The sequence below is a fragment of the Miniopterus schreibersii genome (genome assembly GCF_964146895.1).
Source record: "Miniopterus schreibersii genome assembly, chromosome: 10".
NCBI classification, from domain to species: Eukaryota; Metazoa; Chordata; class Mammalia; order Chiroptera; family Miniopteridae; genus Miniopterus; species Miniopterus schreibersii.
The window spans coordinates 55,257,105-55,472,969 of NC_138110.1; the positions used below are offsets into that span (position 1 = coordinate 55,257,105).

At 47.5% G+C, this 215,865-nt stretch overlaps 4 protein-coding genes and 1 pseudogene across 16 annotated transcripts; 3 read left to right on the forward strand and 2 right to left on the reverse strand.

The window, feature by feature from the left end:
- Positions 1-23,296: 23,296 nt before the first annotated feature.
- EMILIN3 (elastin microfibril interfacer 3) lies at positions 23,297-35,663 on the forward strand. 3 transcript variants are annotated; one of them, XM_081149747.1, is made up of 5 exons: positions 23,297-23,351; positions 26,077-26,234; positions 30,927-31,049; positions 32,216-32,433; positions 32,710-35,663. In XM_081149747.1, the coding sequence occupies exons 1-5, from the start codon at positions 23,325-23,327 to the stop codon at positions 34,494-34,496; spliced, it is 2,313 nt and encodes a 770-aa protein (XP_081005873.1). In that variant the 5' UTR covers positions 23,297-23,324; the 3' UTR covers positions 34,497-35,663. The 3 variants fall into 3 exon arrangements, with proteins under 3 accessions (XP_081005873.1, XP_081005875.1, XP_081005874.1); XM_081149749.1 differs by lacking the exons at positions 23,297-23,351; positions 26,077-26,234 and adding an exon at positions 29,371-29,573; XM_081149748.1 differs by lacking the exons at positions 23,297-23,351; positions 26,077-26,234 and adding an exon at positions 29,444-29,573 and having other exon boundaries at positions 30,976-31,049.
- On the reverse strand, positions 35,077-51,734 carry LPIN3 (lipin 3). Of its 8 annotated transcripts, none has more exons than XM_081149741.1 (21): positions 51,603-51,734; positions 47,886-48,038; positions 47,594-47,793; positions 46,380-46,475; positions 45,077-45,342; positions 44,803-44,883; positions 44,148-44,268; positions 43,699-43,975; positions 42,758-42,857; positions 42,457-42,617; positions 41,972-42,065; positions 41,805-41,874; positions 40,172-40,264; positions 40,051-40,094; positions 39,204-39,342; positions 38,057-38,205; positions 37,788-37,874; positions 37,171-37,323; positions 36,908-37,022; positions 36,728-36,831; positions 35,077-36,522 (listed from the first exon to the last, which is right to left on the reverse strand). In XM_081149741.1, exons 3-21 carry the CDS (start codon positions 47,783-47,785, stop codon positions 36,378-36,380), a joined length of 2,487 nt encoding a protein of 828 aa, XP_081005867.1. In that variant the 5' UTR covers positions 47,786-47,793; positions 47,886-48,038; positions 51,603-51,734; the 3' UTR covers positions 35,077-36,377. The 8 variants fall into 8 exon arrangements, with proteins under 8 accessions (XP_081005867.1, XP_081005865.1, XP_081005868.1 ...); XM_081149739.1 differs by having other exon boundaries at positions 44,803-44,886; XM_081149742.1 differs by having other exon boundaries at positions 47,907-48,038; positions 51,603-51,732.
- An 868-nt stretch (positions 51,735-52,602) lies between these two features.
- ZHX3 (zinc fingers and homeoboxes 3) lies at positions 52,603-167,986 on the forward strand. Of its 2 annotated transcripts, none has more exons than XM_081149738.1 (4): positions 52,603-52,770; positions 108,741-108,836; positions 162,491-165,494; positions 167,649-167,986. In XM_081149738.1, the coding sequence occupies exons 3-4, from the start codon at positions 162,641-162,643 to the stop codon at positions 167,657-167,659; spliced, it is 2,865 nt and encodes a 954-aa protein (XP_081005864.1). In that variant the 5' UTR covers positions 52,603-52,770; positions 108,741-108,836; positions 162,491-162,640; the 3' UTR covers positions 167,660-167,986. The 2 variants fall into 2 exon arrangements, with proteins under 2 accessions (XP_081005864.1, XP_081005863.1); XM_081149737.1 differs by lacking the exon at positions 52,603-52,770 and adding an exon at positions 67,591-67,868.
- Positions 67,508-158,277, forward strand: LOC308562320 (N-acetylgalactosaminyltransferase 7-like; annotated as a pseudogene). The gene is made up of 4 exons: positions 67,508-67,868; positions 156,240-156,444; positions 156,946-157,688; positions 157,842-158,277. The product of its transcript is annotated as an N-acetylgalactosaminyltransferase 7-like (transcript).
- A 10,369-nt stretch (positions 167,987-178,355) lies between the features above and the next one.
- Positions 178,356-213,423, reverse strand: PLCG1 (phospholipase C gamma 1). 2 transcript variants are annotated; one of them, XM_081149736.1, is made up of 33 exons: positions 213,260-213,423; positions 212,528-212,879; positions 192,909-193,061; positions 192,694-192,787; positions 192,505-192,552; positions 191,526-191,610; positions 191,347-191,430; positions 191,088-191,122; positions 190,813-190,885; positions 190,617-190,718; positions 190,266-190,384; positions 190,097-190,182; positions 189,905-190,025; positions 189,050-189,218; positions 188,786-188,908; positions 188,601-188,702; positions 188,336-188,523; positions 187,870-188,070; positions 187,673-187,792; positions 187,412-187,592; positions 186,552-186,629; positions 185,644-185,747; positions 185,400-185,496; positions 185,060-185,129; positions 184,410-184,567; positions 182,980-183,076; positions 182,598-182,822; positions 182,378-182,526; positions 181,501-181,615; positions 181,236-181,397; positions 181,060-181,148; positions 180,792-180,979; positions 178,356-180,612 (listed from the first exon to the last, which is right to left on the reverse strand). In XM_081149736.1, the coding sequence occupies exons 2-33, from the start codon at positions 212,742-212,744 to the stop codon at positions 180,570-180,572; spliced, it is 3,876 nt and encodes a 1,291-aa protein (XP_081005862.1). In that variant the 5' UTR covers positions 212,745-212,879; positions 213,260-213,423; the 3' UTR covers positions 178,356-180,569. The 2 variants fall into 2 exon arrangements, with proteins under 2 accessions (XP_081005862.1, XP_081005861.1); XM_081149735.1 differs by lacking the exon at positions 213,260-213,423 and having other exon boundaries at positions 180,792-180,976; positions 212,528-212,840.
- Positions 213,424-215,865: the final 2,442 nt, after the last annotated feature.

Genomic DNA, 215,865 nt, shown 5'->3' on the forward strand with positions numbered 1-215,865 from the left:
GGAAGCATCGCTTCCCGGGCCCCAGAAAGGCTGTGTCGGAAATTACCCACGAGGCTGGCAAGAAAGCCCTGAAGTCTCAGTGAGACAGAGCAGGAAATGACCAGCCCCACTCCCTTGCTGGTCTCTTACTAAGTACCAGTAGGTGGTGGGTGAATAGCCCGGAGGATGGGTGGGACATTGTTTCATAAGGTCTTACAGTCCTGCTGCCATTTTTAAAGTGAGGATGTATTGTAGGCTTCATAGATCTTTTGTCGAGACTTGGAGAGCTCTCCTTATGGACAGAGGAATGATTTTTTTAACCTTCACCCAAGGATGTGTTTATTGATTTGAGAGAGAGAAACACTGATGCAAGAGAGAAACATGGATCAGTTACCTCCCGTGTGCGCCCTGACCAGGGGCCATCCTGAGTGGGGATCGAACCCGCAACTGTTTAGTGTACAGGACATTTCTCCAACCAACTGAGCCACCTGGCCAGGGCGAGGAATAATTTATGCAGAATAAGCAGGAAAAGGTCTTGGTTGCGTTCAGGACCTCAAAGCCTGCTCAGCGGATGCTACCTCCTTGGACAAGGGCGGAGGAGTGCAGGTGGCCTAGTACACTGGGCCAGTGTTTTAGTGTTGTGTGTGTGTTTGCCATAAGTGACCGCATTTGTCCTCACAGTATGTTGGTTGCTGGGTAGAGAGACACTGGCATCCAGTCTGCCTAATGAAAGCCCACAGAAAAGGCTGCAAAGCTTTCTCATCAATCAGAGAGAACAGCCGGGGCTAGACCCCTCAGTCCCTCCGGCCCAGGGTTGGAACACTTTAGCCTTTGTGATAGCAGTCTGGGACCCCTCAACCTCAGAAACCAGATCCCACCAATTACACTCGGAAAAAGTGGTGCTGGGAAAAGCACAAGAGTCGGGTCACACCCTCTGGAAAACGTTATGCTTGATTGATTTACACCAAATTTCTTAAAATGGTTTCCTGCAAGAATTGCTGTTCATTCGTCTGGTCTGCAATTCACAGAAGGATCTCTTTCTTAGGTCAGCAATGGAGGACTCCACCCGGCCCAGTGACTAGCACCTGGCTTCTCGGGACCCAGCCTGAGGTACAGGAGCACAGGGCAGGCCCCCAGGACATGCGCCTCATTTTCCAAACTCGGCAGAGCATCCATGGGATAAGAGGAAAGAAGGGAAAAGGGCAAGTTAGGTACTGGCTCCTTTAGGGAAGGTATCCATGAAGACCTGAGGGTGGTGGTGACTAAAGTGGGTCCCCTAGAGATGGTGGTCCTGTTGGCTGAACTCTGGTCCACCCCTAGCCCAAGGCCTCAAGGACAAAGGGGGGAACCAAGTGGGGAGGAGGGGGAAGAGCAGTGGAAGCCTGGGAAGAAATACGGCTTCCCTGGGGGGGCTGGTAGCAATGTCTCGACCTTCAGAAGCCTCAGTTTCCTCATCTGTAGAACAGGGATGGGGAATCGTTGGACCTATAGGGTTGCTGTGGGGTTGGTTGAAAGGATCAATGTCAAGTCCTTAAAATCGTGCTTGATATATTTGATTTTTATATCTTTACTCCTTTTGAGTAGCTGGGGAGGTGAGGATTACCAATCACCTGGAAAGATAAGCTAAATCAATATTCTAGCAAGAAAATTAAGGATAAGAAACATCTTGCTCCCAGCCCCAAGGCAAGTGCAGAGCGGGTCTGGAATTGGACTCAAAGCACTGCAAGAAACAGGCGTTCTGGCCTGATTCTGTCCTGACAGCCTCATATACAGCAGAGAAGGGGACTTTCCACACGAGCCCATTGACCTGAGGGGACTATTGTGGGGCTGGGGAGCAGGGAAACCCCAGATCTGTGAAGCCTCCCCCACTGTACAGTTGCCAGATTGTGGGGACGCGGGGGTATGACACCTAGTTAAATTTTAATTTTACATAAACTAATTTTCTTGGTATAAGTATATCCATGTAATATTTGGTACATAATTTTACTCAAAAAATTTTTTTATCTGGGGTTTAAATTCATGCATTCAGACATTTTCTCTGGTAACCTCACTCAGTATAGTAACACATTTACTAGGCACTTCCTTGATTGGGGCTTGTTAGTGCTCTATGGCCATGTTCTTCATCCCCACAATTACTCTATGAGGTTATCCCCATTTTACAGATGAGAGAACTGAGGCCCAAAGGGGCTAAATAACTTTCCTAATCACCCAGCTAGTAAGTGGTGGATCTGGGATTTGGGGACTGATTTCAGAGCCATAAACTGACCAATAGGGGAATCAGGATGGGTATCTAGTCTGAGACCTGGGACTGGCTGCCTGTCTAAGGTGCAGCTTTGTGAAGTAGTCATGGAATGATCAGCAAGGGGAACGGGGTGGTTCAGGCCATGCTGTTCCTGGGCTGCAGCTACCAGTCCTGCAGCCAGAGAAGCCAGGTGCCCAGGGGAGAAGGTATTTCCTTCCCATCCTGCTGTGCGAACCTAGGGACATTCGTGTCTGGACTCACCGGCCCAGATCAAAGGAGCCATGTGAGAAGCAGCATCCCATCTTAGAAAGTGGAAAAGAAGGATTAGGGGGTGGGGGTAATTGCCCAGCTAGAAGGGCCTGAGGGAAGGGGGAGGGCAAAATCCTCTGGATCTGAAGAGAGGCAAATTGCAGATGATGTGAAATGAGCATCCCTGACAGCGGGTCATCTCTGAAGGCCTAATTTCCACCAGAAGATTTGAGTCGTGACCCAGAAATGACCAGGAATCCCAACTGGGAGAGCTTTGATCCAGCCTTTCGGTATGAAAACTGCTCACCTCTTGCCCTAGGGTGTTCATGCATCGCCCACCTACTGTGCTGGGTGCTGCACCAGGCCCTGGCTGAGACCTTCCTCGGCCCAGCGTGGCTCAGCCACATCCACCTCTAAAGGTGGCCCCAGCACTGCCTCATGGGCTCCCTCTCTGCTGCTCACTGCCAGGCCTTACCAGGCAGGAACTCGTCCCAAACACATTCCCCAGGCAAGAGCGAGGCTCAGGTAGGTTGTCACCTGCCCTCAGTGGCACAGTTAGTGAGTAGAAAAACAAACATCTGAGGTGGGTGTGATCCCCAAGTTCAGGCCCAGCACTATCTTCCTAGGCCACCCGCCTTGGTGCAGCCTGCAAACCAAGAATGGACTTCACATTTTTAAATAACAGGAAAATCAAAAGAAGGATACTTCACGACACGTGAATATCATGCTAAATTCAAATTTCAGAGGCCACGAACAAGCTTTACTGGAGCCCAGCCACGCACATTCCTGTACGTGTTGTGTGTGGCTGCTTTCACACCGAGACAGCGGAGTTGAACCGTCACAGAACCGCATGGCCTGCAGAGCTGAAACGTTGACTGTCTGGCCCTTTACAGAAGAAGTTTGCTGACCCCTGTTTTACAGCATCAATTTTATTCATAGATTCAGTGCAAAAACTAAGTTATTTAAAACATCTTTATAGTAATTCAAACATGGTTTTGTAGGAATATGAACCATACACTAGTAAATAAGAGTAACATCTACTTTTAAGGTAAAACAGGTTTCAAAGAAGCCCTGGACTTCAGGCATGTCTCCCGAGGGTCCCCCTCCAGATCCCAGGGCACCCTTGCACTTGGAGGAAGAGCTGGAGCTGCCCTGCCCTGCCCTGCCCTCACACCACGCCCTGCTTGAGATGAAGGAGGGGAGCCAGAGGACAGATGTGAAGCTGCTGGTGAGAGAGAAGAGGCAGTTTTTAAAGGGAAGACCCAAAAAGGGCAGGAGGAGAGTCAGGAGGACATGGGCAGGAGGAGATGGTGGAGGCGGGTTTAAAGACCAGGAGGCAAAGCCACCCAGGCCTTGGGAAGGGGCTGTGGGCTGGTTACCTACAGATGGGCGGAAGGGAGGCCTCCCAGGAAACTGGCCTAGTGGGTGAGCAGATATTGGTCACTTTCCCGCATGGAGCTCAGGCAACCAGAAGGCCAGATGTGGGGGAGCAGAGTGCAAGGAAGCAGTGGCTGGGAGCCCACAGCAGGCGCCCTGGCCCAGGCTGACTGGCCGCCACATCCTGGAAGGAAGAGTTCAAAGGAAGACAGGAAAGAGCAGCTGGGACCAAGTCTGTGCAGGGAGAAGTGAGCTCCCATCTCATCCTGTCTCACTCCTTAACTGAGGACAGCAGGCACACCACACCGCCAGGCCCCAACCCATGGCCTCCCAAAGGCCCTGGGCCCTTGGACACTGCCTGGGGACTTTAAGTCTCTCCTGCTGTACACTGAGCTAGGCTGTGCTTGGGGAGACCCCGCCCTGCTGTCGGGGAGCTCCCCTGACTCAACCCCAGACATTGAATGGGTTGCCGTTCTGCATTCAGGTCTCCTACGGCCAACGTGGATCGCTCACAGGAGCAGGAGCGGCTGTGATGGAGCTGATGTTGGTCCCTGAGCAGGCATGGGTGATGGTCGAGGCGAGGGAGGCAGGCAGGAGGAAGCGCCGCCATTTTCAGGAAAGGAAGATGGGCGATTCAGCTCACTGCAGGCTAGTTAGTTTGACATCAACCCTAGAGAATGAAATTATAGGAAGGAATGATTTTTAAAGGATTGTGCCGAGGGTTTACCAAGGACAAGTCAAGCCAGTCTTACCTCCATCCCCCTTTGCGATGACTGTTGGGTGAAGAGAGCTGCTCTAAGTGTTTTTTATGGTGATGGGCAAAGTGGAGAGCTGTGGGATTTTGTCCCTGCCCGAATGGCCATACCCAAAGGGAACTAAGGGACGGAGACAGGTGTCTGTCCATCTGGGCACACCTCAGTGGCTCACGGGCCCTTTGCTCAAAATATAGCAGTATTTGTAAACTCATATGCCTACCAGGTTAGACAGGTGACATACCTGAGTGACATGAGCTGGATTTAAGGCACTAAGTAGTGGTGGGGACTATGGAAATTGGCAACCTCTTGCCCTGACTAAAAGAGACAGCTGCTACCAGCTACAGCCAACTGATACCATGCAGGAATGTAGGCCCTGTGTTGCCTGACACTCTGATTTTTTTTCCAATGGAAGATGGAAATTCAGATATTTATGTAAAATCCCCTGATTTTTAAATGTGTGCAATAAATTCAGATTTTCAAAAAACCCTCTGAGCAGACAAATACCTGCCTGAAGGTTGTATCTAGTACACAGAGCACACATTCGCTGCTTGAGCGATTAGAGAGCCGTGGGCTGTGGCAGGCTCCTGGTACAACCAGCAGGTGACAGGTGAGAATGCAGAGTCAACATGCATTCTAAGGGCGACGACTGTCCTGTCTCACCCTGGGATGTCCAGCCGGCTCCCAGAAGCAGAACACTAGGGGAGGCTCAGGAGTCCAGGTCGGCGCAATGCTGGCAGCTGGCAGCCCCCAGAGGGGCAGGCGCTCCACCCCAGGAAGGGGGTGCCCAGAAATGTGTTGCAGTCCCATGTGGGGCAAAGCTGGGTGCTTGCCAACATTCGTCTAATCTGTTGTACCACCGCCTCAGGATGACGCTTGGGCTTTGCCCTTCTCTGTCCCTAGCAAATTCGGATTCCCTGAGAATCCCCGGGGACTTCCAGAGTGTGAATGATCACACCTGTGGCCCCTCTGCAGGTGCGAGGGGGGCAGGAGAGGAGGCTCTGAGGGGTCCCGGCCGCGCAGGGCAGGCAGTGGCTCAGGACTGCTGAGCTACTTAGCCTCTTTCCTGGCTCCGACTAAAAGGAGGCCAGACCAGGAAAACTCAAGACTGCTCCCACCCACACCCCTTCCACCCCCAACCCCACTCCAGCTCTGACCCAGGCTTTTCCATTCACAGATCCCAAACTTTCCAGGCCAGCGAAGAACCGGAGGGGCTGCCAAGGCCCGGGTGAATGCCTTCCGTAGGGGCCGGGGGACATGCAGGCCTGTCAGGTGGATTATAGGGGCCTGAGGAGAGCCCCCAACCCCAGCCTCCGGAGCCCACGTTTGGAAGACCCTCCTGCTCTCACCCCAGTCCCTTGTTGAGTTTCCCCATCAGGAAACAGGATGTGCTCATGGAAGGAATGGAGCCCTCGGTTCAGGTACTCCTAGTGTGGCTGTGCATGTGAGAGAGCCAGCTGGAGGGCGGTGGGCCAGGGGAGCGGGCCTCCTGTGGGCTAAGCTCCTGGACCACCACTTCCTTCCTGTCCCAGATCAGTTAGAGATAATTAGCATCCCCTTCAGGGCGGGGAGGGGGGGGGATGGAGAGGCGCCCCTCCCCTGGGCTGGGGGTGGGCAGGAGGGTTTGGAGCCCCCCCCAACAGCACTCAATGCACAGTCCAGCCCTCAAAGCAGGCCCAAGAGGTGGGGGCCACGTTCCATGGCCCAGCCATCCAGGCTCTACAAGGAGCCAGGAGTTCAAAGAGATTAAACATCCAGTCAAGTGGCACTCTGCGGAGTCCCTGGCGGCACAGTGTGCTGAAGTCCTGGCCTGCGTGTTTCAGTTTTCAGTTATTCCTTGTACCCTTCGGTTTCACACTCCCCTTCGCGCTACCGTCAGCCAGTCTACGCTCATTTCTCAGGGACGGTGAGCACTGAAAAAAGAAAGGCAAGATTTTCTGCCTGGCTTTTGACTTTCAAAAGAAGCCACGTGCCAGGTAAGAGCAAAGCTTCCCAGTTCCATCTCTCCCCCATATAGAAAAGGATTCCTGGAGGGAAGAGATGGGCAATTGGTGGGGGCCATGGGGATTGGAAGGAGCCAGCCTCCTGGGCACACCCTGTTCAACTCCAGCAGCCACTGTGGCCACGGGCCTGCCCTCCTCACGTGGTTGTGGCACCTCCTTCAGCAGCAGCTCCTGGGTCCTGTGGACAGGCCAGTGTGAGTGACTGACACCTGTGCCCTGAGCTTCACTCATGATCAGATCTCACCCCATGGGACAGCCCTCCTTCCAGCACCCTAGGACACCCGCAAGACCCCTGTGTCATTAGAGGCAGAGCCCCGATATCAGTGGGGGGAGAGCAGTTCGGAAAGCCCCCACCCATGCTTCAGGTAGGGGCCGGGTGGGGCTGGACAAAACCACCCATGATATCAGCACTGCTCAAACACTGACTTTCTGATTTGGAGTCTGGAGGCTTTGGGCTCTGTGCAGGCCAAGAGCAGGGCAGCTAGGCCTGGAAGCCTCCTGTGAGGCTGACACTAGTGGCAGCATCCTGGCCCTGGAAGACCCAGGGCTATCCATGGACATGTCAGCAGGGCTCGGCTCCCTGAATGGCCTGAAGCACCTCTCTGGGCCTCACCTTTTTGTTCAGTGCCTCCCAGCTCTGCCACCCTGGGCATGAGACCCTGTGATACTGTGTCCCCTCCTTGGGGGTGGAGGGTCCTCAGACTGAGCTTAGCCTCAAGTTCCTGGTGAAGCTGGGCTGACTGATGCTCCCATTTCATCTTGGGGCTTGGAACAGGGGTCCTGAGTCCCCTCAACAGGGTCCCCACCTTCCTGTTAGACTGTTCCCTACGAGCCTTTTTGCAAAGAGTCGGCTCAGAGCCAGGAACTTTTGGAAAGTGTATGGGCCAAGCCAAGCTGTACAAACCTGCCTTCCTCCCAGAGCTGAAAGGGGCCAGGTTGTTCCCAGACAAATGCAGAGGCGGGGGGTGGAGCTCTAGAAGAAAAGGACAACTTTAGGAGGAGGCCTCGCACACTGCAAAGCAGCAGCCAGGGGTGGGGAAGGATGGGAGGCATGGCCAGAGGCAGCAGAGGTGGGGACCTGGTCCCAGGTGTCTCATGTACACACACGAAACATACCCACACACCCAAAACACTTGGGTACAGAGATAGCTACACAGATACATAGGCGTGAAAATGTGTAGGTGTGCACTGGTGTGCACAGAGATATGCACAGGCACATACATATACCCAGGCAGTCACACATGCAGCTGCAGACATGCTCAAACATGCTCATACATACAGGCCCACAGAGACACGTATGCACATGCATACACACCCAAAGATGTATACAAAGGATGCAGACTGAGAAATGCTGGGCCAAACCCAGGAGGCAGGGAGAGGGCTTAACTGCCCCGATGATCCAGCTCCCTGGGACCCAGCGTATGCACTCTCACGCACACACACACACACACACACACACACACACACACACCCTGGGAGGGAACCACTTCCTTCATAAGAGCTTTTGGATCCAGGGCAGCATGCAATGGAGACTTTGTGCTGGGGAAAAAAGCGCCTTTGTCTGCTGGGACCAGAGCTGCAGGAGCAGCTGCAGCCTCCTCCAGGATAAGGGCTCGGCCAGTTCCTCACCCAGGGGAGGAAGGTCAGGCGAGGCCGTGGATAGGGGGAGAGGGAGCTGGGAGCTCTGGCAGGCACTGCCACTACCCCAAGACACTGGCCTGGCTGGCTTCACAGAGCCCAGAAAGCCAGATTTCCCAGCCCCGGCCATTGTGCCCCCGGCCCTTGTCTGGCCCTGTCCCCAGACTGACCCCCAGCCTGGGTGCTGCACTGACCCAGACTGAGCCCTGGCTCTGGTGCTACTGACCCAGACTGACCCCGGCCCTGGTGCTGCTGACCCAGACTGACCCCCAACCCTGATGCTGCTGACCCAGACTGAGGCCCGGCTCTGGCCTCGGGTACCATGCCTGTCTTGTGCCAGTCGCCTCCCTTTTTTTAGCAGAGTGAAAAAAGATCAGGCTCTGGAATTAGAAAGATGTAAGATTGAGTCCTGGCTGTCACTCCCTAGCTGTTTGAGAACAGACTTGACCTTTTGGAGCCTTACATTCGAGCCCCTGTAGTACAGTTTATTAGCCCACAGCGCACAGCAGCCTTCTGTCTATGCACGTGTCACCCCTGGGCCTGGCCGCTAGAGCAACCTGCTGTGCCAGGGAGGGTGGAACCCAGACCCATCCCACGGCTGCCGTGTCTGGAGCTCCTCTCCTCCCTTCCGCCCTTCCCCCCCACCTTGTGGCCCTTGCCTCAGCCCCACAGGTGCCCGGTGCCCTCTGAGGCTCCTCATCACATTCTGGAGGCACCTGTCCCTTCTCCCTTGCCCCAAGTCTCTGCTCCCTCAGAGCTGGGTCCTCTACAGACCAAATTTCCAGTGAGAACAGCCCATTTTCTAACTCAGGAGTGTTCAGCCCAGAGAGACCCTCTATAGGTGACTTCAGACCCTTCCCAGACACTGCCCAGACTCAGTCCAGTCACTTAGTGAATGAATATTTACTGAAGACCTACTGTGCACAAGATGCTTTTCCAGATGCTGGACAATCAGGGATGAATGAAGAGACAAAACCCTGGCCCTGTGGGCTCACATCCTGGTTGTGCAGTTGGGGGTCCTGCACCACTCACGGTCCCCCACGTCTGCCCCGAGAGCTGTAATCATACTGCAGGCACATCACTTCCTTCTTAGCGTCACCACAACACCTGGGAATGTCACTGTCGAAGCTCTTTCTCCCCTGGGTGGGTGGGTGTTTCCAGGGCAGCGACATGCAGGTGCAGAGCCGGGGATGAGCCCATGACGGTCAGGCTCAGCCATGGCTGTCCATAGTCCAAGTGCGGTCACGTACCTCTCCCCTCCGCGGGTTCCTTTCTTTTGCTTTTACCGTAACTGGGCACCTCTCTTTAATGTATTTCTCATGGTTACACAATAGTCAAATAACCTGTGTCCAATAGTTAATGAAATTGTACGGTTTTAGGAAATAACTTGATTGACTCTGAAGCTCAGCCAGCCAAGCGTGGGAATGTCACTTTATTTGAAGTGCGCTGCTCTGTCAACCACGGAACCGTTCATTTGTTCACGCAGAATTGGTTGAACACCTGCCCCATGCCAGACCTGGTGTGGGGGAGGGAGCCCATGGAGGCCCCCGTCTAGAGAGGCCCCCATTAGCAGGGGGCCAGGGAAGCAGCAAAGGGCAAGTGGGTGAGGGAATGGTGGGCAGGTGCTGTGGAAGCCTGAGGGGACTTCCTTGGGGGGGCTCGGTGGGTCAAAGATGGCTTTGCAGAACGGGACATTTGAGCTGAGCCTTCAAGGCGCAGATGGATCTTTTTCTCATAAAGACGAGAGAGAGTGAGCCAGGCAGAGACCAGCGTTTGCAGAAGTCATGGAAATGGGAAGCGGCTGGTGTGTGTGAAGGGGCGGGAAAACGCTAGCTGTGCCTGCGGGGCGCGTGTCAGGCTGGGCTGCAGACGCTGGCACCGGCTAGGACTGTGGGTGCCAGGGAGACGGGGGAACCCCTGCCACATGGAGGGCACCCAGCCCTGGCCCTGGAGCTGCCCCATGAGCTCTCCACTCCCATTCTGAACCCTCTGCAAGGCCCCACCCCCAACCTCAGCCTGTGCTAGGAAACTCAGGGCTCACTGTGGTCCAATTCCCTCTATTCCTGGCTTAGAAAAGAAATTAGGTGCAGGAACTTTTGTAAAAGCTCTTTATATATGGAAACTCTTTTTTTTTTTTTTAATCCTCACTCAAGGATATCTTTTCCATTGCTTCAGAGAGGGTGGAAAGGAGATAGAAAGAGAGAGACATCGATGTGAGAGAGACACATCGATTGGTGGCCTCCCGCACGAGCCCCGACCAGGGCCAGGGATGGAGCCTGCAACCAAGGTACGTGCCCCTTGCTGGAATCGAACCCGGGACCCTTCAGTTCGAGGGCCAATGCTCTAACCATTGGGCAAAACCGGCCAGGGCTATATATTGATTCTTTGTTACATAGGTCTCTTATGTGTCTTTTTTTTCTTTCTTTCTTTCTTTTTGCAGTTTGACCTTTATTTTATTTTGTTTTGATGAAAAGGGGGATCCTTATGTATTTTTGTTACCAAATCTATCAATCTGTTCACTTTAGGTCTTCTTAGAAAATTGTTGCCTACCCTAAAATTGTATACATTTCAGGATTCTTTTTTATTTTTTTAAATCCCCACTCTAGGATATGTTTATTGATTTTAGAGAGAGAGGGAGGGAGAGAGTGAGAGAGAAACATCAATGTGAGATAGAAACATCAATCAGCCGCCTCCTGTATGTGCCCCATCCAGGGATCGAACCCACAACCTAGGTTTGTGCCCTGACTGGGAATTGAACCTGCAACCTTTTTGGTGTACAGGACAACACCCAACCAACTGAGCCACCTGGCCAGGGCACGTTTTAGGATTCTTTCATGGTTTATACCACTAATATTGAAATCTTTAAGCCATCTGAGGTTATTATGGTATAAGGTAGGAATCTAACTTTATTTTTTCCAAATTGTTAGCCAGTTGTCCAGTCCCATTTAGTGAGTAATCCATCATTTCTGCATTCATTTGTTTATTTTGTTCAAAATTCATTCCTCCTCTTTTTGAATTTTTAAATTCATGCTTGGAAGCAGAGAGAGAGAAAGAGAAAGGATGAGCAGTAATCTGAACTTCATGGAAATATACAGCATAGAAACTGAAAAGCCTCCCCTGGGCCCACCTCCCAGAGATGACAACCATCAATAGTTTGTTATATATCCTTTTATTATTCGTGTTACAACACCTATTAGGTTTCTTTTAAAAACAAAGACGTACAAAGGAGAAGACTCTAAAGGAATCAAAATCTCTAGGTAACACTGACATAAAAATACGTTGATTTTTTTAAAAAGAGTATTACATATATGAGGTTGGAAAAGTCAAACATTCTGAAATATACAAAATGAAAAATAAACCATCTCTCTCCCTCGCCCCAAAGGTAACCAGCTAACATTGCTATTTGTTTTATTTTGAAATTAATTTCTTTACCACATTCTACTTTCTATTTGTAGATGGGTCTATTTCTGGACCTTCAGTTTTATGTGCCATTTATTTCTTTGCTATTCTGGTGCTAGTACCATACTGTTTAAACTATTAGAGTTCTACCATATGTTTTAACAGCTTCATTCACAGAGATAGCATGACTGTCTTAGTCCCTTTGAGTTGCTGTAACAAAATACCATGGTCTGGGCAGCTTAAACAACAGAAATTTATTTCTCACAGTTCTGGAGGCTGGAAATCTGAGATCAGGGTGGTAGCACGGTCCCACTCTGGTGAGGGCTCTCTTCCAGGTGGCAGATTGCCAACCTCTCACTGCATCCTCACGTGACAGAAAGAGGGCAAGAGAGCCCTCTGGGGTCTCTGCCACAAGGGCACTAATCCCATTCATGAGTGCTCTGCCCTCTGTTCTAATCACCTCCCAAAGTCCCCACCTCCTCATACCATCACATTGGGGGTTAGTATTTCAACATAGGAATTGGGTGTGGGGGACAAACATTCAGTCCCTTACAGTGAGTATTCTACACTTATTTTTCATGTCATCTTTATATTGTAAGCCCCCCCCCCCATTGGAGTTTGTTGGAATTGCATTGTCTCCACGCATTAATTTGGGGAAGGTTCTCTTCCTTACCATAGTGAGTGTTCCTATTGTAGATATGGGTGTGTCTGTCTCCTACGATTACATTTAGGTTCTGTGATCTTTCTCATTCGGGACCATGAACATCCCTCCTCCGGGCACCGTCATCTGAATCTACCCGGTTATGGCTGCAACCAGCTGAGAGAAAGAGGGACATCAGGAGACTTGGTCCCTGCCTCCCGCAGCTGAGGGCCAGCAGGTAGGCAGGGAGTGGATGGGCTGCCTTTGGCTCAGCAAAAGGAAGAATGTTCTATCTGTTGAAGCTGCAGGGCCATGCTGCTGGCGTTGGGGGTGGGGCACTGAGGGCTCCACCATTGGCACCTTTCCAGTGTTCCAGGGGAAATGCTGCCGGTGCTGCCCGGGGCCCCCTGGCTGGATGGAGGCGTGGGATTGTGATGGGTTACAAGGGCTGGTCCTTCCACTGAGTGAGGGGAAAGGCCCAAGGCTTCCCAATACCTCCTCTGTGCCCATGAGCTCACTTCACCCTTCACAGGGACCCTTAGAGGAGGCAGAGTGTTAATCCACTTCACCTCCAAGGGCAGCCAGGATCGGCAAGGCCAAGAGACCTAACCAAGGTTGCCCAGAAGCATTGGCGCAGCCCGGATTCCCAAGCACACGCCCCTCAGGCTGTCTTTCTATGACTGTCTACTGGGAGCCCCTGCTCAGAGTCAGGACTGAGGGACAGGAAGCTGGGACACCCTCCCCACCTCCCAGTCAGGGGACAGCAGCTGGGCAAGCGAGTGGCCCAGTGGGCAGCAGGAGGGTACCACCAGCTCCTCTCCCATGCCTGGCTCTGCACGTATGTCTGCTCTCACCCCCGGGCAGCTCTCGGCTTGGCTCACAGTGTCCCCAGGGGGCCAATGGGCTTCTTGATTCCAGGCTGCACATCTGGAAGTTGACGCTATTAAAACAAACCCCATTATATAACAAACGGACATCTGGAACCCGTTAGCGCTGAGTTTTTAGAAAAAGAAATTGTTTTGGATGTGCTCTCTCCTAAAAATGTGGCAAGACGCCCTCACCCTGGCTGTCCAGGAACCCAGAGACCAAGCAGCCTCTCCTGGGCCCATTTCTCAAGGTATCTCAGGCCAGGCTAGAGGTGGGCCCAGGCAGGGGCGGAAACCAACTCCCCCACCGGACAGGCACCTTCACCGTCTCCTGAGGATCACGTCCCAGAAAGGCCCCTTTCCAATCTCATTAAATTCCGTACTGTGTGCCTACTATGGGCTGCCAACTCCATATCATTCACATGTCTACCCCAACACCCCTGCTGGGCCTAAATGGAGTCATCACGGCTTTGGGGCTGCCCTGGACTCGAAACCGCATTGCTTAAACAACTCTGCACCTCAGCTGCCTCTGACCTGCGCCTGCACACCTTAGCTAGTCCCTGGAACTCACTGGCACCCTCAGGCTTCTCCCTGAGTTGCTTTCTTATCCTTCCTGCCTGGACACAGGCGTCCTGAGGCTAAACACTGTGGGGCGCTGACCCTCAAGTGACTCACGTGAGTCGTGGTCGTTCCCTCCATGAGTGGGCCTTGGTCTCACAATGAAGGAGGGTTTATGAGAAATGTCTGGCTAACATTTTTAAGTGGAGATTTTATTTTTTAAAATCTTTTGCCCCAACATTTTATGATGAAAACTTTCAAACGTACCAAAAATCGAAGGAATTGTACAACGAACACCTGCCCACATAAACCCACCTCCTGGATTCTGCAGTTGTGAACATGCTACTGGATCTATCCAGCTAGCTACCCCTCAATCAATTCAGAAGCAATTTTCAGACATCACTACACTTCACCCCTAAACACTGTGCGTGCATATCATTGAAGTTCAATATTTGTTTATGGTTTTCTTGGAGGTGATATTGACATCCAATGAAATGCACAAGTCTTAAGTGTATTATTCCAGTAAGTTTGACAAACACAGATACCTGTGTAACCCAAATGCCTGTCACTGCATGCAATTTATCGTCAACCCCAGAAAGTTCACATGGTCCTTCCCAGTCAGTCTCTACCCCCAACTCCTCGCAGAGGAAACCACTCTTCTGGTTATGTCCACCATAGACTAGGTGTTACGGGCTGAATTGTGCCCTCCCAAAATTCCCATGTTGAAGTCCTAACCCCAGGACCTCAGAATGTGACTGTATTTGGAGATAGGACCTATAAAGAAGTGATTAAGGCAAAATGAGGTCATACGGGTAGGCCCTAATCTAGTATAACCAGTGTCCTTATACAGAGAAATTAGGACACAGACATGTGGGCGCACAGAGGAAAGACCATGTGAAAACACATGGAGAAGACAGCCATCAACCAGGGAGAAAGGCCTCAGAAGAAACCAACCCTGCCTGTACCTAGATCTTGAACTTCTAGTCTCCAGAACTGTGAGGAAATTAATTTCTGTTGTTTAAGCCCCCCAGTCTGTGGCAGTCAGTGCCAGTAAACTAATACACTGAATTTTTCTTTTTTAAAACTCTATATAGATAAAACCATACACTATCTATTCTTCTTTGATTTGCTCTACGTGGCAAAGGCTTTTGGGATTCATCTATGTGGCTGTATGAATCATTACTGTGCCCCTTTTCATCGCTGAGTACTATTCCATTATATAAATGTTCCACCATTTGTTTAGCCAGGACAATTTATTTTTTAATGGCAGAGGAATCGTTTCATAATATTTCACTCTAATGTATGTCTTTTATGTCATCCCAGGAACAGAGGAGAGGTTCCACAGCCAGCGCTACTCAGCAGAGAGCTTCAGAACTCCACATCGATGTCTAATTATGAAGAAATGTATATAAAACACATTATGCCTCCTGGAATGAAAAGTTCTTAAGAGGTGAGATTAAAGTAGTAGCACCTTTTATCTCAGCTAATGCAGAAGACTCCATGACGTCACAGGGGCCCCAGCTCTTCATCTGTTTGCTTACAAATAACATAGTGATTGTGCTGGCTGTGGTGTCTGGGCTCTGGGCTTGAGGCTTACTTGCTGTGTGACCTTGGGCAAGTCACTTAACCTTTCTGGGCCTCATTTTCCTCACCCGAGAAATAAGGCAATAATCCCTTCCCTGAGTGTCACTTGAAGACTGAGTGAACTAATGAGTTCAGGGTGTTCCCTGTGGCTGGAGGAAGTAAGGACTCAGGAAGTGTTCACTGTTGTGGATTTGTCCTACTTGGTAGCCACCAGAGTGAGCACCTCCCTTGTGATAGGGCAGCAGAAGTGGACTTCTAGACCACAAAGAGTAGAAAATGAGCCTTCTGCACTGCCATCTATGAAAGTTGAGATGAAGGAGCAGGGCGGTGAAGACACTGTCAAGTCAGCCAAGCTGCCAAAATCCATTAGGCTGAGGCAATCACAGCAGAAGGGGTGCATTCAGAGTTTCATAAAACACGCTCTGAACTGTGGGATCAAAAGTTGCACTTGGTTGCCCAGCCGATGTGGCTCAGCGGTTGAGCATTGACCTAGGATCCGGGAGGTCATTGTTCAATTCCCGGTCAGGGCACGTGCCCCGGTTGCAAGCTTGATCCCCAGTGGAGGGCGTGCAGGAGGCAGCCGATCAATGACTCTCTCATCATTGATGTTTCTCTCTCTCCCTCTCCCTTCCTCTCTCTGAGGTCAATAAAGATATATATTTTTTAAAAAAGTTGCACGTGGTTGTCCTGGCCGGGGGGCTCAGTTGATTGGAGCTTCATCCCATACAACAAAAGGTTGTGGGCTTGATTCCTGGTCAGGGCACATACCTAGGTTAAGGGTTCGACCCCCAGGCAGGGTGATTACGGGAGGCAATCGATCGATGTTTCTCTCTCTCTCTTTCTCCCTTCCTCTCTCTAAAATCAGTAAAAACATATCCCCAGGTGAGGATTTTTTTTTTTTAAAAGTTGCCCATGTTTGACCTTTCCTACTTATTATTTCATTCTGTCTGAATGGGACAGTTCAAAAATTTGTTTCACTTTTTCACAATTGTCTCTAGGAAAGTGTAAATTTAAGTCAGATAACCCAGGAACCCATCCTGTAGAACAGTTATTCATTTAGTACCTTTCTTCTGACAAAGCAGAAGAAATGCCTAATCTGAAATGCTATCATTTATTTCAGAAGTTCTTTTCTTAGGAAAGAAATCGTTTTCAACTTTGAAGTCCTTAGGAATTGTTTTTTGGCATAATTTATCCACTCTGTCCCAAGTGGCTTTGCAATGTTCATAATTTCTCTCAGATGACGATCCTTGTTGGCTTTTAAAAGACAAAGAAAATGTCTATAGTTTCCCTTTGAAGCTCTTTAGAAAAAATTCCCATGACACTTACCATGTGGTAAAGAAATTTAAAACAAAAGATAAATTCAGATTTGGAAGCAGGGCTATCAAGTGGACCACCGGTCTCCTGCAGGGTGAGAAGGATCCTTTACTGCAGTTTCCCGTGGTCTAGTGGCATCTGAACACTTCCTCACAGTGGCAGGTGTTTTCAAGAAATCACCTTGCCTCCTGCACCCTTCATCCGCAGCCCACTTCCAAAGGTTTGGAAAGCTCTCCTAGTAGGTGCTTCGCGCTGTGCTGAGAACAGAACCGAGAGCCTTGGAGGTCCTTTTCTTCCCTCACAAAACTTCGTAATTATCAGAACCAAAAGATATGCAGAACTCCTCAAATTTCCTTCAGTTTTATTCAAGTCAATTCCACTCTCTTGCTTTATTATTATTATTGTTGTTGATGTTGTTGATATGTTTTTATAACCCTGCATGAGATGATTGATCCCGGTCATCTCTTCAACACCCATGAGACCCGAGAATCTCTCCTTAATGAAGCCTCCCGAATGAGGGCTGCCTCTCTTCCCAGCTCTAAGGTGCTACTGGGGACCCAGAGTGCTCCCTCCTGGGGCACCACAAGGCACAGCCAGCCTGTCAGCTGGACCTGCCCTTGGGGTGACTGCAGCCACAAGAAGGCAAAAGGATAAACTTCTCTGTTGGCAGCTGCTTTGCTGCATCCTGTAAGCTTTGGCATGTTGTGTTTTCATCTTCGTCTGTCCCAAGATATTTTTTCAATTTCCTTTTGATTTCCTATTTGACCCAGTAGTTGTTCAAGAGTCTGCTGTGTACTCTCCACATAGTTGTGAGTTCTCCCGTTTCCTTGCAGTTATTGATTCCCAGTATCATTCCGTTGTGGTTGGAAAAGATACTTGGAATGATTTCAGATGAATGATTTTTTTTAATGTGATAATTACAGGGGTGGGCAAAGGTAGGTTCACAAGTGTTTGTATGGAGAATAATACAATTATTAATAAATAATCATACAAGAATAATTTCTATGTTTTGTGTACTCACAACTGTAAACCTACTTTTGCCCACCTCTGTATATATGATGGAGTACTATTCAGCCTTTAAAAAGAAGGAAATTCTGCTATTTGCAAAAACATGGATGGGCCCAGAGGACATTATGCTAAGTGAAATAAGCCAGACGCAGAAAGACAAATACTGTGTGATTTCACTTATTTGTGGAATCTAAAATAGTCGAATTTGCCCAGCCAGCGTGGCTCAACAGTTGAGTGTCAACCCATGAAGGGAGATCACGGTTCGATTCCCGGTCAGGGCACATGCCTGGGTTGCGGGCTCGATCCCCAGTCGGGGGCGTGCAGGACGCAGCTGATCAATGACTCTCTCATCATGATGTTTTCATCTCTCTCCCCCTCTCCCTCTCTCTGAAATCAGTAGAAATATATTTTAAAAATAAAATAGGGGGGTGAAGGGGGCCTAAGGGAGGTGAAGGGGGTCTTAACATATAGTAATAGGAGAAGATACAACTTTGGGTGGTGGAATAAAAAAGAAAAAATAATAAAATAGTCAAATTCATAGAAGCAGATAGTAGAATGGTAGTGGCCAAGGGCTGGGAGGTGGAGAGAGGGGAGCAGGGGGAGATGTTGGTGTAAGGGTACATTTAAGTTATGCAGGATGAAAGAGTCCTGGAGATCTAATGTGCAACAATATGACTACAGTTAATAATACTGTGTTATGTACTTGAGATTAAGAGAATTTTTCTTGTAAAAAAAGTGGCTGAGGTAATGGATGTGTTAATTAGCTTGATTTTGGAAATCGTTTCACAGTGTATCAGTGTATACTTATATCAAAACATCACATTGTACATCGTAAATAGATATAATTTTTATCTGTCAATTATGCCTCGGTCAGTGAAGCTCAGAAAAATGGAATTTAATAAAATTTATATTGACGTTCTGGGGGGGCTGGGTAACAAGCAAAATCAATAGGCAACTTGAGAGACCCAACAGCCAGGAGAAAGAGCCTGCCGTTCCCTCGGAACTGCAGGGAGAGGCGGCCCACGACCCGCGCGACCACGGGAGAAAGGAGACCGAGCAACGAGAGAGCCCTTTAAAACCAGATGCAGCAGAGGGTACTCTCCTGAACTAGGGAATGTGATTTTTTTTAAATTTAAAATAAATTGGAGGTGAAGATGAAGAACCGGAAGACCAAGGGGAAGAGAGAAAGCAAAACCAGACGACGGAGGTCACGCTCAGAACCAGTGCCTCTGGGGAGAGCCGGGCGTCCCGGTGAGTGACACAGCCAGAGGGGAAGCAAAGCGGAGGCCAGGCAGCGGCAGAAAGCGAGAGAAATTTCCGTGGTTTGAAGAAAGACGGGTTTGAAAGGGTTCGTTGAATTCCAGGCAGGAACGATGGAAAAACGCAGACATCCAGACACAGCCTGGGAAGATTCCCGAATTCCACGATTAAAGGGAAAAGTCTTACAAGCCTCCCAAGTGAACAAGCTCCACGGAAAGAAAAGGGAAGCGGGCGGGAACCAACCGCACGTCTCATTTGCTAGCAAAGGGCAAAGCCAGCGTGCGGGCCGAGGGGCTACTCACCTGCCCAGACAGAAAGGAGCGCGGGGGCCGGAGAATTGTCCCGACAGGGAAGCACCGAGAAGGGCAGGGAGCCGACAGGGAAGACCCCAGAAAGGCAGGGAGTCGGGCAACAAACGGGCCGGAGCCCAGACCAGGGCGATGGAGGAAAGAGGGCGCCGTCCCTGGTGAGCTGAGGACCTGCCCATTGATGTGTAGTTAGCTCCAAATGGATAGTGAGAGAGTAGGTGGAATTTGTACTATAAGCACTAAATAAATTTGTATGTTTTTTTTAACAGAGGATCTGCAATCATATCCTACAACTAAAGGTGCTAAATGATCCTGGCAAAAGGTAGGAGTTGAGGAGGGGAAAGGGAGCCAGAAAAAGCATCTTAAGTATGTCCATCGGTGGGGAAGAGGGAAGAAGCAGAGGGAGCCCCTCGGTGGGGGGAATTGATTGATACCTTGTTGACAAGTAACCGAAAGTCTTTTCATTACGAAAACCAGAAAGGGGCAGGTCAACACTGGTGGAAGACGACGCGTAGCAGAGCTTCCAGAACGAGAAGGGAAAAAGAGGAATGACCAGCAGCTCTTGTCAGTTGTTCCACCCTCTCCCCTCTCTTTTTTTTAACTTAAGAAATCTTTTATTACGGAAACTTCTAAATACACACTACAAGAGAGGGGCTAGTGCTAGGAATCTCTGTGGAACCAAGGCCAGGGTTCATTACTCTTTTTTTTTTAAAGCTGAGGGGGAAACATTTATTGTCGCAAAAAAGCTGCAACATTTCCGTCTTTATTTTGCCCAACGATTTATTTAGAATTTGCACACTTTGGTAGAAGTCATCGATCCAAAGAGCTCTTCCCCTTTAGTTCCTATTCCGATCTCCAACAGCTCCACAAATGTGCCTTCCTGAAATGGCCTACGAGGCAGGCTCTTTTCCTGGTGAACGTTTTAGCTTCTCCACGGTCGGCGTTTTTGTGGCAGACAACTGGAAAAGCCACAAAATGCTAACTAACTCTTTCTGACTACCAAGACTCTTTAAAATGCTACAGTTCGCACAGAACTCTGTGTTTCTTGATGGGCTATGTCGACCCACCTTCACCCAGTGACACCTGACTCGGAATGGTATCAGTCACTCTATTTTGGTGCCAGATGGGAAGCCTCTAGATTCTTGGTGAAAAAAATGGCAATAGAGTATACTTAAATAATCACTGTTACTAAGAAACCACAGCCAACTTTGGTCAAGATATGGAAAACTCTCACAGGACAAGTTTGCAAGCAGAGCAACAAATGAGCCGGGCAGGGTGGGCAAGCAGGCGGGCAGGCAGGTGGGTAGGCCCCCGACACCAGCCAGCTAGCCAGGGCACACGGGAATGCCAGCTCTAGTCAAATTGTTCCCAGTCACATTTTTGTTCGTTTTTCCTCTTCTTTCTCATTGGGAATCTGTGATTTATTTTATTGCCACAAAACAAATAATGGAGCCGCGTTTAATCATTGAGATACCTGTTTGCAAGTATCTGCTGATCCTAAATGTTCTGCCCTGGGAACCTGGGTTGGGGGAACACCCAATCCTTACCCCACCAGGTCCTCCCCACCCTCCCCCCGTCCGCACTCACAGCCCTGGATAAGCCCTACAAGCCATGCTCTGTCCCCACCCTCAAGCTGCTGAGGGCTGTGGTCGATGGGAAGACACTGGGGCCTTGAAGCTTCCATACACCCTGTGACCCAGTCTCTCTGAGGCCCTTTCCCTACAGCCTTTCCTCAGATCTGCACTTGGCCCCAAGTCTCTGGAGAAAACCTCCCCTGCCATTCAGCATAAAACTCCCTGGCCATTAGCCCCCCAGCACCTATAGGTGCTCTGCTTCCCAGGCCTTCCTGGTCTCCCAATCCTCCCTCTCTCCTCCCTTGGGCCTGGGTCCAGTCCCTTTGGGGAGGGGCCGTCCCTCTCTCTAGGGCTCCAACCTCTCTCCCTCTGCTCCTTCCTCTCTGCTCACACACATGCTCAGCTCTTCCCTCTTAGAACCCCAGCCTTCCCTGGACCTCATCCATCCATCTGCCCTTGTCTTCCCCCCACTCCTCTCTGCCACAGTCACTGTCTCCACCCCTCACCCCTCCACCAGCCTTCATCCTGTCTGAGCCCAGCTTGGCGCAGGCAAAGGGCTCCGCTGCCTCGTTTCTGGGCTGGGAAATCCAAGTCCTTCCTCACCTTTGTCTTCTCTGAGGCTTCTCTCTCTCTCCCCCCTCTTTCCACCACCCCCCCCCAACTGGTCCTCTCTGCTGGTCTGGCCACACCTCCTCCATCGACTCTTCCTTGGTTGTCATGTTGAATGTCCCCAGCTGTCCTTTGACACCACCCAGGCCCCTTTGGAGATCTCTTCATTCCCCATCCTCTTAACTTTTACCAACGAGTGAACTTCTCTGCAATTTCAGATCAACCAGGTGGGGCAGGTTTTAAAACTTCAACTTATTTTTTTACGCCAACTGTTTTTCCTTTGGTCTTTATTTCCCCCTGAGTGAGGAGTCATCCGCCCACTCTGAGGGGGGTGACCTCTCCAGGGTGGAGTACAGCTCCCTCCTGCTGGAATGCCACCTGACCGGCCCTCGGATGTCTAACCTCAGAGCCCTCCAAGTGGGAAAACCACTTCTGTTGCTGACAATTTGGGCTCCGGGTATAATAGGCAGCCAAGATTCTCCATGACTGTGGGGAAAGGAAAAGAACGAGGGTTGGGGGAAGGGAGAGGAGGGCACTTGGGCAGGAGGCTGGGGAGCCGGGGTGATAGGGGATAGGATGGGGACACACCAGGGACCCAAAGATGAAAGGCAGATGGTGGTGGAGCAGTTGCTGGGAGGTGCCCGGCCAGTAGAACAAGGGAAGGGCTCCCTCAGGCAGCAGGGGTCCCAGCACCTCACTTGGCTGCCCACATGGAGCCCGCCCTCCCTCTGAACAGGTGCCTCTGCCAGCTGTCTCGGAGGAGTGAGGTCGCCAGGACCACACCTTGGCCCCTTCCCTGTGGCTTCAACAGGAACTCTGGACACCAGTGGTTGCTGGGAGGTGAGTGTAGGGTGGGCCTACTGACCTCATACTAGGGGGCCGCACCGAGTACACTCCAGCCCCCCAAGCTGGAAAGGGACAGTGGACAAATGGGACACCTCAGCTGCCTTCATATCCCGGCCACCCATCTCCTCCAGGGTATCTGCGGGCACCCCCACGGCTTCCCTCCAACGTGTGCCTCCCCTCTCTCCTTGTCACATCAAAGAAGGACCCCCCAGCTAGAAACCCAGAGTCATCCTGGAGCCCCTCAAAAGTCACCAAGGCTTCCTGGCTTTCCTAATCTTTCTGGACGCTTTCCACCCCTTCCACCTGCGCCTAGGTGGCAGCAGTCTAGCCTGCACCCTTGGGCACCAGCACAGCCTCCTAACCAACTTGGCTGCCCTTCCCTTGTCCCTCTCCCATGTTGTACCCAGGCACTCACAGTAGGTGGCTGAGGGGACAGTGGGGCTCTTCCACAGATGGGAGGGGGAGGAGCTGAGACTGCAGATGCAGTCAGTGGTGGGGCAGGGATGAGACACACTGTGGGTGGGGAGATGATGCCCTGATCCTTCCACAGCTCCTGGGGATGGGGGGGGGATCCTCCCACCTGCTGTTTCCCAAAGGAGCTGGGGCTGCCAGCCAATGCCAGCATTGCCAGGAATGTGGGAGTCACTGGCTGCAGAGACTCAACCTGGGGAAGGCCTGGTTGGTCACATGGTGGGTGGCAAGAGCAGGTGGGTGGGCTGCCTGGTGGGGGGGGCAATGTCAGAGTAGTTTGGCCCTGGCAGGGAGCTCTTAGAATAGATGCCAAATATATCATGTAGCCCTAAGCATGAGATGGGTGGGGAGACAAAGGCCTGGGACCCTGCCGGGGTGTGGGCCCCATGACCCTGACCTTGGCCCTAACCCATCTCTCCAGCCAGCTCATGGAAGCCTGGCAGCCCTCCCTCCAAATGCCTGCCCTGTCTCATTTCCAGCATCTCTTGCCTAGATGCCGGGGCCAGCCTCCCCAGTGCACTGTCCTCATGACTACACAGTGGCCCATCTAAAACCCACAGTTCATCCGTGCAGCAAACACAGGCAGTAGGTGGCCCCTGCGTCAAGCAAGGACTGTCACTCAGGAGAGAGGTCCATGCAGAAAGACAATGACATTGGAATGGAGAAAGTGGCAGGTGAGTGGATTCATGGGGGCAGAAGACCAAGTGTGTCTGTGCACCACCTCCTGACTCTCAGCCTGCACATGTCCCTCCCCAATCCAGCTGCACCCTCTCCTAAGCCTCACTTGCATTGGAGCGTCCCCGCCTGTAACCAGGGAGTCTCCTGCCCCTCTCCCCTCTGCCTGCCCCTAGTCTGTGCTTCTAGCATCAAATAGGTGCCCAGCAAATGTCTTGGAGAATTAAGGAATTAAGGCAGAGCAGGTCTGAGATGAGGGCAGTGTCTGGGTGGAGGTCAGGTCCTGCCTATCAGAGCATGAATTTCCATAGCAACAACATCCCCCACCCCTGCCCCAGTGGAGGGTGTCCCCCTCTGGGGCCAGCTTGACCTCTCTGCCCCCACCCATCGCATGCCTGCCGCCTCTGTCACTGGTGGTAATCCGGTGTGGTTTTTACTCCACTGCCCATGAATAGAAGAGTTAGAGGAGGGCGGGCATGAGCACTTCCCAGGGCCTTCTACTCTGCCCCTGCAGTAGGGAGCAGCTCCCAACCCCTGGAATCGGCCGGCTATGCCCCCCAATCTTGTCAGCACCCGCCTTCCAGGAGGCCTCCCCGCTCAAGCCTCAGCCTCCACAGCCTGGCTGTGGCTGCCCTGTGGCCAGCACAGGGAATGCAGGCCCTGCCCTGCACAGCTCATTAAACTCTCCTCTCTCCTCACACTTGCCCACACATGGTTGCTCCTGTCCTGATGTTTTGTCTCCCCTCTGCCTGGCACCTTCCAGAATCCTTACCACACTCATAGCCCCCAAACCAGCAACCAAGGCCTGTCAGCTCTCTGTCCTAAAAGCCTCTGGGATCTACCTCCACTCCCACCCCCATCCCTGTCAGCAGCTGCTGCCTCCCTGGCAGCCTCCCCTCGTGCCTGCTCTGTACAGTGACAGCCAGGGGACATTTTTCAAGACAGTTCTGTATGCACTGTCCCCCTGCTGTACCAAGGCCCCTCTTGTCTGGCCCCTGCCAGCCTCTCTTGGGGCCTATCCCCCAGAGCTCTGTAGGGTTCCCCAAGCACACCAGGCAGTCTCCTGCCTCCTGGCCTTGCACACGCTGTGCCCGCCATCTGGGATGTTTTCTCCCCACAGGTGAGCTCCAGGAGACATCTCTGACCCAACCCCAGGCATTTCTTCTTCTGTGACCCCACACCTCCCTGTGGTCCTCAAACATAGTGAGGTCACATGCATTGTCCAGTTCTGCTTGCAGGTCAAGAATGGGGTTTCAGGTAGAATCTAGACATGACCTGACCCAGAGGGGCCTGGAACATAAACCCCTGGAGCACAGTGACCAGCCTTTTGTATCTTGTATCAGCCGGTCATTGGCTGTGGGGTGGGAGGGTTTGTAACTTCCCAGGGGGGTGGCTCTCATCGTTGGAGGGCAGTTCACAGGAAGGGCAGCTGTGAGCACCAGCAGGCATCACTCCCGCAGTGGGGGGTGGCAGGTGCACTGCAGGGTAAATGGGGTCTGGCAGGGCACCAACAGCATCCACCACACCCCTGTTGAGTGGGACCTCTGGCAGACTTCTGAATGAACAAGGAGCATGTGGATACTTGGTCCATCAGCACTGACCTTCCCCAAGCCCACAGTTGCACGGCTGCCCCTGGAGAGGGCCCTGCCCACAGCAGTCACACTTCAGGGAGTGGAAAGAAGCCCAGATGTCCACCTCTCAGAGAAGCACTCTGAGCCCTGCCTCCTCGCTGAGTGTCTCTTATGTACCCAACCATGCAGATGGGAGCTTCAGCCAATGTTCTCATTTAGTCCTCGTAGTAACCATTTTACAGATGAAAAGACAGAGGCTCAGAGTGGCGACATGGCTCCATGAAGCTCATGCAACTTGCGAGTGGAAGAGCTGGGTTTCAAATCCAGGTCCAATTGATTCCCTGTCTGGTTCCTTCCCCCAGTATCTGAATAACCTCAGAGCTAAGCACTTCCTGCCCACAGTAAGAGACTAGCAAGTCCAAGGTCATCTCTGTGCCCCACAATAGGGCTCAGCTAAACTCAGGGTCCCCAAGGGCCACATCTGGCATTTGCAAAAGTTAGGAGGCCCAAGCATATATTTTGCATATTGTTTGCATAATGATAGCATCTGGTTTGCATGTGTCCACATCGAGGGCCCATCAGTGCTACACAATTTTTAAGTTCGTTCTAAACAACTCTCACTCAATGGCAGTCCATCCTGGCTTTACAAAGTCCAGTGCCCATGATTTCTGGACTCTCTCCCAGGCCCTCACCTGGGGGCTGCACATCTACACACCCCAGGGTCCTGGAGAAGCCATGCTTCTGCCCAGCTGGAAGGGGTCACTCCAAACCCCTGCCCCAAAATGCTGTGGATTTGACAGTAACATTCTTTGAAGTTGTGAGGGTGTAATCAAAATGCCGGCTGGGCTTTGAGCGTGCTGATGTTTATGTTGAGGAGAGAGGGAGCTGGGCAAAGAGCCTTGCTGCACAGAACTTCCAAAGGTGGCCCTTGTGCAGGGAGGTGGACTGCGCAGGCTTAGGAGAAAGGAGATGAGGGGGGAAGGGCCAAAGCGCTGGTGGAGCGGGGAGCCTGCATCCTCGGGTGGGTGCCACTACAGAGTTGGCTCTAGGGTGTGTGGGTTTCTCCCAGTGGCAGGGGGCTCATCTGTGGTGGGAAAGGCTTGTGCCAGAAAGCTAACAGGGTCAGAACTTTCTACTTCTGTCTCTTTTGGAGGAACTACTTTCCATAAAACGTTGTGAGGCTCTCACTGATCTTATGTGGTGGACCTCCATAAAAAGCAGAGAACAGCTTGCAAGGTGGGAAGAGCCTGAAGAGGGGAGAGGAGCCTGGCATTCTGGGAAGTACACGGAGGCGTGGAAGGGCTATCCCAGGTGAGTGGGTCACCACTACGAAAGCCTGCCTCTCAGCCCCCAGAAGCCAGCTCTTTCCTTCTGCCCCAAGAGCCCATGGAGGAAGGAAGCTCCAGGGTCTGGCAGAGGCTCCTACTCATGCCCCACTCTGTGCTACTTACTGATGGACCCTAAATACAAGACTTCATGCCCCCTGTCCTGATGGCATCCTCTGTTCTTCCTGAGAGAGAGGTGCCAACTCTGTGTCCAGGGGCTAGTGGAGGTAGGGGAAGTGTGCGTGTACAGGGAATTGGTGTGGGGTGGACAGAATGTGTCTGGATGTGGCTGTGCATGTCCCCATGAACAGAAAGCATGACCCTGTGTGTGGCTCCTTAGCCGCCTCCGTTCAGGTGTGGAAACTCCAGTCTGAGTAGGGGGAGGACCAGTCTGCCTCCCTCCCCTGCCTCTGGCCTGCCTCGGTTTCCTGTCTGGCACATGCAAAGTGGCCTCATCGTCTGCGGGGGAGACCCCAGACTCTGGCTGGATCCAGCCAAGACCCTGAGCATCTCCCCCACTGACGTCCTCCGCCGTCATTGGGAAAGGGCCCCGGTGCTGGCCCCTGAGACTGTTCTAATTAAAGAGGGAACAGGGTGTTTGATGTCAGCCACCTGGGAAAGGGGAAAGCGGGGTCTGACCGGCCTTTCAGCTCCTTGTTATGTGGACTTTTCCACGTTCAAACAGGATCTAGCCTCCTCCCTGTGAGCCGTGGGCCCCACATCTGGGCTGGGGAAAGGAGTGAGAGGAAGGGGCGGGACCCCTTTGGAAAGGATCACAGTTTCTGGGAAGGGGAGGGGGTTCCTTCCAGAGCCGGCAGGGGTGTGCTGCCAGGCAGTCAGACCCAGCCTGGGGCGAGGCACAGGGCCCTGTTCATCTCCCACTCAGCTGTCTCCCACTTGCCAAGCAGCGGACACTCAGTGGTTACCAGATCAAGAGCATGCTACGGATACTGCATATCCTGCCCTCAGCAAAACGGCGCCTGACATCACTGTTAAAGGCTGGAGATTAAAAGAGCACATTCGGTGGATTTGTGGCGAGGGTGAAAGACTGTCTTAGACAGGCATCATTTGGTCGCTGGGATCAGAGGCCCATTCAAGCTAGCTCAAGTGAAGTGGGTTATTGGAAGCAGGCAGGGGAAGACAGTCACCAGATGGCCACTCACTGCACTTCCGCGAGTGCCATAGCCTCTCAACTCTGCCCCACTCTCCTGGTGAATTCTCTTCCTCAGCTTCCCAGTAGCTCCTGCAGAGCGATGGCTACAGCATGGCATGACTTGTCCTCTCACCACCCCTCAGGGACCCTGTAGTGGGTTGAACAGTGTCTGTCCCCCCAAAATTTATGTCCACCTAGACCCTTACAAGGTGACCTTATGTGGAAATAGTGTCTTTGCAGTGTAATTACTTCAGATGAGGTCATACTGGATTAGCCCAGGCCCTTAATTCAATGATTGGTGTCCTTATAAGAGAGGACACGAGGCACACACAGAGAAAAGGCCACGTGAAGACAGATGTGGACACTGCAGCAATGTGGCTACAAACCAAAGATCGCTGAGGACTGCCAGGGTCCCCCAGAAGCTGGAAGAGGAAAGGCAGGATCCTTCCCTAGAGTCTCAGGAAGGAGTATGGCCCTGCTGACACCTGGACTTCAGATTCCTAGCCTCCAGGATTGGGGGAGAACAGATTTCTATTGTTTTAAGCCACAAAGCTTGTGGTAATTTGTTATGGCAGCCCTTGGAAATTAATACCACCCCCACCTGGAAGCTGGATCCCCTCAGCCTCCGTGTTCCAATTCCCAACCCCAGGAGAAGGACCCACAAGCCACTGAGACGGGGAGAAGGCAGAAGCACAGATGCGGGGTTCAGAGCTGCCCCATTCTGGCACCCTCGGTGTCGTCGCTTTACCTGAAGGGTGTGGGTTTGCATCTCCAAGTCAGGCTGGAGGAGGTCTCTCCAGGTGTGCTTCAGAGTCCCTTGCCTTCTGGGTACCTACCAGCTACTTGGGTAAAGCCACGGAAGGCTGTGGTCACCTGCGTGGATGAGACAAAGCCAGGACTAAGTGCCACTCTGCTGGGTGACAGAATCAGGATTCAAAACCACTCTTTTCAGGTTAGAATGTCAGCAAGATGATGTTAAACAGGGGTGACTGCAAAGGCCAACACTTGGGTTCCAAGAGCCGATTTCACAAGGGAACGATGGAGGAGGCCTGGCTTTACAGCAGCTCCCTGTGAGAAATGCCTGAAGGGTTTCCTCAACCAGGCGCTAACCATGAGGCCGCTGCGGTCCAGCTAAGAACTGTAGCTGCACAAGCTGCATCCTCGGCCGGGCTGCCCGGGTGACAGGCCTTGGGTCAGTGCAGCCCATGCCCAAGGGAGACAGATAGCACGGACCCCAGCAGGAAACCAGGGGGGCAGCCTGCCACCACACTGGGTTGCAGAGGCGTAGTGAGGGGGAATTAAGATGCCCGAGGAGGGGACAGCGGAGTTATCAGAGGTCCCGGGCGCCTCCGGACAGCGGCGGTGCGTGGAGGCAGGGCTAGCCAACAGAGCCGGTCTGGGGCCTGTTCCAAGGGGGTGGCCGCGGAGGTGTTGCTGGCGCGCCACAAAATACGGTCATCTCGGCTCCGGCGCCCTGGCCCGCGGTCCCAGGTGCACAATGGGCTTCAAGACCAATGTGTCCCGCGGCCGGCGGGCGGCTCCTGGAGAGCCCCGCGCCCCGCCGGCCCCAAGGGTTTGGCTCCGCTTCCTGCCGGCGCACGCTGGCCGCGGCGGTGCCGGGGTGTGTTTGGGGGGCCTCCCAGGGCGCGGCGGCCAGCGCCCCGCCGCCCGGGGCTGCTCCCTTCTTCACCTCTTGCTCGCGGGCGGCCCCTCGCGCGTCAGCCCGGAGCCGGGGCGGGGGGCTGGCGGCGGAGAGGGGGCCGGCGGAGGAGAGCGACGCGGCCCCAAGTTTATGCTAATCCGCGCAGAGCCCGCCTCCCGCCTCCCCTCCGCGGCCCTAGCCGCGAGCAGCGCCGGCCACTCCGCGGGACGCAGCCGCTGCGAAGCGCCAGGCGGCGGAGCCAGCGAGCTGCGGGGGCCGCGGGCGGCGGCGGGACCCGGGCGGCGCGGCGGCGGACACTGGCGGGGGCCCCGCGCGGGGCCAGGTGGGGACCCGGGGGCGGCGATGGGCCGCCGTCGCCTGCCCGTCTGGCTGTGCGCCGTCGCGGCGCTGCTCTCGGGGGCGCAGGCCAAGGGCGCGCCGCTCCTCGCGCGGCCCGCGCCGCCCGGCGCGTCCCGCTACAGCCTCTACACGACGGGATGGCGCCCGCGACTGCGCCCGGGGCCGCACAAGTAAGCGCGGGCCACGCGGCGGGCGGGAAACGGGAGGGCCGGCCGGCGGCGCCGCTCCCACCTGCCCCGACCGCGCGGAGGCGGGCGGGCACCGGGCACCCGAGGCCGCGGCGCGGAGGGGGCGGCTCCCGGGGCCAAGCTTCCGTCGGGCGGGGGCCCCACGCCTCGGGAGGCTGCGGGACGAGCGAAGAAAAATAAGCCGAGGGGGCCTGGTGCGGCGGCGGCGGGGATCCTGGCAGTGCCCGCGGAAACCTTTCCAGAGAAGTAACATTTTCCAGCTGCGCTGTGTGCAAACCCCTGACGCCGCGGACCAGGTGGAGGGAGAGGAGGGAGGGCGGTGCGAGCGCGGGGCTCTCCCACACGCGGCGCCCGGGCCTCCCATCCGTCCCCGTCCCGCCAGGTAGGAGATGGAGCCCTGGGCCAGGCGGCCTGCCCTCTCCCTCGGTCAGCCTCGCCCCAGCAACCCCTTGGCAGCCCCAGCGTGACCGGGCCGCAGAGCCAGTGGGGGTTCCTGGGTCCTGAGTTCATGTTGTGGCTCCAGAGCTCAAGAGCAGTCCACAGGTGGCTGGTTTATGCCAGGCATCCGCCACCCCATTCCTTGTGGCCTGTAAGTGGGGTTGCTGCCCCTCCCTTGCCTCAGCTTCTGGTCTTTAGTAGGCAGTGGCTTGCCAACTGGTTTCTATCAGGTGAGTTAGGGGCTCTGCCTGGGGTGCTAACTGAACTTGAACTCTAGCTGCGTTTGAGAGGCGCTTTAGGAGAATGTCTAGCCAATAGCTGACACTCAGTGGGCCTGGGCACATCAGAGCAGGCTTCCTGGAGGAGGCAGTAGAAGTGATCTGAGAATGAAGAACCAGGAACAGAAGCAGGGACCAGAAAGCCACAAGGTGGGGTGCATTTCCCCAGTAACTCAGAGAGAAGCGTGGTCTCAAAGGCACTCAGGCACTAAATTGAGACCTCAGAAGCCTCAAATGCTGAGAAGAGGGGTTGAGAGCCAGTGAAGGAGTTGGAAAAGGGTGGAGAATGTGGCAAGGCCCTTGATGGGGAATCCAGAGTGGGCCTCTTCTCCAGGCAGAGAGGGCAGAGGGCAGACCAAGGAAGGGCAGCTGCACCAGGTTCCTGGTTCAGTACAGAGCTGAGCCCAGTGACCAACCCACTGGGGAGACTGGGGTCAGAAAAGCCAGCAACAGTGTTGGATCCCAGGCCAAGGGCCCTGGTTCCCAGGAACAAGGAGAAGCAGTAGAGAAAAGATGGGGATCATATCTCCTGAGGCCTACAGATGGAGGAGGGGTGTGTAGGAGCTTCAGTGGGCCTGGCCCAGGCCAGATATTCCAAGGATGCCATTCTCCTCTGCAGGGCCCTGTGCGCCTACGTGGTGCACAGGAATGTGACCTGTGTCCTACAGGAGGGAGCAGAGAGCTACATAAAGGCTGAGTACCGGCAATGTGGATGGGGGCCCAAGTGTCCCGGGACAGTCACGTGAGTGCACCCCCATCCCACCCACTCAGGATCCTTGGGCACATGCCCCAGGCCTGCCTTACGCTGATAGCAGCAGCCAGCTCTACAAGGGCTAGAACTCCTTGGGCTCTAAGAGAGCCTACCCCAGTCCCCACACCGGCCGGGTGGAGGGGACCAGGGAAGAGTCAGGGGCAGGCTCCTGTGGGATCAGGGGAGGGTTTCTAGGGGAGAGGCAGCACCAGGCAAGGAAGAAGCAGTGGCAAAGAGTGGGGGTGGGGTCACAGGGGAGAGCAGAGGGGGGTGGGGGGCACCGGGGAGAGCAGAGGGTCACACTGGCAATGGCTGATGCCAAAGGGATCTGGGACAGACTCAAGGAGGGCTGTGGTAATTATGGAGAAGGCAGGCCAGGGGTGAGGGGATGGGAGCTGGGCTGTGGGGCTCAGGCTGGACAGATGGGGCCATGTGAGGATGTGTGGTATTGCACACAAATGGGACGCTCAGGTCTGTACTTGGTGAGGTTCAAACGCAGTCTGAAAACCAACCTGTTTATTTGGGATCCCTGGGCACATGCGCTAGGTGTGCCTTTAGTGGGTGACCAGGTACACTGCTGAATAGGTGGGGAGTGGCCCCTGCTCTGCCTTCCACCCTGGGCCCTTCGCCTTGTGCTCAAAGGTGCCTCTATAGCCAGAGCTGAGTTCCCAGAGTAGGCTAGGGAGGAGTGGAAAGGATGGGGGTGCTGATGGGAGCCCAGAGTGGCCCCCAGGCTGTGAGAGGGGCTGCCTGCCCCAGCTCCAGGGCAGTACCCCTCACCCACCCACAGGGGAGGGGCTGGGGCTTTGTCAGAATTCTTCAAGGTACCACCAAAGCCAGAGTGGAATTTCTGATAGCGGTATGAGCTCAAGGAAGTCCAAGTGGTCTTGGGAGCATTGGGGCTAACTCCCTGCTTGCCTTCTCGCCAGGCTTCTCTCTGTGCCCTCCCTTAACCCATCTCTGAGCCTTGACAAGCCCCACTTCCACCCCGTGGCCCTGTCACCTTAAGCACAGGAAAAGGAAACCCCTGGGGGTGTTGTGGAGGCGGGAATACATCTAGACCATAGCCAAGTGTCTGAGAGTGGCCCTGAATAGCAGGAGGCGGGCGCCTCAACTCACAGGTACAGAGTCCTGCCCTCTCCGCATCCCTGGCCCAGGTACCGCACGGTGCTCAGACCCAAATACAAGGTTGGCTACAAGACGGTGACAGAACTCTCCTGGCGTTGCTGCCCCGGGCTCACTGGAGAAGGCTGCCCTGAGCACCTCACAGACCAGGAGTCCACCTCACCCCACCCGGAGCCCCAGATCCCCCCCGGGCAGCTGGGCCCAGGCCCCAGGCCCCCTCCTTCTAGCAGAGCGGCCCCCAGCCCCTATGGTGAGTCTGCCCATGGAGACCCTACTGAGGTGGTTGGGTTTCTTGGTGGAGGTGGGAAGGGGACTGACCCAAGCTAGCTGAGCTCAGGCAGGGCTAGGGAGGGTGCATCTTGTGCTGGGCAAAAGGGTGAGTCCCCAGGCCCCCTCCTGCAGCTAACGGAGCACTGTCCAGCAAAGTTGGCTTAGAACAGAAAAATCTCTCAGGTGGCTTGGAAACAGAGCAAGCGGAGAGAGCCAGACCAGTGACACCCCTGGGGTTCTCTCCTCCTTTTTCCAGGAAGGAAAGGCCCAGGGTTATTTGGTGAGCGGCTGGAACGCCTGGAGGGTGATGTCCAGCGACTGGCACAAGCATATGGTACTCTCAGTGGCCTGGTGGCCAGCCACGAGGACCCCAACAGGATGACTGGTGGCCCCAGAGCTCCTGCTACCCCCGTGGGCTTTGGGGTCATCCCGGAGGGGTTTGTGAACCCCGGAGACAGAGCTGGAGGGCCGCTTATACCTCCCCTGGATGAGATCTTGAGCAAGGTGACAGAGGTGAGCAACACGCTACGGACCAAGGTGCAGCTGCTGGACGAAGTACATGGATTGGCCCTCGGCCACGAGGCTCACCTGCAGCGGCTGCGGGATGCCCCCCCATCTCCGCTCACCTCCCTGGCCCTGCTGGATGAATATGTGGACCAGCGGCTGCATCAGCTCTGGGGGGGCCTGCTGGATGGCTTCGAGCAGAAGCTGCAAGGCGTCCAGAGTGCGTGTGACCTGCGAGTGCAGGAGGTGCGGCAGCAGTGCGAGGAAGGTCAGGCGGCCAGCCGGAGGCTGCACCAGAGCCTGGATGGCCGGGAGCTGGCCCTGCGCCGGGAGCTCTCACAGCTGGGTACCCGGCTGCAGGGCCTGAGCGTGGCTGGTGGGGGCAGCTGCTGCAGCCAGCTGGCCTTGATCGGTGCCCGCATGGACAGCCTCGAGAGGAACCTGCAGGCAGTCACCGAGGCCCAGAGGGGCCATGGCCCCCCCACCAGGGATGAGCTCACGCGGCTCTCTGCTGCCATGCTCGAGGGGGGTGTGGATGGATTTCTTGAAGGCCTGGAGACCCTCAATGGGACAGCGAGTGGAGTGAGGGGCTGCTGTCTGGGGATAAAGGAGGGGGGATGGGGTGTGGGCGGGTTCAGGACCATACTGGAAGAGCGTGTGCAGAGGCTGGAGGAGCGCCTGCTGACCCTGGCTGGGGACTTAAGCCATGATGGCACCCCACCGGGCAGGTCCACACGGCCCCTGGTGCAGACAGAGCTGGCTGTGCTAGAACAACGGCTGGTCTCGCTGGAGACCTCCTGTACCCCCAGCACCACCTCAGCTATCCTGAACAATCTCATGGCAGAGGTGAAGGTCTGGCAGAACCAGATTGAGGCCCTCCTACGCCAGGTGGCCAGCCACGCGGCCTTGCTCCAGCAGCTCAATGGCACTGTGGCCGAGGTCCAGGGGCAGCTGGCAGAAGCAGCGGGCAGCTCACTGCAGGGCGAGATCACCCTGCTCAAGGTCAATCTGAACTCTGTGAGCAAGTCACTCACAGGCCTCAGCGATTCCGTCAGCCAGTACTCTGATGCCTTCTTGGCCACCAACACATCCCTGGATGAGCGGGAACGCAAGGTGGAGGCTGAGGTCCATGCCATCCAGGAGCAGGTCAGCAGCCAAGGCTCACGGCTTCGGGCTGGCCACAGGCAGGTCCTGAGCCTGCGGGGGGAGCTGGAGCAACTCAAGGCCGGTGTGGCCAATGTGGCTGGCGGGCTGAGCCGCTGCCAGGACACAGCCCAGGAACTCCAGCTCGCAGTGGGCCACTTTGACCAGAGGGTGGCGCAAGTGGAGGGCGTATGTGGGAAGCTGGGCCGGATGGCTGCAGACCTGAACAGCTTGCCCACCGAATCACTCAGGCCCAGGGAGGGCCTGTGGGGCCATGTGGACCAGCTGAACCGCACGCTGGCCCAGCACGCACAGGACATCGCTCGCCTCCGGGATGACCTGCTAGACTGCCGGGCCCAGCTGGCCAAGCAGGCGTGGCCTGGGCGGGCAAACTAGGCACGCTGGACAGGACCCAACCCCCAGATCCCACCAACCCTGGAAACCTGGGGACATCACCCCAGAGCCCAGACCATGCCTCCCAACCTCCCGTGGCCAGTGCAGGTGCCACTGTAGAGGCCACTGAAGGAACAGTCTTGGTCCAGCTCCACATGACTGTTTCAGACACCAACACCCATGCTCAGTGCTGCATCGACTGGACAGTTCAGGACAGTGGTCAAGGCGAGGGTGACACGCCTGAAGGCCAGGGTGGACCTAAGGGACCTCACAATCCAGTTTGCCAGTTGCTCTTCTGTGGATACAAGTCGGCACCTGTGCAAAGACTGCAGGTCCATTCTCAGTGGCCCATCCACATCTCCCTTTGACCCGGGGCAGTAGGCCCAAGCCCATGGAGGCTCTGGTTCCTTTGTCCCCTTAGCTTCTCTCCCCAGTCACCTGGGCTCAGTTTCTGCAGGAAGGTGCTGCCCACTGGCACTGTCCTCACACCTGGCAGCTTCACAGATGCTATTTCTGGACCAAGGACCAGAGGTCCCCCCCAGCCCCCACAGGTCCTTCAGGACAGAACAGAAGCACAGACCCAGCCACTTGTTCTCTTTATTCCTTTTCATCCCCCACCCAGGGGAGGGCTTAGGCAGCTGTAGGTTCCCAGGGGACAGGACTGGGTCCGGGTGATCTCTTTGGAGACCCCTGCAATTTATGCTTTTCCTTCTCTTCCCCAAAGGTGTTTTCAGGGCACTCTGGTCCCCACATAGTCCTCTCCTTTCCTTGTGGGGGGAAATTGTTAGGGCCACTCATGTATGTCATGGCCTGAATGAGGCCAGGCGCTGGGCAGGAGGCCATGGCTGGAGGGAGAGGGCTCCAGGCCTAGTTTCCAACATCCTTCCCCAGCCCCGCCTGGATGTTCAGGAAGTCATGAGGAGTTCAGGTAGAACACTACCAAGGAACAGTCTGAAATACAAGTGTTCATCTGGCCTGTGCAGTTCCCAGAGACCTGATGCCTATCTCTGCTGAGGCTCCTGGCCTCAATTTCCCCATAGCAGCATGGGCCCTCTGGTGCTGTCTTGCAGGTCCCTGTAGCCCTGCCTCTGGTTTCTCAACATTTGGAATTCTGCCCTCCATTGTGGTGCTGTTGGGGGAGGGCGGGCCCAGATTAAAGCTTTTAGCCTACCTGAAGGTACTTTCTTCCCCAAGACAGTGGGAGGGAAAACTGCAGTGGGATGTCAACTCTGCTTCCCACAGGTCGCTCAGCAGCAGTGTGGGCACTGAACTGACCAGCAAAGGCTAGGGGAGGGTGGCAGGCCAACCCCCACCTGCCTGGCAGGGTTTGGGTCTGCGTCCTCGGGGCATGTGCTGAGATGTTTGGCTCAAGGGCTGTGGGAAGGAGCCAGGGCTATGTAAGGGTCTGGCCTCAGAGGGTCTGGAAAGTCCAGGCTCCCTGAAGGGGGTGGGAGGACACTGTGTCTTCCCAGATGCTAATCAACTATGCCCCTCTGCTGCCACCAACCTTCCCTGTGCCTACAGCTCCCAAGCTTCAGTGGGGCCTCCCTCTTCTCTGTCCTATCAGGAGTTGAGGCAAAGTCCCAGAGTAATAGGGACACAGACATCAAGGGCTCAGAGAACATTGCAAGGGCCCAGGTGGCAGTCATTTAATTGCCACACCCAGGGCCATGCTGAGGCCTGGAGCAGCTGCCCCATCCCCTGCAGCTCCGCTGGCAGACAGGAGACAGGACAGGGAGGAGAGAGGTTGCCAACTAGCCCTCAGCCCCCCTCCTCCCTGTCGGGGGGGGGGGGTCTGTGGCACCCAGCTTCTAACCCCCTATGCCCTGGGACTCCCAATCAGTTCTGGGCCAGGCCAGGGAGGAGAGGGCAGCCAGGGCAGGTTCAGGCCAGGGCGTCAAGGTCCACAGTAGTGAGTGGCTCCCGCCAGTAGCAGAAGTTGCTGTATTCAGGGTTGGCCAGGTCTGTGCTGGGGCCGCGGGCCACGGGCGGGAAGAGGAGCTCGACCACCTCACTGAGCCGCTCGTACCTGTGAACAGAATTGGGCCAGCACTGAGCTGGCTGCCAGCAGGCCATGGCCGCTACCACATCAGGCAGACTCTGCACCCTGCCTGGGAGCCCTGGGCAAGGACGAGAGTCCCCAGTGGGGACATGGAATTGGGGGCCAGGGAGAGGCTGGGGTGTGGGGACATGGAAGCAGGGCATGGGGGACACATGGCAGGGTTTGGCCTCACGTGGATTTGTGGTTCTTCATGGGCTCCTGGATGAGCTCTCCCCGGGGGTTGACTGTGAAGATTCGAGATTTAGGTAGGCCCACCTGCTGGTAGGCAGTGATATCCTGTGGGAGACAATGAGGGGCTGGTGGGCTGGGGGGTGGGGAGAGGTGTCCCAGCTCTTGGGGAGGAGACACTCACATTGGGCCTGTTCCCAAAAGCGGCATAGAAGGGCTGTCCATGGGGCAGAAACAACTGCCGGATGTCACTCAGGCAGGCGATCTTGAACACCTCTGGCTTCTTCTCAATCACCTCCCTGGAGAGCCAGGGCCATGGGCAGGGAAGCAGCAGAGGAAAGGTAGCAATCAGACGGTGGCAGGGTCAGGTGACAGGCCTAGTACTGGGCTGGCAGTGGGCCCACACTGCCCCCAGGGCTGTGGGCTCCTACCATGTAGGGGAGTTACCTGTGCAGGGCAGAGAAGAGGCTGCTGGGAGACAGCAAGATGGGGCCCTTGGGGAGGCCGCAGCCCCGCTCGCTCACCCACTGCAGGTACCCCTTGGTGAGGTCAGCCATGCCAATGGCCCGCGCTGAGCAGTACAGGAACTTGTACCCGTTTCTGGGGGTGAAGACAGGTGGCACAGCCATCAGGGACCAGCCATCACCCATCCCGCCCTCTTGGCTTCATCCAGCTAAGCCCAACTCTGGGGCTCTGGCCTCCAAACCTAGAGGCCTTTGCAGGGAGGCGCCCTAGGGAGAACAGCTGGGCCGGGCTCGAGAGAAGCAGCCTCAGAGCATGGACAGAGTCCCGAGGCCCATGTGGGTTTGAGCAAGTCCATTGACTTCCTCTATAGCATGATGCTCAGTGGTTAGACCCAGATCCCAGACCACAGGAGACGAGTCTCCCACAGGAGAGAGGACCGGTGGGTTGGCCTCAGCACTCCAGGGGCATGGCCTGGCTTCCTCCTCTGTGGGCCTTGCTGGTCCCCAAGCCTGGCTTTCCACAGCGGGCTAAGCTATCCTGCCCCTCCTTCCCTGGGGCCCTGCCCCAGCCCCAGCCCCAGCCCCAGTCCCTGCACTTACAGGTGGATTTTGTGGTAGAGACTTGTGATGCCCTGGTGTGTCCAGTCTTTCCCCAGCTGGGGCAGAATGTGGCCAAGGGCGTCCGACCTAGATCACAGAGGAGGGGTCATACCAAGGCAGTGTCCTGTGGCCCTCATGTTGCATGCCCAGGGCCCAGCTCCCAGCCCCAGGATGGTGCACTGGGAGGCCCTCTCCCCTGTGCCCCATCCCCCGGCACAGAGGGAGGCAAGTCTCCAGGCCCTGCCTCTCTGCCACCAACCAGGCCTCACTTGGTGATGGTGCCGTCGATGTCGGAGATCACCACCTTGTCGTCCCACTTCCACAGGTAGATGGTGGCTCTGCAGCGACAAGTGCCCTGGTACTGGGTTGTCACGCTGAAGACCACATCATTGGCACCTTCCTGCAGGTTCAGCCGCCGCTGGGGCCAGGCAAAGGCAGGGAGCTGTGATCTGCCACAGCCAGGCACTGTCCACCCCCTGTCACCCCAAACTGTGGCCTTCAATTCCCAGGCCTCTCATTCTCCTTCCCTTCCCAGCTCAGAGAACCTGCCTGAATCCATCGGAAAGCCGCACACAGACACATCCATGAGGGCAGAGGGCGGCCACGAGGTGGAAGTGAGGGAGTGCTGGGGCCCACACAGTGCCAGGCACAGGAGCACTAACCCCCCCTCCTCCTTGGGGTGAAGCTCAAGGACAAAGCATGGCCCGTGGCTCCCACTCAAGTTTCTCAGGTCAGCCCCAATGCCCTTGGCAAGGAGACATATCATTCCATAGAAGGGCCCTGTGGGAATCATCACAGGCAGCCCCTTGCCTGGGGCTAGGGTACCTTGTGACATCCTCCAAAGAGGTACCTGAGACATCTCCAAAGAGAGACCTTAGCCCTTTCCTTGGTCCATAGAGAAGGATCAGGGCAGCTCAGCCATAGCCGGTGTGAGCCCCAGGGTACTACACAGGTGGCAGCTGCTCTGTACCAGACCCCCCAGGCCTCCCAGGCACCTCCCTGACCATGGAGCCAAACTCAGGGAGAAAACATTCTTATACAGGAGCCACCTGTTACTGAGCTCAAGGACATGACTCAGGGGCCAATCTGAAGGGCTGTCATCACCATTTGATTCCTTTAGTATGGCTTCCAAGGGCAGACCAGAGCAGTCAGCCACTGCAGGTCAATACTTCAGGCACACACAGGGCTTTTCCAGTGAAAGCATTTGACAGAGAAATGGACAGGCATGTAAAGAAGTGAGCCCACTGCCCCTGGAGGTATTCAAGCAGAGGCTTAGAGAGGCTGCCAAGGGGATGGACTCTGGGCTTTAGTGAATATGTGGCTCTGTGGAGCCACTCCTTAGCCAGGCCCCATGGGGCTCTGGGACAGTTATCACCAGCCCACTGCCCCTACATGAACACACCGGTGTATACTTACAATCTGATCGGAGGAGAGGCGGAGGGACTTCTTGTAGGTAGGAGTGTAGGCTGGAGGCGAGGGTGGCAGGGAGGGAGCCCCAAGGATGACAGGGCTGTCTGGGGCATCATCCTCGCTGCTCAGAACGTCAGTCTTCTCCCTGTGGGCAGCCCAGCTCTCAGGCCACCTCCCCCAACAGAAGGCCCTGCACTTGAGGTAGATAACCCTCGGCCCTGGCCACAGGGGCCCAGGCCTGTCTCTGCCCCTCCAGAAACTACCAAGGGAATCAGAAAGCCCTCCTTCTAGGTGCCACCCATTTTGGGGGTGATAGCAGCCTAAGTCTGCACCCAGAAAGGTGATGGCAGAGCTGGAGCCGAGGGCCCAGGCTCTCAGCCCTCAGTGCCTCTCTACAGCCAGGAAGCCAGTGCCTGCCTGGAGACATTTATCTGAAAACCTAGAAGTATGTTTTAGTGTTTATTCCCAACTTCACCTCCTTTGGCTTCAGTTGACTTACCCTTGGCCACCAACCCCCAACCTTGGGTTCTGGCTCAGTTCAGAGTTAAAAAAGGAAGCAAGGTCAGCAGGCCCCTGGTGGAGAGGGGAGGATCTGCCCTGCTTATTGCAGTCACCCCTTGTCTGGGCCAGGAGTCTGGGCACCCATCCCAGTTCTGCCATTTCTCGGCAGTGGGGCCTCTGGTGTATCTCTAAGTCTCAGTTTTCCCATCTGTGAAATGAGGGTGTTTCTTGGGAAAAAGAAAGGGTGGAGAAGTGATTGGGGAGTGACAAAGAACCACTGCTGGGGGGTGCTGGCTCCACCCTGCCCTCCAACGGCAATCCTCCCAGGCTCCCACCCAAGAGATCAACTCACCCGCTTGGCTCCCTGGCTGTGGTCTTCTCCCTCTGGGCACTTCTCTATGAGAAGAACATCCATCTAGTGAACAACTGGCTCCTGCCTGGGCTGACCCCGCCCTGTGACCGTGACCACCCACCTCCTCGGCTGGGAAGTCCCTGCGTCGCCAGGAAAACCACCACCGCCCACCCTTCCTAGGCATCTTCTCCTTCTCCAGCTTGTCCACGGTGCTCTGTGGGCAGATAAAGGCCATGGCATTTCCCCCTCATTACATGAACCCACCTTAGGCTGCCCTTGGGGTCACCATGAGCCTAGAGTCTGGGGCTGACCATCAAGCAAGGAGTCTGAGGAAACATCCCCACCTCCACCCTGGGATTCATGTGACTAAGCACAGCAGAGCAAGGGCCACTCCTGCCCATCCCCGCTTCATCCCAGCTCTGGCCCCCTACCTTTAGCCCAACCTTAGTCTGGCCCCCAAATCTTGTGGGTCAATTTCCCTAGAGTAGCTGAAGGCAGTGTTTTTGGAGTTTCTCAAGACCTGCATGATACTCCCTGCATGATGCCACCAAGTGGCAGCAGGAAGGGAAGTCTAGGGCCAGTACTCCCCTCAACCTCCAAGACTAACACAGGTACTCATAAGGCCAGTGATTCTATCCCATGAACAGCTCACTCTGTATGTTACCGTTCCTGTCTGGTGGGCGCAACATGACCTTGTGAAAAATACTGATTAGATTTGTGCTTCCTACAAAGAGAATGGTGCACCTAAGAAATGGGCTTGGGGTGGGTTGCCCAGGGTGCCCACTTGAGCTGGGAACAGGCTGAGGGAGTCTCAGGCATCTCAATAGAGGGTCTGTCCGGGTGAGGACAGCCAAGCAGGAGAGAGACCCTCTTCCTTCTCACAGGCTGTGGTCGTAGCTCAGACCCAGAGCCAGCCAGAGGATGGAGCTGAGCATCACCAAAGGGAGGCACCGGCTGTCTACATCTGGTTAGTGATGTTCTTTGGGCATCTAATCGAGTGGCGAAGAGATCAGGGCAGGGCCCTGGACCACTTCCAGTAGGGCAGAGGGGCAGGTACAGGTCAGCACAGGGTGGAGGTTCTGGGAGGGACTGAAAGAGGCGGGGTTCCTTCCCACCTCTGAGCATCTGTACATGCTGTTCCTGCCCCTCACCTGCCTAAGGCTTACTCATCCTTCTGACCTCTGCCCAGTGGGCACTTGGTCAGCAAACCTCCCTGTTGCAGGCTCTCAAAGCATCTCTGACCTCTCCTTCCAATGCTCACAGATGAATTTTACATTCACCTGGCTGAATCTTTGATTAATTGTCTTTCTTTGAGGGCATGACTGTCCCTGGCACACAGTAGGTACACAACAAATGTGTGCTGATAAAGCGAGCAAGCACCCAGAGCCCAGCCTGGAGCGGTTCTCAGGGTAAGGTGAGGAGTGGGCCCAAGCCTCATCTCAGATCTCAAAATCTCCTGTTGAAGGCATGTCCCTGTTGAATATTTATCCCCCTCTGGTTTGTCCTGAGCACCTTTGAAGTAAAGTCCAAATCCAGTGGGATTCAGCTATGCCAGGAAACCAGGGAAGGGGGTAGCTCTGTCCACACAGCAAGGAGGAGGCTTCAGGGGGACCTTGGTCTCCTCTCCCAGGGTAGGTCTTGCAGTCACTCAGCTCCAGACTCATCTCTGCCCACCCCCACTTCCTGGCTAAGGGCCCCCTACCCTGAGGCTATGGCCACTTTCCCCAGGAGGCCAGTGGTGCTCTAACCATTACCTTGGGCAAGTTCTTCTGGAAGGCTTGCAGGGAGAGGATCATGGGGGCAGCTACAGCCCAGTTATAATGCCTGGAGGGACAGAACAGGTGTTGGGGCTACAGAAGCTGCAGGGCCATGAAGGAAGTGGGGTGACTGTGGCAGCCAGCAGCCCAGCCCTGGTACTCACTTCTCATTGACTTTCACCACCAGGTTTGGGTCGTCCAGGAGGCCAGGGTTTTGGGTGAGATCCTGGTAGGAGACTATGTGCCTGTTGAACTTCTCTGGGCACAGAGGCAGAGAGTGAGGGGGGAGGCTGACATGTCCTGCATGACCCACTGCCCCAGTCTCTCCTGGTCCCTTCACACTCTACCACTCGGGCCTCCCACAGGGCTCCTCCCTTCCTGGGGTTTTGCACCTGCTGTTTCCACCCCAGGCACTGGCTATCCTGGATTCAGAGGGTAAGTCACAGCTGAGCATTAGGCCTTTGTTTCCCGGGGCCTTGGGAATGCCCCACCCTTGCTGGCTGAGTGTGGGCTTCATGGGACAGAGAATGCAGGGGAGCCAGACCCAGCCTCACACCTCTGCCACCGCAACCTCTGGGACCCTCCCTCCTCTTCCCAGCCCCCAGGCTCAGTTCCAGTCCTTATTAGAAGGGCTCATGGTCAGACATACCCAGGGAAATGTCCCGGCTGTCAGCCAGTCCACCACAAAGGGACAGTACTATTGTGTCCACTGTGTCCGGAGCAGGTTCTGGCTCCTGCTCAGGGTTGGGGTCCCCCAGCATCTTCTGATTACCAGGTTCACTCCACCTCCTGGGCCCCAGCCCACAGTCACTGAGGGGGAAAAGGGCCCACAGTGACATGAATACAAGGAGGCTGGGAGGAGGGGCCTCACCCCTCTCAGGCCCCTGATAGCCAACCCCTGGCCCCACGGGACCCAATCCCAAGACACCCAGGCACCCAGAACCCAGCACCTCTGGGGGAAGTAGAGGGCTGCATTCTCAGAGTCCAGAGAGGGCAAGTCATCTAGGTAGATGTCACTGGGGCCCAGGTGCTGGCTTCTCTTCAGGGAGCCTGAGGGCAAAGGAGGTGACACCTGTAGACCTGACATGTGCGCAGTATGAAGCCCCCTTGCCTTTGAGCGCCCTAAAGCAGCACTGTCCAGGAGACTTTCTGGAATGATAGAAATGTCTCAGGTCTGCACATTCAGTACGGCAGCCAACGGCCACAGGCAACTATCAGCACACTTAAAATGTGGTGTGATGGAGAAATGGAATTTTAAATGTTACTTAATTTTAAGTAGCCATGTGTAGCTAGTGACTACCGATTTGGGCAGCGCAGGCCCAGTGCCTTCCCACACACTCAGGATAAACCCCAGCTGGTGAGCTGGGAATGTCCAGCCTCTGCTCATCTCTCTGGCTTCCTCTCCCAACCTTCTCCTCTGCCTCGCTCAAGACATTCTAGCTGCCTCAGTTCCTAGACATGAAACCTCTCTCCTTCCTCATGGCCTTGACACATGAGGGCATAAGGAAGGAGAGAGGTTTCATGTCTAGGAACTGAGGTTTCATGACATGCCCTCTGCCTAGAATTCTCTTTCCCTGATCCCCACTTGGCTAGATATTCATTGTTCATGTCTCAGCTCAAACATCACCCACTCACAGGGGCCTTCCCTGACCATGCGATCTAGGTAGCCCTGTCCCACCCAATGATTGGTCCCACATCACCATGTAACGCTCTTCCTGGCTTCTGCATGTGCCATCTGTCTGCCCACCAGACTGTGAGCCTCATGAGGGCTGGTGCCAAACACAGTGCCTGGCACATAGTAGGTGCTCAAAACATGCCTGACGTCCCAGAGTCCACCCTGGAGGTAACATGAGGCCAGAGAAGCGCTGGGGAGTGTCCAGCCATCACTCACCTTTTTTCCTGGAGACCCCCTCTGGCGGCCTGGTGGGAGCTGGACCCTCCAAAGTGGCCCAGCTCCATGATTTTGAGGCAGGGGAGAGACCTGCATCCCTGGGCTGCTGAGTCTTGGTGTTTTCTCTCTCAGGGGCAGGGAGAGGGGGACCCATCAGAGAGGGCACCTTCACGTCAGGCTGATGGTCAGGGGTGCTGGGCTCTCCCTGAGGAGGTGAGGCTGCCCCAGTGCTGCCATCAGGGATCATCGAGGACATAAGCCACTCAGCTTTGGCCACCTTCAGTCAAACAAACAGGAAAGGAGGTCAGTTAGGCTGATCCAGGCCTGCTTCCTATGCCCCACAAGGCCCTAGGGAGATGGCCCAAGTCTCAGTCACTCCAGTCCTTATCTGCAGGGGCCAGGGAGCCCCTGAAAGGCAGGGATGGGGGGGTTGACACAGAGGAACTCACCTTAGGCAGCCTCCCCCAGGCCCACTGCATGTGGGACTCAGCTCTCAGGGGGCTGGGCTCCGGGGTCCTCACCTCCAGCTCCGAGTCGCTCTTAGGGGATGTTAGCTCACCTGACGAAAGGCTGCAGGAAACAAGAACTCAGAGACCCCCAAAACAGCCTGCCGCCCATCCCAGCCTGGGAAAAAATATTTGCAAAACATATTTTATGCTTGTGTTGGATCCAGAATATATAAAGAACATGTAAATATGTAAAGAACTCCTACTAATCAACAATAAGGCAGTCCAGTAAAAAAAAGGGGGGGGGGCAAATTTGTGACTGCTTCATGGGTATGGGTTTTCCATTTGGGGTGATTAAAAAATTCTGGAACTAGATGAGGATTGTCCTAGATGGTGGCACAGCATCATGACTTTATTAAATGCCACTGAATCATGCACTTTACTATGATTAAAATGGTAAATTTTATGTTATGTGCATTTTACCACATTTTTTTTTTTTAATGGGCAGGATACTTGAACACTTTACAAAGGACATATATAAATGGCCAGCAAACACATCAAATGTGTTCTAAGTCATTATTTATTAGAAAAATGTAAATAGAGACCGCTCTGAAACCTTGGTCTTGAGTCCCTGCCTGCAGCCCACCTGGACTCTCACCTGGCCTGGGAGGGCCACTCGCCATCGGAGTAGGGGTGGATGTCGGTGGGCTGCAAGGAGGACTCCTCTTCCAACTGGATACTGCTGAGGGGCCACAGGGAAATAAATGGTCACTGACAGCACAGGGCACCCTGGACAGGGCATGAGAGCCTGGAGAGGTGAAGCAACTAAAGCCCAGGGAGGTCAAGGCCCTTGCCCAGGGTCACACAGCACCAGCAGAGGAAGCAGTGCTTGAACCCCAGTTGGCATCCTCACACCCTTGGCCCCCACACACCCTGGGGGCTCCAGCCTCGGCTTCTCCAGCAGGGACAGCTCACTCTCAGCGCCCGCCTCCAGCTCCTCAGAACTAGAATCGTCTGCCACCGTGTCCTCTTTCCACCTGGGTTTCCTCCTACGAAGCCTCTTCTTCCTTCCCGTGGAGGCCATACCCATGATGATGGGCTCAGATTCACTGGCGGTACCCAGCTGGGAGTCTGAGGGGAACCCAGACAGGCCTCCCCAAGGTATGGGTGATGTGCACAGGCGGGGAGGCACATGTTCCTGTGGAGAAGGCCAGGGGCAGGACTGAGGGGCTACAGCTTAGGGGGGGCCACTCTTGTCACCAGTCATCCTGAGCCCTGCCAGCATCTGGGCCCTGGAATGAGCTCATTTAGGGTTAGGAAAACAGGCCTGGAGGCTGGACAGAGGGGACAGCAACATGGCCTGCAACTGCTGCTGGCCTGAGAGCTCTCTCGGCGATAAAGCAGCCCCAACCCCAGAGGCTGCCTGCATCCCTGGCAGCCCAGACTGCTGCATGAACCACACCATCTGTGCAGAAACCTGAGCATCAGCCTCTCATCTTTGCCCACACCTACCACAGTAGATGCCTACTTCCCTTTTAAGATAGCCAGGCATCACCTCCTCCAGGAAGTTTGCCCTGACTATCCTCAGCCTCAGTTCCAACCCCCTTCACTGTAATGACTCAAGAGTTTCATTACCCATTGTTTATGTGTCTGTCTCCCAGGTTTGCCTGGGAACCTTCTTTGAAGGTAGGGGTCGCCCCACATCCGAGTCCACTGCATAGTGTCTGGCATATAGTAGGGGCTCAGTTAAAGCTAAGCTCAAACTATTTAAACACCTGCTGGTTTGTGCTGGGCCTGCCTCTCTTCTGCAAGCACCCCTCTCTTCAGTCCCCACCCACACATTTCCATGTTCCAGCTGCAGTGAGCCAGCCCCAGATCCAGAACACACCATCTTCCGCTCTCCAGCCCCAGCCACTCCTCAGCTCCCTCCTCCTCTCCAAACTGCCCGAGGAAGGCCTCCTTTTCACCTTTTGGGAGACCAGCTCAGGTGTCCTCTTCTGAGAAACCTTCCCCTGGGAGGTAAGTCAGCCTTCATCCCTACCACGCCCCACCCCCAAATTCTACCCAGGCACCCATAGTATATCATGAGTGCCAGCCCTAACCCATGCCCCTGCATCGGACCCTCACTGATGGAGTACTGCCTGGGTGGGGACAGTGACAAACCCCAAGGCCCTGCCCAGAGGGGGCACTAGAGAAGGGGCAGGGGCAGGTGCTGTCAAGGACAGAGGTGCTTACCTCATCGCTCTCCAGCTCCTGGACGAAGAAGGCCTCCCCGCTGTCCCCCAGCTTCATGTGCAAGTCCACGGGTTCCCCATTGATCTCGATGTCCACCTGAAACAGGGAGTGATGGGGCATGAGGCACATGCTCCCCCACCCCGTCTGCCCTTACTCCCACGCTCCAGTCCACTGGGGCGCTGGCCTCCCAGCTGGTCCAGGAGACGGGCTCCCTGCTGCCCCTCGAGCCCTGCATTGGCTGGAACCATCTTCCCCAGCCCTTGGTGAACCTGGCTGCTCCCCACTGAGGGTCTCTGCTTCCTCAAGGAGGCTTGGCTGAGCTCTCTGTGCCCCCCAACACAGTTCCCCATTCTCTAGGCTTTGTTGCATGTCTCATGGTCTCACTGTTCTTGTTTATGCCCTGGTTTCCGTGGTCCTCGCTCTCCCACAGCCCATAAGAACAAGGACATGATTCATCTTGTCACTGTTGAGTCCCAGCCCCAGGGCAGTGCTCAAACATTGCTGAGCACACCAACAATGGTAGGAGTGCCCATTTCCTAGGCACTGGTACCATGTTTTGTCTACACCATCTTGTTTAATCCTCACAGCCACCCCTTGCAGCAACTCCTATCATTATCCCCCCTTTATAGATGAAGAAACTGAGGCTCAGAGGGGTGAAGTAATTCTCTGGGAAGTAGCCAAATGAGGCTATGAGCCCAGAGTCTGAGTCCACACGCCAAGCTCTTAACTATTCAGCTATCCTGTCTCCCACAAGGTTACGCTGTCCTATTTGGATTCTGGAAAGTTCATGGTCACCCCAGCATGAGGGGTCTGGGCCCACCAAGCCTTGTTTCACACGCTGGATCTCGGTGCTAACCTCTGAGTCACCCATGGGCCTGGCCGGGGATAATGTCATCAGCTCCTGTTTAATCACCAGGCAGAGAGCACGTCCATTTGCACAGGTGAAGCAACTTACCAAGAACACCCAGGTAAGGTCTTAGTAAGCTAAAGCCAGGTCCCATGGCTCCACCACGCTGCTTTTAGGGGAAACAGGAACCCTCTTGGACCAAAACCCCAAACTAACCCAAAATTATCAAAAAAAATATGAAAGGAAGCCTGTCCCGAGGACAGATCCCCACCTAAGGGAGGCCTAGATTCTCTCCTGCGACTGCAGTGGCCACTCTGGCCTCAAAAGCCCACCCCGCAGTGGCCCTCGGCATGATGCCAGCACTCACCACCTTCTCCCGGGACCGCAGGACACCCAGCTTGCCAAAACGCACGTGGAAGGGCGAGCACTGGAAGGAGCCGTCCGCCTGCTTCACGACCAGCACATCGATGCAACCGCTCAGCGTGGCCGGGTTTAGGCCCCGGTACAGCTCCTTCACCGTCCCAAACACGGTCCCAGCCAGCTGACCCACGTAGTTCATGGCTGGGGCTGGCAAAGGGAGGGAGTGCTGGGACCAAGGTCTCGTCCCCCTCCCTCCGGAGGGAGACTTTGTAGCCTGACCCCGGGGTCCCCGGGCTTACGGTGTGTGGCCCTTGGAGCACCTTCGAGGATGGGCAGCAGTCACAGGACAGGAGGGGTGCCGGCAGACGTGGGTTCTAGCTCTGGCTCATCCACTGATCAACCACGAGACTCCTGGACAGCTGCCTCCCTTCTCCAGGAGCTGATACCCACATCTGTCAAATGAGGGCACAAGGTAAGGTGATCTGGGGCTCTTTGGGCCTCTAAATGCCATGAGTAATGATAATGACCACAGTGCTCAGTGACAGGGCTCATTTCCTCTTCACAACAACCTATAAGCTTGGCAGAGTGGGTGTCATTATTCCTGTTTACGGACAAGCCAGCTGAGGCTCAGAGAGGTGGAGTGACTTGCCCAGGATCTCACAACTAGGAAGGAGAGGAGCTGAGATTCGAGCCCCAGCCACAGAACCTTAGGAGGCCCAACTGTGGGAACATGAGGAGGTAGACACCCTCCCTGGGGCCAATGAGGGGCAAGCTCATGATATATCAGGCCCTGGCCCCTGCTGGATAACAGGCAACAGCCCTAAAGGCCGAAATCTTTCCCGCAAATGGGGAGACATGAGTCTCAAATTTTCCATCTGAGAAATGGATTCAGCTGACTTGCTGCCTTCTGGTCGTAGGAATTGGAAGGGGCCTTGCTGGTCCATTGTGGCTGGTTTGTGAGGAACCAGGGGTGGGAGCACCCCAGGGGCCTAAGGCTCTGCCCAGCTCTATTCCTGGGGTCAGATGCTAGAGGCAGGGCATTTCTTTATAGCTATCTGTGGAGGGAGCTCCCAGTTTAAGGCTCCAAACTACGAAGTCCTTCCCAGTTTCCTTGGGAGGGTGAGAAGTCCATCCATGGCCCACAGCTGACCCCAGTGTCTCTAGGCCATAGTTCTCAGCCCTGACCCCCAGTCCTCAGATCCACATTCAGGCCTTGGGCTGGCCTGTGGCACCCAAAGCTCTCCTCCTTCCCCCAGCCAGACCGGTCCCTCCAGCTTTCCCACACAGCTGGGTGAGCCAGAAACAAGAGGCTGTGACAGCCACAGAGAAAAGCCAGAGCCATGAGAGCCGCCTTCATGCTGGTGTGGTGCCTGCCTGCTAGCTTCAGCTCATTGCCCTCCCCACTGGCCAGGCCAGTGGCCCACTGCCCCTCTGGCTGCCAAGACACAGGCCATTCATTTCCACACGGCACTTCCTCTCAAAACCCTGAATCAGAACCCCTGTAGGACCGCCTGCCAGGCAAGACCACCACTCAAAGAAGTTAAGTGACTTATCCAAACTCTATTAAGCTAAGAGGCCGTAGATGTGGTGAGGGAGTGATGACTCACATCCTGGTTTCCTGACTCCATACCATGCTTCCTTCTACTCCATGGTCCCCAAACCACACCACAGTTGTCTGCAGAGAGGGCAGCCCGGCCCACAGCCCCCTTGCGCACAGGCCTGTAATACCTTGCCACTCAAAGTGTGGTCCATCCCCAGCAGCACCAGCAGCACCTAGGAGCTTGTTAGAAGTGTGGAGTCCCACAAACATAAGGTACAATTTCAACTGCTAAAGTGAAAACTGAGATAAAATGAAGATCTTTGGACCCTGAACATGTCACTTAAATGTAATAAATACATGTCACTTGAATGTAATGAATATTTTATCTGTAAGGCACCTACTCTTTGCTATGAGAAAATTTCACTTTGGTTTCTCTCTGCCTAATGCCAAACTCTGTGAATATGGGTCTGGCTCCCCCAACAGACTGACAAAGGCAGACATGTGGTGGGCAGGACTCTAGACCACTGTGCCCAGGAAAAGCAGAGAGGACTCTAGAAGCTTCCAAGAATAAAGGAGAAATCATGGGAGAGGCAGACCAGAGGTGGGGGCAAAGGTCTGCCCAGCTGGAGGCCCAAGACTGAGCTATCTGCTCTGCTGAGGGCCAAAGAGCTTGGGGGGGGGGGCGGGGAAGCTGAGCTTGACTGAGTACAGGGTTTCTCAACTTTGGAACTGTTGATGATTGGGGCTGGACAATTCTTTGTTGTAGGGGGATTGTAGGATGTTTAGCAGCATCCGTGGTCTCTACCACTAGATACCAATAGTAGCATCCCCTCTAGTTGTGATAATCAAATTGTCTCCAAACATTGTCAAAATTGGCCTTGGTTGAGAGCCACTGAGGTAGTAGAAAGAGCTGAACGGCAGAGATGTCACCCAGGGAGGTCCTGGGTCCTATGCTGATCCCCCCATGGAGTGTACTCAGGCAAGTACGTTGCTAGCCTCAGTTTCCCCTTCTATGAAACAGGGCTTCAATGTTTCAAACCTTCTCATTCTATAATTCATTCCTCAACCTGTTCTCCCACCCCACGAGTGGATGTCCCCACATCTGTCTGCTCAGCATTTGGAAGGACTCCTGTGAACCAGGCCCTGGGCCGCCCTCCTCTACCTGCACCCATCCCTGAAGGCATCTCCTCTCCCAAGGACCCAGCTCTGCCTCCTTGGTCTTCTCCAGATGGGGGGAAGCTCTGCTTGGCTCCCCTATGCTATCCTTCACCCCAAACTAACATGTCTAAAGTCAAACACTTAATCTCCCCCCCAAACCCTGGTCAGCTGAATTTCTCTCAGGATTCATGGGTACCCCCCCAAACCCTCTGAATTCTATTCCCCAATTTTCTGCTCGTTTGGTTCCTCCTTTCTCCTCCTGCTGTCCTAGGTCAAAGCTTTATTACCCAATGCCTAGATCTTGGATGGCAACAGGACACTGTGGATAAGGCACCAGACTGGGTTCTAATCCCCTCCCTGACACTAGCTGTGACCTTGAGCTAGTCTCTTCACCTCTCTGAGCCAGTTTCAGCCTCTGAAATGGGGATAACATAAGGGACGCATACGTAATTACTGACATAATTTGTGTAAAGTACTAGCATGCAATAAATGCCCATACATGTCACCTATCCGCAGCATCTTTTTTGACATTGTGACAGCCCCGTTCACCCAGGCTGGTCCTGATGACACTACAAGTCAGACTCTAATGCACTGTCCCTGCCCACCGTTGAGAGTTTAGACTTCTTAACTCGGCATTCAAGGCCCTGTGTGAGGGTGGCCCCACAGTTTGCAAAGTGAGCAGGTGGGCTCCAGGCAGGCCTCACAGGGTGCCCAAGCCTCAGAGCCCATGCTGGTAATATCCACAGGCCTCCCAAGCCAGCACACAACTCCACCACAAGGAAGCCAGAACAAGAGGCCCTAGGTGGGAGCTTTCAGCTTTTCCGGGCTCCCAGATTTAGGGAGAGGTGGGAGAAGGGCTCCCTACCTAGGACCAAAGGGAGCAGGTGGGTAAGAATTCCTATAGCTCTGGAAGGGAAACAACCAGCCCAGCGGCCTTCACAGCTGCCCCATCCGACCTCTCCAGCCTCAGGGCAGGCAGGGCAAGGGTCAGACCCTGCTTTGCAACTGAGAAAACTCAGTACCAGGGAAGGTGGGTTACCTCCCCAAGGTCAGGCAGGCAGCCTGGGAAGATGCTGGGCCAGCGTCCCCTGAAAGGTTTTTGCATCTCATTATCTTCTGACCCCACATTCTGGATGTCCGGGCCCCCGCCGCCGGGCCAGGAACAAAGACGGAGGGAGTTCCTCAAGCCGAGAGTTCCCTTTTGACGGCTAGAGAGGGCTCAGCCGGTCAACAGGAAGGAATGAGGGTCGAGCGGCGGGACGGGGGGCGGGGCGGGGCGGGGAGGGGTGCCTCCTCGCAGGCCCGGGGTGGGCCCTACCTTTGGAGCTGCCCACTGGACCTCCGGGACCCGTAGCCGTCGCCTCTACCTGAGTGCACAGGGTCAGCGGGTAAGTGTCCTTGGCCCCGCACTCGCACCCACTTGGCACTTCCGGCTCCTCCAGGACAGGGTGAGATCCCGGCTCCGCCCCTTCCACGAGCCAAGGGCGGGCTCCACCCCCCGAAAGACCCCACCCCCGCCCAGTCCCCACGCCCAGGGCCTCCCTTTCACTTATAGAGTCTGGACAGGGTCCGACTTCAGGCCCCGCCCCGCCCCGGCCCCGCCCCGCCCCGCCAGGCCCCGCCCAGGCCCCGCCCCCGCCCAGGCTCCGCCCCTGCCCCTCCCGGCGCCCCAGAGCTGCTGGAAGCGGCAAGCGCGCGGCCGGCCCCCTGCCTCACCGCCGGGAGCCTCGGAAAAGCCGGGCCCTTCGAGTCCCGGGGACCCAGAGCCTCCTGGCTTTGCCAACCAGCTCGCTGTGTGACTCTGGATAAGTTTTCCCCCGTCTGAGCCTGTTTTCTGCTTTGTCAAAGGGGAGAGCCGCCTTGCAGGATTTTGACATGAAGCGGAATGACTTTATGAGGCACTGGTATTCAAACGTCACCTCCTTGGGGGCAATTTCCCCTGACCCCTCTACCACCACCCCACGCTCCAGGCTGAACGGGACCCTCCTATCTGTCACATGCTCACATAGGCCACAGTTGTAATTTCATATTTGCTCGAACGACGGCATGATTGCTGTCTGCCTCGTCATCTGAACTTGAACTCCTAGAGAGCAGGACGCGTTCATTCTTACGGCCCAGCGCCCAGTTCAGTTCCTGGCAAATGGCAGGAGCTCAGTAAGGGCCCTCCCCTTCATTCCACCTAGTCGACGCGCTCGTCGAGCGGTAGCAGGCTCAATACCGCCAGTGGCCAGCAGAGGGCAGGCGGTGACCAGCCTTCCCGCCCAGCTCGGCGTCCTCCCGGGGCCGGCAAGCGCCAGGAGCCGCCCACGGGTGAGCCCAGGTGCGCGCGCTTCTGGAAAGATCCGTCGGCGGGCGAGCCACGGGCGAGGCTCCGGCCAGGGAACGGTTTTCTTCTGTGTCTGTGATTCGCTGTCCTGTATCGAGGACCTCTCCGACAGCCTCTCGGGATGTGGCCCTTGCAAAGACGCGCTGAGAAGGCTCAGGAGGTGAGGGGAGTTGCGTGAAGAGGTCGGGCGCCGAGGGGAGGCTTGGAGGGGTGGGGCACAGTGGCAGAGAGCCAGACTTGGAAGGCACTGGGCAGTGGGGAGTGAGACGTGGCCACCGTTGTTTTGTGATCCTGGCTGGAACCTCAGTTGCCTTTGCTTTAGCAAAAAAGTTCATTTGGTGTCAGTCCTGAACCTGTTTGGAGCAGAGCTCTCTCGAGGTGGCCAGAGGGCAGCGCCATGTCACAATGCTTCCTGTAGAAGCATTGTATGTATATACCAGGCACACACTGGACACAGGGCAATCCCTTTAGTGAGCCTAGGAAAGAAGGAAGGAGAGGTCAGAGGTTGTGGCTACAGGTGCACACTCGCTCCTCTTCGAGCCTCAGTTTGCTCATCTGCAAAATGGAGATAAAACTTCCCTTTCAGGACGTACTGTGAGAATGAAACAGGATGAACGGAATCAGTGTTCCTTACCTGTGGCTGCACATTGGAACCAGTGTCCTGGCCAAATACTGGTGCCTGGGGTACTGGAATTAAAAACAAACAAACAAAAAGCTCTTCAGGTGATTGTAATGTGTGACCACGGCTGAGAACTACTGGGCTAAATAAAATGCTGAACACAGCACAGAGCACACACTAGGCATTCAATCAATAACGTTTATCGCGTATGCGTATTTTTTAAGATGGAGCACAAAATGTTTTCATTGTTCCTTGTTAGAGAGGGAAAAAAGTTGATATAAAGTTTATTACAGAAATTGAATTCCTGATAGGCTTGTTTCTGGAACTATAAATTATCAAAGATTTGGTGATTATGAGGCTGGGGGAGACAGAGGCAGCCTCTGGTAGTATAATGTCCTAATCCCAACTGAGCTGAACGAGGCAGGGCGCACCCTGCAGTGAGTACTTGTGTTTGTCGCTTTCTGGGGTTAAGGATAGAGGCTATTTTCTCCTTTCCTAGGGTACACTCATCAGATGGGCCTATGCTACTAGTAACTGTTGGTTTCTTGATTATCCATGAGTGCAGGTGGTACTTCCTTCTTTATGGAACTAGGTAGCCTTCTGTGCTTCGTTAAGTCACTTACCCAATGATTATTTACTGTGTCCCACTACTTTCTTGCTGGGTGCATCTGGCATGAGCTGAAAGGACCTGCTCACCCAGGCCTGCAGCTTGGACCACTCCTGATGGGAAGGGAGGCAGAGGAACCTGGGACCTTCTCCCTCCAGCATGCAAGCTTGCGGGTTGGGGGTAGGCAGTTGTTATCTGGCTAGGGTTGTCAGATTTAGCAAAATAAATAAAATAAAGGATGCCCAGTTAAATTTGAATTTCTGATAAATAACATAAGGGCTTTCTTTAGTGTGCGTCCCATGCAATATTTGGGATGCACTTATACTAAAATTATTTGTTTATCTGAAATTCAACTTCAACTATATAGCCATTATTTTTATTTACTAAATCTGGCAACCTAGTGCCTGGCCAGACAGCCCAGTAGAACACAGCATGTGGAATTTGCTGCCGGCAACGGCCTCCTGCCCAGTGTTGCCACACTCAGCTTCCACCTGTCACTGCCCTGCTCCAGAACTCTTCGTGGCTCCCAGCTGCTTCCATAGTGCAATTTGGACTCCCTGGCTGCTGTGCTTGGTTGACCTTGGCTCTTCTGTCAGCCCAGCTGCCCTGCTTGGGCCCTTTCCCGCCTCGGCTCCCATTCGTTTTCCCTGCTTGGCATGTCTCCTACCCTCTCCCCTTAGCAATTGCAAACACTTAGTGGGCACCTAGGGGGTGCAGGCACAATGCTGAGTTCTTCATCTGCATTGTCCCATTGGATTCTCACAAAACCTAGTGTGGTAGGAACAGCAGTGACCCTGTTCTAGCAATGAGGAAACCAGTGCTCTAAGAGATTCATAAAGTTGGTCCCTGAGCAAGCAGCAGTAGCAGCACCTGGGGACTTAACTAGAAATGCAAACTCAGGCCCTACTCCAGACTTGCTGAATCAGAAACTCTGGGGGTGGGGCCCTGCCCCCTGTATTTTATAAGCCCCGCCCCCTCCCCCAGGTGATTCTGTTGCGAGCTGTAGTTTGAGACCCGCTGCTCTAAGACTTAAAGCTACTGCAGGAGTCTCCCATCTGGGCAGAGGTATAGAGACCCACCAGGCAAGGTGTTTATGATCTTACCGAGCTCTGTGCGGGGCCAGACACGGCGATGCTGCAGCCACGGCACAGGCTTGGGGGAGGGAAAGGGGAGGAAGGAGGGAAAGAAGGACAAGAACAGACAGGCAGTCAGGCGACTACCATGGAAGATGATGAGGGCTGAGGGGGGCCAAGCCCTGGAGCCCATAGCAGGGTGGGAGGGGTCAAGGAAAGCTTTCCCGAGTAGATACGTGAGCCTGAAAAAAAGTTGGAATTTGTTTGGTGAAGGAGGGTGGGCACAGTGTTTCAGGTGTAGGGACTAGTTTGTGCAAGGCCCTGGGGGCAGTTCACTGCTGAGGACGGGAAGTGAGGTGAGGTGAGGAGAGGTGAGGTGAGTGGAGTGGGGTGTGGCCTGGGGAAGGACTCGGATTGTGTCAAGGTCCTCAGAAGGAATGAAGCTTTAATGTGTATTGAGAAAAAGCCCTCTGGCTTCCAGGTGGAGTGGGCACTAGGGAAGAGGGGTAGGGGGAGATTTTGGGGAGCCAGGCCTTCCGCCACCCCTAGATCCAGGCTGCTTCTGCCCTCCAAGACATCTGCAGAGATTCAACCCCCTATTGCAGCAGTGGGCGGGGGCGGGGCCCAGAGCAGGAGTTGCAGGGCCAAGGCTAATAGATTCCGAGGCTAAGAGGTCGGGTTGAGGAAGCAGCGTGGGCCCCGCCCCCTGCCGCAGGCCCCAGGAAGCCAGACTCAGGGCTGCTGGCCTGGGGTTGCTTTCCTCTAGCGTGTCCCCTTTAACCGGTGATGTGGCTAAGGCTGCGGAGCTACTGGGGTCTCTACCCCCAGCCTTTCAGGGACTAGCCCTGGATGTGGTCAGGGATTCCTCGGCTGGAGGGCAGGAGACTTCTGTTGCCCTTTCCTACTCCTTCCTTTAGCCTTTGGTGCCAGTCAGGGGCTGAGCCAGCCTGGCCAGGCTGCCTGGCAGTGTGGGCTGCGGCTGGCTGGGCAGTTCCGGCTGCAACTCTCCTTCCCAGAAAAACGTCAGTTTGCCCGAAACCTTTTGGAACCCGCTCGTGCTTTCCAGCCTAGGAAAGAATACTGAAGGATCACAAGGCGTTGAACAAAGTGGAGCTTTCTGTGCATCTAAAGTCTCCGTGGGACTTACCAACTGCCCCCTGACTTGACCTTCAGCGAAGGGACCTCCTGTCCCTCCTCTCCTTGCTTGAGTGTACCTTTTGCTCTCCGCCCTGCGTCCGGCATTCAGGACCATGTCTCCTTATGCTTTGCAGTTTAGGGGGGGTGCTAGCATAGCACTCTTCATTTAAATAGATGTTCAAAACTATTGTTTAGGGAAGATCAGCTTATGCTCAGCGTTGAGTTGTAAGTAGATGGAGGATTATGCAGGAGAGGCGGACGTGGTGAATGAAGGCGCGGATGCTGGGGAGAGAGTGAGTACACGCGGATTGCCTGGCCGGGAGTATGGAGCAAAACCATGGGCATTGAGGAACAACTGATGATTGTTGAGCAGGAGAGTGACACAGTACTGCTGGTCATTGTACTAGATTCCAGCTCCATCGTTACTTCCTCAGGGAGGCCTCAGTGTCAGACAGACTTTAAGGTGACCCTCTGTATCCTTGCCTCCTGGTGTTCATGCCTTTGTGTTAACCCTTCCTCTTGAGTGTGGGCGGGACCTGTGATTTGATTTTAACCAACAGAATGTGGCAGAGGTGACAGGCTGTCACTCCCATGATTATGTTATAGACAAGCTCTGGAGACTCTCCTTGCTGACTTGACAAAGTAAACAGCCATGTTTAGGAAGCTCGCATGGCAAGGAGCTTTGGGTGGTCTCTAGGAGCTGTGGAAGCCTCCAGCAAGAAGCTAGAGTCCTTAGTGCTATTGTCGCAAGAAAATGAATCCAGCCAACAACCTGAGTGAGCTTGGAAGCAATTGTTCCCCAGTTTAACCTCCAGATGAAAATGCAGCCTGGCTGTCATCTTGATAGCAGCCTTGTGAATCCCAAAGCAGAAGACCCAACTAAGCTGTGCCCAGACTCCTCACTCACAGAAGTAGTGAGATTATACATGTATGTTGTTCAAAACCTCTAAGTTTGTAGTGATTTGTTACACAGTAATATCTAACTAATACATCTTCTGGCTACACGGACTTTTCCTTACATAGGCTCTCATAGCATTATGTGTCTTTTCATCTTAGTGTTTTATGTGAGACTTTATATATACCTTTTCAGTGAAAACTGTGTCTTCACAAGGGCACTTTTTGCTCATCACTGTAACCTGGAACCTCATGTGGTGCCTGCTACACAAAAGAAGACCCACAATAAGTATTAGTTGCATGTGTTAGGGAGTAAATACTCTTATTTAATCTTTATAACAAGCAAGCTGGTGAAGTAGGAACTATTACATATGAAGAAAAGAAAACCAGTTATTAACTTATATTTAAAAGTATACTGAACAAAATCTTATCCTATACTTAATGAAGTTTTGGTTATGCATGCCACCCTATCCTAATTTTTAGTGTGACCCAAGAGTAATTTAAATAATTTGGGAGCAGGGGAGTAGATTGCATGGTATGTCATCCTTTGTGTAGTTTTGTATTTTACAAAAAAGCACAACCAACCAAAACCAATTCTGGTCTCCTTTGGTCTTTCCAAAGGCTTCTCTTACGTCTTACTTAAATCATTCTCCTGAAAGTGCTGCCCTGGGACTGTCCTTTGCTAGCACTGCAGCCACTCATCTGCCAGTGCTTTCTGAGATTCCAGCTGGTCCCAGCATCACTCTCTTCCACTTCATGAAATTCTTCACCTTCGGCAAGACTTCTTTCTACACAGCAGTGAGCAGCTACAAGTTAGATGTGCACACCACAGCCTGGATGGAATTTAGAGTGTCAAGTGGGGAAACAGGAAAAGATTTAAAGCACCATACTTTTTCAGTTGTATTGAGGTATGACTGGCAAACAGTAAACCTCATGTTTAAAGTGTATATTTGAGCTTTGACAGGTGTAGATACCCATGAAACCATCACCACACTGTCTCATTTTGTACTTCTCTTGCATTGTAGTCTCAGAGGTCAAAGCCATCTGACAGTGGACGCTGTTAAAACCTGGTTAGGTCCCTGCTCAAAACCCCCCAGTGGCTGCCAGTCTCCCACCTCCCACCTCCCTGCCCTCCTCTCCCGCTCAGCTCCCCTCACTGACTGCAGCTCCCACGTTCACCGCCTTGTTTGTCCTCAAGCACGCCAGCCACACTGCTCCCTCTGCCCGGCAGTTTTCTCTGCCCAGGATGCTCTTTCCCTAGACACCCACAAAGCTCACCCCCCCCACCTCCAGATAACTCAGATGTCACCTTTCTACCCTGACCCCTCCTGTCCACCTTTCCCTGTTCCAATCTTTTCCCTCCAATCTTTTCCAGTACCCGTAATCACCTTTCCATATGCTACCTAATTTACTTATTTATGTATTTGGTGTTTGTCTGTCTCCCCCCATGAGAATGTAGCCCCCAGGAGGGTAGGACATTGGATCTGTCTTCACTGGTCTATCCCCAGAATGGTGTCTGGCACAGAGTAGGTCTCCAGTGAAGATTAGTGAGTAAATGTCTGCATCTTTGATGGTCTGGCCTCTACCTTGAAGTCTCCATCCCTTGCTGCTGTCTGTCTTCCTCTGGCCTCTCTCTCCAGGGCTCTGGACCCTGCCCAGGTGATAAGACTTGTTGCTGGTATCTGTCTGATTCCGTCGGTTGCCAGTGTGTGTTTGTTTTTTAAGGACAAGGGGCTTAAAGAGGAAGGAGTGAGGAGAAAGAAGGGAGATGCTGAAGGAAGCAACGGGCAGAGTAGAGAGGGTGGAGAGAAGACAGTCGTGGATTTCCCCGGGGCCCTCACCCAGCCAGCTTTCCAAGCTGCTCAGAGGTGTGGCCAGCAGTGGGTGAGGGTTGTGTGCCACATGGCAGAAGCGTCTCGTTGAGTCATGGGGCACCCAGCCACACTGCTTTGTAGAGTTTGGTGTGTGGAGTATTCTTGTTTTTTTACAATCCAGCTGTCTGTGTAATGACTTCCTTTCTGCAGCCTTGTTCACTGAGGTGTTCCTGAGCGACAGCTGGGTCACTGCGTTCCTTGCTGCTTAAAACACTTTTCATATGCTACCCAGTTCCCCATGTAGGCGGGACCTTTGACAGTGGCCAGGGAGTCCCCAAAAAGATGGGCTAGAGAGCTCCTGTCTCTAACCTGCACCGTTCCCCAAAGCAGGATTAAAAAAACACAAAAAAAACAGAGGAGAAATTCCACCTGTTAAGCTTACAGAATGGCCACAGCCATGTGCCTGAATTCTTTGTCAGCAACCGTGAAGCCGCTACCAAATTGAAGGGGGACACCAGGGACTTAAGTCCTTGCCCTCTGTCTTATTGTGGCATGAAGGGGTCAGGAATTCAAGTGAAGAGACTGGGGGCCCTCACGGCCAGCTGGCCTCACTGGAAACCTGCTCAGCCCTTCTGCAAAATAAGCAGGCCGCTCTCATAAAGCTGAGATCTGCCTAGGGTACGTCCTTCAGCAACCTCACTCCTTGAAGTATATTTTGAAGAAAGTTTTTTTAGACACTTAAGATGATGAGAAGGAGGTTATTTATGATAGCATCGGCTGTGGCAGAGGTGCAGGGGAGGCAAGGACGGGATGGCTGAATGACGGACCTCATTTCACTGAGAACTATCGGTTTATTTTACAGCAGTGAGCAGCTACGAACTTGACACACATACAACAGCCTGGATGGGATTTAGAGTGTTAAGTGGGGAAAACATTAAAAGATTTAAAAGCACGGTACTTAATTCGTTCTGGAAGGCTGTTCGAAAACTGCATCATTTTCCCCATTAGAAATAATGTAAATTGAATTAATCTCTCCCAGACCCCCCAAATGAGTCCCTTTCTTATATACAGTCCATGTCTAATGTACTGTTTAATCTATAAATAAGCACTTTAAAAATGAAATATAAATGCAAATTTAACAAAAAGGAATGAAATGTACAGTAAAAAATGAAAATTTAACAGTAGTATGTAGCAACAAAAGCAAAGCAACTTGAAAATATTCGCAGCCCAATTTCCTGAGATATTAACAACATGAGGTTTAGCAGTAAACTGACTCATACTCCCGCATTCGCCACTTTGCTTGTCGTGTGAGAGACTCATGACTGACCATACAGGTGTCAGCAAGAAAGGACTGTTGGGTTGAGAAGTGAATTGAGATGGGAGATGTTCAAGAACTGAGGTTTGACTGTGCTGGTATTTTTTTTATTTCAAAACTATTTTGATTATTAAAAAAACTATTTTCTGACATTTGCTGGACTATAGAAATAAGGTTGATTTTGGTATAGTATTGATTTTGAAACCCAGGAGAGGGCCTTCATCAGAACCCGACCATGGTGGCACCCTGATCTCAGGCTCTCAGCCTTCAGAACTGTGAGAAGTACCTTTCTCTTGTTGATAGGACCCAGATTGTCATTTATTGGTCCTAAAAGTTTAAGATTCCTTAGGATTTTCTATCTCCACAATCATGCTGTCTTTGAATAAAAACAGTTTACTTTTTTCTTTATGACTTTTTTTTTCTTTCCTTATAGTCCTGGCTAGGACATGTAGTAAAATGTTGATTAGAAGTGGTGACAGCTGATATCCTTGCTCTGCTCCTGACCTTAGGTAGGAAAATGTACAATATTTTACCATTAAGGATGATGTTAGCTCCAGGTTTTTTAGTGTTTTTCCCCCCTATAGTCCCTGTATCAGACTGAGAAAGTTCTATTCCTAGGTTGCTAAAAGTTTTTATTGTGAATAGGTATTGAATTTTAGCAAATGCTTTTTTATCGTCTATTCAGATGATCAAATTATTTTTTTATTTTATTCTGTTAATGTGGTTGGTTGATTTTAAAATGTTAAACCGATTTGCATTTCTGGGACAAACTCCATTAGGTTATGATTTGTTGCTGGATTTGATTTGCTAACATTTTGTTTAGGGTTGTATTTATGGTCATGAGAGATATTGGTCTGAGATATTTTCTCTTGCCATGTTCTTGCCAGGTTTTGGTAGGATTATGCTGACCTTAAAAAATTAAGTTGGGACGTGTTCCCCTATTTTCTTATGTGTGTGTGTGTGTGTTTTTTAATTGATTTCAGAGCCATGAAGAGAGAGAAAGAGAGCTAGAAACATCAATGATGAGAGAAAATCATCGATTGGCTGCCTCCTGCACGTCCCCCACCAGGGATGGAGCCCACAACCTGGGCATGCGTCCTGACCGGGAATTGAACCTCGATCTCCGGGTTCATGGGTCGATGCTCAACCACTAAGCCACACCAGCCTGGCCCCCCTATTTTCTTATAGAATTTGTATAAGGTAGGTATTATTTCTTACTTAAATGTAGCTATATTTCCATATTTTAATCTTTTAACCTATATGTCCTTAAATTACAGTGTGCCTCTTATAAACATTGTATCACTGAGTCTTTTTGTTTGTTTAATTCAGCCTGTCAAACTTTTTATTAAAATATTAAGTCCGCTTACATTTAACTTAATTACAGTATGGTTCCAAATCACTTCTATAATCTTATCTGTCTTCTATTTGTCCTACCTGGTTTTTGTTCCTGTTTTTCTCTTTTTCTCACTTCTTATGGATATTTTATTATTTCATTTTATCTTCTCCATTAAAATTTTTTTTAATTGTTGTAAAATACACATAACAAGCCCTGGCCTGTGTGGCTCAGTTGATTGAGCGTATCCCGTGCACTGAGAGGTCGCCAGTTCGATTCCCATTCAGGGCACATGCCTGGGTTGTGGGCTCCATCCCCAGTAGGGATTATTTACCTGAAACTTCAATGAGTCATAATCTTTTTGCTGGTGGAGTGTCTTAACTCTAATTTGTAAAAAAAAAATTTAAAAAAAATGCAATATCTGCAAAAATTATCTAAAATAATACTTTATTTTAATAATAAAGTATTATTAAATCAAGATATATACATTGTTTTTTAAACATAATGCTAATGCACACTTAATAGACTATAGGATAGTGTAAACATAACTTTTACATGCACTTGGAAACCAAAAAATGCATTGCTATATTCACTTTATCGAGGTGGTCTGAACCCATAATGTCTCTGAGGTATGCCTGTGCTTCATATAAATGGAGCTATAGAGTATTTGTATTTTGTGACTGGTTTGCTTCATGTAGCATTATGTCTTCAAGGTTCATCTATGTTGTATTATGTGTCAGAACTTTCTCCCTTTAAAGGCTGAATAATATTCCACTGTATGAATATGTTTCGTTTTGTTTTTCCATTCACCTGTTGATGGACATTTGGGCTGCTTCCACATTTTGGCTACTGTGAGTAATGTTGCTATGAATATGAGCATATAAATATTTGTTTGAAACCCTGCTTTTACCCAGACAGCATGGCTCAACGGTTGAGCATCGACCTATGATCCAGGAGACTGTGGTTCGATTCCCAGTTAGGGCACATCCCCAGGTTGCGGGGCGTGCAGAAGGCAGCTGATCAACGACTCTCTCATCATGGATGTTTCTGTCTCTCTCCCTCCCACTTCCTCTTTCTGAAATCAATAAAGACATGATTTTTAAAAAAGAAACCTTGCTTTCAATTTCTTCATCATTGGAATTTTAGATAAAGCATTTATATATTTTTTAGTGCTTACTTTAGAGATTATGATATACACCCTTAACTTATTGCAGTATAACTTGAATTTGTACTTTACAATTTTCCCAACAATGTAAGAACCTCATAACAGTGTAATTTTCTTCACTGATCCTACCTTCCCTGATATATCTGTCATATATTTTACAGATCTCAAAATGCTTTGTTGTTACTGCTTCAAATAGTAATTTATTTTAAATTTAAAGTAGTTTTCCTATTTACCCACATACACACTGTTTTCTGCGGTCTTCATTTTGTCCTGTAGTTTTGTGTTTCCACCTATAATTGTTTTTCTTGGACTTGAAAATCTTGTAATGCAGGCTTGCAGGCATTGAATTCTCCAAGTTTTGGTTTTGTTTTGTTTTGTTTTTCCTGGATCTCATGGTACCCGGCACCATGTAAGATTATTTTGTTGATTACTTGACCGATGTCTGCCTTACTTATTAGACTGTAAGCTCCATGAAAGTCTCTGGTTTAGTCACTGTTGCATATCCAGAACCTACAGAACCTAACAGAGGGCCAGATACATGGTAAGTGCACAGTACATATTTATAGGAGAGTGGTGGGTGGGGCAGACAGTGCCTTGAGCGTGGAAGCAGCAGAACCCCAGCTGTGAAACCTGGCAGAAGACAGCCTCTGACATCAGGCCTCAGCCTGATCCTTCTCTGTGCTCTGCCTGCACTGTGATATTCTTTCTTGACAAGGAACTGGCATACAAATCAAGAAGAATTTTCAGCTTCACTTCCTGCAATTGTTCATTGCTCAGGCTCGCTCCCACCTGTGAGTCTATAGCCGTGGCTACTACTCAAAACTATGCAGTGAACAGTCATAGCTGGAATGCTTTTGGTTTCAAGTATAATAGAGAATCCAAGTCAAATTAGAATAAACAAGAAAGGGAATTTATTGACTTATTAATTTTATTGGGTAGATGGATTCAGGTAGGCCTTGATCAGCACTCCAACTCTGTTTCTCTTCAGTTCTTTCTGCCTGTCCCTATTCCATGCGTTGGCTTTATCTTTAGTCTGGCTCTCCTCATGGTCACAAAATAGCTGCCAGCAACAAATGGTTCCTCGCTGACATCCAGGGAGACAGTGCGAGTTTTATGTAATTGTGATGAGGTGAATATTGGGTACTGATAGTTGCAGGGCAGGGTAATGGGGCTGTCAGTGAAGCAGTCAATACAAGGTGCATGAGATTACTTCAACTGGCTTAGAACAGTCAGGGGCCACACCCACTTATGGGAGAGGGGGGCCCATCCCAATCAGATTGTCTTACCACTGTACAATGAGAGTGAAATCGACTGGATGTTAGGAAGATGCATCTCTCAGGATAGGCTGGTTTTCCCCATGGTAACAAACAGGCACCAATCTTGTTTTTATAAAAGCAGAGGTTTATTTCTTGCTTATACTACATGTTCACTGTGGGTCATCTAGGGACATTATTCCATGTTTTCTCAGTCCAGGACCCAGACTGATGGAGCTATAACTATCTCAAGTATTGTCTGTTGCTGTAACTGAGGGGAAAAGAAAACAAAAAATAGCCTACTAGCTCTTAAAATTTGGATCCAGGAGTGACATATTTCTCATACTTTATTGACCACAATAAAAGCAACTGACATGGCCATTCCTGACTCCAAGATGTAAAGAAGTACAATCCTATCATGTGTCTGGGAAGCAAACCCCAAATCTTTGGTGGCTGGCATTAATGTCAACTACCACAGGAGGTCAGCAGCATACCCACTACAGGGGGCTTATGGAGACCACCCCAGTATCTGTCCACGTTTTGTTGGGAAAAGAACAACTTACTGTTTTGATTGCTGCCTAAAAAAGAGGCCTCGCAACTAAGCAGAAATCAGAAACTCAATAATCATCTCCTGTGCCACAATCAAATGTCTCCCAGATGTTTTCCCATTAAGTGAAATTAATGGTCCTATGAGGGACTCCTATTAAGATATCTCCTCAACTCAAAACAATTCCCTCTTTTGTGGTCTTGATCCTGGTGAGTTCCTGGTGAACTACATCACCTGGAAGCTGGCCATGATTGTTCTGGGGGAGGAGGGCACCTGACTCAAGTTGGGTCAACGAGAGCCTCTTCTCTGGGATTTGGAAATTTGAATGATTAAGGAATTTTAGTCTCTTTCTGGATAGTTGAAATTGTCAAGTACTTGGGAGTGGCTGGCAGACCTATGTCCCATTTTATCATCTGGAAGCAGAGAAAACAAGTTTGCAGAGAGAGAGGGCCCTGCTGGTAACCCTTGCTCTGCTTCCAGTTCATCCAGAAGTTCAGCTGGGTTCTTGCCCTTGGTCTGAGAGAACCCTCCTCTTCTCGCCTCCAAAAGCTTCAAGTTCACCTGTTATTTTCCTTAAGTTGGCCTGATGGGTAACAGGTATTTGCAGCCAGCAAACTCCTGACTGACACATGCGCTTTGCCTCTGGACCCTGACCTAAAAAAGTCACAGGTGCAGCTCACTCCAATCAAATCGAGCTCAGGTTGTAACTCTATTGCATCAACCATACTTCTGGGAGTTTCTTTGGCACTTGAGAAAGCTCATCAGAATGTGAGTGAGTGCAGGTGACATTATAGGGACCACCTAGAATCTTCTTAAGTTTTGTTTTTTTTAAAGAAAAATAATTTGTCTCCTTGGGTAAACTGGATTTGTGACAAACCTCCCAACACTGGTGTTAAGTGCATAGTGTTTCCTCCGCCTGGAGTCTCCTTCTCATCTCTTTAGACCCAGCCCAATGTCACCTCCTCTGGGAAGCCTTTCCACGCGCTCTCATAGGGTATTAATTAGGTCCTTCTCTCTACTTCCCAAAGCAGTCGGCATATCCATTTAGTGCTATATACTTTCTTCCAGAAGTACTTCTTTACATGTCTGTCTCCTCCGAAATACGGAGTTCCTCGGTGGTCAGGACAGTGCCTTCCTTATCTCTGGTTGCCACAGGGCCTAGATCAGGATACATGCTCAGAGAAGTTTGTTGAGTAAGTGGAGTCCATCAGAACAACCCATTCCAATATACACTTTCATTCAACAAATATTTATTGAGTACTTGAGCATGTCAGGCCATGTTCCGGATGCTAGAGTATCAAGTTCATGCCCTTGGGACATTACGGATGATATTCAGGTCATAAAGGCTATGAGGAAAAATAAAGCAGGGTGAGAAGAGAGAGAGAGTGATGGGGGGTTGGGACTTCATATTTTAGTAGAATGGTCTGAGGCGTTGACTTTTAAAATATATATGTACATATTTTTATTGATCTCAGAGAGGAGGGGAGAGGGAGAGAGAGAAACATGGACGGTGTCTCCTGCACGCCCCCTACTGGGGATTGAGTGGGAAGCCCGGCATGTGCTTTGACTGGCAACCCAACCGGTGACCTCTCGGTGCACGGGTCAGTGCTCAACCAACTGAGCCACACAGGCCCGGCTGGGGAGGAGACTGTCGCATACATATGTGGAGTAAGGACACATGGCTTTTCGATATCGTGGAGGCGGGGAGGGGAGAAACACCAAGGGCAAAGGTTCCAGGAGCAGGAAGGGGCCTCGTGGGGCTGGAACGGAGCAAGGGGGTGCAGTGGAAGGAGATGCAGTTAAAGTGGTGGGGAGGGGAGGGGTGCAGCCACACACAATCTTGAAGGCCCTTGAAGAAAAAAAAAATACTTTGGTTTTTGCTCTGAGTGCGATGGGAAGCCGTTGAGGGCTTTAGAGGAGAACCATGTTTTGACGTTAAGTTTTGCCAGAATCCCTCCGGCCGCTGAAGAGCAGGCGCTGTGAGAGCGGGAGTGCGGGGCACTGCAGCACATGCCGCCGAGGCCAGCGGGCTCGCGGGCTCGCGGGCTCGCGGGCGGGCCCTGGAGAGCAGCCCGCAGGGCGGACGCTGCCGCTAGATTGCGCGTGGGGCGCGCTGGGGGGAGGCGAGGGCGGCTCCGGGGTCTGCCCTGCGCCACCAGGAGGACGGGACTGACGGTAGCCGAGCTGGGGAAGGCTGAAAGGAGCAAGTCGGGGGCAATTTTCAGTTTGGCTTTGCACATGCCAAGGTTGGCATATTGCTTAGCGTGCGCGCGCGCGTATATTCATTCACTGGTGTTCACACTCTGAAGGTTGTAAGTAACCTGAAGTTAGCCTTATTTATTCAACAGCAGGCACTGTGCAGAAAATTGCACGTGTGCTGTCACTTAATCCTTTCAATCATTCCTATTGGCCTCGTTACTAATGTTTTCACAGCTCTTTTGCGGACGAGCGATTAAGTAGCACGTCCGAAGTCACTCAGCCAACTGTCCATCTGCTGCTATAAGGCAGACCTGGGATTCCAGCCCCGTGAGTCGGACTGCGGAGCTCTTGCGGTTTATTAATCACTAGATCCTAAAGGTGGGGACCACTTTCTGAGCATATTTGCTATAGACTTGGGCTCCATAAAGAAATTGGTGCCTGGAGCGTGTGACGGAAACTCAGCAAAGGAGCCGTTCCCACCCCGGGTGTTCCAGGGTACACAACAGAAGCCCTGAAGAAAGGACAGCGTTCTTGTTTGTACCTGAGGGGGCTAACTGAAGCTTTCAAGTTCTCAAGTACCCGAAGACTTAATGTTAGGGAAGCAGTTAGCAGAAGTTGTTGTTCTGTTTAGGAAACAGAAGAGTTTCAAAACTGCAGTGACGTGTTTGCTGGTGGGATAAAAGACAGACTGCCTCGCCAGGTGACGCATGTTGGGAAACACTGGACGGGGGGAGGGGGAGGGGACGGCCTCGGGCCCTTGCCCTGCCCACATCCTTTTCAAAGTGTAGCCTGGTGTGGCCTTCCTTAGCTGGCCCCCCAGAAAGGCCAGGATATGGAGTACAAAAGCCGGGAACCTCTGGGGCCGCAGCATCCGTCCCTGTCCCCGTCTTCACCACCGCCCTAGGTCCCACACGGGGCAAAAGAGAGACCTAAGCCCGCGCATGCGCCCGGGGCAAGGTCCGCTCTCGGCGACGTCAGGGGGCTCGCGCTCGCAAGGAGGCCCCGCCCACCGAGAGCCAGAGGCGACTTGGGCGGGGGGCCTCGGGCCACGCCCCCAGCCGAGCCGAGCGGGGCCGAGCGGAGTCGAGCGGAGCCGAGCACGGCCGAGCGGAGCCGAGCCGAGCGGCTGGGAGTCGGTTGGTGCAGCTGCGTCCCCGCCGCTCAGCAGTCCGCGGCTCCGGCGTCGCCGCCGCCGCCGCCGCTTCAGCAGGGACTGCGCCGGCCGGCAGACCGCCAGGAGGGAGGCCCGGAGCGCGGCGAGAGCGGCCCGGCCGCGGGCTCCGCCGCCGCCGCAGTTGCCAGGTGAGCGCCTGCCGCGGCCCGCCGGCCCCGTGTGCCCCCCGCGACTGTCAGCTCCCGTGTCTGTGTGTCTCTCTGCCTGTCAGCACCCTGTGTCTGCGCGAGCTCCTTCCCGCCACGCCTGACCCCCAGCCCTGCCCTCAGTGTCCGCCAACCCCTCCCGCCTGCTGCCCCGGGTCTCTCTGTCAGCCGCCAGCACCCCCATGCTGGGAGGCTCCTCCCCTTCCCCCCGAAGCTCCGCCCTTCACCCATCTGTCATCACCCCCTCCCGCGGCTCGAATCTCGGGCGTCCTGGGGGCGTGGGGTGCCATAGGTCCTAGGGGTCAGCGTAGCTCCGGTCGGCCAGACAGCTGCGAAAGGAACAAGGGGGTTGTGGAGGGGAAGTGGGGGTCTGCAGATGCCCGCCCGATCGTGTGAGGGTGCGTGTCCGAGGGTGCGCCGGGTGGGCACTGCGTGTGCGCCCTAGAGCAGGGAGGGTAGCGCGGGGGACGGCCTGACTGACGTGAGGCGGAGATGCTGGGAGGCCAGAGCCACTTGCTCCAACTCCCGCCCGTCCGTTTGTCCTGCGGGGATGGCCCAGCCCCTGGCTCTGGTCTAAAGAGCTCCAGCTCGACCGGGGAGGCAGCTGAACCCGGACTCGACCCATTGGGGTACAGTAGGATCGTGAATCCTGGAACCCTTGTTTGGCCATGAGAAAACAGAAAAACCCGGCGCCGGGTTCCCGGATGCCGCGGGTGGCGAGTGAGCGGAGTTGGGGGCTAGTAAAACCTTCCGGGTTTGGAATTTTCATTTAGGGAAGCCTGTTGAAAGTGATTGAGGAGTGGGTGGGATGTGGCGCTCAGGTGCAGAGTGTTTGAGAGCTTGAGTCATTTTGAGTTGAGTGGTTTGCATTTCTTAGCAATGATTGCCCTGAGCTTGTACCCCAGGAAAAACTGTTAAGTGATGCGGGGGGGGGGGGGGGGTAGAGGCATAGGGAGGGCATATACTCCTTTCTGTTTTTATCTGTTATGTGAACATATAGTAATTTATTCATGAGGCATCTACATATCCTCGATTTAAAAAAATGGTTCCTGTAGTTTATACAGGAACCATTTATACAAGTTCCATTTATACAAGTTCTTGTATATTGTTATTTTGATGTTCTTTATTTGTAGTAACTTAGTATTGCAATATTTCAAAACTAAGAGAAAATGTGTCCTAAAACAATTTGGTTTATTTTGCTCGATAATTCTCAATCACAGGGAAAGAACCAAAAGCGCCCTTCATTAGCTGGAACAACTTATTCTGGCTTAATTTGTTTCTGAGAGACATACAGTGGAAAAATCCAGAAGCAGAAAAGTAGTATCAAAGAGTCTTAGGACATTAATGAACAGGGCCTTCTATTGCTGCGGTGGAAAGATGGTAATCAAAATTGCTTTAGAGGACAGAGCTACTATGTAATGATAAACATATTAACCAAGTTGGTTTTGTGACCTTGATACATTGAGCAGAGCTTGATTTGTGCAGTGCTTCATAACAGGCAAACATTGCATGGAAAGTCGGGTAATTTTTGGGGAAAATGTTCCCTGTGTTTTGTTTTTTTGGGTTTTTTTTCCATAATTAAGATTTCAGACTAAGGCAATGTCATAGTGGGAGGTTTTTTTCCCCTTAAGATAACATTTAAAATTTACAAAAGTAATTCATGTTTAAGGCAGAAAACTAGAAAAACAAAAGCCTAAGAAAAAAAATCTCAATCCCACAAACCATAGTAAATCACAATTTGGTATTTATCTTTTTAGTTTTTTGTTCCCATGTGTAAGTATTTTTTTTTTTACAAAAATGCTACCATACTATAAGATTGTTTTATTGTATGTTTTTAAACTTATAGATTATGAGAGGTATCTATTTGTTTTGTTTTTAATGAGTAAGAACTTGTGTTCCCTTTGTGATCTTTCTAAAAAGTTAGAACCTCTGCTTAGAATACTCTGATAGCTTCTCATTTTAAAGTAAAATCTGAAGTTCTTGCCTGGCTACCTCCCTGTCCTCACTTTCAGCTGGATGGATCTCTTTGCTGTGCCTTAAAAACTTCAAGTATATGCTAGCCTCAATGCCTTTGCACTTGCTGTTCTCTCTATCTAGAACTCTCTTCCCTGGATGTCATGGTTCTGGCCTCAGGTCTCTGCTCCGATATAACCATCAGGCTTTCCCTCACCATTGTGTGTAAAATGCAGCCCATTTCCCAGTTCTCCTCAACCCACCTCACTTGTCATCATAACACTTAACACCACTTGGCATATACATGTGTATTTATTAGTTGCTTTATTGTCTCCACTCCCCACCCCCCCTTAACTGCTGAATGTGATACTTTATCACTGATGTAACCTCAGGTCTCAGTCCTGACACATTATGGGTGCTTAGTCAATATTTGTTGAATGAAGGAATGAGTGAATGAACGCTCATGATCCATCAATTCATGTGACCTTCCTGGTAGCTCCTAGGCTTTTACATGGCTATATCATGAAATGGGATAACAATCCCTTAGAAGTCAGGCTAGTTCTCTTCTTTACATATCTGAAAAAAAGAATTTTACAAAATGAGTCTTATGATTGTAAAAAGAATTACAATCTTGATTTAATTTCACAATTGAGGGAAGGAACATTTTTGGCAAATGTCATTCACTTTCCTTCTTATGCGTCATCCCTGTGTCACATTGGAAATCTCTGAAACATATAAAGTATCCCAGTTATGTTTACAGCTGTGATTTCAGTTTGGTAATTCTTAGTGATAGTCTAAGCCTTAAGAGCAATAGTGAGTTTTTTGGGCCAAAGAGATACCCAGCGATATAATTACAGCTTTAATGTGTTTTCATTTGAGGAGTAGCTGTTGTGTTTACATATCTTTCCTGGCAATTCTGTCCTTTCAGCTCCTTGCTTATCAGTTTTTGGATGGCCTAGCAGGTATACTTAAGTTTTTTAGTTTTTGTTTTTTAACATTTTAAAACAAATCCTTGATCTCTTAAGCATCTTACATCTCTCATATGACTCTTGAAGTATTTGAAAGGACCAGTTTCATCTTTCAGGATGAAATGACATCGGTAATAAAACATATAATTGAATTTCATTATAAGGATGGGAGAAATTGTATCTTAAGGTAGAATGTTTACAGAGAGGACATAGTGTGAGAGTCACCTTTTTAAAGCCTTGAATTTCAAGAAGTGAGCATTTGAAAAAATCCTTGCTTTTGCTTTTAAGGAAAAGGAGCCTTCTGAATACAATCCAAACAGAGAACTTCAAAAATTTTTTCTTATGCCCTGAATATACAAGAACTTGCAGGAAAAATTCCAAATGAAAATTTTCTTCTTTTAAAGGCCTAGAGGGAATATGTTAAGAATTTACTTTTAATTTTTCTACAGGTGTTTATTGAAAACATATTTGGGGCAGTTCTGTGTGTTTTTGTATGGACTACATTACTACATTTGGTGTTAGGTTACCGACCTGATTTATTATTTCTTCTTTTTTCTCATTTGATTACCTCCCTTCTCTCATCATATTCTCTCCCTAAATGGTCTCATCTATTCCCAGGACTTGAATACCCTCTGGATGCAGATGACTCCCTCAGTTACACCTCCTACCTGGACCTTTCTCTGGTTCTAGACTTGCATTTTCAACTACCACCTTCCTGTTATCTCTACTTGCTTGCCTCACAATGATCTAAAAGTTCACGCATATCCAAAATTGATCTCTCAGTCTTCGTCTTAAACTTCCTCATTGGCATTCCTCATTCCTGACCCCTTCCTCCCCTCTCCTCCAGCCTTCCCTGTCACATTGTCATTACTGTCCACTCATTGTTCAGGCCAGACACCTGAAAGTCATCTTTGATCCTTCCTGATTCCTCACCCCACATTCAATCCATCAGTGTGGCCTCTTGGCCTAGCCTCCAGAGCAGCACCATTCCTTCATTCCCTCTACCCTCCTAATGTACCCACCATCCTCTCTCAGCAGGGCGACTGCTCTTACCTATTATCTGGTCTCCTAGCTTCCACTCTTACCTTCTTCTAACCCATTCTCCTCAGTTCAACAGAGTGATCCTACTAAAAATCTAAACCTGGTCACATTAACCCCCTGCTTAGTGGCTTCCCACTGCACTTAGCCCACATCCACACTTCTTTCTCTGAGGTGTCAGCCTTTGTCTCCCTCTCCAACCTCCTGTCCATGCTCGCCATGCTCTGTCAGGTTGGAGCACTGTCAGTTCCCCAAACATGCCAACTTCCTCTGTACAGACCCTTCCCTCTGCCCCATACTCCTTTCTCCTCCCCACTCTTCTCATAGACTCTTCTCAAACATCTGATCTCAGCTAAAACGTCCCTCTTCAGAGGGGCCTTTCCTGATCACTCCTTCTACAGTAGATCCCCATTGTCCCTTCTCTCAGTACATGTGCATTTCCTGCTTAGCCAAAATTCCAGGTATTTCATTTATATGTTTGTTTTCTTATTGTCTAACTCCCCCAGTAGACTGCAAGATCTATGAAGGCAGGGGAAGCCTTGGCCTGTTGATGGTACAGTCCTGGCACCCAGTGCTCTGCTTAGAAACCAGTAGGTGTAGGACCTTGATATGTTTTGAATAATAATAATATTATAACAGCTAACTTTTTTTGAGACTTACTTTGTGCCAGGTCCATTGCTAAGTGTGTGCATGCATATCTCTAAGTATCTGGGAGAACCCTTAACTAAGGTGGTGATGGTTATTTGGTGATGGTTATTGAATTATTTCTATTTTCAGTTGAGAAAATTGAGCTTAGAGAAGTTAAGTAATTTTTAAAGTTACACAGCAAACAAAGTCTTGGAGCTAAGATTTGAATCTACATGATCTGACTGTAGAAATGTCCCTCTTACTCATTATGCCTTCTGATATGCATGTAGGAAAGAATTAATAAGAAATATGCAACAATATTAGTATTTGATGATTCCTCATGTTTTTTCCCCCTAAGCATATATTGGAGTAGAAAAAAAAAGAATGCTTGGGTTGGGATTTTGCATTTCCTGGGAAGTTTCTGATAATAACCACTATGCCAAAGTACATAGATTACTTTATGTTAAGGCTCTGTGTTTTAATTTTACTTTGCCACTTTCTAGTTGTAAGCCCTTGGGCAAATTACTTAACATGTCTAAGTTTGTTTTTTCAGGTGTAAGGAGAGAAAAATAATAGTTTTTATCTCATAGGATCATTGTGAGGAGCATAATTATACACACACACACAAAACAATCAATGTTAGCTATAAATATAAGGAGAGGGGGAAAAAGCCCCTAGAAAAAGACTTGTGTAGTCCCGTCAACAAATTAGAATTTGGGTAAGAGTGAAAAAAAAGATCATAACAGTATTATTTCACTGACACTGGTTTTGAATTTATCAAAAGTATCAGAGAATTAACTATTTGGCTTGGGATTTATAATTATTCTACTGCCCTATAGCAATTTTATGTTTGGATTTAAACTTGTTAAATGCTTGTAGTTAAAACAGCTTTCTTTTTAAACTCCTTCCCATCTTAAGATAGATTCTTAGGGTAGAGAGATCTTTAGAGAGGCTGGCTATTTTTGAGAGGCTGGTTATTTTTATACTTTGCACCAGAAAGGTACTTACCACCAATATTACTGCTCACTTCAGTAATGATGATCACTGGGGAGCTTACTTCAAATACCAGAGCAAGCAGTGGGCCTAATACAGATGCAATGGGCTTGACACACCTTATGATGGAATATCTGTGCACAGTTGCATTTTCTGAGCTTATTATCAAGTGCCAGTCTGGTGGCTTCCGTCATCTCTGGGAAACAGAGGGTGAGGTTTTCTGCTAAAAGTGGGAAGAGTTCAGAGGGAAAACAAGGAGATTTGACATACAACTGAGGTCAGGAAGAGGAAGAGTCACCTTGGGGTCACGTCCATGATCTCCAGGCAGTGTGTAGGGCCCTGTTGAGGTAGTAGACCATGGTTTGATTGGGACACTGTAGCATGCAGCTGCCTGATTTTAGGAGTATAGAAGTCATAGAGTTGGGTTGAGCCAGGGTTAGGGTTGCAGTGGATGAGCAGCAGAAGGACAGTAGAGCAGAGGAACTGAGGGTATTGGTGAGCAGATGATTAACATGATAGGTGTCTATGCTGGATGGGGAAGGAAAAAGGACCAGAGGTGTTGATGAAGTCAAGGAATGGGTGCATTGGAGTGAAGGAGGAGTTGGAGGATGTGGTTAGGGAGGGACATGTGAGTGGAAGATTTCAGAGTTGGAGCAGTCAATTTCTGGACAGGACAGGTTCCCGGGTTTTGCCTCTGGCATGGATGGCTGAAGTGAATGAACTCAGTGAAGGTGACTGAAGTCAAGGAGGGTAAGAACTGAGAGGCTAGAGAGTTGTTTGAGTCATCCATGTGGTCAGAGAAGCCTTCAGAAGGATGGTGGGACATTTAGGGTGGAGAGAAGGAAGGCATGCCAGGCCTTCAGTGAATGAAGTGCCAGCAATGAGGAGAAGTGTGATGGCCAGCCTGCAGGGGCCTTAGCAGATTAGGGGGTTTCACCTGAGGGCAGTGACAGAGCAGTGACCTAGAAGCTTTATTGATTACAAGGTCTTTTGAGAAGGAGTTGGCTTTGGCTCAGCATTATTTTGCTTCTGAAGGAATCCTGATCCCAGTGGGCGTCACTGATGGCATATAGTATTGACTAAATTTGGTCATGAAAATCATTTGAGGGTGTGTGTTAAAAACACAGATCCCAGGGCTCCATTCTAGGCCCACTGAATTATATTTGCAGGAGAGGGAACTGAGATTGTGTATTTTACAAGCCCCCCTGCCCCCCTCACACACACACCTGGTAATTCTTTCTAATTAAGCACGTTTGGGAAGTGCAGCTGTCGTGGATAAGAACACAGGGTCTGGAAGCTGACTGCCTGGGTTTGAAGCTTAAGGCATGGGAATGGGCCTTAGCTTATGACCCTTAATAGACTGCCTTTCCAGGTTATCTCATATCAAAAGCTATGAAGTTAAGGGACCCTCCATTAGATGCCAGCACCCTGACCAAAGCAAGAAGAGACAGCTAGCTGATAATGACAGGGGCAGTAATGCTATACAAAATAATTTGAAGTATAACAGTTTGGGAACATTCATTGTAGAGGAAACAGTCTCCTTAGCCTCAGTGGTGTGTGAATGCAGTAATTAATCACGTGTTACCCTGTTCAACAAGAATAGGTCAAAGTATGGTCCGGTTAGTTCAGAAAGGCTAAAAAGGAAGCAATGCAATTGAGAAAGCTTTCCATTGTAAGCCTGCGTGTTTTATTGCTTCAGTTATCCATAAAATTAACTTATGTGACACAATTCTGTCTCTGAAGATACTGGATTAAAAAACCATTTACTCCCTTCTCTCCCCAACCCAGCTGAGGATCACATGTTGCCCACCCTTCATGGCCCAGGTGGCTGTGTCACAGCTTCTCTTTCATTGTGATCTGTGTAGGACTCAGGGAGAAATGAAGTGATATGATAGAGAGAATGTGTGGTGGGAAAGAGGGTAGTCATTGTGAAGAAAGCATCAGACTTGTTCTAAATCTCTCTGAACGAGAAAACTCTTCCTGGAGTAAAACTGTGGAACAGTGTGTGGGGAAAAGTCTTTATTCATTATTCATCTCATAATATGCACATCAGATGTCGAACTGGACACAAGCCATATGAGTATCAGAATTATGGAGAGAAGCGATATATATGGAATGTATGTGGGAGAGCTTTCGGTTATCTGCAGTGTTTTGAAAACATGAAAGAAATCATAATTGAGAGAAAACCTTTAAATGTAAGGAATATGGGAAAACCTTAAGTCCTTCAGCTTCACTTCAAATACATGAAAGAACCCACACTGGAGAGAAACTATTAATGTAAACCATATGGAAAAGTCTATGGATATCATCAAACATTTCTAACACAACTCACACAGGAGAGAAACCCTGTGAATGAAACAATGCAGTAAAGCCTACATGTGTTAGAGTGCCTTACAAACACATCTGAGAACTCACACTGGGGAGAAATCCTATGAATGTAAGGAATGTGGGAAAGCCTTCAGATGTTATTACAGTTTTCAAACACATGAAAGAAATCCCACTGCTCAGAAACCCTTTGAGTTGAAGAATGTGGGATAGCCTACACATATTATAGCACCTTGCAAAGACACAGAAGGGCACACTTGAGAGAAACCCTGTGAATGTAAGCCATGTTGTGAACCCTACAGAGATCATAGTTCCTTAAATACAAAATAATTCATACTGGAGAGAGAAACCTTATGTATGTAAACAATGTAGTGAAGCGTTTAGTTATCTTCAAAAACATGAAAGAATTCACAATGGAAAGAAACCCTATAACTAAAAAATGTAGTGAAGCATTAGGTATCCTAGAGATCCTCAAAATCATGAAAGAATTCTCACTGGAGAGAAACCATTTGCATGTAAACAATGTGGTAAACCCTACTCAGACCCCCTAGGTCCTTACAGACATGTGAGAGAACTCATATTGGAGAGAAACCCTATGAATGTAAGGAAAGTAGAAAATCCTTCATTTTATCACACAAATTTTTGAAGACATGTGACAATGTCCACTGGAGAAAAACCATATAGAATTGCAGAATTCAGGAAAGGCTTGAGTTATTCCAGTTCCTTTCCAACAATGAAAAAGACTCACTAGATAAAACCTCTCTGATGTAAACAGTGTGAGAAAGACTTCACTTGGCCCACACCATTACATGTGAAGACCCCCATGGAAAAGAAATAGAAATTAAGTAACAGGAGAAAGCTTGATAGAAATTAATCCATGCATAATTTGCCACAAAACTTTCAACATGAAAGTTCTTATAAGTGTTGTAATATAATGTTTATTGAACCTCTGTTTATAGTACATCATTGGACTGTGAATTTCTACTAATTTCAGAAGTGAATATTCATGTGAGATAATTATGAGAGTTGTCTTTCAACAGTAGTACATAAGATTAATAGGTAGTGCTTTTTTCCTTAAAACATTTAATATTTTCTCTCCATTTTGAAGTCTGTTAGATTTATGGGTGAATTGAAGTGTATTTTTATATGCAGTTAGGTTAAATATCTGTTTATAATGTTTTATTTGTTCTGTCTTAAGGGGCCATTGAAAAAGGACAGTTGGTATTTGGATTTCCCTAGTGACCTTTTATACGCGTAGACCATTATGTATATTCTACCTTTCCCTCTAACAAAGCTCCTTTTGGGGGGTACTGGGAATAGGAGCCTTTTTCTGTTTTCCATACTAATAAATAATTGGAATAAATTTTATGTATCGCAAGTTTATGGAAGAATATAGTTTCATATACATTATTATTTTCATATTTCACCCTTTATTTTTTGTCCTTCCTTCTGACTGGTATTTGGTGAATACATTTTGATTTAAAACGAGGGATCTGTGATGGGGCAACACAATCTACAGTTGGAGACATTCTTCCCTGTTAGGAACTTGATTTTCCAAAATTCACCTTTCTGCTTTCATGTTAGAATTCATTAACAGCCACACTTATATGAGATTGGAAGACAAAAATAAAGAAGGCATTAGTCATATTTTGGAGCCACCAGACAGACAGACAGACAGACAGATACATACACACATAGTAGCTACGGGAACACCATCTTCCAACCCATAATTTGGATTATTTGACCTAATCAAGACTACCCTCAAAACCACCACCAACCATCTGATACAGTATTTTCTGAGAGGTGTAGCTTTCTACTAGTTTCTTCACAAGATCCACATCAAAGATCCATCAGAGTTTGGATTTTTCTGTAAGCCCTCTGTGTCCACCAGAAAACTGGTTCAGACTTATTCCCCTCTTCTCTAGATTGTGTGTGTCTAAGGTCTGATTTGTATAGGAAACATGTCATATGTGAACAATGCTAGTGCATATGCTGGCCTGATTGACCATAACATCTACAATGGTGCATTCCAAAAGGGGGACGTGAGAGTTTGTTTCTCTGCTGCATGTGCAGTGGCTGCCTTGACCCAGTCCTTCTGTCAAGAAGACCGTGGGTGCTTCCTGTCACTTGTAGCTGAATGTAAGCCCTCATTATGTTTTCAGTTATGTTTGTTTATGATGAAAAATATGTGGAGTTTTTGACCAAATGAACACTGTAGGTATTTCATAAAAATATTTTATTAACTGTTTTCTAAGCTGTTGTATGCTAACAAATATTACTTTTCATTTCCTGAGAAAACATGTTAAAATGTCCCATTATAATTATGCATTTTCAAATAAACTTTGAGATTCTCTTCATTTAAAAAAATTTACTCAATGACAAGCCAAAGACAAGAGCAGTTATTACCCCCAAGGGGCTGTGTATATGATTAGATACTTAATATCCACACTTGTATGAGATATTCCATCCCATTCTCCCTACTTTCACTAAGAAACTTCTGTTCCTTTTCATGACAAGGAAGAGGATCCTGCAAAAGAATAGCTGCTGGGGAGGGAACTTGGGAGTTAGCAGTTCTTGGCTGACCACTTAGAATCCCCTATTGCTAGTAAGGAGGTTTTGAGTTTGAGTTGCAGTGTTTAGAATCCTTAAACCATACCTACCACCCTGTGTGTCATACCCAAACACTAAAGCTTTGGGAAAAGAATGTTGTCAGCCCTATTAGAAGTAGTTGCTCTGGACCTTGAGCCTAAAACTTGATTTGCTCCATTATGTGTTCCATTTCTTATTTCCTCGCTGGTCCTGAGAAGCCTGGGTTTCAAACTGGTGAACGGGGGGGGGGGGGGGGGGGGGGGGCATCTCGGTTGCATTCCTGTAACTTACTACATCCTTCCACTGGCCGTCTCACCTCCCTGGTGAAGTGCAGGGAGCCTCTTGAATGCACATCTCGAGACCTTGAAAATGTGGCAGTGGAGGGTTAGCAATGCCAACTCAACCAGAACTTTTCAGTTTGCCAGTTGAGAGTTTTAAAAAGTAATTCTATTTTAGAAAAAAATAGGAATTCAGAGTATTTTTTCCCTGTTAGAAAAGCATTTTTTTCTAAAGCTGAGAAATACTGAACCAGAGGCCAAGGAGTATTTTAATGATAGTAACATGTTCTCTAATATCTCACTTTCCTGCCCTACAGAGCTCAGGAACCCTTGAAGGCACTGCTGTATTCCGGTGCTCTTTGTAATGTTTGAATCACTTAGAGTATGTATTTGTGAAGTGTTTGTATGCCTGCTGTGAACTAGGCCCCTTGGTTAAAAAAGAAGGTCCCTGGTCTCAAGGAACTTATTTTTTGAAAGTCACACAAGGTGCATTTAAGTCTCTAACCTCAAGCAGACCATGCTGTGTGCTACAAAGGAGGTGCAATTAAAAAAAAAGGTAGTATCACAGACAAAAGAGAGGTTATTTTTGGCAGTTGGGTGGAAGTGGTGAGTGGATCGGAGGATGCTTTCAGGGAGTGGTTGAAATCAGACTGCATCTTGAAGGCTAGGTAGAATTTTGAACGATTATATTTGATATTTTCTGTTTATTAAGGCATCCTTTATTTTAGCAAGACTACAGAAATATTTTGGTGCTTAATGAATTAGCTTTCAGTTATCTAAATAACTCACTCATCCAGAATGCCTCATTCCTTAATTATTTTGAATAACTTGTTTCTGTAATTAACATATGAAGTATTAAGGAAAGTATGGTGCAGAAGGGCTTTTATGGAAGCCCTTAAAAATAATTTTGCGATCATAGTGGACGTCTTAAGTGGTGGTAGGTAGAAAATCAGAATGATAATGGAAGGTAATGTTTGGATACATGGTTCAGGAATTAGGGGAAGATGGAGCTCTGTGATGTTGGTGAGGCCTTCACAGGAAAGGAATAGTCTGCCAGGGTAGAAGGCCTCATGAACACTCACCATGTCATTTCTGAGTATCTTTCTCAGGGATGGTTGGCAATGAGGGCAGGAGAGCATGGTGGGCTGGGGCCATAATAAACTGAAGGGGGCCAGCTCCTCCTTGCTCCCCTTATTCTAGCTAAGCAAGAGGGATTTACAGGAAGGCTGTGAAGCTGTGCCCACAATTTCTCTTCTGCCCCAAGCCTCTGTGTTCCTTGTTTCTGGGCTTGTCCTGCTTCAAAGCTGTATCTCCCTACCGCAGAGTAGATTCTCTCTCGCTGACGTGTGGCCCTCTGGGTGAATCATCTCTCCTTTAGCAGTCCCATTTCTTGCTATGGTGGGTTAACTACAACTGGACCGTTGTGCCAGCCTTGCAAATGTTTGTTACGCCTGACATCTTGCAGTTTTTCCTTTCCCCTGTAAAGCTCTATTTTCAATCTTCCATTTGCCCCATCAATTCAACACTTAATTTTCCAGGAAGCTGAAAAACATACCACCTCTACATTTTGTGCTGAAATGGGGTTTTGGCTCAGAATTCCGATCTCCTTGGGAATCAACATGTACGGTTTTGAAGAGTATTTTTCTTTTCATTTATTCCTGATAATGCGAAAGCACTTTAAAAACCAACCTATTTGGCAATACTATATGCCTCATTTTACCATGTAGGTGACTAAAACAGCTCTAAGAAAATGGATTCAGTTTCTCACCAATAATACACTTATTGTGTGCCTACTGTGTGTCAGGTATTATGCTAGACACCAGTGGGGAGCAAGTCAGACATGGTCTCTCTGGCTTCATGCCACTTACAGTCTGGTGGCTCCATGGCCAGGAGCCATGATAGATTTATAGCATAACTTATGGTCCAGGGGGCAGAAAGGCCTGGCTTCTAGCCCGGCTTTTGCCTTTTATCAATTACATGACCTTAGGTGTTTGCCTCTATTTTCTGTCAACTGGAATAAAACACCTTTTAAAAAGGTTCATAAGAGTTTTGTAATACTTAAGTGACACTACATCGAAAAAGCTTTCAAAAGGTCAAGTTACTAAAGATGCAAATATAAGTGGGGGTAATCAGCCCTACCTTGTTTAATTGGAATAGCTAGTGTAGGGTTTTTAGTACTTCGTGGCTTCAGAGAATGCCATGTAGCTTCAGAGAATCACCAAATATAATACTTGGACTAAATCTTTTAATATTGCACTAATTCTAATGTTCACTAATAAATAAGAAAACCAGCTATTTTGGGGTGGTTTAATACAGGCTACTTAGTCTTCCCTAAAGAATTGCAGGTTTAATATATATATTGGCATTATTTCAGAAAACAGTGCTTCTAGATATTTATTTTATAACCAGAAATAGTATTACTACAATAGTGGATATATGATAATGCTAACAATCTAATACATACCATAGAATTATAGTGCAATAAGACAAAAAATTGATCTGAACCATAATTAAAATAAAAAGTATCCTTTGTAAATACTAGAAGATATCTTTAGTTTTTGCAGATTTAGGTACATAAGGAGCTTTGAATTTCGTGGTTCCCTTGTGGTTCTGACCTGTTACTTTTCTGGTGCCTCTATCTCCTTACCTATGTATCACTGAAGAACTAAGACATTTCATTGTAGATATTTCCTCTAGCAGCCTAGACAAGACCTACTTTTTGAACCTCAGTTTACTTATGAAATGTGGCCTTTTCCTTGCCATGCCAGCTTCTCAGGGTTGCTGAGACCTTCAGATAAACTGTCAGAATGGATATGTTTCTGTGTGCATGATGGTCCTGTAAGTCATAGGTGCAGTGGTCAGGTAATTCTGGCAAATGAATGCCACAGCAGGGCTGTGTTTTGATTTATAGCTCAGCCCTTGTTCAGGTTTCTCGATTCTTCCTCGTGATTCAGTGCTGTCCTTATCCTTTTGTCCCATTCTAATTTAATAGCATTTCACTTTCTGCCTGGTTGGCCATTAGCCAATATTTGAGCTTCTGCTGTGCGTCAGGCATTGTGTAGGATGTTGGGGAGACAGAGGTGAGAGAGCCAGACCCTGACTCCAGAGTGCCCTTTTGAGTGGGGGATGAGCTCAAGACTCCAGCATTAATTCTTGCCTGAATTTTCAGCCTGATAGCCTTCCCTATAGATTTCAGACTTGCTAGTCCCTATAGTCATGTGAGTCATTTCCTTAAAATAAGTCAATCTCTGTGTGTATACATGCATACATACACATATACGTGTATATCCCACTGGTTCTCTTTCTCTGGTGGACCTAAACTGATACAGTACTCAACAGATGCTCTCACTGTCAGCACAGAAAGAGGAGGAACTAATATGGTAAGCAAGATGTTTAGTGTGGTTTTAACCATGCTGAGTTTGAGGTGCCCATGAAATCCACATGGAGATACTGGTAGGCAAATGTAGCCAGGGTATGGAGAGCTCATGTGAGTGGTCTGGACAGATACATAAGTTTTCAAATCACCAGTGTGTAGCTTTTAGTTGAAGCTATGTGGATGATTTCAAACAGAGAATAGAATGTATAAGGTAAGAGGAGATATCCAGCTGGAACCCCAGGAAACACCAACATTTAGGGGAGAGGTGGAGGAAGAGAGGCCAATAGGAAATCAAAAAGGAATAGACAGAAGGAAGATCAGGAGAGAGTGGGTCATAGATGTCAAGGCAGGGAAGGATTTCAGGAAGGAGTACAGCCATGAAGAGGTTGAGAGAAGTGTTGGAATCTGTCCATTGAACTTAAGCTCCTAGGTGGTATCGTTAGAGGTGGCTGTTTCAGCATCATGGTACGTTACAGAGGGTGGAATAGAGGATCCATGGTGATGCTTGATGCTGCTGTTTCTTAAAGGAGCTCAGTTTGAAGTAGGGTAAGAGGGTCTGTGGGCTTCCTGAGGATAGGATGATTTTAGGATAAAAGGGACTATAGCATGTTCAGAGGCTGAAGAGGTAGAGCTAGGAGAAAGGAAGAAACCAGAGATTCAGAGGAAAGCAAGGACAGTGGTTGATCTAGATCTCCTTGGATGGAGGTACTTGCACTGGGGATGGTCAGTAGCATTGCCAGAGGAGGGATGCCTCTTTCACTTGGCATGGAAAGAAGAAGGCTATTTGGGAATACAGCAATGTTTATAGAAAGTAGGGGGCTGGAAATTTTGCCCTCATAAAAGCTTCTATTTTCTTTGGAAAGTGAACTATTGGCAACAACTGATAGCCAAGAGGAGATGCTGCAGTGAGGTCTTTGAAGACAGAGGTGAAGGTATAAAATTACTGCTGTGGGGCTTGAAAGTGGAGGCTGATTATTGTTCCCATTGTCTGTGGAATTTAAGTTATACTCCATAGTCTGATATTAATAAAGTCCTCCGCAACCTGCCTTTAACCAATTCTACCAGGCTACCTATCTTTTTTGTTTCATTCCAGCACCCTTGTACTTCAGCCAAGAGTATCTCTGCTGTAGCACTAGATTGTGTCTTTGAGAGACTGGATGATGTAGTGAAAATGCCATTGGACCATAAGTCAGGAGTGCTGTGTTCCTCCACTTACTAGCTATGGGACCTTGGATATACCTTAACTTCTCTAAGTCTGTTTTTCATTTGTAAATTGTTAATTATAATGAAAACAAAAAAGCACTGATGGTTGTGTCAGATGAGAAGATATATTTTAAGGTACTCTGAAGATGGTAAGTAGTATATAAATGGAGCTGGTGTCATCAGGCCATGAGTAATTCTAGCTCCAGGCTTTTGTGTGAACTTTCCTCTTTACCACTAAAGTCCTCCTCCTTCTCTCCAAAGATCTAAATTCAGCCTGTATTACATAGAGAAATGCTAGCTTCTGCAACAGATAAGCCCTGCTGAAATCTCAGTGGCTTAAAACAGTAGACATTTTCATGCTTATTTAAAATTCAGTCCGCAGTGGGGGTGGAGGGGGTCCAACTGATGGATGCTTTGCCGTCTTCAGACCATGGTTTCCAAGGTTGCCCTGTGTGTCAATGTCAAGCCAGCAGTGTGGGGGAAGAGAAAGAGTGGAGGATAGTCTCAGAGGCTTTTATGCACCAAACCTAGGATGGGGGCTGGTGACTAAGGCCACAGGAGAGATGGTTGAGAGGAGGCATTCACTGAATGGGAGATGCATTGGGGTGTGTGGGTTTTAGTGGGCACAGAATGGTAGAGGGGGAGCTGAGGAGAGTGACACAGGACCCGTGTAGCCCTAGGACAGAACAGAGAGGTGATCCCTCCTGCATCGATGGACAGAGATTGGGAAGGGCTGAGGGGCCTAGGACTGTTTCCTGGTGAAGGCAAGTGCTACGAATGTGGGAGAGAGGCCCTTGGGCCAGGGGAGATAGGTGGGTGAGAACTGGGGTGTTTACACGCCTTGTGAAATGAGCTTCCTAACAGCTGGCGGGGGGGGGGGGGGAAGCAAGGCAGACACTGTTTGTCTTTTTCAAGATGAGGAAACTGATGATGTGGTGCCTTGACAAAAGTCACACAACTAATAAGCAGCAGAGAAATGAGTCTTTTGCTGTCAAAGCCCCTGGTGGTGAGTGCCAGGATATATCCCACCTGGAGAGCTGGAAAACCTGGACTCTGAAGTTGGTTTGAGGTGAACCCCTGAGCACAGGGTGGAGGAGGAACTCTGTGGTGGCTTTATAAGTGACTCACCCTTTGGCAGCTTTGGTGGGAGGAGGGAGGGCAAGAGAGGAGCATTCCAAGCAGACAGAGCAGTCTGAGCAAAGATCCTAAGGCAGAAATGCGCTTAAAGGGTTTCTGGGCTGAAAGAAGACCAGATTGGTTTGGTTTATGACCAGCAGGATGGGGTGGTGCATGAGAAGATGCTGGGGAGGGAAGCAGGACCCAGATCACACAAGAATGCATAGACCAAGACAAGGAGTTAACTTTTTTTTTTTTTTTTTTATCACCCGAGGATATTTTTTCCATTGCTTTTCAGAGAGAGTGGAATTTGGGGGGGAGGGGGATTGTGGAGAGAAACATCAATGTGAGAAAGACACATTGATTGGTTGCCTCCCGCTCACGCACCAACTAGGGCCAGGGTTTGAGCCCTAAACTGAGGTATGTGCCCTTGGCCAGAATTGAACCTGGGACTCTTCAATCTGCAGGCTGACTCTCTAACCACTGAGCCAAACCAGCTAGGGCAGGAGTTAACTATTCTAAGGGCAGCAGGAAACTACTGTACATTTTGAGTGTGGCCTAAGAGCGCCCAATTTACAATTTAAAAAGACCACTCTGGCTGTTGTATGGAGAGTGGGTAGTGGAGGGAAGGCCGCAGTGCACACTGAATGTCGTGGTGAGGGAAGAAGAGGAGGCGTGAGTCTGGAGCTTAGCGCAGAGAGGTTCAGGTTGGTGAAGAAAATTTGATCCTCTGTTTCCTATTAGCTCACTCCCTCTTCTTAGCCAAGCTCCCTATGAGTAGCCTTATCCACAGTCTCTACTTCCTCACCTCCTCAACTCAACCTCTTTGCTATGGCCTTTGTCATTGTGACGTCTCCGAAATGTTTCCGGCAAGGGGCACCCGAGGCCCTTTATGGTTAGCCAAGTCTAGGCCTTTGGACCTTGCCTGGTTTGACTGGCATCCAGTCACGTGAGCCATTCTTGCCTTGAAATGCTCTCCTTCTTAGCCCTCTGTCTCTGCTCTCTCATCCCATGGCCCTTTTGTGGTCTCCAAGTCCTCTGGCCAGCCCTGAAATGATAGCATTCCCCAGGCTTCTGACCTTGGTCCTCAAGGATTTCCTCTGTGCCTCTCTGAATAAAAAGATCCCTCCCCTCCTTCATCAGGCCAATGACTACTTGCCTTTTCAGCTTCATTTCAGGTGCCCCCTCCTCCAGGAAGCTTTTCCTGACCCCTCAGACGGAGTAGGTGCCACTTCTCCCCGTTCATTTCTCCTGGAGCATAAAGTGGATATGATCACACTTAGCATCCTGCTTACTTATTTGTCTCCCTAGTCTAATAGTTCTTGAAAGATTGGATTACAACGAAATACCTGGTGATCTAGGACAAAGATTGCTTTCTCCATTTCAGATGAAAGCCTCACTTTATAATGAAGGTATCTGCACTTGATTGTATGTCCTTTAGTAGACCATTCATTCCTCACTGAGTTTGAGGGCTGTGAATTCTGGTGTAATATCTTCTTGAACAAAGGAATTAATTTAACTGAAAAGAATTAGTAATTGTCTCCATCTTCTGAAAGGAAAAAAAATCTGAGAATTTAAGAATATTAATTGCTTCAGAAAAGCTTCCAAAGACCTGTATTGCCTGGTAATTTGGTTCTTAACTCCCTCGTTCCCACTCCAAAACATGTTACATGGCCCTCATTTTGTGATTCCACAATTCTGGGTCTGGCATTACAATTGCCTCCATGGTGATGAACACTAATGTTCTCCTGGGCTGAATTGTGATAGCTGTGGAAGGCAGTAAATAGGCTGAATGAAAGATGAACTCCTGTCTTTATAGCCTTCCCTCTGTTAACCAGCTCATTGCATGAATGAAAAAGAAGAAATAGGTAGAAACAGTGCATTATACATACACTTAGGTATACAAGTCACACATCTGGAATTTCAGTAAGGTTCTGGGTGGTTAATGTCAGTAAACTCTCATGCTTCTCTTTCAAATGTTTTTTCCTACTTTTTTGAATTCTTTATTTTTATCTTTCTCTTAGTTTCAAATCTACTTTATCTTTTTTGGCAGGTGGAACAAAGAAAAAATGTTGAATCACTTTCTTCTCAGTGGTTTGATTTTTAGAATCTTTCTTAATTTCTTTTTTCAGTGTTTAGTTTTCTGAGCCTAACAGAGTGAAAAGCAGAGCTGCCTTTTACTAAACAAAACTCTTAGCTTCATTAATCAAATGCTACAGATTGTACTTGGGCCTTATTTTGTTTGTTTTGTTGTACTTGTGCCTCCCCTCCCCCCCAATTGATTTTTAGAGAGAGTGGAAGGGGGGGGCAGAGAGAGAGAGAGAGAGAGATCAATTGGTTGCCTCTTGCATGCACCCCATCCAGGGCTGGGGAGTCTAACCTACAACCCAGGTGTGTCCCCTTGACCGGGAATCGAACCCTAGACCCTTTGGTGTGCGGGGCAGTGCTCTAACCATTGATCAACACCAGCCAGGGCTACGTGAGCCTTTTTGATGTAGTGTTGGGCTGATTATTTTTTAAGAAAAAAAAACTATGGAGTTAATAACTATAGGCATCTCTCAAATGAAATAAGGCTGCCTAACTATGTGTAATAGTGGACTATATTTGACCCGCATGTTACTCTCTCAAGGGTTTATTGTTATCAGAATGAGAAATGCTTATACGCATGAGCTGTGCTCTATTGATTCCACGTATATTTATTTCTGGTGTTCAAACTAAACGTTAGGATTTCGGACTGTGAGATAGGAAATGACATAGGGTTTTTCAGTATGCCCACTGGTGTGATGCCAGCTCTTCTTCAAATGTGGGGGACCTCTTGTTAGCTTGAAAACATTCTCACAGGAAGTTACAATCTGTGTCTTGTGACCTTTGACCCATTGGATTTACTGATTGGTTGTACAATATATACATCCTTTCAAGTACTTGAATATAGTAACATCTTCCCTTTCCTCTCCCAAGCCCTTCTCTCCAGACTCTGGATCCCCCGTTTCTTCAGATGTAACCTCCTTCCTTATTCTATATCTTGTGATACTACTAGATGATCCCTAGGTTTTGTTAGCTTTTTTTTGGAGGCTCAGTTTCTTGTTGAACTTACTTCAGTTGACACCCTTCTTCTTGGAACCCACCTCTGAGTGGAGCTCCAAAAATGTCTTATTTAATGGAATATTTTTTATCTGAGTGTTCTTACTTAACAGTAAAGCATTTTGTTACATTTGATAATATTGTAACATACTTATCTCTAAAAGAAACCAAAGGCTTTTAAGACCTGGGGTACAGGTAAAATGCCAGTAAGGCCATACAATTTTATTTCTAGCCAGAGGAGATGTAAGCAACTTCAGCTGGGTCTGATATTCAGAGCTAACATTGATTGAGCCCTCACAGCATGCCAGCCACTGTGCCAAGGACTGTTACACATACCATTTAGTTCAGTACTCACAATCCTGGTTAATAATGATATTATTAGTAATAGACACTATTATTGACCTTATCTTAATGCTGAAGAAACTGAGGCTTAGAAAGGTTGGCACTCACCCCATGTGGCAGTGTGACCCAGACCTTGCACTCTTTATATACCACCATACTGCTTCTCTAACACCTGGGTAAAGCTCTGTGTAGAACTCCCTTCTCTTGTGGCCTCATAATTAGCTCTCTGACATTTTTAATTAAAATGTAAATTTGAAAAAAGAATTGGATGATTTTTGCAACTCACCACGGCACCCAGAAAAGTGCTTTTCACATGGTGAGTGCTGACACTAGAACTGAGGTCCTTGATTCTATGTCTCCAGACCCAGTAAAAATAGATTAAACACCTGAGAGTTCTTTAGTCTCAGGATGGCTAGGACCACTCCAGACCCCACAAGTCAATCTTAAACCAAAGTCTAATGCCATCATGGTGGGCTAGGGCTAAACTTTTGATTTGCTTTTGGGCAACTGGCTAGCACAGACTGTATGGGAGAGATTATGGCTGTTGTAGTTAAAGTTGGACTGGTAGCCAGATGCCTACATTCAGCCTTACACATTTGCTCTCTGTGGGCCTCAGGGTCCGCATTTCTTGGGAGTTGGGAGGGAGAGAAAGGTATGAGGGGAGTGGAGTTGGTTATTCTTTGTTCTCTCCCTACTCTTTTGGTGTGGGAGAATCAGTTCTTGTGCCCTATTTCCCAACTCCACACTTGAAACGGTGGCAGAGTCGGAAGGTTGGGACTTTGGGAGGCTACTGCTTCACCTTCCCCCAGTCCCTAAGAGATTGGTGAGTTGGACACTATTATTAATTTGGGATAAAACTGGGACTTGTTAACTGAGCCTGGACCAGGAATTAAAATGTAGGACTGCCTAGAACTTCTCCCTGGAGAGTTTAGGAACTGGTGTCAATTCCCCTGTGGTATGAGGACAGTGGCTCAGTTGTTGGACTACTTCAGGCTGATTGGGGGAGCACTGGCTAGTCTTTCGAGTCTGGTATTTTAGAATCATGTGGTCCTGTGTGTGTGCACATCTCAGCCTTAGGTGAACTCTAGAACTGCCCATTCTTCCTGTGATTCAAGGTATAAATAATTCTGGAATACTATAGATGGGGCTTTATTAGTCAGGGTCCCAAAGGAAAACTTGGTATTCTCAATTTAGGGTAATTCCAGGAGAGTTTACTTAAAGAGGTGTGGGTAGGATGTAGAGGAAATCACAAGGGACAGAGCAGGAGGCCAGAGTTTTGGTAATAGTGGAGCTAATACCACTCCTAGCTCCAATGGGACAAATGGATGAAGTGGTTATCAGAAGCCAAAAGGGATTGTCACTTAGAAGAGGCCACCTTGAGAGGAGAATGACTTTTGGTTGAGGGATACACCCAGCCTAAGTGGAATGAATTCCCAACCTTACCCCCCCCCCATTCCTTTTTCTTTCTCTACTCTTTTTCTGGGACTCAGCATTGGACAAACTCAAAAGTCAAAGGCACAGGACCTGTTGATGTGATCCATAAAGATCAGCCTGCTCGAGCAGAGAGCAAGGTAGAGAAGGGTAGAGGGTGAATCTGGAGGAGCAATAGGAAGATATCAGACATAAGGACCATGCATTTTCATAATGGGTAGAACTATGTGTGCGCGTGTGTGTGTAGGTGTGTGTGTGTGTGTGTGTAGCAGAAGGTAGGAAAAAGGGATGAGATAAACATTTCTCGAGCAACACCTAGGAACTTTCTCATGATACAACCATGTTTTGGGATAAGTAGTAGTATTTCCATGTTATAGATGTGGAAAACTTGAACCCAGATCTCTTGGTCTTAAGTCAGCTCAGTCCTGGTGATCCCTGTGGTGACAGATTGTAGCCAGATAGCCCTCACATCTGACTCCCTGGAGCCCATTCCAGAAAGCTACATTTCATGGCATTGCTGGGAGAACAGGGGAGGACTGTTCAGAGCTGCTGTGTATTTTTTCTTCACATCTATGAACTTGAAGAGACGGGGAAAGAGAAGGAAAAAAACTCAACTTGGCATGAATGATGGTAAGTGAGATCAAATAAGGTGAAAAGCAAAATAGAATCCAGAAATTTAGTTTTGCTTTTACTCAAAGTTCATGGGCGGTTGCTGTACAAAGTCCTTTTTACTTTCCACAAATGTTAAGCACTTTTCATAACATGAATCTCATTACCTTTTAATTTTGGTTGTTTATGAACTTAAATAGCTTCAAAAAAGACAAAGAACCAATTGAACATTAAGCTCAAACTAAGTGTTCCCTTTATTTCACTTCTTCCTAATGTAAAAATTATTACATTTATGAGTTAAGATTATTTTGGTTCCTGATGCATTAATTGTAAAAGTACTTATTGAACCATCAACAGTGAAGTAGACATTTTAAATTAAAAAAAAAGAGGGATTGTAACACTCTAGAAAATAAACATTAAAATTTTCTGTTCTAGTTTTCATTGTATGCATGCATAAATTTTACATGGCTAGAATTGTACAAGTTTATGTTATTTTGTCATTATGAGTATTTTTCCATGTTGCTATATAGCCTCCATAATTATTTAGTTTGTTAGTTTACCTTAAACTTTCTCTGACTTGTTGGATGCTATTATTTATTTATTCTGTTTTATGCCATGAAAAAGACTGGCGATTTTGTTGAACATTTAAATGGTTTATTATTTTTCTTTATAAACATTATTCATTTGCATCTTCACGTATCTAATCCCCCCCCCCCCGCCCCCGGCCCTCTTTTGGTTTTTCTGGCAAAGGGAAAGGAATTGTTATTTTTTAAGGATAATTTCTCAGAAAGAGGATGAGCGTCTCTGAAGGTATATCAAAAGAACATTAAAATAGTAGTTTCAGGGGCTGCTGAGAGAAGCAAGATTATCATTAAAATGAGTCATTAAGAAGAGTTATTGCTTAAAATGTTGATCTTGATTTTTAAATTTAAATCCTAAATTTAAAAAAATTATTGTTAAAAAAATTGGACATAACTTATATTTGCACACAAAATTTCACTGAAATCCTAAATTGTGATTAAGTTTTAAAAAATGTGTTCTTGGCTAAATTGAATGCAGTGTAATGCTGAACAGATCTTGTATTTGATTTACGATATTGGCCCCAATTATCCTGCAACCCTGTAATATTAACAGTGGTCTGGTAGTCCCCTGGACTACTCCCTGGGAGGTGGTCATTCCCTCCCAAACCCATTCTGCTCAGCCCTGGGGGGCCTGGCCCCTTCTCTTTTCACCCCTTTGCAAAGCTGGAGCCCTCTGGGCAGAGGAGCTCCCTTGTTTGGTGCCCTTGCCCTTCTACTTGCCTTCCATTGGCCATAGTTTTGCTTTCTGAAGCAGCAAGCAAGCTTCTTCGGCTAGTCAGGAATCTTCAGGAAATCAGAGATCAGTTCTGTTTTTCGCTCTCTGTATCCTTAGCTCCTGGCATAGTGCCTGGCACATAGCAGATGCTCAAAAACTCATTTGCAGAATGAAATGTCTTGAGACAGTCCTTCAAATGTGTGAATACAACCACAATGTTCCCGCTTTATTGCTTCTTCAGGTTTAATGTCCTCCAGTTTAGCCATTTGTCATGATAGAATCTCCAAATCCCTGTCTCCCACTTTCTCGCCATTGTCTGTGACCACAGTTTGCTGTCAGTCACTCTGTTAGAATATGTGGTCAGATTTGCATCCAGTTCTCTAGAAATGGTCCGATGAGCAGTAATACATTCAAGTGTGCTTTATTTTTCTTTCTTGAGCAAATCTCCGGTTGCTTGTATCTTTTCACGTGATCTGCTGTCAGGCTGGTCTCTTTCAAGATATGCTTGTGTAATTTTTTCCCTCTAGATTAGTGTCATTTGGGATTTGATGAGGGCTCTTCAATATCCTCATGTAAGTCATCACTAAAAATGAGGAACAGGGAGACCCCTGGAAGAGCCCTGTGGAAATCTCCCTCTAAATTGACAGTAATCCCCTAATCCCATGCTTTTCAAACTGTGATGTGCATACAAATTACCTGGGAATTTGGTTAAAATGCAGGTTCTGATTTAATAGGTCTGGGTGCAGCCTGAGATTCCGTCTTTCTAACAAGTTCCCAGGTGATGTTGATGCTGATGCTGATGCTGTGGGGTCTGTCAGGCCATATTTTGAGCAGTAAGGCACAGTTTTGGGGTCAAGTTGTTCATGAGAGCAAATCCTTCAGTGTTTGCATAGCTGTGCTGTCCTGTTAGAGCCCCCAACAAATGCTGTGGGATGCAGGTACTCAGAACTTCATCTCCTATCTCACTAGGTAAATGAAGAAAACAAGAGTGGTACGGTTTCACTACCTTTGAAGTGCTTGTGGACCTCTGTGCATGTTTGATTGACCCTTTATTCCGGCCCAACAAACTGTTATCCAAAATAATTGGTATCTTTTCAACTTTCTTGTCATCTGCACATTTGATAAATGCTCATGTATACTGAGTGCTTTTAAAATTATAAATCGAGTATACTTTTGATTACTGTAAAGTTACCCAAAGAGAAACTAAATAGATACTTAGTTTTTTAAACATTGGCTAGAAAGTACAGTGTTACTGATAAAATTCTTTTATAAGAAATGTTAAGCATCCAATTTTTTTGCTTTATTGGAATTTGGAGAAAATGGATGCATTGTTGAAATTACATTCCTAAACTGAAAGATACTCTTGCAGCTGGCTGCCTTTCAGCAATAGATTAGCAAGTGAGTTCTGTAGAACACAGCATGGGGAGGCCATGAACACCTGATCTCCCCTTCTAACCTCCCATCTTCTGGTCTGTTAAAGCAAATTTCACATATCCTGTCATTTCATCTGTAATGCTTTAGTATGTGACTTAACATAAATATTTTTAAATTTGTTATTGAATTATATATAAAGAAAAATGCAAAGGTGAAGGAATTAAGCAAAAAACAAACAAAACAGAACTCGTAGACACAGACAACAGCATGGTGATTACCAGAGGGAAAGGGAGGTGGGGGGAGGTAGAAGAGGGTGAAGGGGATAAATGGTGATGGAAGGAGACTTGACTTGGGGTGGTGAACACACAATACAATATACAGATGATGTATTATAGAATCGTACACTTGAAGCCTATATAATTTTATTAACCAATGTCACCCCAATAAATTCAATTTATAAAAAAGAAAAATGAACATAAGTATAGAAGCTGGTGAATTTTTACAAACTGGAATGGATCTATATAACCAACACTCAGATCAAGAAACAGAATATTACCAGCACTAAGCAGTGGACTTTTTGGGTGAATTCAATGTTAATCTGCAACTATCTTTTACCAAATATTCGGAACCTGTTCTGATGCATGATTGAAGCTTTTATGGTATATCTGCAATTTAATTAGGCAAATATAAGTACCGTTTCATTTCAAATATATAAAAAAAATTGACTTTGTGTTAAAAAGAAAACAAAAGAAGTATTACTAGTCTCAATGAGTTGATTACTTCACCATTGTTTGTTAATATGTTAAGATAATTCTAACTCTTAAATACCAAAGACTGTGTCTTCCAAACATGTCACAAAATTGAACCCTGTAACTAGACATTAAATTAGGCAATCTCAATAAGAGGAGAAAGGCAGCAGCAGCAAAAATTAAGCCTTGACATTGATAATAATAAGGCTGTTTTAGTTTCAGTAAAAAATAATCATGCCCATATTCAATCCACGTTGAAAAGAATAACTTGGATGTGTTAACAATAATTAAATGATAGAACTTAAACCGGGTAACTATAGTGCCATTAACATATCTAAAAATAGCAACAAGTTTTTTAACATCATCTAATACTCAGTATATTAAGATTTTCCTGATTGCTTAAAATATCTTTTTAAAAAACTTATGAGTTAGTTTTAATTGATGGTCCATATAAAAATTACAGGTTTAGAAGATATATTTTTTAACCAATGGTTTATTGTTTTTACATAACCACAGCTTTCATATAGTTCTTATGCTCTGTGCTTGCTAAGTTATTAACAAAGAAAATGTAGTAATTTCTATCATGATTATTGCATTTTTGGTTAAAAGAGAAGATATTTTTAAAATTGATCCAGTCAACCTTTCCAAAGCTGTGCTAACTTGGTTTAATACAAAATCTACTTACAGATGCGATAAGCCTTCCTTTTGCAAAGTCATTGGTATTATCCTGGATTTGCCTTCCTCCGGCAGCATCTCTCATCTATTTCCACACATTCTTAAATTTTTATGTGAATTTTGTTTTCTGATATTCCCTTGTTCATGTGGGTAGCACACCTTGAGGTTAGGTGACTCACCTTACAGTAGGGACAGGAGCACTACATTGGCCGAGAAACTCCTGGGTTCGGACCTCAGCTTTACAACTTAACTGCGTGACCTGAGGCAGTGTATTTAACTTCCCCACTTATGAGTAATATGTTTAATTGCTTTTCAGTGGCCTGCATCAAACAATATCACAAATTGTTAAAACTATCCTACGCTGGGTCTGCCAGCATAGCCAAGTGGTTGAGAGCAACAGTCTGGGTTGAAATCCCCACCTTGCCAGTGTGTGACCTAAAGCAGGTTCCTTTGCCTCTCTGTGTCTGATTCCTCATTAATAACGTGGAGATAACGAGCATTTGCTTCATAGGGTGTTCTTGAGGATTACATGAAATAAATGTATCAGGCGCCAAGCATAGTACCTTGTACATAATCACCATTTAATAAAGCAAACTGTAATTTAGTCATCACTTCTTTTTAGACTTAGTCTTTTTACAGGAAGGCTGTGCAGTTTTAGTATCTTAATAACAGAGTTGTGACTGCAGAGTTAGCAGATTGTCCAACAACCACAACAGAACTTTGTCAAACATGAATGCTCTCCTTTCAAACTTGTCCTCTTGAAATACCCTTCCTTATTCCATTGTTGCCTTTGCTCAGAATGTGTTTGGACTTCTTATTACTAGTTTTTAGTCTATAGGTGTGTGTTTTTTATTGTCGACACTATTACCGATTTCCTCCTTTTCCCCCTTTGCTCACCTTCACCCAGCCCCTCTTCCCCTCCCCTGGCCAGTGTGCTTTTTATCAAATTGCAACTAGGATAGAGGTGAATATGTACATCATTAAGTTTAGTTGTTTATTCAACAAACTTTTATTGACCACCTACTATTTGTCAGACATACTGTTAGGCACTAGGAATATAGCAGCAAACAAGTAAAGGTCATTTCCCTGTGGCATTTGTAATCTAGGGGGTAAAAGCTTTCATCAGCACCTTGGATTGTGTAAAAAATGTGACAGTACTAAGTAACATTGTTAAAATTGCTGAAAGGAAAAAAAATGCAGATTTTGGAATGTTTTGTAGATATAGACAGATGCCTTTTTTATGAATAAAATGAGATGTACTGAGGGAGACTCCATCTGTATCCAGTTCAATGATGTAATCAGCCCTTTACATTCAAACTTGGGCTAAAACAAGGATCTCCTTTATTTTCTTTCTGTTTGTGACTTTGGAGTCATTCATGAACTTGAAATAGGAAGCACAGTTGCATTGAACAACATAATTGAAACCACGTTTTCATTCATCAGTGGCCTGGTGATGGTTGAAAATGGTTATATATTCAGTAGTATTTGTTATATTCTATGAATTAGCATGTCTAAAATGTGTGTTGATGTCTTCTTAAAACTTTGCATATGTTTGTGTCCATTCCACTTAACACCTTACTGTTAAATAGTTGCAAAATACATGCAGTTAAATAAACAAAATTGCAGAGTCCTGAAATTTAATGGGGCTTTAAAGATAATTTAGGATAGTTACCCTTCCAGTACAAAAATGCCCCAACCTATGCCCAATACCTCTGGTGATGGAGAATGTTTAACTAAAGACCATGAGTCATGTGCATGTAATATAAAAGTGGGAATTTGTCCACTATTAGACAGGAGTGGTAGTTATCTATGGGAAACTTTTGGGCCCTATCTGTAAGTACAAATCCCCCTTCCCCCCCAAATATCATTTTGGTCAGCTAAGACTTGTCTTCTGCAGTCCAGTTTTTCTGCCCATGGACCTCCAGTTTGTCACCCTTCTGGTAAACTTTGGCATTGGCTGAGGAAATATCCCCAATTTTTTTTTATTTTTCTAAATTTGTGGTTACTTAGAGCATACATTTCTAACAATGTATTTATTTAGCAAATATTTATTAAGCATCTATTGTGTGCCAGTCGCTGTTCTAGACAAAAGGACTGATAGATGATAGCACTGAGCAAAAAGTAGCTACCCTCATGGAGATTTCAGGTTCATGAATGAGTGGCTCTAAAGTTGCAGTTAAGCATGAAATAATGGAAATGATCAGGTGTAAGGGAGATGATGATCCTGGTTTGGGACATGTTAAGCTTGGGAGGCAGTGGGCCATTCAAGAATAGTGACTCTGTGAGCAGTTGGCTCTGTGGTTGAGAGAATGCTGGGTGGGGATTGTTGGCATGTAAGGTGGGACTTGAAGCAGTTGGAACAGAGGAGGCCAGCATGGGAAAGTGAGTGTTCTGAGAGCAGAGAGACTCTCGGATGGCCTGATTCCTGGTGCCTTATTAGTACCAAATAAATGTTATGAATTCATTTATTTGATCAACAGCTGTATTCCTTTTTAAGTAATTATGTAATAAGCATTCTTTGTTCAGTAATTGCATAATTATGGAGCAAGTACACTTTTCTCATTACTTTGGGAAAACTAATTCTTTCCTATTAAAAATGTTTGAGAAATGGAGGTTTTTGTGTAATAATGTTTCTTTTCAAAATTATATATGTAGCCCTGGCTGGTGTTGCTCAGTGGTTAGAGCATCAGCCTGTGCACCAAAGGGCCACAGGTTCGATTCCTGGTCAAGGGCAGGTGCCTGAGTTGCAGGTTTAATCCCTGCCCTAGTGGGGCGTGAGCAGGAGGCGGCAACCAATGGATGTATGTCTCTCACATCATTGCTGCTTTTTCTCTCCTTGCCCTCCCCCCGCCCTCACTCCTTTCCACTCTCTAAAGAAAAATGGAAAAAATAAACTCAGGTGAGGATTAACAAAAAAACCCCTGCAAAACAAAAAGTTATATAAGTAATATATATACGTGTATATATATTTATTAACAGCCAAAATATACACAAGTATAGAGTAAAGTTTGTCCTTTTTATCTCTCTCCTCACCCTTTTCCCACTCAAGACTTCATTTTCTATGACTTTGTATGTACCCTTTCCAAGAGAAGCTGTGTTCTGAACAGAATCTAGGTTGGAGACTGGGGAATGCAATTCCTCATGTTTGTCTTTGACTTACAGGGACCAACTGTGACAAGTTATAATAATGCTCACTGACTGCCTCCCCAAGAGCTGCACTTGCCTTCACCCTTAGTGGTGGGTGACTTTGCTTTTTTATAGGAAGTCATTCAACTGCATAATTAGTAGATAGCTGAAGCCCCATATTATGGACTTTTGCAAGCTGTACTATATAAGTAATATAAGTATTATGGACAGTTGCAGGTGAGAGGGGGAGACCTCATTTCCAGGGTATAGAAAATCATTGGCGTGAGTCATGCTTGTGCACACACATGCATGCATGCGTGTGCTTACATACACACAAATAAGATATCTAAAGAATCGTGAAGTATCTTTGGTGATGCACTTAATTTTGAATGTTATTACTTGTACCAGTCTCTAGCTGATCAAAATAATTACCTTCAGGGAATGTTAATGAGAAGTAGTCATGAGACACTATTCATTTTGTTAGGTTGCTTATTTGCCCAGTTCTACTGTATATACTGGACGTAGGTTTTTATAGCTGATGTTTGGCCATTGTTTAGAGGTAGACCTCATTAGAGGCATTGAAAGCCTAATTCTGTCTAATGAGACGATAAATTATGTTGTTGCACTTGGTGTTGGCAGCATATCCTTTGGTTTCCAGACATTTTTCAAAGTTTCTGATTAATTTTCTACATTATGCCTATTTTCTTTCAAGAATTCTTATTAGCAGTTGCATTGCATTTCACATTCTATTTGATCAATAATTGTCAGGATTTAACTAAAAGTTTTACTGACTTGTTTGATCAACACTGCTTCTTCGTATCCCAAATTGACTTTTATTTCTTAATGCCTTCAAGGTCCATTCTTGTTGCAAATGGCAAGATTTCATTCTTTTTTATGGCTGAATAATATGAAAACTATTCCATTGTGCATACACATATATATGTGCACACCACATTTTCTTTATCCATTCACTCATCAATGGACATTTAGGTTGTTTTCATATCTTGGTTATTATAAGTAATGCTGCAGTGAACATGGGGGTGTAAATATCAGTTTGAGTTGGTGTTTACATTTTCTTTGGATAAATACCCAGAAGTGGAATTGCTGGATCATATGGTAGTTCTATTTTTAATTCTTTTGGGGCTTCATATTGCTTTCCATAGTGGCTGCACCAGTTTACACTCCCACCAGCAGTGTACGAGGGCTCCCTTTTCTCCACATTCTCGCCAGTTGTCTTTTTAAAAATATATATATCTTTATTGATTTCGGGGGGGGGGAGGGAGAGAGGGAGAGAGAGAGAGAGAGAGAGAGAAACAAACATCAGTGATGAGAGAATCATTGATTGGCTGCCTCCTGCACATCCCTGACTGGGGATCGAGCCCGCAACCCAGGCATGTGCCCTGACTGGGAATCGAACCCCCATCTCCTGGATCCTAGGTGGATGCTCAACGGCCAAGCCATGCCTGGCCAGGCTGTTGCCTTTTTGATATTAGCCATTCTTACAGGTGTGAGGTGATATCTCATTGTGGTTTTGATTTGTATTTCCCTGATGATTAGTGGTGTTGAGCATCTTCCTGGACCTGTGTGTCAATTGGTATTTTTTAAAAGCTCCCCAGGTGATTCTGATGTGCTTGTAACCTGAGCTGAGAACCCTGGTTGTGTGATCAGAGTGGTAACTGTAGCAGGTTCCCTCAGCACAAGTGGGAACTATTTTTCCAGAGTATAGGATCCCTGGTCCTGCTAAGTGGTCAGAATATGCCTCCAGGCTTCTGGGAGCGTGTGTGCCTTGTCATTTGTGGTGCTATTTCTCTGTCCTCTAGTCCTGGTCCTTATGTGGGTGGTCCCCTGTTGCTGACCCCCTTTATTATAAAGAGCTGTTCTCACAGCTTAGCTTTCTCAGAACATTGGAGGAGGCAGACCTTAGTGATCTCCCTAACAATCCCTCGCCAACTTCCATATCCAACTTCCACCATCTCTGAATTTGGATGTGTTTTCCCCCAGGGTTCTCTTGGGCATACTCATATTTTTAGAAGTCTCTTCTTTTGCTTGGTTCAAGTTGAAGGTTCCTCTACATCAGGGGTGGGGAACCTTTTTCCTGCCAAGGGCCATTTGGATATTTATAACATCATACGAAATTATCAACTTAAAAATTAGCTATGAAAAAAGCTCCTAGATCTATTAAATTTCAAGTCTTGCCTGTGGTTGCCTTGGCAGGGCCAGACCAAATGATTTTATGGGCCGTGTACAGCCGGCCAGTGGGCCAGATGTCCCCCCACCCTTGCTTTACATGGTTAGGACTGCCATAATTCAGTTCTGATGGCTTTTTTTTTTTTTGCCCAGAATTCCTCATCATTCTCCTGATGGCATCTTTCCTGTTTATCTTGTCCTGTTGTGAACTTATTCTTACTCTTATATTTTTATAATATATATATTTGCTGTTATAAGTCATTAGTCTTTTATATTTGTTGTATTTAAGGAAAGGGAGAACTACATTCTAATGCTCCATCATTTATCATGAACCACAAGTCCCCAAACACTTTTTGGTTACCTCTGAAAATGCCAGATAGCTAAGGAATTTAGCAGACTATTCATAGAAGTGGTTTAACCAAATGAAAAACTACTTCATTCCATTAGTGAAAAATGCATTTAAAGTTATAAGATACCATTTTCACATATCAAATTAATGAAGTGTGTTTGGGGGGAGCTATAGTGGGCGATGCGGTGGGGAGCTTATGAGGGGTAGCGAGTATGTGTATGTGAGAGACAGAGAAAGAGACTTTAATGCCAGTAAGGGTGTAGAAGTACAGACATTCTCAGATACTGCTTGTGGATTGCAAATTGATATAACTCTCAATGAAGTTTGGCAATGATCCTTAACAATGTTCATACTCTTTGACCTAGGGATTCCAATACTGCAGCCAATCCCAAGGAAATAATCATAGGTTAAGCAATAATTTATATACAGGAACGTTTATCTCTACATTATAAAGTAAATAAAAACAAAAACTAAACGAACATGTTCAAGTGCCTGACACCGAGTATTTGTTAAATATGGTACATCTATGTGGCTAACAAATTCTGCAAGCAAAAACTAAGAAAAATAAATGTTTAGAGACTTTAATGACATAGGGAAAGTGCTTGCATAGTTTGTTATTGATTGATTGATTTTTAGAGAGAGAAAGGAAGGGAGAGGGAGGGAGAGAAAGAGAGAGAAACACTGATTTGTTGTTCCACTTATTTATGCATTTATTGGTTGATTTTTGTATATGCTCTGACCTGGAATCAAATCTGCAACCTTAGCAGATTGGGATGACGCTATAACCAACTGAGCTGCTAGGTCAAGGCCTCATGTAGATTTTACTGATGCTAAGTGGAAAAAGACATGGTCTAAAACAGATTTATCCAGAATACCAATTCTATAAGAAAAAATACATGCAAAGAAAAGTAAAAATTAATAGTAGTGATTATTTTTATGAATTGGATTATGTGAATTTTCCCCCTAAGCCTTATACTCTTCTCTATTTTCTACATTTCTGCAGTAAGTATATTATAATCAGGAAAAAAAAAAAAATCAGTATTATTTTTTTAATTACCAAGCTGTCCCACGGAGAAATAAGAATGGCCAACAATTATATGAAAATATTTAACCTCAGTAATAAAAAATGCAAAGAACGCTCAATGACACAGAATATGTTTGTTATATATATTTAAGTGAAAAAAGTAACAATGTGTACACTGATCCCAATTTAGTTAAAATCGTGTGTGTGTATCACAGTGTTGACAGTGCTTATCTCTGAGTAGTGGATATTTTTCAAGTGGCTTTTAATTTTCTTCTTTATGCTTGTGATTTGGATTACATGAGTTTTCTTCCCCTATAGTCTTACCTACTCTTCTATATTTTCCAGTTTTCCCATACTGAATGTGTATTGCTTTTAAAATCATGGTAAATTTTTTTCACGCATTAAAAAAATCAAGTTACTTTTCTCTATCCTCTACATTATACTTTTCTGCTATTAATATGTGCTTAAAATATTTAACTTGGATGTTAGAGTAGGAGAAATTTGAGGGAATGCTCTATGTAATTTAGTTTTAAGAATTAAATGAATACATTGATATAAACTTTTATACTACTTCAAAGAGATTTTTTTGTTTTGTCTAAAGAAGTACATGTCAGTACTTCAAATATAGGTGCAACATGATGGAAAACTGTCTTTTTGCCATTTTTATAAAGACTTTTAAACTTTAATCCCAAAATAATTTACATACAGCAAAATGTGCAAGTTTAATTAATTTATTTTTTTAAATATGTTTTTATTGATTTTTTTATAGAGAGGAAGGGAGAGGGAAAGAGAAAGAAACATCGATGTAGGCATGAAAGAGAAGCATCAATTGGCTGCCTCCCATACACACCCCAACCAGTGAGCAAACCTGCAACCTGGGCATGTGCCCTGACTGGGAATCGAACTAGCGGCCTTTTGGTGCCCAGGATGGCACTCAACCAACTGAGTCACACTGTCCAGGGCAAAATGTGCAGGTTTTAAATGTATAGTTCAATAAGTTTTAACAAATGTTTATACTCATGTAAATACCACCCAAAGGTAATCTCTATTCTGATTTTTTCCATCATAGATTTATTTCGGTTTTTTTAGACCTTTATATAAAGAATCATATAGCCCGGCCGGGTGTGGCTCAGAGGTTGAGCATCGACCTAGGATCCAGGCGATCAGGGTTCGATTCCTGGTCAGGGCACATGCCCGGGTTGTGGGCTCGATCAGTGACTCTCTCATCATTGATGTTTCTCTCTGTCTCTCCCTCTCCTTTCCTCTCTCTGAAATCAATAAAGATATATTAAAGAAAAAAAAAAAAGACTGTCCCACACCTCAGTTAAAAAAAAAAAAAGTCATATAATATATTTTCTTTTATGTCTAGCTTCTTTTGCTCAACATGATATTGAGATTCATCCATATCGTGTATATCAGAAATTTGCTCTTTCTTTTTCATTGCTGAGTGGTATTCCACTGTATGAATACCACCATTTGTTTATCCATTCTCGTGTTGATAGACATGTAGGATGTGCCAGGTTTGGACTATTTTAAACTCAGGAATGGTTAGTTTATAGCTGTGTCATAAACCCCATCATGCCCCCCTGCTTCTCTTTCCTGTGTGGCAGTGCTTGCAAATCAGGCATTTGCTGGACAGTTAAGGGCTTGTTTCCAGGAAGGAGCTTGTAACCAAGACCTCCACAAAGAGAGCAGAGAACAAAACTGAAGTGGGTCCGCCAAGTCCAGGACAGATGCCCCAGGAGTTCAGCTCGTGGACACAGAGTGGCAGGACTGCAAATTAACTGGAAGCTCCTTTTGCAGAAAGAGAGAGAGGGAGAAAGGGAGAGGAAGGAAAAACAGAGAGAAATAGAGAAAGCTATCACAGTGGTTGTTCAGGGTTTTGACACTGAGTGGGGCAGAGGTGCTTCCTCTCTGGCTGACCTTGCAGTAGGTGTCACCGATTGCCCATCTGGGCTTCCTTCAGCTGGGCTTCTGGGGTAGGGAGTGCCAGATGACTGGAAGCATTTGGTATGCAGCCCCTCACTGCTTTTCCAACATAGACTACATAAAAAAACCCATGGCCTCTTGGGGCAGGTGATTTGGTAACTGGGGAAAAAACCTCCCCTTAGACTTAAATGGTTATCATACATTCATATACCCAGCGTTTTACTCAAGAGCAGGAATTGTGAGTTCTTGGTTTAAGAGGCCCAGAATGTCTGTTTCTGTGAAGAATAAGGCACAGCACCCCCCATCTCATTCCTTGTAGAGTGCATTTCCCTTTGTGCTACCACCAGCCAAGGAGAATGTGGCCTTTATCTCATTTCCTTGGGCACTGCCTCTGTATACCACCTGTCCCTTGAATCTTGACACAGAGTTCAGGTTAACTGAGTATAAACAGAGCTGAGGAAGTGTGGAGGGAGAAGTACAGTTAATCAGTCAGCATTTTGAAGACATTCTTAGAGAATGGGAAATTGTGTGGGTGCTGAAGACAGGGCCCTCAATAGGCAGTGGCCGGATCAGCGGAGAGGGTGCCCTCTCCACCTGCCATGTTATAGGGCTTTCCAGGTCTAGAAGAATTTATGGCAAAACTCATTCCAAGAGTGAGTCTACCATGGATGTAATACTGACCAGCTTTGCTGATAACTGTACTGAAAGGATCCTCTGTTGCTTGGTGACAGACTCAGCCAACAAGCAGTCCACTCCATGTACACCCTAGGCCAGCTTTCCATATCCCTGGACTGTTGTTTGTCTGTTACCTCACTGCATCAGGTTCTCACCTGCTTATCTTCTTGCCCCCATTTCTTTTTTTTTCCTTACCTCCTTTTTTCTTGCCCTCTTCAACTTAAACTTTTTGGTTACAAAACAAAACCAAACATCAGAACTTTGCATTAGTTAACATTCCCTGCCAAGACACTGACCCTGAGCACCTGCCAGAAGATATTTTTATTTCCTTTAGTTTCATTATAGATGACAAAATCTGTGGAATTAGATATCTTTTTCCCAGGATTTGGTTGTTAGTTGTTGATTTCAACAGCAGATGGTATTTTCTGATTAAGGTTATTTATAAGTGATTTGATTTTTAAAACCCTTTTTGATATTACTGGATCACCTTGGACTATGAGTCCTATGTGCCCCGTATGTTGATAGGAGGTATAAGCTGAGGCTTTGATAAATTGACACCAAACATAGGAAGTGAAGCAATCACTTTCCTTCAGACTAATAATCTACTGGTCTTAAGATGACTTTCAGTTTTGGGGAATATATAATTTCTTTGGAATTGCTAGTTTTAGAAAAAGCCACAGTTATTTTTCCTAGGTTACTGTGTCATCTTTAGTTCTAATTTTGATGTGAGAGCAACGAACAGATTGTGTCCAGCCCAAGTTACATGTATAACTTCAAACAATTGTTCTCTCATAGACTTCAGCAAAAAACTTATAAAGAGAAAGACTTTGAGTCTTCCTTCTAGCCCTCCCAATTATAGTAGGCACTGTAAGCTCTAATAGGTGTGTTTGAGCAGTCTTTGGTAAAGTAGCTAGTATTTCATAATCAATTTGGGGAGTTTGAACTATATTAGAGAGAATTCATGATGCCATTCTATGAAGCCTGTTAAACAACTTACTCTTATCAGTGAGCATATAAGGCTCATGAGTATCAGTTCCTCTACTCGGAACTGAAGACAATGAAAATAAACTATAGACCAAGGAAACACAATCTCTACCAAAATCCTGGCAGCCTTTTTTGCAGAAATGGCAAAGTTGATCCTAAAGTTCATATGGAATTGCAAGGGACTCTTAATAGTCAATCTTGAAAAAGAAAAATAAAGCTGGAGGACTCATGCTTCCCAATTTAAAAAATATATAATAATCAAAACAGTGTGGCATTGGCATAAGGGTAGACATATGGATCAATAGAATGGAATTGAGAGTTCAGAAATAAACTCATACATCTCTGTAGTCAATTGATTTTTTACAAGGATGCCAAGACCATCAATGGGGGAAAGGACAATTTCTTCAGCAAATGGTGCCCAGATAACTGGATATCCACATGCAAAAGAAAGTTGAATCCTAACCACATGCCATATACTAAAATTAACTCCAAAGGGATCAAAGACCCAATTGTAAGAGCCAAAACTTTTAGGAGAAAACAAAAGGCTAAATATTCATGACTTTGGTTTGGTAGTAGATTCTTAGAAACATTAAAAGCACAACCAACAAGAGAAAAAATAAACTGTATTTCATCAAAGTTTAAAACTTTTTTCCAGCAAAGGACACTATTAAGAAAGTAGAAAGACAGTGTACAGAATGGCAGAAAATGATTTTCAAATCTGATAATATATTTTTTAAAAACTTACAACTCAACATCAAAAGATAATTCAATTAAAATATGAGCAAAGACTTCATTGGACATTTCTCCAAAGAAGATATATGATTGGGCAACAAACATGAAAAGATGGTCAACATCATTGATCATTAAGGAAATGCAAATTAGAAGCACAATGTGATACCACTTCATACCCACAAGGATGACTATAATTTTTTAAAACCCCAAACAAACAGAAAATGAGAAGTGTTGGTGAGAATGTAGAAAAATCAGAACCTCATGTTTTTGCTGGTGAGAAAGTAAAATGGTGTAGCCACTGTAGAAAACAGTTTGGCAAGATTTCAAAAAGTTAAATATAGAATTACCATGTGACACAGCAATTCTACTTCTAGGAATATACCCCAAATATTTGAAGACAGGTATTCAAACAAATACTTATATACAGATAGAGGCATTATTCACAGTTGCCAAAAGGTGGAAACCACCCAGATGCCTATCAGTGGATGAATGGATGAACAAAATGTGGTATATCCATAAAATAAAATATTTTTCAGCCATAAAAACGAATGAAATACAGTGTAGAAGAACCTCAGAACATCATGCTAAGTAAAAGAAGGTAGACACAAAAGGTCATATATTGTGTGATTGCATTTATATGAAATATCCAGGAAGGTAGATCTGTAGAGGCAATAAAACATATCAGTGGTTTGGAGCAGGGGAATGGTAGTGACTAATGAGTTCAAGGTTTTGTTTTCGGGTGACTAAAATGTTTAGGAGCTAGGTAGAGGTGATAGTTGTACAACATTGTGAATGCCACTGAACTGTATACTTTAAAATGGCTACTTTTATGATATGCCAGTTTCACCTAAAGTTTTAAAAATTACATCACATAGTTTTTATGATCTCATAAATAACTTTAGCTTTGCTGTCATAGTTACCTTGTGACTGTTGGAACTCATGTGCTTTGTAGCATTAGTATATTGGGAAAGTTCTTTCCACCTGTGGGCAGGAAAACTGGAAGATGGATGATCCCAAGTGGGTTGTTTTTTTTAAAAAAAAAAAATAACAAGGAATATAGTTTTGCCTTTTCATTTTTATTTGTAGAAGCTGGTAACATGTCTACCTTGAACAGGCCCTGGGTTTTAAAATGTGATCTTGACTGATATTGATTGGTTTCTTTATTTAATTTGACAAAGCATGTCTAAAATAACTTTATATTATTTGGAGATGGAGCAGGTTTTGGTTTTGTAAAAAATCAAGAGTAATTTTTAAAAAGAATCTGGGATATATGTATATGGAATTGCAGTAAGATTTTTCTGATGGCTTGCTATGCTGCACTGCTAGATATTTTTGTGACGCTTTATCTAAAACTGTCACAAGTACTTTTTATTGTCAGTGAATTGGTGGTGTCAGGAATAAGAAAATTCTGTTTTAGATCAATCAAGCAGAGCTTGTGCAAAAACTAAGAACCTTAGTTTCTTATCTTTATCCTACACTTGTTTTGTTTTTTGAAGGAGGGACTCTAGGTTAGATTCTGGCAAAAGGTCTGAGACTGAGAAGAGCTTCGTACTCAGAGAGTAGAAATGCTTTGCCAATGATCACGAAACTTTTCTTAGTGAAGTTGATGCTTCTCCCCACAGTCCTGCTCCTGTGTTATATGTGGACTTGTTCCTCCAGCAGATATATTTATTTATTTTTTAAAATGTCTTTATTGATTTCAGAGAGAAGAAGGGAGAGGGAGAGAGATAGAAACATCAATGATGAGAGAGTCATTGATCGGCTGCCTCTTTGCATGCCCCCCACTGGGGATCGAGCCGAAAACCCAGGCATGTGCCCTGACTGGGAATGGAACTGCGATCTCCTGGATCCTAGGCCGATGCTCAACCGCTGAGCTATGCCATCCAGGCAAGCAGATGTGTTTATGCAGGTTGTCTTGCACACTCCACTCGTTCCTCTTATGAGCCACAATATGCCATCCAGCCTAAGAGTTTGTAGACATAAAGCAGGCAAAGCTAACTGGTTTGCAGTGGATTGAACCCACAGCTTTTGGCATCATTAGCATCATGTCCCAATCAACCAAACTAGAGAGTAAAAGAATAAATGCCTTGCTTGAGCCAGGGCCTTGCTATTTTAAAGTTAGGGGAATCTGGTAAGCATAGCAAAGTGTCTGGAATAAATCTAATAAGCCGAAGTAGTGGGTGAATGTCAATATTCAGCTTAAAATAGTTATTGCTCCTGATTTCCATAAATAACAGTTTCCTTTTTGTGATGTGCACTGGGTAATTTTTTAAAATAAGAAAAGGTCAGTCTTTAAGTTGTGGAGAATTAAAAGTTAAGTTTTTCAATAAAGTATTAATTAGGAAAATTTTCTAACAAGAGCTAATTTTACTAGACATTGAGCTACTATACCATGACAGCAATAGAAGAAAGTAAAATTGGTGGATGAGACTGCAGCTATTAGGAGATTACATTTGTCCAAGAACCTCTGCCTATGAACAGCCGTTAGTGCATTTCCTTGCACAATTTACTTAACCATTCTATGCCTTAATTTCCCCATTTGGGCAACTTCAATACTAGAATCACTTTATAGGGTTGTTATAAAGGTAGAACTAGTCAATGTAGTTAAAGCTCCCAAGCTGGCTATGTGCATGTTAAAGACATACATAGAAGGGTGGTGAAAGGTAAGTAGGACCTACTTTGCTGAGGGGTACAGTTTTTTTAAAATCCTCACCCAAGGATATTTTTTCCATTGCTTTTCAAAGAGAATAGAAGGCAACCAAACACATGGATTGGTTACCTCCCGCACTAGCCCTGACCAGAGCCAGGGATGGAGCCTGCAACGAAGGCGTGTGCCCTTGGCTGTAATCAAACCCGGGACCCTTCAGTCCACGGGACAACGCTCTACCAATGAGCAAAGCCGGCTAAGGCAGAGGTACATTTTTTGAGGGGGCAAACTTGTTTACATTCTTAGATGGTCATAGTCCCAACCCTCTCTGGTGTACCGATGCACTGTTCTGTTTGAAGTTCTGAGACCCTCTGGTATATTTTCTTTAGGGCCGTTATACTGCTGATGAACATTTTAACCAAAGAAAGTGCTTTGGGAAAGAAAGAACTCAACTGGTTTTTCAACTGCTTCCCAAGTAATTTTAAGATCGCATGAAGCATCTCTGGTGGTTTTTTGAAAACATAGTTACTGTCTCATTTTTTTCACCAAGAGTTACTGTGTGTCCATCATTGGCCCTGGGTCGAAGGGGACAATATAGGGGTAAGGGTCAGAAACAAATACAAAGATAACATAGTTTTTGGCCTGGAACTCACAGCCTAGACCATTTCGGTACCTCTAGATTCCATGCCAGGAAATCCCCAGGGCTTTGAATGGAAGAGCTTCAGAAAATAGCACATCCTTGAAGGTACGCATCCTTGAAGTTGTAAGGCCACGCATCAGTTAATTTTATCATTTCTGCTAAGGCATCTCAGACTTAGCCAGGAGGGAGAGAGGGAAACTCACTGGTGGAAAGAGTGTTAAAATTACAGATTTTAATGAATCATATTGTTTTGATCTATTGTCAGAGACAATTGAGTTTGCTTTATTTCTATTTATATTTTTTCATTTCTACTAGCCTTTTAAATTGTTTTAAATGGCTAGTTTGTATTTTAATAACCTCTTTTTTCTCTCCCCACCACCTTGGCTTTTCTGTTTGTGTATAGTTCTAGTGAAAGTGAATTAGGAAAGGAGATTGATGAGATTGGATAACTCAGCTTCCTAGCATATACTTGCTAGCATATACTTCCTAGCATATATCTTTTTTCTCATGGGGTAATGATATGCTGCTACTTTTACAGGACTGAATTGCAACTGCAGAAGCAACAACAAGTGAACCTTTAAAGATGCACATGGAGCTGCATAAAGTGAAGAGAGGAACTGGAGAAACCAATGAAGTAAGAAAAAAGTATATTTCTCAGTCAAATAGTATGCTTTTGGGTTGTAGCATGTTTCTTGCTGTAACAGTTGCCACAATACATAGTCCTCGCGTTAGCTGCCACAATACATAGTCCTCGCGTTGCTCTTAACCTTTGTAAAAATGTCGTCCTCCAGTCTTTACTGCTAAGCTCTTTGACCATGTGATTAATTTTGAATCAATCTAAAAATCTGTATTGAATATGCAATTTCAGTGATTTCTTGGATCACCTAGGAACTGTTGTGTCTTAGGTTGGCCATCCGGTATTATAAAGGTAGAGTTGTGTGTGGTGTGTCTGTGATATGCAGGTTTAGTCCAAGGTCAGCTTTCAGTCTGAGTGCAGAACTTATACCTCTGTTTTATTAAACTACTGCCTTGAAAAACTAGAACACCAGTTTGAACACCAGTTTTTCAAGCTCCGTTCTCCAGGATGGGTGGCACTGCCTTCGGGAACAGGAAACATTTTTCAATGCTAAATTTAATGCTAAAAACAAAGCAGACTGGCAACTAATCAGTGTAAATAGACACAGCCTTCAGTTGATGAAATAGATGTGCCCTAGTAAAGTTTTATTATTTATTTAGTTGGGAACTCAATTTATTCTGTTATTCAGCCACTCACAGGCTTAGACTAGGGGGTGTTTCAGTGGTGGTGGTGGACATTTTTTAAATAAAAAAAATCTATTACACTGCTTTTCATTATAAAGTTAAGAGCCTTTTTCCAGTACGCTGAGTAGAAATTTTTGGAAAGAGAGCAGAGGAAATTGAGTCAGAGTCATTGGTGGTAATAGTGCTGTGGTAATAGTGCTGGAAGCTCTGTGCACAGCATCCTGACTTAGACATGGTAGCATCAATCCTTCTCCTGCTCCACAAGCCTGAGGCCACCCAGCCCATGGGAAGTTGTAGCTTACAGAACTTTCTGCCTTATGGTGGATTATAGCAGGGCTACTGTTGCATATGTAATGTATTCCAGCTTGCTCATTCTTTAACTGAGTCATCAGGTTGAATTAAAAGCTATTTAGTGGCCTTGTATATCAGTCTTCTAAACTAAAAATGGCACAAGACAAGTTTATTTGCAAGTAAACTTGTACACATATTTTCTAATGCTCATCATCATACTGAGTACTGCCTCAAATCTCCTCCCGGATAGCCATATGGTTCCCGCTGTCCTCCAGGCTTCTGCTCTGGGGGCAAAGCTGACCCCCGGGGAGGGCAAAGCCAACTTTCTGTTGTGTCAGTGCCTATACCTAGTACCTGGCAACACGGAGCTATCTTGCCTAGCTCCCCTTTACCTCATTTTCCCATTCCACTCCTACCTATCAAGGATGATGCTTTATTTATTCTACATATCATGCTTTTTCTGTTTCACCTTTAAGATCTTTTCAGATTAATCTTTCACTTTTCAAGGCACATACCATTTAACTCAGCAATTGCATTTCTAGGAATTTATCTCGCATAAAAGCTCATACAGGTATGCAGGTAATCCTGTATCCCCTCAGCCTCTATTAAATCCTCATGCATGCTTCCTGCCTTATAGCATTTGGACAGAGACTCTCTCCCCCTCTCTCTCTTTTTCTAAAATATATTTTTATTGGTTTCAGAGAGAGGGAGTGAGAGGAAAAGAGGGATCGAAACATCAATGATGAGAGAGTCATTGATCAACTGCCTCCGTTATGCCCCCTACTGGGGATCGAGCCTGCAATCAGGGCATGTGCCCTGACCAATAATTGAACTGTGACCTCCTGGTTCATGGGTCGACACTCAGCCACTGAGCCACACTGGCTGGCCAGAGACTGTCTCTTGCTGCCATCATTCTGTTGTGTCCATAGGACATGTCCCCCTCCAGAGGCAGCAACTCCTGCCAGTGTCTGTGGTCCTTCCAAAGTATTTTGGTTTTTCCTTTTAAAATATCTAATTTCTTTCACTTTTAAACAAGTTCCTCTAAGTTTATTTGGTTATTTATTCCTCAAGATTGTGTTTTTATTATTTTTTAATTTTTAATTTTTTGCTAATACTTAAAGCAATGCTTGTCCTCCTGTTCAACTAATCTTGAAGATTCTATAACTTATGTGTGAATTTATCATCTTTAATTTATGGTTGATGGTGCATGCATTATGTTTTCTGTATATAATTTATTTCTTAATTTTTACATTTCTTGTTTCTTTTCTGTTCTATTATATGGAAATTTTTTCCTCCTTTTTCACTTTAAAACAAATTTTAAAGGTGAACAAACTTCTGAATTCTCTTAGTGCAAAAAATCACATTTGTTTCTATATTTATTTACTATTATTAGATCAAAACCAAGAACTTCCCTTTACTTCCATATACGGAAACTCAGTTTCTCCCTGGTTTGGCATCCCCTCTTCCTATTCCATATCTACCCCCATTATTTTTAACTTTCACATTTTACATTTGTTCAATGAAGAATACTAATTCTTCTGTGCTTCAGCCTGTTAGCCATAAGTATTTTACTATTCTTGATACAGTTAACAACCACCGAGGCCTTACTCTGAACTGGACGGACACTGACCTAGGTGCAGGAGACACAAAGATAAAGGCAATCTGTCCCTGCCTTCCAGGTCCCTTTCTGGTTGGGGAGGTGACATGCATGCAGATCAACAATGGCAAAAGATATGACATGTCATGTGTCCTGGAGACAAAGAGGGAGGGAGGGAGTGATGTTTGTTGAGTGAGCGAAGGCATCCTGGAGCTGAGTGTTAACTCACCAGTAGGGCTTTGTGAGATAATAAGCTTGAAGGTACCCAAGTTCATTGCCCTTGTTCATCATAGCCTAATGGTACCAAGTGGCTGGAGATGAGACTGGACAAAGGGATATTGGGGCCAGATGGTCAAGCACCTTGAATGCCTGGCAAGCAAGTTTGAGTTTGTGTCCTGTGGGGTGCACTACAAAGGCTTTACAGCAGGGGAGCACCATGCTCAACTTCATTTTTAGAAACATAACTCTGTCACGTGTAGCACGAACTGTAGGAAGAAAGTCAGTTAAGCGGCTGTCGCAGTCATCCAGGTGAGAGACGATGGGAATTTGAACAAAGTGGTAGCAACGGTGATGGAAAAGAGAAGATGAGGTGTTTTGAGGCGAAATGTAAAAATTCTAGTGTCTGACTCAGGTGAGATCAGGAATTAGAGGATGACTCAGGGTTTTGTTTGTTTGTTTGTTTGTTTGTTTGTTTTAGGGAAGGTAATAGTAGATGGTGGAAATATTGACCAACTTATGGAGGGGGCCTAAAGTATGTGGAGGGTGTAGCAGAGACTGATTTGGAGAGAGACAGAAGAGTCTATTTTAGGACTTGCTGAATTAAGAAACTTACTTCAGGAGGTCTAGGAAAACATCTAGGAGCAGTAATATGGGTCAGAAACAGGTGCGATGTGGAGGCAGGAGATAAAGGTGTGAGACGCACTTGCCCCAAGGAGGATGTCTAAGCCATGTATAAAGCCACGTATAAAATCCTCGCTCACCCCCAGGCAGAGGATGGAGACAGAAAATAAAAGGGCTCAGCATGGCCTCTTGGCAAACACCGGTCTCCATGTGTAGGCAATAGAAAATGTACTGAGCACGGTAATACACGTCCAGTGTGGGGTGGCGAGAGCTTTTTCAGATGGCTTACTTCTCAGTAACCCTGTGTATGGAAATTATTACTACCCTACTCTGCTGGCCAGGAAACTAAGACTCTAAGGCGTTGTTACCAAGCTAGTGAGTGGGATTGCAAGCCAGGCCTGGATGCACGTTGATGCTAGAAGAAGAGGTGAGGCAGAAGCAGGACAAAGTGGTGTGGAAGAGATGACTCTCTACAAAGGGCAGTGGCCATACACCCAGAAGTCCAGTAGAACAAGGAGAAGCTAAGCCACTGGTTTTTGCAACTAGAAAACTGATAGTGATCCCAGCATGCTCAGTTCCCACTGAGTACCTAAGTCAACTTGCACTGAAGTTAGAGGAGCTGAGGAAATGTATAGTGGCTGTTGACTGCAGCTCTTGGAGACAGCTTGATGGTGGAGGAGTGACAAGGGCACCTGGTCCTGGGGGTTGAAGGGGGGGGTGGCATCATTTTGTTTGTTTACAATGACAGCTTGAAGTATTCTGATTTGCTCACCTTTTTTTTCTTCGAGGTCTTATATATAAATTTGTCTTGCCCTAGCTGGTTTTGCTCAGTGGTTAGAGCGTCAGTCCACTGACCAAAAGGTTCCGGGTTCAATTCGGCCAAGGGCACGTACCTTGGTTGCAGGCTCAGCCACGGTTGGGGAGCAAGCAAGCAGGAGGCAACCACTCGATGTGTCTCTCTCACATCGATGTTTCTCTCTCTCCCCCTTCCACTCTCTCCCTGAAAAAGCAATGGAAAAAATATCCTCGGGTGAGGATTAAAAATAAATAAATAAAATTGTCTTGTCTCTGGGCTTCTGTTACTAAAAAGAAGAAAAACCAAAAACCAAAGGTAACTCTACTGGATTCCCTTTCACATAATCTGCTTTAATTTATTTCCTTGGAGTTCTTTTTATTCTCTTTTCCTACTACACATTGTTTTCAAATATTTCCAGGCTGTGTCTTAGTGACCCTCTTGGATTGTTGATTATGTGTGAGAGCCTGGGAGGCCCTCCTGGTTTCTTCTCTGTGGTCTTTCCATTCTGGAAGTGGTTTTCTTCTGGCATTTGAACCTTTTGTTCAATTCAGCTCCCTCCAGAGCTCTAATTCATGAACTGTGCCTCCTCCAGATGATACCTTGTTCTTGCATTCTTTGAAAACAGGAGAGGGTGGTGCTAGCAGTGTGCACTCTGAAACTAGGCTGCCTGAGTTCAAATCCTGGGTTTACCTGCTACTAGCTGAGTGACCTTTGGCAAGTTACTTAGTTTCTTTGTGCCTCAGTTTCCTCATCTGTAAACTGTAGGCAATAATAATACCTATTAGCAAGGGTTGTAATGAGGGTTAAATGAACCGCATATGAAATGCTTAGAATGAACAGTTTCTAATGCATGTGCTTCACCGTCATTTTGTTCTGGGGGGAAATAGTAGGAGAGATGACTGTTGCCAGATTGTCATTTGGACCACACAGATAAGTGGTACATTTGCACACTGCTGGAGCTTTACTTGATAAACTAAAAATAGACAAACCCTGGGAACCAGGTGGCATTCCCTCACATTTTTAAGGAGTTCAACAATGAACAATTTCACCATGGTCCAGATGTGGCATTTGGAGTTGCAGGTGTCCACCAAATGACCTCACCTTCCCCATGACAGTGTCCAGTCGATTTTTCTTAAATACAGGCCATAAAATTTTTATTTCTACCTTACTGAATAGTTCTAAGCACTTTATGTGTATTATCATGTTTAATTGTCATCAAATAATTGTGAGAGACACTTATCATTCTGTTTTTTACAGACAAGAAAACCGAGGCACAGAAAGGGTAAGAATTTTGCCCAAAGCTACAAAATGGTGGAGTTGGGATTTGAACCCAGGCTGTCAGTTAGGAGTCAGGGCTTCTAACCACTATGTAATGCTGGAATAATATGCCATAATGCCCATGCTATTTACTGCATGCTACACTGGCATAATGGCAGGGACTGGGCTAAGTGTTATATGTTCATCATGTTAATCTTCACAAAAATCCCATGAGGCACGTGGTTATTATTCCATAGATGAGAAAGCTGAGATTCAGTGGGCTTGAGGTTAAGCAGCTTACACTAGGCAATACTGCAGTATGTGCCTGGTGTTTACAGGAACTTGAACAAGTGGGTGTATAACAACATGGAGAGGGCGTGGGAAGAGAACTAACGTGTATTGAGTGCTTTCCATTTTGTTCTATAGAAAATACTTACCCAACACTTTATTATGAAACATTTTAAACATGCTGCAAAGTTGAAAGAATTTTACAGTGAGCAGCAGTATACCCACTACCAGGTTTTGACCATTAACATTTTACTCCGTGTTCTTCCTGGTCCTCTACCCAGCCATCTGTTCATCATATTTTTTAAGTATTTCCCCTCAGTGCTTCAGCATGCATATCACTAAGTAGACGTCACTATGTGTGTTATAGTGTTTTTTCTTTTGAGGTAATATTTATACATTTGTAGTTAAATTTGCAGTTAAATTTTAACTGTGCATTTGCTGAGTTTTGACAAATGCATACACCTGTGTAACCAAATGCTTACTAAAATATCACTACCCAGAAAGTTGCCTCACTTTCCTTCCCAATAAGTGCCCACTTCTGCTTCCCAAAAGAGTGTCTGCTATTTTTATGTACGCTTATATGTTTTGGTTTTATTCCAAAAGAATTTAAGGTGACTCACTCAGGTCCATAAAATACAGCAAGAAAACATAAATGAGAAGTAGGTGGCAAAAAGAAACTAAGTTAGCACTATTAAATGGAGCCAAGAGAGCACCTACAATACGCCAGGTGCTTTTATAAGTAATATATTACTTCATCCTCACAAGAGTTCTGCGTAATTATTCCCAGTTTATAGATGAAGCTGCAAAGCTGTGTAGCTAATAAGTAATAGGGATACTCTTTAGCTCCAAAGTCCATGCTTTTTCTACTCTAGCCCCCCTAAAAGTAGACAACAGGTAAAATAAAAGCTTATTTTGAAAGTTAATATGGTCTCAAATAATATTTACTCAAGTATTTGTAAAATTGTGTTACCTCATTATGTTGGTAGTTTAGCTATGGGAGATGGCAAAGGTGGGAGCACTAAAATAGTCCTGCAGTATTTGTGCCTTAAGGTCAAGGTTGGCTTTGTGTTATCTCGCATAGCCCTAGAGATGGGTTTCCATGTCCTCATTAGGGTAAAAAGCAACTTTTCCAGAATTGGTGATAAAAGTGGGCAGGCTTGAAATGGCCCTGTTGATTGTCAAATAGGGCCATAGCAACATCAACAAGGAGGCGTCTTGGTCAGAGCTTTCAACTTTGATTTTAATAGGGTCCACTTGTTAGTTGTGTTAAGAAAGAGTAAAGGTAATATTTGGTAAAAGAATCATGAATCTCTAATAGGAGACCTTAGAAATCATTGTATCTGCTACTTTCTGCATTTTATGTTGAATCTCCTTTATAGTAATAGATTGGATATACAAATAAAGAGTGAGGAAGAATTGAATATTACTTTGAGGTTTCATAGTTGAAATGTCAGAAAAAGGATTGGGCCTGCTGTAGTAGGAAGATTGTCACAGGGCTTCTGGAAAAAGATAGAGACTTTGAAAAAGAAAGGAAGATGGGAATGTTAAGTTGATACTGACTTGGCATTATGAAACAGAATTTCCTTTCTGGGCTGGGGTTCCCAGCATGGTGGGATGATACTTGTGTTAGGCTCTATTGGGCTGAGAGTATCAAGGCTTGCTCTTGTGGCCTTGGGTGATGGAGTGAGGAAACAGGGGAACCAGCTCAGTGGTCAGACCTGTGGAGACCTAGAGTAGTGACTCTGGAGACCAGTAGAAGTGAGTCAGGTGTCCAACAGTCCTGTTTTGCTGTCCACACTGCTCTGCACCCCCATATGTCTGCTTCCTTACCACTCTCTACCCCCTATCCCCTGAATACCATGCCCAAAGCTGGCAAAGAGAACATTTTCTGGATCTTCCAGGTCTTCTGCCTATGCCTCTGGTCCTCTAGGGAGCAGGGAAGGGGTGGGCAGCCAAGTAGAAAGATCACTAGTAAAAGATCCACATTAATGGTGGATATCAAAGATAGATATTAGTTTCTCCTCCCCTGGCAACAACACAATTATCTTTAATAGACTACTTTAATTGGAGAGAATTTTTAAAATTAACATTGTTTCCTGATCATAAAAGCCATTCATTCTTTTTTTAATTGAATTTATTGGGGTGGCATTGGTTAATAAAATTATATAGATTTCAGGTATACAATTCTATAACACATCATCTGTATATTGTATTGTGTTCACTACCCCAAGTCAAGTCTCCTTCCATCACCATTTTTCCTCCATTTTCCCTTTCTATCCCATCCCTCTTTTTCCTCTAGTAATCATCATTCATTCTTACGATAATCTGAAAAATATACAAAAGCATAATGAAGATCATTGAGATTCCTGTTATTGATATCTTCATAGCATTCTTTTTAGGCATTTATTTAAAAATTGTTTCCATAGAGTTGAAGCCATTCTATATATATATATATATATATATATTTTGTATCCAGCTTTGAAAATATTTATGTATTTTCTTATTTAATTATCATGTCCTATAAAGTATAATAGTCTAAATATTTTCCTGTATTAAAATTATTGATAAACATAATTTAAATAGCTGTTGATATTCTATTATATAGACAGTACTCAATTTTCCGCCTATTTCATTGAATGTTAAGTGAGTTTCTTGTGAACAGCATACAGTTGGGTTGGGTTTTTATCCACTCTGCCAGTCTCTACTTTTTAATTGGTGTGTTTAGACCATTTACATTTAAGGCAATTATTGATGTATTAGGATTTGAATCTGCCATTTTATTTTATTTTGTTTTCTGTTTCTCTTTACTTGCCTTTCTCTGGGTTACTTGAACACTTTTTAGGATCTTAATTTATTTGTAGTGTTTCTGAGTGTATCTGTTTATATTATTTTCTTAGTGGTTACCGTGGGTATTATGGTGTACATAGTTGACCTATAGTAGTCTTACTGGTATCAATATTTTACCACCTAGAGTGAAAGGTAAAAAATTTACTTCCATTTAGGTACCCTTTACCCCCACCCCTCTTACATATAATTATCTTGAGTATCATATGGTGTTTTAATTTTTTCAGTCATTAAATATGATTTATAAAGCTCAAAGAGGATAGTCTATTGTATGTATTCACATTTTTTTTTTAATGTATCTTTATTGATTTCAGAGAGAGGAAGGGAGGAGAGAGAGAGAGAGAGAGAGAGATAGAAACATCAATGATGAGAGAGTCATTGATCGGCTGCCTCCTGCATGCCCCCCACTGGGGATGGAGCCCGCAGTCTTGGCATGTGCCCTGACAGGGAATCAAACCGAGATCTCCTGGATCATAGGTCAATGCTCAACCGCTGAATTACACTGGCCGGGCTCTTTATTTTTTAATGTTCTTTTTTTTTTTTTTTTTTTTTTACATTTGTTTATGAATTAGAGAGAGAGAGAGAGAGATGAATTTGTTGTTCCACTTATTTATGCATTCATCCGTTGATTCTTGTATGTGCCCTGACCAGGACTGGACCTGCAACCTTGGCATATCTGGATGATGCTCTAACCAACTGAGCTACCTGTCCAGGGACTTTTTTCTATTCTTTATTCCTTCCTGTTGCTCAGATATTTCTTCTTTTAGCATTTCCTTTCTATTTGAAGAACTTCCTTTAGCCATTCTTGACGGGTAGGCCTTCTAGCTATACATTCTTTTAGTTTTTCTTAGTCTGAAAATGTATTTTCCCCTCTAGTCTTGAAGTATAGTTTCCCCAAATATAGAATTCATGGTTGACAGTTCTTTCCTTTCAGCTTTGAAAATGTTGTGTTACTTTCTTCTGGCCTCCATGATTTTAAATGAGAAATTGGTCGTCATTTGTATTGATATTTCCTTACAGGCAATGTGTTGTTTTTCTCTGCTTCTAGGGGTCTTTCTTTGTCTTTAATTATCAGAAACTTAGGTATCGTGTCTTGGCATGAACTTCTTTGGGTTTATCCTTTTTAAGGTTTCCCCAGCTTCTTGAACCTGTAGGTATATGGTTTGTTTGTGTGTGTTTTTTACCAGGTTTGGGAAATTCTCAGCCATTATCTTTTTGAATGCTCTTTCAGCCCCTCTCTTTCTATTTTCCTCTGAGACTCTAATGATATGAACATTTGATTTGTTGTTATTGTCTCACAAGTGCCTAAGGCTCTGTTCATTTGTTTTCATTCTACTCTCTTTTGTTCATATTGAATAAGTGTTATTGATCTATCTTCAAGTTCACTGATTCTATCCTCTGTCATCTCCACTCCATCTAGCAAGTTTTTATTTCTGTTATTATATTATTCAGTTCTACAATTTTCACTTGGTTCTTTTTCATAACTTCTGTTTCTTTGATAGGATTTTCTATTTTTTCACTTGATTCAAGAGAAGTTGTAATTACTTGTTGTAACATTTTTAGGATGGTTGTTTTAAAATCCTTTATAAACTAATTCCAACTTCAGATGTATCCTAGTGTTGATATCAGTTGATTATATTTTTTCACTCAAGTCATAGTTTTCCTAGTTCTTGGTATGTTGGGAGATTTCCATTTCTATTCTGGACATTTGTCTATTATGTTAGGAGATCCTGGGTCCTGTTTAAATTTTTTATTTTACCAGGAAGTCACCCCAATTAAGTTTAGCACAAAGGTTGTATCTACTTTTGTAGGCTGTGGTCCCAATGACAATTTACTTTGCAGAGCCTTTGCTGTTACTATTTTGGTCTGTTTTGCTATCTGGTGCAGCTGGGGCTCCCACTGGTCCCTGCCGGTGCTATCTAATGTGGGGAGGAGTTACCCCAGGCAATGCTGCCTGGTGCCTCTAGGTGAGAAAAGGAAGGTTCCATCCTGCTGGGATGAAGAATACTTCCTTGGGGCCCTGCAGGAAGGGAGAGTGCTTTCAGCCTGTTTTATTATCAGTGGGCTCTTGATCTATCCTTCTTGTTGGTGCTTCCAGCTGGCCTGGTATTATCAGCAGAACTCCCATTCTGTCATGGGGAATGATACTCCTACCTGGGTTACCTTCTGTTACTAGGCTGGGGTTTGAGAAACATTGGGCCTGGTGGCCTTTTTTGGTTGGATGGAGTGAGGACAAGGGGGTCATAAGATACCCTGCTGCTATGTTGTTCCTGTAGTCCTGGGATCCCTAATCTGTTCGCCTTCCCTTTTTTACCTTTCAGACTCCTCCTTTGGTTGCCTTTTGTGTTATTTCCAGGGTTTATAGTTGTACTTAGGAAGGAGTCTGAGGGAGAAACAAGTTACATCATCTTTGTCTGAACCATGACAGTATTCTGTGTAACCATTCGTCTTTTGGATGATTAGATTGTTTTAAATGGTGAGTACTGTAGACATCATGATGGCGGGGAGTAGAGGGGTGTGTGTAGGGGGGAGGTTGCTTCCAGCAGCCTTGGAATCTGAAAGCCTTCCTTACTCCACAGACCCATGGGCTTGGCCCTGGTTGGCTGCCCAGTCCAGGCTGTTATTCATCTGCCTGCCTGGCTGGTGATGTCAGTCCTTCATGTCTGCTTCAAAGGCAGGCATTTCTTGTTGCTCTTATGCTCATTGAATAATGCAGTAGTTTGTCACACTTTTAGTGTGATTAAAACATATTTGTAGAGTCTTTTCTTAGCCTATCCTTTTGGTCAGTTTTCTCTGTATTTTGGCAAAGATTTTATATTAAATTCAGCCATGTAAATTGTACTTAACTGTGATTCAACTATGAGATATTTAATTTTTTATGTGATTATTTCTATTTCAGGGCTATAAAACAATGATCAAGATTTTTCATAAATTAGTGTGAAATTTTTTTAAAAATATTTTTCCACTTGTGGATGAGAAATTTGAGGTCATCTCAGTTCTTCCACAGTAAATGTGCCTAAAAAAAATCAGAGTGGGAAATCCTTTATATTGGAAGCCATGGGCCCCTTTGTATATTTTACAATAATAGTTTTGCACAAATAATTTCAGGTTAATATTGCGTACTATTTATTCCCACCCATTTCCTTTATTGGCTGTGACACACAGGAATTACGCCCATTGCTTGACTAACCTTTCTGACCTTTTGTTACTTGGCTATAAATTGACTTGGGTCTTTTGCAAAAACACTGTCGCTGGGGGGTGGGGTAGGGGGGTGGGGGGTAGGGGGGAGGAATCTTTTTGTTAGAACCCAGCCAATTCCTGCTTCAGCGCAGAACAGTTTGTTCTCCTGAAGAAATGAGCCAGTTCAGTGAACAGAAAAACATAGCCATAAACTGGCATCGCCAAAAACTGCGAAAGTGATTGCCCACGATCATTCCACGGAACAGGAAACTCTATAAAAAAATGAAACTTTGGGAGAAAAATACAGTTTTGAGTTTCATGGGCTTTAGGTAAATGTAATTGACTTGTTAGAGTTGTAGCCACATAAAGGGTGTGTTTTTTTTTCTGAGTTCTAGCAGTCCCCAACATTTTAACATTTTAAATGGGGATGTTGTAGAATTCTCCCTCCACCTACTCTCATAGTTGCAGACTGCTGTGTAGCACGTATCCCCACATTCCAGTTGCTCTTCCCACTAGCCTGGAAGCTGCTTCTGTTCAACAATACAACCATTTCCTGATTGACAGCTCTGTGCAAGACTGAGTCCTGGGTCCACCCCCCAAAAAAGACATTTATAGTGGTCTAGTGAATTACAAGAAAACAAAAATAATTACAGTGTGGCAGGTTCAGTAACAGAAAAATGTGCAAGACACAGAGTCAGTACTTTACAGACTGTATAGAAGTGGAGACATTAGAGTGAAGTTTAAAGACTGTCTAGGAGTTTCTAACTAGATGAGAGAAGAAGGGTATTCTGAGCAAAGAGAGGAGCTGAGGATTTGAAGAGTGAGGAGACAGCCCGGGGATTCCAGGCACTGTAAGTATAATTGCTTGGGTATAAAGTATGGAGGGAAAGGAGTGGTGGACATTGAAACCAGGGAGGGACAGGGATGGATACCATGTGTCTCAGATGCCACTTGAAGCAGTTTGAAGTTATGCTGTGGGCCATGGGGGCTATGGTTAGGGCTTGAAACAGGGGGATGGGTAGAGGTGGAGGGGAAGACGAGGGTTTGTAAGGAACCAGGAGCTCAGAAAGCACCAGACTGAGGACCGTGACAGCAGGCTAAAGTGGGCAGAATTTATCCTTCAGGGAATCACTGAAGACAGTGATCTATGTGTTTTGAAAAGGCAAATGTGGTTGTGATGCATTGGACTGTATGGGGAAGTGTGTGTGTGTTTGCAGGCAATAGAGGTCACTGCATGCCAGAGGAGGAGGACAGTGCTCAGCACCTTGCACTGGGGCCACCTATGGGACTGGGGATTGCAGGGAGCCAGGAAGGAAACAGGAAGCCCAAGACTTCTGCTTAACTCTCAACATGCCCCACAAGGATGCTTTCACATATACTGTCTTATTTAATTTTCATAGTGAATCTTACACTGTATACACTGATACCATTCCCAGTTTGAAAAAGAGAATTCTGAGCTATGGGAGGTTAAATACTCCGTCTAAGACCCAGTGACCTGCACTGGGAAGTTGCCAAGTCGTGGTAGGAACTCAGGTTTATCTGACCCCAACCATAGAGACAAGCCACTTTTGAACAGCACTTGCTATAACTCAGCTGCCCAGTGTTAGCAAGTCTCAGAATGTCTTAATACTCTATAAGAGCTATGCCTATAAATACTGCTAATACTAATTTAATATTTAGATTTTAGTATCAATGCTGATACAATTCATATTTTTAAAGCCTATTTTTCTTTTTCTTCTTAACTTGTCATCCCATGAAAATGTCAAATACATGATTTTATTTCTTAATAGCTCACCATTTCAGAAAAATTAGTGTGGGGGAGAGCCCAACCAAATTAGCAAAAAGTATAAATGACTGAATATAATTAAAGATATGTAATTTTTTAATGTTCAAGTGAGTGTGTATGTGTAACAGCAATTTATAGTAGAATAACAAACTATGGCTTTCAGTAATTAGAGAAGCTTTTAGGACTGGTAAGAAGTATGGTAATTTTTAGTAAATGTATGCTTTTAAACTTTTTTCCCCCTCACCCAAGGATATGCTTTTTATTGATTTTAGAGGGAGGGAGGGGGGAGAGAGAGAGAGAGAGAGAGAGAGAGAGAGAGAGAGAGACATGCATTAATGTGGCCTGACCAGGGATCAAACCTGCAACCTTGGCATATCGGGACGATGCTCTGACCAACTGAGCTACCTGGGCAGGGCTTTAAAAGAGATTTATTAAGCAAAAACTGTCTTCAGTTAAGTCCCAGGACAAATGAATGATTCTTTTATATATATATGTGTATATATATACATATATATATATATATATCTTTATTGATTTCAGAGGGCAGCAGAGGGAGAGAGAGAGATAGAAACACCAATAATGAGAGAGTCATTGGGGATGGAACCTGCAACCTGGGCATGTGCCCTGACCAGGAATCGAACCTCGATCTCCTGGATCCTAGGTCGATGCTCAACCGCTGAGCCACGCCCGGCCGGGCTGAATGATTCTTTCTATGAAATTATTCATTCTATGGTCATGGGGTCATGAATTCCAGGATTAGGGCTAGGAGGCAGATGGGAAAGAACCAAAAACAAAGCCTGACCTACTCTGAAACAAAAATATATTTTTGGTTTATGGATCAGTCCCTGTTTAGTTAACAGAGGGAAATACTGTCCCGTTTGGGATCGAAGCCTTGAGGATCCAGCATCAGAGTCTGTAATTATGGAATGTGGCAAGCTGTCTCTTCAGCATCTCAGTTAACCCTTCCTTTGCTTCTCAAAGTGGAACCAAAAAAAAGAGTGTTTTTGAGATAGAAAAATGCTGGAAATGTGGGAAAAGCATCTAAATCTTTTTTTTTTTTTTTTTTTTTAATATATCTTTATTGATTTCAGAGAGAGGAAAGGAGAGGGAGAGAGATAGAAACATCAATGATGAGAGAGTCATTGATCGAGCCTGCAACCCGGGCATGTGCCCTGACCGGGAATCGAACCCCGATTGCCTGGATCCCAGGTCGACGTTCAACCACTGAGCCACACCTGGCCGGGCAGCATCTAAATCTTAAGCTAAGTACGAATTATTCTTTTATGGCATCAGTAGTAAAAAAATAAAAATTAAAAAAAATTTTTAATTGCTGGGCTTTGAAGAAAAAATTAATATCTAATGTGACAGAGCTGTGGAACTGTAGCATGCTTCCCTGCCAAAACAGATTATATATAGCACAGGAAAGAGAGAGCCCTGCTTTCCTCCAGTGGCTGCTGAGTGGAGCTGGAGAAGCACTTATGTAACTGGGTGTGCTCAGTAGTGCTGCTGTAAATCCACACAGCTGGACCTCGGCTGGGCCTTTGTTCCCCTCACTGTTAACTCTTGCTTGCTCCCTCCATGGCTTTGGGGCCTATGCATGCATGGCACATAAGGAAATGAAGGAGACACAGAACCCAAAACACAGCCACTGACCATTTGGTCTAGAGGGGTAGACAGACAAGCAAGCAGCTACAGTTCACATGGAGCAAGAAGCTGTGGGTTTGAACCCAGAGGAGGCAGAGCATGGAGGAACATGCCAACCATGCCCAGGTCCTGTGGTCATCCTGGGAGGCCCCTCAACAAAGAGAAATGACTTACCTCCATATGCCTCATATCCCTTTACTATAAAAAGATGATAATACCCACACCATTTGTAGATATTAATGTGAAGCTCTGAAATAGAATGGCTATGCCATGGGCCTCACCCAGAATATGCATTTCTCTGCCTTTTTCCTGTCCTCAAACCCCCAGGCCCAATTCTACTTTTTTTTCTCTTTACTGAGCAACAAGGTCCTCTTTGTAAACCCTTGGCAGCATACCTCTCTTGACCCTCAGAATTCTCTCCTTCATCCCTTCTCCTTTTCCTTCCTGCCTCCCAGAAGTAAGCATCCTGATTCCCGTCTACTTTTCCTGGCAACAGCAAGCAGCCTGAGGGTGAGAGGTGCAGGAGTGCAAGGAAAGGGTGACATTGCAGTCCTGGACACATCACTACTCAGTATTTTTCTTAATCCAGGTCCCCTCAAACCCTCCCAAATAGGTTTGGGAGTTCCAGGCTCCCATAGCATTCCCTTGTCTTCCTCTCCTGCTTCCGTTTACTGAAAGGAGAAGAGAGAGTAAGGGTTTGCCCTTCCCAAACAGCCTAGGCCTAGAATCCTTTTTCTCCTCTGGTAGACATTTTACTCCCAGCCAGGGTCCTGCTGGGCATTCTTCAAAGGGACCCCATTGTGGGATCACCTTTGGCTCCATTTGTCCTTATGTCATCAGAGTCCATAGCTGAGGGACCTGATGAAAGGACACTCGGGATACATGTTGTTCCCTCTCCTGCCTAGTTCATGGAATCTCCTTCTTACACTACTCTTCCCCAGCCCCCACATCTAGCCAGGCCCCAGTTGCTGGCCCACACTTCTTCATCTAAGGCAGTGGTTCTCAACGGGACATTTGGCAGTGTTCAGAGTCTTCTTTAATTGTCACAACAAGGGGGTGGGTGGGATGTACTACTGACCCCTGGTGGATAAAGGTCAGGTACATTGCTAAATTTCCTACAATACACAGGAGAGTCCCCCTGAACAAAGAATTATCTGGTCTAAAATGTCAATACCAAGGTTGAAAACCCTGATCTTAGAGGTTTCCCACATTTCCCTTTTTCTGGTGCTTGCCTGCTTCCATGTCTGTGTTGGGGGGCTCTTGTTAACCTCAAAAGCTCCTCCTCCCCAGGGGATGGCCTCACCCGTCTGAAGTCTTTTCTCTTCCTTACTCCAGTCAGAGTTGATCCTCACCCTAGAGTTTTCAAACCTCTGTGTTCATTCATTGCAACATTTACCACCCTCTACCTTTTGATAGCTCCCTTTGACATGATTTATTCTCTCTCTCTCTCTCTCTCTCTCGAGAGAGAGCAGAGTAAGAGCTTGGCTATAATGAGTATGACCATCCACACCCCAGTTTATATAATAATGTTCCAAGGCCCCAAACCCTGCACTAGTAGGTTCAGTGGCACAAGGTGGAATGAACACTAGACTTGGCATCAAGAGAATCATTCTGGTAACCAACTATAACATTCCAGCTCTATAACAATAGCTATAACTTCCCTGAGCTTTTGCTTTCACACAGGTTAAGACGGGTAATAATATCCATTTCCTAGGATTGTTGGAAGCTGTGAAATGTTAGCACAGAACCTGGTATGCAGTGGTCAATCAAATATGGGTTGAAACTGAAAAATAAATCCAGGGTCCCAGATGTGACCCTGAAAACAGAGTTGTTTCCCATTGCCTTGTTGGCAGTGATCTTTCTTCCAGATAGCTTGTCGCCATTACACCTTATGGGAATGAGTAGAGCCCTAGCAGCACCGGGCCAGTAGCACATCCTATTCACTGGAGAAGTACTGGAGTGTTGACACTTCCCCCTGATCCCATGGAAGCAGAGGAAATCCCATACTTTTCTGATTGCCCACTGTTTTATAAGGAGATATTTCTACCCCTCTTGGAACACTGGGCCCTAGAACCATACCCTGAAGTTTGGGAGATCTACCCTGATCTGAGGTAACCAAAAGTCAGCTGCTTTGTAATGGGGCTTCTGAGTCATAAGAGGGACACTGCATCTACTCACTCCCACAGCTTTCTGGTATGTGGAGACCAGCACAGAGGAAGTAGTATTACACTTTGTTCAGACATTATATTTACCTTTTCTACAATGTAAGAGGTTAGTGACAGTTGATCCTGTGGGCAAAGGCAATGTTCATATACTCCTAGAGCTGGGTTATATAAACCATATAAATATCCAGTAGTGCAAATACCATCTTGGATTTGCCCAGAGAATTTCAAATGTACTTCCTCTACATGTGGCCTTATTTTTAGAACAGAGAGGAAGTCTGTGCACATCAAAGAAAACTGATTTCATCTTTGGAACAGCTAAGGCCTGCAGAAATGTTATTGGCCTTCCATTTTTATCAGCAGCTAAAGAATGAAGAAATACTACATGAGTAGGTCATGGGTTAGAGGCCAGGGGACAGATGGTAAATGATCCATTGGATATCAGAATTCACAGGGCTCACACAACTAACTCATCATGTGAGGATGAGCTCAATTTTAGAAATCTGATACGTAAGGAGTATAAGATAAGTCAATCCCTGCTCTTTGCAGTAAAGTAGATCATTTGAAAGGAAAGCATCTGGACCATTTCATCTCAGCCCTGCGCTTAGATTTACTGTCACATCCTCTGCCTTCTGGGGGATCAACATAAGGATAGCATTTTTGAGTGTGTTTCAATGTATTGTTCCAAACTTAGTCTGCTCTCCTCACCTTTACCCATTTTCCCTTACATAGAGTTCCAAAAATGTATTTCTCCTTGAGTTTACCTCCAAGAGCATTTGTGTCTATGTGAGAATAAACATTAGTCTTTGTTAAATGATCAAGTGTCACTCAAATGCACTTCCATGTTTGCCCTTCATACTGGAGATCTCAGAGTCAAATTCAGTACCAGGTGACTTGTGGATGTTATAACTGTCCCATCCCAATATCTCTTCTACTTCCCCACTCCCTTCCATAGCCAGTAGACGGTGTTTATGTCTTCTTGTAGAAAAGGACTGGTCCCACCCTCAGCTCCAGGATGGGTCTTGATTTTCTAAATCCAATCAGATAACTCCTCGAATGTTGCCACAGTGATTCACCACCCAGTGGCAGTCAGTGCTAAGGGGGTTAGTTCAGGGCTGGCCTCTGTGACCCAGTTCAGGCCATCAGAATGTTTGCTGAGGACTTTGGAAAGAAGGCTCCTTGGTGTTTTAAGAGGTCTTCCCAAAGCCAGCCCGCTCTCAGTTCTGGATGGTGTGGGCATATGAAGTCTGGGACTGCTGTAGCATCTTGCTGTGATTAGGGAAGCTACCCCTAGGAGCCAGCTAATGAAGTAGAGAGAAAGAACACAGGCCCTTACTTTCATTTTAGAGCAGCTGAATCAAACCCAACCTCTGGACTTTGCATTTACATGTGCTGGTAAACCCACTTTATTATGTAAGCCATTTTGAATTGTACCTTAGAATCCAAATGGAGATACATTTCCTTTTACTTGCATTTCTTTGTAGAAAAAAGATGTACGCCAGACACTATGTGAGCCAGGGCTGTTTTTATAGAGGAATATATCAGTAGACCATTCTGGAACCCCTTTCTCTGGAACCTTGTGTTTAATAAGTGTCAATTATTGCTATTATGAAATATGCTGTTTGCTAATGAAACATTGTTCAAATGCCCATTTCCTTACCTATTTTAGTGATTCTAATCTGTGGACCAAGCTCCTACCTTGGAGGAGGGGGAAAGGGGCTTGAGGGCTCTATTTTGGCAAAGCATGAAGTACTTATATTTTTCTGCAAATTAATGTCTTGCCTATATATTAATATTTTTCAAATTTATCCGAAGATTTTGATTAATGAAATACAAATTTAGGTAAAACTACTGAATTCATAGGTTTCTGTTATGTGTTTTTACAATGAACAGATGTTAAAAGCATCATGTACATTTCTTCAAAAATATTTTTGGAAGCGAAGCCATTGCTTAAGTGTTTCCTTCTTTCCCCCTCTTTCCTTCCTCACTTTTCCTCCTCTTCCTCCTCTTCCTTTCTTTCTCTCTCTCTCCCTTTCTCTAAATTCTTTATCACCCAATTTCTTTTCTATTTAGCCTTATCTCAATCTCTGTTAGAAATAGTTGAGATATAAATTCTAAATAACTTTATTAGGTGGCTACATTAAGATTCAGCTTAACTTTACAGACCCTGTCCCTGTGAGTTCTACACACATGCAAACAAATACTGGGTATTGAGTGCTTCAGTATCAAGGGACCCAAACTTGATACTAAATTCCATGCAACAAATTGGATACTGGATGGGAACCTTGTAATTATAGCCCCCTTTTTTGCTAGGAAAGCAGAACACTGCAAGTGAGCTTCTGTAATTGGTGTATTTATTAGATGCCCATGGTGTCATATCACCATTGCTGAAACTGAATGAATAGTCCTGCGCTGAGCCCTTACCTCAGAGTTCTTGCATTTCTTTGTAGAGAAAAGATGTACACCAGACACTATATGAGCCAGGACTATTTTTATAGAGGAATTTATCAGTAGTCCATTCTGGAACCTTGTGTTTATTAAGTGTCAATCATTGCTATTATGAAATATGCTGTTTGCTAAGAAACATTGTTCAAATGCCCATTTCCTTACTTTCTCTATTCTACTACTGATTTGTGATCAGTAATTCTCAGCCTATTTTTTTAGCAGTACACAGCAGTTTTTTTTACATAGAAGAAAAATTTTGACACCCCTCCTAGCCATGCACATACAGAATTTGCTGTAAGTAAAGCATTACAATAATTCATAATTATGACTCATGGAAGAGGCTTGCTGCTGGCTCTACATAGATATAAGCAAGCTAGCTGAACACTATTCATTTCTTTCCTACTAAATAAAGTATAGCTGAATGCAAGGGAGAGAGACTTCTTTTAAGGACAACCTTGAATTATCTCCCAGTTGATTCAAAACAAAGTATATGAACTCTGGTATTTCACATCACCAGTGACAAAGGCTCTCACTGAGCTCCCCTGTAGTTGCCTGGCCCTGCGTGCTGCTTCTAGAATGCCAGTGGGAAGGCCAGGCTGAGGTGGCCAGCTGGCCTTGGAGTCCTTATTCTAAGACTGTGCTGCCACTTTCTTGTGACACTGGAGTCAGAAGCAGAAGGGGCTTGCTGCCAGTGACCCAAAGGACTGTATTCAAGCAGTGACCTATTTTTACACTGTAATCGGGTTGGGTTTCTCTTTTTCCTTTGCCAGGCAGCAATCTCACATTCTTTTGGGTGCTCAAGAAGCCAATTCCTTGTTACCTCTTTGGCTTGGTTGTTTCATTTAGACATAGGTCACTCTTAACTGGGGACATGAATATCTGCTGTCTTTCCCCAGTCGGAGGGTGGGAGCTGATTTAGGAGAAAGTGAAATTATAGGAAAGCCTGAACCAGATGAGGATAGCCAGCTTATGAGGAAGAACAAAACAAGGGGAGCAGGTAGAGGAAGGTGTATGGGATGACAGGTCCAGAGCTCTGCTCTTTTAAATCCTAGTCATGTATATGGACTAATCACTTAGCTTATTCATTCAATTTTGCTTGAGCTCCTTGTATGCTGATAGAGGCATAGTGATAGAAAGATACAGCTTTAGCCTCACCCCATCATCATGTGGGAGGGGAAGCTTGTACCCAAGTTAATGCATTGTCTACTGTGCTACCAGGGATATGGGCACGGGGCAAGGCTGCTGATTCACTGGCAAGGACGATGTCAGAGAAATTCCTGCTTGAGCTTCCCAGCCAGACCACTGGCATCCTAGTGCTCTCCACTCCAACCTGTTCTCACCTCCCTCAGACTAGGGCCTGGTCTGCTTTGTTTTTGTTTGTTTGTTGCCTTTTGAGTGTGTGCTGTGTATAATATGTAGGGGTCAGGTTATTCAGGTGTGTTTCTCATGTCTCCTCAAGGAGACCTTTGGGACAGGAGGAAGTATGTTCCTTGGCTCTGTCCTCCAGATGTGTTGGGGCCATACTTAATTTTTACGCCTTGGGGTCTTTACACCTAGAATGGTATGTGCTCCTGTGTCCTCCGCCTGGACAGCACCTTCTCACCCTTAAGACCTACTCCCGCAGGCCTTACGTCCTGCTCTGATGTCCTGAGGAACACTCAGATAGTTCTTCTCTGGTGTTTTCACTGCCTTTTACTTTTCCTCTGTTAGTACTTAGAGATTTGAGCTTCAACTTATCTAATTTCACCTGTATCTCTCTGTCTCCCCCACTGGACTGTGAATCTCAGATACGGCCCTGTGTTGTGTTTATCTAGGACACACCAGCTGTTTAGCTATAGTGAGTCATATGAATGAAGTATGTGTGTCACTTAAATGGAGTTTCCACCCAGTACCAAGATGACTAAAGATATGGAGAAGAACTCAAAACATTCTTGATTGATTCTCAGACTTTTTGAGCTGGTCAAATGTCTTTTGTACTTAAAAAAAAAAAAAGGAAGGTAGATGGAGAAAGTTTTCAAATGTATAGCCTAGGAGGATGGCCTTGTTGGCATTCAGGAGGCAAAGAGATCCAGATTGGTAAGGAAGGGCTGTGTGCACCATAGCAGGGGGGAGACATGTCAGAAGGGCACGTCATTCAGGGGTCCCCTAACTTTTGTGTATAATGTACTCCTGAATGCCGGGCAAACTTGAGATGACCTAGTGGACAGCATCATCATGCCTAAGAATGAAACGTTAATGTGCCCGCTGATAAATCAAAGTCTGAATTCAGCATTCAAAAGGCGATGGGGAAGCAGCCATGTTTAATGTTTACAGAAATGAGGTTGCCTGTATAAGAGCCTTCCTGGTACCAAAGGGGGAAGCGCATAGTAGGTGCTTGATAAAGATGGATATAGCAACTAAATGAACACAAGGACCAGCCTGGTATACATTTCTCTCAATTCTATCATGGTTTGGACCTTATATTTTGAGAAACATTGACATATGTCAAGAACCTTCCTTGATTGAAAGACAGTTATATACACCAGAGGGTGCTGTGTTTCAACTTTCATATCTTTAGTTCTTTCCCATTCCTATGGTTGTATGTTACTTGATTCATTTGAAGATTAGCCAGTTGAGGATATGCCCTTAATAAAGGATTGTGAAAGCCTAACCACACTCTGTTTGCTGCCTTCTTAGCATGATAAAGGCATTTGGAAGTGGACACCACATACTCCTTGGGTCTGCTTTACTGTGTACTAGTTCTTAGCCATTAAGTTCTTTTTTTAAAACTAGACTTTTCTTATGCTACAGATTAAGTCCATTTTCATTATTCTTTCTTTGGTGGAAATGGAGACCATCTGGTCACCATCATCTGTGTAATAACAATGATTGAAGATGGTTATTAAGTCACCCTTCGGCCTTTTCTCTTGTCTAGGCAAAATTGTCTCTTTTCCTGTGGCCATTCCCCATAAATCTCATTTTCCAACTCTTTAATCATCTTGGTGGCTTTCTTTGGAAACTACATCAAAGGCTCAGTTTCAGTGCCTCTGTTCGGGTGGGATCTGGGCTGTCAGCTAATGGATATGGAATGTGGTTGTTTTAACCATCCAGTTTCCGTAGCCAGCCCCCACATTTCCAAAGCAATCAGAATCCACTAGCCATTAAGGGGCAAATTATCATCATTTAATTGCGACATACTTTATAATTATTATTAAGGTGTTCATTTGATATAAAACACAAATTTTAGCTTGTAAATAAATCTAGCTTACTTTTTATATACTTTTGCAGCCTAGTTTGTTGTATTTAGGACAATTTCCTGTGCTGATTGTTAAGTGGACATGTTATCTCTTATTGGAGGATATGAATTTTGTTGTGTTTCCTTCATTCATTATTCACTCAACATACATGAGTGCCTACTGAGTGGCAGGCTCTGTGCTAGGGATTGAGGACCCAAGGATAAACAAAACATGGTTCCTTCCTCAAAGGAGCTCACAATCCACAATCTAGAGGGAAAGTCGAACACATGCTCAAAAAGAAGAAAATTACAATATGAGTGCAGAGTACTGTAAAAAGTGACGTAAGTGCAGTAGAAGTTTAGAAATGCCTCATTGAGGATGTCATATTTGAGGTGGGTCTGAACGTGAGTTAGTCTTCAGAGATAAAGGAGTTAAAGAAGGCTCTTGTGAGGGGACTTGAGTACACATGAAGGCAGGGAGGCTGGTTGTGTCAGGCTGCATTCTGCGAACTAGGTGTAGTCATGCATGAACTTGAGTGTCTGCTGCCAGACTGAAAAACTGCCCATGTCAAGCCAGCAGGTATCCAACAGAAATATAATGTGAGCTACATATATTATTTTACAATTCTAGGAGCAACATTTAAAAAAATAAAAGTAAACAAGAAATGAGCTATCAAGCCTTGAAAAGACATGGAGGAACCTTAAATGCCTTTTGCTAAGTGAAAGAAGCCAAACCAAAAGGCTATATACTCTGTGATTCAAACTGTATGACATTCTGGAAAAAGCAAAGCTGTGGAAACAGTAAAAAGATCATTGTGGCCAGGGGTTAAGGGATGGGGAGGGTGAATAGGTTGAGTGCAGAGGATTTTTAGGGCACTAAAACTACTCTGTATGATACTATAATGGTGCCGACATGTCATTATAAATTTGGCCAAACCCTTAGAATGTATAATATCAAGAGCAAATTGTAATGTAAACTATAGACTTTGGGTGGTAATGATATGTCCATGTAAGTTTATCAGTTGTAACAAATGTGATGCTCTGGTGGAAGATGTTGATAATGGGAGACACTATGCATGTGTGGGAACAGAGGTGATATGGGAAATCTCTATACCTTGCTCTCAATTTTGCTGAGAACCTAAAGCAGCTATAAACAATTATTCAAAATAAACAAGTCTAATTTTGACAAGATATTTTATTTAACTCAATCTATCAAAAATGTTAATGTTTCAACATGTAATAAAGGTTATTAATGAAATATTTTATATCACATTTTTGTACTAAATTTTTGAAGTCCAGTCTGAATGTTATATTACAGCACATCTCAGTTTGCACTAGCCACATTTCAAGTACTCAATATGCATATGTGGCTAGTGGCTGCTGTATTGGACAAAGCAGGTCTTAAAGACTAAAACCTGAGCTTGCCTTATTCAAAAACTTCAATTGTCAACCATACCGCTCTCCTGCTCCCTGAGCACTGTAGTAACACAAAAGGAAGGGAGCTTGCAGATTATCATTTAATCCCATGGTGTCAGCTGCACGGTGGCCCAAGTTCAGGGCATCTAGAACAGCTCTGTCCAGTAGAAACATAATGCAAGCCACACGTGTGATTTAAAATGTTTTAGGAACCACACTGACAAAGTAAAGAGAAACAGATGAAATTAATTTTAAGAATTATCCCAATATGTCCCAGATTTTGTTTCAACATATATTTAATATTAAAAATTATGAATGAGGACATATAGACCAGTGAAGTAGAATAGAAAGCCCAGAAGTAACCCTTTATACATATGGTCAACTGACTTCTGACAGATTTGACGGGAAAAGGCTATAGTCTTTCAACAACTAGTGCTGGTAAAATGAATACCCACATGTGAAGGAGTGCTGGCCCTTTTCCTTACACCATGTACAAAAGTTAATTTAAAATGGATCAAAGACCTAAATGGAAGGGCCAAAACTATAGAACTCTTAGAAGAAAAGATAAGGGAAAAGCTTCATGACATTTGATCTGGCAATTATTTCTTGGATATAATACCAAAGACAAGGCAATAAAAGAAAAAATAGATAAATTGTATTATATCAAAAATAAAAATTTCTGTGCTTCAAAGGACACATTCAATAGAGTGGAAAGCTGACCCATGGAATGGAATAAATTATTTGCAAATCATAATAAGGGGTTAATATTCAGAATATATAAAGAATTCCTACAAGTCAACAACAAAATACAACTTGAATTAAAGATGGGAAAAGGACTTGAAGTGATATTTCTCCAAAGAAGTTGTACAGATGGCTAATAAGCACATGAAAAGATGTTCAACATCACTAATCATTTAGGGGAATGCAAATAAACACTAGTAGGATGACTACTATAAAAACAAAACAAAACAGAAAATAGCTAATATTGGCATGGAGCTGGAGAAATTGGAACCCATGTCACTGTTGACAGGAATGTAAAATGGTGCAGCTCCTATGAAAACAGTGTGGCACTTACTCAAAAAGTTGAACATAGAATTACTATTTGAACCAGCAAATCCACTTCTGAGTAAAATTCTCCCTCTGGGTATATACCCAGAAGAATTGAAAGCAAGGACTCAAGGAGATAGTTGTATACCCAGGTTCACAGCAGCATTATTCACAATGGCCAAAAAATGGAAGCGACCCAAGTGTCCATTGATGGGTGAATGGATAAATGAAATGTGATATGTACAATATAATGGACTGTTATTCAGCCTTACAGAGGGCGGAAATTAACACGGATAAACCTTGAAAACATTATGCTAAGTAAAATGAGCCAGTCACTAAAGGGCAAATACTGTATTCCACTTATATGAGGTACCTAGAATAGTCAAGTTCATAGAAAGCAAAATGGTGGTTTCCAGGGGCTGGGGGTAGAAGAAATGAGTTCTTGTTTAATGGATACAGAATTTCTGTTTTGCAAGATGAAACGAGGTCTGGAGATGGATGGTGGTGATGGTTACACAACAATGTGAATGTACTTAGTGTGACTGAACTGACCACTTAAAAATGATTGAGAGTAAATTTTATGTTAAGTGTATTTGCCACAATATTTTTTAAAAATCCCCCTCCTTCCAAAAAAAGATGTAAGTACTTCTGAGACCATAAAATGTCAGATGGGAAAAGAGAAAAAGACATGAGTAAGGGGACTAAGGGGAAAAATGAGAAACTACCAAAAAATATAAGCATGTTGATTTGAAAAGGTAATTTAAAAGTGATTAAAAAGATACTAGATCAGGGTTTCATCTGGTTGTTGGCAGAGGCCAGGCTTGTGGGGTGCCTAGAGTGGGGATTCCTGGTCCCAGCCAAGAGATTTATGATCAGGATTGTTACAGTCCCAGTGACTTCTTAAAGCAAATCACTGACGACCAGCGGTGGCAAAACTAAATTCTGGAGTGGATTCTTGAGAGGGCCTGGCCTACCTGGATGGCCGCATGAAGATAGTCTTGGAGCAGCAGGAAGAATATGTAAATGGACAACTGAAGAGGAAATATGGGGATGCTTTTATCCGAGGAAACAAAGTGTGATACATAAGCACACAGAAGAGAAGGGCATGAAGACACCAAGAATGCAGTACTTTTCATACTTGGATATATATGCTTTTATGAGATTTTTTTTTTTTTTTGGTTCTTTCTGATATAATTTATTGTATTTTATAATAGTTGGTGATTTTTCAGTGACATGTAAGATACATGTATAAAATTGTGGATCTAATTGTAAAAAATTCTTCTGTATTTAAGTGTCAGACATTTTCTTTTACCTCTATGTCAGTGTGCAGAATGTAAAAAGAGTTTACAAAAAGATACTAGATCAGCATTTGTTCTGTTCCTCTTTAAATAAAGAACTCTGTCATATTAAAAAATTATTGAAATATTTTACATTCCTTTTCATACTAAGTCTTCACACCTAGTGTGCATTTTACCTATATTGTACATCTCAATTTGGATACGCCACACTTGAAGTGCTGTAGAGCCACATGTGGCTAATGGCTATTGTATCAAACAGCATAGGTGTAGAATCTTCTGATTGGAAGTAGGAAGCTAGCAGGAATTCTTTAAATCAAGGCGTGACTTGAACAGATTTGTTTTTGAGGATGTTGACTGTGTTGGCAATGTTAGAGATGGACCCAAGGGGAGAAAGAACTAGGGGCTGGGAGCTTAAAGGGTTGTTGTAGGACTTCAAGCCAGAACCAACAAAGGACTGCATTTTGGTAAAAGACACAAGGGTAATGCCAAGCACCTATCGCTTGTGGTATATTTGCTATGTGTCAGGCATGGTGTTGCACCCCTCACACCCATATCTTTGTTGTTGTTATTAATCTTCACCCAAGGATATTTTTTCTATTTTTAGAGAAAGTAGAAGGGAGGGCGGGAGGGTGGTAGAGAGAGAGAGACATTGATTGGTTGCCTCCGTCATGCGCCCCAACCGGGCCAGGATGAACCTGCAACCCAGGTACATACCCTTGACTGAGAATGGAACCTGAGACCCTTAGGTGCTCCAGCTGGTGCTGTAACCACTGAGCAACACCAGCCAGGGCACTCACACCATATCTTAATTCTTGCAACAACTCTGAGGGATCGAGGCTGTTATCTCCCTTACAAAGAAGAGGAAATGGAGACACAGAAGGACCAAACACTGTGCCTTGGGTTCCAGAGCTCATTGGTAGCAGAATCAGGATATAAACCAGGCCTATCTGGCTCCAGAACTTAAGCCCTTAACCATTGGACTGTGTCTCACAAGGGTGGAGAGAAGAGGTCAGATTTGAAACAATCTTAGATTTATAGGATGTGATGGCAGCTGAATAAGAAAGATGTGAGAGGGATGCAGGAGTAACTTGGAGATCGGATCTCTTGCTTTTGAAATCTGTACACATGGTGAGAAGTGAGATGAAGATCTAGGCAGTAGAACATGGTGACTGAATTTTCTGTTTGCTTATATTGTTTAGATTTGTTTTTTTCGAGGGGTGAATGCCAAGGTAAGGAGGCAGAAACTGTGTAATTTTTAAGAACCTACAGGGACCAGTGGCAGTTGGAAGTGATGAATTTGGAGCTTGGCAAATAATTCAGGCCTGTTCAGGGTGATTTGGAGGTCACTTGGGTACAGGAGATTGCAAAGTCCTGGGCAGGGGTGAGTTTGCTTCCTTGTGAGGAGCTTTTAGAGACATGGGTCTTGACCTCCTTTGGGGCCCGAATGACTTTGAGATTCGCCAAGGAGTTGGAGAGAGCCACTTGACTGGTGACCTTGGTGCAAGTCGTTTGGGCAGAATGGGAGGGTGGAATGGAGCCTTCAGTATGCCAAAGACTGACTGAGCAAGGAAGCTAAAGAAGTGGGATGGGGGATGCTGACTCTGAGGGGGAGGGCAGAATGGGAGAGGGCCAGTTAAGGGGATGATTTCTATTCTTATGAAAGTTAAGTAGTATTTTAAATAAAGTCAGATGAAATTTTATTGTCCAAGATTGTCATAGAAACAACACATAATAAAGCAGTCCTTTTGTTTAAAAACAAATAAATATAACTTTTACCAAATTTATGATGGTAGGCACATCACATCAGTTCTCATATATGCTATCAAGAGAAGTTCTTAGAAACTTTTTATTTAGGCTCTTGAAACTCATAGAAAGAAAATAAGTACACTTACTAATTTCAACCGGAAGTTACATCTGCCCAAACTCTTCTGAGTGTATCAGTGGTGAGTGTGTGTGCACATGCATGCCTGTATGTGTGCCCTCACATATCCTAGGAGGAGGTTCGAGATGGAAATAGGGAGATGTATGTACTTAATTCCTTGTTTGACAATGGTTATGACAAATAGTTGTTGGAATTTTATATTTTGTACAATCATAACCACTCTTACTTTTGTGAAGTGATTGACTTTATGGTTTAGAGAAGGCTCAGGTACTGAGGCCTATTGTTTGTTCCTCCTTACCTCTGAGTGGCCTTGGCACCCTAAGGTCCCTCAGGAGACAGCCAAGCACCCCAGAGGCCCCCAACCTGTCTTCCATCTGGTGCTCAACACCTCTGTTCTGCTGCTCCTCAGGACAATAATGTGAAGGTGACCATGATCTTGAAGAGTTCTGAAAAAATGTGGAACTTTTTTGATCAAATTCAGTTGTCCCTTTGGTTGGGCATCATAAGATTGGAAGTGGATTTGCATAGAAATATCCAGGCTCTAAGTCACAAGGCTGATAAACCCAGTGAATGTTAATCTTACTTGTCAAGAAAACTAGTAACTTCATGAGAAATACTAATAGCATTCAAAACATTACTCATAAAGTGAACATTATTAAAGCTGTCCTGGGCCAACTGAGGCAGTGACACAGCCTTGCACGGTTCCAGGGTGCTGGGCCCTGGTTTTATGCAGCACTGTTCTACTCAGGCCTAGGAGATTTTCCAACAGAGGGAGAAAGAAAGGTTTAATAGCTTCCTTTCCTTCTTGGCAAGGAAATAAATTTGAAATTTGACCTGTGGAATTCACTTATAAATAGAAGAACCTGGAGACATCAAAAAGGACTAGGGAGCGAGCTCAAGAGGGAGATAATTTGGTGACAAGAGCAAAGATAATTTGAAGACAAATATGACCTCTATGACGGTGCTGCTCTGCTGGTGTCATTGGGTGGTGGGGAGCGTAACACAAACTTTATATATATCCAAAAGAATTGAAAGCAGGGTCTCAGAAAGATATTTGCACACCCGCGTCCATAGCAGCATTATTCACAATAGCCAAAAGATGGAAACAACCTAAATGGTCATCAGTGGATGAGTGGATAAAGAAAATATGGTCTATACAATGGAATATTAGTCAGCTTTGAAATGGAAGGCTTCTCCCAGCCCTGGTCTGGTAGCTCAGTGGGTTAGAGTGCCATCCCAATACACCAAGGTTATGGGTTCAATCCCTGCTCAGTACATACAAGAATCAACCAGTGAATGCATCGGTAAATGGAGTGACAAACCAATGTTTCTCCCGCTCTCTCTCCCTTTCTCCCTTTCTCTCTCTCTCAAAAAACAAAAAAAGAATGGAAGGAAATCCTGACACCTGGTACTACTTGGATGAACCTTGAGGGCATTATTATTATAAGTGAAGTAACCCAGTCACATAAACACAAATACTGCATAATTCCACTTATATGTGGTATCTGAAGCAGTCAAACTCTTAGATACAGAAAGTAGAATGATGGTTGCCTAGGGGTGGGGGAGGGGAAAGGGGAGTTTTTGTTCAGTGGATGTAGAGTTTCAGTTTTGCAAGATGAGTAGCATTCTGGAGACCTGTGCATATAGTTAACACTATTGTACCTTACACTTAGAAGTGGTTAAAATGGTAAAGTTTATATGTTTTTTACCACAAATTTTTTTTTTTTAATATATCTTTATTGATTTCAGAGAGAGGAAAAGAGAGGGAGAGACAGAGACAGAAACATCAATGATGAGAGAATCATCGATCAAGCCCACAACCGGGCATGTGCCCTGACCGGGAATCGAACCCCGATCGCCTGGATCCCAGGTCGACGCTCAACCGCTGAGCCAAGCCTGGCCAGGCTTTTACCACAATTTTTAATAAAGCAAACAGGATACAGTAGCTGATGTACCTTTTGCTATACAGTGAGTTAGTTGCCACCCTCCAGTGGCCAGCTTCTGAGTGGGAGGTGGTAGAATGAGAGCAGCAGTAGTAACTGTGATTCGTTGAGTGCACACCGTGTACCAGGTATGTGCACAGTCCTTCTATACACTGAATGCCATGTGTACTCTCTGAGGTAGACATTGTTTCCTTCATTTTGCCACTGGGGAGTCAGATCATGAGGAAGGAAGGTGTTGGCCTAGGCATACACAGCTCACATGGTGGGGCTCTGGGGCACCAACCCAGCTCTGTCTGTCATTACCCCATCCTCAGCTCCCATTTGTAAATGTCTTCTGTGTCAGGCACTGTGCTGGGTGCTAAGGATACTGTGGATATAGGCCCTGACTTACGGAGCTAGCTGGGGCGGCAGACAGTAAGTAGGAGGAGAAGCCAATAAAGATCCAGTGATGAATTTTGATAAGTGTTGTAGAGAAACAATTAGGGAGCTGTGTAGAGGACAACTAATCAGTGTGGAGGTTGGGGACCGACTTAGAGATTTAACAAGGGTGATTAGCGAGGATCTCACAAGGGCTGTGATGCTTAGGGAGAGAAGTGTTACAGACGCGGAGAGGTCCCAGATGCCACTCCCACCAGGCCCTCTGCAGTCTGCAAGAGCTTCATGGGCCACTAGCTGCGATCCCATGTGGCATGGCTATAATAAATAACAAGAGACTGAGACAGTCTCTCCTAAGACAAGAAGGTAGAGTTCAGTGAGGCAAAGGGGAAGAAAGCCCAGAACTCCTCGGTGAGGATTGGAAATGAGTGTGTGTAAATGTGTCCCCACATGGCCCTGTGATGAAAGAAACCCAGGGCTGCCAAATTCCAGCAGTGTTCCCTTGTCCCACTGGGTCTCAAATTCCTCATCTGTGCAGGGTGAAAAAGAAAATAGAACTTCTTCCCAGATAGATTTCTGGTACTAGTAGTGGGAGCAGAATGATTAGAACACTGCTCCCATTGAATTCTCCCTGGTTGGGCTATATTTGAATACTCGGTCAGTTCTAATTGCCACATTTTGAAAATGACATGGACAATTTACAATATTCAAAGAGCAGGTCACTAGAGAGTGTGGAATGAATTCAGGATGGTTACAATGCAGAGGTGAACACTGAAGGATGAAGTGACAACCATCAACTTGTGCCAAGGCTGATATATAGAAAGAGAGTGGACTGATCATGTAGAGAAGAGTGTTGCCTTGCTCTGTGTCTGTTCAAAGGTCTAAAGCCTGGGAATTGGGACCAGCAAAGAAAGGAACTTGGCAATAAGTTGTTCTAAGTGATAGTGAGTCTCAGACCATGGAGGTGTTCAAATGGAGGCTGGATAACAGGTTGCTATAGGGTTTTTTAATTGGGAAAGAGGTTGCTCTGCATGGATTGTCCCTTTCCTCTCTCTTGGATGTCTCTAAGTTGTTTTAGAACCATGTCTGTCAGCTGGAGGCGGATGGAATATATTTAGTTGGTATTATATTTAGATGTAGATGAAGTGCCCATGTGTACCACTACAGAAGTGAAACCCAAAGCCCACCTGTATTTATTAGAAGTTTGAATGTAAAGTTCCACCTGGTGTTCGACCCCAGTCACATACTCTTTAAGGATCTCTTCTTCAACCCCATTAGTCATTCACTCTCTCACTTGTTGCTCTTTGTAATAACTCACACACTTTGGACAATGTACCAATGTTTTTTCCATTTACATATTTATTCAAATTTTAAGTTGTTGTTTTGAATACATAGCACGTTTGCATTGTTCAGGATTTTAAAAGGCTCACAGGGAAAAGCTTCCCTGTTTCTCTGTTCCTTTCCCAGAGTCAATGACTAGTTTTTCATGTATTTGTCTAGAGATATTTTAAGTGTATATATACATAAATATATGTATATGTTGCTATAAAAATATATCAAGATATCTTGAAGATTATTCCATAGCAATATAAAAAGTGCTCACTCATTCTTTTTCATAGGTGCATACTATTACATTCCCATTTGTGAACAATTATGTTATTTCCAAGCCTTTGCTTTTGCAGTGTTGACAGTGGATTACCTTATACATGCTTTAACACACACATGTACAGTTGTATCTGTAGGCTACATACCTAGGGGCAGACTTGCTGAATCAAAGGGAATGGCATTTATAATTTTGTTAGCTCTTACAAAATAGTTCTCTCTAGAGGTTTTACCAATTTTCACTCCTGCAAGCAGTGTGTGAGAATGCCTTATTTCCTCAAGCCCTTGCTAAGTAAGTATATTGTCAAACCTCTCGAGCTTTTCTAAAGCGAGTGAAAGAAAGAGAATCAAAGTGATTTTAATTAGTATTTCTCTTACTGTGAGTGAAATCAAGCATCCTTTCTCCTGCGTAAGATCTTGATGGGCCTTGTAGTGAGGCCATTGAAGAAGGTCATCAATGCAGACTGAGCCTGGAAGGGGGGAGGGGCACTGCATTCACAGAAGAGAGCCAGAGTTCCTTTTCCAATGAGTGTTTTTTGGAAGTTCAAGCAGGCCCACAAACCTTCAAGCTATTTTAGCCTGTAAACTCTCTGGCCCAAACTGGAGAAATTCAATTAAAACAAAACAAATGTAATTTAGAAGTAAACCACATCCAGAACAAACCATTTATATTGCTTTTTATTTTATTTTAAGTTTTAAATTAAATAAAGTAATTTGCTTTTGTCCTTGGAACAAGATTTAGGATGCAAATACATTTTAACGGAACGTGTTTAATTTTGGAAGAAGCTGTCTCACACTTCTGAGGTTGTAGCTTCTGACTAGTTGGCTCTCAAGGTATCCTAGGTTTGCTCCCATCCTCCCCCATCCTCACCCCCTCAGCCTCCCCACCCTCTCACCCCTTCTTGCAGTTTTTCTGTTGGTTCAAACAGATTTTGGCAAAGACCAGAGTCTTTTCACTGGAAACACTGGCGTTGCACAGCCCCCTGCTCGTTAGCAGCCTGACCCATTAGTTCTCTGAAATGCTTCTGACCAAACCAGCTCAGTCCAGTTTTTCACCTAGAAAGGGACCATCCAGTCTTAGCAGCACAGACCTGCTTTTGATTTTTTATAGTAAGCTTCTAGGTTCAAACCTATCTTGGTTGATGGCAACACCATCCTTTCAGTTGCTTAGGTCAAAACTCTCCGAGTCAAAACTCCTCTATGCATACACTGTTCACATGCTCCATCAGTCCCTGAGGAAATCTTGTCAGCTCTACTTCTCAAATGTATCCAGAACCCAGCCACTTCTCTTTATCCCCACTTCTGCTGGTCCAAGCTGTTATCATCTCCTGCCTGGATTGCTGCCATAACCTCCTGACAGGTTTCCTGCTTCTCCACTTGTTTTTCCTGCAGTCTCTTCTCAACACAGCCAGGAGAGGTGTCCTGTAGGCCACAGGTCGGGTCATGCCAGCCCTCAGCTCCAAGCCCTCCCATGGCGCTGCCCATCTTAGAGAAACCTAAATCATAGTGGCTCTGCGCAGGCGGCCTCCTCACCTCTTTGACCTTGTCTTTTGTGTGCTCTCTGCGACTCTTCCTCCTCAGCTGGACTGGCCTCCTGGCTCTGCTTTGAACAAGCCAGGTCCTCTCACCAGCGGTGCCTCTGCCTGGAATGCTCCTCCCACACATCCAGATGGCTCACTTCCTCACCTCCAGGTCTCTGCTCTGTAGTCCCATTCTCAGTGAGGCCTTTCTGACCACCATACTTAAAGTTGCAACCCCCCCCCCCACACACACACACTTCCTGTCCCCTTTCTTGCTTTATTTTTCTCCATTGCACTTAGTACACTTTGACACAATTTTGTTTACTTACTTATTTGGTTTATTGTCTCTCCCTCAAACTAAAATGTAAACTCCAGGAAGGTAGAGCTTTTATTGCTCTTTTTTCTCACCCATATTCTAGCATGTAGAACTACCCCTGGCACAGGCTCGGCGCTTAGTAAACATTTGTTAAATGAATTATCTTTTTTTTTTTTTGATATTAATTTTCATGCTTTTTATTTTTATTTTATTTTATTTTTTTGAATTATCTTTCTTTTCTCTACCAAATTTGTTCCCTAAAGTCTGCCAAAGCTAAACTGAAACAACTTGTGTTGTATTTTGATACTGGTACTGGTTATGTAAACTAAATATTAGAGCACTGGTCCATATTTTTGGGGGAATGTCACAGTATAACTAACCTGGCATCATTTGGGTAACAACTCTTACGGAAGGATTAAGTATAACATAAGAAACTTCATTATGGAAAGTGATAGATACATTCAGAAAACATCTGGAGACTTAGGTTTAGATCCAGGTACCACTTCTAAGAGGGCAATAGGCAGGTAAGAGCACATTTGGAGAACAGCAGTGGGGATGGTGCAGACATTCCAACCCATGACACCAGCTGCAAGAATGAAGATGATTGACTTGGGGGTGGGGGTGTGTGGGGGGGAGAAGACTCTTGGGGAACATGATTCCTTTTTCCAGATGTTGAAAAAGGTCTCATGTGGAATATTGAGAGGTCTACAGATCTGCTCTGTAGGCCCATAATCATCTCCTTATTGCCCTCCACCCATCCAAAGTAGGCCCAGCTTTTGTGGAACCTGAACATTAGGAGGGAGGTCCTCCTAAGGTTTAAAAATAAAGTATAAAGAGTATAAGTATAAATTTATAAAAATATAGATACAGGCCTTGGAATGTGTCCATGTGTGAGGGTCCCGGAAGCTTCAGCTTCATTAGCTTCACAGTAAATCTACCACATTAAGACTTCCTGTGCTAGCAAAACTGAGCTCCTTGTAGCTCTCCAAACATGTTTTCTCTTCCCTCTGGCTTTGCATAGTGGTCCTCTGTCCAGAACACCCTTTTCTTAACATGTCTACTTGGCAGTACCTACTCATCCTTCAGCCTCTGATTCAAAGTCTGTCCCTCTGTGAGGCCTTCCCCAAGTCCTCCAGAAAACTTAGGTTGGTGCTAAGTCTTTCCCTGCCCTCGTGAACCTTGTGCATGTCTCTACTACAGCCCTTGGCTTAGTGTTTGAGTTTGGTTAATTTGTTTGTGTGGCTTTCCTTGTGCTATATATCAGTCAGGATGGGCTGAATTGTGCTATAGTAACAAGCAACTCCAAAAACCTTAGTGGCTTAAAACAACAAAAGTGGTTTCTTGCTCACACTGTGTGCACCTTGTGGGTCGGCTTTTGTTCTGCCTTTTTAGGACCCCGGCTCATAGAGTAACAACAGTCTGGAACATTGCCAGTTGCCAGGCTAGGGAGTAAATTGTGAACCAAAGCATGGACTTTCTCCTAGAGCTTTCCCCTGGAGGTAACACATTTGCCTACATGTCACTGGTTATACCTCAGTTCAGGTGGACGGGGAAATCCAATGTGTCTGGAAGGAGAGCCCGCCCCAGAATATTGATGATTGGCCTGATATCCACTACAAACTATTAGCTTCTTGACTACAGGACAGCACCTGTTCAAAAATCTTTGTATAGCCAATACCTAGCACATAGTACTTAGCACTTAGCAAGTCCTCAACTCTTTTTGAGTAAAAAATTAAATTTAGTAAGTAAAACCTACAAGAAGGTAATTTTTGGGGTGCTTATACAAGGAATCATTTCCAACATTTTTCCTACCTCAGTAGGTGCTGACCTCCCTGTCTTCAGAGATACTCAAGTACAGGCTATCCTAACCACCTAGTGATACCTTCAAGATGATTCATGCAAAGACTAGTAGTTGAAATCTGTGGTCTCTAAAGTCCCTTTAATTCGGAGGCCTCTGTATTTATATCATAATCACCTTTCTGGCTTGAGAAAGAATAAATTAGTGTTCACTATAGAGGTGGTAACGTCTGACTGGAGCAGGCTATTTCTCAAGAATTGTTTGAGGGGGGAAAACAAGTAGAGAGCTCTGGCCTTGATACCTCAGCTGAATGGTGATTACTAAGTGCAGAAAGTATTGTGACCCTTAAGTATCCAGAGAGCCAAACAAGGCCAGCTCTGGGCTCGACGTTGCTTTGACACTTGAGGATTCAGGCTTGGAAAGAGACTCGAATTCTTTATAACTCCTTTGTTTCAGCAGAAATCTGGTGATTCTAGCCAGCAGATCAATTGGACCGCCAAGGTCCTGCTCATACACGTTCCTGAGCACGGACAGTTTCCCTTGTCTTCGTTTTGTTATAGATTCCTGCAGACTAACCTTGGTCTCCTCACTTAGCCCACTGTACCAGAGTTTTCTAGTCATTTGTAAGAGTAAATAACATATCTCCTCTTCTGGCTGGGCAAAAATGTTATAAATAATAAGGCTCATGATAGTCCTTTCAAGTCATTTTCATTTAAAAAATAACAACACCGGAATAATTGAGCTTTAAGAATTCTGAGCCCTGTGTAGGAAGGCTCAAAACAAGGTAAGTACTAATGTAAATAATGTGAAAATAATTAAAGGTGGTGAGTTTATTATTCAGTTGGTATTCAGAGCGAATGTGGCCTGAAAAAGAACATGGGATTGAGAGTCAGAATACCAGGCTCACCACAAATCTGCTGTATGACTTTGGTAATATCACCTCCTCTTTCTTGCTCAATAGCTCCTCAATGCTAAGATGGGGGAAGGGACAATAATAACCAACCCAGGAGACTATGGGGGTGGACCAAGAGATGAAAGCGCTTTGCAGACTGTGAAGCACTCTGAGTGATGGAATTGAAGAAAATCCAGTGTCCTGGTTGGTCATGGAAATTCCTCAGACTTTCTTTCTAGCAGAGCAGTGGTACCATCAGTGCAAATTGATCCACTTGTGTGTGGTGTTATCTTATACTTCAGAAGTCTCTTGAGATGGAAGCCACTGATTTAATTTAGAGTTTATGGCAGTGGTTCACAGTACCAGCTACTACCACTGTTGGGATCTCTCAACTCATGCCAAACATCAACTCTAAAAGTGCATTCTATCACTTTTGGCCTGGATTCAGTTCACATGAGAACCTGCTGTATTATTTGTTTTGGTTTCTTTGCACATCTGGCCCCAGCACAACTTTTTGACACTTCCACTGCATGGCGCTCACTAATTTTTTCAGCTATTGTGTACAGTTTCACACAAATATGCATTTTTTTTAGGATGTTTGTAACTAGGACTCTTTTCAAGGTCAAAATTCTGTATTTCCTGAGGGTTCAGTCTCAATCAAATTGTGCCCTTATGGATTTCAGGGTGTCAAGCATCCATTGAAGTGGTCGCATCCATCGATGGTTTGAAATTGATACAGTTGTCCCCCTTGGTATGTGTGGGGGATTGGTTCCACGACCTTCTATGAATACCAACATCTGCGAATGCTCAATTCCCTTATATAAAATAGTGTAGTATTTGCATATTACCTACACACATCCTCCCATATACTTCAAATCATCTCTAGATTACTTATAATACCTAATACAATGTAAATGCTATGTAAACAACTGTTATACTATATCGTTTAGGGAATAGTGACATGGAAAAAAAAGTCTGTATATGTTCAGTATAGGCGCAACTATTGTAGTAGGCCTAACTAAAGGGTACATGTGAGCAACAATGTAACTTTTTTTTTTTAATTTTATTTTTGTGTAAAATATTACAGATGTCCCTTTTTCTCCCCAATGACCCGTTCCACCCCATCCCATCCCCCTCCCCAGTCCCTCTCCCCACCATTGTCCGTGTTCTTGGGTTGTGCATATTATGCATATAAATTCTTTGGTTACTCTCCCCCCCCTCCACCCACCTGCCCTCCTCCATCCCTCTGACATTCATCAATCTGATCTATGCTTCCATGTCATTGAATCTATTCTGTTCATCAGTTTACTAAGTTCTTTAGATTCCACGTATAAGCGAGATCATGTGATGTTTGTCTTTCTCTGCCTGGCTTATTTCACTTAGCATAATTTTCTCAGGTCCATCCATACTGTCCCAAAGGGTACAAGATTCTTCTTTACAGCTGCGTAGTATTCCATAGTGTAAATGTCCCACAGCTTTTCTATCCACTCATCTACTGATGGGCACTTGGGCTGTTTCTAGATCTTAGCTATTTTAACATAGGGGCACATATATTCTTTCTGATTAGTGTTTCAGGATTCTTAGGATACATTCCTAGGAGTGGAATCACTGGGTCAAAAGACAGCTCCATTTTTAATTTTTTGAGGAACCTCCGTACTGTTTTCCATAGTGCCTGCACCAGTCTGCATTCCCACCAGCAGTGTACCAGGGTTCCCCTTTCTCCACACCCTCACCAGCACATGTCGTTTGTTGATTTGTTGATTTGTTGATGGCAGCCATTCTGACAGGTGTGAAGTGATACCTCATTGTGGTTTTAATTTGCAACTCTCTGATGATTAGTGTTGTTGAGTATTTTCTCGTGTCTCTTGGCCATCTGTATGTCCTCTGTGGAGAAGTGTCTATTCAGGTCCTTTGCCCATTTCTTAATTGGGTTGTTTGTCTTCCTCTTGCTGAGTAATATGAGTTCTTTGTACACTTTGGAAATTAGACCCTTATCGATACATCCTTGGCAAATATGTTTTCCCAGACCATGGGGTTCCTTTGTATTTTGAGGCTGTTTTCTTTTGCTGTGCAGAAGCTTTTTAGTTTGATGTAGTCCCATATGTTTATTTTTTTCTTTTGTTTCTCTTGCCCTAGGAGATGTATCAGTGAAAATTCCACTACGTGGGATGTCTGTGACTTTGCTGCCTATGTTTTCTTCCAGGATTTTTATGGTTTTGTCACTTACATTTAAGTCTTTTATCCATTTTGAGTTTATTTTTGTGTATGGTGAAAGTTGGTGGTCTAGTTTCATTTTTTTGCATGTATCTGTCCAATTTTCCCAGCACCACTTATTGAAGAGACTGTCTTTACTCCATTGGATACTCTTGCCTCCTTTGTCAAATATTAACTGACCATAATGGCGTAGGTCTATTTATGGGGTCTCTGTCCTGTTCTGTTGATCTATATGCCTGTTGTTGTACCAATACCAGGCCCTTTTGATTACAATGGCTTTGTAATACAGTTTGAAATCCGGTAATGTGATCCCTCCCACTCTGTTCTTTTTTCTCAGGATGGCTGCAGCTATTCAGGGTCTGTTTTGGTTCCATATAAATTTTCAAAATGTTTGTTCTAGGTCTGTGAAATATGCTGTTGGTATTTTAATAGGAATTGCATGGAATTTATAAATTGCTTTGGGTAGTATGGACGTTTTAATGATATTAATTCTTCCATCCATGAGCATGATATATTCTTCCACTTGTTTAAATCTTCCTCTATTTCTTTTTTCAGTGTCACGTAGTTTTCCGAGTAGAGGTATTTTACATCCTTGGTTAAGTTTATTCCTAGGTATCTTATTTTTTTAGTTGCAGTGGTAAATGGTATTGTTTTTTTAGTTTCCCTCTCTGAAAGTTCATTGTTGGTGTATAAGAATGCCATTGATTTCCGGATGCTGATTTTGTACCCGGCTACCTTGCCAAATTCGTTTATCAAATCTAGTAGTACTTTGATGGAGTCTTTAGGGTTTTCTATGTACAATGTCATGTCATCTGCAAATAATGAGAGTTTTACTTCCTCCTTTCCAATTTGGATACCTTTTATGTTTTCTTTCTGTCTGATGGCTATGGCGAGCACTTCTAGTACTATGTTGAATAAGAGTGGTGAAAGTGGACATCCCTGTCTTGTTCCTGTTTTTAATGGAAATGGTTTTAGTTTTGCCTATTGAGTATGATGTTGGCTGTAGGTCTGTCACATATGGCCTTTATTATGTTGAGGTATGATCCCTCTATTCCCACTTTGCTGAGAGTTTTTATCAGAAATGGGTGCTGGAATTTGTCGAATGCTTTTTCTGCGTCTTTTGTCCTTCATTTTGTTTATGTGATGTATCACATTTATTGATTTGCGGATGTTGTGCCAGCCTTACATCCTTGGAATAAATCCCACTTGGTCATGATGTATGATCTTTTTAATGTATTGCTGGATCCGGTTTGCTAGTATTTTAGTGAGGATTTTAGCATCTATGTTCATCAGGGATATTGGCCTGTAATTTTCTTTCTTTGTGTAGTGTCTTTATCTGGTTTTGGGATTAGGATGATGCTGGCCTCATAAAAAGAGTTTGGGAGTTTTCCCTCCTCTTGAATTTTTTGGGATAGTTTGAGTAGAATAGGTGTTAATTCTTCTTTGAATGTTTGGTAAAACTTGCCTGTAAATCCATCTGGTCAAGGACTTTTGTTTGCTGGGGTTTTTTGATTACTGCTTCAATTTCATTAGTTATCAGCCTATTCGGGTTTTCTGCCTCTTCTTGATTCAGCTTTGGAAGGTTGTATGCTTCTAGGAATTTGTCCATTTCCCCCATGTTGTCCAATTTGTTGGCATATAGTTAGTTGCTCATAATATTTTCTTACAATCCTTTGTATTTCTGTTGGGTCAGTTGTTATATTGCCTCTTTCATTTCTGACTTTATTTATTTGGGTCCTCTCTCTTTGTTTCGTAGTGAGTTTGGCTAAAGGTGCATTAATCTTATTTACCTTTTCAAAGAGCCAGCTTTTGGTTTCATTGATTTTTTTGTATTTTTTTTTAGTCTCTGTGTGATTAATTTCTGCTCTGGTTTTTATTATTTTCTTCCTTCTACTTCCTCGGGGCTTTTCTTGCTAGTCTCATTCTAGTTCTTTTAGTTGTTGTGTTAGATGGTTCATTAGATCTTTTTCTTGTTTCTTGAGATAGGCCTGTAATGCTATGAATTTTCCTCTCAGGACTGCTTTTGCCGTGTCCCATAGATTTTGGGTTGTTGTCTGTTCATTTTCATTACTTTCCATGAAGTGTTTGATTTCTTCCTTGATCTCATTGGTAACCCATTCATTGTTTAATAACATGCTATTTAGCCTCCATGTGTTTGAATATTTTTGAGTTTTTTTTATAGTGGTTGATTTCTAGTTTCATGGCATTGTGATCTGAGAAGATGCTTGATATGATTTCAGTCTTCTTATATTTGTAGAGACTTGCCTTGTGCCCTAACATGTGGTCTATTTTTGAGAATGTTCCATGTGCACTTGAGAAGAATGTGTATTCTGCTGCTTTGGGGTGAAATGGTCTGTAAATGTCAATTAAATCCATTAGGTCTAGTGAGTCATTTAAGGTCTATGTTTCCTTGTTGATTTTTTGTCTTGATGATCTGTCCAATGCTGACAGTGGGGTGTTAAAGGCCTCCACTATGATTGTGTTGCTGTCAATCTCCCCCTTTAAGTCCTCCAAGAAATGTTTTATATGTTTAGGTGCTCCTGTATTGGGTGCATAAGTGTTTATAAGGGTTATTTACCTCCTGTTGGATTGGTCCCTTTAGTATTATGTAGTGACCATTTTTGTCTCTTGTTATGGTCTTTATTTTGAAGTCTATTTTTGTCAGAAATAAGAATTGCTACTCCAGCTTTCTTTTCCTTTCCATTTGCATGGAATATTTTACTCCATCCCTTCACTTTTAGCCTGTGTGAGTCTTTTGCTCTCAGGTGGGTCTCTTGTAGACAGCATATATTTGGGTCCTGTTTTCTTATCCATTCAGCTACCCTATGTCTTTTGATTGGACCATTTATTCCATTTACATTTTAGGTTACTATTGATATAAACTTATTTAATGCCATTTTCCCCCTTTATGCTGATGTACCTTTCTCTCACTATTCCTCCTTTTTCTTAAAGCAGTCCTTTTAGTATTTCTTGCAATGCTGGTTTGGTGGTACTGAACTCCTTTAGCCTTTTTTTGGTCTGGGAAGCTCTTTATTTCACCTTCAATTTTAAATGATAGCCTTGCTGGATAAAGCAGTCTTGGTTGCATGTTCTTGCTTTTCATTACTTGGAGAACTTCATGCCACTCCCTTCTGGCCTGAAGAGTCTCTGTTGAGAAATCAGCTGTCAGCCTTATGGGGGTTCCCTTGTAGGTCACTGCTTGTCTCTCTCTTGCAGCCCTTAATATTTTCTCTTTCTCCTTGACATTTGCCATTTTAATTATGTTTCTTGGAGTGGGTCTCTTTGGGTCCCTCTTGTTTGGAATCCTCTGTGCTTCCTGAACTTGTGTGGCTTTCTCCTTTGCCAGCCTAGGGAAGTTTTCTATCATTATTTCCTCCACCAAGTTCTCTATCCCTTGCTCTCTTTACTCCCCCTCTGGCATTCCTATAATGCAAATGTTGTTCCGCTTCATGTCCCAAAGCTCCCTTAGACTGCCCTCGTGCTTTTTAAGTGTTTTTTTCTTTTTGCTGCTCTGATTGAGTGATTTTTTTCTACCTTGTCTTCTAAGTTACTTATTCTATCCTCTGCTTCACTGAGCCTACTTTTAATTCCTTCCAGTGTATTCTTGATATCAGATATAGCATTCTTTATTTCTGTCTGATTTTTGTTTATGTTATGTATCTCTTTTTTCATGCTTTCCCTAAAGTCCTCGATCTTATCCTCTATTGCCTTGTTTTTCTCTTTAAGTTTCTTGAACATCTTCATCATCAATACTCTGAACTGTGTTTCTGATAACTTGCTTAACTCCATCTCATCAAAGACTTCTTCTGGTGAGGTTTCCTTTAATTTGGGCGTTGTCTCTTTGTCTCCCCATTTTGGTAGGTCTTAGGGTTTGTATCTATATATTAGATATTTTTGCTGTCTCCCTGTCTTGTGGGATGGGATTTTGTCTTGTGGGACCAGTGGAGCCCAGAGGTGTGTTTTCCTTATACTTCTGAGCTCTTTGCTCTAGGCGTGTCCCTCTTGTGGGTGTTCCTTTTGTGGTTTCTTTATGTTCTCCTGTTGTGATTGGGTCTAGATTGTTGTTGATCAGTCCCTGGGAGGACCCTTTTCTCAGGTTGGCTAACTGTGTCTCAGCCTCAACTTCATTGTGTAAGCTGTTGTATGGGTGCTGGCAAGGCAGGACAATATACAACTAAACTTCCAGGAATCAAGATATCTTGACAGTCACAATGAAAACAACCCACATGAAAATAGAAGTGGGAGAGTGAAGGGAGAACACACACACACACACACACACACACAAAAGCTTAAGGAAAGAGAAAGAAAAGTAATGCTTAGAGAGAGAGATGTATATTGTTGTTAATAGTGGTGAAAATTTAGAAAATAATAATAAACTAAAATGTAAAAAAATAGAGAAGCTACTGGGAGATAACAGAGGTAGAGAAAAGATTCTGAAAGAAGGGCCAGCAAAAAATTTAGAGAATAAGAATAGGATAATAGTTGAAAATGAGAAAACAAAAATACAATAAAGAGAATAAGAGAAACTAACAATCGAACAAAAAGACAGGAAGACAGAAGGGAGGATAACAAAAGAACGAAAGAATAGTAAAAAAAGAAAAAGAAAAAAAAGTTATGCCAATGGATGGAGAGGAGAGAGAGAGATGTAGCCCAGGCAGGGAGGGAGTCCAGTAAGAGATTTGGTAGAAACTATAGAGGAAAGCAGTAAACTTGGTTATAAAGATAAAGTCCCAGTTGTTAAGCAGGGATATCAAGAAAGTCTTGATAGTAGAAGCAAGGATAAAACAAAAGGCAAATAAAACAAAACTAAAAACAAGCTAAGCAAGACAAAATTCTTTTATAAAAAAAGAGAAAAAAACTTAGTTAAAAATGTTTTAAAAAAAAATTTTTTTAATTATTATAAAATTTAAAAAAAGAAAAAACAAATTTTCTCCCCTTTCTCTTCGGACTCCATGATGTTTCTTCAGTGCTTCCCACTCACACTCCATCCACTCAGGTATGTTTCTCTGGTTTTTCCAAGCTGGCTACGTAGGATTTTAGGAGGAAATCGAGTCCGTGGCTGGGAGCGGGGGTGCTCTGCTGCTTCTCACAATGCCGCCATCTTCCCTCCCTCTGTAACTTTTTAAAAATATTTTTGATCCCCAGTTGCTTAAATCTGTGGATACAGAATCCTTGCATATGTATTTTATTGTATTTGAGAACAGTGAGTGGTCAGATTCCTTCCACCTCCCTGGTTATTATTTATTGTTCCAAGAGAATTACTTCAACAAAATAAGGTTGCCAAGTAAATGATAAGATAGTGATACCAATTAGGGCCTCCATTTCAACAAAGCCTTGGCATCTGTGGGTATATCAGGACTCCTCTCCTACCCCTCTCACACACAAGATGGTTCATGTGACACTGAAACCTCCGACCTCTAAATGAGGAATCACAACCACTCCATATGCTGGCCAACCCAATTTGCACTGTTAATTTTATTTATTCAAACAATATAGAAGGTATAAAGTTAAAAAAAAAACATACAGAAACATCGGAAGAATTTTATGATGACCATACATCTACTTGCCACCTAGATTTTACCATTAACGTCTTACAACTTGATGGCATTTTGATTGTGGTTATAATTGTTCTGAATTTAGAGATTAATCTAGAGGGAACTGACATTCGTTCATTCTGAATTTTACCTCCAGGAATATGCTATGACTTGCCATTTATTTAGGTCTTTTTGTTCTTATTAAAGTTTTGTAGTTATTGTCCTATAGATTTGACACATCTTATAAGGTTTATTCTGAGATCTATTCCAGATTTGGTTGTTAATATGAATGCCCCAACCCAACACCATTTCCTTCTCTAACTGATTATTTTTTGGCATAAGAGAAAATTAATGATTTATATCTTGTAAATGTACCTCATCATCTTACTTAGTTCTCTTATTATAATAGTTTTTCAGGGAATATGTTCTTCATATACAAGGTTTATCTCACCTTTTTAATGTCTATTCCTATTTCTATTTTGTATCATGTTTTACTGTCTAGGATCCCATTATAATGTTAAATAATGGTAGTGAGAATCCTTATCTTATTCTTGACTTGAATGTTTCACTATTAGGTACAATGTTTGCTGTGGTTTCTGCTAAAGGTTTTTTATCTAAGGATGTTTTCTTTTTCCCTTCATTTGCTAATTTTTCAAGAATGAGAATTTAGATTTTAACAACACCAAAGAAAAATTGGACCTTATTGATATATACAGACCATTCCACCCAACAACAGAATATACACCTTTTTCTCAAGTGCATGTGGAACATTCTCTAAGACAGATCACGTTAGGACACAAAACAAGTCTTAACAAATTTGTGAAATCATACCAAGTATCTTTTCCAACCACAGTTGAATGAAACTAGAAATTAATAGCAAAAGGAAAACTGGAAAATTCACAAATATGTGGAAATAAAACAATACACTCTTGAACAACCATTGGGTCAAAGGGAAGTCAGAAAACATCTTGAAACAAATGAAAACAAAAACACAACATATCAAAATGTATGAGTACAGCAAAAGCAGTACTAAGAAGGACATTTATAACAGTAAATGCCTACATTTTAAAAGAGAAAATCTCAAATCAGAAGGAACTTCAAACTTCAAGGAACTAGAAAAAGAAGAACAAACTAAATCCCAAGTTAGAAGAGGAAGGAAATAATAAAGATCAGAGCAAAAATAAACAAAATAGATGCCAAATAGCCATGGGGGTGTAAAGTACAGCATAGGGAATACAGTCAATAATATTGTTATAACTATGTATGGTGCCAGGTGGGTACTGGAAATATCAGGGGGAACACTTTGTAAATGTGATTGTCTACCCACTAAGCTGTACACCTGAATATAATACAAAATAATATGGAATGTAAACTATAATTGAAAAATAAAATAAAAAACAAAGTAGTTAATAGGAAAACAATAGAAAAATTCAAAATAGTTGGTTTTTTTGAAAAGGTCAACAAAATTGACAGACCCTTAGGCAAACTGAGAAAAAAGAGAGATGACCACTAATAAAAATAGGAAATGAAAGAGGCAACAGTACAGCTAATGCCACAAAAATACAAAGGATCATAACAGACTCTTACGAACATTTATATACATCAACAAGTTGGGTAACCTAGAAGAAATGGATAAATTTCTGGAAATATACAACCTACCAAGACTGAATCATGAAGAAATAAAAAATCTGGCCAGACATATAACTAGTAAGGAGATTGAATCAGTAATCAAAAACCTCCCAACAAAGAAAAACTCAAGACCAGATGGCTTCACTGGAAATTTCTATCAAACATTTGAAGAATTATTAACACCAAATCTTCTCAAACTCTTCCAAAAATTGAAAAGGAGGAACACTTCCAAATTCATTTTATGAAGTCAGCATTACCCTAATACCAAAGTCAGTCAAAGATACTACAAGAAAACTGCAAACCAAATATTCCTGCTGAATATTGCTACAAAAATACTCAGCAAAATATTAGCAAATCGCGTTCAACAGCACATTAAAAGGATCATATATCATGACCAAGTGAGATTATCCCTGGAATGCAAGGATAGTTCAAGAAATGAAAATCAATTAAAAAAAGAAAAAGAAAATCAATGTAATATAATACACCAGATTAACAGAATGAAGGACAAAAAAGTATGATTATCTCAATTGATGCAGAAAGAGCACTTGATAAAATCAAACATCCTTTCATGATGAGAACAGTCAACAAACTAGGAATAGAAGGTATTATCTGAGCATAATAAAGGCCATATAGGGAAAACCCAGAGCTAATATTATGCTTAGTTGTGAAAAACAGAAAACTTTTTCTCTAAGATCAGGAACAAGGCAAGGATGCCCATTCTCATCACTTATATTCACCATACTATTGGAAGTCTTAGCAGAGCAATTATTGAAGAAAAAGAAAGTGGGGAGAGCTGTGGTGGCGGCTGCACCAGCTGTGAGTGTCTCTAGCTGCTGGAGGAAGACGGGCTGAAGACTGGGTTCATCTTACGCAGTTTGCTGGTGGTGGGAAGCTTTCCAGGGATAGTGGTCCTCTGGTCTTTCATGTCCTGGCAGCTGGACTGTCCAAGCCCGCTGAGCAGGGTGAGGGTGCAAATACCGGTATTATGATGAAAACCTGCTCACTTCCAGTGTTGTCATTGTCTTCCATAGTGAAGGGTGGTCAGCCTTCATGAGAACAGCCCACAGTGTAATTAAAAGGACTCCCAAGAAAATATTTAGCAGAAATTGTATTAATTGATTATTTCAGCAATAAAGAGCACTTGAAAGAAAAACTAGATGGCCCAGGCCAGTGTAGCTCAGTTGGCTGAGCATCGTCCTGTGTCCCAGGGAGTTGCCTGTTATTCTGAGTCAGGGTACATGCCCGGGTTGCGGGCTTGATCCCCAGTAGGGGGTGTGTGGGAGGTGGCTGGTGGAAATTTTGCTCTCGCATCCATGTTTCTTGTTCTGTTTTTTGTTAATCCTCACTCAAGGATATTCCCTCCATTGATTTTTAGAGAGAGTGGAAGGGAGGAAGGGGGAGAGGGTGGGGGGAAACATCCATGGGGGGAGACACATAGATTGGTTACCTCCTGCACGTGCTGGACTGGGCCAGGGATCAAACCTGCAACCCAGGTACATGCCCTTGACTGGGACTGGAACCCACAACTCTCTGGTGCATGGGCCAGCACTCTAACCACTGGGCTACAGTGGCCAGGGTTTGCATAGATGTTTTTCTCTCTCTCCTCCCTTCCTCTCTCTGTAAAACTCAATAAAAATTTTAAAACATATAAAAAACACACACACACACACTACATGACTATGTTAAATTGTGGAATGGCCTAGTGAAGGAATTTCAAAATGAGAGAAGAGAAGGTTTAATTCAAGCCTGAAGTATTGGTGCCCAGAAGGCTAAACTTGGACAGGTTTTGATATACCTTGGTGCCCACTCTGAGGTGACAGTTAACTGGTATGCATCACTTGCAGCTCCCATTTCTAAGGACAGAACCATTCATACTGTGCAGACTGTAGATGCCGTAAGTAGCAACACATATGTAATTATGCCCCAAGGGGTGGTGGTGGTGAAGATGGGTATGCCCAAGGAGCATGGGATTGCGGAAAGCTCTGGAAACAGGTGCCTCTGACCCCTTAAGAGAAGAGAATGAGAAAGATAAAAACTGAACCATATTGGTCTCCAGCCATGGCTGGTGGATTATTTGCCTTGAAGGAGAGTTCTTTGAACTGGGTCTTTATGATCCAGTTCCCCATATTTGGGATGGTGAAAACTTTGAGATCTCATACAAGATATGGCAGTGTGGTGGCAAATTACTCTTTGTCCCTTATCCTCTTGTGGGACATACCTACTGTTTTGAGGGACATCCTCTGCCCTATTATGTTGGGTCTTCTCCAGCTCTGAAGAGTTAATTACGTTAGAGCTGTAGAGGATTGGTGGGATGAGTGTAAAGACTACTTCTGTGCTAGTCATCCTGAATCAAAGGTACTAGCATATGGGGATGTCTCTGAGCTGAAAAGATTTCGAGAAGATCACAACTGCAAAAGTTTCAAATTGCAAAATTTGAAACTTCAAGGCAAATAATCCACCAGCCATGGCTGGAGACCAATATGGTTCAGTTTTTATCTTTCTCATTCTCTTCTCTTAAGGGGTCAGAGGCACCTGTTTCCAGAGCTTTCTGCAATCCCATGCTCCTCAGGCATACCCATCATGGAAGAAATTGCTTATATCACCTCACACACTACCCTTTGCCACCCCAAAATGTTGACTGGGGAAAATTAGGGCTTTGAAACTATTTACTGCATTGATAGCATGGGGAAAACAAATGGAGGCTTTGCTGAACCAGGACCCTGCCACCAGATAGGGAATCAGCTTTTCTGAATCAACGAAGCTGATCAACTCATTCAGTATGACTAGTGTTCGACAAAGGGGACTGAAGGGTCAAAAATTATGGTTACACACTGTAATCTAAATAAGTTTAAGGAATGGCAGAACTTCAGAACCTGCACAGATTTACTCCCATTCCTTCATGAAAGCTCTTAGACAGCTCCGATGTGTTCTCCAAGTGTTCCTCTCCGATTGAAATGGCTCAGAAGTGGGAAGCAAAAAACATCCATAGTGCTTACAAAGAATAAAAGAAACCAATAATCTGCCTGTTGACACACACATTTTCACAGGACTGAAAACTACCTGAAACCTGCTGCAACTATTATTAACTCTGTGCAGCTCCACCCCAGCACCTCCTGATCAGTTTGAGGGACGTTTATAAACTGTGACTTTACAGTAACGTTGTCATCTGCAGTTACGGTTTACAAAGCTGCTTTTGCCTTAAACTTTGTAGATGTTGATAGCTTTTTTTTGTTTTGTTTTAAGATGATGTTGGTAATTTGCACATTTAGCTCTGTTTAGAACAGAGTCAAAAACATTGTTGTCTTCTTTTGGATCACACTCGGGTCTGACGGGCAGTTTGTTTGTTTTTAAACACACTTGAACAAAGGTCAGAGTAACGTGACTTTCACATATAACTTGGTGATTATCAACCTGTTGAGAAGAAGACTTGTTTGGGTTTAAACATTTATTAAGACAGTATAGGACCTGGCCAGTGGGGCTCAGTGATTGAGCATCGACCTATGAACCAGGAGGTCATGGTTCAATTCCCAGTCAGGGCACAAGCCCAGGGGTTTTGGGCTCGATCCCTGGTGGGGGTCCTGCAGGAGGCAGCTGATCAATGACTCTCATCATTGATGTTTCTATCTCTCTCACCCTCTCTCTCAAATCAATAAAAAACATTTGAAAATCAAAAAAAGTTAGTATAGGAAAACCAAATACTGCAAATGGTCAATTAGATTTTAATTTCTAAATAAATAGTCTTTTATTACTAAAAATATTAAAAGGATATGTTGAGTAGTGGGGGGAATAATATGAGGTGGGGAATGGCAAGTAAATTAAGCATTTTTGATCCTGTAATCATGATGTCATGACAATGAAAGGAATTCACAAACTCCTGCCAGAGGGAAATGTTTTTAATTAAAGCTTAAAAAATAAAAGAAAAAATACTTTCATTTGTTTAAAAGAAAAGCTACAAATTTGTTTCTTCCAAGCTTAGTCCTTAAATTTAGAGTCAGTTAAATATCCTAAACAGAGTTTTATTTATAATTTTGAATTATTTTGCTACTGATCTATGATCAACCATTTTAACTTTCATTTATCTCTAGGGATGTTTAAAAAGGAATACACTTATATGCTTATATAATTGCAAAATCAACTATAAAAAAGAAAGTAAACTAATTACTAAAATTATGCCTTACACCAAAAAATAGGTGTAATTTTGATTTATTCACATCAGACTGCTATTGTGTTGGCTGTTGTCATTTTTTTACTTGACAGTCTAAGGGAAAAGAGGTCAGTGCCCCTCACTAAATAGTCAGGTACTGCACACTAGTGTTCCTTGGCACACTGGTTGAAAATCGCTGACCTGAACAGAAGACCTGAAACAATAAAACTCCTAAAAAAAAACAAAAACTGGGAAAAACCTTCATGACATTGGTTTGCCAATGATTTATTGGATTTAACAAAAAAGCAAAAATAGACAAGTGGGACTATATCAAACTTAAAAACTTCTGTGCATCAAAGGAAATAATCAACAGAGTACCAAGGCCATACTGTTTTCCATGGAAGCTGTACAATGTTACATTTCCACCAACAGTGACAAGGGTTCCAATTTTCTACACCCACACCAACACTTGTTATTTTCTGTGTGGTTTTTTTTTGTTTTTGTTTTAATATTTAAGGCCATCCTAATGGGTATGAGGTGATATCTCATTGTGGTATTGATTTACATTTCCCTAATGACTAATGATGTTGAGCACTTCTTTTTAAAACAACTTGTGGCCCTTCCCGGGGACACCCCCCCCCACCCCCCCAACAGCAGCCGCTGGAGCTAGGCTGCTGCCATTGCTGCCTGGACCGCAGGCCACATGGCTCTGAGCTCCACCAGTCGTCACTGTTGTGCACTTTCTTATGTACTTACTGGCCATTTATATATATTCTTTGGAGGAGTGTCTTTTCAAAGCCTTTATGTTTTAATTGGGTGTCTTGTTTTTTATTGTTGAGTTGTAAGAATTCTTTATTCTGGATACATGCCCCTTATCAGATATATGATTTGCAAATATTATCTCTGATTTTGCAGGTTGTCTTTTTCACTTTCTTGTTGGTCACCTTAGAAGCACAGAAGATTTTAATTTTGATTAAGTCTAATTTATCTGTTTTTTATTACATCACTTGTGCTTTCATATATCTAGTCTATGTCTTCAATGATTTATCTAGAAAGCTGATTTACTCACTGGAAACATAACTGTGCTATTCTTAGTTTTCCTGATTTGGAATTATAAAGCACTTGATTTAAAATGTTTTCCAATAAACATAGAGGAGCCCAGAAATGTTGATACTCACTGAGCTGGTAAACCCATTTATGTGAACTCAGCCTCAGGAAATAGTTTAATAGAAGAAATACATCCTATATACCCACAGGTCATTTCCCTGCCACCTGTGAGCAAGGGATGCTGGACGCCTGTTCAATAGAGGAGGGGGGGAGTTAAGTCCATAGTGGTATATTATTAAGTAGCTATTGAATGTTATATAATTATTAAGTGTATTTAATGAAAATGTTTATGATGTCATGTTCTGTAAAAAAACCACACGAGTGTGTGTCCATCATGATTAAAAATATGTATGAAATATTTGCACTAGGTGGAAGGGTATACAGAATTATAGGTGGTTTTATTTTCTTAAATTTCATTTAATATTGACACTTTATCTTTACAATAAAAAAATAAGTAAAAATATGTGCATGACATTTCAAATTGGTGAGGGAAATGGTGACAGGTGGTTAGATCCTGGGTGTATGTTTATCCTTCTCTCACTCTGTTTTTTAATAATAATAATTTTTTTATCATGATCATTAGCATTTGACTTACAAACAAAATGTAGTTTGCTGTGCTTACTCACTAAGAATTTGAATAGAGATATTTTAAGTTACTTTACATTTTTATATCATATCCAAACAGCAGTGATAACAGGATATTGGTATTAAAAGTACTATTATTTTAATCATTATCAGCATTACAATTTGCTAAAAGAAAGGTAATGGTGATTATCGTGATATTATGTTAATAGGGATCACAGAGACATTTTCTCAGGCATCTCAAGAAAGATTATTACAATAGCCCTGGCTGGTGTGGCTCCATTGGAGCTTTGTTCTGCACACCAAAAGGTCAGGGCTCATACTCAAGTTGTGGGCTCGATCCCCGGTCAGCGTGTGTGAGGGAGGCAACCAATCGATGTTTCACTCTCACATTGATGTTTCTCTCTCTCTCCCCCTCCATTCCTCTCTCTCTAAAATCAATAAAAGGAGGGATATAGGATTAAAAAAAGAAATATTTATTATAATAATTATTTTACATGTAAACAAATCAATCACCCCAACTTTTGAAATAAATTTCAAATGTCTCAAAGATTTAAGAGTTTTTATTTTTAAGGAAGGCATTGAAAGAAATAAAAAAGTAAGCACAATACGATGTCACACGTAGTTTGTGCATCCAAGGTGAGGCCACACTTTGAATTGCTGCACCCAGAGAGAGAATGTGCAGCTGGCTGGGCCACAGATGGGATCTGTGGATCCCCTGACCCTCTGGCCTTTGGCTTCACCTGAGTGATAGTGGTCTGGGGTGCAGCAGTAACTGTGAGGTGATCCCTCTTCTGTGGCCTGGAGTGGGTTTGATAGGGCAGCAGACAGTGAAAGGCCACAGAGTGAGGCCTGGCTCCTACAGCCAGCCTGTGCCTCTTGCCCCCCCCATCCCCCGCTGACTTGGCCTTGACCTTGGCCTGGCTTGGGAGAGGCAGAGGCGTCATCTTGTTCTCATATGTGGGAAGGCTATGAAAAGAAAAACCCTGGTTGGCACAAACATTTAAACAAGAACTACACTGGGATCTTTTGTTCTTACTCGGACGTGGTCAGAATTAATTTGGAGGTTCAAAAGAGGATTATTTCATTGTTGTCGTTTTTGTTTTTGAATCTGAGTTACATAATGCAAGGATGCAGAGGGAAATACAAAACAAAAACACATGGCTGAAGTCTATCTAATGGGATTGGAACATCCCCAGGTCATTCTTCAGGGCACCATTTTGTTAGCATTTGGGGGGCTCCTGATTCAGATTTGACATCGAAGCTGCTGCTGAACTTTCTGTGAAAAAGCCCCAGTGATAGAAGTCAAGTAGTGGATTGTGTCTGGGCACCTGAGAAACACACAGAGCTTAAGAGATCTTACTCATTTTTTTCTTCCTCCTCAGGTTTAATAGGGAAAACTTGCTTCCTGCAAACAACTGTAAAAGCTGCCCTTGGAAACTCTCTTTGACCCTCATGGAGCAGCTGGAACTTGTACTGTGAGGCCCTTGACGGGACAAGCTGTCACCGAGCCATCACCCAGAGTGGTTGTCGCCATGGCCAGCAAGAGGAAATCCACCACCCCGTGCATGATCCCCGTGAAGACTGTGGTGCTGCAGGAGGCCAGTGCAGAGGCCCAGCCTGCCCAAGCTCCACCTGAAGCACCCCTGCAGGATCTGCCCCCAGAAGCACCTGCCACCAGCGGCGAGGCTACCCAGACCTCTAGCAGTACTGACTGTGCTGTTCTGGCCAATGGGCATCGGAGTACTTTGGATGGCTATTCGTATTCCTGTAAATACTGCGATTTCAGATCCCAGGACATAACCCAGTTTGTGGGACACATGAACTCCGAGCACACAGACTTTAATAAAGACCCAGCCTTTGTATGCACTGAGTGCAATTTCCTGGCAAAAACTCCTGAGGGGCTTTCTCTGCACAATGCCAAGAGCCACTCAGGGGAAGCAAGCTTTATGTGGAATGTGGCCAAGCCAGACAATCATGTCGTTGTGGAACAGAGCGTCCCTGAGAGCATCAGCACTCCTGACCCACTGGGCGAGCCCAGCACTGACGGGACAGATGGACAAGCTGAAATCATCATCACCAAAACTCCAATCATGAAGATAATGAAAGGCAAAGCTGAAGCCAAAAAAATTCATACACTCAAGGAAAACACCCCCAGTCAGCCTGGTGGTGACGCCTTACCAAACCCACCAGCTGGGGAAACAGAGGCAAAAGAGGGGGACCACTCCTTTGTCAACGGGGCGGTTCCAGTCAGCCAGGCACCTACCAACTCCACCAAGCCTCCCCATGTGGCCAACGGGCCCCTGCTGGGGACAGTGCCAGTTCTGCCGGCTGGTATAGCACAGTTCCTGTCCCTCCAGCAGCAGCCCCCAGTGCATGCCCAGCACCATACCCACCAGCCACTGCCCACCTCCAAGTCCCTTCCCAAAGTGATGATCCCCCTGAGCAGCATTCCGACGTATAATGCAGCCATGGACTCCAACAGCTTCCTGAAGAACTCTTTCCACAAGTTCCCCTACCCCACCAAAGCCGAGCTCTGCTATTTGACCGTGGTCACCAAGTACCCAGAGGAGCAGCTCAAGATCTGGTTTACAGCCCAGAGGCTGAAGCAGGGCATCAGCTGGTCCCCCGAAGAGATCGAGGATGCCCGGAAAAAGATGTTCAATACAGTCATTCAGTCTGTCCCTCAGCCCACAATCACTGTTCTCAATACTCCTCTGGTTGCCAATGCTGGCAACGTCCAGCATCTCATCCAGGCTGCCCTTCCAGGTCATGTCGTGGGACAGCCAGAGGGCACAGCAGGGGGACTTCTTGTCACTCAGCCACTGATGGCCAATGGGTTGCAGGCACCAAGCTCGTCTCTCCCTCTAGCAGTAACATCCGTCCCCAAGCAGCCAACTGTTGCGCCCATTAACACTGTGTGTTCAAATACGACATCGGCAGTGAAGGTGGTCAATGCGGCCCAGTCTCTGCTCACAGCATGCCCTAGCATAACTTCCCAAGCCTTCCTCGATGCCAGCATCTACAAAAACAAGAAATCTCACGAACAGCTGTCAGCTCTGAAAGGCAGCTTCTGTCGGAACCAGTTCCCGGGACAGAGTGAAGTTGAGCATCTGACCAAAGTCACCGGCCTCAGTACCAGGGAGGTGAGGAAATGGTTCAGTGACCGGAGGTACCACTGCCGGAACCTGAAGGGCTCCCGGGCCATGATGCCGGGGGATCCCGGGTCCATTGTCATTGACTCTGTGCCAGAGGTGCCGTTCTCCCTAGCATCCAAGGCTCCTGAGGTGACCTGCATCCCGACGGCAGCTACCCTGGCCACCCACCCTTCTGCCAAACGACAGTCCTGGCACCAGACCCCTGACTTCACACCAACCAAATACAAGGAGCGAGCTCCCGAGCAGCTCAGAGCCCTGGAGAGCAGTTTTGCACAAAACCCCCTTCCTCTCGATGAGGAACTGGACCGCCTGAGGACTGAAACCAAAATGACCCGAAGAGAGATTGACAGCTGGTTTTCTGAGAGACGGAAAAAAGTGAACACTGAGGAGACCACCAAGGCCGACGGGAGTGCCTGTCAGGAGGAGGAGGAGGCCTCGGAAGACGAGGGTGGAGCAGAGGAGGCGGCTGGTGAACTGAGGGTCCCCGGGGAGAATGGCTCCCCAGACGTGCCCAGCAGCCACACCTTGGCTGAACGCAAAGTCAGCCCCATCAAAATCAACCTCAAGAACCTGCGGGTCACTGAAGCCAACGGCAAGAGCGAGCTGCCCGGGCTGGGCACCTGTGATCCTGAAGATGACGGGTTAAACAAGCTGGCCCCACAGCCGCCTGGCAAGGTGAGCTGCAAAAAGACAGCACAGCAGCGGCACCTGCTGCGCCAGCTCTTTGTGCAGACGCAGTGGCCGAGCACCCAGGACTACGACTCCATCATGGCCCAGACAGGCCTGCCACGGCCGGAGGTGGTGCGCTGGTTCGGGGACAGCAGGTACGCCCTGAAGAACGGCCAGCTCAAGTGGTACGAAGACTACAAACGGGGCAACTTCCCACCAGGGCTGCTGGTCATTGCCCCTGGCAACCGGGAGCTGCTGCAAGACTATTATGTGACACACAAGATGCTGTATGAGGAGGACCTGCAGAGCCTCTGCGACAAGACCCAGATGAGCTCCCAGCAGGTCAAGCAGTGGTTTGCTGAGAAAATGGGCGAGGAGACCCGGGCCGTGGCAGACACATGCAGTGATGACCAGGGCCATGGCGACCCTGCAGCAGTGCACAAAGGGCTGAGTGATACCTATACAGAGGTGTCCGAAAACAGTGAGTCGTGGGAGCCCAGTGCCCCTGAGGCCAGCTCAGAGCCCTGTGACACACCGAGTCCCCAAGCTGGTCGTCAGCTGGGTAAGGAGCCCACAGGAGCCATGACTATCCTCCATGGGTATGGGAAGGGGCATCTGTGAGTAGTCACTGGGTTTACTGCATGAGAGCATCTGCTGCTTTGAAGGCTGCCTGGCTGCTTCGAGGTAACTGGCAGCAGGTGTCATCAGAGCATAACATGATAAAGAATTGACAGTTGTTTTTTCATTTCATGTTTTTTTAAAACTTGTGCAGGGGAAGGAACATAGTGAACCTACTAGGTCCAGTTTTCTAGCCATTTCTTAGCAATAGGAGAATAGGTCAGAACGTCACCTGAGTTGGGCAGAAACAAAACCACTGGGTAGGAGAGAGCAATAGGGCTTTTGAGGAACTTCAACTCAAATTGGTAGACGAAAGGAAAGTCTTTAATTGTCCTTAGATACATGAAGTCTTTAATGATGAAAATCATGTAATTTGCATTTTAATTGTTCTTCCTGATGTAGAACTAATGGAAAATCATCTTCCCCTTAGATGTATATGGGTTCAGATGCTGGGTCATGGTGTTAGTACTTGACAGAAAAATTTGCAAGAGTATTTTATTTAAGACAGCTTTCTTGAAGCCACAAAGTCACGCTGTCTATGGGGTGTTGATGTTCCAGCTCCTCTCCCTTCCTTTTTACCTTTAGGCATTTGTCTCCTCATTAGAGGCCTCCTCACAGGATGGCCAGGAGCCATGTAATTTAGCTCTTCACAGGAGGCTGTGGAAACTGAGGAAGGGTCTGGGTTCTCAGATTATCTGATGTGTGGACCTTTAGAAGTTGGTTCCTGGACCTGGTATTTCTGGACTTGCCCTTGGTTTCCTCCAGGCCCCTATGAGTGAGTGAGGGCCTCCTCTGGAGCATCATGGGCACCAGGGGACAGGCTTAGCTTCACAGGGCTGATTGCCTTGGGCCTCGTCTCCTGCACTGGGCCTGCCCCCTGGGGGATGCCCACCTGGGCTTTGGCTCTGCCAGCAAAACAGCATAGATTACTAGGAACTAGAATAAACTAATTCTTTTGCTCTTTTTTTAAAGGTATATTTTTTTAAAAATATGTTTTTATTGATTTTTAGAGAGAAAAGAAGAGAGAATGATAGATAGAAACCTCATTGTGAGAGAGACATTGATCAGCTGCCTCCTGCACGCGCCCTACTGGGGATCAAGCCCAAAACCTTGGCATGTGCCCTGACTGGGAATCGAACTGGTGACCTCTTGGTTCATGGGTCAATGCTCAACCACTGAGCCATACCAGCTGGGCCTCTTTTTGCTTTTTTAAATTAAAATTTTACTGAATCATATTCTTGGGCAGCTGGAAAAAGCGTGGTGGTTACTCAACAGTATGACTGTACTTAGTGCCACTTAATGCACACTTAGAGTGGTAGGATTTATGTTATGTGTATTTCACCACACTTTTAAAGAAAGCTAACCTGGAATTGGGATGAATGGGTTTGAATTGCAAGCATTCGCTTCCCTCAGCTACTAACTCCACTAGAAAGTGAAGTGCAGTGTCCTGGGTGGGACAGAGCGGGAGCAGCGGGGCTGCCCCTGCCCCTGAGGCATCATCCTCTTCTGTACAAGGCAGATAACCGCAGGTGCAGGAAGGGCTGTCTATCTCATGGCCTTGTTAGCAGTCTCAACGCAAGGGCTGCTTCTGTAAGCAGCACAGATGACGGAGCTCTCTGAACAGCCCACCAACTTTGACTATGGAGTTGGAAGTTAGAAATGAAGACATCACTAAAATACATGTCAGAAATTATACCCAGCTGCTATTAGAACAGTGTGTTCTGGAGAGCTGGAAGGGAGAGGGCAGGATGAGGTGGATTAGGACTAGAGTCCAGAGGAGGTGGTGGCCTGGGCTGGGCTGAGGGGATACGTTAGTGGGCCTAGAGAAGACATCTTTGGCTCCAGCTGCTACGCTGGGGTTGGCAGTGGTCCCTTGCCAGATTTAGCCAGCATCCTGTCCTTAACCCACACGCCTTCTTCACATTCCCTCAGGCTGCAGAGTGGGGGAGTGCCTGGCTAAAAGGCATTGCTCATGGAATTAAGAGGTCCCCAAAGCCAGTGATTCCACCCTGGCATGGCAGGGAGGGCATTCCTGCTGCCCTGGGGCTATACCGATGGCGGCTGACATAGAGGTGACAGGTATGTGCTTTCTCCTCAGAAACAGACTGAATTTGAACGGATTACTGTGAAGGACTGGCCAGTCTAGGATGCTGCCTGCCACATGGAAGGGCCCCACCCAACTCAGCTGCCACGTCTGTTCCCATACCCGGCCTCTGGGCGCACCAGAGCTTCTGGACAGCCCAGATCCTGCCGTCACCTTCGGCCAGCCACCACCGAGCAAGAAGGGAGAGCACAGTTCTCGTCAGTTCTTCCTCTCACAATGTAGGACCTTTCCTTTGCCTTCCAGTGGATAAAGTAGTTCAGATTTCATATTCCTAGACACAGAATCAAGTTTTTAACATGTAAGTCCGCCTATACACATTTAATGGAACATTGGATTATGAACACTTTTATTACATAGAAACTTTGGTTAGCAAAGCAGCACATGGTCTTTTACATCATCTCTGAAAATGTCCTGTGTCTGCTCTCTGGACATCGCTGGGGCCACACCTCCCAGGGCTGGGCAGGGGTTATTCACACACTCAGACCACATCCGGAGCCCCTGGGCCCCCTTTGCGTTCCTCAAGGAAGGCAGTATGTTTGAAGAGCTCTCCGCTACATTGAGTGAGACCAGCAAAATCTCCTGCCCGGCTGCGTGCCTGGTGGGATAGTTAGTGCAGAACCGCCGTGACCATGTTTACGACAGGCTATGTGATTAATGTTGGATGCTTACCACTCTCTTAAGCTGTTGTAGTAATTCTGCTTTTTTCATGGAAGTTTGAATCATGGACCATTACTTTTCAGTTATCAGATCAACTAAAGAAACATTTGCTATTAAGCCTAACATACTATGTGCCTGCATTTAAAAAAAAAAAAAATCTAGACATGTTTAGAGTGAGAGGAAAATTGAAAGCAGAACCAGGAGTGGGGACACCACTGTGGCCACAGCCTGTGCTCAGAGCCCCTCACCTTTCCCTGCACAGCCATCTGTGGTCTGGGAGGGGAGACCCACACTGCCCAGTAGTGAGAGTGAGAACTGATGGGATTATGAGAGCTAGGGTAGCCTTCAGCACCAATACCTGCATGTGGGTGTTCCTGGCAGAATACCCATAGCCTCCTGGCCCCCATGCCAAGGGCCTGGCTGGAGTGCTAGGCACTTGCCCTTGCCCCAGGGGTGCTGGGCATCACTGGACAGGTCCTTCTGAGGATTTATAGTTTTAAAGGTCTATATTTATATCTGCAAACTTGGAAACAAGAGCTCTGTCTACTTTACCCTAACCCTCGTATCCATTTTTTTTTTTAATTGAGAAAAATCACAGGAAAAGGTGCCTTTGAAATGTTGAGAAACTTGCTTACAAAGCTGTACTAAATGGTAAGTCCCTGTTTCCCCAGGACTGGCCGTTTTGAGAGCAGCAGGTAAAGAGTGCGACAGGCAAAAGAAGGGTCACCTGCAGCACTGCTCACCTGGACACCACCTGCTTCCCAAAGCACTAGGCTGGCAGCATGAGGAGACCCCAGAGAGAGGGCAAGGGCTTTGGGCAAGAAATACGGGTGCTGGGTTAGGCACCCCCCCTCCCCCCGGGAACTGGACCCGCAGGGCTCTTCACTGGCTTGGCTCAGAGGATGAAGATGGTAGCGCCCCCCGCCTTCCCTGACAGGCTTGTTTCGCAAATCAAACTCTTGTTCTTCAGGGTGTCTTCTCCTGCCCTCTCTGTCCCAATAGGGACCACCTCTTATGTGTTTCAAACAGGTGGCTTGTGAGTACTTGGCAAGCTTCGCAGCCTATTTTTTTAATATCCTTTCCACTTTTGGATGTGAAGCTATTTAGCCCAAGGCCTCTTTGCGGAATTCCCAAAAATGATGAGTTATTGCTTCCTTCAGCAAACAGACAACTGGGGTTTTTCCTTTAGTGTTTATGTATATGCAGATTAATTTATGTATACACATATACAGTACAAATACTCATTTGATACTTTTCTCATGAAATGAACATCAGACGTGCACACTTGAGGAACCTAGTGGCACATGGGTGTTGGGGAAAGTAGCCTGTATTGGAGGGAATGCTGGTACATGGGGCGCACTGGGTGGCCCAGCGTGAAGCCATCTCCAAGTGTCTGAGACACACCCTGCTGCCGTCACCCCTGGAACCCTGCGCACACTGGCCAAAGGGATGTGTCTTTAGAAAGGATTTTCTTGGTTATTTGTATTCACATTTCATTTACAATCCAGACAGCAAGACAGAAAGAACAAAGTACATGGTGGACAAGTTCATGCAGGACATAGAGAGCAACCCAACCTCGGCACCAGTTCATCTTTAAAAGGTGGAAAAGTTGGCATGTTTTTGTCACATTGTTAGCCCTGCCCACCATCCAGGGCCACACGACGAGTGACAAGACTGCCCAGGTAAAGAGCCCGGCGAGTGGACAGAGCCGCCACCTCCCTGTGCGCTTGGGCTGGAGTGAAAAAGCGGGGTGTGGGCCTCACACTTGGAAGAATAGCATGATTGAAGGTGAGGGTCAGAGAGAGAGTTGGGTCATTGAGCAGGTGCCTAAAGGGATACTGCAGGTATCCCGGGCTTCAGTGTGGGTGCAGAACCTTGAACACACCCAACCAGGCACAGAGAAATAGCCACACTAGCCCAGAAATGGGCTGTACCAGCAGTGCCAGGCACATGTGACCTTGTCACCAGACAGATCACCGAAGGGGCGGATTCTGTGACATTGCCTATGTTAGAAGGCAGTCTGTGGGCTGCAGGGTTGAGAGGGCTGGGGTGGTGGGGTTAGTCTCTCGTGAGGAAAAACCTATTTTGTAAGGTGATTGATCTTTTCCTGCTCCTCTGTATGCACTTGGACCGTCAGGGGCAGTATTTTGCTGCTGCTGTTGCCCATGTCTTATCCATGTTTGGTTTATTATATTTTTTACATGAGGTTGTAATACAGTTTTAAGGGGTAAAACCAGATCATTTGGATACAGGGAATCTGGATTTATGATACATATACTTTGCATATATCGATCAGTTGTTTGACTCTTGAGGAGCTCTGGTTTGGGAGGAGGTCCCTGTGTCCAGGAGTTGCGGGTTTCTGAACTAGAATGCCTGAGTGGGGTGGTGGCCAGCGCCTGGGCTTCAGCAGCCTCTGGGACTTAGGGCTCCTTTCTTGGTCGAGTGACCCACAGCTGTTGAGGTGGACCAAAGCGCTTCGACCTGAAGCCTCCGTACCCTGCTCTTAGGAAACAAAGGTGGAGAGCTTGGTAGAGTGTTGGATGGTGCCTTTAGGCTCCCACAGGTACTAATGGTCTTGGCCCAGCTGGCTGTGGGAGGCTGTCCCACCAGTTTCAGTGTCTTCCAGGCTGAGATGTGGCTCGGTCAGTGGTGCATCACCTACCTCTGACTCTGGGACATCTGTGCCAGGCTGCCTTCCTTGCTGGCCTTTCTGGGTGGGGGCCTGTGTTTCTCTGCACATCTACTCCCACGGCTTCCTGCTTGTGCTGCCCTCTTCGGGCCCTGTTGCCTCGTCTTCCTGTTCTCTTCTCAGACCAAAATGGGGGATTAGAGTAGCTTTTGTCATTTCAGACACCACAGCCCAAGTGGATAAAGGCACTTTGCAGGAGAGGAGAACCAGCCAAGAAGAAAATCTTAACTAAAACCAAACCTGGAGTTTGGGCATTTCTTCGTTTTTCCTTGCTCAGAGCTTACCTGGGGCAGGTTATCAGTTTGACTCACCTTTTGTATGAAGTTTAAATTTTCATGTATCCCATTGATTTGCTAGGCTCAGTTGTGTGTTGGAGAAGAAAAGTCCTCTAGACGTGTAAGGTCTGCACAGCCAGCAGCCTGCCTGGGTCAGGAGGACAAGGGGGCTCAGCTCTCCTCACTCCAGACCAAGCCCCTCCCCCCCGCAGGGTCCCCTGAACTGGTTTCCTTCGCTGCCTTTCCCTAGGAGCACAGGCCCTCCCAGCCTTCCTGCCCAGCCCTTGGGGGCCATCTCTGTGTGGCTTGGGAAGCACCTACCCTCAGCAAAGCTCTAACACCTGAGAAAGGGAGGGTGGCGCCCAAGCCTTCTACTGAATAGTCCCCTCCTAGAGCTAGGCTTCAATCTGAGGTTCCTGCCATGCTGTTTCCTCTGGCTCATTTATGATAGTTGAGCCATGCGACACCAGGGCTGAGGAGGCTGTGGGCGACCTCTCAACAAAGTGGTGGGTTTGGATTTGGGCTGGCAGGATGCAGGTGGCTCTCATGGGTGCAGCTTGGCTTTGCTCCCCAGCTCAGCTCTAAGTCCAGAGGGAACCGACCGACAGGCTTCAGCTTGAATTCATTTCTGCTGGATTCTGTGTGCTCCCAGTGCCAGGCAACACTGGGAGGGGGTGAGGCTAACCCCAGTTCCCAGTTCTCCGCTAGTTGACCCAGCATCCACACCTAGCTGTGAGGAGCACAGACAGAGCATTTCGCCCCAGCGAATCTGCTGTTCTTATGTCCCGAGCTTACTTGTCAAGACTGGCCATTCTGTGACCTGCCTGCAAACCTGGCCTCTCCTTTGAATGGGGCACTACTCCTTCACCAGACTAGACACATGACAGCCTGGATCCCACAGGAGCCAGGTATTCTACCTGCCCCCACATCTGGAGCAGGGGTGGAGACCCAAAGTCTGGGAGGGACTAGGCAAGCCCTGGTTACCATATTGACAAGGACAGGGCAAGCACCTGCAGCCTTCATTTTTAAAATCAGATCTTTTGGGTTGCAGGACTGTGAGGATTCACAAAGGACATACAGTCCCTCCCTTGTCACCAGCCCCAAGGCTCCCGCAGCCCTCAGAACCTGGTCCTTGCTACTGCGCAGGCCTGAGCTGGGCCCAGCGGAGGGAGGGGGCAGCGGAGCACAGTGGGCAGGCATCCAGTGGGGGCTGTGGTCATCTTCTGGCTGCTTTGTGTGTCTCCTGCTGTCCACTAGGGGCGTGTGGCAAGCCACAGTTCCTGAGAGGAGTGTTTACCTGCCATCAGTGCCTCTTCCTTCAGGAGACTGGCTCTGGTGTGCACATGTGCACACATGAGCACTTGAGTGTGTTAGTGAACAGCTTCTCTTCGCTAATGCTTTCTAACTTCTGTTCCCGTTCATGGTGAATAGAGAGTTTAAAAGTACTCAGTGTGACTGAAACGGAAGTGAAATGTCTAGGATGACAAAAGCTGTTCACTGACCATAAAAGGCCACAAGTGCTTGGTCTTTCCCAAATGTCAAACTCCAGTGTGGACTCACTGTTAGGGTAAGAATCTACCCACATGGTGTGTGTTAGTCCTGCAATTTGTGTTTAAAGAGAGAGAATGTCACTTGCCCCTGACTCCTGCCCATATAGCTGTCTCATTCTTGCAGTTTGCTTGAAATGTGGTCCAGGCTGGGGCCACAGGTTGACCAGAGCTGGTGAGGGGAGAGCCAGTGCCTGCCCCTCCCCTCAGCAGGGATCCAGCTTGGTAATCAGGCTGCTCCATGAAGTGGGGCCAGAGCCAGGGGAGAGGTGGTCACCCACCGTGTGGAGTTGTTCCACGGCACTTCTGAGCAGCCGATTTGTTCATCTGTGTCAGGAGGGCCAGACCGTGCCGTAGTTATTAAAAAAGAGAAACACGCCAACCTTCCCCTCTGCCTGAGGCCATTGTTCATTGAAAGTTTACCAAGCGCTGTCTTTGTGGAAGCGGGGAGGTTGCCAAAGGCCTGCAGATTCCTTCCCTATGGTCCTATTCCTGGCTTTCTACCAGCCGGTGGATTCTGGTCTCAGTGCAACGCCCTTTTTCCAGAGAGCGCACTGCTGAGAAGTGGAGGAGGGGAATGAGACTGTTGAACAGTTTGCTTTTGGTGCGCATCCTGTCTCCCAGAGATGGCTGAAAAAGTGATCAGCTTGGTGCTGAGGCAGCTGCCCTGTTTGTCCAGAGGCAAATTAAAACGTTATCAAACTGTGTAGGAGGCCCCCACCTCCCGCAGCGGCCCAGTGTGAGAGCAAACCGAGGGGCACGCTTTGTCCTTCAGGCCTGGGTGGAATGGGGGTTCTACTGAGGGGAAATGTTTTTAACAGGGGATGGGACTTGCCTTTGGGCCGGCTGTGCCTGGGTGGGCGGAGGGGCTGCCTCTGGGCGTCTCCGGGCTCACAAGGTCCCCTGTGGGGATGCTGCTATTTCTAAGATGCAAATTGCACATTTCCTAGATTTTGTATCTGTGGATGTGGATAAGGGAGGGCAACAGGGACAAACTGCTTGTACAATTTGAAATGGCCGAAGTGGTACTTCAGATCTTTTGATTGTTCCTAAATAAAATCGTAAATGCATTTTACATCTGCTGACTCTTATTCTGTGGGAGAGTCAGAAAAAAAAGGCTAAAAACACTTCACATCCGCTGCTTCATTCTGTGGGCAAGAGGGCCTGGGAACGGGGATAGATGAGCAGGCAGTCCCTCAACCCGCTTCAGAAGTTTCTCCTGCACTGCTCGTGCTCGGTCCACGGTACAGGCCTACGTGACAGAAACGTGACACTAGAAATTACGCCAGACAGAGGCCAACTGAGTCGAGCCCGGAGGCATCAGGTATCTGGTGAGAGAACACGGCAAGTCTCTTTTCCCTTTTCATGTGAGAAAAGTAGTAATAAGCAGAGCTTATCATTTGCTGGGGTAGGGGGTGGGGGTGGGGGGTGGGAATATGCCCAAGGACCCAGGGGCCTCACAGGAACAGGAAGCAAGTTCATGGGGGTGACACCACACAGGTGGGACCCAAAGCCAACCAGCTGACCCCAGGGCGGGTGCAGACTCAGACAGTGGCTCACGTGGGACACAACTGGGGCAGAGTTGGCAGAGGTGGCCAGCATGGGGTGGCTGTGGGCTTCTAGGCAGGGCACAGAACCCGATGGACACCTGGGCATGAGTGCCCTGGGGATCACGAGGACAACCCAGGGAGGAGGGTCCTCAGGCTGAGCCAGGGCTTGACCGTGTAACTGAAAGGTGGAGGAAGCACAACCATTTTGTTCCATGAGCTAGTTTGATGGGATAACCTGATGCGACATATAGTTGCTTTTCCCTCAACAGAACTGAAATGGTGCGAGATGGGCTCAAGTTGAGACAAGTGAGTTTCTAGCCCCAGCCTTCAGGTGATGTTCAGGATGTGCCTGATCACGAGGGAAGGCGCTACCTCTCTGCTCGTGGCCCCAGGTCCTCACCAATGGCAGTGTTCTCAACGGAGGTCCAGACCGCTCCTGCCTCCTCCTACAGGGCAGCCTTTATCGAGGGGCTCTTGACCTTGGAGGCAGTGCTGTGTGCGCGCACTGCCCACCAGGTGAGTCAAGGCCTGCCCTTTGAACCCAGTCTACTTGTCCCTGTCTGCCAGTCACCAGGACCAGAGAACCCTGCAAGGAGGAGCCAGTCTTCTTGCCTTTGACCCTGGTACCACTGACTTCCTCTCCCTTCCCTGCTCTCAGCCCTGACTACTCACTCAGGTGATCTGGGTAGCTTTTAAAAAATACATGCCAGAGTCCCAGACACCACCATTTTTCAGAAGCTCCCCAGGTGATGCATGACCCAGTGGGTGGAAGGCTGCCAGCCCAAGCTGTTGCACTGCAGGCACATGGCCTGTGGGCACAGTGAGGCAAGTAACTACCAACAGTGGGCTTAAGACACAGTACATCCACTCCCAAGTGAGGGTTCTCCCTCACCCCTACCCCCTTACTGGGCCTCCTGGGTCAACCAAGAATCATCAGGTCTGTCTAGAGGAATTTGAGGTGAGACTGATACGTGAATGTGCTTGACTGAGGGCAGGACCAGGCCGTTTGCAGTGGAAGCAGAGGCAGTGCTGCAGGAGAGCCCTGGGGATGGAGACAGGCACACCTCAGCATTATTCTGTATTAGTTTTAGGTGTACAGCATAGTAGTTAGACAATCATACTTTACAAAGTGGTCCCGATATTTCCAGTACCCACCTGGCACCAGAGTTATTGACTATCCCCTATGCTGTACTTTACATCCGTGACTGTTTTCTGACTATGAATTTGTGCTGCGTAATCCCTTCATCTTTCACTCAGTCCAACTCCCCTCCCCTCCCCTCTGGCAACCATTAGTCTTTCTCTATATCTATGAGTGTTTCTGTTTATTTACTTTGTTCATTAGATTCCACAAGAGTGAAATCATATGGTATTTGTCTTATTTCACTGAGTATAATACTCTCCAGGTCCGTCCATGTTGTTACAAAAGGTAGGATCCATTCTTTTTTATGGCTGAGTAATATTCCATTGTGCTAATGTTCCACTGCTTTTTTATCCACTCATCTACTGATAGACACTTGGGCTGCTTCCAAATCTTGGCTATTGTAAAAAGCACTGCAACGAACATAGGGGTGCATGTATTCTTTCGAATGTTTTGGGGTTTTTTCAGATGAATTCCCAGAAGTGGAATCACTGTCAGAAGGTAGCTCTGTTTTTAATTTGAGGTAACTCCATACTGTTTTCCCCAGTGGCTGCGTCAATCTCCATTCCCACCAACAGTGCATGAGGGTTCCCTTTTCTCCACATCCTTCCCAGCACTTACTTGATTTATTGATAACAGCCATTCTGACAGGTGTGAAGTGATACGTCATTGTTATTTTAACTTGCATTTCTCTGATTAGTGATGCTGAGCATCTTTTCATATGTCCATTGGCCATCTGCATGCCCTCTTTGGAGAGTTGTCTATTCAGGTCCTCTTCCCATTTTTTTAATTGGGTTTTTAGATGTTGAGTTGTACGAGTTCCTTATAAATTTTGGATATTAACCTCTCATCAGATGTATCATTTCTGAATATGTTCTCCCATTCAGTGGGCTGTCTTTTCATTTTGTTAGTTTCCTTTGCTGTGCAAAAACTTTTTAGTTTGATGTAGTCCTATTTATTTTTTCTTGTTTCCCGTGCCTGAGGAGGTATGTCAGAAAAAAATGTTGCTAATGAAAATGTCAGAAATTTTACTGCCTGTTTTCTTCTAGTTTTATGGTTTCAAGTATCACATTTAAGTTTTTAATCCATTTTGAGTTTCTGTGTGTGGTGTAAGAAGGTGGTCTAATTTTTTTTTTGCACATCTGTCCGATTTTCCCAACACCTTTTATTGAATATATCAGCGATTTTCAGCCTTTTTCATCTCATGGCAGATATTAATTACTAAAATTCTATGGCACAGTAAAAAATGTTTTTTCCAGTCTGACAAAAAAACAGGTATAATTTTGACTTGATTTACCAAAAAAATAATTACCTTTTTTTGCTCCAAAATCACTTTTTAAAAAAATCAAGTTCATATACTTGTGTATGTTATTTCTGGTACCAAGAATTAACCAGATATAACCTTATTATGTGACATGACCAATAAGATACTACTCTATGACCTGTATATTTATGGTTCAAGACAGGGCTATCGTTGTATTGGCTATCATTTTTTATTGACAATCTAAAGGAAAAGAGGTCAGTGCCCCTGAATAGTCCAGTACTACATGTTTAAAAATTCTTGTGGCATACAGGTTGAAAAATCACCAGAACAGACTCTTTACCCCATTGTATGTTCTTGGCTCCTTTATCAGAATTTTTTAAAAAATATATCTTTATTGATTTGAGAGAAAGACAGAAACATCAATGATGAGAGTGTCAGTCACGGATCAGCTGTCTCCTGCACACCCCCGACTGGCAATCGAGCCCACAACCCGGGCATGTGCCCTGACCAGGAATCGAACCCCGATCGCCTGGATCCCAGGTCGATGCTCAACCACTGAGCCCTGCCCCGCCGGGTGCCTTTATCAAATTTAATTGACCATAAAGGCATGGGCTTATTCTGGGCTATCACCCACCACCCCTTTGTCTGAGGGAAAGGACCACCCTCCTTCCTCTGAGAAGTACCAGGAAGCTCTAGGAGGAAAGCCTAGGCCAGTAAGAACCTGAGCAGCGGCAGTTTGATACTGGCTATCATACCTAGTTCAGTGAATGACACAAAATATTTTAAGTGGCGAACCCAGATCTCTAGGTGGGCGGTGCTCAGAGGGGCTCACAATGTACCAGGACTGGGCCCACATCTATGAACTTGGGAAATGTATGCCTTTGGTCTGACCTGTCACATAGGAAAGGGACACTCTGAACCTACAACTGTAAATCCACCTTGGGCTTGTCTTAAAACAGTCTTGGTCCAAAGCCACCAACCATGCTTTGGTCGGTGCATTAAGGCAGCAGGGGGATGCTAATTACCATCCTAAGAACCAACTAATTACACTTACCTGCGTCTCTTCAATGACAGGTCTTCTCAGGCTCCCTGGGATGGCTTCATATGTTTGTCTCCACCCACCCACCAGGCATGCACTTTATGCCTATATGGCAGTTTTTACCCATACCAACACAGCCATGATGAAAACAGCCACAGGACGGGAAGGGCAGGGCCTTTTCAACCATATTCTGAGCAGAGATCTTGGTTGCATGCTACAGAGGCAACCAGAATGGCACCCAGCATCCTACGTTTGAACACTACGTTTTTTTGAAAGGAGAGGTTTCTGTGGAATTGCCCACCGCCATAGCTGGCTGCCCACGGAAGCACTTGCTCCTGGGCAGGCCACGCTCTACCCATCCACACCCTAGGTGGACAGGCGAGAGGAGAGGGTGGCCTCATACTCCTCGTAGCCCAGAGGAAACACGATCTGCTTGAATGAGAACTTCCCACCTGCTTCTACCATAGAAAAACCGCCCTAGTTAACAAGCCTCCAGACAACAGGCTCCTGAACCCACAAAAAAATACACAAGTTAAAGGAAAAAGAGGATAAGGATGATTTATTTGGCAGTCAGATCTTAAGAGGGCAGCAGAACTAGCAAGTGGCTAACCCTGAGCCCAAACACAGGCATTGGGTTTGAGTGTGCTGAGTGCCGCTACGCGGAGGCACCTATGCCCCAGCCTGTCCTTTGAGGTGGGGCCCTTCCCAACACCTCCTCCTGCCGCTCCTTGGATCTTTTCACCAGCTAGAAGCTGCCGTCAGCACCTGCCTGCCTGTCCTGCCCCCCTCCCGCAAGGCAGGCAGCTGAACTACTCGATTCCTCTTCCATTCCTAGGGGCAAGTGTACGGAGTCTTTTTCGCCTTAAGAAAAACCACCTTACCAGAACACGCCTTGCTATTTCACCTCCCCCGCCCCATTCCTGACGTGCCTTAACTCCCCAAAAGGAGCCCCCAACAGGGCAGGCCTCTCACCTGCTGCTCTCCTCCCAGAGGCTTCTCCTGAGGGTGGGGAGCAAGAGGAGGAGTAAGTTATACCATCAGGGAAAAAAAATACTGCTTTTTTTAAAGTCCTTTTTAGAAGAAAAGCTTTTCCAATAAAATTTTAAATTTTTAATATTTAAATTATAAACCAAACGTTGGCAACCATATGTAGACACATTTGCTATGGACAAATTAGGATTGTGAGGTCACCGTTTCAAACACAACTTCAGAATTAATCAATACATTTCCTCGGAAAATGTATGATTTCCTTCAGTTTACAATTCATGATATGGAAAGTTTACTATAATGTTAAATAACTTACTACCTACCCTAAAAGTAAGCTATAGAAAACGGAATCACTACTAGGGCTGAATAATAACAAAGGCTTTAATGGCTCAGTGGTTTTTCTTAAGAATATATGTGAATTTTGAAAAGGTAACACTGTTAGCTGAGCTGGAAAATCCATAAAAATAACAGTTCTGCCACAGTGCACAAATTGAGTTTTTGCTTCCCCAATCCCTTTATCAAGCAGCTGTCAGGTTAGAAATGGAAGACATAGGAAATCATACATCCTACGTGAAATAAGATAGTGAGAAATAGTGTGTGCAAAAAATAAACTTTAAAATTCTATACTCCAACATCATGTATGTCTAGTAATAGGGTTTTCAGTTGACTTAATACTTGAGATAACCTCTTGCAGTGCTGTCTGGCACTCAGATCCCAGGCCTTCCACTGCAACAGGGAAAGTGGTCTTCGGTCTGAAACAGGATGGGGTTTCATAGCCGGTCTGTTAGGGCCTCTGGAGAGCCTTGTTGAAGGAGGGCATGTGAATGGTGTGCGGGAGTTACCTGAATGTACTGGGCAAAGTCCCCAGCTTGGCCTCCGCCTTGGCAACTTGCTCATCCATTCTGGCCACACTGGTGCCGATCATCCCGACAAAGGCCTCGAGTATGTCCACAAACTGGTCTACCCTGGTAAGCAGGTCCTTGGCAATGGGGTGGCAGATAGCGCAGTCCACAGTGGTGTGGCATGCCCAATTCTGGGCCCTTCTCCTTCCACGGCTCTGAGGCGTTGCTGTGGCTGGGACATGTTGCCCGTCCCTGCTTCTGGTGGCGCCCTGGGGCTCAGCCTCCTTTACTGGCTCCTCACAGGGCAACCCTCCATGGCCTGCGATGCTCAGTACTGCTACTTTTAACATGGTCCCCTGTATCTTTCAGGCTGGGTTGTGTTCCCCGCCACGGGCAATGTGCCCTTGTGCTGTGTCCTCCTCGGGCAGGCCCTGTGCTCCTATGCCCTGGCTCCAGAGCCAAACTGTGGGGGCATCTATCCCCCTACCCTGCCCGGCTGTGGGACAATGTAAACTTGGTTTCCCTGGCCCAGCAAGGCTGCTGCTGCTCCTCCATTCTCAGGAATGTCAGCGGCTCCTCAGAGCCTCCTGTGCTGCTGGCTGAGGCAACCTCTGTCTCCAAGGGGCTGCGGCTGTGGTCCTGGCCCCACAAGATGGAAATATCCACCTCCAGAAGTCAGGGCCAGATGTGTGTGCTTAATGTGAGACACAGTACAGTTTTTGCCTTCACCCAGGCTGGGGTGTGGAGGCCCCAAACAGGAATACATCTCATTAATGGCTTGGTTTTGTCTAGGATTCTCTGCTGGAATCCAGACTCCAGGCTGTGAGACCAGGAAGGCTGCCATGGCAGGCCACTTCCAACGAACCCAGTTCACGGCATTCCAAGAGGCACACAGCACCTGCTGCTCTCCACGAGGCAGGGGCACAGCTAGAGGCGGTTGTCTCCATTGACCCGAGTCCTTCGTGGGGCCCTGGACAGAAGGGACGAGTGTTCTTACTGGCAGTAGGGCCTTGCAGCCCAGCCCAGACAATTACAACTCCTGTACTCAGGAGAAAAGAGTACCAGAGGACCACCAAGCCACTCCTTCCCGTCTCTTTAGCACCTCCTATGCCAAACTGCACACTGGCCACCTACCCCCAACCCCCTCACCTTCTCTCCCGGCTGTCAAAATGGTCAGCAAGATGCTCCTGGGAGATGCGAAAGTCCTCAAATGGCTGCTGGTAGCGAGCTTCAAAGGAGCCTTCACGGGCCCGGCCATGAAACAGCTGGCCCGAGGCATCGGAGCCCCGCTCCCGAAGGGATGTGCCACTGAAGGGACTGAGGTCACCGTTCTCCTGCTTCGGTGAGGGAAATGCACAGAGGTCAGTGACTCCCCTGTACCCTGCAGCATCGTCAGGGTCCCACCCCATGCAGTTACCTTGGCAGGGAAAATGTCAATCTTGATCAGCAGGGAAGCCAACTCCAGGTCCTCACTGTAGTTGTTCTTCAAAGGCACCGCTCTGTACCCTGGGAGGAAAGCCTGGCCCTCAGCCTGGGAGAGAGCCAAGAATGGGCCCCCACTCTCCCGCCCCAGATTGCTGGCAGAGTCCTTACCTGTCTTCAGGCCTTTTACTGGGAAAGTAGCCTGAGCCAGGAAGTTTTGGTCACTAAACATGTCTTCCTCATACACCACAAAGCGCAGGAAAGCGAACTCAGGGTTGCTGATCTGGAAGTGGAAGGGCTTGGCCGGCCACACAGGGTTCAGGCCGTTGTCCACTGCAAAAGCAAGAGCAAAAGGCCTTAGGCCACCACCGGGAGAGGATGCGGTCATTGGTGCAAAGCGGAGGATGAGGACAGTGAGTGGGGAAGGAAGGCTCACCCACAAACTCTGTCTTTTGCTTGTTGTTGTCATACTCAGCACCAGCCACCTCAATCTCCACAAAGGGACACACAATGCCTCGGCCATTCTTTGGCAGATGCCGGGCGCCCAGCACCTGTAAGGCAGGCAAAGATGTGCAGGGGATTGTCCTTCCTGTTCCCTCCAAGTCTCCACTATGCAGTGGAGGCAATGCGCCCTCTGCTGGGCCCCAAGGACGCTGCCCCTAAGTGCCTAGGAGTAACTGCTGACAGCAAACATTCATTTGAGGATGTCTTCGCTTTAACCAAACTTTTCATTTGAGTTTTTAAAATCTACTTCGCATCAAACCCATGTTTGTTTTAACTTAGAAATCTTTCAAATTACTTACCCCTGGGGGGAAAAAGGAATCCTCTCTTGGAAGCAGATGCTCAATCCATGCTACCCTCACTTCTCCAAAACACTGCTCAGGCCTCAAGCACCCTGAACCCTACATCACCAGGGGGCATCAGGGGTGCTCAGGGACTGCTACGAAGGTGTGAGAGCTCTGGGGCCGAGTTGCTCTTGCACAACTGCATTCTCCTAAGTACCATGCTGTCTAGCTGCTCCTGCAATGGGCCCCTGGCTCACCACTGGCACTAGCTTCCTGCCCATATTCTGCCTACTCCTTCCAGGCAGTGGCTATCCTCAGCCTGGCCTCAGGAGCAGCCTGACTCCTTAGTGCCAAGAACCAGCCACGCTCAGCCTGGCTGCCTCTGGCCTGTGTCACTCGAGAGTCCAGCCATGTCTTCCTCACACTCAACAGTCCAGTGCCCCTTCCCCAGTCTTATTAACCAGTACCCAATCCCTGACTCCTGAAATGAGCCCAGTGGGGCAGCTCCCTTCCCACCCTGAAGCTCACCTCGATGCAGATGGCGCATGGCTCTAGCCCACGGAGGCTGCTCTTGTCAAAGGGGTCGAAGGCCTCATCCCGCATGGTGCTGGGCTGCAGCACATAGCCACAGTGCCCGCCAGTCATGAAGAGGGCCTGGTTCATCTGCATGGGCTTGTCTGCAAAAGCCAGGTTAGTGGCCTCCAGCCCCACTGCCTGGGGTTCCCCACCCCACAGGGCACCTTCTCACCTGGGGTCTGGAAGTTGAGGGCCACCAGCTGACTGCCACAGATCCACATGGGCAAGGGGTCGTAATTGGAAGAGTCCAGCCGCTGGCCCTTGGGGTAGATGCGGGAGAGCTGCAGCCGGTTGTACTGCAGGAACTTCTTGCCTTTGGCCTTGTTCACATACTTCTCAGCCTTGGTTTCCGGGAAGGATGACATGTCCCGGTAGCAGGCACGTTCCGTGCCAATTTCTGGGCCAAACAGGGAGAACACTTACAGAGCCCTCCCACCCAGGCAGTGCTGGGGGCCAGCTCCCTAACCCCTGCATAAAGGGACTAAACACTCCTCTTACACCCCCCATGGACAGCACCCAAACACAAGCAAGCCCCACTGGGCCTTGGCTCTTACTCTCTTCATCGAAGGGGACAGGCCGACAGTAGACAACAAGCTCGGATAGCTCCAGGGCAATCTTCTTCCTCCGTTCCATCATCTTCCCCTCAGTGAGCTGGTGACATAAACAAGGCCCTGTAACCCCAAGCGGAGCCCCTGCCAGCCTTACACAGTCCACATGGTAGGTGCTCTGGGCCCCTCCCCTTCCCTGCACCTTCCAGACCTCACTAAAGAGTAAACAAAAGCCCTCTATTCTTAGCCTCAGCCTCTTCTCTGCCTGAGGAAACACTTGCCCTCCAAGGCTCTCGGAGGGTGGGATCCTCACCATAGCCCACTCCCTGGGTTGGCTGCACTACCCAATGATGCTGTCACCATTCTGTCCCCAGCCTCCCTCAAGCAAAAAGCCCACTACCTGGTTCCCTGTGACTTCACTGGGGACCCAGGCTGGGTCTCCTGTACCTCAAGGACCATCCTTCCACCACCTGGCCAAAAAGCCTCAGCTCCCCTCTCCAATGCAACCATCTACTTCCACAGCCACATCTCAGCAACAGAAGCCAACTCTTAGAGCCCCTATCCTGTCCTCTTACCCTGAGGTCCACTTCCACCAGGGACTCCTGCACTCAAGACTCTTTCTCCCCCTTTCAGCCTGGGATCCATCTCCAACCACCTGGTCTGCCAGTACCTTGTCCTTCCAGGCCACACCTCTGGCACAATCCTCAGCACCTGTATTCTGCTTGGCTCACAGGTACCCACTGTCCAAAGCAGCCGCAGGTCTGTTTTATAGCCACTCTACCCACCCCGAATGACTAGGGCAAAGGGCCACCAAATAGCAATTCCCTTATCCTTGCGAATACTTCCTTCTCTCCATCCCCTAGGCTCAGCAGAAGGGGCCCCCTGCTTAGAAGGCTGATCTTTCCAGCCGAGCTCGGGCTCCATCTCCTCCCACCTCCTGCTCGCTCCTGGAGCTGTTGGCATTAATGCCTACTCAAACCCTAGCCCTCTGCTCTCTCCTATAGCCAGGTCCTAAAGAGCCTGACCACTCCCCAGTACCACTGCCATCCAACACCAGCCATGACACTGAGATGGCTCTTCATAGTGTCATCAAGGCCATTTTCTGACAAGTCCAATGGGCACTTTCATGTTCTTATGCTGCCTATGTGTACCTCCCCAGCCCTGCATGCTGATCCCTGCCTCCTCTTCCTACTCTACAGTCCTCATGCCTCCTCAGCCCCTGGGCACCCACACCTGCATCCAGCCTAGGGACCTTTTACCTCTGCCCTGTGTATCCAACCGCCCTCTGAGCAGACCCACATGGATGTCCCACACGTATCTCAACGTATCCTAACAGGCTACATCGGGGGCCCATGTCTGTTTCCTCTGGGTCTCTACCTCGAGGCTCACACGCTACCCACCCAGCAACCCACAGACTCCAGCAGGCAGGCCCTCACCCTGGCATCTGCGGTCTGGGCCACTTCTCGGATCTTTTTCACCCAGTCCTGCAATTCTTCCTGTGAGTCAGCAGCAACATCCAGGGACCACTGTGACACCGACGCCATACTGATGGAGAAGACGAAGAGCCGGCTGTTCTTGCCCTCAGGACGGATGGCTGGGGGAGTGAGAGAAGACGAACTGGGACCGGAAGTTTCTATGTCCCTGGCACTGCTTCCACTGAGTTCTCTCATCACCTTTCCTCTTCCCAACACTCAGGGGAGGCAGAGCTACTCTGCCAGGCCCATTTGCGGCCAGGAGGGAGATGCCAGGGCTCGAACCCAATCTGTCTAATGTAGGCCTCTAACCTGGACCCTGGGCCCCTCCCCAACCCTCTGTCACACCCTGTGACCCAACCCATTAGGACTGTGGATGTCAGTGAGCTGCCAGCATCAGCCACAGTGCCTGGCCCAAGGTGAGCATGCAGGATCAAAGCTGGGGGTACAGAAAGGACCCTAAGATGGTGTCAAGGTGTTCAAGCATGGGGAGAGCTCACAGTGAGAACATCCTTTGGGGCCAGACCCTGGCCTCCCCACTTGGAAAATGGAGAAAGCCTCGAAGGAGTCTGACCCTAAGGAACAGTGGGCAAGAAAAGGGGACGGGGGCTCACCAATCTGACAAGCTGGCACATCCAAGACCCCCCGCAGCAAGTCCCCCAAGGGGCTGTTCTCGTCCAAGTGCTGTGGGAAGCAAAGCCCCAAGTTCGTCAGCACGTCTCCTGTACTCGTGTGTAAAATGTCTGTTGCATATGACAAATACATCTTATAAGTGTGGACATGACTACACAGACGTGGCACGTATATGTTGGAGACCATGGACACCACAGGATGTTGATGGCCACACGTGTGGCTGGCTGGGCATGCATAGCATGCCTGGCACCATGAGATGGGTGTGTGCACCGGGGAGGGGAGGTAGTGGGACTCCTGCTCCAGCAGCAGTTCTCGGCTCACCTCCCTCTCAGGCTCCAGGGCTGCTGGGCTGACCATTTCCTCCACGTAGTTTGACGGGAACCAGAGCTGCTTCTTCCCACCATAGTCTCCCCGCCACCTGTGGAAGCCATGGGCTGCTGACCCTCAGCAACCACCCCAAACTCCCAAGGAGGGTATCCTTTGTCAGGCGCCCCCACACCTAAGCCAGGCCAACGCAGGCACTGCAGGGACACACGTGGGACAAACAGGTATACGCAGTGCTCACCAGCCTCCATCCTGCTTCTCCACATTCTGGATGATGGCACTCTTGGTGAAAGTCAGCTCGTCGTCTCTCTGGGCCTTGTAGTCAAAGAGGGCTTTGACCGCACACTGCAGCGGAGAAGCAGTGGTGAGCACGCAGTCCCTGCCCGCCACTCTCCTGATCTGCGACCTCACATGCATACACAAGCGCCTGGGCTTCCCAGCTGGGGCTCAGGTAGTAGCAGGTGCCACTGGCGACAGCCTGCCTAGTTCCAGTCCTCACCGCTGCCCTGCAGGAGGCTCCAGAACAGATGTCACTGGGGACTGAGCCTCTGCCAGGGAAGCTCCTTGGGGCCCAGGTAGAACTTTGCAAGCCCCTGCCTGGGCCCCAGGGAGAACATGTATGTGCCCCAGCAGTCAGGGCTGGGGGGAAGTGTGTGTGGTACCCTGAGTGCCTCCCCTGGGACCACAGCATTCCTCATCTGAAAAATAAGAAGGAACCTTCTCCCAGGCTCCCCGGCAGTGAGGGAAAAAGGGGGAGGAACAGGGCACAGCTCTTACCCCTTAAAGAAAAAGGCAAAAGAGGAAGATCCTGACAGATCGCCACGAGATGAGGGAGGGAGTGGCAAAAACAAAGTTTTCTGGCAAGTGTGCCCCCTGCCCCCACTGCTGCCCAAGGAGGAAACCGGGGTTACCCCAGGGAGCAGTCTGCAGGGTCAGTGCTGACCCCCAGGGACAGGGGCTGGGAGGGGTTGGCCCTGAGAGCTGTGGCCGCACACCAACCACACATCTCTCACAACCTCTCAGGCCTCGGAAAACCACAACCACCACTTCTCCACAAAGACCACAGATGGGCCCTGAGCACAGAAATGCAAGCCCCAAGCAGCTGGGGATCCTCCCCAGCTTCCGGTGACCAGAAGCCTGAGGTTGTACCTTAAAAGTCGGCATAGGGTTTGCCTCCACATAAAAGCCAGGGTTGCGTCCCTCATACAAGGCCCCATAGTCAGGTTCCTAGAAAGGGGACAGAATGGGGACACATTAACGCCCAGAGACAAAAGTGGTGCTGGCTGCCACATGCCCCTTTCCCCCAGGGCAGCTGGTCGCTAAGTCTGCCCTCTTCACTGGAGCCTGGTGCACTGTGGTCCCTCTCCCTCAGTAGGGATGGATGCAAGAGCCTGGCCTCATCCTTTCCCTTCTCCACGTTCTTAGCTTGAGGCCCATCCCATTCCTGAGCTCTCTGCAGCAGAGCCCTATAGCTCTGTTCAGCGGTTCCCTCATTCACCACTGAGCCTGTCCCCCAGCACACTCCTCTCCACCACTCCAGCCCCAGTGGATGGCAGCCCTCCCCTTGGCCACCTGCATCACTGGTGACAAGAGTCTCAAGTGGATCTCCTGCTCTAGCCTCCTTCCGTCCAAGGCCATGATCCTGGTCCAGAACCCTCACCTCAACCCTGTTGCTCCATTGGGTCCTGCCTTTTCACTCGTCTCCCCCTGGAGCTCTGCCCTCCACAACTCCACTTCTGCAGCTTGCTCTCCCCTGCCCCAGGGACAGTCTAGTCCACACCCAGCTGGATAAGCCTCCAGCCTCAGGCAACCCTCCCTGTGTGGACTCCAGGAGCTCCTCACCCCACACCTTGGAGCACGGGGAGACCTCTCTGCCTGAAGGCCTGTCCCCTGCCTCTTCATCTGCCTCACTTGTTCCCAGTCCTGCCCCACAAATCAGTGAGCCCAGGAGTTTCAGAATGGTCTGATCTCCCCCCTGCGTGCTGCACCCCTCAGCCACCGGTACTCACAGCTGTGCCAATCTTCTCCAGTGCCTCCTCATTGATGGGATAGCGCAGCTTCATCTTTCGGTACAGTGGATGCTTCTCATAGTAGCTGATGAGGTCGACGAGGCTGTCAAACTCTGAGTTGCCCAGCATCACCATCTGGCCCTCCTGCTGGACGCGGCAATGCTTGATCTTGCCCTCAGCCCTTGACAAAGATAGAACAGTTACACAGGGGCCCAGCTGCAGCCCAGCACCACCTCCAGCATCCCAGACCACACCTCTCACCGGAAGGAGATGGCGTAAGAGTTGGGTTCATTCCGTTTTCGCACCAGGAAGGCCCCATCACGGGGGACACGCATCAGCATGTGCTCGGCCTGTGCTCTCGTCAGACTCGCATGGTACCACCTGAGGACAGGCCTGAGTCAGGACCCCTCCCTCCATCACCACCCAGGTCCCTACCCCACCCCCAACCCCACCCTCACTCTTTGCTTTCGTGGGCATTGGTCTGCGGGACGGGCTCCGAGAGGCGCATCTCAAATTCGTTGCAGCGCAGGGGCACCTGCTGGTAGTGTGTGATGAGGTCATAGAGTGAATCAAATACGAGGTTGTCTGTCAAGAAGAACTTGGGGGTCCCAGCGTCCTGTCGGGAGTGGATCCGGCAGTGTTGGACTTTCCCGTTCCGCCTGAGGGGAGAGGAAGGCAGTCAGCAGCAGGTCCAAGCCCCAAAAGGGAGCCAAGTCTCAAAGGGGGGCAGGCCTCTTAAGGAGCCCAGGCACAGGGCAGCCCTGCAGGAGGGAGGACCCGCTGACTGGAAAAGTGTGTGCGCGCATGTGGGCTCACGTGATAAAATCGTGTTTCACCTGAAAGCCTGGAATGAAAGACAAACTGGACCATAGCTATCTCTGGGTGGTGCTGCACCCATGTGCACCAGCGCGGGGAATGGGTTACCAGAAAGAGAGGGTGTAGTCGCCCACGAAGGTCTCGCTCTCGCGTACTAGAAAGGAGCCATCGGGGGCCCCAGTCTCAGTGCAGTAGTCGGTCAGCAGGCGCTCAGCGATGTGCCGCCCATCCCGTCCTGCCCCAAGCTTCCCGTGGAACCATTTCTCATTGGAGTGCAGCTCTGTGCTGCCACTGGCCTGCACGGGGAGGACAACAGCAAAGACACTTAATGACTGAGCCCAGCCCAGCCCCCAGCCCTGGGCTGGCCCCTCACCTCCTTGGGCTCTTCCTCATCCTCATTGCCCTGGTCACTGCTGGTCTCCTCGGAATAGTAGATCTTGCTGCTGGTCAGAACGAAGTAATGAGGATACCACTCCTGGAAGAGACCAAAGCAGGGCTGTGACAGGGTCCTCCCACCACCTGTCGCCCCTGCCCAGCCCGGCCCGGCCCGGCCCTCACATGGTTCACGGGGTCCTCCAGGTAGAGAATGCCATTCTTGATGGAGTTGCTGATGTCGTTCTCAGAGTACATCACAGATGTAGGCACCTCCTCATAGGCACTGCCTTCAGCCAGCTTCTTGTGCTGAGGGGGACAGGCCAGGACATGGCAGTGCCAGCCCAAATCCCAGAGCCCCACCTCCTCACTCAGGCCCAGACCAGCAACTGGAGCGATGGCCACAGAGAGGTGCTGGGCAGGGGGGCCCCACCAGCCCATCACCCCTACCTTAATAAGGATCTTCCTCTTGAGCTGGTTGGGTGAAGGGAGCCCATCGGCGGCAATGTCCACGGGCTTGGTGAGGAGTGTGTCCCCGAGCACCTTCTTGAAGTACTGGGCCATGTTCCTCTGCTGCGCAATGCTGCAGTGGTCCTCAATGGACAGGATGACCGGGTACCTGCAGAGTAGGGGACCAGTATGGAGAAACAGACCCTACCATTCTGTAGGGTCAAGGTTCAGTCCATACAGCCTTCACAGAGGAAGGAGTGGGGAGCCAAGGGCCTGGTCCCGTCGACAGGGAGCTCTCTCAGGAGGCGGGCCCTGGGCACTGGAAGGGTGGAGGGGTGCTGCAGGGGCACCTATGGGACTGCTGCGGATATGAGTCCCCAGAGTTCGTCCTATGGTGGAGTCCACCCCAGCATGCAAGAGAGACATCCCACACCAAAGAGGCAGGAGAGGCTAGTGACCTGGTCACTGCTGATCTCTCAGAGCCCATCCCACAGTAACCACAGGTGAGGGTGAGTAGCAGTTGTAGAATGAGACACGGGACAAAGACAATTTTCTGGGCTGTGATGGGAAAAGTTGGCAAGACAATGGCCTAAAGATGTCAGGGTTAAGGGAGCATCTTTTAAGGATGGGAAGAGCTTGACTGTTACCACAAGCTGAAGAGGAGGACCCACAAAGGGGAGGACAAGGGTGAAGGAACAGGGAGTCCCGTGGGCAGCAATGGCTCAGGCAAGCAGCAGAAGGGGGATGAAGATGAAAGGCAGGCGGAATGGGGACGGCATTTGAGGGGACCCTCTGCCTTCAGTCATAGGAGAGAGCTGGAGCTAAGCTAACCCTGGGTCCCCACCCCCCACTCACTCTGAGGCCACAAAGGCATGCTCCTTGATGGTGTGCAGTACATCTGAAAACTTGATCTTGGTGGTAAGGGTGTGTCCATGGTAAATGACTGGCATCCCGTCCGGGCCATCCCAGCAGTCCACTGGGGAGCAACATGAGTAGTCAAGCAGGCAGGCCTGCCCTCCTCCTCCCCCAGCCCCGGCCCCAACGCACACTCAATGCAGCGACAGCCCATGCGTAGGCAGCGAGCGTAGGCTTCCAGGGAAGACTCGCTGGAGAACTGGTCCCCGGTCAGGTACCTGGAGGGGAAGGCAAGGCAGGGTGGTCAGGAGAGTCTCTCCCTCCCCGGGTCAGGCTGGGTGGGGCCGAGGGCGCCGCTCACGTGTTATGCGAGGAGGAGATCCAGTAGTGGGAGAGAGGGTTGTTCATGGTGTCCGGGCACACTGCATCCAGCTGCGAGTTCCACACGCTGTTCTCTTTGGAGAACAGGAAGGTGACAAACTGTCCAGGAACACATGGGGAAAGGAAGAGAAACTGAGCCCCCTGCCCTACCCTATGGGCATGGGGTTGGTGGGAAGGAGAGAGGGTGCTCAGTCTCAAATGGGGTGGGCACAATAGACAGTTAGGGGAGCAAGGTGGCATCCCTAAGGCAAACTGGCTCCTGGAGACCTGGCAGGGTTCTGATTAGCCGCACCTATTTTCTCTGACAGAATATGTGAAAGGCAGGTCTCACCTCGTCCAGGAAGAAGTATGGCTCCTCGATCTCTCGCAAGGGGTCTCGGAGGAAGTCGAGCATGAACTCCTGCACCTGAAGCCGGTCCACAGCCCACAGCTCCTGATTGGGGTGGGGGCGCATGAGAGGCTCCAATCAGTGATAAGCCCAGCCTCCCTCAGCCAAGAACCCTGGCCCAGTCCCAGCCCAGCCATACCCCCTGGTACTCGAGGAGGAACTGCTGGAACTCCGGAAGGGACACTCTGCAGAGCTCCGGCCGCTCCCCCGCCCTGTAGGAGAGAAGGGAAATGCCTGGCGGCCAGCTGGCTCGCATGGTCCACAGACAATAAGGGGCCCCTTGGAAGGCAGAGCCCAGCTCCTAGCCAGCACAGATGCCCAGAATGATCCAGCATGGCTCACCCCCTCCCACTGCCTCCCGCCTACATACGGAATCACCCAGGGAGAACCCCACCTCCCCACTTCACACCAAACCTCAGGGTGCTGGCTTCCAAGAAGGGAAGGTCCATCTGCAGGAAACAGAACCTGGTCAGAGCGAGAGCCCTGGGAGGTCATGTGGGAAAAGGGCTCTTAGAAAGAAAGGCTGAAATAACAGATGGGGGTAGGCCTCAAGAGGAGAAGAGCTGGAGAAATGGCACCCAAAAGCCCCCAAGCAGGGAAGCAGGGCTCAGGCAAACAGGGCTGGGGCAGGGAACAGGGGCAAGGGCCATGGGAAGGCAGGTGGCTCATGCACCGTCTTCTGGGCGCTGTACATGAGGCTGCGGTACAGTTGAGCAAACTGCCCGTAGGTGATGTCGCTACTGCGCTGCTCCAAGTCCTGCAAGGTTATATACCACAGGGCTCTGGTCAGCCCCACCAGCCAGGGGCTCCCAGCCTCCCTCACCACCCGCAGACAGCCTAGGAGGCCCTTACCGTCAGCCGCTCTCGGAGGAAGCGCATGTTGGGGACCCGGTAGTTGACCTGGGACAGCATATTCTTCAGGTCCTTGGCTGATATACTAAGGAAACATGAAGATCTCCAGTGGCCTCACCCAACCTCTCATGACCTCTGACCTGTGGCTGAGACTACCTGGGACTAGACAGATAAACAACACTACTCTGGGACTTGAAGTCCTGAGGGTGAGGCTGTATCAGAGCCCTTTCTCTGAGCCTCAGTTTCCTCATCTGAGAAAACAAAAACCCAGGGTTCTGGCAAGAAAGGAGTGACCAGACTCAGTAAAGTGGGTCAGGCATGGGGTAGGGGAGCCCATCTTCAGGCCCCCTTCCCACCAGCACTGCTCCAACCTGTACCTCTGGCCCCTCAGCTCTATAGCTGGCCCATCTGGACATAGGGAGGCTGCCGGCTGCTGCATGTACAGCTCATGCAGGGCTCACCCTCAACTGCTTATGAGGCCCTGGACTCTCCACTAGCAGCAAGCAGTCCTGTGAAAGTGTCAAGTCATGTCATGCCTCTCTTCCAAACCCTCCCTGGTTTCCCATCTCTCTCACAGAAACAGTCATGACCTGGTCTTTGTTCCCTCTCTCTCCTTGGCCCCTCTGGCTATCACACTACGGCCTCAACTACCTGAACTTCAAGGTACCCACTGCATACACTGCAAGCCACCTGACCTCTTTGCAGGATGCCCAGAGCAAGCTCTGTTCTTCCTGTCTCTGCCTACAGTGGCAGGGCACCGCTTCTTGTCCCTAGCCTCTCTTGCCAGCTTGCACTATAGCTACCAGAGAACTTTCTGCAGGAAGCTACTTTTGCCAGAACCACCTGCCACCGACCCCCCAGCCCCATGAGGCAGGTCCCATGGATCCTCTGGTTCTCCAGGCAGCTGCCCTCAGGCATGGCTACTGTAACGGGTGCCCTAGCTCAACCTGCTGGGCTAGAGCCACAGCTCAGGACCTACCGATCCTCACGATTCCGATCCACCGAGTAGAACTGCTTCCGCAGCCACCTAGAGGGAGAAGTCTGCAGTGAGGGCCACTTCTCCAGCCAGGGCCAGTCCTGGGAGGAGATCATCAGGCAGTGTCCCTGCCCCTGCTCCCTAGATCCCAATGCCCCCAACCCTAACCACAGGGTCAGGAGTCGTTCTTACCTCTCAATCTGCAGGGGTGTGGCTGCCTGCAATGTATCCTCCATCAGCCAAGTCAAGCCCTTGATCCACATGTTCACTTCATCCTCAGATGTAGCTGTGAGTGAGGGGTGAACAGCTGAGCTGAGGACACATCTCCCGCTGAGCCAGGGACCAGGGGACATTCCCCTTAACTACTCTCCTGCCTCCTCCAGCCCCTTGACTCCCACGACTCCCACCTTGCAGACTCAGGGTCTTCAGGCGGAATTCCATCCCATACAGGATGACAAAGCAGTGTGACTGGTCCGGTCGGAAAGCAGGGTCCTCTTGGTAGCGATCAAAGTCCCGAGAGGTCTTCCCTGGGCGGATCTCCTTGATTTCTCGAATGTCAACTAGCAAGGTAGAGAAGAGGCCAAGGTTAGGCTGGGGTCTCTGAGATTCAGCACTGAAACTAGGGCAACCTGGTTTCCTCACTTATTACTACACTCTCCCTCGGGGAGGGACCACAGAGAGAGATCCCCCTTGAGGGGCAGAGAGCGAAGACCCTCACAGTCCCACTGGGTGACAAGAGAGAGCTAGGCTGAGCCTGAACATAGACCGCTGCTCAAAGCTGAGAGGTCCGAGCGACCTGTCTGGGAGAACAGGGAGCTCAGTCCCGTGTACCTTTCCCTCACTGAGAGAGAATACAGCAGGTTACTCTGACCTGAAAAACAGCTGGACTCTTAAAAGAGAAACAGAGCCCCCAGCCTGTCCTATGAGGACCACTTCCTGACATGAAGTACACAAACCAAGTCGCACAGTCCCTAGAGGGTGGGGCTGGACAGGATCAGGTCCAAAGAACTGGTGCACCCCTGAATGGCCCACCCCCTGAAGTTACCCACAAGCAAGTCTCAGAAAGAGGCCTTGTCCCATAAGGCAGCGGCTGTCCATGGGATGTTTCCTATCCTGGCTATCAAAGGCCTGCATGTGCCCCCTGCCCCGACTCGGCACAAATGGGGAGCACACAGGTCTGAATGGCACATACTTGCCTCAACTGCTAACTCCAGAAATGACGCTAAGTGACTCATTTAACTTTCCAGAGTCTCAGTTTTACCATCTATAAAGCAAAGCGCTAGAATGAACTTCCCTAGAATGCAGGGTGGCAAAGAAATCATGCCTGGGCTCTGGCTCAGGTCACATTAGCTGTGCGACCTCAGCAAGAGTGACAACTGCTCTGACCCCACTGCTTCTTTGTCTGGGAACACAGGTAACCAATAGCAGCATCATGAGGATGTTGGTAACATCAAAAGTCCTAAGAGCCAAAGTGCCCAGCCCTGTAGGCAGTGTGGCAGGAGCTCATCCAGTGCCCACTCCTTCACCAAAGTCAGCTCAGGCACACAGGTTCTGATCCCAGATCCGCAGAAGGCTGTCCTGGCCACACACCCACTCTCCCCCAGTGTTAGCTGGAACCCTGGACAGAAAGCAGACTTTCTACGCCAGATAAAGAGACTTAGGGAGGATCAGAACAATGGAAGAAGCCTGGCTTAGCCATGAGAGACAACTCTAGCTGAGCACTCCCATAGATCTGAGCCTCTTTCCAAATGCTCTCAGCCCCGATTGGCCCGGAAGATGTGGAGCCAGGAGCTGTGCCAGCATGCTGCCTGGCCTCCGCCCCAGGAGCCCTCCCAGCCCAAATTGCACACCATCCTGGCTGGAATGTCCCAAGGGGTCAAAGCCCCAGGCTCTCTCCCTGTCTCTCTAGCCACAGCTGGGGCCCATCCATCCCACCTTGAAGAGTGTAACAAGGCTTCTGGCCCCAACCCCAGTTGCCCCTCCACACATTACTGGTTCTACCGGGCCTGCTCCATGCCCTCAGCAAACCCCTTGGGCCTGGTTCCCCAGCTGCAAGTCCTGACTTTCCTGCCAGCTTCTCTGACTCCAATTCTCAGCAATAAGCCATTCCCTCCTGAGTCTTCGGAATCTTTACAGATTGTTCTGGTCCCTCTCCCCAGGTTGCTAAGGAGAACATGCTTCTTTTCTGGCCTTCAAGGCCCTTTGCGATGGGGCTCAGTGATTTACCCTCTAGCTTCTGTCCTCCCATCTTCTCTACTCCATCCAAACTATGCTCGACCAATGGCAAGAACAGCCAGCACCTTCCTGTCCCCCATTTCATCTTGGTTCCCAGCGAGGGACTGTCTACCTCCCCAACTCCAATTTGGCCAAGACCCAACTTGGAAACACCCTCCTGCAGTGGTCAAACCCTTGATCCCAGGTGACACTACGCATATACACACCTCATCTCCCCCTAGGCCAGGCAATGCTTGCTCAATGGCCTAGTGAACAAATGAAAAAGACAGTCACAGAGGTTGGGGGAGGGACAACAAAATGGGAGTGGTTTTTAAAAACGAGTTATACTCAGGTAGAAAGGGGGAAAATTGAGTCACAAAGACCCAGCCCAGAAAGACAGAGTTTCCAGGGATGGAAGGCAGAACTGAACAAGGGAAATGCCCAGATGAGAAACTGCAAAACCACCACAAAATCTGCCCTTTGAAACAGAAACCAGCATGCTTTTCCGGTGCAAAGCTGTTGTCATCCCACCACATCTCTGACTGAGGCACACAACCTCACACACACAAATGCATGTAGGCCAAGGTCTGTGTGGTGCATTGCCTGGGCCATTCCTCTCAGTCCCTCCCTCCAGTCATTAGAGGCAGTCACAATATGGCAGCTGGGGAGTCAGTAAGAAGCCTGCTGCTGGGCCACATGCAGCCACCCCACGTGTGCACACGCACATGTGTGCAACACAGACAGCAGCCTTGGGTAAACCCCTGCCATGCCCTGTGCTCCTGGGCTCACTTCCATGGAGAGCAGGCTGGAGGCAGAACAGGTTCCCACCCAAGACAGGTAGGCAGAGAGCAGCTCCAGGCCAGGTGTCGAAGTCTCCCAAGTTCCTGCTGGCCACCTCTGGTCCCTCGCACTTCCCTCATAAGGAGGTGCTAGCCTGGCCCTGGTGTCCTCCAATGCCATCAAGCCAGCAGCAGGCTGAAAGGACACAACACCAGGGTGAGACACCCTTCCAGGTTAAAAGCCACATCCTGTGCAACCTTGTACCCCCCCATCCTCCTGCCTCCAAGAACAAATAGAACTGGGTCCCCTTTCCTGAGAGAGCCAGGCCTGGTCCCCCAGGGACTGTCATCATGCAGAGGAGACTCCCTGGTTTGGGCACGGCCTTGGCCCTAGTTTAGGGGGACGGGGAGCTGGGCCACCCCAGCATAGTCTGGGTCAAACTTGCAGTGGGATAGGAAAGGCAGGAAGACAAGAGCCTCCCAGTGGATGGGAGGGGAACTGCTTAGAGGAGGAGAGCAGCAGCACCCTATTCCCAGAGACCCATAACCCAGCACTCATCCCACTGAGAACCACGGAGAACAATGCTCAAAGGAACATCAGGGAAAAGAAAAGCCAAAGGCACTGAGAGGTCCCCACTAGGCTGAAGAGGGGAGAGAGACAGGCATCTCTCTGAGGACAAGGGCTCTGAGTTCAGATCAGTGCATGAAGACATGCTCCAGGCCAGACGCCACTTCCTGAGTCTGCAGCAGCCACAGCACCCCACCCGCACATGCACCAACAGTCTGAGGCATGTGCACCCCAACACCTTGCATAGGGTGGGGTACCAGAATGGGAGACTAACAGATCTGAAATCACAAAGACCAAGTTTCAAATCCTATTTCCAAGCCCACAGCTTGGGCCTTTGGCAAGTCCGCTCTCCTCTCTTGTAGAACATGGATAAAGGGAAGGCTACAGTGGGATGGGCATGCCAAAAACCCTTCACATGCAGACAGACTACTACACCAAGAGCAACATGGTATAGTCAGTCTTAATCTGCCCCAACCTTGGGTTGGTTTTTTTGTTTTAGTCTTTATGCAGAAGAAAGTGGCTCACAGCCTGGCAGCAGGGGCTCTAAGCACTGAGGCTGAATGCCACGAGACTGAATGTGCTTGACGATCAGGCAGGGAGATGTTCCTTTCTCTCCTCTCTTGGCCCAGGGATAGGCTCCTTGACTGAGACCATAGAGGCTAGAGACCAGCAGTTACTCAAAGCTGAGTGCCCGGGTCATGCAGACCAGAAGAGCAATTCTCTTCTGCATATACGACTAATGGCAGTCACTTTCTCTTTTAAGAGCCTCCAGTTCTTGGGGCCACAGAACTGACCCCAAGCACTCTGGGAGCTATACAGCTAGACAGCAACAAAGGGCATTGCTGCTCAGGGCCAGCTTAGAACTTTCCTCTGCAGGAGAGCAGGCTTCCACTCCAAGGACAGTACCCGCTGTCCTGGGTAGGGAAGGAGAGGCTGTCATGAAGGGACAAGCTAACTGGCAGGCAGCCAGTCTGGAGCCTGAGTAGGGTAGAGGACAATGAGCACAGAGGACCTGCCTGTGCTAGGCCCCTCTGAAGGTAAGGCTGCTTCCTGTCTTGGAATCCTGCTCCCACTCCCAGATATTAGGCTGAGCCATGAGGCCCCCACCAGCCCTGCTCCTGTCCAGGGCATCTAGACAGCCACTGCAGGGATGTGCTGGGGCAGTATTCCTGTTGATGGGGCAGAGTCTCAGGACAACAAGAATCCCAAGGAAGAGAAAGGGGTGGCAAAGGTGGGACACCAAGACTTACAGGGCTCCTCAATGAACATGGCCTGAGAAAGCCAGCCCATCCTGCCCCAGGGGGGTTGAAACATGGCTTTACCCTGACCGTGGTGGGCTCTGGAAGTGGAAAAAGGCATTCCAGAATCACACCCAAGACCCTAAGTTAGACCCAAGCTTCTTGGTCAGGAATTGGTGTCCTAGGGTCCCCTGCCCTCAATGAGGCCACTTTCCAAATGGCCCTACACAGGTGGAGGTCCCCTAAACCTACTGGTGCATTAACCACCCATCAGGCAAGGAAGACATACAAAGAAGAATCGTGAGCAAAAGCACTGGCATGTTGGGCACAAGGCACTATCTCTGAGCCTCTTTCCTCATCTGCAAAATGGGATCAGCACTCTTGGCACCTCCTTCACGGACTGCTGTGAGACGTCAGTGAGATGAAAGACACAAAGTAATCTTACCAGGAAGGGGCCAGAGGACATACTGAAAATTAAAACCCCTAACTGAAGATATGGCCAAGGAAACCACCACCACAAAAAAACAGAAGGAAATGGTACATATCACAGACTTCTGGACATGGAACATGCTTTTAGTGAGATGTTTCTTGAGAATTTTCCCTTTACAAGATAAAGTAATTGTAACTCTGACTTAACTCACTTAAACTACAATAGAAACTGTTCATATAAAAATGCACGTAAATACATTTTGCAACTTAAAAAAATTGCAACTCATAATAAATATGAAAGCTCTTTTTAAAATCTGACAGTTTGACAGGTAAGTGAATATTACTCAGACAGGTCCCTTCTCTCTGGAGGTTGTCAGTACCCCACCTGTGGGAAATAAACCCCCTGCCCAGCCCTGCAGAGGGCACTGGAGGAAAGTGGAGAAAGCTCAGCCCTCCTTAAAAGAATTCAAGTCCAATCAAGGCAACGAGACCGACAAAGCTCAGCCCCACCTTGGCTCCCAGCAGCCCTCCTTCGTACCTGAGCCTGTGCATGTGCCAGAGCCACTGTCTCACCTGACTCTCTGGCAGGCCCAAGCCAGCCACACACTCGGTGTCCATGACTATCACACTGTCTAGTGCTTTCTGGTGTCTAGGCCACTGGCCTGTGTGCACCACAAGGAAGAAACCACTTTGGACTCTTCCCTCCATTCCCCAAACCCAGGTCCTAAGTACTCTGCAAACTCAAAATGTTTGAGTTAAACTCCAGAGCTAATTATCTAAGAGGCAGCTAAGACCCCAGGTGCTCAAAGATGGTATGAGGGATGAAGTGGTGTGGAGGGGCAACAAAGCCTGAGGAGCTACACCAAATATGCAAGAGCAGTGGTCAGTGAGGTCTCTGGGGGCAAGAAAAAGGACCAGGCACAGCTGCGGCGGACGTGGCCTCTGGGAACCAGTGCAATCTGGAACAATGGGAGGTCCCTGCACAAAGGTTCCTGCAGCCAGTGGGAACCAAGGGAAGTCAATGGAGCTTTGAGGCAGCAGGAACAGAAGAGGCAGGGCTCTCTGAGCACCACTCCCTGCTTAGCTCTAAGCCAAGGCCACCAGGGAATTCAGAAGAGTGGGTCCCAGGGGTCTGAAGAGGTGTGCACATCTTCCCAGAAATGCTCTCATCAATCACCCTGTCCATGCACAGCCTGTGTAAACAGATGGGCCACTCCCAGTACCCCCACTCTTCAAGTCAGCCAACCACTTCCTCACCCTCCAAAGAAGCTACACACCCAGGGCCCAGAGGAGGACAAATGGACCTTAGCCCCCCCCCCCCAAGGATGCTAAAATGCAGAAAGGAAGCCTCAAGGGGAAACAACTGCCCTCCAGCCAATTCCTGGCCCTGCACCTCTGCCACCCCTAGCACAAAGGTTCCTGTACAGCTTCCTTGGGGTAGGGCAGGCACTGCACCCGAGAATCTCCTTCACAGGGAGCCAGAGGCAAAGGGGCTCTGCACTGTAGGACGCCTGTCCCAGGAACATCAGCTTCAACGAGCCTTCACAGCTCTGAGGAAAAGGATGGATGTGGCCAAAGAGGAAGCCCAGACAGAACCTGGGCATGGGTGGGAAAGGAACCTGACGCCGCAGGAGCCAGGTACTTGGGATGGCCAGCAGTTTCCTGGATGCTTGCCTACTAAATACTATGGTCTCCAGAAGGAGTGAGAGGTCCCCTTCCCTTCCTACCTTCCAACAGAAACAGGAGCAATTCCCAGCTCCCATCGGAGGAAAGCAAAAGCAGAGGCTGTGGGTAGCCATCTACTTCGATTTTACAAATGAGGATCCAGGCTTGGAGGCCCAGGGTCACAGGGTCATGCAGCAAGCGGAAGGGTATAGCAGCTGCCTTTAAAGCAGATCAGCAGGAGAGAGAGGAACAGAGCCCCTTCCCAGGATGCACACAGGGAGACCTGAACCCTGAAGTCCAAGTATAACCGGGCAGAGGTCAGCATCTGCCCCTGGCTGGAGTTTCGTCAGTCACTATTCCCCAAACACCTGACAGAGAAGAGCTGCCAGGCCTGACTCAGCATCCGGCCCTCTCCCACCTTGATAAACAGGAAAAGGCCATTCAGTCAGCTGGATGGAGGTCTGTGGATCCTTCTGCATGGAACCCTGCACCCCTATGTACTAACTGTTTCAGGCCACAGCTGTAAAGGACCCTCACCAGTACATGATGAGTCCATCTAGAGTCTAGATTCTAGGTGAAGCTTCTCTTTGGAGCAATAAGGAAATGGAGGTTCCACACGGTAATTCATGGCAGAACTGCGACCTTCGTGGCAAGTGGCCCCACAGGAGCTGCCATATCTAAGAAGAAGCAGGCAAGCCCTAGTGAGCCTTCGCACCTTCCAGGCAGGCAGGCCTCTTCTCTAGCACGCTAGATGAAGCCCACCCATTTTGTAGGTGGGGAAAGCATGCCCAGGCCCCAAAGGAAGAAGGGAAAGGAGGCCCCCACCCAGAGAACTCAAAGCTGGGAGAGAGCTGAGCAGTTGTCTATCAGGATTATTCACTCATTCCATCACCCGATCAAACACCTACTCACTCTGTGTCAGGCCCTGGGTTGGGTCCTGGCTAAATGGAAATCAATAAGGCACTGGAGTTCCTGCTCCTGAGAAAGCCCCTGCCTGGTGGAGGAAACAGACGGGGAAGCCGATAACTATGAGGTCGTGCCAAGAGTGGAACAACAGGGAGACACATGTCCCTGGTGCTGAGAACACAGAGAAAGTGAGTTCTACTTGGAAAGTCAAACTGCTGCGTAGACAGGGCTGGAGGGCTGACCTGCCCATGCCACACAGAGGGAACCACAGACACCAAATCATCAATGCAGCAGCTTGGTTGTTCGGGTCACAAGGCACCTGTTCAGAGTTCCGTGGAGAGAAGGGAGGGAAGGGGGGCCTATACTGGCCTGCACAGTAAGGGAAAGTTGCAGCAAGGGGCTTGTCCCAATTTTTCTGCCCAAGACTAGATGACTCCCCAGGCAGCCCATGGGTCAGCCTCAGGGCCAGGGTCCTGTGCACTTTGACCTCTGCCTCCTCTGCAGGCTGATACTGCCCAAATTCTAGATGGCCTGTCTGCCAGGCCCCCAGCCACAGGAGAGAGGCTGAGGGCCCAGCAGGGCCAGGCCCCAGAGCTATCCAGGATCTCAAAAGGCCCAATGAAATGCCCACCCCAATATATTTAGACCACCTGGAGAACCAAAGTGCTCAGCTTAGTCACCTTTCTATCCTTGTCTTTTCAGAAACTCAGAGCACTCAATGCGGCTGACCACACCTTCCAGCTTGCTGGAAGCTCTGCCCTTGACTGCTCTCTTCCTCACAAGCTCTTCTGGTTTTCCTGCTTCTCCTTAGGCCCAGGCCTATCCTCATCACACGCTGGCTTTCATCAAGGCCCAGGCCAAGGCCAAGGTCCTCTCCTCTCCTGATGCTCTCTACCTTCTCCCTAGTCAGTGTCCCCCACACCCACAGCTTTAATTACCTCCTAGTACAGGTAATTCACAAACACAGCTCTATCCTATCATCAACTCTAAGATTCAGACCCTTCCACCTAACTGCCTACTTGCCATCTCCACCTGTTCACCTACCTTAAAGACCATCCCTTGAAACCAAATAGTTTTCTCTCACCAAAACCCTGTTGCCACACCTCTTGGGTCAGCTAACAGCATCATCTCCAAACAGGTACATAAACTAGAAACTTTAGAATCATCCTTAATATCTCCTTTTCTCTCATCCCTGCTCCAATCTAGTGAACAAGTACTACTGGCTTTACTTACTACTCACAACTATACCTACTGAGCACCCAGATGAACGGTAACTGTACTGACGGTCAATACTCTCCACTAGAGCATTGGCTTCTTAAGGGCATGGACCATGCCTGTCAGCTTCAATGCCCCCATGCCCAGCAAGAAATGGGATGAATGAGAAGAAAAATCTGGGGCCTCCCTCCCCCAAGGAAACAATAGGGGCCTCTGACTGGGGCTCTCAGTGATAGAGACTGAAGTGGGGGGACAGCAGAGCCTCCTCATGTGGAGCTCGCTGAGCCCCATGCATTCATTCTCAGCACACATGCATTCATTCCCAGCTGCCCGCCTCTTTGGTTTCCATGTTACCGCAATCACAAGCCCTGCTCCCTCTTAGGAGTAGATGTGGGGCCAGCCCTTAAACCCCAACAGTCAACCCTGAGTAGGAGGTTGGGGATATTCTAAGTAATGATGGGGGTCATCCACAGAGGCCTGCTCGCTAGGAAGTCCTCTCCTGCCACCCCACTAGCCTCTTCCGTTTCAGAGCCGCTTGGCCCAGCTTCTCCTCGGCATCTGGCCATACCACCTTTGGGCCACGTCAGCCCAAGCCAAGCCACTCTCTTTGTCCTCCTTTTGCTTCCTGGGCAGGCGAGGCCCCAGTGCGTGTCTAGACTCTGACCTCATGCAGAGGAGATAGGGAACGCACCCACTCACTGCCTCCTTCCCCAGGAAGCCCAGCTCTGACTATTAGAGATGGCCTCCCCCCTTCCTGATTTGAGCTCCCTAGTTCTACCCTTTTAAGACAGCGTCTGGCCTCACCTCCACTAGCAAGCATCCTAGAATAGCTGCCTCTCCACCTCCCACCACTGCCGGCAGCGCCTCACCCTTCCAGTGTGGGTCAGTCTCAGGCCAGGGACCAGGACAACCTCGAGAGAGCAGGCCAGGTCCCAGATGCTCTGTTCTTACTGGAGGGGATGCTCTCTGTATGTAACTGCTGGCTTCAAGGCCCTGGGAACACCCTGACCAAGTGACATATGCTCCCTTTTCTAATCTCCTTGGTGGATATGCTAAGAGCTCCCAAGAAAAGTCACAGTCCCATTTAGGAACTAACAAATGAACACAGGCACCTTCTACTCAAGTATTGTCGGGGGTGGAGGAAGTGGCTAGGGTAGAAAGAACACTGCCTCCAAACAGCTGGACTAGCAGGTGCAGCAAGTGGTCTGCAGAGCCTTAGAGAGACCCATCACTCCCCGACCCTGTCACTGCCCAACCTTCCCAGCTGACCTCCTGCCTCCAAGCAGGCTGAGAAGACTTTTGGTCCTATGGCCAACTCTTCTGCTCCTTTGTAGGGCTAGTGACTCCATGAACACTCTCTGGGCCTGAGGCTACAGTCAATCAATCCCAAGGGGTTAGAATTCCCCCACCACACACCCACACCACCAGAGTCCCAGTGTGGTCAATGCCTTACTCCCCCCACGGGCAAGGCCAAGCCAACGACACTGTGACCTGGGGGCATCCCTTTAAACAACCACTTCCCTCAGAACATTTCAGCTCAGCCACATCCCCAGGTGTCCAAGAAAACAGGAAGCCAATCCCAAAGTGGACGTCCCACCCCAACTGAGTTAGAATTAGATCTCACACAAACAAGTGGTCAAGCTGCTGTGGCCCAACCCCTTACCAGTCTGGTCAGTTGTTTGCTGCCAGGCCCTGAGCTTCGGTCAGACCACCCACTCCTCATCATGCCCACGCCTTGCTCCCCGACCCCTCACGGTCTTTGCAAAGATCCTCTACTTGGCACTGGTGTGCCAGCCAGTAGGAAGGGAGCCCACAGGGGCAAGATGAGCTGCTACAGAGAGGACACTGATTCCGTCTGGACCCCTGGGCTCAGCCCACAGCACTGCAGGCGCAACTGCCTCTTGCCAGCCCTGGGCTTTCACTGTTCCAGATCTAAGCTTCCCAGGATCATGGACTGGGTCACCTCCTTTTCTTGCTTCCTAATCCCAACCAGCCTCCTCTGTGCCAGGCCTGGGTTCAGCAAAGGAGATGCCAATCTTCTGCAAAAGAAGAGCCCCGCCCTGCTTATTCTGCATCCTGAGTCTTGTGAAGCCAGGGCCACCGGCCAACACCGGGAAGGGCCCGGAAGGAAGCAGCAGAGCCTATACACAAAGCCTACATGTGGGCTATAAAAAGGAGCCCTCCCTGCTCCCCCCAGGATGGGCCCAGTTCCTAGGAGGTGACGAGTGGGGAGAGCTCTAGTACTTGTGCCTGGGCACATGGCCACTGCAGCCTCTCAAAGGCTGGCCAAGCACCACCTCAACAGGAATGAGTCTTACAAGGAGGGAGGAAGAACATTAAGAGCTGAGCCAGGAACGCAAGCAGAGGTTCTCTGAGCCCCATCTCCTGGGACCACAGTCTCCTCCAACGCAACTAACTCCACCTTCCCTACTGCCCTTCCCCCCAACCCTAGAGTATTCTGAGACTAGGACTTCTCATGCCTCTTTCCCTCTCCTCTGGGGACTGAGGGTACTCCCCACTCCAAGGTCCCAGCACACCAACAAAGGAGCTCTGGAGAGCTGTGGTCAGAGGTTCTAAGTCTGGGGTGACAACAGGGAGCTGTGGCCACAACAGACTAGGCTCAGGGGCAGCTCAATAGGGGCACGTGTGTTGGGTTGAATGTAGGAAGATGACAGGCAAGGGCACAGCTATAATACCTAAAAGTCTCAACACAAGATACCTATTTCAAAGACCCCAGCCAAAGTATCCTCTTGACCCACACAGGCAGCCATCTCCTCTGCCACAGCAGCACAGCGGCCCTCACCACACCCTGGCCCAGTCACAGAAATTCGTTCCTCCCCAGCCTCCATTCTCTGACTCCCTCTCCAGCCTAGTCTACCCAGGTATTCAGGCTCTGCACCAGAGGGCTGATCCAGAGCTACTGGGGAGCTCTCCAGGGACAGTGGAGTGGCTTGTCAGGGACACGCACATGCAGCGAAAGGTGGAAATGAGCCCTGGCTGCTGTCACCCCGAGATTCGGGGCTGTGTATTATCCCAGCACAACCACACATCTCCTGGCTGACAAAGGCCTCTGGCTTGTTCCTTTCGTAGCACTCCCCAAACCCTGGAATTACTTTTTCTGCCTGGCTGTTTGATCTTTCTGGTTAGGTCTGCCTTAACCTTTACAATCACTACTGGACCCCATGGTGCATGGTGTGTCAGCAAAAGCCAGAGTCTAAAGCCAGGGAAGCACAAGTGGGGTCTAGCCTGTTCAGTGTGCCACAGAGGCCCAAGAAAGCTGGGTTTTTCTCCTCTTTCCCTTTTTTAAGGAAAGAATAGCTATGGTGATACAGAAAGCATGCCAGGCTAGAGACCTACAGCCACTGCAAACAAGTTAGAAGGTGGAACATGTCTAACAGAAGCTAGGGCCACAATAAATGTGAGACAAATGCAGGAACACATGGATGAAGGCATGCACGTGAGCTTGTCATCAGGGGATCTGGGCAGGCGTTCCTCAGAGCACCCAGGTTCCCATTCCCCTGGCAGAGGCTCAGGTACAGCTGTCATCGTAAGCCAGAAGAGCAAGGCTCTTCCGTACCCCACCTCAAATCAGCTGCTTCCTCATCCCCTGCAGGAGTGGGAAAGCATCTCTCTGGGGGTGCTGTAGTGGGGTGAAGGCAGCAGAGGCTCTAGATGGAAGCACCGAGTCCAGTGTGTCCAGAGAAGCCGCAGCTGGTCAAACCCATCTGGCTGGAGGGCAGAGCAGACATCAATTCTGTCCACAATAAAAAAAAAACTCTAGTCCCGTACAACAGTCCATCTTACTGTCATTTTCTCCAGAGATGGAGAATAAATTAAATATTGTAGTAGGAATCAGAAATGCAAGGCTCTGGGCCCAGCACTGCCATGAACTTGCTGTGTGACCTTACCCATGGCACCTTAGTTTCCTCATCTATGAGAGAGGGCTAATTAGAAGAACTCAAAAAACACAACAGATGAGAAAATGGTCCAGAACACTAATGCACTATTCAAATACCCTATTTTTCTCATGCCCCGGGCCTCTGTGTCCAGACTCAGAGAGGGAACAAAGAAATAAGAGCAGCATTGGTGGCCAAGCTTGCTAATGGAGCTGGAGCTCTGTTACTAAAGAGAGAGTAATGGAAACAAACTCTAATTAAGTGACCAAAAGTGCCAATGCTGTGCTGAGCACTTTCACATAAAATCTTACTCTCACATACGATCTCATTCAACTATGGTTAATACAGCTCTGTGAGGAAGGAATTACTTTTACAGCTGAAGATCAGTTTAAAGTAGCTTGCCCAAGGTCACAGGAAGAGCTGAGACTTGAACCCAAATCTAACTGATTCTAGCCACAAATCTCTGGTCACTGCAGCCCAATTACCAACCACTGCTGGAGGGCACTCCTCACCCTTAGCTCTGCCCAGAGCCTTGTCATCTGTTACCATGCTGCTCTCAAAGATCCCCCCAGGGAAGCACGGGTGCCATGCTTCTCTGAACAAAGCACTCTACAAGAACCAGAACATTCCCCTCCTACCCCATACCCATTTTTCCCAGGACTCTCCTCAAAGTCCTCAGAGACTTCTCCAGTTCTAAGAGAAGGAGTGGAAAAGGGAAAATTCTGTTATCCTCTAATAACAAGCCTTGCAACATTACCCATTTCTGGCCTCCTTGAAGCCATGTCCCAGAGGAAAGGGCACAGAGTGGGAAGAGATACCGTGAGTTAATGGAGACGGTCAGGGACAGTGATGGTAGAGGCACAGGAAGGCCCTATCACACTGAGATGGTGACACTAAAGCAATTCCTGGAAGACAGGGTCTCACACCATGTGCTCAGAGAGCATTTCTATGGGCTGGGCACTTAGAAATAGGCTAATCTTATACCTCCAGATGATACCAAAGCAGCTGCTTCCAGCCAACTGCCCAACCACCCTGCAAACCAGCAGGAGGAAACAACCCCAACAAGAGAGGGCTGCTGAGAGCTTGGAGAAAGAAGATGGTGAGCCTCCTTGTCTCCAGGCTTGGTGGCCAGACACTGGCGCCCTCTACACAGCAGGGGCATTTGCTCCTTTCTGCTAGCAGGTCCTCCTGGGGAACTTCCCCCCTCATCTCCCTCGTCAGAGTTCCCACACATTAAACACTTACGCCTGGCCACACTCGATTTGAAACACTTTACATATATTCTCATCAAATCCTCACAAAAACCTCATGAGATAAATGTAGTTTGTTACTACCGCCCTTTTATAGACGAGGAGCCCAGAGAGGTAAAGTTATATGCTCAAGGTCACAGAACAAGTTGCAGAAAGGAATTTTTTTTTAAAATATATCTTTATTGATTTCAGAGAGAGGAAGGGAGAGGGAGAGAGAGAGATAGAAACATCAGTGATGAGAGAGTCATTGATCTGCTGCAGCCCGCAACCAGGGCATGTGCCCTGAACGGGAATCAAACCCTGATCGCCTGGATCCTAGGGTGATGCTCAACCGCTGAGCCACGCCCGGCTGGGCGCAGAAAGGATTTTTAACTTAGGCAGTCTGAGTTCAGACCCCAAATGCCAAACTACAGTTGACCCTTGAACAGGGCCCCTGCCCTGCCTTGCCCCATGCTGTTGAAAATCTGTGTGTAACTTTTGACTCCCCAGCCATCCCCTCACTATCCATGGGGGTTGAACATTCCAGGACCCCTCGCAGATGCCAAAATCCTCGGATGCTCAGGTACCTTATATGAAATGGCGTAGAACAATGCATACAGCCGGCTCTGAAAACATTATTTTCAATCTGTGGTTGGCTGAATTCACAGATGTGAAACCCAGGACCCAGGGTCACAGAGGAATGATTGCATATATTTTTTAAAAACCCAAATATAAGTGGACCAGAGCAGTTCACAAACCCATGTTGTTCAAGGGTCGTCTGTGCTGTGTTCCACTGCCTAGTTTCCCCAGCCCCAGCCCCAGCCCATCCTTCCACCACCGCTGCATCCCTACCCTGCCTCAGCAAAGAGGTCATGGCCTGCTTTATCAGCTGTCTCCTGCAAACTGCAGCAGCATCCTGGTCTCCCTCCTCAGCTTCTCCCAGGCAAGCATGAGACAGTCCCACTGTCCACAGGACAGACTATATACATGTAGCCCGTGAGCACAGCAAACAGCAGTCCTCCCTGAGCTGCCCCCATCACCCCAACCTCATGTCTACCATACCTAAAGCATTCCTGACCCTGACATATGACCCCAGGTGCCTCAGCCAGGGCACAGGCAAGTTCCCCAATCACTCAAAGCCTAGTTCACAGGTCACCTCTCCTGGCTCTCCCCTCTCAGCCCCATCTTGCTACGCAGAGCTCTCAGTACAGACCTTTATCATAGTGCGTAACACTCAGGTTATAATTACATGTTCTCGAGTCTGTCTTCTCCAAGGGTCTGGGAGTTCCTCAATGACAAAGACCACGTCTTACTCATCTTTTGAACCCTCAGTGGAAAAATAGGAGGTGCTCAAATAATGCTTATTGAACAAATAAATGCCCCTCATTCCAAAGGGCTACCCAAAACAAGGCTAGTGGCCAAGATCTCTAACTGGTGACTCAAGCCTGTGCACCTGTGTACGCACACACGGTGAAGCTAGAGGTGTTGGGTGTGTGCTCAGCTCCTCCGGCCAGCAGTGCAGCAGGCCCCTTTCCTAGGTTCATAGGAAAGAGAAAGCCCCAGATGGGCAGGGGGGCCTCGCAGGGCTGGTCTGAAACCCACACATCAGGGTAAACCTGGGGTGCTAAGGAAACACTAAGAGGTCTGACTTCCCCTGGAAAAACTACAGTCAGACAGGAAACACACAGGCAGGGATGGTTCGCTCTGGAGATCCGGACACGTGCTCTTACCCCTCTCCCACTGGCAGCAGGCAGCCAGTACAAAGAAAAACCCTGATGACACCTAGCCTGAGCAGGTACCTTGGGCCTAGCTTTCAGTGCAGGCCTCATGGTCTGTTTCCTCACCAGTCTCACAGCCACAGAAGTCAAGCTCCGGACAGCTGTCCCAACATCATCTCTCTGAGCCTGACTTCCTTGTCCAGGCTGTTTGCTTTCTTCTGCCACCCTCCACCCCTTGTCATCAAAGATACTACTCGGAATTGTCACTGTCTATTTTAGTTTCCCTCAGGGCAAGAACCTGTTTTCATTCACTACAAGGGGGCCTAACATCTAGAATAGGTGTGGGGAACCTTTTTTCTCCCAAGAGCCACTGGAAATGTATAACATCATTCATGGGCCACACAAAATTATCAACTTAAAAATTAGCTATGAAAAAAGCTCCTAGATTTATTGAATTTTAAGTCCCGCCTACAGTTGCCTTGGCAGGTCCATACCAACGTCCAGTGGGCCAGACATTACCCACCCCTGATCTAGAAGATCAGCTCCAGAAGAATCAAAGACAAAAGTCTAGGGCTCCAAAATCCCCACAGATGTGCTTGGCTGGCAAGCAGAGCTCTCCATGGAGCCTCCATCTGGGTCACTTGCCCACAATGACCCTTCATTGAACCATCTTGCCCCAGAAGATACCAGAAGGAAAGCATGCAGCCAGAGCCTAGAGAGGGAGAGGCTGTCTGTCACCTAAAGTCTAAGCACAAAGGTTCAGACTCAGAGCAATACAAATCACAGGGACAAGGGCCTGAGGCCCATTTGCAGAACAGCCCTAGGGCTTAGAGTCCCCTTGGGATTGGCCAGCCAGCCACTGCCTAGAGAGCTGGGTCCAGCTGAGGCTGTCCCACAGCAGCACAATCACCCATGATGTAATTCACTCCCTGTATTTCTACTCCCTTATCTGTAAAATGGAATGGTACTCCCTAGGGCCTTTGTGAGGATTAGCCAAGAAAACATGGTAAAGTCTCCATAACCTTTAGCAGGAAGTCTGTAACTGCTTTATATTCACTTATGTCAGTATATGCAAAAAAAAGCGCTAAACATCACCCTGGTTCCTGTCATACCACCATGACAACGGGCACCAAAGTACTTCTTTACCCCTTTTGAGACAAACTATCACCCTAGAAACCAGCAGGTGCTAGCCCTACTTCACACGTGGAAAAGTGAGAGGGCACCGCTAGGCCAGAACGAGGTCTTATACGTGAGTGCTGTGTACTTTCCCTGAACCGCAGCATTGCTCCTTTAGGGCCAAGGACACCCGGAGGGTAACAAATGTCTCTCTCTCTCTTTGGCCCAGCTACAGGCACTGCATGGTATCCTGGCAAGGACAGCAGGAAAAGGCCAGACACCTGAGGCACCTGGGCAAGAGGCCAGGTGGCAGGGGACCCAGCTGGCAGTCCAATCTTCCTCAGAGTCTGCAGAGTGGGGCTGCAGGGATCAGAACCCATTAATGAGGTGTACCCAAGAGTGGGCAGAAGTGGGCCAGCTTCAGTAGGGGACTCCATTTAGAAGATCTGAACCCCACACAAGTGTATACTAGCCTTTTTAACCACTCATTCAATTCAGGCCTCCAAAATAAAAGGACCAGGGCCTCTTCTACACCTTTTACTTATGCTCCAGGCCTCTCAAATCCCAGCTAATAAATGAGATCTGGTTGACCTACCCTTGGCAGGCCGGGGTTATCAGGTCCCTCAGCATTCCCGCCTCCATCCCCCAAAGAGCTGAGACATCATGGACTAGATACTTCCCTTTCTACACCTCTTTCTTCTGCTCAGGCCCCAACTTACAAACCAAAAAGTCAGGCATCAGATGTGCAATCTCCATATACTTACTCTACACACTTCTACATGGTAGGTAGGTGGGCAAAAAAATAAAAAACAACAAAAAACATTTCTTCCCCTTTTCTGGGTAGTGATCTAAAAAAAAAAATTTTTTTTTTTTTTAAATCCTCACCCGAGGATATGTTTTTGGTTTTTTAAATTGATTTTAGAGAGAAAGGGAGAGAGAGAAATATCAATGCGAGACAAAAACATCAATCAGTTGCTTCCCATATGCACCCTGACTGGAAATCAAACCTACAACCTGGGTATGTGCCCTGCCTGGGAATCGAACCCACCACCTTTTTGGTGCACAGGATGACACTCCCTCGGGCCAGGACTCAGGGCAGTGATCTAGGTGAATGTTTATTCGGTCTGGCCCCCATCCTCCCTCCTTCCTGCACCCTCACCCTCTCCTGCAGCCACATTCTACCTCTGCAACATTCACAGTCCAGGGTCTAGGAGGGCAGTCAAAATCTACTATTGTTATTATTAACAGCTCACATTTATTAAACATTAATGTGCCAGATGCTGTGCTAGATGTTTTACATCAATTTTCTCACTTAATCTTCATAGCAACCATACAGTATGTTGTGAATATATTATTACTACCACTTTACAGATGAGAAAAACTAAGGCTCAGAGAAGATAAGTAACTCACGGGGGGACACACAACTAATACACGGGCTTCAAATCCAACCTTGTTATTGCCTGCTGGTCACATAAATGGTTTGAAATGCAGCCTGTTACCCTGGGAACCTCCAGCTAGTACCAAAAATTCACAGGGAGCACCACAGAATCAAGGAAGGGGCCATGTGCCTGGAGTCTGACACACCTGGGTGATGCTCCCAGGACTCTCTCAACTCTCAGCAATATCTGTCCTTTCTCTACTTTGAAATCCAGTCTCTCAAATCACTAACATTTTCACCCAATGGCTGACAGGGCCAATGGGGACACAGAGGAAGGCAGCTGCCATTTCTAAGTTCAGCAGTTGTATCAGATCTGGTTTGTAGTTGAGGATAGCTTCCTCACCACAAGACCTCCCTTCCTCCCAACCTCCTCACCCACCTACAAGCATATACACCATGCTGAAGGTCTGTAGGACGTTCCCCGAGGGTGTCACTTCCTGACCACCCTACTCCACATGGACCTAGTTCTGATCCAGCTCTAACATTAGTCTGGGGGGGTGAGGGGGTGTCTTGCAGGAAGCAACCCACAGCATGGGGTTGCAGACACATCATCTCTCACACTTGGAGGCGGGGAATGGAGGGCAGAGCTGGGTGCCCATCCGGCCACAGCACAGGCACGCATGCTCTAAGTGCAATAACACTCTGATAGATCTGGGGTTTTTTCAAAGTCCCCCAACTCCCTCTTCCCACTGAGACTTGTGCAAAAGCAGCTGTGCACAGGCCTGGGAGGGCAAAGAGGCAAGAAATCAAGAGTAGCTGCTCCTGGCTCCCTGCAACCACAGGACAGAGGACACAAAGACCCCAAACTGGCTGCCCACTCTTGTAAAGAGTACCCGACTCCAAGGCACTGAGGCTGGCCTTTTTGAAGCCAAGCTTTTAAGAACGTGCTTTCAAGGGCAAGCTCTTTACCAAGACCCCCCGCCCTGGCTTTGGGTGTCTGCCCACCCACACAGACCTCCAAAATTCAGTTTCAGAACAAAAGCAGCAGTGGGGAAAAGTAACCACTGCCTTCTCTTAGGCTTTTCCAAACCAAACAGGACCACCTTACTCCTCCTCCCAGGAGGGAGATGAGTAGGCTGGCTCTGTTCCAAAACCAGCCCTACCCCTACATCTGGCTAAGTTCTACTGAGAGAACCCCAAGGTTCCTTTGCAAATAACAGACCAGCCTGGGGGCCCAAAAGAGTTTCACCAAGACTGCTCTTTTTGGAGAAAGGGTGGTGAGTGGCGACCGTCTTTGTCTGGCCCCAAGTTCAGGAACTGGGTGGGGGCACTGCCTTGGCTCCCCTCCCCTCCATGAACACGACCATACCCGGTGTGGGGGGGACCCGATGCCTACTCCCCTGATCTCCAACTCGCTAGGAGTTTTAGGCCTCTGGACAAAGTGCTAGAACGCTCCCCCTGGTTGGGGTAAGGGGTGTCCTGTCAGGTGACTGAGGACCCGGACGCCCCCCACCCAGGGTGACCGCCAGGGCGGGGGCGGGGCCCGGAGGGTGTGGGGAAGGCCGTAAAGTTTGCCTAAGTCGCTCCGGTGGCGGGCCGGGGCGCGGGGCAGCCGGGCACGAATCCCCGGTCCCCCCTGCGCGCACAGCAGGCCCTGGGCAGGGGGCACACTTACTGGCCCCCTCGATCTTGTCGGCGCCGCGGCTCCACGTGATCTGCCGAGTCTCCAACTTGACCTGGAAGGTCTTCCGCTCGGGCCGCTGCGACTTCTTGGAGTAGAACAAAGTCATGACGGTGCCCACCTCGAGGCTGCGGCAGAGGTGCAGCACCTCGGCGTCGGAGGGCGCGCCAGGCCCGCAGCCATTGGCGCAGGGGGACGCGGCGCCCGCCATGGCTTCGGAGCTGGGGGCGGCAGCAGCGGCGGCGGCGCGGACTCGGCCCCGGAGAGGAGGCGGAGGCGGAGGCGGAGGCGGAGGCGGCGGCCGCGGGGGCTGAGGCGGCCGGCGAGTGGGCCCGGGCGGCAGCTCCTGCGGGCGGAGACGGGGCGGGGCCTGAGCGGAGGGCGGGGCGCAGCCGCCCCGCCCCTGCCCGCGCGCCGGGAACAAAGACGCCTGCGAGCCCGTGGGGAGGACCCCCGCCCGCCGCCCGGCGCGCCTGCGCCCCGCGACCCCCGGCCAGGCCCCGGGCGGGGGCGCAGAGCGAAATGGCGGCGGGGTGCGCGCGCCTCTCGCGGTCAAGTCCTCGCTCCTCCGTCCCGCAGAGCTTCCTCACACGGCCCCGGACACAGCTGGGCGGCCACGGCCGATCTCGTCACGCGCGGCAGCCCCGCGCCGGCCCGGCAGTCAGTCGCGCAGGCGGCCGCCTAGCCCACTGTCCCGCACAGGCCCAGCCGCCGCCGTTTCCTCACCCCCACTCCTCGAGCGCCGCCCGCGCAGCAACCGGAAAGAGAGGTGAGGGCGCCGAGCGCCCCCCGGGCCCGCAAACCAAACCTAGTGAGCTGGGCGGGCTGCCCGGCGGAGGGAGCCAGGCCGGGCCGCCTCACCCCAGCGGCTGCGGGTCTTCTGCGCGCCTTCTCCGGAGGGGGGGTGGTGGGGCGGGGCCGCCTGCGGATTGGCCGCCGGGCTCTGATGGACAACAGGCTTGTCCCGCCCCTCCTTTCTGGCCGCGCAGGGCTGGCCCGCAGGCCGCAGACCCACGCCTGTCCCGCCCCTGTGGCCAGTGTGGCCTTTGAGGGCCCGGACATTTGGAGAAGCACCCCCTAGGCCTGAGCATCCCCTACAGGAACTTTAGACCCGCGGCCCCAGTGGCCTGCGTCTCTGGCCTTCGCGTGAACCAGCGCCGCCGCATCTCACTCAGCGTCCACGCGGTAGGACATTGTACAGGTCCTACTTTAAGGCGCTGCTCCTGCAAATGCTCTTCTGAGCTTTGGTTTTCCCGGCCTGACTCCCCTTGTTTTCCTCCTCTCTCTGGCGGCTGCCTTTCGACCTTAGAAGCTTCCTCTGGGCTGAGTCCTGAGCCAGTTCCCAAGGCGATCCGACCTTTCACCATGGCGTCACCCCCCACACCCCGCCTTGGCACCCGCAGCGCCAAACCTGTATCCCCTCCATCCCACTTCCTACTCCAGGTCCCCACTTAACAAAGGCATCTCACTCCCTTATCAAACTGCTCCTCTTACAGTCTTCACTTTCTTAGAACATGGCACTAAATGCCACGTTGCTTGGGCCAAAACCCTTGGAGATATCCTTGTTTCCTCTCTCTGCCTCAACCCCACAGCAATTCATCAAGTCCAGTTCACTCTGCCCTCAGATATCTTCACTCCACCCACAAGCCCAAGGCCCATCTTTTCTCACCCAGACTTCACCTTCCTTGGTCTTTAAAAGAAAATTAAATTATGATTTCCTACCTCCAGCCTCAAATCCTCCAGGACTTCCCATTGCACGTAAAATCCACACTCCCTACCAGGCCCAGCAGGTCTTGTACCGCCTGGCCCCTTTCTCTCCCACTTCCTCTCTCACTACCTCCCCTTCACTCTCCATCTCCAGCAAGGAGGCCTTTTTGTGGTCACAGGTGGACCTCGTTTAGTGTACTTGGCTTTATTGCACTTCATTGGTGGTGTGTTTTTTACAACTGAAGGCAAGACCCTCCACCAGCAAAAAGATTATTGCTCACTTTATCACGATACCTGCTTTATTAAAGTGGTCTGGACCTGAACCTGCAATACCTCTGAGATATACCTGTATTTGAATAATCTACTCTTTGTCTTCCTGAAGCCATTCTCTAGATTGGCCCCTACAGTCTAGCTGCCCCTTGAGAGAGAACCACCCAAACCGAAGACACCTGAGGTCACAGTGGAGCCGGTCAAACAGATATTGAGCCAGGCAGAGTGGGACAGCTTACAGTATTCCAGAGGTGAGAGGCTCAGCAGAGCACACAGCGGATGCCAGAGAAAGATCCAGGTTTCCTAGAATTTGTGAGTGTGTAACTTGTGTGTGCTCAGGCAGCCCACCCAGTTGGGTTGTGACTGGTGTCTGGAGCTGCCTCTGACTTTGTCTTGCTGTAGTAGGAAGTGTGTGTGTGTGTCTCTCTCCCTCTCTCTCTCTCTCTCTCTCTCTCTCTCTCTCTCTCTCTCTCTCTCTCAAATGCAGCCACTAGCAAGCTGAGTATTCCACCTGAGGTCCAGTACCCAGTGCTAGGAGGCTTCAGCCACCTGAGGGGTGGTGAAGTGGCTGAGATGGACTGCCACCTAGTGACAGGCCTTTAAAGTGGGAGAGAGGGAACTAAAGTTGATCTAATGATGCCTGGCCCAGTGCTACAGTGCTTACACATGTGGTCACATCTCACCCTTATAATTACCCTCTAATCAGGGATTATTGTCCCCAATTTACTGATGAGGAAACTGAGATTCAGAGTTCTGTAACTTTCCCCAAGGCTATATAACTAACAAGTGGGGATTTGAACCCAAGTCTGTCTGACTCTATTCATTTTCTGCCTCAAAGAGAGCCATAGGCTTAAGTAGGTCAATAATCAGTGGGCATGGAAGCTAGCTGGCTAATGAGTATGGGTGAAGGGAGACTTTGGGCATGGTTGGCACCAGGGCACATGGAACTCAGAAAACATGAGCACTCACAAAGTATGCCTTGAGCTGCCTTGGGCTTAAGATGGGGCTGTCCTTGTCTGCAGCCCCTGAGCTTCCTTTGTGCAGGGATGTTGGTGGCATGAGTTGGGAAAACAAGAGAAACCCAGCACCAGCCCTCCAGGAATTCACACACATTAAACAGATAAACATTGTTATGTAAGGCAAATTATGATGAGAGCTATAGAGGAAAAGAACTGAGGGCTCTGAGATAAACATTAGAGAGCCGTACTTCAGATCTAGTAGATAAGGGGGACCTCTCTAGGACTCAGCAAAGGCCCAAAGGATGTGAGTCGATGGCCAGGTGAATTATTAGGGGTGGGTTGGAGGAAAGTACTTTCTAGCGGTAACAGCATGTACAAAGGCCCTGAGGCCAGAAA

What these genes read in the sequence shown, in the direction of transcription:
- EMILIN3 (XM_081149747.1), top strand. Translation starts at nt 23,325, where the DNA reads ATGACATTGGAATGGAGAAAGTGGCAG. An exon ending in TGGAATGGAGAAAGTGGCAG is followed by an intron (nt 23,352 to 26,076) that starts GTGAGTGGATTC and finishes TCTCTTTTGGAG; the next exon opens with GAACTACTTTCCATAAAACG. An exon ending in AAGTGTCCCGGGACAGTCAC is followed by an intron (nt 31,050 to 32,215) that starts GTGAGTGCACCC and finishes TCCCTGGCCCAG; the next exon opens with GTACCGCACGGTGCTCAGAC.
- PLCG1 (XM_081149736.1), bottom strand. Translation starts at nt 212,744, where the DNA reads ATGGCGGGCGCCGCGTCCCCCTGCGCCAATGGCTGCGGGCCTGGCGCG. An exon ending in TGTACAGCGCCCAGAAGACG is followed by an intron (nt 191,123 to 191,346) that starts GTGCATGAGCCA and finishes TGTTTCCTGCAG; the next exon opens with ATGGACCTTCCCTTCTTGGA. An exon ending in CCTCAACTTCCAGACCCCAG is followed by an intron (nt 182,527 to 182,597) that starts GTGAGAAGGTGC and finishes TGGCTTTTGCAG; the next exon opens with ACAAGCCCATGCAGATGAAC.
- LPIN3 (XM_081149739.1), bottom strand. Translation starts at nt 47,785, where the DNA reads ATGAACTACGTGGGTCAGCTGGCTGGGACCGTGTTTGGGACGGTGAAG. An exon ending in GTGGTGAAAGTCAATGAGAA is followed by an intron (nt 41,875 to 41,971) that starts GTGAGTACCAGG and finishes CTGTCCCTCCAG; the next exon opens with GCATTATAACTGGGCTGTAG. An exon ending in ACAGCCAGGGAGCCAAGCGG is followed by an intron (nt 39,343 to 40,050) that starts GTGAGTTGATCT and finishes GGCTGCCCACAG; the next exon opens with GGAGAAGACTGACGTTCTGA.
- ZHX3 (XM_081149738.1), top strand. Translation starts at nt 162,641, where the DNA reads ATGGCCAGCAAGAGGAAATCCACCACCCCGTGCATGATCCCCGTGAAG.